Source organism: Temnothorax americanus, unplaced genomic scaffold, assembly GCF_048541705.1.
Source record: "Temnothorax americanus isolate GAGA-0224 unplaced genomic scaffold, ASM4854170v1 Scaffold4, whole genome shotgun sequence".
Classification (NCBI taxonomy): Eukaryota; Metazoa; Arthropoda; class Insecta; order Hymenoptera; family Formicidae; genus Temnothorax; species Temnothorax americanus.
Window position 1 is genome coordinate 2,239,569 of NW_027509547.1, and position 288,358 is coordinate 2,527,926.

At 45.5% G+C, this 288,358-nt stretch overlaps 2 protein-coding genes and 1 long non-coding RNA gene across 13 annotated transcripts; 1 reads left to right on the forward strand and 2 right to left on the reverse strand.

Annotated features, from left to right (window-relative positions):
- Positions 1-4,931: 4,931 nt before the first annotated feature.
- LOC143902358 (uncharacterized) lies at positions 4,932-73,945 on the reverse strand. 6 transcript variants are annotated; one of them, XM_077415178.1, is made up of 12 exons: positions 73,010-73,945; positions 53,114-53,239; positions 52,730-52,959; positions 48,277-48,392; positions 34,186-34,983; positions 33,595-33,885; positions 32,757-33,080; positions 31,880-32,481; positions 31,121-31,600; positions 12,402-12,593; positions 9,005-9,182; positions 4,933-5,337 (listed from the first exon to the last, which is right to left on the reverse strand). In XM_077415178.1, the coding sequence occupies exons 5-12, from the start codon at positions 34,957-34,959 to the stop codon at positions 5,119-5,121; spliced, it is 3,060 nt and encodes a 1,019-aa protein (XP_077271304.1). In that variant the 5' UTR covers positions 34,960-34,983; positions 48,277-48,392; positions 52,730-52,959; positions 53,114-53,239; positions 73,010-73,945; the 3' UTR covers positions 4,933-5,118. The 6 variants fall into 6 exon arrangements, with proteins under 6 accessions (XP_077271307.1, XP_077271309.1, XP_077271308.1 ...); XM_077415179.1 differs by lacking the exon at positions 73,010-73,945 and adding an exon at positions 56,384-56,718; XM_077415181.1 differs by lacking the exon at positions 48,277-48,392 and having other exon boundaries at positions 4,932-5,337.
- Positions 48,971-197,962, forward strand: Tio (zinc finger domain-containing protein tiptop). Of its 6 annotated transcripts, XM_077415174.1 has the most exons (5): positions 48,972-49,285; positions 49,805-50,492; positions 148,064-148,195; positions 189,103-189,346; positions 191,468-197,962. In XM_077415174.1, exons 3-5 carry the CDS (start codon positions 148,129-148,131, stop codon positions 195,159-195,161), a joined length of 4,005 nt encoding a protein of 1,334 aa, XP_077271300.1. In that variant the 5' UTR covers positions 48,972-49,285; positions 49,805-50,492; positions 148,064-148,128; the 3' UTR covers positions 195,162-197,962. The 6 variants fall into 6 exon arrangements, with proteins under 6 accessions (XP_077271302.1, XP_077271300.1, XP_077271298.1 ...); XM_077415175.1 differs by lacking the exons at positions 48,972-49,285; positions 49,805-50,492 and adding an exon at positions 74,846-74,953; XM_077415173.1 differs by lacking the exons at positions 48,972-49,285; positions 49,805-50,492 and adding an exon at positions 114,052-114,842.
- Positions 197,963-225,305: 27,343 nt separating this feature from the next.
- LOC143902563 (uncharacterized) lies at positions 225,306-260,310 on the reverse strand. Its single transcript, XR_013258406.1, has 5 exons — positions 259,944-260,310; positions 230,607-230,695; positions 227,713-228,194; positions 225,663-226,461; positions 225,306-225,589 (listed from the first exon to the last, which is right to left on the reverse strand). It is a non-coding gene; the product is annotated as an uncharacterized LOC143902563 (long non-coding RNA).
- Between the last annotated feature and the right edge of the window lie 28,048 nt (positions 260,311-288,358).

Here is a 288,358-nt window from a genome sequence, read left to right on the forward strand (position 1 = left end):
AGGAAACCGTGAGTATGTGAGCGCGGGAGAGAAAGAGAGAGAGAGAAAGGAAGGGAGAGGGGAAAAGGGAGAGACGGGTCGAGCGAGCGTAGGGTAGCAATTGATGGGACAGGGTGGCGCGTTTGTTGAGCTAATTACTGTAAGGCGAGGCGCTTACTCGCGCCGCTACATACAAACGGCATTAAAGGTGGTGGTCATCAATCCTCGGTAGGGCCCCTTCGCCCGCCCTGGCGAGTCGGTCTCTCTCCGTCCTTCCCTTCTTGTCGCTCTGATCTGCGGAGAACCTCTCTCCTTGCGTCCCTCTCGCGTCCTCTTGAGCCGCCGACATTAAGGATGCGGCCGAATCATCGCGAGTCTCGATGTGATCCAATCGCTAACGCTGGCAAATGACCACTTCGACCCATAACTGCCGGATTATTAAAATGGTATATAGCACCGTGCCCCAATTTTTGTGGATATTATACGACCGTAGAGATAAGCGCAATGCTCAAGGAACGCTTCATTCAACGACGCGCCGTCCATCCTACCTGAATCCGATCGGCATCGAAAAAGAATCTTTTTATAATTTATTTGGCCGCGCGCGATAAGAACGATACCGACAGTAATCATTACGTTTGCGCGGATCTGAATATCTCGCGTCATTTGATTCGATAAATGACTTTCGCAGGGCGTGCATAGCGTGCGTTTAATTAACCGGATTCTACGATGCCTGGTGTAATTCCTTCTGAGGGGAGTAGGCATCGATATTTTTGACGCCGCGGTAATTAATATCGTCGCTTAATTGTATAAGCCGCAATAGGGAAGGATGCGCATTTATTTTACATTTGTTTAATGTCAAGATGGATTATTATTGGCGTTACAACCCGATGTGTACGTATAGCTGTACAGGATACAAATGACGCAATATTAATTGGCCGAGATCCGCATTGGTCGAGTCTGTCGATTTCTATCCAGCTACATGCGCTAGATTGAACAAATTAATATCCCTCCGTCTCTAATTAACCGGTTTTCCTCCTTCAGTCTAAGTTCGAAGTCGCATTTGATTATCGCCTTATATCAAAGTGTCCTAAAGTAAACGTTCAGATGTAAACAAATTAAAAATGTAACGTACATATGTTGCACGTCGTTGGGAAAAATCAATAACAGAATCATTGCACAATTATGATTCGTCTACCTTCCTAAACCCAAAATGCAAAGATTATGTGTTCGATTGTTCTCTACGAACTTATCGAATTTCATGGAGACTGAGGGGAGACAATTCGGAAGCGCTCCTTGCGTGTCCCGCGTTTCGGACCAGCGTATCATCAGCGGCGATTCATTGCGTGTCCGCCCCCCGATCTCCAAACGTCGGACGATAATTTCCGAAGTCCGTCTCGGGAGGACTTCATTAATCGCCGCGGAACGTCGGCGCTCCGGGGAGAACTCGAAAACTGGTGGCGTACATCATCAGCGGCCAGATACCTGGTGTGGGTGAGCCTGGTCCTGCACCGCGGGCGAGTGCACTCGTGAGGGTGTCGCGCGTGTACCAGGTACCAGATGCCCCCGGGACCGGCGCGTCATCGGCCGCCGAGCGTCACAATATAAATAACAGCCCGGCTGATAATTAAGACGGCGCGGCGTTTCGGCGCGAGCCGACACCCGCTGTCTCCGACGCGACATCGGACTCGCGCGCGTGTAGACACGCGAGGTCGCGGGAGCGCAAGATATATCGCCCTGGACCCGCGACCACGACGGAATTCCAGCGGAATTCCCGCGAGAGAGAGGGGGCGAGGGGGTCAACGAGTATCGGTAAGAGTCTTTCGCTTTGTGTCTGCCTTCCCGCGTCTCGCACGGAAACGAAGCGACCCGGAGGTGGGAGGATCGAAGAAAATAAGAAAGACGCGCGGAAGAATCGCGCCATGTGCGAGAGGGTCTCCGCCGCGGTGGAAGGTATTGCGTGGATTCATCTGGATAAAACCGCGGCGCGATCAATCACTCAGTGATTAACTGCGCTACCTACGGAATCGAACTCGCCCGTAAATTATGGCGGTTTTTCTAGATAAGATATAAGGAACGTGTCGAGGTGCGTGACACAGGTGTTCATGTAGGAAGCGAGCTCGTTATTGAAATAACGCGCTCGTTGTACCCGTCGTGATATAAGCGACTTCCACGTGCGTATATATCTCAAACGCTTGACGAGATCGTAATGGAAGCGAGTCATTTAATTTGTTCGTGCAGATATAAACATCACATCGAATCCGTCATCGAACAAGTCTTTCCCAAGTAAAAGAAATATTTATTACTATCCTTTGACTCGTGAATATTAATGTTGATATAATTTTCAAATTAAAATCTCATCTTCGAGCTCATCTTGCATAATAATTACGCATAACACTGCTTTATTTTTAATTCCACGGCATAAAATCTTCGATTCCTTAATCGCACCTTACTGCTTGAACTCTGTGTTATTTAGTTCCTCTTTTTAGTTTTTAAGCCAAATATATTGTCAACATTAATGATCATGTTTCGAAGAAAATGTAATATCTTTTGACTTCATATGTCCTCCCGAAAAATTCAACGACGAAGGAGAAAACAGAATTAATTTTTACGATCAGCTGGGACAAGGACGGAGTTAACTATCGCGCGCGCGAGTGCTCGAATGCTATTGTGAATGCGCCGGCTCCTATGCCATCGATATAACTTTCCAAGTGTAATTGAGGGAATAAAGTCCGCGAAATTTCGCGAGCCACGACGCTGGCGTGGATCGTAAAGAAGATGAGCATGTCCCGGCGTAACCTGAGGCTGCGAAGGGGCTGCAGTAACGCGACGAGGACACGTCGGGAAATGAAAACGAGGGGCGTCCCGGTGCCGGCGACGTTCTACCAACCCCACGGGGAGCCGGCACGTTATATCTTCATTAAGCAGTATACCTAACCGTCCTGTCGCGCGACTTCTTAGCACTTCGCAGCCCGCGCTAATTTCACGTTAACTTCTTCTTTCTACATATCGGTTTCTCCGCTCCCCGTGACGTCGCGTAAAGACATTGGAAGGACGAGCACAGGGCGCGAATTGTCCTCTTTCTTCACGTTAACCACGATAACACGATATCTTTGTAACATTTTTTTTTATTATGTAATTTTGTATTTGATTTTGCCTTTTTCGATTATTATTACTTCTAAACAAGACAGTTTTTATTGAGATGTGTTTTTACTTTTCGAAAAAATCTAGAACAGATTTAAGGGATTTTATATTAATGATTATTTAGTAATTTACTAAAAATATTTTTTTTCAATCTTAAGATATAATTGTTACGTGTCTAACACAGTCTTTTTTTTTTTACAAAAATGTGCAATTTAATCGATAACTTGTGTTTATTAAGCGCGTACCTGTTAAAACTATTTTTCTCGATTTTCGCACTGACAGAAAATATTTATCAAAAAATGTCCTGTAAAAAAGGGCTAGATTCTTGTGTCCCTTCCATTTATAGACTTAAATCTTTTCAGAGATAGGACCTCCTATGCAATCGAATGAAGTGTCACTCACTTCTGGCTTTCATTAAACCGGACAGCCTTAACAACCTCGATCCTTTCGGCAGTGGAGGAACCGGCAGCGCGAGAGCAGTCTCCTTAGAATTTAATCGCGACCCTTTGTCCGCCGAGTAACGCCCGCAAGTCTCAGGATCGTGTCGATATACCATTGGGTCCTCTCCGACGGGTGTTGCGGAGGAAATTCCAAGTCCCCGAATCGCCGTAAAATCGGGACGCATCGTTATGGGTCCGCGCGCTCCTGCGTGCCTCTCTCTCTCGTTCGCTCGCGGGCGGTATCAGGCCAGTCCAGAAGGAGGACGCGATCGTAAATATTCGGGCGCCAAATAATGCCGGTTCCGAGAGAGAGCAAGCGACCACGACTGCCGCTCGACCCGTAATGAAGGACATCCTCGTTAATTAGTCAATAAATTATCCTTCGCGCTCACGACGCCCGTGGTCGGTCCTCTCGCTCGTTCGCCGCCGCGCCACCCGTCTCCTCTCGTCTCGTCTCCGGAATTGCTCGAGAAGGTCGCATACTTTACGACACCTATCTCGCGCGACAGCGCGATGCATTTCTCACAATCAGCGGCACCCGAAAGACGGAAAATGCACATCTCGTAGGACGATCTACGAGGTGGTCCATCGCGTTGCTCGGATCGAAAGGCTTGCCGTCGTTTCTCAAGAGACTTGTCGATGTTCTCGCGGGAATGCATCCTCTCTGATAGCGAGATGATGGTCGATCACGACGAAAATAAATCCTCGGAACGACCTCGCGCGAACCTGTTTCGACAAAAGTGTCGAGATAGTCAGTTTGATGTTATAAAAAACACCTGATGTGGCAAGAATTAAATACGGAATGCAAGAACTGACATATTTACGCTTATATTGTTAAAAGCTCCGCGCGAAAGCCGACAATCGAGCTGACCATGTCGCTTCTTTAGAATCACACGCAACTTAGATCGTGCAATTATTTTCGAATTCTTGTGCTGACCGCTGTAAATACACGTTCGCACCCTGGTAGAAGCACGTGCGTGCTGCGCCACGCAGGTGAACGACAGCGGGATCCTCCCGTAGTGTCTCGCACGGTATAATGTCGTGCACCTAGCATAAAGATCCGATCCTATACGTGTTCGAGTTACATACCGTGCCACGTGACCGTACATCACTTTAACTTCCTGGCACGGGTACGATTCTGCCGGCTCACGCGGCCGCGAAGAACGGTGCTCATCTTTTCCGAGAAATCCCGGCGTGAAGAACCGAGCTGCAGGATGTGTCGATGAGAAGGTTCAGAAAAAAAACTATTAACGTATCTCGAGTTACAATATCATCAATGTTGAAATCACAGATTATTATTTGTGTGGTATGACGCGAGGGAATAAAGGAATTTTTACGTGAGTATCGCGATTACGGAGTATCGCTATCTTTTTCTTTTATTATGAACAATAAAAAAATGGAATTTTTTTTTAAATAAGGAATGTATATGCAATAAAATCGTTTAGATATATACGATTAATATACTTCATCGATCCAGTACATATGGTTATATATATAAATCACTAATTTAATAAAATGATAAAAATTAAGTGAACATTTAGTTCTCTCACTTTTTTGACTAATTTGGTCTGAAAATGTTATTCGTATAATTGTTCGCATCATTTGGCGTGGGGAAGTCTTCAGCGTGAGCTTCCAGCAGGTGAGCACGAAGTTCCTTGGCAAAATTCGTGCAGAACGGATCCGTTTCTTTTCCTTTCTTCTTCTTGCAAAAGTCACACTCGTAGATCGTCTTACCCGGATGCAGATTCGTCGATAGTATGTGCTTCCGGAGATTTTCCTGCGAACACAAGAAATTATCCTAACTTAAACAAAACGATTAATTAGACTAGTATTTCGTAACGGAGGCTGCTGACAATCGGTAAAAGTCCGGATGTTTTAACGGCAATGTAATCAATAGTCAATCAATAATCAATATCCCAGTATTCTAACAGCTTTTATTAAACTAATCGAGCACGTTTTACGAGCAAGTTGCTCAATCGTTTTACGCAACTCTTTGATTTTTATCGAATGAGTCTACCTGCCTTTCGGGCGTCGATATTAAAATTTCATTCGAGCTCGAAAATGACCTACGCGCGCGCACACACAAAGGAATCTTTTACCGCGATCGAGCGGCGATTGATCAGGTCTCACGTCGAGTCGAGTCTCGAATCGAGTACGCATTTTTGTGATACGTCTGGATACATCGTGAATATACTTCTCCGGTGGTGTGCAACCGGAGAAATCGGTCCGCCGCAAAACCGGACGCACACTATCATCGGTTACGCCGTTGGCGCGTTTAAAGACGCTTTACCCTCTTCGGGCTAAGTAGCCGGCCGTAATCGTAAACATCTTCCTACCAGGCGTTTATACGAGCCGCTGATGGCAATTCGCGGCAACATCAAATTTAATTTCCCATAAGTAAATCTTTTCGCGGGCACCGCTCCGTGACGGGTGCGCAGATTAAGTCTCGTTCACAACGTGGTGGGCGGTCGCGCGGATCGGAGAAGCGGACGTGCGCTGTCACGCAAATTCGGCGTGGAACCGATTTCGTTAGGCCGATCGATTCCGATTGTCCGGAATTTAATTTTGTCGTAGGTATCGAGGAACCGCGCGCTACCGTAGGCCGCCCGAGACGGAAGGACGTACGGTGCGCGCATTTACGACCGTCGGGAGAGTGGATGGTGACTTTACGAGCCTAATAATTTTCGGGTATACTCGCAGAAGCAGTAAGAAGATGTTAGAAGCAAGAGGTTATTAGAAGAAATGTATTCTGTTCTTTAATACATTACCTGGCAGAAAGCCCAATAGTTAAATATCTGACGTTCTAACATTTCTACACTACCATTAAAGCTAGAATTTATCGAGTGACAAACAATAAATAATTCTCTATTTTTATTCAGAAATAAATATTACGTAACACACACACACACACACACACACACACACACACAAGAGGTAATTCTATATTTCTCTGAAACTTTTTGCAGTGTCTGATAACATCTGCACCTGCAAGCTATATTTCGCGGATATTTCAACCTTTTCGCATCATTTAAGTTGTCCGGATATTATAGTTCTTTTTTGCAAAAGAAACGCGGCCAATTATGATGTAAATAATATAATTATTCGATTGATATGCAAAAATCGCCGAGAACAGTGAAAACCGACTTCACTCTTGGCTACGCGAATAGAATCGTAAAATTATAGAGAAAGAGAAAGAAATAAGGGGAGGAGACCTTAACCAAATCAACGCTTCATTGAAGGCTCATTCGATTCGTTCATCTTTTTCTTACCTCTCTCGGTATTTTATGAATAAATAAAATGTAACTACGTATAGTATTACGTTAATAATAAAACGATAATATCTTATTAACTATTAATCCGAGTCGCAAGATTGCGGAGTGTTACATGGGCACAAAAATATATGTTTTAAAAAGGCAAAAAGAAAATGCGTGAGTGACGCAAAAATAATAAAAACTCTAATCATTATCATCATACTCATATGTGGCAAATTGTAATTAAAAGCCGGTTCAAAGAAATTAAATTAATTAAACTGGAAAAAAACAGAAATAATGAGTACGGCCCAAAAGATTAAAACAGAAATAATGAGCTAATTAACGAAACAAAAATTAATATAAATGTATCATGAATAAATGCAAATCATTCTTATCGCTTGGTCGAAACAAATTTCTTTACAAATCTTCACCATCAACTCTCACGAATAATAAAATTATTTTTTAATTTTTATCATCAGATGCGACGCGTTACTTCATTTCAATATTCACGTACCGCGGCTCGAAGTCTATCGTGATAAAGTAGGAAGCGACTTTTCGACAACTCTCGGCGACCGATGTGGGAAACAGGACGCAAGTTCCGGATTCGGTGTTAACCGGTGTCGGCTTGAGGAGAGTTACCACCCTCGACAAAAGTTTTCCAAGTACCGGCGGTAGCGAGCCGATGGCTGGGAGGGGGTAGGGGACAGGGGGATGGTTTCGAGGCGAGGGCGGAAACGTCGGTCGGCAAAAAGAGGCATCTAACCGTCTGAGGTAAATCATAGCGCGGAGGGAAGCGAGAAGGAAGAGAAAGGAAAGCGGCGCGCGCGTAATCTCATCGACGCAGGGTGAGCCTTGCGCTCCTCTACGTGGAAGAGTTTCCTCGTTAAATCGTCCCGCACGCTTCTCGCACGTTCCTTCCTTATTAAAGTGCCGTGCAAACAGCTATCGCTCGGATACTACTTGCAGTCAGGATTTCCCGATTATCCCTTTCGACGGATTATTTTTTTCCGTCGTTGGTCGCGCGAATTATCGCTGCTTTGAAGTGGGTAGTCGGACGATGTCTATATATATGTACCATTATATTATATAATGATACTTTTGAAATGATATTATAATTATATTCTATTCTCAATGAATCGAGGACAGAATAAATCTTAAACATTTTGCGCCCATTATACTTTGGGTTATATTTAAAACAATAATTGGTTTTCTTATAGACCAAATCAATATCTACATCTTTTTCTTTATATGTAAGAAAATTAAATTTAATAATTAAAACTATAGAATATAATATTGCACGTGCTAGTAAAAGATACAATTAGCACAACAGAAAAAAAGCAACAATTGATGAATTGACTTAATAACTTTTTCATAAAAGGACTATTGTTTAACACTCAAGCGTGAGTTATTTTTTATTCTTCAGTTTCTACTTCAAGGTACATCGTGTCCTTCGTCATTTTAGATTAAGGATGAAGAACAGCCGATCGACGCGTTGCGCGAATGCGAATGAGAATCACTGAAATGAGTTTATGTCGCTATATCAAAGAGACACGGAGACCTCGTATGCGAGTCGCATCCCGACTCAAGCATCAAAGGGCATTAGCATACCGGCCGCGCGGTATGACTGGGCCGTGCGTGCGTGTGGGCATCCAGTGGGCACAATTAACTCGTTATCTTATCGCGCCTCGGCGGCGGCAGAGACGGCGGCGCGGTCCAAACGTTAAGGTTGTACTCTGCTTAATTTACGCCACGGAGTCCGGCACCGCCGGGATAAAAATTGGATCCCGCGTCGGGATTGCGGGGTGCGAGTCAACCGCTGCGCCGAGAGAGCCGCCACCGCCCGACGTGAAGGCGAGCCTGAAGACTTTGAACCCCGATGTGACGACCGTGTCGCGAGAACGCGTGTGCGTGTGCGTGTGCGTGCGGTAGGTCTCACGAATACAAACGCGCGCGCACGTAACGTACGATCAAACGCACGGCGCTACTGGTTTTAGCCAGTACAGAGTATCGCGAATGTTTTGTGACCTTCATCTCTAGATCTTTAGCTCTGCTAAAAGATCCGATCTCGAATTTAGGGTACAGAATCTAAGATAAAGCTCGCACCTCTCTGTTTGCGCAACGATTTAAAATTGTCTAAACTTGACTTACGTCAATAATATGAAAAAGTAATTATAAAAATAGTTAACAACTTACCAGAGTGTTACTGGCATAGGGACAATGTCGACACTTGTACGGTTTGGCGCCTGTATGCAGTCTCACGTGTCTCCGCAAATTCGAGCCGAGTTTCGTTTTAAAATTGCAGCCCTTGTAAGTGCACGAATAGATCTGAACCTTCTCAGTGTTCGCGGAATCCTCGTGCCGTATCCTATGCCTATGGAGAATTAATACAATCGTTTTAAAACGGGAGCAATGTCAGCGGTAATCGGCGATCGTAAAGTCCGCTAGTGAACATCGAGCGATTTTCATGGAAGCGATCGTTGCGCATTCTTTCCCGTTAATTAGATCCTCTCGATGTTGAACCACTGACGCACGCAATTAAAGCATAATGATACTGATTTACGTATCCGATATGCACGATTATTGCCATTTAAATGAAAATTCTTATTGGAATCGGACGGACGCGAAATTTATTGGGGCCAATCGAAGCGTTTTATGAAAGTCCGGATTAACGCCCGATTGCTAATACCGGCCAACGCGGCTATTAACGCCAGATAAACTTTCTACGCCGAGGTGAGGTCGATACCGAGTATTTAATCTCGGAAATATATCTGCCGGGGCATCATACCGGTGTCGCGCATAAAGTAGCCGTTACCGCGATAGCCGCGGAGAGGAGTAGGTATACGAGTTTGTCATCGAGAGGAAAGCCAGCCGAGCAACAAGGAGGCAGAAGCGATACCTTCTGGAATGTCTTCGGTTAGTAGAAATATTATCAACGTCACACACGGTCAGCCGATTTATAACAGCAAATCTGCCAGCCATACCTTAAAATCAACGATTGTAACTAACGACTAATTGAACTCATAACAGTGACAAATGGTCTATACGTATATCCTGTAGACCGCGACATCGATTCCTTCAAGCATGTAGCGGATCTTTTTTTCGCGGTACGATAAAAGAAAGTAACGGAATGCTAGAAATGAAATTTGTGCATAAATACATTCGGGTTCGATTCTAGCACAGAGGGTCACAAAAAACGGAGGTGAAATTATTTATTTAAACGTATTGAAGATAACACACAGAATCGTCGTTAAATTTATTTATTAAGACTGACAACGCTTCGCAAATCTCGTGCGTCCTATTATCTGAGCCGAAAATATCTTTATATAACCGGGGCACGACAACGTGCCGAAGCGTATATTTTTTTCATTGTGAAAGAGGGGCACGAGATCATATCAAAAGTGAATCCTCGACACCGTTGCCTCTCCTTCTCCTCCTCCGTGCAAAGTTCATCGTCGTAGTCGCGGCCCGGTGATTATGAACGATGCGATATGCGTGCGCGATATTACGAGGGAGCCGTTGGCCGCGGGTACGTGTATATCAGGTTCGAGATGCGTGACACGTTTAATTAAAATCCCGCGTGATTTACTCCGCCGAGCTCACGCGGCAGGGAGGAACGGGGCGGGAAAGGGAGAAAAGAGAAACAGAGAGAGAGAGAGAGAGAGAGAGAGAGAGAGAGAGAGAGAGAGAGGAGAATGAGAACGAAGGTGGCGCAGGAGGAAGGAGGGGGCGATGCGAGTAAACGTACGTGGAAGAGGAGCGTGTCAGTGGAGGTGAGTCCGCGCGACACACTCTGCGGCTGCGTTGAGTTCGACTCACGTAGTAAGTACTCAATTCGCGATGAAATATCGCGGCGACCATCGGCCATGCGCGGACGATCATAACGGGTTGCCCGCACTTAACCGGCTGCCGCACGCAACTTCCGCTTTCGCGGTGCCTCCACCTCGATCTTTCTCTCGCCGCCGCGCCATTCCTCCTTTTCGTTCGTCCTCTCGACCTCCTCTCTCTCCCCCTACCCGCGACATTCGTATTTCTTCGAGAGCCGTCTAGTGGAGCGGGGAAAAAAGCGCGGTGTCAAATGAGGAGAAATTTATTAGGGGCGCTTCTCGCGCCACAATAGCCTTAATAAGGCTTAATTTAAATACGATCTCTTTCCCCCCCCCCTCTCTCTCTCTCTCTCTCTCTCTCTCTCGATTTCACGCGAATTCATTATCAGGGAGGCACGATTGGTTTTACATGAACATTGTATGATCGAATATCGATGGAGAGAAAAGATTCCCGATTGATTAGAGGAGAACTTCTTCATTCTGAAAGCGATAAGTATATTATGCTATTTTCAATTTTCAATTGGCAGATCGATTTATAAGACTCTCTTTTTGTTGGATGAATCGATAGTCACAATATTAATATTTTTTATTTTCAATAAAAGGACAATTAACGCAATAATAAAAGAATAGATCCACGCATATTTGTACCTATACTAACGATCGATTTGCTGTCTTCTGCATCGGTTTTATTTAATGAGATTAAAGCGACGAAGAATACATTTAAAAAAAACCTATTATTATAAAACATTCATATCCACACATTCCAGTTTTATTCTGCATTTTACTTTTTTAAAAATATCTCCCCGTGTACGCGGCACGTATGACATAGTAAAACTGAGTAGGATGATGGAAATACTTGGTGGCTGAATGAATCATTGAGCCGCGAATTAATTCAGATATAGATCCCGTCGTCCCGGGCCTTAAAATAACCGGCGATTAAATAGGAGGTAGAGGTAAAAGGCGGTACGAAAATTGCCGGCCGTATCGAGGCCATGCGCCGCGCGCGCATGGAGATGTAATCGGATTTTCGATAAATTACTCTTCAAATTATATCCTCCCCATTGTCTCTATCAATAATCCGCGAAGATTGATTCTTTCCACTATCCGCGTCCTCGCAATTACGTATGCGAGGCGGCGCGCGCGACGCGAGGTACTTGCGTCCTCGCAATTAATTCTCCGCTTCCTCGAAGGCATCGATCATACGTACGCGAGCTGTGAGCCGCGCGATTAATGGCGCAAGGAATGCGTCGTTCTCGGCGGGGACCTCGATTAAAATTAATGTCAATAATATCGGCAGTCCGAGAAGTCGTGCCGTCAGCCCCCCGCGAGAGGCGGGGGGCCGGCGTGGATCGCACGCGAGCTGAATTGTTAAAAAGAACCCTCCCGCACATCCCGATGCCTCGCTTCACCTTCACTCCGTTTCAGTTGAGATCGCTAACGAGTTCAAGTATATATCGAGCGCCCGTAACATTTGGACGTAATAGTTGCACTGCTGACGTTGCGTTCGACACGTGGCGATGAGAATCCTACACGCGCGCGCATTCGACATTTCTGCCACGAAGTTAATAGCTCATGACTTATCCAGAACATCGTAATTTCCTCATACTTGGCATTAATTTATACGAGATGCATTTTCCGGTTTTTTACACTATCGAAACCTGTACCTTTCTGCGCGCATTTGAAATTTTTAATAACACGGTATAATCTGTCTGATACAATTTATTAAACTGCAGCGGATGCAATAAATTGTAACCCGTCTCGCTTACCTGCGCAACTGCGTCTTCGTTTTAGCAGCGTAGGAGCAATCAGGACAGGAATACTGTTTCTCAATGTTGTCATGGACCAACCTTCGGTGCGTCTTCAGCTCGGTTGCGGTGCGAAGAATCGTTGGACAACCCGGAAGGCCGCATTTGTACTGCTTACCGGCGTGTCGCAGCATGTGTTGTCGAAGGGCATGCCTACAATAACGCAACATGTATTAAGTACTGCAGAAGATATTGTCACATTTTCCAAATGTATTTAATTTTTCCACTACAGCTTCAAGTCGCACTCAGAACGTATTCCTCGAATACAGTTCTCACTGTTTACTAAGAATTCCTATGTCGTACACCGCAAATAAAAAAACGTAAACACACAGCGACCGAAATGTGGTCACCACGACGATAGTTAAGGAATCTTGTGGGTATTTAAAAAAATCCTGAGAAACACGATTGGGGTACACTGTTAAATATTAAAGAATAAAATTTAATCCAATATCTTGAGTTAAATAACATTTTATTTCTAACCAACTACCATGGGTGTCAAAATTAATTATTTTAACGCAAAACAGTATTATAACTGCATTTATTTAGTTAAATTAACGACATATTAAGTTTTTAGCAGATGGCGACCTATATAAATGGTTAAAAATGACTCAAATTGAGTATAATTTGACATTGCGAATTTAACAGTGTATTTTATCTCAGTCAACACATATATTTATACCCCTTACTATGCTTTAACGATAATTTTGCTAATGCGGGTCCACCAAGTGCGCACGACGCATCCTGAAAACATGTCGCCGGAGATCCGCACGATTTTTTGAATACCTATATAAATACGAGCTAGTGCGGCGTGTCGCGAATAATGATTTTGCGGTGTGGCGAGAGAGAACGCCCATTCTCGTGCTTTCGTTAGATCCACCCCGTTAATAAGACAGCACAATGGTCGCGCGTGTGTGCTCGGTACGGCGACCATCGGTCGGTTCGCACGCCGTACGATCCGATCGCAGCTGTTGCATCTTATATCAGCCCGTTGCCGCCGCCGGCGGAGCGGAGAGGAGCGGAGAGGAGCAAAGCTGAGCGGAGCGCGCACCGCGGCATCGCACTTTAAATAGTTCCTGCCGAGAGGTGACGATCTATACGGTTAGTGAACTTGCCGCGCTGCGCTAAGTGAGTCAACAAGACGTATTGAGGCCGGATCTCTAGGTTCTGGTACACGTTTGCCGCGTGCCTCGTCCGCTGCGCGCGCGGAATTCCCCATCCTTTAACCGCAAGTGAGATACGAGTGCAATACGGCTACTTTATAATTAGATAGAAACGAACATTCCGCTCTCCGCGTCGGTCGTTCGAGGGCAACTTGAATTAGCGGAAGCCGAGCCGGGCGCGCTCGTAAATGCGATAAACACGTGGCGGTATACTTTTAATTAACGGCCGACTGGCCGATCGCGACGATACATGTGCGTCAATCTGCTCGACCGCTCGACACACTTTAACTCTAACGCGTGTTATTAATGCAAATTATCGCCGTGTACCATTTCGTGCAAATAAACTCAGAGAAAATTAACTTGTCGTTTTTTGCAGAAAAAGATCTCATGTATACATTCCGACAAGGGGCCAGCAGCAGAATGATTTTCTTATTTCAATATATGGAAGTATTTAGAATTTGCTATTAATATAGCGTGATTTATAGTGATTTAGAAAATATCTTGAGGGAACTGCACCGTGACGTTACGTGCATTCCGCGAAGGGTCGAGTAAGAGAAAACACCAGGCGAGGACCGACATCGTGTCCTGTTGTGGAAACCTAATCCGTTCGTTATCGAAATCGGCAGCAAGTTTCCGAACGTAGAATACATAGCGATCCTTCCGTACGTAACCGATCTCCGGTAACCCTTCGTCGTACAGTACACCTGTTGGCGGATCTGAGAGCTGGACGCGACCAGAAGGTTCTCGCGGTAGCAAAACGGAGGACATGAATATTTTCGGGATGGCAGCTCGACGATATCGAAGAAAGCCCGAAGCTGCTCGAAGACCGAGAAATGAGAAGGGCTGAGAGAAAGAGAAGAAGAGCGACAGAGATAGAGAAGAAGGTAAGATGACCAAGGCGACCGGGGAGGAGAGAGGAAGACGAAATCGTCGAAGGATCTGGGCCGTCCTAGGGGGAGCCGGCCTATCCAATCGGCTACGCAAGTGTAACGCCGAGCTTCACAATGTCAGGGATATACACGCCCTCGCACGAGCCCGCGGACGCGTCCGCAGGCCCGCACCTGCGAGCCAGGTAGTCGCGCGAGCCGCGCCTGTCCTGGATTCGGGGTTGCCCGTATGGTGACCCTGCGCGGGAAATGGGTTACCCGCCACCGCGTTCTCGCGTGTACTTATGCGTTTCACTTGCGTGCGGGCCGGAGGCAACGGGGTAAAGATAAGGATCACGGAGGTGCGTGATCTTACTTTGTCATATCGGATTTCGGGTTTCTTCGGAAGATATCGCGCGCACGATCCAAGAATGCGCCTTGCACAGCTTCCGTTCGCCGTGAATGACGTATCGCTGCGTTTCTCCGACGGTTTCTCCTCGTCGCGTTGAGTAATGGCCGAATCGAGCCGGATGTTTGATCGCGTCGTGCGTCGTTATAGCGGGATTTTGACACGAAAATGGCGAGGACGCGGAACACATGGTCATAATGTACGAGCAAGGAGATTTACAATTTGTTTCTTTCGTTTTGTCGAATCCATTTCGCAGCGGAGAGATAAACCAAGCCGCAGACGTAAGGACGGGAATTGTTTATGGAGTCACCGGTGACTCCAATGGTATTCAGCAGCGCGATAAAAATCAAGTAATAGAAGGATTAACGATTGACCGTGTATATATAATGTATAGATACAGGTAAACACGGCAAAGATGGGTGGATAAAATCTCACGTTGCCCGTGTGAAGATTCCTTAAAATATACTCTGCGGAAATATTAAATCCTTTCCAACGCTAAGCTGTTTGGCACCATAATGTTTGGGAGTTTATGTTCGATGGATTAAGCGTTTTCGGCTTCTTTGACTATAAGAATATATTTTGATTCTCCATTGCATCTCTTATCACGTACGATCCCAGTCTCTCTTTTATTCTTCGCGTTTTATCCGGTGACTGTATTTATTATTACGATATTTCAATTGGCGGTATAAATAAAATGTAAAAAAATCGAAATCTCCAGCGTTAACAATTTATTAAGCGCATAAGATATACCAAACGTAAGATATTGCACAAAGATAATTTCTGAGTAAAAGTTCGGATTAAAAACCGTAAGGCAATGTAAAGTAGCGGATGGGAAATCAACGATTTCTCTTATACATATCAGATACATGTCTAATTAAATGCAAGTTTAAAATTGAATTTAATTGCGAATTCAAAAACCGCCAATTAGTATTTGTAGCACCCGGACTATCAAGCGAGAATATGTTGATGTACGGCGCTCGTTTCGTACGGTTTCATTTCGTGCGGCGCTCGTAAGGAAGATACATAATTTAGTTAGCCATGGAAGCGGTCGCTCCTTGTTCACAGCGCATCATGTGCACCACGGAAATAATAAAATCCTCGTTACAATAAAATCAAAGAGATTACTCGGTACTCGCGGGCTGTTTCCTTGATAGAAATTAATGACAGGCGTGACTGCATCGGAGTTACCTACGCGGTGAATCGGTTCAAGGCCCGCTTCATGAACGTCGTAATTGCGGTGAATTATGACAGCCGTGCATATCCGAAGACAAGACTTTTCCGCCGGATTAAAGTCGGCGATAAAAGTGACAGCGACGCGTAAAGTCGTATTTTCTCACGTCGCGCCGTGGCGCCTTGAGAATTATTCTTCTCGCAGTAACGTAAAAAAAAAAAACGCGGAATTCTACTTGGTATATGAACGAAGTACGAGAAATTCATTTCTTGCTTAATCGATACCTTGTAGCCCCGTAAGAAAGATGCTTTATTCTCGGTACTTAATGTTAGATATAGGTATCCTTTTTAACAAAAAAACGTACTTGGGATTTACTATCATTTGCATTCTTAATACAAGACGCAGCGTTAAAAATTTATGCAGCGATGAAATTGTTCAGTGATATTAACGTTTATGCAAAAGCTTCGCAAGCGCGATAATTTACCTTCATCGGCTGCGGTCAGTCCTACGCGAAAATCCAGATCTATCAAAAAACCCACGACCGCCATTCGTAAAGGACCGATCTCGCTCGGTACCATCCAGCCTGTGAATTATGAGAAATCGTTGAGAAATCCTATGCGCGCGGAGCCTGGCGGGAGTGCGACTCCGCTGGAATTCTGATAGAACAATATTAATATCGGCGTCGGACGAGAAAGTGACGAAGAGGAAAGGTAAGAGAAGTGAGAGGAGAAAGAGGAGATGGATGCCAGGTCTAACTCCGCGTTTCTCAGCCGGGAATGTCGCAGGCGTGACAAGAGGTCGTTAAGGGGATCTTCTCAGTCGCTCGATTGGGCAAGCGGATGCGGTCACCGGGCGGATGATTTAGCGCGACGTCCGCCGTCATCTCGTGAAATACGTACCGAACCGTCGCCGTCGCCGGCGGCGGTCTAGGGCCGACCGCCATCTGAAAGTCTAATTCGTGTCGCCGTGTGATCGCCGAGTTATATCCACGTCGGCATAAACGGCCGCGCGCCGATGACGAGCGGGATCCCCGCTCGGGGAACCCGGGAGAAACTCGTCTTGCGGGAGGCGGCCGCGATTTCCGGACGGCCTCGCGAATCGCCCGCCTCCTCCTTCAAGGTCACGCGATCCCTTCGGAGGATCGAGCGTTGCGGCCGTTAACGGCCTGACGACTTTATAGCGCTCCGCGCGAGTTTTTAACGCTTTTTATTCCGCCCAGGTCCCGCGGCGGTAAAAGTGGCGACGGGCGAAGCTAAGGTTTCACTTTACCTCGCGCGCCTGTTGATCGGCATTTGTAGCGAGCCAACACAACGTGTACAAGATCGTCCTCGTTGTCGTTCCCTGAAGTACGGGCTAATAGCTTTGATTGATTTATGGGGTAGGTATAGACGTCGAACAGCCGGATAAACAATACCTTGTGGGGCGGCTTAATTTCCTTGTCAAATAAAAATATTACTTTCATCGCAATATACCTTCAGTATCGAATAAAGCTTAGATTTTCATACACAAGCAGAACGTTAAAATTACACAGTTGCCGACTGACTTCATTCAAATTCCATCGTTCATTAAATGTATTGCGTTACGGAATTAGTATTAGTTAGGCTAACGTTAATTAACAATATACCTATACTTAAATTCCTCGATCAGGTCGGTATATTCATCTTATTTGTCAAAATCCGATTTTTCGCAACATCGAAACATCGCGCGTCATTCGCGAGGAATCCAACGAGCCGACGAGCTTCCTTTCCTAATTACACGAGTCGTGTAACCGGTTTATCATCTCATATCAGAAATTAGCTCGAGCAAATCTAATATATATACGTTCGTTGCAACCACTCGCCGAGGGCACGTAAGTAACTATGATGCCCAGTGCAAAAAACCGAGTAACATTTACGGTTTCGAATAAACGGCAATAATTTTACAATCTTCGTTCCGTCTACGTCGGTAATTCAGCTTTATGATCGCGGAACCTCATAAGGCGATTAAGATCTTCGCTCGACGGCATCCGCACGGTACCCTACACAAGGTCTACGCAGGGACGAACGATAACTTTTCAGAGCCTAAAGACAACTATTTTTTTTGAGAATATTATTTTATGTTACTGCTAAGAAGTAAACGCTCTTGGAAATTTTTGATAAGATTGTTAATAAGGAGAAGGATAAGATTATTATCTTTTATTCTACGCAACGTATTAAATTAAAAAATCGCAAGTACTTTAACATCTTCATTGAGGAAAAATCAATTTCAAACAGACATAATTGACAGAATAAAGAATATTTGGGATATTGTATGGTTTATAATATTTTACGCTTTAATTTTATAATAACGTATATTTTGAAGCGTCTAATAAACAAATCCTTCTTTCTCCCAATAGCATCACGTTTTTTTTTGTTAAGTTTTGAAAGTTTTCAGCTTAATACTCCAGTTTAATACAGATCCGCTCCCGTCTACGCGGCCCGCCACAGCGATTTCCTCTCTAATTTCCAAAGCTAGACGTGACCGCGTTGTGAAACTAAACTTCAACTTCTTGCTTCAAAGTACACGATATTGGCATCATTGGATTCCTTCGGAAAATTATGAGCAACACATAAAATCGCGCCGCACCGGTCGACGAGTCGCCGATCTAAAAATGTGTAATTAAAAACGTTGATCACCGTGCGAGAGCATTTAACGGTCCCATCAGGTTGAGTCAGCGGGTCGGAGAGCATAAAAATCGCGACGTTCCTTTATCCAGCATGACGGCGGAGCTGCATGTTGTTGCTTCCGTCTTTAGCACATGGTCAATAAATATAAATCTCATCGATAGTGGGTCTGATCGGTGCGGGACGAAAAGAAGTACGAAAATTGAGGCAAAAGAGAGAAAAAGAGAGAGATAAAAGTGCAGAGCATAACCAGAGGGGAAAGAAACGCCGCGCGGCTCGTAATGCCGAAGCGAAAATTCGTGTAATTAAAATCAAGTAGCTAAGTATAGCAGAGGAGAGAGAGAGCCTTGCTAGATTGGCTCGCCTTCGGTCGGGACTGCCTCGACCGGGGCTGTATAGTAAACGCGGGCATATACTGCGCGAGGAAAGATACAGTCAGGCGGGATATAGTGACGTATAAGTTAATATAGCTCTCCCCGATCGCTCTGGGATGGGAATGGCAGAGAGCCGCGGCTCCGAAGCGATCGTGTACTACGCGCGCGGAGGAGGGAAGCGGATGGGAGCGAGCGAGCACGGGCATTAATTAAAAAGGTTGCGCATTAAAATGATTTGTTTTAATTGGCTGAACGCGCTGAGGTATTTATGGCCTCGCGGCCCTTCGCTCGGTCTGTCGGTCTGCGGCCTCTACACAACGACCGAGTCGACTTCTTCTTCTTCTCCTCTTCCTCCCTCAGTCCCCCCTTTTTCCTCGCCCGTACCCTGGCGGCCCTTCCCCCCTCTCCGCCAGCCCGTCCTTCTTTCCTTTCTGCCTCTCTTCTGCGTCTTCCCGGCCGCTAAGTCCGCGCCCTAGTCCCCTCCGCCCCTGACCTCTTCGATTATCTCGAAATCGGACGATCGTTCATCCGCGCGGACCGACGCGAGAGCTAAAAAGTGATTCTCTTCTTGGCGCGCGGAGAACCGAGGGCGATTCATAAATATCCGGCCACGACAAGTGGATCTTTATTACCGCGAATGATTTATGCATGACTTCGCCGTATTGTTCGACTTCGATTCGTGTGTCACTGACGTATCTTCGCGCTTAGACCGGGCCCCGCGCGCCGTCGCGCGTTTTTTTTCCCCCCATGCTTCGCCTTCGGCCTCGGCCTCGTCCGTAATTCCGCCGGGTCGAGGATTGCCCGACGAAACTCGACTGACGAGGTATAAATCGAGAATCTTGCGAACGGACGAGGCTGATTAGTGTCCTCGAGAGGACACTTTTTTGTGATATATGTATGTCTCGGGCATTTATATTTTTGATCCCTCGACTTTCCATGAATGTCGGCTGATCGTAGTTCAGAGGGTAGATGACGTAATTGCAAGTCAGCTCTATCATCGTTGTGTTTTATCTTCATTTTTAGAATTTTAACTTTTATAGCGAATCTTATTTAATCAAATTCCATTGCTCTTCCGGTGACAAGATTAAATCGTTAAAAAACAAAATAAAAAGCTTATTTACTCGTTACTGTAAGCAAAAGAACAAAAATTATATGATTGATTCTCGCGCGCGCGTATGTAGGTATATATTCTATAAATAAGATGAATCAAAATATTCTGAAATATTATTTAGGTTCTGGAATAAGTGTAAAAATATGGGTAAATAAAATAGTAAAATAGTATGCATAAATGTGGGTTATCAAAAGTTATCACCAAGAATTTAAAAAATATGATAATAAAAATTACAGAAAGTAATATAAAAAAAAATAAAGAGAGAAAGAGAGAAAGAGAGAAAGAAAGAGTCACGTGTTACGCTCGCGGTCGTAATTCGCGCGCAACGTATTATAATCCCCCTCCGTGCACCCTCCGTAACGAGAAAGCCGAGAAAAAAAAAAGGAACATCGATGGAATCTAATGAGCAAGGAGGCAGGATCCCGATGGCTCCACGTCGAGCTCGTACTTCGCCATGATCAAGATCAGCCCTCGACGAGAAGGGAGATACGTGAGATACGACAGAAGGGAACGCGGAGACGGCGAGGGGAAGAGGGGAAGAGAGAGGGGAGGGGAAAGATGACGGCGGAGGAGAGAGACAAATGCAGGTGCAACCTGTACCGGTGCAGGACGGACGTATGGACGTACGAGCGGACGAAGGTGGGATTGAGTTATGACAGCGTTTGCTCCAGGGGGCCGGCTCTGGACCCGGCGAAGCGGATATTCTTCTTATTCTTTATTTCTTCGTCTGCGCGGCCCCGCCGTAGGAACCGTCGGCCATGCATCACCTTCGGTTCACTCCGGTCCGGCCTCCTCTTCGGCATCGTTGCACGACCACACCGCCATCACGGCCCATCACGATCCCACCTCAGCCATCGTCCTGGCTGGAATCGTCGATTCCACCCACCTTAGCAGGTCGAGAGTGCTTGGCCAGCTCCAAGTATTTACGTTTCGTGCATCGTCCGTCTCGCCTTCTCTTCCTCCTCCTTCTCCCGGCCACCGCCTCCTCTCTCGTATCTTTTTCTTCTTCTTCTTCTTGTTCCTCTTCTTCTCTTCGCCGTTGTCGTCCTTTATAGTCGAATCAAACGACCTGGACGACTCTCTTCGTTAATTGCATCTCAAGTGACGCTCCGAGAGGCCCTGAACTTTCGGCATCTCTTTCTTTCGAGACTCGGCGACAGCGCCGCGACAATGTTTCTTTCTGATGTCTCAAGACTTGAGAGATAAGGAAAAACTCTAAGTGTCAAATATAAAATTTCAAGAAAAGATTTCTTTCCTTCATAATATAAGCTTATTCGAACAAAGTGTAGAATATATATGCTATACGTTTCTTTTGTAGATCATAAATGTCAGCTATCGTATATATTACACGCAATAAATGATTTCAAAATATGGCACTCACAGCCTGTCTTTTATATGTTGACTCTTTATTTACTTTTATTTATCTTTAATTATCTTTATTTCTTCTTTGCTTCAAGCTCTTTAAACTTGACCGTGAAATTTGAGATATTTTTATAGTTACATTGCCACGAGCTGGTTTGGCTTTTTAAAAAATCGCTTGTATCGAAATCTTGACTTCAACTTATTTTCTACCGAGAGTTTATTCAGCGTGCTGATTTCGTCATCATCGCTGCCATCGCAAAACCGGTTTAATCAATGATTCACGAGTGTTACTGAAATTGTATTTATATATATGTTCGTTTCACACAGTAAAATAAAACTGGAAGTGGTTCAGTCCGCTGTATGGATCACGCGATCAATTATCGGCCTCTGGAATTTATATAAACAGACAGATAAAAATCAAAGATTACATCGTTAACCTGTCTTAAGAACCGATCCAAATTTATTATCACATTCGATACCTAACAAAATATTTTTAGAATCAACGGGCACAATTGGATTTAACTAGATCTTTGTCATCTCGCAAGAATACGCTAGCCGTGATCGCAACTATCTGTAAAAATGTCTCAGGGAACTACCCACGTCGCAGAGAATTACGATAACGATCCTCTAATCGGGCGCAATCACAAATCACAATAAACTCGTGTCGTCCGTACCGCGCATGCTATTTCCCACGTGAAAGTAGGTTTCATTAGCGCACACGTGACCGCGCGTCGGAATAACTCGGAATTAACGCGGGTCTCCCAATCAAAGACGGCACCGGCCGGAAACAAACAAAACGGAACTTCGTTTCCCGGCGATACCCCGGGGGAGCGGTTGGTTAGCTGCCCAGGCATTGGCGCGCTGATGCTGAAAGTCGAGGCGAGAGAGTATCTTTCTCCCTTCCGCTCTTCCTTTCCCTCACCATCTCTCCTTCTCTCTCCTCGGCCTCGCCGCGTCAGAAAGATTAGGGGGTTGCGCGGGTGGCCTAGCCAGTGTAGAAACGTAGGCGGGACGCGAGGGGGCGAAACGTAGGGGTGTTTAACGCTTCGCAGTCGGGGCTCAGAATAAACAACAATATTATAACGCGAGCTTAATTGCGCCAGAGGGCTCGGTAACGGGCGCATAAATCGGAGCAGCAAGCGCGCGCTCGCGCGCGCAACCACCCTCCGAACTACCCTTATCCCCCCCCCTCTCTCTCTCTCTCTCTCTCTCTCTCTCTCTCTCTCTCTCTCTCTCTCTCTCTCTTTCTCGTTGTCCGTTGACGACTCTCTCTTTCTCTCTCTATTCCTCCCCCTCTCTCTTTCCCTCCTTGTCCGCTGCCGTGTTCCTGGGACACGTAGCAGTCCTCCACAAACCGCCTCAGCGAAGTAGAGGACTCATTTACAATAAACATGTCCCCCGCTAATTTCGTCGGCGGAAAAGGAGGAATCTCCGGAACAGAGGAGCACCTTAAGTACGATATACGTTGACGTTTCCCGCCGCCCCGCACCGAAAGGAGGATCGCCTTCGTGAAAGCTGAATCCCGATCCAGCCCCCGCGATTCTCGTACTCGAGACTATCGATGACAGTTACCGATTAAATATATCTTGGCGGTTAATCCTTGTCCATATTTTTTGTTTTTAGTACTTTCAAGGTTCAAGTTGTATTTTTCTTAATTTTTTCATTGTGTCACTTTGATAGAGTTTCATTTCTTTAAAATTCTCGTGACAAAATAAGAATGAAAAACATTTGTGGCAGAAATTTTAATAATTCTTCCGATAATCACACGAAGTATTGTAAGAAAAAAGTAAACATGATTATTTCTCAGCATAATTGTTCTTATAAATTCTTAATGTATTGCATAAAGATACTTCTTTTATTGTTTACTCTTCAGCCTCTTCCTTTTGTAAAAAAAAAAATTATATTAATAACGAAAATCTTACTACAAATACTTTCATAAAATTATCGAGTAAATAAAACATCAAAGTGTTTTATTTTACACCTTTATACGTATATCCCTTGCATTTTATATATTTATATTACAATTTATTGTGCATTAGCCCTTACAGCGTATTCTTATAAAGGAGTTTTCAACGGTAAACCGCGTTTCCCTACCATCCTCGTACACTATCCGCAAGTGCGGATTCCGCGACGAAATGTCGCAGCGCTGGCCGAAAAATTTGGACGCGCGAGGAAAGCCGGCGTTACGACGCTTGTGGCTTGGCGGCGTTTCAGCCGACCGTGGATAAATGTACGAACACGTACGAGAAGAGGAGGCTGAAAAGGAAAGGATAAAAAAAAACGAGAAGAGCAGGAAACCTAGGGGAAAGCTGAAATGATACGAAGTGCACGCAAGCATTGCAGGCTCGCATTACTGTTTTCGGGAATCTCGATTATGCGCATAATTGTACCTCAACATTTATCACTCCAATTTAATCATGTCTGTAAAATGTAATCTAATAATGGCATATATGGAAGATATAATTTAAATAAAAGTCTACAAGCAGACAGTTTTTCACAAACATATTTCTGAAAAATATTTTGTGATATAGGCAAAAATTCTCGAAGACAAAAACAATGTCAAATTCAGAATAAAATCGAATGACTGGTAAATCAGTCTCATGATGATAAGTGTGACGATAAATGTGATGATAATAATAATGTAAAATAATCGTACAGAAGAGATTTCAGCATTAATACCGGCATTATACGACAATGCCACTAATTATTTTCTATATTACACGAACACGCTCCTCAATTAACGTCGCTAGAACGTCGACCGGTAGAGAACGGCGTTCTGAATTTATGTGCCGCCGCTATTTTATCCCACCATCCCGAAATATTTTCGATTGCGCGCTCTTTTTACGATTCCCCAGGAGCCTCCGTACCCATTGTGCCCAATGGATAATCCAGCGACGGAAAGAAAGATAAAGAGCTGGGTACAGCGATGCAGTTGGAGGATCGGGGAAGAAGGGAGGCGAACGAAGAGAGACGAAGAGAAAAAGAGATAAAGAAGAAGGGAGAGAAGGAGAAAGAGCAAAAGGGTGATGGGAGGGAGTGTCGCACCAGTCGAGCAGAGAGAAGGGCCACGCTAGAAGGAAGAGAACGCGACGGAGAAAGGGTAGAGAGGGCGAAAAGAGAACAGGAGGCAGCGGAAGAGGCGCGGGAGAGGTGGGGGGGAGAGAGAGGGATAGAGGGTGAGGGCTAGGACGGTTAGCGGCCGGCGCGGCTATATGTACGCGTCCTCGACCGCAGGCCTGTTTTATTTTATGAATCGCAATATTTCACGCGACAACTGGACTCGCGGGGCGCGGCCACCACTAAACTGTCTGCATACGGCCGTGTGCTTACCGCGTGTGCCACACACCGTATATACCCGGTATACGACGCACGCACCACCACCATCGGCCACCACCACCACCGCGTAGCATCGCGTCATGTCGCGTCGCGTCGCATCGCGACCGTCGCCGCCGCGTCGCCACCACATCGACTGCTCGACCAATGTAAAAGTCTGAAAGACATTCGAAGAATCGGGATGTCACTTTAGATCCAAACCTAATTCCATATAAAATTCTCCTAAGAACGTAAGTAATAGTTGGATGATTGGCGCGCGACAAGTTTGTCATAAAGATATACAACAAATGTTATTTAAATTTTTTTTCGAGTATTTTTAACTTGATGTGAGAAAATCGGGGTAGAATTTGGAATATGTCCAAGGTCGGTTATTGGAGGATACATGCGCAAGTACACGTCGCGACGTACAGTGCATGCGGGTGCGTGAGCGAGAGACAGTCTGGTCGATGCATCTGAATGCGACGAATGCGGCGCAACAGCGTCTCATTGTTTCGGCGCGGGAAGAGAGAGGCGCACGAAGATCTCTTCCCGCCTTTCTCTCCCTTTCCGCGCGAATTCTCGAGTAAGCCTCCCTTTTGCCGGAACGGTCGCGCACGAGCGGTCCTGTGGGATGCGTCGAGGTGTCTACGGGGTGATCCGTAAAGACGACACCGCGCTTCGTTAACGGTGCTCGACGAGTAACGCGGAAGCTAACGCAGTTGAGGCTGCAGTTTTAGATAACTGACATAAAGTTCTGTTTGTCGAATTGTAAAAAAATCTAAGTTAAATGATTATTAATATAATGCTTAGATTGTTGGTTAATTAAAAACCAATAGAATGTAACTGATCGTTGTAAATTATTAAATGTAGTAAATAAGCCGGTTATAAAGTACAGAAATAAGTAATATATGTTATAATCACAACGATATCATAAAGATTAAAATTGAATCCTAATTATGAAAAATTAGTCATTTATACAAAAGACATTTTTTCTTGATTAAGAAATAATTGTTTTCTATTTGAAAGAAATCCGCGTAACATAAAAGGAAGTGCAACCTGTTATACGCATAGATTCGCGTCCATAACGAATTTGCTACTTCGTCGAAGGGAAATATCGTACCCCGCCATCGTATTTTTTCGCGGGGGACGGTATCGGGGACCGTCGTCCAGCCAGAACGTCAACGAACGGCGGAGGTAACGCCAATCTCACCTAGTATGCCTATCTACGCCGATGTTTACTTGACCAGGTACGAAGAAGGTGGACGCGCCATTACTGCTACGGGAGATAAAAGATACGCGCGCACCACGCCGCGGTCCATATATGTAAATACCTCTGGGGATCTCGCGTACACGTCGTGAGGCCGTGAGTTGGGGAAGAGAGGGTTGCCGGAGGTTGGACGGAGTCGAGAGGAGACCGGAGGAGGGACAGGGAAAGATCCTGCGGGCCCTGTTGGACCGAGGGACGAGAAACGAGCGGGGGAGGGAGGGGCAAGGGTGGCGGGACACGGGGGTGGACGAAGGAGCGAAACGTACGGTCAGTAGCTCGCGTATGTAACATACTATCTTGAATATGCGCATACATCGCGAGCCGGCCGCGTATTCCGAGAATCGGTTAGGCGATCGGTTAGGCTGCGCGGGAGCTGCCTGTCTCTCCGCGCGTAATTACCTTCTTTCTTTCTTTCTTTCTGGATTCTCTCCCCCACGATTCGCCACCCGTAGCGCGACCATGGTACTCCTTTTCTGCCACCACTCCCCCTTTCCTCCTTCGTCCCGCGGGTATCGCGCGGACTCCGCCATCGTCACGTTTGCCCTGGCTCCTTTTATACCCCCCTCCCTCCCCACGGCTCTCCCTCTCGCGCTGCGTCGTCCTCGCATGCAGCAGTTACGCGAGCACGCGTCTTGTTCTACAGGTAACGAACCTGGTCCCCCCCGACAAGGAAGGGAATATCGCGTTATGGTCGAACCAGAAACGCCAAACGATCGATCGCGAGGCACCGGACGTTCCATCGCGAGTTAATTAGATTATTCGGGACAGTTGCGTCCGCGCAAATCAGCACAAAGATACGAATGAATAACAATTAAGTCGTTCGTGTTGAGATCGTTGAGCGTTAAAATGGAAACTTATTGTTACATCGAGAAAAAAGGTTTTAACTCGCAGAAAGCTCAGGGGAAAGTTCAGAATTGGACCTAACAATAAGACAATCGAAGATGCGATCGTAAATTACTGCAAAATACATGCATGAGAAAATTTTGTACAACTTCATTATTTTGTATTTCCAAACTGATGCGGCATCATTAATTTTCCCTGCTAGGCAACTTGTCTGACAAGTTGCCGATCCAAACACTTTATTGATAACTCTGGCGCGTATTCCCGCTCAGTAGGATTGCCATTTTGTCTGTTTCTACCGCGAGATGGGATAAGTTTGATCGGCAGTGCATTAATAACTGTAGGCGAGAGAAGTGTGAAATGGCGGACTTTGTCTTTCAATTCCAAAATCGAATAAATCCTGTCTTTAAGTGCGATCGGTTTTTGACAACTTTTGTATCTTAATCAATTTCTTTTAATTAAATTTCCTTTTTTTCATTGCTGTTCATTAGTAGATATTAGTTCTATTCTTTTTCTAGTCAGAATACTTGTCAATTACATTCAGCGTGTTTCTTTGTTACAGTTTCGTTTATTAATTTAATAAAAACTCAAGCGGTATATATGAAACTGTCTCTCGGAAGTATATTCCCTTCGAATCTTCTTGTTGCTCCTTTCCCACTTCTTGCTCCGAGAGGAAATAAATCGTGCAGTTAGTAGCTCGCACGTATGACATACTATCTTGAATATGCGCATACATCGTAAGATGCATGCGTATTCTAGGAATCGCTTAATGCGCGATTCGTCGCTGTGCAAGCTCGTCTTCTTATAATTGGTTTCTTCTTTTATTTTCTTCCCTCTCTAAACCTCCACTCGATTCATTACAATTCTTTTTTTCGTCCGCCGCATACCGCAGCGCTGACCTGACCGATATGGCTCGCGTGCTTTCAACCTTATACGCGTAAATTTTTGCGCATTACGAAAAACCTTGTCTGCACGCGATAACATCGCGCTACGGAGCTTCAAATCGAAACACGCTTACAGAAAGCGCATCTCACAAAGTGTCTCACAAAGATATCGTAACTTTTTTATCCGATCGCGAAGTGAATCTAATGTTGCGACGTATTTCGAAGTATTAATTAAGATATATAAAAAATATATTTGTGAGAAATTTGTTTTACGAAAAATACTCTTCCATATTTTTGTTAATAACGTGATATAAAATACATTACTATAGAACGAAGCACACTTCTGGTAGATCACAAGTCTTCTACTTTCTACCAGCTGTAGAAGAATTAAAATGAAAATGCGAAAGAGATGTTACTGAAGTTTCTGATGAAATTCCCGCGTAGACGAGAATTAAGGTACATCTTAACGGTAAAGGTCAAGCCGCGAGACTTCCTAGTTATCGCCTGTGCAAGGTTTTTCCCTCGCGCTATCACACCGCGTTCCTCGTGGTCTCCCTTCACTACTACGGCGCGGTTATTCTTCCATGAACACACCTCATCTTGGAGCTAACGAACGAGCTTGCCAACTGGCCCTCGCAGGAGATGACGCATATACTTCTTCCTGGTCGGCCCTTTTCTATTACAAGATGAAGTAAAAGCGACAAAAAGAGGTGGAGAGGGTTCTAATCAAGGTGGCTTGCTGGAACTTCTAACTCCTTTTCGCTCGGAACGAGATGTCGAGTTCCAGGTATGTCGATCCCGCGTACCACGCTGCAGTAAGCTAAGCCCTGAGGAAGATTATAGGGTGTCTGCATGGAGATGGTCCGAGTTTGCCGCGGTAGTGATACCGAGAGCCTCTCGGTGGAGAGCGTGGAGAGTGATTTTCGGGAGAGATAAACCCGAGCAAGATCGTAAAATTTGTCGATTAAATAATTTGAAGACTCGTCGGAACTTTACAAAACTAGTTTCAACTTTCTTAAGGCGCGCCACGTAATCGTGGTCTCCGCGGTGAGACACTCAAACACGAATGTAAATCGCCCAGATTATACACGAAAATTATGTCCTCCATGCATAAAATTATTTACATGGCGTTTTAATAGTAGTACACAAGTATCTTTATTATACATTAGTAGTTAGAATAATTGATCTAGTTTATAGTACGTTATTCGAAGGGATTTTTAAGTATCGCGATTCAATAATCCAGAAGTTGCCAATTTTCTTAAGTGCGACAAACGCGGGATGATGCGGGAATCAGCGTCAATGAAGGGAGGAAGGAAGGAGAAGAGGAAAGGAAAAAGGGTACCAGCACGAACGATGGAGCGTGTCCCTGCTAAAGGGTGTCCCGAACGACGATGGTCAAACGTAATCCCTCGGAATGGTCGGAATCGCGGCATTAAGCGAAACCCTCGTGGTTCGTGGCCGCATGTCGAGACTTCTGGCCGGTCGTTCGGCTTCGGGGACGCCGGGTGTGAGAATAGGACGGTGGCTGGATGTTGAATAGGCGCCGTTACAGAAGGTAATGCGTGTACGGCGGAGGACCTCGAGGAGGCGGCGGAGGCGGAGGAAAGACACGGAGAGGAGAGAACCGAGACGGCGGAGCCAAGGTGTTAACATTTGCTTTATAGCGGCCGCTCTACAGCCGGGCGATGGTTTAATACTTGTGTGTCGTACGAGTGGCACACAAACACCACCATGAAGCGACCGCGGTGGCGCTCACTTGGCGCGCGTATTAAAGGGACACGGAGTATATACCCGCCGTAACGCGAGCCCGTTAAATACCGAAATGATCCGCGCTCTCCAACAGTTGCGCATGTGCATTATTCGTCGACTATTGGCAGCAAGTCTGTGCGCGCCGTTGAAAAAAAATTATTATTTTTATATAATATATCGTTGACTTACACAAGAATAGATCTACATTCAGACAGGCTCTTAGTATTCATTAAAAATAACAAGCCATTAAGAATTTATTAATTTACTCTGAAAGAGAATTAGTTTTTTGTAATAAAGTTTTCTCATACAAAGCTATATTCCACGTATACACATGCAATGGAAGAAAAGTGTATATTTCTATGTACCACATGTTTCTCAATATGTTGTCAGAAACGACGTAATAAAATATTAAAGCTTATCGACCCGCTGATATCTGTGTATTTTAATTTTATGATTCTCGTGTTAACGCGCGTATAGACACCGCGCTCCCATATGTCGGCATTGCAGAAATATACGATGTGTACCACCGCTATATAATGGAGATCCGTTAAATAGCGAAATGACCGGCGGGTTCATATACATTGCTATGAGATGTTAATACGACACCCGTTGTCGGGCCAACGAGCGCCCGTCTCTTCCTTTTCTAACCCGTTTGTTTTTTTTCTTTTCCGCTCGCAACGCCTCACAGCCTAGTCTCGCTTCTTTTCTCTCGCGTTTTCGATCCGCTCTGCCTGGCCTCCTCCGCGCGTTGGGCCACGCTCCTTCGTTTTATAGTTATGCAGCGTGGACACTTTTACTATGACCGCGCGAACATTTCGCGGTTCCGGCTCGCGGCGAGGGCTTTTATTGTCGGAGAGCGTTTTTACTCCCGCGCGCGCGCGCGCGCGCGCGAATACGCTATCCTTTATTTATTACGAAACGGTCACGCTGCGAGAAAAATAGCATATGACGCGTCGAGAATGGAGAGCAAGTCGAAAAGTTGAGGCTAGCAATATTTTAGAGAGTAAATTTATTTCGGTCGTCAATTCAGATCGATCTAAATCTAAACGATCTCGCTACGAAAAGATCGTTATTTTGCGTAAGATATATTTACTCGAATGTAAATTATTTTCCAGTTGCAAACATTTGAGATCAAAACGCGATTATAAATGCGAATGTAAATGAGCTCCTTTCCCTTTGCGAACGGTACGTGCTATTTATTACAACAGAATCATTATTATCGCAGTCCAATATGCGTAATACCCCATAGCAGATAGCATAAACAATTTCTCACACGGGACACGTGTCCAACTTATAATTTCTGTGCAGTGTTTGTTCCGCAATTATTACGAAATTTTTAAATATTATTTCAATATTTCTAAACACACACACACACACACACACACACACACCACACACGATATTTCTCTAATATCATTATTTTAACACGATTTGATATTAGCAATAATGAATTTCAAGAAAACTAATAAATTAAAAACTTTCGTTTCATCGAAAGTTTTGGAACGGAAGTTTTGGCACAAGTATGTCACTTACTTTGTGTAGAAGCCTTCTTTACAGTGCGAACAGACGAAGCTCCGCCGACGACCAGTCTTGTCCAGAGATTTCGACGAAGTGTTGCATATCCTCTGGTGAATGATGAGATGCGATCTCCTGGAGAACGAGATCGAACACTTCACGCAGGGGAACGGCTTCTCTCCGGTATGCTGCCTGATGTGATTCCGTAGCGATGTTTTCGGAAAAGCTTTCGCGCAAGTCGGGCACTTATATTTCGGCAACAACTTGCTCGAACTGGACGCTCCTTTGTCCGTTTCTTGAACAGCACCGGCGTGCAGGGCCTCGTGAAAAATAAATTCGGCTTTGGAATCCGTCGAGAAGATGCAATCCTTGCATTTCCATTCTTTCACGCTTTCTGCCTCAGCCGCGTTCGATTTATCGTTCTTGAGACAATTACCCTCTCGCGTGTGCCTAGTGACGTCTTGTGACAGGGCGAAAAGCAGGCCGCATCGAGGACATCTGGTAAAAAAAATTACGAAAAGTGCCATTAAAACTATATGCGAGATACCTAATATTATTATAAATTATAGAAAAGAATTATAAAATACTTTAGATTTGTTAAAATACGTTAGATTGTTAAAGGAAAAATTAACGAACGCTTTAAAAATATCGTATAATTAGAGAAACGATAGTTCTTGCTCTATTCTGCAAATAAAAGAATTACGAAGGCAACGTGTAACATTGCGCAACTGTTAAAACAATGTTAAAAATTTGCCGCCGCAGAAAATAATAAATTACCTGTGGCAAATTTCCGGATGGCAAAGAAGGAGATGATTCTTGTGCGCTGCGAGATTCGGCTGCTTCCGGTCGCAGTGAGGGCACTCCCGCACTGTCTCCAACAGACCTTCCTCACTCTTGCGTGCTTTTACAGCTTCCTTGTGACTAGAAGTTCGTCGGTGCAGAACCGCTTCTTGGGCGGTGGGGAAGTTCAACGAGCAGAAGGAGCAGAAGTACGGCGCCGGTTGTGCGTCCGCCACGACCTCGCCCTTTGCTTTGTCTTTGGCGACATGACTGGTCAGCTGGTGACGTTGAAGCGCGACTAGGGACCGGACGACTTGGGGGCATAGATCGCATTTGATACGCTGCTGATACACGTCCGACGCAGTGTAACTCGCGGTGTGACCGGTCTCTTTGGCGTGCAACCGCAACTGGAAGTTGTATCGGAATTGCCGATCGCAACTACTGCAGGCTAACGTACGCTGACGACTAATTACCACCGGCACGGAGCCCTTCATCATCGATACTACGTCACGATGACTCGTACTCAGGAGGTGAGACTCCATTGTCGCATTGTCTTCGCACCAGAAGTTGCACGGAGTGCATCGGCAACTACCGCCGATCTGAGAGGGAAGAGAAAGAAAAAGAAAAAATGACGTGGAGTCTCTTTGCGCGTGCAACCGAACGTCCGGGTGCACGAGTTAATTAAGCCCGCTTTATTCGTTTCTCATCTATTTAATGTTCGTTGGGTAATGACTCGTCGACAGGTGCAAGAATCGCACGCGTGATTGTGCATAATACGTGCATCGATGCGGACGAAAACGCGGATACGCCGATTCGAATCTTGACCCAAAAAATTCTTAGCGTCTGGCTTCTCGATGGACGAGCGGCCACTCACCTGTTCGACGGTCTTGGAGTGAAGATCAGAACGCCAATGAAGCAAGAACGTTTCCTCGGTGTTGCAGTAAAAACGACAAGAAGCGCATTGGAAGGGGCTCTGTCGTACCACGTTCGCTATGTGCTCCAGAAGGAAACGGCGTACACTCGGATTGCGAGGATTCACAAGGACACCTGACACACGGCAATGGTAATGGGAGAGCAAATGTTTACCCATTTGAGGCCTCCTCACGCGCGTGCGGCACATCTCGCAGAGAAGAATCTCCTTCTCTCTTCGACGCAGACCTTTCTTAACTTTCTTTTGCTCGGGCTCTTCTTTCGTCCTCTGATAACACAGCGTGACTTAACCGGACAGTTTGCATTAGAGATTGAAAAAATTTTCGTCCGCGCCGTTAAGAGAACTGCTATTGTTGTTTACATTTGAAATATGTTTCTGCTTTTATATGTAATTCCTAGAGAGTTAACGTCGCGCGATATTTTTGAAACACGGTATATATTATCTTATAAATAATCGGATGGAATTTAAATCTTTACGAGTTATAAATATATAAAGAGGCGCACAGCTTTAACTGATCTTTCTCTTCTAAGCGCAATTTTATCTGATATTTTTCCATTAATTTTAGAAATTCTTTTTAAAAAAAAGTGTTAGTGAAATAAAGATACCTATAATTGTAACTGTCGACTAGTTAATGCATAAGAATTATTTTTACCTGACAAGATAAAATTCATGTTATTTTCTATCTAATAGAGAAGAAGCAGTATATCTCTTAAATAAGCTAACAGAAAGTAAAAATATTGGGTTTGATGATGCGTTAACAGGTTATTGAAGAGACCATTACCGTTGTAAGCGAAGTCTGCCTACGAGTGGACACTCTTCTGGATACTCTCGCGTGCGAATTTATTCCGCGTCGTAGATGGAGACCGCCGTCGAGCTCCTTAATGCTTCTCCTGGCGTGCAAATCAGAGAGCAGATGCCTGTTGTAGACCAATCGTGAGGCGAGCTTCCTGCCGCAAGGATTGCACCAATATCCCGACTCGATATCCGTTCGTGCACCCGGTACCCATTTCCCTCGCGTGTGTCCTGGCGGCGGCTGTCCGGATGTGTTCTTGCTTTCGTATTCCTCGACCTTCTGTAATGGTCAATGTCTCTTTGTCCAACAAATCGTCATCGCTCGCGCGAGGTCGCGTACGCTCGTAGAATCACATTGCATATCAAATTCATGATACACAGGATGATTCTCAAGACAAATCAAATTTACGTTAAAAATTCGCGCATTAACTTGATTTCATTCGCGTTATTTTTCCATTGTTGTATTTATAATATTCTCCTGAGAAAACTCTTTCGTGCGCTACCTCTCGAAGCGAAAACGCTCATTTTACAATTTAATACGTAATTTCTCATGCTCCTGAAATAAATCTTTTTTTCTTACTTGCAATGTCTCCGTGGGTCGCCATTTGCCGCCGGTATATGTCGGTGGGGGATGTTCCTGATGATCGTCGTCCTCCTCATGCATATGCGGCATGTCCTGTGGCAAATCGTCAAGTCCGGGCTTCCACTTTCCACCGGTGTGATCTCGCGGTGGACGCTCCCGATTTTCGCCGTCATCCGAGTCTGAATAGGAATCCTCCTCCAATTCCTCCTCCAGTACGTCGTCCTCGGAGTCATCGTACTCCTCGAAGTCGACTCCATATCTCGCCAGCTCCTTGTTCGCGCTATTCCCCAAAGCAAGGTCGGCGAGAATACTATCGTCCAACCAACTCTGCTGATTCTCGTGCCTCTTTCGTTCGAGTGTGGTCTGCTTTAGAGACTGGATGCACAGATCCGGCGGTTCGTCCAGATCGCTGACGGCGGGTAACATGCTGTGAAGCTTATCCTTCGAGCCGGGCTCGTCACCATCCACCTGACCTTTCTGGTCCTTCTTTCTCTTGTCATCTTTCTTGAGATTTCGACTGTTATCCAGTAAAGTCGGCGCTCGCCGAGTGTTGCTCTGTAATTCCAGCGAACTGAAGAAAGCGTCCGCGTTCAGAATCTCGGGATAGGACACGGTCGTCGGCGTCGACGGTGGATCGTGAACAATCTCGATTTTAACGTTGGGCGATCGGCAGCCCGATCGACGATGCCGCACATAATTGTCGAGCCCGTGGATTGTCAAGTTACACTTGATGCAGAAATGGGTGTCATCGTCTTCTTCATAGCCCTCCATCGGTCGAGCTCAGATGAAACTGCGCTGAAATAACAGAAGTATTGCTTATTTTAATTTGTTTTTTTTCCTTAAATATTATTATTGCAATCGACCTTGTGACGTGGCAGCACGGATTGGGCTTTGAAATATTGTTATGGCTGTGAATACGTTTATTATACAATTATCATATTAATTAAGTATTTTTATAACATATTTTTTTCTAAATAGTAACAATTAAGAACAAAAAATGCCAAGTTTAAAGAAAGACATACCTAAAATTTAACTCTAGCTTGCCACACTCCGATCCAGTAGACCGCTTTTTGGTTTTCTAGTTTTCACATAACATTATAATTTTAGAGTTTCCTTATAAGTTCAATTCAAATTCAAATCGTTTTCATGACCAGATATTCTCATAAACATCTTATTTAGAGTTTGTATTATCAAATTCTATAGTACAAGCTTAAAAATATTAATTAGAATAAAAATGACAATGTGACAAAGTCGAGCGGTCTCACGGATCGGAGTGTAGCGAATTAAGGACTCATAAATAAGTGTGGCTTAGCTAGGGTTAATAAAAAGTTATATATTTTAAATAATTGTTTCACTTTGTAATGTTTCATACGTTTTACTTTTTAATTTTTGGAGAAATGCAATATATTATAAGTATTTTATAAGTATATTACATGAATTATTTGAATTAGTTTCGGTTAAATTGTAAATCTTTATTTTATATGGAACCGAATAATACAGAAAGAAAAAAAAATCTGTAAAAAAGGTGCTTTTCAGGTGTTATTTCATCTCGTTTCCTAATTTGACAGTAGGAATTCATTTGCTCGCGGTTTCGAGCGCGTGCACCTCCGCGAAGTAAATTCGAGAACCGTTTAGCCGTCATACCCTGATCACGCGTCACGCAACAACCGCGTCATGGACAGCTCGCTGAAGACAATCGCGTTAGCGAACCGCAGTGGGCAAATTGAAGGTCCGATATTCGCGCAGCAGAAGGGAAACAAGTTGACGCTTCGTGCAGGCCGGGGGCAGGAAGATCGGTCGATGCCGCTTGGCCGTTATTCGGACGACGACACTTCGCCTCCCAGTCCTGGCCGCCCCTCTGCATCCCCCGCCCGTTCTCCCTTTTCGCCGCGTCCCCCCTATTCCACCGTGCAGCCCGTGCGCGTCCTCCGCATCACCCCCGCCCTTGTTGCGCCCTTTCTGTTTCCCCTTTCCGAAGTCTGCAAACCGGCAGCGACCTCGTGGCTCCGTCTCTCGTCTTATTAAGCGGAGAAAACTAGCGAATGAAATTTCCATCCGGCTCCGAAACACGCTCGTCGGTGTCGTCTCGTTTCCTCCTCTCTCTCTCTCTCTCTCTCCTCCTCTCTTCCCTTTCGCGCTCTCCCTTCCCCCTTCTTTCTTTCTGTCGATCGACTAATATCCCGCATCCCGGTTTCGTCGTCGTTCGTAGTTTACCTTTGACGTGACCGAAATTCGATTTGCATATTGTCGAGAAGTTGCAAAAATGTTTCCGTTACGACGTAACCAACTTAGCGCCCGGGTTAACCGCCCTCGATCGGATGTTGAATATCACGCGTGGCCGCATAACAGAAGGGATCCGAACGAGCGGCCTTCGTGGATTATTCCCCTGTTGCCGATATACCTTTAAAGAGTAAACTTCGGATCAAATTCCACGGAGAATTTTTTGCAATTCGTTTTCCCAATATCAGACTCTGTAACGGAAACTGTTGAAGCAAGACAATGTATTGTAATCTTATTATTTGCAGCAGCCATAATATTCGATAATTTTCCCGCAAATATTCCAAGATCCTCTCTCTCTCTCTCTCTCTCTCTCTCTCTCTCTCTCTCTCTCTCTCTCTCTCTCTCTCTCTCTCTCTCTCTCTCTCTCTCTCTCTTGACACTCTACATAAATTTAATACACCGTACATGACAAAACGTATATATACATTCTGAAACGTTCTACATTTGAAAGAATGCACTTGCGAATTTATGTATGACGTTTTTTCACCAATAACAGTTTATCAATATCAAGAAACATTTCTTATGTAATTTGCTAATAAAACTCTTTCAAAATTTAAATTAATTTCTCAGAAAATTAGTTTTTTGAGCAATTAATTTAGAATATTCTTCCGGTGACAAAAATCAAACCTAATTTATCAAAGATAGCCTTAAGAATAACGGCAAATATGTTGTATATTTGCAGTAATCACGGAATTAATGGATCGAGCTATTCTGATGTCAACTATAAGCAAAACTAACTTGATAAATCAACAGTAAACAGGCCTTAATAAGAGACGGATTAGATATCCCTCGAAACTCGACCGATTCCGCGCAAATCCGTCGCGTCACGTATATGTAACACGTGTACGACATTAATAAGAAGGACGATTGTCCACGAGTATCGCGGATAAACCGGACGGTCAGATGCGCGCCGAGATTTACGAGTATTTGCCGAAAAAACAACGACCGTTAATTGGATGATGTCTGCGTGAAAGTGGCTGAAGCACCGATACGTCAATGTAATATCCATGATCGAAGCACTTCCAGTGCTGCTCGTTGTCGCCGTTGATCGAGGATCGTCGACGACTAATCCCTAATTACCGATCGCGGTGCGGAAAAAGGATGCGCACCTGCTGCCAACGATGTAACGTGTAAACGCGAGATTGCCCCTCGAAACGATCTGCTCGTGAAAGGAAAAAGACAAGGAAACGCAAGAAATAAATAATACTTGATAAAATTTAATTTGCCGCCGCGCATAATTCTAAATTTTACTGTGCCAGATTAATATGTTATATACACAAGTTTTTTCGCAGCTGCATTATTTTAATATTTATAATTGGCATCTCCTAAAACTTATATTTCTATACACAGATGGATATACGAAGGAATAAAAGTATAAAATAATTTTGTGTTAGGTATATGAATATCTTAGACAGAGAGATATACAACCTAGAATTTTAATAATATACTATAAAATTAAGTGTCTTGTGCTGTAAAAAAACTAATTATTTTATAGAATAACATCTCTCTCTCATATATTTTAGCTGCAACTAACAATAATTCGCTGAAGTAAAATGGCCAACGTGATCATGAGAAACGGTATCTGTGTCCTGCGCTTTTGATCATCATCACTAATCTGACCAGAATGATCGAGGGTCCCGCACCCTCTCTCGCTCTTAATGTCTGCTATAATTAACAATAATCAGATCCCTTGGACACGAATGCGTCGGTTTCGTACAACCCCGTCACCGAAATCGAAGTCCGAATAGAGCGAGCGGAAGACGACGACGAAGACGACGGAGAGAAGGATCCTTGCGGGACTCGTCGAACGAAATTAGACGATCCCGATCTGAAGCCGTAAGCGACCACGGGCTCCATTCCCGTGGACTCTCTTAACCTCCTTTTCATCGCTCTCCTCCTCATCCCGGTTCGAGAACGATGAGATCCACCGAGTGATCGTATATGAAATCGACTGAATCTCCCTAACGTAATTCTGCTAGACTTGTTTGTATTTGCAAGAGAAACGGCGAACGTTCGGTTCTCTTTGTCTCCAATTACAATTTCGGCGAGCCATTTATTGTCCCGTTTCGATCTTTCGCCGTTAGGACTGGAGTTTGATCGGAATAATACGCCGAGGATCGATCCTTTTCAATTTCTAACTTCGTCGCATAACGCTCCTCCTTCAATTTACATTCAATCATTGCACATACTCTGTCCAAAGAAATTTAATTCCAGGTTTTTTTACGTAATAACAAATAATAAACTATTATTGCACTTTATATTCGTACATGAATTTATTGTGTCGAATATTCGATATAATTTTATATAAAGTGACGACTCAATTATACATGTATAAAAAAATCTGTCTTTATTAATAATTTCTATAAGACTTGAGCATCCCACGTAAACGAAAGATGTATCGCAAAATCTTTGAGTTTGTTTATAGCCGATGCTGGAAAAGAAGCGGTCTCGGACAAAGGCCCGCGTTATCGGACGGACGGGTAGTGTCCGCGAAAGCTGGTTACGCCGCAAGTACCATTCAATGTTTCGTACACTCGCTAAGAAGTGGCGAGTACACCCTTTCGACTTCGGTCGTCCGAGGCATACCAACTAGGTACTAGGTGACCCTCCGTAGGGTCAACCGAGGACCCGGAAACTGTAGCAAGGTGAGCTCGCCGCATGCGAGCGTCCGACTAGCGGGGGGAGGAAGGGAAGGGTCCTGCTTGCCTGAGAAGGGACATGGACCGGAGGTAGACGCAGGGAGATGCAAGGTCCGGGGAATATTGAGCCGCTCCGTTAATGTTTATAACGACGTTAGACGTTGGTGTCCCCGACGCGCGTGTATAGGTGCCACGGGATAGGTAGAGAGGTGGCTTCGGCCACCCTTCGCCGTAGCCACTGTCTCTTTTTCTCCCCAGGCCCACTGCTCTCGCTCTCCGGTACCGAGTATCTCTTTCTCTCCCTTTCTCTCTCTCTCTCTCTCTCTCTCTCTCTCTCTCTCTCTCTCTCTCTGTCTTTCTCTTTCTCCTCCTCGCAACGGTGGCGGCGGCAGTGGCAGCGCCGGCAGCAGGACAGGAACTGACATAAGCGCGCGAGTGTGTATGTAGAGCACGTACTCGGGGGCTCTCCAGTTCGACGGAGTAGGTGGAGGGTGGGTGGTCGTGAGGACCCCTGCGTCGGGGGCGGCGGGGGGAGGGGGCCGGGATGGCGGGTGAGTGGGTGGTTGAAGGTGGCGGAGGAGGAAGAAGAGAGGGTGGGCTGCATTCTAGCAATGGGATGAGGGAGCCTCTGTCTAATCGATGCCGCGGCGGTGCGCGCTCGCCCCGCTGGCTATTACGCACCTTAATGTCCTTTTCCCTCGACCCCCTGCCCCCTTCTCTTCTGCCGCCCACCGGTTCCTCCTCTCCCCCCCGTCCGGCCAGCCACCCACTCGACGGCCCTCGCGTCGTCCTCCTCCACCTTCGACGCCGCGCCACCCGCCGCTATGCCGCCGTTGCCGTCGTCGGCGCTCCTTCTCGCTCCTTCACCCTTATTCCGCAGCTTCTCACGGCAGCCACCGTCCTTCTCCCGCCCGCCGCTTTCCTTTCGTTCTCTCCGGCACCGAGAGAGAGGCGGCCATGACACGTGTCAATCTACCGCAGACGCCCGATCGATACCGACGGACCTCGGCTTCTCTTTCACTCTGTCTTTCTCTCTCTCTCTTTCTCGGCGCTCCTCCGCCTCTTCCTTCGCCGTACTGCCGACAACTGCCACCCCCCCGTCACCTTCCTCAACCAACTCCCCCTCCCCCTTTATCACCTCCCGGTAGCCGCCGCGCACCCTGCAACGAAGCTTCTATACGAATGCTGGCGCTGTATGCTAGGCTAGCACTCAACGTCTGACCTGCTGTCTCCACATCGGGATCCTCTCTATCCGTACATCCAAGGAGCTTCGAATTCAGTCCAAATGTTTTCGAGTTTGACCAATCGGGACGAGATATCTCGGTCGTCGAGATCTACGTCGCTCGGGATCTAATTGGGACGATGTGTTTTGTAGGTAGAGGGTATAAAAAGAGATCTTCTCTTACGCGGAAGCATTTGCCCCTTTAAGGATATCCATTTAAAGACGTTCGATTCGAGGGACGTTCGGCAGCGGCAAGGAATGCGGCTTCCGTTGACAGATTTAATGTGGTTACCCGAAGAACACCAGATTCTAAGTTAAAAGGATGTTAGGCGGTCAGTAACTTCGCGGAACAAACTTCTTGCGTGGCCAGAACTTTCTCGTAAAGTGCACGATTATTCATAACGGCTGAAAGAAAAGAGCCGCACAAAATAAGTATTCTGAAATGCGTGCGTTTCCATTGAGAAAAAGATCATTTCCATAGTAAGTTGTCTATTTTATTTCGTAGACATGATTAAACGACACAAAATCAAAAATGTCAAAATAAGAACATTAACATTTTATATAATACATTATAAATCCGGCAGAGATAAACTTGTTATACAGAACGTTTCGATAAGCAGTAATAGGAATTTTTTTGCGCACCGTAAAAGAAGTAAAATTTCATGCGTACAATTTATTTTTTTCTTTACTTATTTACTTGTAAAACAAAACTACATCTTTAGCACGTTATTGCACACAAACACACTATATATTCTGAATATTATTTTGCTATATATACAAAAAATAAGACGTATTTACGAAAAAGTATATTAATTTCGATAGTTATTTAAGTAAAAAAACCTTTCCCAGTTGTATTGCTTCAAAGCAACAACACTACGTCAAGTTTCATAGATGCGTGAGTTAAAAATAGCTACAGCTGTAATGGACAATCTAGTGACTGCAATCAATGTCACAAAGTAATAGTGACTAGATTCTCTGTCCGCAACCTCCGTGAAAAAAATAGAACGCGCGATCTAGACCACCCTCGCAATTTAGAAACGACCTCTCGATCGAGTCGTAAAACTTTTTATTTCTGCCTAACAACCGCGTATCGCTTATTTATAATAGTACAGACAGAAAAAGTCTATCAACTATTTCAACTATTTGAGATAGAAAGAGAAAGAAAGAGAAAAAAAATCGGTGTGTATAATTTTTTAAAATATTGGTGTTTACGCATGCATACAATAAATACAATATCGTTATTATAAGATATACAATTATAAATTTAAGAAAATTATTTTAAAAAACAGAAAAAAGTGAGGGATTTATTTAAATCCCAAGCATTAAATAGATAAGATTAAGCTTTATACGTGAAGCATATTGTAAGAAGTTGTTAAAACCAGAAAAAAAAGAAAAATGAATAAAGCAATAATAAAATGTATTTAATGTTACTTTTACTACGTAAATTAATTCTTATATCTCATTTAAATTGCCACTTTAGTATCATAATTAAGCAGTGTGAAATTAATTTTTCTTTGATATCGAAGTGTTCCTTGCGCAAGTAGAAGGATTAATTGCGTTAAGAGAATGTCGACGTGCATGAACGAATTACAGTGCGATAACGTTCCTTACAAAAGTGGGGATATAAATTAACGTCTTCCATCCACACCAACAGTCCGCTTGCGTTTCTGGTACTTTACACTCGCCAAGTTCACAATATTATCGCTCGTACCACTATGAAAAATTGTACCACGTCGCGTGTACGAGCCCGGATAGAGTCCGCGTTGCAACCGTAACTTTTTAACGCGGACAAAAATATGCCGGTGCTCAGACCAAAACGTAATGAAACATAAGAATAAAATATGCAAAATGATAAGTAATTACAAAAATCCAATTTCCACAATTGACGTTCTTGACGCTTTTTGCATTCTATTCCCGATCATAGATTGTAGATAAATATTACTAAAAAATGGTTTATCATCTTGAAAAACTTAGCAAAACTACTATTGATCGAAAAGGATAAAAAATATTAGAAAAATTCTTGTTATATTTTTTAAAGATAATACTTATCTATTCTTAGAAATAAAGATAAAGCATAATATCTTTGATTAAACAGTAATTAATTTTGGTTCCCACAAAATTGGAATAATACGTTAAGCAATAGTAATGCACAATCGTACCATTAATTGTTTCTTTTAAGAGTTATGTCATTTTCTGATACTTTAATCATACACACTCTTCTCCGCGTGTAGTTATTTTGTAACAATTTCACTATATTCAATATTCAATATTGAATAAATATCATGGAAACCAGTAATTTGAAATATTTATCTCAATTTTCCATAAGTCGAGACAGTGTAAGTGTCTCGTATTAAACTTTGTATAGTTCACCATTCTTCTGAGTTTGATATCAGCACTTCAGCACCCATCAGAATATACAATATGAACTTCTAATTGCATTTCTAACGCACATGACCGGATGTAATTCATAGATTCTCGGATGCTTCGTAGTTATCATCAAAATCACGTGATAGACGAGTTCCATCAGCGATCTAAAAAAAAAAAAATGCGCAACGAACGGACCGTGGGGGGTTCATCTGCAACTTCTCCATGTCGAAACATCGCGGCAATTATTTTCAAACAGGCCGCCTCCGGTCGGTCAATCTTCTCACCGGTACCCGAAGGTATTCTAATCGCCGACTCGATCGCTCGCTCCGGCTATTTTTGAGACTATACGCGAAGGTTACTTTGTTGGAAATGCGACCTTCCCATCTCGCTCTTGCCCCCCTTTCGTTCGAGCCCGACGAGAACCTTTCTATTCTACCTCGCCCTTCTCGCTTACCGACTTTCCTTTCGACGCTCGAGAAACGAGTGCGGGATAATTCATGGAGGTCTCGGGGAAAAGGAGGAATTCGGTGGAATAGAGAAGAAGATGGAGAGAAAGAAAAAAAGAGAGATGACGCTTTCTTCGCACGGTGCATCACATAGAAAAATAAGTCGTCCTCTCGTCCTTATTTACTCCCGTTGCCCAATTTGCGCTAGTCTGAAAATTGCTCTTCGGTAAGTGACACGATTCTAACGAATTTCCCCTGTCATCTCTCGTCATTAACTCAATTGAGTTTGCGAAATAAATGGTACAAAATATGCGCATCTTTTTCTAGCAGGATGGAAAAAATAGAAGAGTGTAAAAAAAAGTGAGAGGAGAGGAGGAAAGTGATAAAAAAAAATAAATGTAAACGCCTGTAACTCTCACACAGATGCAATTCGATTCGGCAACAAACGCGGGGTATTTAGCTGGCGGCAACCGACGTCTGTAAACTATTTCGTATACGCGATTTTTTCAGCCGAATTTATGGTCGCGAGAAGCGAAATGTCGATAGTAGATCTATTTTCAAGCGTGCCGTGTGCGTACGTCCGTCGTATGGTGTTATCCGCGATCCGCGCATAGACACAATCGCACACGCATACGCATACAAACACGACCGCCCACGCAAAACGTCAGTTCTGCTATTCGATTCTTATTGCGCCGCTGTGTTTTAGAATTTTTCAAACAAATCAGAGGGATTTGTCGGACGTGCCAAATGTAAAAATTCCGTAGCGCTCGTATAAATATCGCAATAAGCGATGCAGACTCTGTTTGCGTATGGGCAATCTTATTCCCCGACTTTATTCCACATTCCTATATTGCTGCTATAAAATTTCTTATTCTTTATATATTAAATTAAATAAAAATTGTTTCACAATTATTGCGTCTATGTCTCGCTTTTCTATTGCATTTATGTCTCTGAAAACGTTTCTGGTGTAGGGTGGACCATCGAAGAAAACAGTGTCCGACAATCCACACAAGTCTCAAGCGAAGGTTTACAAAAGCGCAAGATTAAATGATTGACAGAATAAATCTCGTCAATACATTGTAAAACCGAATGCTACTCCGTTTAGATATCGCACCAGCGTTACATCGGGATTATCGATATCCCCTATCGTTATCTGACAGATTGACGGCTCGGGCTGACAGCAAACACACGCTCGCACGCCCACGCGGATTTCGACGCGGGGATCAAGATCTAGGAGGATGATTGTCGCGATACTATAAGATCGGCGCTGCCGCCGCAGATACAGCTAGGGGACTTTATTTTACGAGGTGCACTTATTTCGGCCCCGCAGGGGGCTGGTGGCTGTAGACACACCGGCAAGTAGACACACGTACACAAGCGAGTGCACACATGAATCTACGCGCGACAGACTTGTACGCTGACCTACATTGTCATTGCATAACGGGCCGTCTTTCAAAATATTCGCAAGTTTTAGTGCCTCCGGGTGCGTCTACCGACATCGGCGACGATCGTAAAAGGGACCCCCGCAGTCAACGGCGTAGGAGACGCAGACGCGTCTATTGCGTTGCACATACACGAGATCGTTTTTCAGCCACTCGCAACGGCGCGGGCGTTGTATAAGCATGAAAAAAAGTTTATTGTCTCATCAACTGTTAGACAAAGATATCGTGTGTATGTATATATATATATATATATATGTTGGAAACTTATATGTATATCTGTAAGAAAAGTATATTCCTTACAATTAGTCGTGAAAATTAGACTTTAAAAAATTTCATTTTATTTATGTTTCTCAAAAATTATGCTTGTTTGTTTGTAGAGATTCCATACGAGCTGAGTCTTTGACATTAATGATTATGTTTTTAACGAAACGGCGGCAATATTTTTAAGAGAAATAAAACGCATAATCGCGACATTAGCTGTTTTCCTCGAGGAACGCGGCCATATCGTTTTCCGACCCATACTGACCGTGTACAATGCTCTGAGTTGCACTGGTTGAATAAAGTTTACCGTTGGTAAGACGTCGGAAGAAATATTAGCCTGGACGGAACCTTTCGTATGGAGGAAAGTTATCGCGAAGTTATGAGAGCCGTCAAACATACAAGTTAATGATTTATTGAGGAATTTATTTCATGAATCTAAGGTGACTGCGAGATACGTACTTTCTTCGGCAAGCGGACGTTGTTGTCGGCATACCCGGCTAGCCTTTCACCTCTTTGAGCCAAATATCGCGAATGCGGTATCGCGAATGAATCTTACATCGCAACGCTCACACAAGAACAGGAATTCACGTTTGCTCGCGTATATTTTTACGGGGTCTTATAAGCTGGGCGCTGCTGTCGTCCATATTAAAAATCAAACTGAGAAGAATCGTGCTTGTTTCAGATTTGTTAATAGTGTGACAAAATTAGCAATATTAAAAATTAAAGATATTTGGTGAATTATAAGTTAGAAGATATACATATTACTAACATGACCCAAAAATCGCAAGATAGGTTTTTCTAAAAGATTTTGTTTTGCAATAAATTTAATTTGGATTTTAAATATTAAAATATTTAAAAATATGCCGAACAATATTGATTTTATGTAATTGTCATTTAGCTTATTTATTAGTTGACACATTGGTCGCGTTGAGCTGCCGTTAAAAAATCCTCGTAAATAAACAAGCAAAAGTTTATTTTTACATTGATCCAATATATCTTGTATATTTATTATCTCTGACCAGTGCGCTTCGTTTATTTCATAAATTTTTGCAAATATTCGATCAAATTCAACATAAATGTATATAATAGTATAGGAAAGAATCAACAAATTCAGGTTGTAACCAAATTATCCGACAACACGTCATCTAAATAAATTTGAAATAAAGAAAAAGAACATTATAAAATTATTAACTATAATAATATGAGTACGCAAATAATCTGTACGTTAATTTCATCATAAAATATACTTCTCTTTTTCATTTATTCATATATTTCATTTATTATATAAATATAATTATATAGTTCTCTCTCTCTCTCTCTCTCTCTCTCTCTCTCTCTCTCTCTCTCAATAAGAAACACGTGTTAATTATAAATTTTCATGTACGTATAATTAGTTATCTTTAATTCAGGGGTAATTTAAATCATATAATAATATGATATAGTTCATATAACGCATAAATCCTAATAATTATAATTGTTAGGATTATATGAAGATTATAAATGTTTAAAAATTATCCATGTTATGTACATTTTCATTGCAAACAAAATATCTGTATTATACCTGTCCTCCCCGTCGACATATCCATCGACATATATGCTCCGAAAAAAAAAAACTATCATAGTATTACGGAAAAAATTGTTGCCTCCCTTTGGAACGCTTCTGTCTCCGTGGAAATGAGAGCCAGGCGCCATAATCATAAACCAAGGTACATCTGCATGCGCGCTAACGAAAAGCCCATAAGTACGGCTATACCCTCGCGAATCCAGCAGGAAGTGCGCCAGAAAACAAATAGGAGAGAAAAACAAGAACAAAGAGGAAAAAAAGAAAGAAAAACCTAGCGTCGTTAATATCCGATCCGCGGGCGAGCTCGCCGAAACGACAGACGACCGCCGGTAAATTGGGCGTTGGTGCACTTTTAATTGACAGGAATGTTTAGCGGTAATGAACGCGTGCCGGATGGAAGGAGCGAAGGATAAGCCGGGGAGCGTATGCCGACGGTAGCAGTAGTGTCGTCAACGACGACGACGACGACGACGACGACGACGACGACGACGACGACAAGAAAGAAACAGCCCAGCGCCAGGACCACGACTAGATAGAGACACGGAGGCAGAAGCATAAACATCCTCTGGCCCTCGGTGGCGGCGGTGGCGGCGGCAGGGGTGCAGCGCGCACGTTCCGCACTGTGGGCGTCACCGTTCGGTTCCTACCACGACGGTAAGGGTGTTCTATGACGCTATAGATCATGCGGGCTCCGCCTGGTGGGCGGAGACTGCCCGCCAGTTGGTACGGTTCACCCCGCAACACTGCCAATGTTGCCAGCGCCTCCACCGGTGCCCGCCAAAACGAGCTCAAATCGAGATAGTACGGATCACCGGATTCTTTGAAAATAATATTTTCGAGGGATTTTTTCGGAGCTGAAGGGGATTCAGGAAAGCGGAACAACGAATCACTGATTGAAGGAAGCGATGAGAGAAAAGAAAGTAATTCAGAAATGAAGAATTATTATCTTTCGTATAATAAGATGTTGAGAATGACTGCATCTCATTATTTCTTCGCATAGTTTTTATACTGATGGATTTTTTAATAATTTATTGATGTGATATAACATTTACTATGTGTTATATTTAAATTATTTATTGAATGATAGTCATGAATTAATTTGTTAACACATTGTAATATGAAACTTTTGTAAATTATCTACACAATAACTAAAAATATTAGCATAAATCGCAGAAACTTAATAGCGACTCCAAGGAAAATCGTGAAAGTCGAAAGCTACTGTACCATATCAGATTTTTATTATATTTGAAGAAACAAAGAAAAGCAATAATTTTTGTAAATATTAAAAAATCTTTTAACAACGTTGCACGTTCGTTAATTATCTGCTAACTTTCGACATTGGCTAAGCAACCCTGATTTCGCCTAGCATTAAAAAAATTAATAAATGCAGCACGTTGCAGAGTACAAGCACAGATATATCCTCTTCTTTTTAATAAAAAAAGACGTTTACAGCAAAACTTTAAAACTGTTGATAATGCAACATTAAGCTTTAACTTATCACTATTTTCCAATGCTTTGCATTTAGTAAAAAAAGTAGTTTTTTAATTAATATCTAATTTTCTACTAAACACCTTCTAGCAATCTCCTAACTTCCAGCAATATTCAATTAAATTCATATCATATTTTTCTACACATAAATGTATCTAAATATTGTGAAACATACATAAACATTGCTACTAATCAAGAAAGAAGCATTCGGCACGCCGAGAATCTCTAACGTAACAAACTTTGTATCTTTATACAGCTACTGTGCGTTTTGAGGTTAGATCTCGGAATATTCAGTAATACGGTCGATAGCGTTATCTCTCGATCTATCCACGAATTGCCCTTCTAATTCGCTAACCAACAATGGTGATCGAGTACTCACCTCGACCAGCAGGAGTCTGCTACACGGTTTTCCTCGTGAAAATCTCGAGAAACTCCTAGGTGTGGCTCCGCGTCGCCGTAGTACCGTAGTTCGTTGAGCAACAGCGCCCCGCGCGGCTGCAATCAGAACCATCACGGCTACAGCGACGTCCTCCCCCCCCCCTTCCCTCGTGCACCTCCCTCGTGGAGCGACATAGTCGGGGACCCCGCCTCCTTTTCTGACCTCCCCCGTGCGCGCGAGCGTACTTGTAATCCTATAGATCTGTCGACAGGCCTTCCCGATCCGGTTGGTTCCTTTTTTCATTCAGTACCTCGCACAGTCTCTGTCCGAAAATCCCGTGGCCCGGATGATAGCTCGCGAAAAAGCGGGGAACGCGATAAAAATTCGCGGCATTCCGCGACGGGGGACGCGTGGGTGCCACGTCGCGGCCACGTTGCAGCGGGCAGCGCATCCGCCAGCGTCTGGTGCATTCGCAGACGAGAGTGGCTGGCTCTTGCGCCGTCGCTGGCGCGGCGCGGGGGCCCCTCGCGTCGCGTCGCGCCACGTCGCGTCGGCTCGCGTTGCGTCGCGACGCGCGTATATGGTTAAGGCCGAGAAGAACGACGGAGGACAAGACGCACGGCCCCTCCTCCCCCACGGGTTTCGCTCATTCTCTCTGGTACACTTCGCCCGGCGGCGGTCCCTCCGCCACGATCCCCTCCTTGCCCCTTCGCGGCTTCGTCGGCCGCCTCGTTCGCGGGCCGCGGACGCGATCGCGGCCGCCGCGGCGGAGAGAAAGAATGAGGGCGACGGAAGGCGGGAAAGGAGAGGTCGAGCGGGCGCGCGAGTGTGAGGCCAGGCAAGAAAGAGCGGGTGAGCGAGGAAACGAGAACGGGCGTTGGAGGAGGGAAAGAGGACTGCTACTACTCCTGGGGTTCCCCCCCACCACACGGCCTGCCGCCGCGACGCCAGTCCGTAGTCAGTCAGCGCTGGACCGCCGCCCGCTCGATTTCGCGATCCACGAACGACGGTAGCCACCACCTCCACCTCCTCCCCGCTTCTTTTCCGTCTACCGCGCTCCGGATCTTTCGCTCTTTCTCTCTCTCTCCCTCTCTCTTTTTCTCTTTCTTTATCTCTCTCTCCCGCGCGTATCTTTCTTCTCTTTTCGTCCGACCGCTCTTTGCTGCCGCGTTTATATCCTCTTTATCTATTTACACGTGTTCTCTCTCGCTTGTTTCGTAGTTAATGTAGTTATCTGTCCGATTATCTCTTTCTTTCTACCTTTCTCTATTTCTGTCTTTCATTGTTTCGATACATACGCGGAGCATCGTGCGCGCGTCGCGAGTGGATGCGAGCGCGTCGTCGTGGAAAGATTATCGCATGATTATCGAGATTCCTCCTCTCCCCCTCTTCCCTTCTTCGATCTATACGTGAGACATCTTTTGGCGCGATCCCGATAGCGGTCGTTGGCAACGAGCATCGCGTGAACCGGTGTGAAACGCGGCGACCGATCGGGAAAGTGACGAGTGAGACTGATGATTGCTTGCAGAGAAAAGTGGTGAACCAGAGGGTTGGTGCACGAGCATGGAGTAAATCGACCCAGAATCGCGAGATCGAAAATTGCCCGCGAATATCAGTGCGATAACACCGGCGGAGAATGCAGTGACGATAGTCCAATAGCAATCAATTTTCAACCGCCGATACGTCGACGCGAGTCATCAACGCGAGTACAGATGATTTCGCAGAGGTGAAAGAGAAAGAGAGAAGAAAACATCCTAGGAACTTCGCGGTTTCCGGTCGCGCTCCGAAATCCGACGAGTGTATTGTCGCTTTGCCTCGCGATCGGTTACGTGTGAACATACCTTACGTAAGGTACACAGGTGCCGCGAGCCTCCTCCTCATAGAATGACAGCGATCGCGAGGATCGCGTCACTGACGACGAGCGGGTCGTCGGCGATCACGATGAGGTAGTGGTCGTCGGGACACGTGCCGGTTGGGTGACCGCAAGTGTATTGAACGGAGGAGGAAGAGGAGGCAAGACTTATCCCAACGGGTTATCTCGGGGGAAGATACTCGAAGGATATTTTCTCTTGGTGCTCCCGACCTCGCTTCGACTTCTTGGGGACCAACCGTCGCAGTCGCAGGCGACGAGAACCTGGAGGCCGCACGGATAATCGAGCACTCCCGAAGGACGCAGATGCCCCGAAGGAAACAGCACGCACCGCAACGCATGAAATGTGAGTCAAGACAGAGCCAAGACTCGAGCCAAGATTTAACCGGCGATGGTGGAAACGAGGTTCGCCGATCGATCCCGATCGGGAAGCGATGAGACAAGGTGCACAGTTTTTGAATTTTCCAAATCGAGCGAGAAACAATAAATTTCGGCGTTAATCGTCGTTGATTTTTACAAATTGAAATACTCGCCAATCACCCTCTCGTCTAAATTCGATTTTCGCCAAGTTTTCCTCGCGCGAGAAAGATAACGCGGAGCAATTCACGTGTGACAAAGTTCGATCGAAAAGCCGGCGTTCCCACCGTCGCTGATTCGTCGAGCGAACTCGCGGAGCCACGTGGAATACCACGTGGAATGCGGCGTGATTTCGGAAGTAATCGCGGGGAATTCCACGCGCGGGATTGTCCGCGTTTATTATCTCCCGACGTGATTAATTATTTTCTCCGTGCCGCGCTGACGAGAACGTTTGACGCGTACGAAAATTCAAGCGAAGTGTGCGAGACAGCGGGGGGCACGATTGAATTGTTATCCGATGATCGTCATCGTACACCGAGCGCCGTCACGTCACGGGATAAAATTCTCGACGCGTTATAGCCAGCGATTTACTGCAATTCTGTGTTTATGGATTAATTAAAAACGAAGAAAACGTCTAGGCGATCGTAAGGGAACTTCCACATAAAGTCGTAGAATGTCTTTTACTACCAGTTTAGCGTTCTCGCTGGCGGAGTTCCTAAGTTACGCCGCTGTCGTGTGCACAGTGAATATTATCGTACGGGGAACACTTTTAACGTGAGAATTAAAGAAATAGAAAATGTCTGTTTTTCGTTGAACCGAAGCAATTTCACGTTCTGTTATTGCGCATTCAACGCGGTAACCTTCAGGCATCTCGACATAGTTTACTGAAGCACAGTTTACTTCTGACAATGAAATATTTTTTTCCGTTAAAATTTCCTTGAATTTTACCGAAATATATCGATCGTTTCCAGCGATAAGTTAACAATCGAATGGCGCACTATTTTGTTGTAAACAGACGTCGCCCGTGTAGCGTCGATTGCTTGAGTAATTTTAGTATATATAGGAGGCGAAACGTGACGCATAAAATACGTAAGTTAGCGAGGTCAGGTTTTTTAGGATACTTTAAAAAAATTGAGTTTATCGACGATTCAAAGATTATTTGGGAAACTCTTTCATATCACGGATGTTATGTACGACAATAAAATGTACAATTTCAGGAAAATAAATATTCTATGTATATACTACGCGTCGATCAATATATATCTCATATCATTCTGATATTAAATATTTAAATTTTTCACAGAGAGAGAGATAGATGAACAGAGAGAGAAAGTGTGTGTGTGTGTGTGTGTGTGTGTGTGTGTGTGTGTGTGTGTGTTGTATTTTGAGGAAATGCATTTTAAAATTATATTCTGTCTTATTAACTTTTAATAGGACTTATAAGTGATAAATATAAGACTTATAAGTGAGTATTCTATTAAAAAATTACTAGCCAAACATGCTTTTATCTCTGTTATATTTATTATATTTTAACTATATTTCTTGAATTTTGCATATCGCTTACACAACTATAATTTTTAATATTACTCTTTACCAAAATAATTAAATATATTGAATTTTCTGTGTGCATTTTTGATCGATTATGCAATCACGTCTGTTAAAAGGTTGAAAAAGTTGCGAAACACATATTAAAAGAAAAATAAAAGTTACATAAGAAGTTTTATACGAGTGTAATTTCTCTTGAAAGATAATTTAGTATCATTAATATGTAGGGGACATAAGATATAAAATATACATTTTGCACAGCATGGTGTACCAAATAATTTATAATACTATATGTATTCTTTACCTTTGTCCCTATAAAAGTATTTAAAAAATACTTCTCTTAATAAAATTATAGAACATCGGAGCATGTTAGTAGTTCTAATATCGTTTCATGTTGACATCGTATATATATCTTTTGAAAAAAATATCACGTGTGAGATGTTTGCGGTAATTCGAATTACATCTCGAATTACATATATCAGAACATCTGATTAATCTTTTCTTTTTAAATCTTACTATATCTTACAGTTAATATATGCATGTGTATAAATTGCACTTTAATGTTCCTTTTAAAAGTTAAAGTGAATGAAAGATCACGCGTAAAAGTTGAGAAAGTTTCGGTGTATTAGGGCGCTTAGCAAATTTCTATTGCCGGAGAAGTTGAAATTTATCTATCCTCACCTCGGTTGAGTAAGGTCGAAGACGGGCCGAAGGCGCGCAGCACGCCATTTCGTTGAATCTCCCGACAGATGGGCAGAGCGGCGGCGAAGCCCGGCGCGGCGCGGTTCAGGCCGAGGCGATTTGTGCGTTTGAGGCCGTGACGCGCGCCATGCTGCCTTTCCCACGTGGGGAGTCATGAGGCGTAAACAAACTCGCCCCCGGTGGCGGAGGAACGCCATCTTGGTGAAGTTCTGTCCGGAAACATTTACAATTCACTCAACTTACCTAACCGAAACTCGGCCAAGCGCCGATAAATCTCGTGCGCGGGCGCGAAGCGGCGCGGCGCGGCGCGGCGCGCATATCCCGCGACGCGACGCGACGCGACGCGACGCCGGGGCTGCGTACCATAAATTCGCGGCAGTCCGCGGAGTTTCACTGACGTGTATGTTACGGGTTTTTTGCCAGCTCCGACACACCTTCGACAGCTCCACCGCGAACCAAGGCGATTCCCAATCCCGACGACTTTCTTCCCTATAACATATATAAACGTTTCGATTAGTTACCGGAAATTGCTTTCAGCGAAGATCTATCATTCACTTAATTATACAGAAAATTTAGCGTGCGACTCAAATAGAAAGAATAATTTATTCCAATTTTTATTATATTTATAATTTTCCTGTAATCAGAGAATTTTTCTAGTAATTGCTTTTTAGTGCATCATATTGACAACGCGATTCTAATGTTAAGTTATAAACGAAAAATAGAATTATTTATATCATTCCAATGTATTAATAAATCAGATTTTTGTGTTGATATGAAAAGTTATGCGTTAATGGGACTTAGAATATTTATGAAGAAAAAAAGAGAGTATACGCAAAAAATAAATATTTAAATTCCATATCTGTTTTATATATATATATATATATATATATATATATATATATAGATACAACTCCTAATTCCTGTATCTCTTTTCTGTTAATTATTACAACAAAACGCGATATATTTTTTTCAAAACTGGACAAACTTTCCCGGTTATTTAATACTTACTTTCCTACTAATTTACGCAATTGCAACAAAGATGCACTTCTACGAGCCAATGTATTTTTTAAATTCTGATAAGTGCCAATCAATTTATCTAAGCCGGAAACAAATGTGAAAATGTGTAACCATGCGAAACGATAAAGCCGTCAGCGAAAGTAGATGCGTACAGGTTAAAAAAATAACAAAATATAGCCCGGCGAGCTATGAAGCGGCTAATTTCTCCATTTAATTTATGATGTTCCGGTGAAAGGATCTGTAAAATACGCTGATTCCTACGAATCGATCTGCCGGGTATCGATCGCGCGATCACGCTGTGCTCTCGATAGGCCCAGGAATCTAATTAGCAGTATATTATGGAGAAACGATCATCCACCATCACCCAGTCGTATTCTTGTCATTGGATTTATTTTATTTTGTGCCAAGCATTCTCAGTATATCAAGAGCTATGCAAAATAAAAGTTTCTAACCGTAGTTAGAGATAAAGATGAAAATAAATGTATTATTTATCTGGCTGTTATTGTATATATCAGTGCTCTGTGATGTCGAAACTATTTATTACTTATTTACAAATATTTCTTGATTAATAACATTTCAATAAATAATGGCTGCTTAATTAAGCGATTGTGGAAAGAAATGTGTTCTGCGCTTCTTAAACAAAATTTGATCCGTAGAAAGATACTCTGTCACTTGTTATATTACTATATATTTGTGTGTATATGGTAATATTAGTTTTAGCACACATGTAAGCTATTATTAGTCTATTATTGGACTATTATAGTCTGTTTATCGAACTTATATTTATATTTGTAATCACTACAACTTCCTCGTGGTGCTCCTGAAAATTAAACGATTCGGTGTACTGTATTATTAACAATTAAATTAATTTTTAAACGCAATTTTCTAAACCGCTTGCTGGATCCTTGCGAAGAAGGCCAGGTTATATATATACACACAACGTTTACTAACATTCGCATTCGATGCAACAGGTGCAGCTTCGATGCATCCTTCGGGCCTCCATGCCCGAAATTTGCATTACCAGTATTTCGTCGTGTCTTCACATCGGCTTGTTGCGTGAAAAAAATCGGCGCCCCGCAAAAAGTAATGCAACGGAAAGACAAGAAAATATTTAACAGATTTTATTTTCTCCAAAGATCTTATTCTATCTGTCGAGCGCGACGTTGACTTTCTCGATTTCGGCGTTTTCTAAACGTTTGCTGGGATCATAATCCCGCGAATTCTTCAACTTCACTGATAAAAAAAAAAAAGATGCATACTCGCGCTCCTCTTGGATATTTTCTTAGAATGCAATTCCTTATGGAATAATTGCATAGTTGAAGGCAGCGGTTACATGGCACAATGTTCTCGCCACAACGATGCTTATCACGAATAGCGAAATCGGGATAAATGGAAATGATTGATTTGCCGACAGACGCGTCTTATTCAATTAGAGTGTCTCGTTGTCGCTCTCATTTCTCTCCTCTTTTTCTTTCTCTGTTGCTCGCGCAGGAGAAAAATCGATTTTTGACCGTTCCTGAAAAAGCAACGCTATTGTATTAGAATTAAAAGACCTACGAGACATATCGATCCGCGCGAAGCGAACCAATCTCTGAAATCTTGTCGGTGGTCTAGACTCAAAGTTCACGTCTCTTCCTTTGCAATTTTAATGAGACGCATTCCTATCCCTGACTCACACCACGTGAATAAAATAGGCATTTCCGAATTAATACTTCACCCATTATGTCCTTGATTGGACACTGCTGACGACTTTTCATCATCAGTCTCTGAAATCTGGAAATTCAAAATCCGCAACGAAAGCTATCGACACATTTTAAATTATAATTATATATGGCTGTATAATGTATTTTAAAATTTATTCAACTTTGTTGCAATTTTATTTAATTTAAAAATCAAAATATAGTCATAATTTTCTGATTTGAAAGGTAATAAATATAACTTCGTATTCAAACATCCACTAAAGCGTTTATTTCTTATACTTGTATGTTTTATGACCTAGTCACGCTGTAAGCTCTGTGCATTATATAATTCTATGTGATTTCGCTATCTGTATAACTTAGATAAAAATTTTAATAGAAAAATAATGACAATTTTATATATGTGTGGTACAATGCTACACTGGCTTATATGGCTATATTTTAAACAAATGTTACTAAGATTAATTCCGCTAAGACCTATAAATTCATACGAACACAAATCATTTAATACTTCAACGATCTGCAATAATGTATCGTAATAGATGTAGGTACCGCAAAAACCAATAAGTTGAAAATATCTTTAAATAATCACTCTCATAGAATTTTTATCAAATTATGATCTTGTGAAATTCTATATTAATCTTTGTTGTATTAATATTATGAAATGTTTCTAAAAGAATATTTTATGATACAAAACAAATAATGAGTAACAAACAAATGTCTGGGAAAATATCAAGAGAACAAAAACTATGGCATGATATTTTCAATCTAGTCAAATGATCTGCATATGTTAACTAAATGATTACGCCTGCACAAGGGACGATAAAAATAAACGTCTGCGTCGCCGAAAACGTTTTCGGCAAAAAGTTTTCCCGAGTTGATTCGCGGAAAACGCATCGGTTTTTCACATTGCATTTACCTGAAGCGAGACCTGTGTCGTTAAAGTTTCATTGCAAGGCCCGGTTGTGGAAACGCTTGGAATCGCGCGTCCTCGTCCCGAGAAGAAATTCCAGGATCCAGACCAGCGATCCTAAAAATCGACGACCCATGGCGAACGCCTATTGCGCCAAACTTTCACCTCAAACAATGTCGGCGCATTTTTTAGATCCTATATGGACCACCCTTATACTGCTGCTATAAATCCTTCAATCCGATGAAAAAGCAACACATCGCTCAGTCACACAAGTTTCTTTGCATGACCCAGAAAGAAACGATAATTCACACAGGCCAAAACGAAAAACCTTTTTCTTCAGAAGGTATTTTGACTGGAATGTCTGACTAGTCTGCACACATTAAACACACATTGAGATACAGAAATTACTGTTATTAATATTTTAATAAATTCGAATAACGCAATCGATATATTATTGAAGAAAATAAAGTGCAATTTTGTGTATCAATTCCATCGTTTTTTTGTCTGAGTTATATTTACAAATCATATAACAGTAATAAATAGAGAGAACGGCTTGTTTTTTCCAGTAATATTTATATAATTCTGATACCTAATTTTTTCATTATTTCTAATTTAAATGGAGATATAAAGAATGATATGGTTGCACGGACAAATATTATTTTTAGAATAATGTCGTCTAAAAGTTATTGAAAGTTAACAAATCTACAATAATCAATGTGCGTTCCAAATTTGTTCACATAATTTCTGTTCACACTGCACATTTGATTCGAGCGTTGCGATGCTGTATATGGATATCTAAAAAAATGTTTTATACGTGAAAGCAGTCTATGACTGAAATAAAGTTAGTATGTTTCAGCAAGGGAGTTAAGTATAATTAAGGTTAACGTGTATTTATCCACTTTGTAGCGGATGAAAGCTAAACAGGCCCCTATATGTTCAAGATATGATCAATTTTATAGTACTTTCTGTGTAATTCAACGTTGGCATTAATTGTGTATGAAAGTCGATGGACACGTCCAACATGATCTTCATAAAATAATCTCGCGCGATTTAATTATAGCTGTAGCATATTTTATATACTTGAATTTTTTTTTAAATTGGAATTTCGTGACCAAGCAGATACGATTAGATAAGAACAGCATGCGAGATATCTTATTAAATTTTATTAGGACATTCAAGCGCTAATGTTTTGAATTCCTCTATAAGAGGTATAAGTTAAGATTACTGTGAAATAGAGGTACATAAATTTAATGATCGAGCTTAATATTACACCGTGATAGGTACATAAAATATCCTTGTATAAAATAATTTTATGTTGTACAATAAAGTAAATGAATAATCTCAATGCGATAATGAGTTGATACGTAATAACTCTAGATAAAACTGGACGTAGTAATGGACCGAGGAACGAAATAATCTTTTTTTTTTTTTGCGAGAGACGAATGTGCCGTTATAGATGCGCTTCGGTTACCGTTGCAATCATACACTTTTGTAAGCGCTGGCAGAAGCTGGTTCTCGGGATTTTTGCGGAAAAGAAACGACGACGAATGGAAGAGCTATCTCGTTCGGCAGAAATATTAAAGACGTATCCGCGTGTGAAACGGTTCGACGCTTAGATTTCCGCGTTATTCCCATAGATCAAGCGCGGAGTCAGCTTTCTAATCGGCTCCCATTATTTCCGGTGATCATGATTTACACGCAATGCCGCATCGACGGGCGAGTACACCGAATGCAGTGTATCTCGAGATAAATGAGACTTCGCTCAAGAAGCCCCGTGTGTTTTTCACTTTGCAATCTTCGACCGGCGACGATATCTCGCGACTAACATTTGAGTTCGCTCGCGTATGCAAATCGTAAGTATGATCGATGGTGGCCACTAAAGGATTCATGCGCGGCAGAAACAGATACTTTACAATTTTCATTGCGCCGTCATACAGACTCGGGTCATCTGGTACACGTGTACTCTCTCTTAAACCGCGCGTCGGTTATCACGAATCTACGACGAGCAATTGACAAACTGATGTGTCTCAAATCGCATTTGTACGTTATGCAAATTTCGCCGGACCAATTATCCTCAGGAATGGGGGAAGGTATTCTTAGTTTAGAGAAGGGCTATTATCACACGTTCGTGTATTTGAAGTACGGCAATATTTTTTTATACCGACAAGGACTAAGCCGCGTAAAAAATTATTCGATAATATATCAAAAGTACATTTTTCATGAGAAAAAATTACAAATTTGCACGATAAAAAGTTTTCTGAATTGTACGATTCTCTCCGATTGAAAGGCGTCCGACTGTAAAGACGCTATTTCGAGCAATGTCCGCGCGAGGAGAGAATTTCCGATCCCGAGGGCACCGAGGTTCGTTTCGCGCTCTTTTGCAAGGATGACGCGACGTTGTAATCGGTGATGTGAGGCCGGCTGTCGCGGATGTTCGTCGTCGATATCTCCGTTTGAGACGAGTCATTTAACGGCGCGACGCTTCTCGACGCTTCTCGCAACGTGCGAAGGGACACGGGCGCTTTCTCGCACCCTATTTTCGAAACTCGTAAAACTCCGCCGTTTTCGTATCCGACCGATCCGTCTCCCGATTTACACTCTCTGCCGCGTCGCCCGTCACCGCACCACCGTTGACGACGCGCGGACGCTGATGTCGCGCCGCGTCACGCGCCTTCTCCGCTGTATCTCTCTCTTTCTCTCTCCGTTCTCCTTTCCCTCTCTTTCTTTCGTTTTAAGCGGCTCTAATAAATTAGCCGTAGAAAAAGACGGCCCCGTGACAGATGCTCGATGGCTGCCATAAAGGAGCTGCTGGCGACGCTCGCGGGTGGTGGCGAGCGCACATCAAAGCGCATCCGCGCGGCCTCATACCGATCTGTACCGGCATATCCCATAGTTTTATGTTTACCGAGTGATTTGTTGCCCTTCGCCATTCGACTGACGAGTGCGTCGCGAGAAGCGCGCTCACATCGTCGAGGGAGAACACGCCGAAATAAATGCGCCGTTCTTATAATAGAGAAAGGCGAAACAGCTTCGAATTTTCTTCAAAAAACACGATAAATCAGGCTAAATAATATCCGCAGCTTTAAAGTTACGTTCGACCCGTTGGGAATATTCAAGTCAAAGCCTGGCCAATCCCGACGTACGATACGCTCCATCATTGTACCGGATTTCACTATATTTCAGTCAAATCAATGCAATGATGAGAAATTATGACTTTTCTGCGTACCAGTTTAGTGGTAATTTATTGGTGTCATTAAATTCACGGTAATTAATTGTTAACTCTCCAGTAAGCGTATAAAAATTTAAAAAATCGCGTGGGGTGTAAATTACACCCCACATTATTTATGCTATAAATATAAAAACCAATTATAACTTTTTATTTTCTGTTTAATACTATTTATTGTTGCACATATCTATTAACAGATTGAAACTTTAATTTTAATGTTCTAATAATCGGTTTTGTATTGAAACAAGTTCAGAACACTTATTTTTTACGAGCTGTTGTGAGATGTAAAATACATCCCACGCACCTACTGGAAAGTTAAAATATTTATTCGCAATGCTTAATTTCTTGCACTTCAGGAAACAGAATTTCACGTTAATACCGACCGACTGGAATACGACGCGATTTAACTAAGGGGCAGATCGCGCGAGCGGACTCTCCGACTTAAATGTAACGCGCGCCTTCTCCGTGATTTTAATTGGCTGTAAATAAGGAACCGAATTGCACCGCGGCGTGATCACGAGTATACGGGAGAGATCGGAATTCGTGTCGTGCCCGCGCTCGACGCCGAAGTGGCGGTGACGGTCGTGGGTACCGAGTACCGACGCTGAAACGTCGGTCTGTTATTATCGCGCATAATGCATTGTTAGAACGCATTAATAATGTATCAGAATCGCCAGTGGTGCTACGTTGTCGCAGCAAATGTATTTTCCAACACACGCGAGTGTTTCAATGCGATTGATGTGGCGCGAATTGTTTCGTATTAAATATATTAAAATTATAATATCCAAGAAAATGAAGATACGCTCTTATCGTGCAACTCATATAATATAACGTACTATTTACCGTCGATTTTATAATTAGGTTAATTTGTGTAAAAACTGTTTTCGTCGATTTCCTTCAATCGGGCAATCTCATTTATTTTTAATAAAGTAAAGCTTTAGCGTCCTTTATTAAAAAGTCCTTCGATGTCCATCGATTTGAAAGATTCGCGCGACCCATGGCGCGCGATACACGTTGAAAGCAAACGTTATCCACTCCTTCGAGCTGCGAACGACTGCGTTGATCACCGGACGAGAATGGTTCTCTCGCGTAAGAGTTGACAAGCCGCGCCACACTCGAAAACGAACCACCGTTCGAGGCACGCCGGCAGAGGCACGCTTAAGTGACTTTCGGTGTTTGGCCTTTGCACGCGGCGAGAGCCTTTTGCCTTCGCGACAAGTCCCGCGGCGCAGCCGGCTGCGGAAGAAGTAGATGGAAGGTGATGGTGCCGGTGGTGCGTTGCTTCTCTCTCTCTCTCTCTCTCTCTCTCTCTCTCTCTCTCTCTCTCTCTCTCTCTCTCTCTCTCTCTCTCTCTCTCTCTCTCTCTCTCTCTCTCTCTCTCTCCTCCTTTTTCTCTTTGCTCGAGCGATCCCACCCTCTCTCCTTCCCTCCCACCTTCGCGGCCCGCGTGCCACCCTCCGTGCGCCGCGTACCACGTATAATTCAACGCTACCAGCAGATAGCTAAATCACAACGACAAACCGGCGGTAAATGCGCGAAACGAAGCTCGCCGTCCGCAAGATACGCTACAAACTAGAAAGCGACTCTGGCCCGCGTTTCGTGTTTATTATTCTCCCGGAGTTTGGATAGAATTTAAAGAGCTGGATTTAAAACCTTAAAAAAAATTTAAGATCTAAAAATAGCGCAACAGAGACACATGCACAGGAAACACTGCGTGAAATGTAGTGCCATCTATAATGGCTCTTTCAACGAGCGAGCGAAGACTCAGTCAACAGTCAAAGTCGTGTAGAGTGTCCAAACAGAGGTTGCGGCGTATTCTCTAACAAAGTCTTTTTGCCAAACTAGACAGTTCGTCACTCTTGTCAGCCTCTCGTGATAAAAATGATACAACAAAAAATTAAAACTTCAAATTTTTTTAACAGAAAGTAATGTAATTTGCTTAAGTATTTAAAGATGCATCATATACTTAAGTATTATAAAAGCGTCGAAAAGTTCATATGAAAGGTGCCAAGTTTGCATGATTAAAATACCCGGACACGCCGCGCTATAGTAATGCGCGAGACAAGGCTCGTTCAGGTGAGGTTCAGGGGGGTGACAAAAAAGAGAGCGCGACCAAGAGCGTAGTGGTGGGGAAGAAGGAAGGCGGAGGGACCGGCCAGTCGCGGGGGCGACGGAGATGGAGGGAGGAGGCGGCGAGCCGCCGCACATCGGTGGCTTCCGCGAGATGAACTTCACAGACGGGTAGACGCACGGTCAGCATGCACGCACACCGCCACTAACAATAAGTCGCCGTATCCGACAAAGCGGATCCCGGGCATTCTCCTTCCCCCCGGGTGAACACCTTCTCGGGGTGATCGCGTCTGACATTCGCCCCGAAACCTCGCGCGAGTCCTCCAAGGATGCACGCAACGTCGACTGGACGAAACTCGGAATTTCTCTCGTCGATCTATTTTAAAGAAAGGTATTTTACGAAGGAACCATTGGAGCGTTTTTGTGATATCACTGTATGGGAGATGAATCAGGAGAATTTGCGAGACGTATAATCGTTCTTATTTATATAACACAACATAATGTTTATATAACACAACGTAATGTTTATAAATAAGGATGATTTTTATACACATAAACTTTCTCTCTCCAAACAGAGAGAATTAAGTTTCAATCGATAAAATTTTTATTATATCTTTTCGTGAAACTACACGTGGATGATGAGAGTATTTCACAAAGATTCCATATGAATATATAAAAACTGTATTTTAATGAGCTTTAAAGCGCATTAAGCAAGAGGGTAAATCCGCGCAAATGTGAACATGACATGTATAATAGGCTTTAGCAGGAAACAACATATAGGAGGCTTGAGACTGAAGAGCTTACTTCCAAAACGTTTTAAATCCACTTTAAAAAAAAAAGAAAAAACGGAGACGTTACACGTTACAAAGTTTTCTACAGCTTACTTTTTAACCATTTCAAACACAAAACAGCTCTGTTTGATCTTTATTCCTCAAAAACCTAAAACAATGATATGCATGTTTTTTGAGCTCGTCCAGTATTTTTCGCTCAAAAAAAAATTCATGCAAAACTGTTAAGTAATTAAAGGTTGATAAGCGATATCGGAAATCCTCGTCAAAAACCCTTATCGATGTCTTCTTACTAAAGAAAGATCCACCTATCCCTGCTCTGGCAGAGAAGCATTTTCATCGAGAAAGAGAATGAGAGTGAGAGAGAGGTAGAGAGAAAGAGAGAGAAGACGAAGGAACGCGCAGCCAAAACCCGTAAACGTGAACCTTTACGGAGAGTCCGAGGGGTGAAATGCCTCGCGCGTAAAATACTCCCCGCACTCACGCACGCACACAGTAGACGCGCTGTCACGTACAAGGTGTGCTTGAGAATTTTTAGAACGGATTAAAAGAAACAATGGTTTGAGTTTAATCTTTTTTTTTCTAATTTTATTTATATTATAATAAAATATATTTAGGATATTGGTGCACTTGTTAAAAGCGTATGATTTTAATTGATAACAAAAGCAGATAATTACACGAGATATAAATCAAAAGACAATTAACAAATCGTTATCAAATGATATGTGGAATTTTGGGAAATGGAAAACGCGACAGAAAAGTCCTGATATCTTGAAAACTCTCATCCCTCGATTTGATGGAGAAATTTTAGATATATAAACTTTTTCAAAAATTAAAAGAATTTCCGTCGACTTCCTCATTTGATTATTTGCTTAATTGATTCTTGACCGTACAGCAAGAGAAATATCGCGAAGCAAATCGAAAGGTTGAACACATTTTTTATTAATATGCAGCGAGAGATAAGTAAAATTCTACAAGGGTTGAGCTGAATAAACAAGCGGAACGATCGGCAGACCATGTCCATCCGTATTGTATCTCGTCCAAGCGAACTCGGCGCAACTTTTCTGACACCTTGTACACGCGCGCGTGCACGACACACGACACGCGTGTTGCAGCAACATCGACGGCACGGCCGCGGCGACGGCCGAGCTGTTCGGCCGCGTATACGTACAATCTAGATACTGTTTCGCGGCGAGGAGGCCCCGAAGGGGAAGTAAGCAGTATCTCTCGCGCGCCCCTCCGTCTCTCCGCCACCCTCCTACGGGGGGCGACCCACCACCCCACTGGCTCGCTTCTCCAGAAGCCGTTAGGCGAAAGAGGGGCGACGCGCGAGAGTGCGGGAAGACGAGAGAGGGGGCCTTCTCCGTCCGTCCGTCTCGTCTCGACTCGTCTCGCGTGACGGCCTCGTCAGCCGTCAGCCAAGCTCCGTCCGGATCGATACGCCTGCCACCCTTACGACCCCAACTTCCTCCACCTTCTACTGCGAAAAGCAATGCACCTACCGCCCCCCCGCTCCCGCTTCCGCCATCTCCAACCCCGTCCTCCTCCTTCTCCCCCGCACCGATGCTCTCACCTCCTCCGCGCGAGAGCTTTCTCTCCCTCGCCGCTCTTCCTCCTCTCGCTCTGGCTGCTGCCTCCTGCCAGCGCGCGCTGAGTCTAGTTGAGTCGAGTTGAGCCACCGGCCGGGTCAGAAGACGTCTGCTGCCCGGGCGAGCGACAGCTACCCCCCGTTCCCCCCCGGGAACCGACCCCTCCTCGCCGTCCCGAACCCCTCGGGTTCGGCCACCCAAACACCCCCATTTTACCACCCTCTCCTCCTCGTCCACCTTCGACCAACCGAGTACCCACCGCCTTTACCCCGTAACCCCCCGCGGCCGTCCTCCACGACTCCATTCTACCGCGACGTGCCGCGAGATGGACAGCCTCGCCTCCACGTCGAATCCGCACTACACACATACACATACACATACACGTACACATATACACGGTATGGAGGCATACTCGCGTATATACACGCACACATCCGCGCGTGTATCGCGGAGACTCCGTCTCGTATTCCGTTTTGGTGTTGGTGAACCGCTACCGACGTTTTCTACGACCACCTTCCTCCCTCTCTCCTCCCCCCCCGTTCACCCCTCATCGTTTCCCTTCCTACGAACGCGCGTATCTCGAGTCCGCACTTTTCGCGAGTACTCCCTCGGTATCGAGCGGACTCTTTTTCTTTCTCTCTCTCTTTCTCTGTCTCTGTCTCTCTCTCTGTCTCTCTCTCCCTCTCTCTCTCTCTCTCTCTCTCTCTCTCTTTCTCTCTCCCCCCCTCCCTCTCTCTTTCTCTCTCTCTCTTTCTCTCTTCGGCGCAACGCTGCCGGAAACCATCGCCGCGCGTCATCGGTGCTGCGGCCCGGATGGACAATGGGTTCAATGGACTATTACGGTCGTCTACTTTTCGTGAACCGAGACGTCGTTGACGCACCATGTTTCTTCGCGTTGCCTTTTTTAGAACTCGCGTAAATGCGCGGCTCACGAATTGCCGTCTTTTCGCAAGCACAGAGGCGAATGATCAAGAATATCCGGTTAATTTTTTTCTCACGTCACCTTCTATTACTTTTGCACCTACTGGGTTGCTAGCAGAAATTGGACACGATCGCACATCGCGAAAAGCTGCACGTACATGCACATAACACATATATAATATTTGCTCGATATCTAAATTTCGCTAATTTTTATAAACTACCCTGTTTTAATTTATATACAAAAGTTTGGAATAATATATTCTATATAAAATTTTATTTTCTGTAAAGAAATGTTTCTCAGAAACATTTCTAAAGAAGTTAATTTATGTTTTTTGATTAAAAGTTAAATATGATACGTGTATTTGTCGAACGTGATAGAGAAATAAGAAGCGCCCAGTGTATAATTAGCGTGAACGCAACACGGAATCCTATACCTCAGGATGGGATTCTATTTAAGAGTAAAGTTTAAATTATACAATATTATATTTTAACCACACATGTAAATTATGCTACGCTCTGCTCGCGTGTATTAAATCCATATCTCAATTAAAGTCTTTGCTTTCGATCAGTACCTAATAGGGTAACATTTAACGATTATGATACCTCCTACGTTTCTTTTCCTTCCCTTTAATATCACCCCAAGCATATGTGAAGATTTCATAAAGTGCGGCTGGTAATGAAAGTATTAAATTCACATTTGCAACCGAGTCTACTTTTGATGTGCCAGAATATTATAATTCTTCATTAAACGTGCACTTCCGCGTTTTTATTATCGCGATATCATTTATGCTCAGCGAACCACTATTATTTCCAGATACGATCTATTTTCCATACCTCTACTTGCGCTAATGTTTAAGTAATGCTCGAGGCGCAATGCACGGCGAATATAACTCGACAATGGAGGAGAGGAGGGGGGAGGTGGGATAAGTTAAAAGTAGGAAACGGCGGAAGGTAAATTCTTTCTTTTATCGCCAACGTACGATCGTTGAGGAAAATGTGAAAAAGCATATGGGTCAAAGGAATAGGTAACGACTGAAAGAAGAGATGAGAGTTGATTGGGGAGCGCTCTAATATTCATATAGAAAACGCGCGCCGGCGATAATTGTTATTCTGCTCTGTAAGTAATAACCGAAGCAACATTGCCTTCATCTACGTAAGCAATCGGTTTCGTTAAATAAAATCGTAAACATGTCGAATGTATGAAACGTGAACGCACATCGTGCACAACATTGTTATATTTTGATATATCTATAAGCCTTTACCTTCGTTAAATAAAATTATAAACACACGACGTGTATCGCTCGTATCGCGAAATGGTGTTTTATATTCAGTTTATGTACCATAAACAGCACGATTGATTGTCCGATATGTCGGACGGGGAATAAGAAATAAAACGTTGGCAAAGTTCATTTCAATGCCTCGTGATTTCAAAGCGGTGAAATTGCAGTTGGAAAATATTTGCGAAAATGTGAAGGTGAATAGACTTTTCGCGATCCGTGCATTAAGCAAATGCGATTATTACCGCGGGCTCATAATCGCGCTGGCGTTTCTCGAGACAATGTATGCGACGATGCCGGCTCTTCGCTAGAAGTAATTAAAATTATTCCAACTTTTTCTACCCTTTTTTTTCTTCTTTTGCTCTTGTAATATTGAAACCGCATCGTTAGGAGGCACGATTTCCTACCTTCGATTTCTTTCCTGTCGAGCACCTCTTCTGTGCAAAGACAAAGATCCCCGATAATAAATCATTAGTAGTCGAGAGTCAATCGAAGATTAATTAATCGTTCGGATTCGAGAGCCAATTAAAGTTTCCTCGACAACAAACCCAGCCGGTCGCAGCTACTGGACGGTATAATGCGTCCCCCGTATAGATTCTCGCTTGTGTTTCTCACTTCATTCCTTCGTTTCCGGTTCGCGTTCGCGCGAATTCATAATGACGCCGAGCTTAATACCGGCAATTAAGATCCTTCGATCTCCAACTCCCAATATCTTCGGCGAAGATTTGCGTTTATCATCTACGCGTCAATGCAAAATGCTTTTTATTTTGTTGACTTCCTGTTGGATTATCGGGCTCCGACTTATTAAATACATCATCACAGATAAACTAATCTATAATAATTTTATAACATACGATGTATGCTTGCCCAACTGCCTATCTCATTAATTATTCAATATTGATTATCACGGAGTACGATCGAGCTGGCTGAAAGATAACACGCATTCTCTGCCAAACTTGCCAAACTTGTGCTTCGTTTCTCACGCAAGAACCGAACGGCCGATTCGCCTTGCGGCTGCTTTTCCAGGCGTGCGAAACATAGGCAGTGATAAAAAAAAAGAAAGAAAATATTGCACGACGAATTCAGCCGACAATGAGATTTGGCCGCGAGCTTCGGAGAGAGAGGACGCGATGCGACGAAGCGAGACGGCGGGGGAGAGAGAGAGAGAGAGAGAAAGACGGTCGCGGACAGACGATTCACACGCGGCGTGAAAAGAGAGGTGGCGCGAAGAATGGAGAACATATTTGGCACGCTGACAGTTCGGCGCACTTGTCGCTCTTTCTGCCAGAGAGGCAAGGTGGCGGCGTCGGTGGCGGCGGCGGCGAAGAGGAGGAGGTTGATCGCGAACGGGATATACGCGGAATAGGGGGTGACGAGGACACGGCCAGCGATTGACAGTGACGCGGGGCGACGTTGCGCGCTTAGCCAGCGCACATGTAAGCGTGTCCGAGGCGTGTAACGATGACGGTCGCGCAGACACCGCCAATCAATCAGCTCATTACACCAATTCAATCGACGTCGTCGTCGACCCTGACGTCGCCGGCCGACCGCTCGATAATCGTCGCGTCGCGCTTGCCTCTTCTCGTACAGCGATTCCCCTCGTTGCTTTTCGGCTTGAATTTATCGCTAATCGTCGTGCTGCGCTTAAATAAGGATTGCGCAATCGACAATAACCAGCTTACATGAACGCAGTTTTCGGTATTAATATGCTTATATGACCATACAAATAATGTATACTCATTCCAGATTTTTTAGAATTTGTTGTTCATCTCAGAGTTTATTATGAATGAAAATCAATCGATCGTTGGCTATTTACATTTAACATCGATTGCCGCTTTTGTATATTAGTAGAAATATTCTTATTTTAGTCTCGCTATAAACGCATTCGCCAGTCGCTCATATGATAGCGTATTTTGATGCAGGAAAGAGAGAGAAAGTAACGTGCGATTTTTTGCCGGTAATCGGCGATATCTCGTTCACCATGCAGCGGTATTCCAAAAGTTGAGCAACCAAGTCCCGAGATTAATAACGCTCCCAGTCTTGAGATATAACCGATCGATCTGCGTTCCACGCCGACGCGCACGTCTAAATCTAATATTGTTTAAAAGTACCGCCAGCGCGGCGCAGCAATAAATACCTATCACCCGCGTTCGGTAATTAATAACCGTACCGTCCGCATTCAAAAGCCACCGAGTGCCGTACAGGTTCGAAACACGGTCGAAACCGGGGAGAGGTCAGCCGGAACGCCCGTGTGATCCTCCGTAGCTGGGTATCCACTTCTTCTCTCTCTCTCTCTCTCTCTTCTTTTTTTTCCTTTCCCCGCCATGACATACGCTGAAAATTATTGCCGTCGTCCGCGCTGTCCCGTCGCCCTCCTACCCCTGCCCCGCGAACCCTCCCTCCCTCCTGCATGCCTCTTTCCCCTGTTCCCCACCGATCTTCTTGCGCCCCGTGGACGAGTCGGAGGCGATCCCGGCCTCCCGCGATACGGCACTGACGCCATCGTAGAGATGGGTGCCAGAGCTATCTAAGGGGTGATTTCTAATTTATGAGACTGGGGCGATGTGATGAACAGACGTCATAAAGCATGTCGCGCCCCGCGTCTGCAGCCTGCCATACGCCCTCTCTCTCCCTCTCTCCCGCCCCCCCTTTTCACCCCCCCCTCGGGCCGCCCTCTGGCCACCCTGTCTCCTGACGCCAACGGTGCTCCTCGCCCTCGACCATCCCTGTTATCGCTGCGCCTCCGAGCTCGCCCCTCGGTCCCCCTCGTAGCCATCTCTTCTACCTTCCAGCGAAACCTTCCTTCCAACGACCGACACCCCCGTCCCGTGATTTGTGGCCTCTCGAATTCTCCTCGCGAGCTCTTCTCCTTCGCGAAACTTGAATTCCCTGCTTCTCGCCTCTTCCACCGTCCACCTCTCTTCGTCAACGTTTACGATCGGACGTCCATCCGGGGGGACTCGACCGAATCCTTTCCATCGAATGAATCCTTTTTTTTTCCTCGGACGGACAATGCCGTAGATTCTCTTCCGGCGATGGCAGTCCGATGTGGTGATAATAAGCGGTGAGATTCCAAAGAATATCTCCCTGATTTTTGTACGCGATTGATCAAGTTACGAATATGTACGATTAATGTTATACAAATAATATTGCAATATTTAACACATCAGCTTAATACAAAACCTTATACCAAAGAGATACAATATTTTTCGAGCGTATTGTAATTTACAGATACCGTATTGTAAAAAAATTATCTTTGTTAATATTATTATTCGTAATTTCTCATTATTATAAAATAATATTTAGCTGAAAACAGTTAAGTATTTGCGGCCATAAGTCATTTGCATTCCTCTTTAGAAAATACGCAATTGTACGATTCTATAATAAATCGATTAATACTTAATTGTTCGTTAAACTTAATTAAATTTCCTTTAAAAATAAAACTCGTTAGAACGATCGCATTTGATTCGAATCGTCGGCGATGAGAGCCAAAAAAAGTATTCCGTGCTACACAGATATTTTTTTATGTCTCGTTGCTGAAGCTCCTATTTTTCAAGAATAGTATACCTTTTCGGTAAGCGTCAGACGTCGCGCATATTTTCACCTTAATTTCCCGCTGGTACGCGAAACGGGATATATTTTTGCAGGATGACCTTAATATCCGCGTCTGGATATACCGGTGTATCATTGCGCCTGTCCGTCACAATAATTAACCTGTGATCGAATGCTACTCTCTCAATCTTGTATATCAATGATCAGTAAGAGATCTCACAGACACATCTCTCTCCATATCTTTCGCGATGTAACTATTTTCTCTCGCGTTCGAAAGAGATTTGAACCAGATACGAGTATATCAAATCATCCGCACGTGATATTATTATTCAGAAGAACGCGACGGCGCGAACTTTTATAAAAATATCAATCCCACACGCTTGATAGAAGATATTTATAACAATTCCATAACAACGCAACAAACGCGACTATTAAAAACGTCACGTACACGTAGGTCTATATTATAATATATTGTGATATAAGATTTTAATAAGCAATATATATATAATCAAGTTTAAATATTAAAATTAACGTAAAGTTTAATTTTTAAATTAACGTAGAGCGTAAAACTAACATATAACATCATATGTATGCAATTTATCAAGTTATCATGCGTTAAACACATTTCATAAATATTACTCGTACATACTATTACTTTTCTTTATTGATTTCATCCGGTGTTCTCTTAGTACTTTTTAAAATTATCTGTGAATATATATATTTATAGTATAGAGCTAAATCCATCGCAGAAAAGACCGTACAGCGGTCCTATCATTCTGAAAGGTTACATGCATTATTTCGCGAACGATGATCGCTGACTGCCATCTAGACGGACCGCCAATAATACTCGGTCTCGATTAACTACTAACGCGGAGCCAATTTGAGAAAAATCGAAGCCAGACGTAGCAACAAGATATAAGTAGTAAATTGTCATAGTTTTAGATCGGACTAGTCTAAAACTAGAAGTCTAAAGTCTTATACATAATATACATATGCTGCTTGTTAATATCGAAAAAGAATAGTATATTCTCGACGAGGATTTATTTACTACCTTCAACAATTTATTTACAATCTATTTACCATTCTTTGGAATACCTTAAATCAACCAGTATCAATGTATTTTCAGCCCCTTTCTTCTGTGTTTCCGAAGAAAATATATTATGAATAGATATTAAAATTTTCACACTTGAAGTTCTTGTATTGTTCAAGTTATGTATTTTAAAAAACGTGCCGTCTGCATTCATCGATCTATCGGCGAAAATAGAGATGCACACCAACAAAATTGTGCATGTAATAGCATAATGCAGTCTAAGGCACACACGCAAACATGTACGAGCTATTTTTTTTTTTTTTTTTTTTTTATAAAAAACACTAAAAGTGCAGTCTCGAAAAATGTACTGTTTTTGACGTTTTTGCGTGATCATCTTTTTTCTTCATGACATATGTGCATGTTACATCGCTCGCACATGTATAAGAAATTTGTTGTAATTTCCAACGGATAAATATTGAGTCGTACATGGCAGTCACATACATACACGCAATAAATCATACATAACCGGCGAAGTAATTTTTTTGTGTGAGAAGACAAATAAATATAAAATACATTCTTTTCATGGTTCAGTTCTCGAGAAGAATAATTTCGAGCGGAAGCTGTTTATCGTTAAGTCAGATCTATAGGCAGTGATTTAACGTCGAATATTCTTGTTCGCGTTTGATTGACGCCTACGTATCGCGTACGCGTTCACGAGACCTACTTCAATCCGTACGAGGACGCGAATCGATGGGACGGATGCGCGGCGCCGACAAGTCGAAGAAGAAACGGAAACACGACGTAAGGAGCAGCGCGCAGCGGCGCGGCGCGCGCCGGCTTCGTTCAAGTCACGGCGCCGCACCTGGCGCGACTTTATGCTCGCGAAAATCTGCCGAGTAATCGGCTCTAACATGGCCGTAACATCGTGCAAATTGTCGTGCTATATAAGTACCGCGCGCCGGTGCCGGCCACTCGAGACGCGATGAAACGATCACGATCAGATCGAGCAGGCGGGTAGGCAGGCGGGCAGGTAGGTATCCATCGAGGCAGGTAGTCGTCGGCACGACGCGACGTTGGGGTAAGAGGAGCCGCGGGCGGGAAGACGTTCCCCCGGGGGAGGGGGGGGGGTGAGGAAACGGTTTGAAACGTGCGGCGCGGCCCACGGAACCTTTGTGAAAAATCGTGTTATAACCCTAATTTAATTTTATGGCCGGCATTACGGCGGATTGTGTTGTATATCGGGGCCCGGGCATAATGGCCGTATATGACCGCGTATAATAATGGTGAAAGAGCGAGCGAGAAAGCAGAACGAGGGGAGCGTGCAAACGGACGGATAGAGAGAGAGAGAGAGAGAGAGAGAGAGAGAGAGAGAGAGAGAGAGAGAGAGAGAGAAAGGGGAGAGAAAGAGAGCGAGAATTGGCGACGAGAAAGGGGGTAGGAAAGGGGGGTAATAATCAGTTGTAACGCGAACCGTCGTAAACCGCAAAACAACGAGAATCGAAAGAGGGTGTAGAAGAGAAAGAAAAAGGAAACGCGCAACCCGAACGGCGGCGACGGCGGCGGTTGCCGCTGTAGCGGGGGATAAGAGGGGCGATTGTATGTTTTATATTTAAGGGGTTGGTGGCGGAGAGAGTATCATTATCTCGAAAATAGACGGAGGACGGTGGGGGACTTTTTCGTCCATCCCGCTCCCCCCACGAGGACACGGATCTTCGGCAACGTGACTGCCGAAAATCGGTGTTCTCAATATGCTCGACGCGAACTGACCGGCCGATATAATGCCGATGTGACATCACGACAGTGCGCCTAATTTCACGCTGCGAAGAATGTACCGCCGCGGGTAATTTACTCACGTCCTGCAAAATCGAAATTTTCGAAATCCGCCATGTTACATAGCGTCGCTTCTTCTCGACGGGCAAAAAGACGCGAGAAACGCGGTGCAGGCGCGACACGATCTCGCGCTAACGTAACGCGACTACGACTTGTATACACGACAAAAATTTGCGCGGAAAAGGCGCGGGGAGCGGGGGGGCGGGAACGTCCCTTCCAAAAAAGCCGGGCGAATTAATCGAGAATCATATAGCCGACCGCGTCTACCAAAGAGAACAGCGCTCCGAAGCGTTCACTTATACTCCTCAAGTTTATTTTCGACAAACAAAGAGAAACGATTGCGACTCACTTTGCGTATCGTCCTGCCAGTCCAGCCAGAATGCCCCGAGTCCCGCAAGTCCGCCATTTGCAATGACCGAATAGGTAGACCGCGTTGCCTCGTCTCCTCCGATCGTCGCAAGACGCATTAATCGCGATCGCCCGGACCGTCGGTGCACTCGAGACGATCGCCCGTCGCTCGATTCGACACTCCCGACACTCGTTCGCACGCGAAATTCACATCCGGCGGATAAAACGACGCGAGAAACACGGAGCGGTCGCGATCCGCCGTCTCCCCGACCCGCGCGATCGGACTGAATACAGCCGTTAAGAATCAAAGTAAGGGGGGAGGGGGGAGGGAAGATGCGTTCGTCAAGCGTTCACGCCGCGAGCGGCGCTTCGCGGGCCTATCAGCGATCGCGCGCGACTCCCGAATTCACTTGCGGGTGAAACGGAAATTTTCAAAAATTCACTGTACGCAACGACGACAGATACGTTACTCCGACGCGAAATTCACTCTCGGCGAACGAGGAGACGCGGATCGCTTGCGAATAGCCGCAAGAATATACCTACTGTAAAACGTAAGCAGTAAGCTATACTGACCAACCACGGTCGATTGTTCACGAATTGTGAAAACCTTATTGGTCAATAGCTTACCGTTTATACGTTTTACAGCATACTCTTGCGGCTATTGTAGACGAGCCATTAAATCCGTTGTGTCTATGCGATAAGTCAATTAAAACGTTCACGTCGCTCGATTCCGACACTTCCGGCTTCTTCGTCTTCTTCTTCCTATATACATATAATAGCACTCGTTTTCAAGACAAAGACGATACGGCCAGGACACTTTTGGCAGTCATTCGCGATCAAGCACAAGATTCACGATCGAGGGTGACGAACGAGGGTTTAGAGAACGCGAAAAACGCGGAGCGGACTGAATACACCGACACAGCCCCGAATTCGCACTAATACTGACCGCGCCTATATGACAATGGGAAAAATTCGGCGAGTGGGGGAATAGTGGAGTGGGGAGAGTATACGCCGCGTCGAGCGTCGCGCGAGGCGAGGCTCTTCCAAGAAATGCCAAAAAAAATGTAAACAACCTCGGGCGACATTACGCAGCCAATAAACGGTGGCAGAGCGACGGTGGTTCGCGAGCGTAGCGCGAGGCTCGAGGCTCTTCCAAGAAAAGCCTGAAAAAACGTAAACAACCTCGCCAACCTCGGGCGACATTACGCAGCCAAAAACGGTAAATAAACGGTAGCGGAGCGACGTTTCGCGCGAGCGACGCTTTCTCTCCGAAATAATAGGTAAACGGAGTAAACGGACAGTGTTTCTCGGCGCGGCGACGAGTGCGATGAGCTGAGCAGGAACACGAATCGTGTGATTCGTGACTAATGTCAAGCGAGTCGATATGCCGCTCTCGCGTGAGTAACGCGAAATTCATACGCGCGGTGTTTTAAATATTATGCGAAAATGTGAGTTAATCCGTAAGACAGAATTAAAGCGTTATTTCGACCCAGCTGCATACATACGTAACTCATCTTTCGAGAAATTTTGCGAGTGGTCTACTCCGTTTTCGCGTAATATCGCTCGTATTTATGAAACCGGCGTCGGTCGCGGCGCGAACGCTTGACGAACGCATCTTCCCTCCCCCCCCTCTCACTTTGATTTTTAACGGCTGTATTCAGTCCGATCGCGCGGGTCGGGGAGACGGCGGCTCGCGACCGCTCCGTGTTTCTCGCGTCTTTTTACCCGCCGAATGCGAATCTCGCGAGTGAACGAGTGTCGGGAGTGTCGAATCGAGCGACGCGGCGATCGTCTCGAGTGCACCGATGGTCCGGGCGATCGCGATTAATGGGTCTTGCGACATTCGGAGCCGGCGGCAACGCGGTCTACCTGTTCGGGTCATTGCATATGGCGGACTTGCGGGACTTGAGGCATTCTTGGCTGGACTGGCAGGACGATGCGCAAAGTGAGTCGCAATCGTTTCTCTTTGTTTGTCGAAAATACACTTGAGGAGTATATAAGTGAACGCTTCGGAGCGCTGTTCTCTACGCGTAGACGCGGTCGGTTATGATTCTCGATTAATTCGCCCGGCTTTTCTGGAAGGGACGTTCTCGCCCCCCCCTCCCTCACTCCCCGCGCTCTTTCCGCGCAAACTTTTGTCGTGTATACCGTAGTCGCTTTACGTTAGCGCGAGATCGTGTCGCGCCTGCTCCGCGTTTCTCGTGTCTCTTTGTCTGTCGAGAAGAAGCGACGCTATGTGACAGCGAATTTGGAAAGCTTCAATTTCGCGAGATGCGAGTGAATTACGCGCGCGCGCGCGCGGGCGGGCGGGCGGGCGGGGAGGCATCCTTCGCCGCGTCGTCGCAGCGTGAAATTAGGCGCACTGACGTGACGTCACACGGCACTGTAACGGCCGGTCAATTTGCGTGGAGCACGGTGATATTCGGAATGGAGTCGTGGCTTCTCGACAACACGAAGGGGTATATAGCCGCTGACTTAGGTACGGCGTGTTTGGTGTGCCGAGAAGAAGCCGGCTCCATTCTCGCGTCACTGCCCCCGAGTCCGCGTTTCGACTCGCGTCATGGTCCCCCTCGATAGCCGTCAAACGTGACTTTACGTGACCAGTGACCACTTGGCGCCACCAATCGTAAAGCTCTCTCTCTCGCCAATCAAGCCGCAAACTCGACCTGTTCGGCGGTACACTAACTTCCGTCTCTTTTTCTCGCCAGCTACATATAAATTATAATTATACACTCGGAACTCGGAACACGAGACTCGAACGAGTAGACCACGTTTTTCTACCTATCTTTTTTGTTATCTCGGCGTACGCCTTCCTTCTTCTCGCTGTCTCTCTAGCTCGATCTTATCTCTATCTCGATTCGTGTAAACGGGTCTCTTTGCAAATGCTTTTATCATTCTGCTTGTCAAATAACTATCGATGATATAATTGTTAAATTATTATTTATATCATTATTACACATTATCATTTATTCAACGTAACTGGCATCGATTCTTTTCGATTTTTAACGACAATAGACAATTATTATTTTTTAACGAAGAGGTAAAAATTTAATTGAAGGAGACATTTTTTAATTTTATACGAATAATTAAATAAATAAAATTTATATAATATTACGAATGTAAGAAAAGTGAAGAGATGCCGCTTATTAATGTATTTATCATTTATGTCGTGCAATCTTTTTCAATCTACGTTTTTCTATATCTATTCATTAGCGTATATCGTCACGTCTTCCTACTTTTATTTCCGTCATTATTTTTACATTTTATAGTCAACCGTTGTAGCGCGAAACGTTAATTCGTATTTTTCCAATTTAGATTGTTCATATCCAAAGAGACGCTGAGAGCATTTAAGATTTGGAATATATGTGATAAATTTTACGCTTTATACTCTCTACTTCCTCGGTCGCGACGCGAGGAGGTGACCAGCACGTTCTTGCAAACTCTCGATTTCCAACGCATCGATCGCGGCGACCGTGAAAACGGCCGATAAACTCGCCGCGTCGCGATTTCGGATTTTAATGTATACAGAGTGTGAAATTATGAATATAAAAGATTAGAATAGAATCGGCGTTTTTTATACGGATAAGAATAATTAATAATCGTTGTGTTTCTTGTTGGATAAATTAAGTAAAATATGCTATATGCTATGCTAAATATGCTAACAGAACTAAATACGCTATTTCTTCCTGAAACTGAAATTCTTTCATTTGTGCTTGCGCGTGTAATACGTGTTAAAAGAATATTCACCAATTTGTATAATGGAAGGATTTTGGAATTATGCCAGCAGGCAGAATTATTATGCTATTAAATTTGATGTACATCTACATGTATTCCACATACATATATGTATATCTAATACAATTTTCACAGATCCATCGCCCCAAATTAAAATAGAAGATAATTTGTCACTCGCCGCGTTGATAATACATTGATCTCTAAAATGCAGATATATTCAATTACAGCGGCGCTCAAAATAATTAACATTTTGAAAGTAATTATTACGCGGATATAATAACTATAAGTGGTCAGTTTCAGAGAACAAATAAATTTATCCCGTGATTGCCTCGCCGATGCCCGATGTCTCTCACAGGTTTCCCCCTCTTCCCCTCTTCTCTCGTTTCTTCGTTGCTTCTTCTTTGCGGCATTTAACGCTCACTCGTGAAAACATGGTTAATTACGATCACGCGCATACTAATTACATCAGAATACGATCGCGCGGCGCTTTTCATGGCGCTCCCCAACGTTAATCGTGCATGACATGCGTTCAGCATACTGCAACAAAATAATAACGCCAAAAATGTATTGTCGCAGGAAGGTACGATCCACTTGATACCCGCGACGCAAATTAACGCGGGCGTAGGCAATTTTTTAACACTAATATATAAACGCCAAATTTATATTGCACGGTTATATATATATATATATATATATATATATATATATATATATATACCTATTATCAAATCTAATATTTATCTCTCTCTCTCTCTCTCTATATATATATATATATATATATATATATATATATATAAATATTAGGATATATTTACTGACTGAATGCCAAGGCGACTTTATCGTTTTAATTTCTATTTCAAATGAATAAATTGTGCAAAATATCTAATTCCATAAAGCCATTAGCGTGAGTTACGTAACGACCGTGATTAGTAACTCATATGAGTTATGCAACTGCTAATTCTAATAATCTAATAATTTAATAATCAAATCATTTCAATAATTTTTAAAACTAATGGGAAGGATGAGAATGTTCGACATATCGCAGTATTGTGTGCCGGTGAAGACCAGCACCGCACATGCACCTGCCAATTCGTTGCCGACAAAATATTTAAGGGTGAATCCAAGCTAGCAAAGACGATCGATTTCTTCTTCTTTAAAATTCCTTGGCACCAGACCGCCAAGTTGCGAGTCTATTTGGCATATGATAAATGACTGCGAACATTCACGGATGGACATGGATAAATATAGTGACCGCTTTTTCTTTGATGTTCCGAGAAAAGATGGAGCCTATTCGTCGATGTAAAAAATTTAGGCTCGTTCGTATACTCGCGGCGCTATTCGCACTCATTAAAATAAGTTTCTTCATTCGTGTTCGTTCACGCTCTTTACTTACTTACAATTAGTCTACAGCTTTATAAAATAAATTTACGTTGAACGTTTTTTTCTCGGTGTTTCACATTAATTTCCATGAATGAACTATTATATTAAATTTAACGCACATTTATTTAAAAAATATTATTTGAGTTTATATATATCTATCGAAAAAATATTGTACAAATTAATTCATTATCATTACTTTCCTATAATTTTTGACAGCCTAAAAGAAATAAAACACGATTTTCATTCATCAAGAAATGTGATTTTAATAAATTAAGAAAATAAGATGAAATGTGACGATATATTTTCTTTATTTATTAAAATTTCTCGATTTTATTTCTTTCGGGAAAAAATAAAAATTGCCGTTTTTTGATCATACAAAACGAAGATCAATTTTATTCTTCAAAAGTGCGGATTCAACATTAAATTTAACTCTTTTAAAACGGAGTAATTAATTTTCTCAATTTTAAGTGGACTTAAATCGATAATTTAAATCTCTATTTGGAAAAGTATTACATAATGTTATGTAATATACTGGACTGGAATTTAATAGTGAAACAGTTAAGAGAAAGTTGGTCCATATTGGTTGCCAACATCTTCGGAAAGTCTCCATCGATGACCTTCCAGCAGCGGTCCAAGAGCATCTTCTCGTCGGGAGAAGGAAACCGTATTGCCGCGAAATTACTATAATACGTCGCTGTGGTATCGGCGTCGGGACGAGAGAGCCGCGTATATTTCGTTATTATTATTGATCGGCTCGAAACGATATTAAAGTGGCTAGGGAGACCACTCTCTATGTTTACGCCGGTTCGCCCGAAAAACCATGAAATTACTGATAATCGGCGTAAGCGGCCGCCATGCGGCAACGACGCGCCTTCAACAATAACCCCTAGCGCTATAATCACCCCTCTCCCCCTCCTCCCTATAATTCTATGTAGTATATACGCGCAAATGTTTACTTCCTGCCTTTCTCTGGCCTTTTAATTCTGATCTGATACAGTCGAATTCCTCATTGTTTATTTTTACATTTTGAAACTTGTTTTTAAAATTTTATGTTTTTAATTTTTTCGGAGTACTGAGACTTGAACATTGACTATAATTCCTATAATTCCCTCGCATTATTGGTTTTGCATTTGCGAAAAAGCTTTGATTTTCGAAACTTGATTATACCAATGTGTCGAAGCATATATATCATGACGGAATATGTCACGTCACTTATGTCTCTTCGATCAAGGAAAAATAACGTTATCGCGCATAATCCCAATATATTGAGCTTTGCTCATTGATAATATTAGTTGTATTAATGTAATTTTCGTTTTTATGATATCATCGCGATGCTTTTTACTTCTTTTATCGATTTCAATATCGTGTGACTGCATACGTGAAGAGGATCACCAGTCTCGATATATCAATATAAATGAAGAAAATGAATCAGCACACTTTGAACTATCTCCTTGACTTATCAAAATCACGTAATTATTTAATCACAGATTAAGACCGTGATTACGGTAAATCCAGATTTTATTATTGCAGAAAGCAATCTTTTTATGGAAATCGAAATGCAAACATTAGAACGTTTTCCTCCATATTTACGTAGCGCCGTATTTCGAAAATCGTTAAAAAATTAAAGAATTTTTTTATTCCGCAGTCAACGCAGATCATGATATCATACGATCAGAATTTTCAAGTTTTAACTGAGAAAGAAAGATTTTGTTACTTCGTAATGTTCGCTCGAGTCGTACAAAAGCAGCGTCGTATCACGCGTCGGGTCCTTACGAGCGGTCCCTTTTTCCTCGATCACGAGGGAGCGACTCGGGGAAAATAAAGTGAGGGAGAAAAAAGTAGCGCGGACGGCGAGAGAGGAGAGCAAGGATACGTCGTCGTGCGTGTACACGCGTATTCCCGCGAGCGAACAAGGCGGCATGGTCAGGCCGGGTGTAGGCAGGAGTTCGACTTCGGCTGCCGACCGCCGTAAAAACGTCAATTAAAGTGTTTTATTTGATCCTTCGTTAGAACGTTGAAATGGAATTTTGATTTATGGCTGCACCACTCTGTCCCTCTCTTTCTGTCTATCTCTCTCTCTCTCTCTCTCTCTCTCTCTCTCTCTCTCTCTGCTCCGGGTCTGCGTATATATGAGAGCGGAGAGTGCGTCCGCGCGCATACGCGTAAATAAAATAAATAGGAGGCTATAATTAGTCGGCGGGTACCGGCCGGCCACTCCGCCGCGATCGGTATACACGACCGGTTTTGTGGGCTCGGTTAAGTTCGACAAACAAATTCCACGACTCGTTTTACGCCGATCCTCAGAAAATTCGGACCGGCGAGCGAGAAACCCCGACACTCGACCCGCGAAGGTATCGAACCGAATCTCGGACCTATATCCTCCTGATTTTTTCGAGTCGCTATTTCTCTTGAGCAAAGACTACAAATGTAACAGAAATTTTGTAACAGATTTCTCTCGTTCGAAAACGTTATACAAATGAGATATGTATGATATTGAGATGATATTGAGAATATGTATATTAATTACAAACCACATTAATCATAAGTTTTGTATTTTACGCGATAACAGTACGAAAGTGACCTGAATTGTAAAATCTTTTAACTGCAACTTTAATTAATATTTATGCATATTTCAATTATTCCAGACGTAATAAATGTTTGAATAAAGATCTGTTTACGATTACAGATTTTAAATTTTCTAATAAACATCACATAGCACGCACACACATTAATCGGAGAATAAGCTTTTATTGTTTCTTTAAATTCTCTTTAAATGCTCTATTTCAACATTTAATTCTATTAATTTAATTTAACCAAAATTTAATTTAATGCTCTTTGACTTTTAATATAAAACAGATGATTTTGTAATTATGATATCAGCCCAAAGTTTGACTAGCACATAATTTTAAAAAAATTAATAAATTTAAAACAATTTTTAAAAATTTATACAGAATTCGTTTAAATTTAAATCTTTAAGATAAATTAGGAAATGCATAAAAATATCTATTAATTTTACATCGTACGGTCAACACTTATATTGCATTATATAAATTTTCCAATAGCTGTTGTAGAGAAGTTCTCAACAATGAAGGCGAGAAAGAGAAATTTGCGAATATCGATCATCCCAAAGGAATCTCCCCGCGCGCGCGGGATATCGATCGTCCTGCGTAAATGTCGCATCATCATCCCGTCCGCTCGTGAAATTCTTACGCGCGTACGTCGCGCATCGATCGTTTTATTATCACGCGAAACGGCGCGCATTCAGAAGGGCCGAGGCCGGCGAAAACGCGCGGCGCGAGCGAATGATCGACTTAAGTGAAGAAGAGTCGCACCAGCCGTCCCGCCAGCCGGCCGTCCGAATGTTATTGTTTATTGTGGCCGAACGACAGCTTGATTTATCATGCGAGCCGGTCACATCCATGTGTGAAATAGTGGCATAATCCCGTTGATTTGTGGCGACCATTGTTCGCATCGGCACTCCGCTAAAGGTATTTTTTTCTCCGTTTTTTTTTGCTGTTGTCCTTTTTGCTTTATTTCGGATTATTGTCTCTTTCGCGTCGTTCCGATGATTTCCGTTTTTTCGCTCGTCGCTTCGCGAGACGCGTTTAAAGATCGCATTAAATTGAATAATGCGGCCGAAAGTTCGATCCCGCCAGACGAGATCTCTCTGCCAAATGGAGAGATCGGTGCATATGTTCGCGGAAAATATTGCTGGAATAAAAAAATATTAATGAGTCTCTTGTTAAATCGCATATTAGGCATTTTATTACGTTCGTTAAATGCAAAGTGTGCGATGACGAATGTCTCTTTCTTTTTCTCTGCCTTTCTTTCTCATAAGACATTTAATATAAATTATCCAGAATCATCATTTTGTGCATTGATAATCACAGTATTATGTCGAATCACCGTTAAATATCATCTTGATCTCAGACCTTTAAAACTTAAAATGTCAGCCTGTAAATAATGTTCTTGTCGATTTTCTTAAATTTATATATATTTAATCAACCGCTTTTTCTATAGAAATTGAGAGAAGCGGCCCAGATAAAGGAATTATTAATTTTCTAAATTATTTTTGTAAATAAAATTTTTATAAACTAAATTTTTCTTGTTATTTTTAATGGTTTTATTATTTTCTTGGGTGAATAAGAAAAATTTTTTGAATTTTTTTCTCTTCTTTTCCCACTTGTTCTCTCTTTTTGAGCTATAAATACTTATATTTACGATATATCTTAAATTTAATCGAAAATAAAAACCTTATAGATATGTTAATTAATGATGTTTCCTTCAATGGTCACGTTTGTTTCAAATAACTTTCTATCTAAAACTATGTGATTTACTTCACTCATTATCTCACTCTATTCATGTGCGAAAGAGAAAGATCTGATCGATTTAGACATGGTAGATTGACGGCGCTGGAAATTTCAGAGACGCGAGCTGCGAAATAAGTGGATCGTGCGGGGAACGGGCCTGATTCCGTCATTTTACGAGGTGCTAAACGTGAGAGCGTTTCTCCGCCGACAGACACTTCCCAATTTTTACCATCGGAGATTTTCCTTCGGTTTTTCTTTTTCACCAGGCATCGCATCGGCATTCTCGGGCGTCGTGACCGCTGTGGCGCTATACTTAATTTCCCAATTAGCATTCGGCACGCACTGATAAATTGTCGGGATAGCGTGATAATGATAGAGCGACGTCGAATAAAAGGAAGTACGCCGTTACTTCTCGATGATAGATGTCGGACATTATCGTCGCTGAGATCTCGGCCGAGAATTTTCCCCTGATAACGTGAAACGCGTGTGTCGCGCATTCAAGTGCGTTTTCAAGACATTTATGACGCGTGTCAAAATTGATTCAACAATTATGGAAGTCTCCCGCCAGCCGCCGCGCGCTTTCAGTTATTTTTACTAGTGCTGGATTTCTCCGTAATTCCTTTTTTTTTTTTACTTTTTTTGCGTGCGGGAATGCGACTGGCACGCGGAAAATAATATGCGAGAAAGATCGTTCGCGATTAACGCTTTCACGGCCGAGGAAGTCCGGGGAGTTTTATAAAGATAACGTGTCCGGTTTCACGATGACGTGAGGGGGAGTCAATAAACGTGGCGAATGTAGGCGTAGCATCAAACAAATTTATTGCGCGAAAGATATATAATCATCGCGTATTTATCACTGTGTGTTTGAACGCTCTCGGTTCTCTTTACGATGCCGAAAATGTTGAAACTCGCGCGTCGGGAAAAAAGATTCGCTACGAAATAATATTTCTCGGCTTCGCGCGTCCAAGGTGTCGATGATTATTTGTGGAAAAATTTGTGTAGGAAGCTAAAAAAGAAATCCAGCATCTTTTTCCTCGTAACTCTGAGTTACGTGTGTATAATTGAATTCTCTTCGGATACCGGTGAGATTCGAGAGCGAGGTAATTGTAAATAACAATCGATATCCTTCGGAATACGCTCGCTAATAAAATAGTACACGGGCGGTGGGGCCGAAAAAGCCCGGGTGGCAAGCAACTCCGCGGGTCTCCCGAGCCTCTCGGTAAATATCTTGTTCTCTCGTAGGTAAGTAGCCGCGTGGTCATCAATAAGCCGACCTACTATGCCTCTTACGCGGACGAGTATTATGGCGCGAAACGGCGGGCGGTCCCTTCCGTTTGACGAGAGCCATTCATCCTCATCCACCTACGACGATACCCACACATCCGGGCGGCGGTAACACGCACGCGCGCACGCGTGTTCTTCCATTGTGCATCCATCTATCACATGTCAGAAGTAACGCGGCTTAGGTGGGTCGATCGGGGCCGAAGGTAGAAGCCCCTGTATATGTATATCCTCGAAGAGCGAAGTCGCACTGGCAAACTCGTCGATCAGACCTGTCGCTAAATGCGCGGGGAAACACTCGCGGGTAAGCAAATGCGAGTAAACAACGGAAGATTTATGACAGCTGCCGAAGCACGATCTCGCGATTAGATTGGCCCTTTGACATCTTTTATCGGATTGAAGATATTATTTTTATTTAAAACAAAAACACGATTTATATATAAATTGAATCTGTGCGAGATGATTAAGACATTCAATATTAAATTTTTTAAACAAATAACCGTATAATGTCGATTGAATAATTAATTTTCACATATTCAGATGTCAGTGTTATTAAAATTATGATTATTTAATTTTAGTTGCTAATATAAATTGTCAAAGAAAAAAACGTGCGAAAAGTATCTTTTTCTAAAGTTTTCAAAGGTGTTATGTATATAGATAATTAAAGAGACACGATTTTTGTGTGTAATTTATAAAAACATGTAAGATATTAACTACAAGAGATATCAATTTTAATGAAGTTCTATACCATGCGATTTCAATTACAATTTTCATTCGGTATTCATATTTGATTCGTGTGTCTGCGAACAGTGCGAACATTGCGAACGTAGGGAAACGCGTAACATCGCGCTACGTTAACGGGATATTCGACCTTAGCTCCCGGCGTTGTCCCTGACGCGGAAGGGCCTCTAGTGGCAGGAAACTCAGGGCCCTTTGGCGATGACCTGCCAACGGCTCGCGCATTAGCTCGACAGATAGCGGTGCCTAATCGGGCCTCATAAATTACCAAATTAATATCCCGCGTTGCCGACGCCAGGCTATCCGTCAGGTGTCAGCCACGGTGCAGATAGCAGCCGCCTCCACCTACCTACCGCTCTCCGTCTCCCTGTACCATCCTCTAACGTCATCTTCCGCGCTTGTTACTGACGGACGGACATTCTCTTAACGAACGCCCGCGTGGAGAACGACGTCACGACCGATGCCGCGAGAAGTGTGAAAATATTCTTGACCGGAGCTAATCGTTGATCGCAATTACACATATAGAGAGAATTATATATTCATCTGAGATGTTTAAATATTTAGCTTTAACATACAAAATAAAAAAAAACATCGGAATAACTTTGGGAATCGTTAATGAAAATTAACGTTGGGAAAAATGTAAATCTAAATTGATTTTAACTTCTTTAACAGGTTTAATAAGCGAAAGCGATTACAATCTGTAATTAAAGTTTTTTGCTAAAACAATAGTATATCTGTATATGATTAGTTTTTCCTTTTCATAGCAATTCTTATTATTTCACTTTTCTCAATTTCCTCGAAAATTAATGTTTATAATATTAAAACATTTGGAATGAGCGGATTATTACTCGATGAAAATGGCTCATCGGTGAACAGCGAGCGTCACATTGGCTCGAAATTAACGGCGGGAGTAGCTCTATGCCGGACCGTGAAGGCTTAAAGGTTTCTATCAATCTTAAGTTGCCGACGACAGGCCATCCGTCCAAAGCCAGCAACACACTGAAGTAGCCATCTCTCCATCTCCCGCTTTCTATACCACGCTCCAACGTCATCTTCCGCCTCTGCCGGTGACGTTCGAAGTTCCCCGAGCGAGCGTTTTCCGCTACACGCATATTACGGCACCGCGATGCATGAAAGCTCCGCCGAAGTTGTGCGCGGTGAAAAAAAAAACGAAAAGGAAAGAGAATTGCCGAGCTCTCACCGTTTCCGATGCATCGCGCGCACCGACACGCGAAAGATGACGGACAAATTACTCTTTCATTAATGACTCGACCTAATACTCGAATACGAGGGCAAGTAGCATTAACAAAAGGTGCTTAAAGGCGCCCGTCAATCTCGAGTCGCGAACACACATCCGAACATCCATCAGCTTTCAGGCACACGCTGCGGTTTCTATACGTATCAGAGCTGCTGCCTCCCTATACGAGCGCGCGCTCTCACATTTTCTACGGCCAGATCAATATCCACGGTGCAACAATATACTCAATCATATCTTTTCTCATACATTCTCGTATCGGTGATTTAGTTTCGGATATCAGTCTCAAGAAAAACTTGATCGATTATAAATTAATCCATCAGAGCGGTATCTCTTCACATATTGCTTCTGTCATTGATATCGAACAGTATTTCTCTCTCGCGTCCTCAATTAGCACCGCTGAACGATTTCAATCTTATTTATTCTTATCACATCTGCGACACGATAATGTCGCATATGCGATAAGAATGATATTTTCATTCCGAAGTACGCGAGTCTGACTCTATCGATTATATTTCTTTTTTTAAAAGCCGTGGCATCCTTCTCGATTCTTCGACGATATTTAAGCTACGTATCTGTCCTGTTCGCGGCGAACGAAAGGTGCTTAAAGCACCATGCGTCAACCTTGAGTTACGATTGATAGAAAAAGCATTGCCGGCGACCAGGAAAGACACTCGCTCATATAATGTGAACCGACGCGAGGGGACCACCCAGGGTGTCCCGGTGTCCTACACAAACTAACGGCGCTCGGAGGTATGCGAGCGGGAATACGTTGTCTCGTCAGCTCGCGTCCATTCCCTCTTCTTCCGCCTCCTCCGTCGTTATCCGTTCCGTTCAAGTCGCCCACGCATCACGTATAAACGCATAGAGGAGAAGCGCGATAGAAAGGTACCTGCGTATCCACAGGTCATTATGTCGCTATTCCACGACGTTTATGATATTAGCTATAGCTGCGGGTAAATCTCGCAACAGCTTAGAGCAATTGTAACGTATCTAACTTGTTGCGACGCACCACACCCGATTGATCTTCCATAGTTAGGTTTCGAACAGGTTACGGATTACTTTCTTATTGAGCATACAATTTCAAAGACGTGAATAGCAGAGAGGCTTATTGTTTTAAGTTCTCTATTAAAATAGAATTTGAAACACATGAATATATATTTTGAACATTGTCTCAATTATGTGCAATTTTTTTATGTCGCGACGTTTACATCATTTATCATTGAAGATTTATATTACGATAATGACAACATAAATTGACGATAATTAATTTTGTTTATACCAGATAATCAGAAGATGCGGGCCATCATAATATTGAATTACAGCTGTCGTTGCCGCAAGTGACATTTTTTAAATTATTCAAAGTCCTATATACGTCACTCTAGATTGTTGACTGTAAGCTAATTTAATGATGTGATTATCATCTAACTCCGGTCCATGTTTCTAATGACGATTATACTAAATCTTGCAATTGATCGATATTTCCATATCAACGAATTTTAAAGCTAACAAAGTTAATTTTTTGTTCGAATTATTTATGGATCTATATTCTCACGAGTCAACGTTTTGAAGTAGCATTGATGTTGGATATTATGATTTCTACTTCGCAAATCTGATTTACACAGCTTTTATCCTTAATTAATTTTAATATACAACTTCGCGACATACTATTTAACTGCTTAGCATAGATGTTCGTCAATGATATTTGCTATTCACATCGATACCTAAATAAAAAAAAAAAAATGCATCGACAGCTATATATTACTCTGTTTTCAAAATACCCACGCTTTAACTTCTCGCGCGAGATGCAATCGTATACGGATGGAGGTGGCCGTGACGGAGTGACGGCACGGCGAGGAGGTAGCCAAAGAAGGTGGGAGGCCAAGTTGGCGGAGAACCGACGAGGATCGAGAAGATCGAGCGGGAGAGAAGGAGACGCGCCGCGAAAGTAGGGGCAAGAACCGCTTACGAATTACGCGACGGGCAGTCAGCTACACAAACCGGCTCCGGGCTACCTCTATGCGACACGGCTGCCAATTAGCGGACCGACATCGACCTGACTGACCACCGTGCACTGCCGACCAGTCGTTTTCTTTGGCTCCTTCTTCGAGGTTTCGCGTTCTACCCACCACCATATCGTCATCATCGCCATCTTTTCCTTCTTTTTCTCTCTCTCCTCCTTCTCCTTCTGTCATTAGCGCACTTTTTTTTTCGTTGCCGCGTTTTCGCTTTCAATTTTTCTATCTCTACGCCCTCGTCACCGCGCTGACGGGTGGGTGATCGCCGAGGTGTCGCGGCGCCTGTCGGACCGAGGCTTTTTACGTGCGTGCCATCGGACGTGCGCGGCCTCGAAATGCGGGGCCCGATTCGGGCCCGGACTTTCCACCGCCGGTTCGGCAACCGACGTGACCGGACAATGGACGCGCGTGCACTCTGAATAAATTTCTAAACGGCCTCGGCTATTTAGAACGATGCGTATAGCCCATAGCGAGCATATATAGGGACCGCTCTATTTTTCACCTCTGATGCATTCAGACAGCAGTTTAGTTGTAACATGGTAGACGGTGATAATCCGACTTGAGCTTCTGTTGCGGAGCAACAGAATATACAGAATCTCTGGCTTCTTCCGTTTTTAATTCGCCGGCACATATTTTCGATGCAACAGACATGTACTGCTATAACGTTGCAGAATTTGTGACATTCTAGCCAACTTACATGCCTTGGGCGCTCATTACAACCTTTAAAAAAAAAAATATATATATATATATATATATATATATATATATATATATATATATTCCTTTTTTAAATTCGCCAATTAATGCGACCTAAGTTGTACTTGCATCGAAAGTTACAAAGTAAACATTTTAGAACTTTAGCCGAAGTTGTTCCTTTAAATATCTTCTTTTAAATGTGCGCACAAAATGCAAATCTCGGGTTGCTCGTTTGAATAAATTACAATGCGCGTCTCCAAAGTTGCGATGCTTATACGGGAAGAATTCAATTAAAAGTCACCCTTCAGTCCACTCCCGAATCAATAAGAGGTCTGATTGGCCTGGTTGAATAATCAGCCCCGCGCGTAATTATCGGCCGTGCACGGCGCGCTCTGCGTTGCACGAAAATGCAATTAAAAAAGGAAAAAAAAGATCGCGCATCTAATAAATTGTTTCCGGCACGCAGAACGCTCGCTCGGATAAAATCCACGATATCGCGGTAAACGACGATCGGGGCCCGAATCGACGAGTTTCTCGGCGAAAGCGCGACACCTCGCGCCGATAAAAATGATAATGAAGAAGATACAATCGACGAGCGCCGATTGTGCGTTTTCGTTCAATCGACTCGGTCCACCTCCGAAGCAGAAGTCACTTTATGAATATTAACGACCACCGGTTTTGCGAGGGCTCGCGCCCGCGATAATTGTTTTCCCCGCTCATTACGTCGCGCGTGAGGTATTTACGCGATTCGATCGTGCCTATACGCGCGCCATATAAAAGGGGGAAGAGAGGCGCGCACAATGGGCATAAATAAGCTTAATTCGCACGAGGGTCGCATTCGCGCCTTCGGCGCCGCGCCGCGCACCTTCCGGGAACGGCCGTCGAGAGATGCGGTTAAGTAATTGACCGTTACATATGTAATTTACAATGCGCGTACCGTCGGATACACATGACTTCGGCGCTCCGTGGAGCCCCGGGTTCGCGCAGCGGCACGTTTAAACCGTCGGATCGATGCCGCTTTCGACGACAGGAGTATGAGGGGCTCCGATCGTGTATCGATACGCGCGGCACACATCGCGACAATAATTATTACGTACGTCAGCCAGAATTATTCGCGGCTTTCTAAAAGGCCAATGAAAATTTTCGTGCGCAGTCATTTCTTTCCTTTCATCTCTATCTCATTCCTCCTCTTTTTCTCCGCTAACGTCGATTTTTTCTTCTCCGTTTTTTTCAATGGCGATGCAGCTGCACGCTTTTCAGTGGTGGGCCCGCGTCACGTCGCATTACGGAATGATATTTGCTAATTGAGCACGAAGATAAAACGACAACAGCGGCCGGCTAATAACCGTCCCCGCCGTCCCGACTCTCCATCCCCTACGTTTCTCCGTTCTTTTCTCTCCTTTCTCCCTCTCTCTCTCTCTCTCTCTCTCTCTCTCTCTCTCTCCCTCGCGCGCGCCGACTCCCACGGGAACGGATAATCATACCGTTCAACCATATCGCACCTAGCTGCGACACTTCGGGATACTATGAGGCTCGCAGTCCCCGACTATCTCCGCGTTTTATCGGTTCGTTTTCTCGTGGTACACTCGCCCTCTAACTAGCTTCGTGCATGAAAAGCGCGCGGTCCAGGCTCGGTTGGCAATGTGAGCGCGCATCTCGACAGCAGACGCGCAGAAACGCGAAAATTTCACACGCTAAAAGTTGCACGCAGGGAAGTCGGGTCTCTACCGCGCGATAAACTTTTTTTTTTCAACACATTGATCTCTTACTGTAAATAATGACGTCTATGTAAAAAGATACGTTTTACGACGTCTAATAGCTATAGCGCTTGAATCTTCGTCTCGAAGGCAATTTTATTTCTGCGGATGATTAGTTCGCAGACCGCACGTGCAAAGGCACTGCGACGAGGCACGCGATGGATATCGCGATCGTATGAATCTATAAATTATTGACTTAAATGGGTCACGGATCGAACAAGACACCGAGTGTCTGCGTTAGAAACGAGTAAGCTCGTATAAAGTGAATGAAGCGGAAGTCAGTGCGCGCGCATCGTTATCGGCACGTCGTTTTAGCCCAGCGAGCTCATCTACGCGCCGATTAATTATATATAATTGCTTCTTTCAGATATACGCGAAACCATGAGCGTCGTTCGCGACTATTCCGCGCGCTCGAGAAATATCATCGTCATGTTTCACCTATTTAAGTAAGGAATATTAAATGTTTCAGACAGACGAAAGTTCAAAATATAAACGAAAGTAGAACAAAAAAATATTTATATAGGTAGATGCTAGATGCGAAGAGCTTATTTATGAAGATCGATTACCAAAGCAAAACAACGTTTCACTAGCAGACTGTTAAAAATATACATCTGAATTCGATGTTACTTTTTTCCGAAATAACGTATGTATACATGTCTTCGTATGAATTTCACAATGAGATCGTTGTTCCCAAAAATATTTTACAATAATATTTAGAACATTCGGGTCGCCACGTTTAAGCTTGAGAAATGTCATGCAGACGACGTTTAACTCAGAAAACGTGTCGCGAGTTACAATGCAAAATGCACCGTTTTAACCGGTTAAACTTTCAGGATGCATTACGAATACGTCAATCGCGCGACGGTGAATTAATACCGTTTTACTTAACTATGCCGTCCATATTCAAACCGACAGGCGTCGAGAGTCGGTACGGTCCTGGGGCGGTAATAAAAATGAGAAAAGCGAGAAGCGTGTTGCTCGATCTGACGGCTGATGGAGACGTCTTCGTTCCAGACAGACGCCTCGGACGTTCGCGACGTTTGATCGACAGTTTCTTTCCTCCTTTCGCATGCGTCGCGCCCGATCAAGTTCTCTGCTTCCACCTCTCTCCTTTCCTCTCCCTTCCCTGCTCCCCTCCTCTTTCTCTCTCTCTTTCTCTCTTTCTTTCTCTCCTCCGTTCCACTTTCGTCCTCCTTGTCCTTCTTCCTCTCTTCCAGCCACCTTCTCGTCTCCTTTTCGCACAATCTCCAGCCTCTTCCGAAGTCCGAAGGAGGCACTTCGCGCCCCGCCGTCGTCATTCGTGTTTTTGTCGGGGCGCCTATAAATAGGTTTACCGCGCAGCGCGCAGCGCCTTTGGACCAGCCGGGGACCAGCTTCCTCGCGTCACACGGTCGTCATAAGATCCAAGGTCGCGTCACCGACGACGGACCCGAGATCGCCCTTTGTCTCGAGTCGAGCACAGACCGCTCGAGGAGTTTGGATGACCGCGTGACGTTAATGCAATCGTTGGGTCTGATTTGCGAACCCTCCGCGCGCGCGCGCGCGAGCATAATCTCAATTTTCCGCTCTGTAGAACTTTAATTCTCTATCCTGTAGAGTCACGTAGGCTTCGCGGATTTACATATACGTATTATGTTTAATTGACTTTTCGTTTATTTTGTACCTACTTTAATTCGGCATTTCACGATGGGAGTGCATTACAGTATATGGTGTAGTTTGATCACTTGGCAATTCAAACTTAGATTTTCTTGCCGAACACCAGTTTAGATATTTTTGATCTTAGCTACGTGTATATGTATAGCTTTCGAATGAAGTTTGTAAAGTTTCTATCGATTGGTATATTTGGAAACTGGGAAAAAGAGTATACTTGACTTTTACTGGGATTGGACAATAGTGAGAGAGTATATATCTCTCGCGACAACTATATTGAATTCATAAGAAGAAATATACATATAATTCTATATGAAGATTTTTTCTATTTATAAAATAGAACGATGCATGCATTTATATCTCTGGTATTTTCCTGAAATACCTGCAAATTGATTCTGCCGTTGGCAATTAACTATACGCGTTATAATTTGCTGTCATAATCTGCTTATTAAGTCTTATTACAATAATTATTATAATTTATGGCGCTTTACTGCACCATTTGATCCGTAAATTTTACTAACTAAATCCTGCTAACTAGCGTATTAAAATATTATTAAGAATAATCGTTTTCTCGCCGCTTTTTTATTCGTTCTGTTTAATTGCTTATCACTGTATATTAATACTCATGAGTATTCGGTACAAATCTTGCATAACGACAGATTGCAAAAGAGCTCAACGCATTCCACTTAAGAAAGAAGTCTAACGCTGCTGTCATGTGATCAACTTTCTACTTTATTATCATGTCGAAATACGTATGCGTATGCGATTTATTAGTATTTTAATAAATGCCTAAGAGCAATATAGCTTCTTATCAAACGTAACATAATTATGTCGTTAAACCTGGCGAAACACGTTTGAAGATTCAAAAGTGGGACAGAATTATACGAGCGATTCACTCTCGAGCGATGGTAATACATTTCTCTCGGCATCATCGCGAACGGCGAAAAATATGCCCGACCGAGAACAGCAGTTTGCGGGGCGGGTCTTAAACGCGTCGGTTATTAAGAATTCACTTCCCTAAACTTCCGACGAAACGACGCGCTTCTATCCTGCGGTGCTATCTGCCTCAATGCCATGCCGTCGTCTTTCAACCTGTCGTGAAACGGGAACGTTGATGCTGCCTCCTGTTTCATTCAAAATCCTTCCACGGGCGAGATAGAAGAGCCCCCTCCTCCCGCACTGTCTTACCCCGCTGTCTCAGAAAGTCCGGAATGCCCGATAATCATCGGTAAATCATTCGAATCTTGCGTATATATGCGTGCGTCCGTCAGAACGCATACACGCGCGTTCTTACCTGTCCGCAACGTGGGTCAATCTTTATGGCGGATATAACTCGCCTGATTTCACTGAAGATTATCTCGTTATTTATTGGAAAGGTGGACACGATGTCCGCGGCTGCCCGAAAAATCTCCTCATCGTTCTCTTCTTTCACCTCCTCTTCATCGTTCGCTTATTTGTTCTCAAATGCGTACGCTCAGCGACAGGTAGAAGCCGATCACGGATGATTCACGATGATGCGGGGCTGTAAATAAAGGCCACCGGCGGCTTTCACACTCGGCCAGCGGGGAAACTCGCGCTCGCTCCAGTTTGCTGTAATTATTTTCAACCGCGCGTAAATTTCGGCGGAGTGAAATTTATCGCGCCTAAGACACGGAACGTTATGCGAGTCTGTTCAGATCTCCGAGAAATTAGATTCGATTCTTGCAGAAATAACATCGTTCACGAAGTTACGAAGAAGTATCAATCATATACAAATCAAAGTATATATATAGAAATGTGTAATTTAATATTTTTATAATTTTCCAAACACTTGTATAATGAACATTGAGTTTAGACAACGTTATTGATATTTATCTTCTTGTTTAAATTATTTTTAAAAGCGATTTGTTCACACACACAGACAAGTTGAGTCCTGACACGTGAACTATAATCATTGTGAGACAATTATTTTGCGAAATTATTGCGGCCGATCGATATTCATTGTCTTCGGAACATCTAAAAAAAACGATCGCGTAGATACGCCTCGCAGACGACAGCCTCCCGTTCGTACTTAGGTAAACACCAGGCGTTAATTCTCATAACGGAAACTTCCTAAACGCGAAGTTACGCATGCAGTTCTACGAGCCGCGCAGGAACCGTATAGGGGGATGAACGAGGAGAAGCGCGAGGGGAACGACGGGGGTGGCTTTCGCGTGTTATACGCGCCTAAGGCGCCGTTGGTAGCCTGGGGGATGCGGGGGGATGCGGAGGGATGGACGAGAGCGGAGAATGCAGGCTGCACAACTTGATAATAATAAACTGAAAAAGGAGCAAAGGGCGTTATTTTAAAAGGGAAATGCAGCGCCGCATTTTTATGTCTTCGCCAGAACTTTTCATCTCCCGTGCCTGCGCTAAAAGGTATCGCGCGCGCGCGGGGGCAGCGGAGCGACCTCTGCGAGGGTGGGAGGCGAGGGGAGCGACGCGGCAACGGCCAGCCGGCTCGTGGAAGACAAGATGAAGAGAAGGATGTAGGAGAGACAAGGCGGAGAGACGAGGGGGAGGAGCGGGGGCTGTCAGGGGAGGCTAAAACGCGGAATGAAACGGCAGACTGCCGCTGATGAAATTCATAATTTAGATCCAATGCGCTCTCTGTACCTCGTTTAGAATACACTGCTATTTATAGTCGAAATTTTCCTTCGGCGCGATCCCACCCCACTCGCCTATCCCCGCGAAAGAACGCGAAGCCATCCCTCGCCTACCCTTCCTCCAGCATTTCCTGTAGATTCCCTCAGACGGAGGACTACTCACGCCACGTGGGTCCGAAATCGTGCTGTGACGAAGATAGATGTTCGTAACTGATATATATGACCGCGAATTATCACGATGTGTAAATAAAAGATGTATTCGGGAAAAGCACGTTCTTTTCTCTCCAAGAAATCCGGGAGATGGTAAGCGGTAAACAAATCACGAGACTAATTATTTAAATTGGAATTTATTGCAAGATTAAGCAATCATAAACTTTCGTGGTGCCGACTGTGCTCGCGCGTAGACTAATTTACAAGATCAAATATGTAGATGCATCCGCTTAAACATGGCGCAACGCTTTCGCTCTCGTTGCGGAACGCGGTCACCCCCCGCACAGGAACGAGGGCAGCGGGATGAAAATGGATGCGACCAGTGAGCGTCAGTTCGCTGCAAATTCAAAGGGGAAGATAAAGATCGCACAATCCCGTAGCTTAATTTACTTCTACAATATTCTTGGAAAAATGTGTGTATTCTAAAAATACCTGAAAAATTCTCATATCTTTTAAGAAATCATTTAATTCGTAATTAATTCTTATTAAGCCAAATTCAAACAATTCATAGACAAGACAAAGATAAGAAATTTATAATCACGTTAAAGCTTCCAAACAAACTTTATCGATCTCTCCAAAGAGATTCATGCAGATTTATATGTCTGCTAACAGAAAATCACGCATCAAGGGCTCATATTCTTCAAAGGGCCGATAGCGGAGGAACCGGGCGGCCTAATCGACGCGATCGACACGATATGGCAGTAGGGACGTGAGAGAGAGATAGAGAGCAAAAGTAATTGGACACATTGGCGGGCGCGAGTGCTCGAGTACTCGGCGAACGCATGACGCGCCAGGTATACCCGGACCGTAATGCACGCTAAATAGGTGGATAGCGGAGCCATATGTTAACTGCGAAACGTCATATTACTCCGACGTGTGACGGCTGGGTGGCACGCATCTTGAGGCACTGCCCCTTCCGTTTATCCGCTGTCGCGTTTCGCCCGGCAGTTACTCCGGCTCCTAATAGGATGTAATATTATACGGAGAGTCACGTCCACTCGAATCCGCGGGCTTTAACGGTGACTGGGCACGAAACGGCCTATACGTCCGACGCCGACCGGCTATCCGACTATACGTGGCCCCCATGCCATGCCGGGCACAAATGTGTGGGTGCTGTCTGTGTGTGTGTGTGTGTTTGAGGGAAAGAGGGAGGGAGAGAGCCTCGCATTCTCCTCGAGTTCGCGTCGATACCGTGACTGAGAGGAGTCAAGATGAAAATTACGAATCGCCGTCTCGACGCGGCCGATTAGATTCTTGGGGCCGGTTTGATAGCTGGGGGGTGCGTGGATGATTGCGGAGTCGCGTCGAAGATGAGATGACAGGTGTCGCGTCGATGGCTATCTCTCCGTTGCGTTTGTTCGGCGATTCGAACTTAAAAAAATTAATTTTATGCGATATTTCATTCCAAAGTCACGCTAGATCAGAATTCTCTATAGCTGTTATAATTGTGCAGTATTTAATAAATTGAGACATCGTATATACCTCACACATCAGGATATCTCAAAGATTTGTTATGCAGTTATGCGGCAAAAAATATCGTTTTTTTTTTACTTAAAACCATTTTGATTGCCTAATAACAATAAGTTAGTAAAAAAAAAATCGATATATTATTATTCGAAACAATTCGATGTATTCTACAAGAGAAAAAGTTTTATTAATCAAGTGACCTTTTGAGGAAACAGAATAAAAAAATAAAAAAAATATGTGGCTATAAAACGTATACGTGCGCCATCGTATTTGCACGAACTGGCGCGTTTTTTTCCCCCAGCTGTATTTTCTCGCCGGAACATTTAGTTACAATTGCCGGAGTTTAGTTACAATCGGTTAAAACGTTGATTCATGTTAGACGACCGATGCGAGTGCTGCGAAAGCGCCGCTTAACGGGCCGCCGCTACACATGAAAAATCATAACGGCCCGCGGTCGCGTTCGCGGACGCCCACGCCGCACTCGCGTGCCGGCGCATTAATTGGTTGCGTTCTCGCAGTATCGGACGGAATCCCGAAAGCAATCGATACGCGGCCCTATCCACCTACGGGCGATTACCGGGCCGGCTGGTTGGCGGACGGCGTGGCCCTCGGAGCAGGGGGGGAGGCAGAGGCGAGGAGAGACAGAGGCATTGTAAATTGACCGTAATTGCGTTCAATGTTACGCGCGTACACGGACGGATCAAAGTCAATTGCTCGAAGTGACGCTCAATGCGCCCCAAGAAACGCAGCCAATTGGCTTTGCGCACTCGTGCGAACGTCGCGAAAGATCCGCGGTCGGGAAATTACAGCGGGAAAAGGGCACCTCGCACAACGATAAGAAGACAAAAATAGAGCGACAACATTCAGTTGATTTGATCTTTTTTCCATATTCGGTATATGTTTGTAAGATATTTATGACGCGCGCGGCATTTTGCCTTTCAAATTTTTGCGGGCAAGAAAAGGGATACGTTTTGTTATTTTGGTAATTTCAATCATTTTCATGTATATAATACTATTGACTTTGAGATTTAGAGCGATATATAACATAACAAAAGAATATAGCATGTATTTTTTTAAATCAACTTGTCGGTTTAGTTATTATTGAAGTTACGTTAAGAATGCAAGCTCTATGGAAAAATCAATATTCTTACGTAATTAACACGTTTAGTATATCGGAAAAAAGAGACTCGAAACCTTCGCTAGTCTAAAAAGGCATGACAGCTCAATTGATTGATCATCGGTGCATGGAATATACCGACCGATTGTAACTCCGAACGCTGATTAGGCAACTCGTTCCATGCATCGGATCATATTAAATCGCAATTGGTCGCACGAATATTACTTGTCAATCGATAAATTGTCAGCGAAAGTAGAATGTCATTTCCTATTACGGCATTAATTTCCGGTTGTTTCGAGGACTTGAAAAAAAGACGTTATTTATAATAAAATCTTTCCGAGACTCAACTCGATGATAATCCCGCGGTTATCGATAATGATCGCTCGTCACGGAAGTGATAGGACACTTCTTAACACGAGTGTCGGTCCTGTGAATGCCGTGCCGGGAGATAATCCGTGAAACAAGTCGAGTCGGCGAGTATAACCGCGATGAATACGTACAATAAGCGTCGAATGCCGGATGGGCTGACGTTTCAAGCCTGGCTAATAGAGAGAATCCCAGATCGCGTTTGAATCTCGAGAGAGGCGAGACGAAGCGTCGATCAAACGCAGCCCGTCGTATCGGTCGCATTGAAAACCGCCTTTTTCCGCGGTAGGCAGCTTACCGATCATTAAGAAGCCCGAGTGTCGAGGTGTCCGGCTTGTCATGGCTTGCCTGTTCATACACAACCGATATCGTCGCGTTTTACACTGCCCGTAAAAGTGAACATGAGATTCCGCAGCGCGCCACCGGAAGATAGAACTCGGCTCGATGATAGCACGTTGTTGCAGCGCAAGGACTCGAGAACTGGTTTTCGTTTGAGCGAGGATACTCGACTGCGAAAGCTAGCGGATCGGCTAATTACCGGCGATATTACAGAGGCGGTATATTTTCGCGTTGACGCGGCTGCGGGCTGAAATTTAACCCTTCCTAAACGATATCCCGGTCATATTGTGACAAGTATTAAACTCGATTGTTAATCGATTGTTGTGCCAACCGTATCATATTTTGGAAGCGTGGGGGGGGGGACGTGGAGTCTTTTGACAGTTTAAAATTGGTATATCTATCTGCGCGTGAAGCCTATTGGCTGTTTACTGACGACGAAACGCAACACGCGCCACGAATATCCGCAGAAATTAAAAACTGACGTAAACAGTAGAAGGCGATTTTAATTGTCATCAGCAGCACGCAAAGTATTTCAATATCCAAAGCTTAAAAGTGATCCCATTTTTCCGCGAACAGAGTGATTATTTGGAAAATGCAAAAAAAGGTTTCGGTGAAGTGGTGTCACTGTTTAATGTGTAAATCGTATTGTGTCTGACATGAATAAAAAACACTTCGACAAAAAGAGATTTAGAAAATTTTGTTTTTATTAAATAATCCGAAATATATCTAGAATTCTATATATGTAGATAGAGAATTATTGTATATATATTACTTTAGAAGTAGATTACTTCGGAATATCTTAGTTTATGAGAGTTATAAGTTACGTCGGTGCGACTGTAAAGTGCCTCAGTACATTGCACTTCTAGGAACGCGCCACCCACGTGTCCGTTAAACCGTTTCCGGATAACGAGGCCGCAATCGACGCTTCCGCCGGTTTCCGCTCTCGCGCGAAAGCTGCGCCGCGTCTAACGGCGCGGTCAAATTCTCAGGAGGGGAACAAGTGACAGAAAGCGAGACGGAGGGAAAGAGAGAGAAAATTACGGGAACGCGAAAGAAACGTGAGCCTGAGCACAGGCGAGCGCACATGTACACGCGGCGCGGACCGCGCGGAATAAATTAACATGCAAATTTTACACTCAACACGCCTACCGTGAACGCGTTCGCATATAAGTGTGCGGTTAGGCGCGATTGACCTTCCTCGTGCCGATGTGTGCGCGTACCGAGAATTACCCTTTCGTCAGACGAGCTATCAATCTTGCGGCGAGACACCGATAGGTCGCCATTACGATTAAAACCGTTTGCCTCGCCGCGCCGCGCCGCGCCTCGCCTCGCCTCGGCGATCCCGACGATTGACATGAAAAAAATCGCTTGGCACCTTGTTCGAGTCGTGCTCGCGCGATCTGCGAGCCGCGATCGCGCGGCGAGAGTGCCGAGGCATTACCAACGAACCGGTAACCGGCGATCAAGCAGCGCGCGGGGCAGCGCGTAAGAGATCGGTATAATCTGGGACGGGCATATTATAACTCAATTATTCATTCGACGATAATGAACCGCTGACAGTGGTGCAGTCACGCGCCGCTCGATCTGTTAATCCGCGAGAGGCGGTTTTTATCTCGCGGCTGTTTTCGTCGGGGATGATTAAAGTGTGATCGTAGCGCGCGCTTGCGCGAACAATGCGCAGCCGGAAATATTTTCGTATACGTGCTGTGGAACGGGGATATCGAATGTGATGTATGAGCCAGTCCGTTGTAACGTACAACCAACGGCATGCAATTCGATAATATCAATTTTTTTTTCGCTGTATCCGGTGTGTGAAAAATTTATACGACGTAAATATTGAAATGTGGGATATTTGATGAAACGCTTCCCGAAAGCGATCGGGAAGATGAAGACTTTGAACTGGCGTGACTCGCGATTTCGCGCGAGTTAAGTTATCCTCGCGCCGCACATCAAATCGCATAACTATCGTGCGAGATCTCTATTGCACTTTCGCGATTAGGTAACGCGAGGTTTTCTGGACGATTTCTGGAGTATAGGAGGATCGCGGCGCGAAGTGTTGAGGTATAAGATGCCCGATAGGACGTTTCCCACAAGCGCCGAGAAGATAAAGACTTCAAACGGCATTGTGATCGCACCGGAGGATAATTGCAATCGCATGACTTCTATATAAATCTACTTCCACATCGAATCGCGCAACATGCATGCACGTGTTAACACGCATCGCTGCGATTCCAATCTTTCTCCTCGATCGAATAGACTTGATCGGCCAATCGATGCTCGAAGTTAGAATCGCGTTGCTCGGCTCCGCGCTTTATTCTGAAACCATTGCTACGTCGTGCGATTCCAGATTGAATTGTGTCGATTTTCTAATTGAGTTTAAGCCTGCCGGGCCGTTCGAAACTCGCACGCTTTCGTATGCTCATCGCTTATATTTCTACTTCCTGCAACGTTCTGTTCTGTAATATTTTCCTAATAAGCTGTTTAACTTATCAATTAAGAAACTTCTTATAAACGTGTGTAAGACATTCTCCATAATCCTATGCGGCATAACGTGTGCGAATTATTATGTTATATGTATACGCAGCCACCTCTAAATCTCGTGCGATACCGTCGTTTAGACAGGATTGCATAGTCTTTCCATTCTCGCGCATTTCACGACGGTTAATCATCGCAGCAGAGTACCTTTTTTTCCCGATGCAACCTGCTAATTGCTATTTTTCTCAGCTTCGTCGGGCCGTAGCGGGACGCTTACGAATGGCAGAAAAAACCCAGAGTAGGTTTTACCCACGATAAATCTCGCGATCAGGTATAAGAGACGTATCCTGGTAGGTTGAACGATAATATCCGTCGCGTCCCTTCCGCTGCTTTCTTTTTTACCCTCTCTCACTCGCGTCGCCCTTCTCTCCCTTCATTCGTTCGATTATACACGCGCTCGATTCTTCGTGCCTATCGCGGGAGGAGTGGGTCCTCGAACGAAAATGAGGAGGTACGGCCGCGAAGAAGAAGCCTACGGAGAAACGGAGAAAAGAGAGCAGCTCGAAAGAGGCAGAAAGGGTTGTGGAGATTGGGCAGGCGATAACGCTCATAATGAAAGGCATTCATTCCACCGCGAGCCCGACGGTGAGCTTGAGTGACGTGGTTGCAGACAGCTGCCTAAACCTGATCGGTCCGTACGTACGTCCATCCGTCCATCCGTCCATCCGTCCGCTGCTCCGTCCGCTGCTCTCTTTCTCTCTTTCTCTCTTCCTCTCTCACACGTGATTTCTTTTATGATATCGTATAACCGGCCGGACCGGCGGTGCGGGCGCTCCCTCTCGCGTTCCAATCGGGTCCGGAGACAATCTTCGAGGTGCACGCACCTTGCTACGTGCAGTTGGCTGGCCCACGGAGAATGTTTACCGCGTCGAACGGCCGCGTGAACAGAATTAGCCCCGTATAATTCGACACGACGGGGCCAATTCTGCCAAATAAGCGTCGCGTCAGAATAGATCGCCGGATTTCTGTTTGTTTTCGCGCGAGAGAGCAAAAATCGGCGTCGCCACACTACACACGATAATTTTTCGCGGCGCGTTGGCGCACGCCTGACAGTCCCCGTTCAAAACAGTACACAGTGGCTCGAAATTAATTAATGGTCCGAATTCTTGCAGCGATATACACACGGGAAATATTAAAAATAATATTTCACCGGGAGGAACGGGAGAGCGGGCTGATACACGATATTTTTGGCTGGCAATGACATGTATATAGGATGTATCTGGGAGAAAGAGAAAGAGAGGGAGAAAGAGAGAGAGATAGACCGTCAACGTGTAATGTCCATTAATGTCTTTTGAAATCGATAATGCAATTTTGCCGCACTGGTTTACCGCACTCTCTCTATCTGTCACGTCCGCGACAATTATATAGTACTTTCATCGATGACACCGAACTCATCGATGAACCACGAAGAAGCGCTTGATATTTTATCAGGGCAAAAATATTTTCAAATGTAATCGGTGTATCTTTCAATGGAGTCATGATTATCATCATTAATATTAAAAATTTAATTTTTGTTAGTTTTTGAGAAGCTTAGAATTTTTTCTAAGGGAAGAAACATATTTTTTATTTTATTTGTTAGCCAAAGAAATAAGAGGAAGAGTGTTAGATGCCAAAACTTTCTATTATCACAGTTTTTTCGTGAATTGCGAGGCGATAAAAAACCGAAGTTTCGAATTTGACACGTCATTTGTTGTAAAATTTAACTCGTCGACTCGTCGAAAGACGAGTTTGGGATACTTGCTGAATTATTAATAAGATGTGAGATCTCGTATACGGGAGATGACAGTACAGCCGTCACTCGATACGTACCTGCTTCCAGTTCCTAGGTGCATCTATGTGTTCCTGTGAGTGGCACCAACACACAAGCTACCCGGGTCGCTCTCACTCTCGTTCGCTGTTTATGTCGGTTATAAAACGTTTTACGATATTTTCATCGGGATATCCTTTTCCTCTCTCGGATACTTTCTCCGGCGTAAACGTGGCGGCCTTCTCACGCAATCGACTTAATAATTGAACCGGACCTCGAAAAACGTGGATTAGCATACATCATCGTTTGGTGATACCCGCTGCCCCATAAGTGGATACGCGATTACCGCGGTATTTTTCTAAAAAAAAAAAAAAATTTTATGGATGACGAGATAATACGACGAGGAACGAGTCGCGAGTGAGTCTTCTTTTCCATTAAATTAATTTCGCCTGTATTAATTCACGTATTAAATTAATTCCGCAAATATCAGAAATATAATATTGTGCCATTTCGACATTTCGGAGGATTTTGATTAAAAATAAGTATATAACGAGTGAAATAATGAGAAACATCACTTTTGGCTGACATAATACCGATAACGCGATTCGTGAAATATAAATGCAAGCGTCTTTTAACGCTAATTCAATGGTAATGGCGCGATACGCTTTGTACAACTATCTGCGACAAGACAAATGTCTCGCTCGCAGCGCGACTATGATTTAACAGCGCTGCATTATTCCGCACAAGCGGCGGGTTTTTGAGAGGTGAGTTTCTCCCGCGCGATGAGATGCCACGATGACGATTCCGTCATCGCGACATTTAGTTAACCCACCCACGATGTGCAACTCGTTTCTCATACCTATAATAAGCGGCGGGCGATAAATCTCTCGGCTCCTTGGACCTCCTCGAAGTGCGCGCGCTTCGAAGCCACCGTGCAAGATTCCCGTAAGAGACGTAGCAGCGAGAGCCTCAAACAGGGCTCGTCTCGGAAAAGAGTCTCCTTCGTGTCTTCTCGCGGTGAACGTCGACGCGAGATCTAAACCGGATGATCGGAACGTAACGTGACTGTCGCACGGAGCAGGAAGCCGCACGACTTCGGTGTTTCGAAGGCCAATGAGCTTGGAATAATGCGTAACGTGCCTTCGCGCGCGTCCTCGTTCCACCTGTCCGACAGGCTTTTCCAGCCCCGTAAGTTAAAAGGGTTGCGTGAACCCGGTCGAGTTGCAATGGGTAATCTTATATATCTATCTTGCCCGCGGGAATACTTGTTTTATTCGCGCGTTGATATCGAGCTAGCGGTAAGACAGACGCAAGGAGAAACCTGGTGTTGTAATAAATCGCTATATAGCGATCTCGACTTGTGGAGCGAAAACAATAAGAAGACTCTGCGTTAATGAAAGAAAAATACGATTTATGGCATTCAATTAAAATAGTTACGTGTCTACTTGCGTCGGGACTGACGGAACGTTAATCTAATTAGTCGCGAGATACGTGCTAGAGAGCGTTTAAGTAGTTTCTGTATCGATATAACAAGTAACGTATATATATAAGTAATTTTCTCTGAGACCGCTTATTCGAGTATCGCGCGTAATTATCCCCAAATTCCAAGTCCGACGGGTTTTCGCAGCGCACGATATGTTCCATGCACGTTTCGCAGTTCGCAGTCGCCAGGTGTATCAACAATGCCGTCCGTTGACATTGAGCTCCATTCACGTGTTAACTAACGCAAGCTCGCGTGCCACGTAATCCCGGCTGGCTATAAAGAAGATACTAAAGGTCCGCTGGACCGGAGAGAGTGCCGTGTAAATTTGCGAGGTTAACACTACCGTGTTACCTCAATGGACAATAACCTTGACTGGTGATATCAGAGGTCGCCGTTACAACGTCTTACGACGAGGTTTGCCTCTCGTTCGCTAACAACCAGGCACTGCTGGAAATGTTTCAGTTACTTTTTTCCCCTCTCTCTTTCGCCGTCTTCTTTCCCTACGTTCTTCTTCGCTGTGTCTCACTTTCCTTCGGGCATCTTACCTCCATTGCGGGTTCCTTCCTTCCTCGGCATCTTCCTCACTGACTTCTTCGAGCCTGAGCGCGATGCTGACAGAATTACGCTCGAGCCCTGCTTCTGCTCTTCGCCGTATAACGAAGAGCCGAACCCCTCAGTCCTCTATGGCTCGCCATAAATATCGACGGTGACGTTTGGGGAGAAAAAAGAAACTGGCGGCTGGGAACTGTGGATGACCTCCGTCTATGAAACGGCAGTCAGCCATGCCGGTCTAACTATACCGTTCGTTCTTCCTGAAGTCGAAGTGGGTCTCGTCCATTACACGCGTCAGAGGATCGTGGTCACCAGATGAATTTATTTATCCGCAACGATATTGCTACCGAAACGATCGTCTTGTACTTTATATACCCTTCCATGTTTTGGACGCTCACTGCGGTATACCGAAACTCTTACGCGTTCTTTTAGGGTAATAAAATATATCCCAATATTTTTTTGTTTCGAAGATGTATTTCTGTACCGAAATTTGAACACCATCTTCCAAATCGCGTATTCTGGTTAAATCAAGATTTTATAAAAATAAAATTCGACACACATAAATACACACAATTAAACGAAAATTAATACTTGTTTAACTGTTTGTATAATTGAAGATTATATACGGTGGCCATTTTATTCTCAAAAGATAGCTCATTTCTCATACGTATCGCTCGAAGAAGCAAACTGTCATCGTGACGTTCCAGTATTAGCGCAAGAAGTATTCAGCCCGGGCTTATTTCGGTTCGATTGAAGTGTAGCTTTGACATGGCGCCAGAAGAACTCTGTCGCGCTCGTGACACTTTCGGCGAGAAGCATTGAGGCGCTTGAAAGGTTAAGCGTCGGCCAAGCCCGACGTTCCTTGCATTTGTCTGATGCATCCACGGTGACGAGATAAACGATAAGCAGCGCCATTGCGAACTTCGAGCGACGATGCTGTGATCGATAGCAGAAAGAGTTATACGTGACGACGATGACGACGACGAGGGTTACACGACCGAGGTCGCGTCTTAATGATTCGAAGAATCAGCATGACGAGGCTGTGTTCTCCGTCATGCACATCGGTTCGGTGCATTATGCACGTGCCCCGATGAACGATGCCGATTTAGGGTGGGTTCCGAGATGTGCTGACAGTACTGAAATACGTTACATGAATTATAGATTTTTAGTATTGTCATAGTATGTTTCGACACGCATCATTAGGCTATCTGAAAACCAGAGCAAACCCCCTTTGCGCGAACTGGTTCAATATTAGTTCGACTATTTTCTAAACCCGTAAGCAAAATTTATAAAAATTTCGAAATTTATACATTGATAATTTTGAGGAACATTTTGTAAAAAGGCAAGAAGAAGGATAAATTATATTTGCATATACAATTAGAAAATATGTCATTATTTAATTTTAATGTGTTGCTTAGAAAATATATCGCGTATGAAACAAAAGCAAGACTAGCTAAAAACTTTATTATATGTATGTTACACTTTTTCTACATTTTTATTAAAATGTTAAATATTGCGAGAACATTTCGCGTACCTACCGCAATTGACGTGTTATTGATTCAACCTTGATACTTTGAGTGTGCGAACGATTATTAATACGAAGTTTTTATATCGTTAGACCCGGGGGGTAACGAATTCTCCATATGAGGTAGAATGAATAAAATCGTCCTTGGATCGCTTTCAATGCGACATAAATTTCTATGCCGCATAAATCCTGGTAAACGCGTCGCCTGTTTTTATCATCGCGTTTAAGATCATAACTCATACTGTCCTAATTAGACTTTTCCTCCGTCCGTCCAAAGAGACAGATTCCCGCGGCGGCGTGACTTCGCGATAAGGTCGCGTTGTAAATTACAACGTTCCGATTATCGAGTGACGCACGTATTGACACTTTAACTTTCTTGATGATCGAGCAAAACAAATCTTGCGGAGATAGAGATATGATTTTTCAGCTAATCCGGACGTTAGCGCTAAATTACTTGAATAATTAATAGTGTTAAGTCAGTTCGGTTAACATGTAAGTATATTGCATATAGATATAATGAATAACTATTAACGAAGAAAATTATTAAAGTAAGGTATAATTATCCAAACGATTACTTAAATAAATGACATTAAATTATCTACGTAACATTCAGTTGCGCTTCTTTTCTCTTCGCTTTCGTGTCTTCGATAATCTTACCCGTAGGAGAATGCCGCTCGATGATCGTGGTCTTCCGCACGGTGACTACAGGTCGGTAGGCCTGCACGCGGATACATTGTCGCTTCAGTATCGTCGCTGAATAAGCGACAATTTGTATGACAATTCCTCGATGGTCTGGTGCATTGTGCCGGCATGTGAAAGTATGGACGTAGGCATGCTGTATCCCACTGCGGCAGTTCCTACTCTCCTCCGGCTCTTTCTCTCTTCGTCATCGGAGACCACGAGTGGGTGAGGAGAGCCATTGGACGAGGCATCTAAGTGAGACGGAGAAAGAGAGCGAGATAGAGAGGAAGAGAGCGATTGGGAGCGGAGGGGAGGGAGACGGAGACAGAGAGAGATCTCCGAGTTCTCCGAGAGATCACGATCCGTGGAGCAACGGACGGCAAAGGTCGATCCGTGCTGCACGGTGCGGCACGACGTCGCGCCACGACGACGACGACGACGACGGTAGGACGAACGTTTATTAGAAACGGAGGAAGCGTTTCTGTGACAAATGGCGTGGTTTCATTGTTGCGCGCCGGGACCCCCGGGCCTGCACGACAACCAGGGGCCCCTCGCGCGACGTCGTAAATCTGACCGCCGCTGACGGACAGAAATCAGAACGGACGGCCGCGCGCGGGTTTCACGGTTGGAGCGCGGGCGAAAGGAGCAGCCGTCGCGGCGAGGAGGAGCGGGCCGGCGCGCGGTGGCTGGAGTTACGCCGACACCGGCCAAATATTTACGAGCTAGGTGCAATTGGGAGAGAATCCGCGCGCCCGGCATCTGGGATCCGATGCCGACGCGCTAGCTGTTGTAAAATTTTGACGGATCTCTCGTCGGCGTGACCTGCTGGGTGAAATATGTTTACCGAGTATCTCCTCACTATTTTTTCAATCATGTGCGGAACGTTTGTAAACGAATTATGCTGTCGGTGTAACCCGGACTATACAATTGCTCGAAGGACGTCGTAAAGATCTTTAAAAGGTTCATCGTAAAGAACTTTTTAGATGGACGGTAGACACTTCGCGGACTTGGTGTTGTCCGAAAGGAATTATATCCTAAAGCAGGTATCGATACAATGAAATTTCGGTGAACTCGGAGTTTGACGTTGCAAACACAAGAAGATGATCTTCGCTTGAAAACAAATCGCAACAGTTCTTATGTGTGTAGCGTCGAAAATTGAACTGCTTTTCATTAAGATATTACACCGTCGGTTTCGCAAATAACTAATAAGCGAGTTCCGCGACTACAACGCGTTCGGTTCAATACCTGTTTTTAAATCCAGAGTATGATCTAGAAAGTAAAGAAGCGTAAAAGTATACAGCGCGGTACTAACAACCGAGGGGAATTAACTTCTACAAATCATTCCCGATCCGCGCTTTCAAGTCGAAAGGTTAACATCAATTGCCGGCGGCTTCGGTGAAAAAGTCGAATATCAATTTCCTCCTGCTGCGAGAGGAGGACGATGACTAACAGAAACCCAGGAGTAATCGAAGAGATAGAGTAGGGATGATAGAAGCAGAAGACGAAGAGAATGAAAGGTGTCTTATTGTTGGGAGTAAAGAGCGGGGCAGAAGGATGGAGAGAAAGAAGGAGGAGGAGAAGGAGGAGGAGGAGGAAAGGAGGAAAGGACACCGGTAGTGGCGAGTAGGAAAGCGTCAGAAGCGTGGCGGAAGAAAGGGGGAGTTCGTTAAGCGGCGATCGACCGCGGGTCTGTCAATCGGTTCGAGGGCCCGGAGAAACGAGGGGAGCCCAAGATGGCCGACCGGCAGCGTGTACACGGGGCCCCTGCTTCGCCAGCATCAGCGACTTAGCATAAATCACTCCCGCTCCGCTCCGCTCTCCCGCTTGCTCGCGCGAGCTTGCCCGCTCGTTCTCTCGGCTAACAGCCTATACAGAAATGCGACCGCGCCGCAAATGCGGGTCTGTCTTTGCATCTACGTTGGCTCGTTCCGCGGCTATGATCGCATTTTGCGGCTCGTTGCGGTCGCGGGGGGCACGCGATGCCGCATATGCGCCTGACCCTTCCGCTTCTTGCGCCGATGCGGCGCAACCGACTCGGACATTAATTAAATTTCGTTATTAATTAAATTAAGTAAATGCTTTTGTAGGATGAATTGAACGGTGGGACACTCTGACAGTCCAGACAGTCAGCTTTACTAATATAAGAAAATTATAGTATAAGTTATTATCTCTTTGTTTTTTTACATCATGATCGATTATTTGACCAACATTGCCCTTGTCGAGAAATTAATGCAATACGTTTTGAAATGAATCAACTTGAAATAATAATTAAGATATGTTGTATATAAAAAGTCGACATATTCCGCTTTTGCGAAATTAATTATTTTATTTTTTGCGATCGAATCTGCATGCACGTCACTCGCTGCAATACTTTTGCAAAAAGTTGAAAGCAGCGGAGCGTATTTTATTGCGGTTTTTAGTGTCGACTTCTTAGAACCTGCATGAGCGATGTACGTACCAATAATGCGACGCTATCCGCAAGTGATAGCAATATGCGCATATTATTCGCGCAATAGCCGACGATCATGATTACACAAGTATCGACGCTAAACTAAAAAGATAGAGAAGGGATAAACGTGCCAAGAAAGAGAGAGAGAAAGAGAGACCAAGAGTGAAAAAGTGAGCGAACCAGTCGGTCAATCAATCACGGGAATTGATCTCGGTGGCAAGTGCAGTCACGATCAGCCAACCTGAAATATGTCGGACTTAAGAATTGATTTTGTAGAACGTGCACAGTCCGTCGTGGTTCTCTCTCTCTCTCTCTCTCTCTCTCTCTCTCTCTCTCTCTCTGTTCCTCTTCTCTTCCCTTCTCGACGGTCCGTCCCCTTCCCCTCTCTCTCTTGGATTCTGCAATGCCGTTGACACGCACGATCACTCGAAGGAGTTGGACGACGACGAGATGTGGAAGCGAAGAAGGAGAAGGGTGATCGCGATTTTTCCTTCTTCCGCGCTGGTGAAATACTTCCTCCGGCGACTGGCTCGCTTCGCATGGCTCCGATATTACGACTGCAGGAAATTCAGGGGCGAGCGGAGGGGAGAAGATGACGAAAGAGGAAGAGAGAAAGAGAGACAGTCCGCGTGGAAAGAAGAAGGGACGAAGAAGAAAGAGCGAGCGAGATTCGCGTGGAGGGTTGGGCGAACAGAGCAAACGGACAGGTCGCTTATTTATGGCGACCATACTTCAGATATATGAACTGGTTCCCGTCGAAAGTTCGGGACGCCGCGTCTTTCCAGTTCAAAATGTATAGAGAGGTGTCCCGCCGTTCGCCTTCAAACGGGAAGATTTGCGAGGGGTCACCCTCCTCGCGCGCTATCATACGAGCTTAATTCCATCTTTCTACTGTCGTGCGAGGCGAACGCCGGCACTCGACGCCACTACCGGTTTTATAGCGGAACGATGGGCCGGCCGAACGCCGTGAATATTTGATTACCGTAACCCCGCACCTCTCGTCAGTCCACGTACCGCGGTGACTTGAGCATTACTTGAAGCTTTATTGTTGTGCTATACTATTTCTTATTGCCACGTGAGAGCAGCATGACTTTGAATGGCTCTTTGAATGTGATATATGTAGTATGTTGTTATGTTTTTTTTTTCAAGGAAAGAAAGAAATTGGGGAGGGAGAAAGAGATGTATCTTGGCAAATTTGGAGCCGGTTCTTTAACGAAGACTTGACAAAAGGTCTCGTTGTGTGAAAGTAACTGTCATCGGATGTTAAAAGGTTCTGCTAAATAGAATTTTGACAGTAAAAATAAATGTAACAATGTTTTTGTTTCTCAATGAATCAAGCGAAGATAATTATGTTACGCGCCAATTTAATTAACACCGTAACAGTTTTCGTAATTCTACAATAGCGCTCGAAATATATAGAAAATGTATTGTGTGTGCACGTGATCCAAACTAATTCGAACACGATGCAGTTTAACAACCATCACTCTTACGTGTCAGCGATCACGCAAATCCGCGCGTACGACAAATCGTGCGCCGATTCCAATCACCCTCCCCACTTTCGTTTAGAGTCAGCGAATCTCCGCGGGATCAGGGCGGCCAGGAATCGACTCCTTTGTCCTGAGTATGTCCCTCGTGTGCACCACGACGTCGGTTAATTTATATTTATCCTCTTCTACGGTATATATAGTACGCAGACCGTTTCCGATATTCGAGCGGCGTTTGGAAGAGAAGCGTTTACGCGCCGAGGGAGAAGGAGTAGAAAGAGGGGCGGCCGCGAAAAGGGGCGAAACGACGATGCGGGGCGAGGATACAAGGACATAGAGAGAGAGAGAGAGGCGATGGAGTAGATAAATAGATGGATGGGCAATATTATAACTCACCGGGCTGTCATCCTGTACGGCCGAGTCAGGCTGCTAATCAGACCCCGGCGCGCACTCGCCCCTCGACCGACCCTTCACGAAAAATGGATTTATTGCCGTACGCCTCGACTTCGGCACGCTATCGAGCTCTCTGATCCATAGAATGTAACCATCGTCGTACTATTCGCGTCGGATCCTCCCTCCGGGCCGAGTCTCTTTCTCGGGCCCTCCTACCCTCCCGACCTCGGCCTGTCGGAAACCGAAAACCGCCTCCCGAAGTTCTTTCGACTTTAATGTGGCGGAAAACATTGAAATGTCGATGCTAAATTTTTTTTGCACAATTTTTAAGAGTAAATTGGATGAACGTGATGAAATTATTAAAGTTGCGTGAAGATCTAAAAGCAAGTGCCTTTGAAAGTTAGGTCACACATGTGGAAGAAATCTGATATCACAAGACCCTTATACCTACACTAGATTATCTTTTTAATATGATACATTGATAAAAATATTATATATACACTATAAAAGAGCTATGTGATATTCATATGAACACATATATATCAATTTAATGAATTAATAACGTAACGAATATATTTTTATTAGACTTGTTAGACTTCATTCATACCTTTATTTCTACTTTCCAGGACGTTTGATTACATATTCAAAAACTACAACTCTTTATCATGCTGTTATATTCGAAGATACTTTGTGTTTTTACGACATAAGCTTTGATCAAATGCCCAGTCGTATCGTTTTAAATCAATCGTTCCCTGAATCAATTTTTTTTGTAAACAAGAAACAGCTATTATCTCTGCTCGCGTATATCGCATCGCGCCCGCGGATGCACTGTTACGCGGCGCGTAACGCACCATTCTCTTCTTTCCGTCATCCTTCAACAGGCCTCTCATCTCGTCGTGCCTGACTTATGTGCACGTGGGTGTACTCGGTTTCCACGAGAACGCGCCGCTTTCACCGTGGTCGTTGACGATGAGAGGGTTGGATCGCGGGTAGAAGGAAGGCGAGGTAAGGTGCGGGAGGGGGCTGCCGCGGAACGACAGGAGGAAGAATAGTGCGGAGGGGGGGGTGACGGGGCGGAAGGAGGAGTAAGGGGTCAAGTGAGGACCAATGCATCAAGCAAACCGTGACACTCGCCTCCACATGGCGTGCATAGATCATGCCGACCTCGTCGGTGCGCGACAGAGATGGCGCGGGGCGGGTAGGCGATTTAAGCCGTATACCGCGTAGAAAGAGAGAGAGAGAGGGGAGGAAAGATAGAAGGAGAAGCCTTGTCCCTCGCCTCTCTTGTCCCTTCTCGGTCCTTCGATCACTCTTCCGTCTTTCTCTTTCCCGTCGCAACTACGGCGGGAGAGCACAGATGTACGAGCTGAACGAGATAGACGCGAAGAAGAGAGCAGACGTGCCTGCGAGACCTCCGGTAACGCGAGCGTGCGCACGTAGTATATACGCGTGTGTGAGTGCGCGCGAGCGTTTTTTCAACGAGATTTATTACCGAACTCCTAATGCTCCGGGACAAGGGAAAGGGGCCGACGTCCCTCTTCTCCGCCCCCACCTATGCCGTCGCCGTCGCCGTCGACGACGTCGTCGTCGCCGTGTCGACAGTACTTCGTACCTTCTCGCCGTGCCTCCGCTCGTCTCCGCGGGTCGCTTAATCCCCCAGCTGCCACGCTATTACGAGTTGATTTACATTCTCGCACTAACAAGGGTTGAGATAGGGGCCGGAGGATGGATTTGGTGGCCCTCTCGATAGGTCGTCGATACCGGCGGACCGGACGGTCCCGGATGACGACCTATTCGGCGCGTCGAACCACAGTGAACCGCTGAACCAATCTTCATAATTGGCGAACAATCGAGTCGACAGCTTTTACGGAAATTCCGATGGCCCCGTGATCGCTCTCGGCTGTTGTCGGTTAACCGCTGTCGCGTCAACGAAAAAGTGGATCACGCGAAACGATTCGAGCCGGCGGCGAGTCCCCGATTGTCTAATTCGTCATGTAAAAATACAGTAACGTAACTGGATACCGCTAGATCTCGGAAGCGACGAGGAGAGCGTATATAGGCTCGAGTTACGCCGGAGCAATAAATGTCTACGCTAGGAAATTTACGGCTACAAACGGCGTCATAAGCGCGAAATAAATCATTATTAAGTAAATCGTATTACTGTTTGTAAATTCTACTCTTAACCAGCCTAACTTTAATGAGATCATTATAAAGGGATTACATAATCGCGAGACGCGGCGAGCGTTTTACGCGTCGCGACGTAACCGCGCCGATCGCGCGAGGAGCCGGTCTTTCTGGTGGGGAGGGGGAGGGAGATCGAAATATTAGATCAACGCTCGATCGAACAGATAAAAATCCGAGCGGAGAAACACGAGGCTGCACTTTGTGCGGCTAAATGTTATGGGAAGCGGGAAGTCGGTTAAGTAGAAGCCGCTGCATCACTGTCAGGCAGGGGAACGTTATTCCTACTGAATCATTTTACATGTGGGGTATCAAAGAGCACCGTGAAACGAACGCGAAATATATTTGTTTCGTAAATGATATAGCGTATTCGTTTGTATGCTTAACGGTTCGGAATAGTTTTGGAAGAATCGAAAAAAAAAAAAGAATAACAAAACTTCTACGAAAGTTTATGAAAGAGGAGTGTTTTAATATACTATTCTTTAGTATATTTTTAGATACTATTCTTTAGTTTATTTTTAGATTAGTCACATTGAGCGACTAATCCAACGAGTGAAATCGAAGTACTTAAAAACCGAAATTAAAGTTTGCAAAAATGGGAATAAATTTTGTATTAAATTCACAAAAATGTAATAATAATATTAAGATCATTATTTCCAAAATTATTTATTACAAAAGTCAGATACGCAAAATTTCCTTCAAGTTACCACAATGTTTATCTCACCTCATAATTGTTCCGCGTAGTTGGCCCAAGTTACCCAAACTTTTTTCAAACGAATTATTACATCACTTTTTCTCACACAGTTTTTCTCACTTGCATTACCTGCGTTACACTTCGCGATCGCGATGTGGCGTTTGCACCGAGATACTGAATATCTTCCGAATAATCGTCGGACGCGTGTCGTTCCGAAGAAATCGCGAACGGGGTGAGACGGATCGGGGCAGAAAGATTCGGGGGGGGGGGTTGGAGAAGAGAAAAAGATAAAGAGAGAAAGAGAAAGAAAAAAAAGGACGAAGAAGCCTCGAGACACATCGTCACGGAAGACGAGAAGGGCGACTCGCGAGGAAGAAAGACTCTCGGGAACTCCGAAGAGTGGGATGGGGGCGTGGGTGGAATGGGCGATGGTGGGGACGGGAGAGAAACACGGCGCCCCGCTAGGAAACTCCGCTCGGTGGTGGGGACGCAGTTCAGGGCCGCGGGGAGGGAAATGACGGCACAACGAGTAGGGGCAGACAACGCTACGATGGAGGGGGCAGAGGTGGGGAAGATGACCGCGGAGCCGTCAGTGCGCCACGTGCTGCCGTCGCGGGTGGGTCTTTGCTTTCGCTCCGTTCCGTCGGCGGGCCATGCACGCTGTCGCGTTATCGTGATATTTTCCTCCCTCTCTCACCGTGGTGAACCGAATCGAAAAGGACGGGTGCGCGTCACAGTTGACAATTGGGGGTGCGTGGGAAGAGTTGCGACGAAATGCACGTCTCCGCGCGATGACGGATAACGGTGCGAGCGAGGGTGCGGAGCGTTCCGAGCGGAGGAAGCAGAGTGACCGTTGAGGACCACGCGCGAGAGAAGAAGTTTTAGTGAATGGTGAGAGTCGTTGTTCCTCGCCCCTTCCCCGGCTCGTTCCTCGCTCACCCCCTTCGTTAAAAGTCGTGTTTACGTCGCGCGGAGCTCGTCGTGGCGATGACGTGGTGATATGGTGCCGAGAGTTTCGCATCCGAGGCGCATCCCGATGCTCGCCGTTCCAACGCCGCGTTGCTCCTGTCGTGACTCCTGGACGAGGACCGGCGTTGCGTCTGAGGTGTCGGCGGCAACGACACGCCGGGACCGACGTATCCTGCCCGGTGGAACCACTACTTCGTGGTGAGTGTGCCGTGTGATTCGCGCCGTTTCCGGTGATCGTCGCGGGCAACGTGTCATTGATGATTATATTATCGATTACTCCCGTCCGAGGAGCTTCTAATCTCGCTCAAAGTCTTGTGCGAATATACGCACATCGGAATGTGCTGACCCGTCCGAGTGCCGTCACATGCTGTTTTGTTTATTCGCTCGCTGGGAAGTAAACAGTGAAAAAAGACGATACGTCGAGGACTAATGTCTGCTCCGAAACGTAAAAGCTAGAGTGTGAGTTGTGTCTGAAAGGCCTTAAAGATATTACTTCATTCCAGAGCGTGTCGTTTTTTACATAGTGTTTACGTGAATAATTCCACGTCTCACGACGTCACACGCAAATAGAGAGAAAAAAAATTTATCTTCTCAGTTATTCGTGCAGAGAGTGAACAGTTTACTCCGAAACGCGTGACTTAAGCTTCAGTTTGCGTTGAGCCTCGGTGAGGATTATCAAAGTGTCATGCACGAAAGTTTTAATTTGGGAAATTCAGTTTCGTTAAAGTCCCTTTTTCGTCACTGTTATATAACCACGACGGTCGTGCAGACTGTGTAGAGTACCGCAAACAAATTTTACCTTACCGTTTTATCTCGCAAATTTTCGCGCGTAAATAGTTTTCGGGGAGGGATCATACGAGTCTCCGCGTGTCGGAGATAAATATCCGCGAGAAGTGCAACGCGGTGGACTGTCCGCGCAGTGTTTAAAAAGAACGGAATAAAAAAGAAAAAGACGCGAAGGGAAGAAAAGAAAGATTACCGCGGCGTGGGTTCGCGCGAGCGCGATAGCTTGCATAAACAAAAGTGCAGGGTGCGCAGCAGGTGGCGGGGAATCGCGTGTAATCCTCGTGCCACGTCCGGATCGTCCGCGGAGAGCCGCGGTCGCTTCTACCCCTTTGGAAAATTAACGTCGCGCCGCATTAACCTCGATCAAGCGTGCGCCGCATCAAAGCGTAGTCGTGGATTAAATCACGCCGCGCGATTCTATTTTCGCCGTGTCCTCGCGGCGCGATTCGGATTTTCTCTGTCACGCGTCTCCTGTCCTTCCACGTCTTCGTCCGTCCCACACGTACACTTACGTACGAACGCACGCTCTCTTTCTGCCTCAGTGTGTGTCTCTCTCTCTTTCTCTCTCTCTCTGTCTCTCTCTCTCTCTCTCTCTCTCTCTCTCTCTCTCTCTCTCTCTCTCTCTCTCTCTCTCTCTCTCTCTTTCTCTCTCTCTCTGTCTCTCGTTATCTTCGATTCCGAAATATCTTACGAGCTGTCAAGATAAAAACGCCGTGATTTCCTATAGCGCGAGTGACACATATTAAAGCGTTCAGACCTTGTAAAATATGATATTATATCGATGTGATGTGATGTGATGTGCAATATGTGAGATTATCGACACGTATTCGACGGGCTAATTTCGATTTGGGTCGAATTTTGATTGGTAAAATGTCAGTATGTGACTAGATGTCACGTGTATCATAATGTATGCGACAATTAGAATGAGGATAGCGAATGCTATTTTTGCGGTCAAGCTTATTTTAATTGTATTAAGATTAATATGACAAGATTAAAAGGACTTTTACCATTTAAAATAAAATTATTTATAATAATTGTATTGATCTTTTTTTTTTATTAAAAAAGAGTACTATTTCGCTTAAAATATTATATTTTTTGTGTCGAGAAGCCTTTTAAAAATATTATTTTATTTCGGAGCATGTCGTTTTTTTATATATATAGTATTCACGTGAATATAATTTCATGTTTTTACGACATTACACTTTTATATTATAGACGTAATGTGAATAAAATAGAAATTTGCTGCTTAATTTGTTGCTGCATATATATACAAAATGGCAAATAACGTTTATATTTGCTAAAATGTTTCTTTTATGTGAAAAATGACAATAATAACGTCATTAATTCGCGAAGTTTATTTGCTAAAAGTTTTATATCTTTAAGACACGTAATTACGTGTCAATTTTGCCAACAAAATTTAACTCTAATCTCTTAACTTTATTATACAATTTTCGATCTTTTTCGTAAGTATTGTCTATAATGAAGACAGAAGTCGTATAGGAATAATGTAATAATGAAACTATATAATTAACTATAATTACTGATCAATATTTCTTGATGATCAGAATTTAAGTACCTTCAAGTTGATCCTCAAATCTTTCCGTCTTTAATTGTCCTAACTGCATTTTATTTCTTACTTGCGTCATCCGTAATGAGAAGCGCGATAGAAAAAGAGATAGAGAGTGTGTGAGAGCACGTCTATGCGTCATGCTGCGTGTGGTTTACCTCATATCCGCGCTAATTGTCAGTTCATCAATATCGTGCCTGAAAAATGCATTTTTGAGCGAGCGCCCTACGGGGGAAGCATAGAGCGTCGAGTGGACGCCTCCACCCTTTTGCCACCCGCCAGGCCGGAGGGTTGAGGGTGGGTTCGCGGGGCCGCTTCTTGACACGCTTTCCATCTTCGGTCTGATGGATGCGGTAAACGCTGGCGTTGACAGTGCGTTTTAATTGCGAGGTCCGCGTTACTGAAGCCATCCGAAGTGGGTCTCGGCTGACGGGATTGAAAGCGCGCGTCATCGCGACGAGAGATTTTTTTCTGCCGTGCGCGCGGTGCGATACCGGTGTGACCGGTGTGCAGCGATGGATCACTTCGATCACGATCCACCGCGACGTCAGGCCCCCGCGGACTTCGATTCCGGGCCGACTGACGCGCGACGACCCGACCCGATTTTTTTGTTTCCTTTTTTTCTCTCCGTTTTTTTCTTTAACGGGAGTATTTACTTTGCGCGCCTCCCCGCGCGCAAACGAACGCGGAGCGAATCGCGCGCGGAAGTTCGAGCGGCGAAATAAACACGACGAGACGTTGCGTCTTTATCGTTAACCTTATTTCGGGTCGAGAGAGTCCGCGACGCAATTAACGGGATGCAACGAGTCGAATAAGGCGCGGGCAACGCGATCGGAGAGAGCCGGCCTGTCAATCTTCTTGCTCCATCCTTGGAGAAGTGGTGCGTGCATTAACGCGCCGAGTCGTTCGTGTGCGCGCACTGCCTGCCACACGATGATTCGCAATTATACGCGTCGTCAACGTTATGCCTTTTCGTCCTGTCGATGGTAATCCCGAAGTCGTTTCGGACTGGACAACTGAACATTTTGTTTTTATTATTGCACTGTCCGACGATCAATATAAGGAGACACGTTTCGGAGCAATTACTGCAGTTACGTAACTTTGCAAAGATTTAATTACGGTTTTGTTTTACGCTGCATTGTTGCTTTCCTCGCGTAATTGTGGAGCACTTTGTACATTAAGAGATGCATTATGAATTCGAGAAAACGTAAAGGGCAGAGACGAATAGGAGACAACTTCCGTTTGCGTAAAATAACATGTACATGTTATTTTAAACTACTGCGTGCTTACACTTGCGCTTGACGAATGTAAACGTGAACGCGAATTAGTTTATTATTTTAGTCCCGGACACCTGAGGAGAGAGAGAGAGAGAGAGAGGGAGAGAGGAGAGAGAGAGAGAGAGAGAGAGAGAGAGAGAGGGGAGAAAGAGAGAGAGAGAGAGAGAGAGAGAGAGAGAGAGAGAGAGAGAGAGAGAGAGAGAGAGGGAGAGAGAGAAAACTCTTCGGGGTAGCGTGAACCGAGCGAAGTGTGTTCGCATATTGCGTTCACGTATCAATATAGAGATGTTTATTGCATGCACGATGCGCGCGTCTACATGAAATGAGACAGGCTGTGTTGTGCTTAGACACAGATCACATTTAGCAATTCATAGAAATTGTCTCGAGAGCCTGTCTAGATAAGACTCGTTGACGGATGTTTAACATACATCGTATTTTTTATTCGTTTTTTTATTTGTTGCCTCGAATAAAGTTACAATAGCATGATAAATTGCTTAATGTCGACTATCCTTACGTGACGGCTCTTGCATGTAGCGTTACAAATCAAATTAAGATTTTACAATAATAAATCGCACTGAGACTAACGTAAGATGTGGAAAGCAGCAATGATTCTCCTACAACTTTATCTTTTACTCCGTGGAAACTGCGAAAAAGTTATAGGAATACCTGACGCACATACGTCTTATGAATGTAACATATTTTTCACGGTCTTTCATTATTTTCACACTAACTCGCTATATAACAATATACGCTTTTTTGCGTCACACGCACGTGGTGGCAGTCGCCGGATATTTACGAGACAATCCGACGTGACAAATATCATATGGGAAATAAATTCCATCACGTATCTTTCGTCATTAATTAAATAACAACTTTTTAATAGGCACACGCTTAAACGATTAACAAGCTTTTTATCGGAATATCGAGTATCAACTCGGCGATTAGAACTAGCACTGCGCGAATCTATATAAACACATGCTCGTAAATCCACTCTTCATCGGTCATACGACTTAAAATTCGTTGACTTGCAATGAAGCGGACATGATGTCACCGGACAGCGATTAAATCCGCCGTGTCATCGTGAGACGCTCCCGACATACGTATATGTAATGACGAGTCATTACGGATTCATGGGAATCAAAGCAACCTCGCCGTAAATATTGTTTGTTGCATCTCGCTGGTCGTCGAATTAATTCGACGTGAAATCATTAACAATGTTAGCCAGACGTTTTCGTGACTTTGTCGACCGGTCTGTCCGAGACGCTATAAACGCCTACACTTGAATCTAGCATATAGGTAGAAACTATTGCAACAGGATTAACAAGGCAAAATTGATCGATTGTTCTTTCCAACGCGTAACCAAACCCTTTTTCACGTATTGTTTTTCGCCTAGCTTACGTCGTGTCGGTCGTGCCGCCTTGGCCCGTACGTGGATTTCGACAAATCGCTGTCTAATCGCGGCACGGCGATCGACTCGCGCGCGGAATGCGCAATGAAAATTTGTCGTTGCCGTCGTAAATCCACGTCCGCGCGCGTAGTCGTTCCTCCGCGGAGAGTCGCGTTGCATCACGTTCCGCGTCCGCGATAGGGAGTGCTACGACTCCGTTGATTTATGAGTCAGTTTCGTAAGAGCGTAATGACGAGGAGGATTGAGATTCCACTTTTACGTGTCGGCGGATAACGACGGTATCGAAGATAATTATCGCGCGCGTTTTTTTTCCTCTCGCAGTGGGACAGACTCTTTCGAGATGCCTTCATCGTTATAATTTAACGCACGAGGCGCCGATAATAATACCGCGGCTAGAGAAATATCTATCTCTGTCATCGCTCCCCTGTATTTTGTTACCCACTTGAATCGCGATCCGATGATTGAGATGTTCTATTGCGGGTAAATGAATGTTTTTTTTCATGCTCGCGTTATACGCATTCGCAGTCTTATCGATCTGCAATTACTACGAATTTTATCTAAATATTTATCCACTTTTAGACACTTTTTTTAGGCATTACGTGAGATTTTTTTTAAATAACTCTCTAAACTACGCTGTTGTGAACAGTGATATGTAAATATGTGATATAATAATTAAGTGATAATTGTTAATTTATCTAAGCTCCTTATTGGATTTAACTTTTAAGATAAGTAGGTAGTGAAATCCGATCCAACAGATCTCTCTCGACGTGTATAAATCGGCAGATAAGTGTAGTATACCTGATTCGATCAATCTGGATTGACAGATCTATTCTAGCATGCCTGACGTAACGGATCTGATCTGTCCTAAATCTAAAAAGGGATACCCTCTGATTTTTAAGGACACGACTCGCGTCAGAGGAGTGTAGAAAGGATGAAGAACACACATATAGGAGGATCAGAGCGCGCACCTTCCTGATGTCCCCTTCTCTTGTAGCTATTTGCTTGTCAACTCGTCTATCCATCCACGAAGACCCGTCAGGATACTCGAGCTGCACCGAGCTTGCTCCCCTTATTCCTCGTGAACGGATTAATAATAGAATCGTTGTAAGCTCACCTGCCAATGTCGCCGGGTTAAAAGGTCCCTTTGATGTTCGCCCGCAGGATTTCGCGACGCAAATGAAGGATGCTCCCCCGCGCGGCGTCACGAAACGCTATAACGCTAATGAGACACGCATACGAACGCGCGTACCAAGCAATTAATAGAATATCATTAGAACCGTTCGTTGCAGAAATGTGAAAAAATGTATATACATCACGTTTAAATTGCAGGTCGATTATCGGCTTTGCCTCACTTGTAGTCATTAAAGTCGCGTTAACATCGTGTACATTCATGAATATTTTATGTGTAAACGGACGCCTGTCCCAAAATTTTACACGATGAGATAGTCGCTTCGTTAATACGAGGTTCTGAAAGTTTGCAAGATTTTCAATGTTACGTTTAATGCTCTTATTTATTTAACAAATATAATTTATACGTATAAAAATGCAAATATGTATACATATTTGTATATATATTATAATATACATATGATATATAATTGCATTGTGTGTAGCCTTGTGTAATTATTTTTTATATACATACAGTATTTTATATTATATATCATAAAAATATTGTATTAGATCTTTGCCCAGATCTTTGATGAAGACCTTAATTTGAATATGTTAATTCACATATACAGTCGTATCCGTGATTTCTCTCGCGTACACACTTTCTAGATATGTGCTTGCCATTTAATTTCTGCGAGTTCTCATAGTGCATCATTAGCTCGGAACAGTTTCCAATCGCTTCTTTTTTTCCGTTCCTCCTTACCGTTTTCCGTTCCTGTATCGATGAGCTCTCCGGCGGTATTCGTTAGTACGGGCGTACAGCTCCTAGATAGCTAATGCGAAATGCAAAAGGGAGTAGTTTCGCCGTGTGTACGTATATGTGAGTGTGCGCTGACACGTGTAGACACGCGCCTAACGAGGACGCGAAAGCGCGCAAACAGGCTTCGCTCGCGTCTATACATGTGTATGTGTGTACGTGCACGAAACACAGGCTGTTGTATACACACGCTCGAGAAAAACACGCACACATTTGCGCTCGTGCGCGCGCGCGCGCGCGCACACACACACACACACACACACACACACACGTTCGCACATACATGTCAATAGCACACCCCCGCGATCCAGTACCGCCTATTGAAGTCCGCGATGACGGGGCCCGTCTGTCAGCAGATCAAAGCTGAAGTAAGCTCTCTTTGTGATGCTTTGCCGGGTTGGTATTTAATTATGTATGAGATCGATATTCGGGTCTTCGGGGCTCGTTGTCCCCCTCTTTCGCTCAGCTCTCTCTCTCTCTCTCTCTCTCTCTCTCTCTCTCTCTCTCTCTCTCTCTCTCTTCTTCTGTCTCTCTCGATCTTTCCTTTCCGCTTTTCGCTTCCCGTCCGCTTTCCTCATCTTCCCTTCTCAGCTCGTTTTGGTCGCGACCAAACTCGAAGCTCAGCCAAGCAAATCTATATCCTTAATACGTCTTTATTATGCCATGAAGGTATGGAGAGGAGAAGGCATTCACTCTTTACAGGGAGGTGTAGAATTCAAATCAGTAAGACTGTCGATAGTTTTGACCGTATTGGTAAACCTGTACTTCGGATAGCGGTATTATCATTTGATGTATTTTAAATTCTACTTTTCATGTATACCTACATATAGAATCTCGTCTGCTTTTATATCGATAAAGGAAGGTTTGTTATTATATTTAAGCAAGCTTTACGAAGTTTATCGTGGATTGTGATTTTCTGAAATATGATAACAATGACAGGCTTGTTTTACTCGGCGTCGCATTCGCTGTCTGCTGTTTCTTTCGGCAAAATGCTGATTCGGGTACAGTATAAATAAACAACTTTTTTAAGCAGTCGCTCATCAATTATTACTTCTATTTCGTAGGAAACTCGCAGTGATAGATACGAACAGACATGAAGGAAAAATAAAAAAGTGAGAGAAGAGAGAAAGATCGAGTTTCTCGATAAAGTTAATTAGTATTCGCATTCGTCCAGTTTTCGCGTGCAGTTTAAAGCGCCGACCTCGCGCGGGCATACTTTACACGTACATTCGTGTTCAATAGTAAAGATCTCCGAAAGCATCGGACGAATATCTGTCGAAAGGAAAGCAGGAGTCGCGGGAAAGAAGATGAGATTGTTGCCAAAGTAAACGAACGAGACTGCTAGCGGTATAAATCGACGAGAAACCGCGCCGCGTTTCGACGAACGCACGTTTCGCCCGTGTGCACGCGTGTACGTATCTTCGATGTATATCTCCTTTCAATGTTTGCTAATAAGCATAATGAAAGGTCAGGTCTTGATGATGGTACGAGTTTTCTTTGATAGTCCCGTGCTTGCCAACATCCGCTGCATTTAATTAAAGAAGCGCACGCTCGACTGTCGCATCTCTAAAATTGTCGGAGGAAGCTGGACATGATATGCTCCAGACGCAGCATCTCAGATCAATTTTCTTTTCTGATTTGATTTTTCAAAATAGTGTATTTGTTATTATGTTTTTATCGCGCGTAATTAAACTTCCGTTGACAAACGATCTTTTTCATCGTGATGTCAGTGTTACGTGTGTGAGGAAACGAATTCGAGTCGCGAGTCGTTCTTCGCGAAGGAAACAAGGAGAGAAAAATATTAACTAACCGCGATGACGCTAATTTGGCGTGACCGGCCGGTGCTTCAATAACTCGTGTATCTCTGTCGCGCCACGTTCATCCCCCGTCGTCCCTTCCACCCTCCCTCCTACCGCGCGCTTTTTCTGAACGAACGAATCCATTTCGCTCGATTTCCATTTTCACGCACCGATTGCACGTGCAATCGCGGCCCGCGCGACGAATGGCCGCGAAAGGTTATCGCTGCACTTCGAATTACGATCAATGTGTACCTTTCGATCTGACGACTCTGTTTTCGCTACCGTGTCCCAACGCCGGATGACAAGCGCAGTCGGTTCACGAGTCTCACCGTCGATAATCTGCGCAAAATGGTAGGGGGGTGGTGACGGAGGATGGGAACTAATAAAACGCTCTTGATTTACACGCGGTTCTCGTCGCGCGATCCGATTTTTCGCAATGTTACCTCATACTCTGCAAACTCCATGGATCTTCCATCCACTCGAGATAATCGAACCTCATATGTATTAATTCCGCTTTAGTTTTTAACCTCTGCATTAATCTTTTATCCGCATGTTAGTGGAAAAAATTAATTTAAATTCTACCTGTTGTTTGATACTTAATTTTTGTTCGATTTAATCTTTTTTTTTTGCTTCTTTTTCATGACAAAACTAACCGCTTCGGATGCTTTTTGTACGCCTGTAATTTTTCAGCATGGAACGTATGATCGTAATCATTTGTAAATATTTGTATTTACGTGTGTTTTATTTCGCTTCTATCCCGGAAATTAATAATTTTCGTTATATTGCTTCTCTTTCTCTCTTACGATCGCGATAAATAACATCGCGACGTTTCATTGCAAATCTCGTTGTTTTCCGCGCGCAGTGTTTTGCCTTTTCCCACTGTCGTCGGGGGGCACCGAAGGGGCTTGTTGTTTTCCATTTCATACGGCCCGTTCGTTAGATTACACCCTCGGTCGGCGGGTTCAGAGAGATCGTGAACGCGAGCCCGATCTAAACGGAAAAGCAAACGCTAGAGGCGTGCTGATGATGTAGACACACGCGGCGAACGAGGCATAACGCGGTCAGGACGGGGTCGGAGTAGCATGCGCGGCGAGCGCGGCGTTTTGATCATTCGCACAGAAAATTGTATTTTCGAAATCAATTAATATCCGTGCGAGTAATAATACACTGGCTAATGATTGCACAACCGTACACACCAGAGACCCGAGAGCCGGCCTCGCCATCTCCCTTCCCTCCCCTCCTCGCCCTTGCCGCCGCCCCCGCCCCTCTTCTCCCTTCGCCCTCCGGTGGAGAGTACCCCGCGGTGACCCCCGGGCTACTTTCAACTGAATTCCGCGCGCCGGCTGTGTGATGCGCCCGCACTGGCCAAAGTGCATTTGACAATTTTTAATTATCGATAACGAGCCCGACCGCACGACGCGACGGTACGTTCGGGCTGAAAAACAATGCGTCGACGGCTAACTGAAAAGCCGCCTCCCGCCTCTTTCCTCTATCTCTCTCTCTCTTTCTCTTTGCCGCGTCCATCTCCCTGTCCCCTCTCGCGTTTGCTTCTCCTCAACTCCCGCCACCGATAATTCAATATTAATTCTATTACTTGCCGATGAACGCGCGAATTTCCCGTGTAACTTAACGGTGTTTAATTTTTATCCGTCCCCGGTGATTCGCCGTTTAGCCCGGGATGGATGCGTGATGCGTCACCGTGCGCCTGTACATACAGCAATGAGTGGGGGGGGGGGGGGGTCGGTGCGACGCACCGGTATTTTTGCGGCGAATAACGAACAGGGTGTGCGGATGATTGTATTTCCCGCACTTATGTATATTTTAATGCATTTTTGATAACAATGCGCCGTGTAAGCGAACAAAAAGTAAAGTTTTTTTGTCGGCAATTGGCAATCAGCAAACTTTAGAAAGTGTCTGTGCTACGACGCGCTGTGCGCGCGCAAATGAATTGGGGCACATTTACAACAGGCGCACGTCGCGAAAGAAAAAAAAACACGTCTCTTTGATAGATTAATTAATAAATAATCATCTCGCGGTAATTGTGCGACATCGGTAATGTGCAGCAGCGACGTATATTCTTATTTTGCGTTTTTGATTAACGTAAAATAAAGCGTCCGCTTTAATTATTTCTCTCATTGCGCGCGGTAACGCGGTCGTGTAAACAAATGAAACGGCTGAAGAAGGTGTACGCGGTGACACGATCCAGCGTGCATGTAATATCAGAATTATATGGTCCACATGTTTACGCACGTAGGAGCCACTTTATTTTATTTGAGCTCCTCTTTGAATAAGCTATCGTGTCCGTCAAACGCACTAAAAAGCATATCGTATTTTTGTACTTGATAAGCTCCAGGCGTGATTCTATCTAATTGTAAGAGTGAGACAAACGTTTATCATTGAATCGCGATAATAGTTGATAAATAATTTTTCAATAAGTTGGTTTTCCAAGTTTCTATCTGATACCATCTAACCGCGTGTTTCAATGACAGTTCATAATTACGAAGAAGATATATATATAAATATCTTCTGTCTGGAGCAAAGATCTCTCTTAGCTGAAATTATATTAGCAAAAATGCTGCTTTTAGTCTGCAGACGTAAACAGAAATATTGATCCTCGATATTACATTTTTCTCTTTGGACATATGCTTCGCAGTAGTCGTCCACGATGTAGTTTTGAACTTTAGATGACAGAGTTAAGATTAAACGTACAACGATATGTTTCTTCTATCGGTTCTTTAATTTTCTCGCAAAGTTGTAATTTCTTTATTGTTTTCGATTATATTATCGAATCTACGTGATCTTCGATTTTTATCACCAAAGTTTAGCAGCATAACGTCCAATTAATAAACGGCGAGCTACGAAGCGACAGTTCGTGTTTGCATTCGCTTTTTACTCGCGGGTCCGGAAGCTACGCGAATTCCGGGGAAATCGGCGCGCCTTACGAACACTTGATACAGGGTACTAGCTGCAGCGTACCGGGCGCCACATTGATCAAAGGAGCCGCCAAGTTGACGGGCTCTCGTCGTAACTTACGCGCTACACTGGATATCTGCATAAAACTGGCGCCTACCATTGTCGGGTTTTCGCCGGTTTCCCCGCTTCTCTCGTCTTGTCTTCGTCATGTTTTTTGGTAACTAAAAAAATTGCGGTTTCCCTCTCTCGACGAGCTTCCAGGGCTCGGGTGTATATTTGCCTCTCGTATGTCATGCTCTCACAACCGCCGTCGTCATAGCTCGTTCGTCCTTTACGTAACGCCATTTGACGCAGGTCTTTTTCGTTATTTCGACGCGTCGCTTTTTGACGTCCTGCCGATTCGTTGAAGTCGTTGCCAGTCGTTCTGACTGGCTTTGAGACGCTCAGGATTTGAAAGTAAATACGAAATATTTGACGCGCTAAAGCGTCGTGTATCACGCCGCTCGACGGAGAAACTGCCGATTTCTCGTGTCCGCATAACTGCGAGCGTTACAAGTTACAACCTTACTTCGATTAATTCGCGGATATATAGGGACCGATGGTCATTACAACGATTTGTCATAGCTCTTTTTCATTCACGTGGGCTCAATGCGCTGACGCTGACGTAAGTGTGCGCGCGCGGTCGAACGACTTTACAGCTTTCTCAACCGTCCATGAGCGAAAAGTTGCGCAAATGAACCGAATGTTCGAAAAACGAGATTCGCGATGTCCTATTCTTATTACGAACGCGCGTGAGTACATTGATATTGTCGCATCAGCGGGCCGGACACATTGATTAATTACTGGCGGAGTTATGCAATAAGTACAGCTTAGTGGTCATTCGATCATTTTCTACTCCTTCCTCGAGTCATGTCGCGGCACCGCTCGAAATTTTAACGGCTAGTGAATGCTTGCGGAAGGAGATTACGTTCGCCGTAATAATTCCGCGGATCATAAAACCACTGCTTGACACACTTCCGCTCGTGCCCTCGCAATGGGCGATACAATTCACGATTCGCCTCCGCGCGCGCGCGGTCATAGAAAAAATTCCTCCGTGAATCACTCACTGGATTACTCACATCACTGCCTTCTAGATTTCGCATGACAGAAGTGTTTCGCTATGCTCTGCCAACGCAACGCTGCCCGCGTCTCTACGGTGACTCCGTCATAAATCATTCCCCGCGCGTTGATCCACGCTTACGTGAATACCTTCCGCTCGTTACTTTCGTTAATTTCGTTGAACTTCCCCGCACGCCGGAAGCGATAGGTGACGTTTTAAAAACTCGCACGTCTTAAAATCGCGACCAATTGATTTTTCCAATAGTCGATCGGCGACACGCGGTCGCTTTCGCTGAACGGCATTGTCCGCGCGCATCAGCAAACATAATATCCGATGAGTCATGCGCGTAGAATCCGGTCCAATTCCGCGTGTTATGCGTATATGTACGTGTTGCATCTTCTAGGTAACGTAACCGACTAAGCGTGCTTGGATTCTGTAATTGGTGTAAGAACAGAATTGCCGAGTAATGTTTGCAACTGACTGTAATGTGCTCGCAACAATTATAATGTATCGACTCATGCGTGATGAAAGAAATACATACGTACATATACAAATATAAATATGATACATAAATATAACACACACACACACACACACACACACACACACACACACACACACACACACACACACACACACACACACACACACACACACACACACACACACACACACACATACATATTTATTTCTTTATTTATATTTATATACTTATATAAACAATACAACACACACACACACAAAGAGAATATTGAAATTTTTTCCGTCGACATAGATGTGAAATGGTGAATGCATTTCGCAAAATTTATATTTGATACCTCGATACTACAGCCATAACTACTTTACATCTCAGAGTGTCTATACGCTGATGACTCAATCTTCAACCATAGATTGTATCCACCTGTTCCTTATACGGAATGGATAGGTATGACACGGTCTATGCGCTCGTTGCGCATTGAGTGCGATAAATGGTTCTATACTATTGATGGAATGTTGCGCGACGATGAATTATAACGTCGGCGCAAAATCACGAACGTTTATCTCTTACATTGTTACCTAGTGTTATGACGAAATCCTTCATGTGAGCGTTTGCGTAGCACTCTTGGAAACGTGAATACTGGCTGAAGAGATATCGAGTCAAGAGATTGCGATAGTCCCGGGAATACAATTAATACGTATATCCGTAAGTTCACGTATTTAATTCAATGATAATTCAATTTGTCTCAGTGGCGTGAAACGCTCCGGATCATCGCGAAGGAACGGTCGATACGCCGCCGGTCTCACCGTCGATTTATCGGTCGGTTATTAACGGCAGCGTTAACGATCGCTGAAAGATCAACCGGCTCACGGTGCATCGCTTCGCGCGCGCGATTATCCCGTTCAACGCCGATATGATAATTCCGCCCATAAAACGTCGCCGAGACGCTGCGGCGTGTTCATTCACGTGCGCTTTTCCCCGCGGTGATCGTACGCGACAGCGTGGCCACGCACCTCGCACGCGTTGCGAGCGAGCTAGGAAGCCACGCTGATAACACCAGATAATAATTGCGCGCATTATGTCAACGCGATGCCGGTAGTGCAACCCATGACACATAGATCTCTCTCTCTCTCTCTATCTCTTTCTTTCTCTCTCTCCACGTGATGGACGGAGAATCTAGGCTCTCACAACGACGTGGCGAAATGTCTCGAGCCAGTTGTACAGTATCAGCCAAAATTAGAAACCACTTACGAGAAATGTGGAATGTTTCGAGAAAACATAATGCATATTAAATTACATATATTTGCAGAAATAAATAATTTCGAATTCAATTATCTCTCTTTAAATTTCTTAGAACTTGAAAACTGCTCAGAACAATGTGTTTTATATTACTATGGTTTGTACAAAAGAGATTACTCGAAATATGTAGAAAATGCATCATGCGTATAAACGAAAGAACACGTATTAATATCGCAAAGATTCGAATTGTAGAGAATTTTTTCTACATTATTTCTGTTTACATTGCAATCCTTGATTTTCGGCTGACACTGTAGACGAGCGTTGCAGCAGCTACCGCCTCGACGGGATCATACCGGCGCGCTTCCATCCGCGCGGGACGCACACGTGTAGCCTGGTGCGTGCCCACACACGTGTAACGGTACCGGAGTCGCGTGTAAGCTGGTGAATCACTACACAGCGATGCGACGCGACGCGACGCGATATACGACGTGCACATATGTGGGAGGCGGGAGGCGGCGGAGGCGCGTAGTGGAGCCAGTTGCCTTCCGAGGACGTGAATCTCGCCTGAATGCGGCGCCGATGACGATGACGGCGACAACGACGACGTTGTCTGGGTGGAGCTGACGACGCCACGAGGCGGTTGCCCTTTACGATTACAAGACAGGTTGTAATGGGACGGGATGGGAGGGAGGAGGACCCGTGGGTTTAGGGAGAAACGCGCGAAGCGTGTGTGAACGTGGGTGCGTGCCGCCTCTCTGTACGCGACATTGAGTTATGTCTCTCTCCGCGCTCGTCGAGTCCAATCGATCGCGCGTGTTTCACGATCGAATAGGATGTACGCTATTTGTATTGTAATTAAACTGAGCCCGATGATGTAACTTCCGTTCCGGCACGGAATACTTGCTCGTTTCCTTGGATTCTTCGAGTGAGTTGCTGACACATTTTAGGCGTAAAAAAAGTATCGATCTTTAAGTACTCGGCTTGCATTTTTTTTATAACGTTTTTTTACAAGTTCTTTTTATGGCTATTTTTTTCTGGTGAATCAAATGTTTTAAAAAATGTATGAAAGATAGGAAATTTGTTATGCAGGCTTTCTTATAGAATATTGTAGGAAAGAATGCTAAAAAAATTATTTATATTTGAAAATTACTGAAAAATAATTTTTAGTATTTAATGGATATAATTAATATTTCGTTATGTGATATAAATTCTATTAAGATATAAAATGTCAAGTTTCTTAAGTTTATCAAATTATTTCATTTGTTACATTTATGTGTATACAGCTAAACTTATATAATCAAATATCCGCAACTAACTTTTCGCGACCTTGCAACATTCAAAATTACAAGACTAGTACAATAAGCATACATTCGAAAACTTATATATAATACAAGTCTAAAGAGCGTAATACCGAGCACTATTATTTTCATTTAGCGCTGACAAAAATAATATTTCCCTCTCGTTTCTAAAATGGAACAGATTATCGCGGCCGGCGCAGTGCATTAAATACGAAAATGTCACCCTGTATATTTCTCACTCGTTCTATTACGCAGTCGAACGAAAACGCGTGACCGGTCTGGCTTGATTGATTGGTTACTTTGGTGTTTGCTCTGGTTCGCCGGCACCAGGCGAGTCAGCTTCGAATTGTCACGTCGATCGATTATTTTTGACAAGGTTGATTGATAGGCGGGCAGGATCGATCGATTGACGAACATTGTACAACGCGCGGACCTCGCCCCCGTTACTGCGTCGCCGATAATAATTCCAGGTGATATTATTGTCACCTTCAGTTCGCCTTTCCCACATAAAACGGCAACTGATGGCAGGCCGCGCGGGACAATGAAATCGTATGCAATAAAATTACGATGTCCGATCATTATCAAAGTGCTTCGGATAATCGGTCATGTTTTAATTAAACGGGTTTCCTGCCCTTTTCTTCGTGCGATTTCGACATCTGGCATATTTTTATATATACTTTCCTAAAAACGCTCTTAGAAATTATTTTCGCACTTATTGCAACCGCTACAGCAACTATTATACATGTGACTGAAATTAAATTTAAGTATAAGAATATGATATCTTTAAAATTTATTACATATACAATGTACATACAATTTGAAACGAAGACAATTGAATATTTTTCTTTTATCGAGAAAGGTATAATAAACATGAAGTAATTAAGCGCAATAAAATGGAACTAAAATTTAATATGACATAACAACTATTGTATTTGATATTGTATATTTGAACGCAAAATGAAGATGTGCCAATCGTCCGCAATTGGATTTTTATTCAGCGTTAAGCAAGCGCGATCCAAGTAGCGTATTTCATCACGCACTAAGCGGCCCGTATAAATTAATCACCTACAATTAAGATGATCGCCGCATTCTGCTGAAGTATTAAAAGAACTGACACGCGCAGCGCCTATAAATCTTCATCGCGTTGCGGCACAACGACGCTTTTGTCTCGAATTTTTTTCCAAACGACGAGTTCTTGGGAAGAGAACGATCGCTCGAGTTTACGGCGCGGCACGACGGTCGATCGCTTCGCAGCGCTCCGGCGATCGACTCATCGACCGTGTAACCCAATTCCTCCAACGACGAGAGAAAGAGAGAGAGAGAGAGAGCGAGAAAGACCCCGCCGACGTCTTGAGGCCTCGTCACGAGGTGCCATTCGTCATAATTTTATCGATTACCCCGTCGGATAGCCGGCGACCGACCGGTCTATGCATCAGACCGGTATGATCGATTCCGCGTCGACTTCGCGAGTACGATTCCAATTAACCCGCTTCCACGCATCGCCGATCAGATACGATCCGTGGATTTCATAATTTCGAGTGTAACCGACGTGCGCAACTATCAATAATTGTAATCGATCTCGCGGCTATTTTGACGTATTCCCGAGAGGCGGCTGTAAATTTCCACGCGATTTTTCTAGGATAATGGCGTAGGAGGAAATGCCTGGACGAGGCCGTATCTGTGCGATGCGATGCGGTGCGATGCGGTTACAATGACAACGAGTCTGAGAAACTGCATAGTTATTACTTTCCAGTGGGCCTTATTTTCTATGCAGATTTGCGGTTGTCATCGGGCGCGAATGATTTATCATTTCATTGTGCATTCCCACCAGTGTAAATTACTTGCATAATGCTATTTATCACGCGATAAACCGTCATCGATGACGGTTTTTACATGGCACATCCGCAGAGGAATCTTTTCCTTTCTCGGCATTACTCGGGCGGTCGTATCTGTTAAACAATCGAGCTGCCAAGTAAGTGGCAAAAATTATTCCCATTTTCTCGTAATTTAGATCGTCGCCGGGGGCAATCGGGGCGCCTAAATCATTCCTGTGCTCGCCGACCCCGGCGGCAAGACCGTTAACTACCGCGGCCGCTTCTAACGATCGACGATTGCTCGACATTGATATAACGGGTCGCGAACGGAAAAACCGTCCACGACGACGCATTGATAATAACAACAATAAAAGCAGTCGTCGATTGGCGGCTTCGTAGGGATGGAGAAGGAGGGGGGCGGGAGGGCGACGTGTCTCCTCCCGGAGGCACATTTCTCATTAATATAAACGTCGTCGTATATTACATGCCACCTATTCTTCCATCCTGTTCGAAACTCGTTCGGCGTAACCGATTGCATCGAGACGATCGGCTCGCTCGCGTCTCTTTCGCTTCGAGGGAGAGAGGAAGGGAGAGACAGAGTGAGAGAGGAGGGGGGAAGGAGAGACAGAGATATAGAGACCCGCGCGGGCCCGGCTCTCGTTCGCTCTCGTTGGGCTCTCGCTGCCGGCCGGGCAGTCAATCCGAACCACAGAATTCATTAATATCGCGATCACCGGACCGGCCGTATATCGCGCCGGTCGGGGGAACATGTATTGCGTCGCTGCGCCGATGGCAGCTGATGGAGTGTGGCCGCTCGGTAACCGATGCATCTGCATGTAAGAGCCGGATTGATGCGGCTGCGCGCCGCACCGTCATCGAAAGACGACAGTTCGACGCGATCGTCGCCGCCCGAGGAGACACCCGTTCGCCGATCTCGTGCTAATTATTTCTGATTTAACGCTACAAGCGTGCGGTAGGAGCAGGTGCCCGTGTAACTCGATAAATGTCCCGCTTCTCTTTGCACGATAATTTTTCAGCTTCCGAGAGAGAGAGAAAGGAAACATTGGGCACCGCGTACGGTCGATTCCGATAATTCTTGGTGTCGTTGGATACGCACGAGTCAGCGATTATTACGCTTAGTATACTAGATCATTACGACTGACGCGCGGTTGGTGAAAAGTTTCCTTAGAATAACATTTTTTTTAAATTACCTGAGGATCTTCTACTATTTATTTGAGTAATAAATTAGTTGTATCTTTTTAAAAATGGTGCAGATTTTAGTCTAAAATTATTGTGCTGATACTGATGTATCATATTAATATATCTCCTCGTCTCATTAGAATTCACGCAACGTTTAAATGCCGTATCCGTGCCGCTTCCGAAATACGCGTTAGGTGCATGTTTTGAAACGGGACAAATCGCGGGACTACGCGCGCGCAAGAGAAAAAGAGAAAAAGAGAGAGAGAAAAATGACGTAAGGCGCGAATCCGAGTTTTACGCGTGCAGATCCGCGAAGGAGGGAAGAAGGAGCGATCTCGCGCCATCGAGTACCTGTCGATACGCATTATGAAAGTTTCAAGAGCTAAGAGAGCGCGGCTCTTTCGCGTTTAGCTACGCGCGGCGGATATAAAAAGACCTCTTTGCCGACGATGCATTACATAATGCGCGCGCCCGTTCATAACCGTCGCCGCTTAAGTATGAATGGAGGAGAAGCCTATGCCCGCTCGCGCCCACTTCCCATATATATCGGTCGTACGCTGGCGTAGCCGAGCGCCGATCTTGACCTGCCTCAAATCATGTAAATCCTAATCCGCCCGTAACGCATGACACGCGCGCGTATTACGCATACGCTCGTCCGCTTGGGCGCGTGCACGCGCGCGCACGCGCGGGGCGTATTTTCAATAATTAAAATATTAATGAGTAACACCGACACACACCTGCCGCGCCAGTTAATTATTGATAGCCGATCCGCGTATTACTTCGCGTTAACAATTAACGATGTACAACCGGGAAAACAATTTATTTGCGCGCGGACCTCAAAAATTCATCCGGCGCCAATAATCCCGCGTCCGTGATCGAGCGCCGCGCAAGCTCGATTTTTGTCTGAATTCAGGTCTGAATTTATTATCGCGCGTACTTACGCTGCATAAATGTTATATCGTGTCCGGCGCATTATTTATGCCGTTATTTTAAGTTCGATAACTTGAACAGAGCGACAAATATGTTTCGAAATATTTTAAATGGGTTTGATATATTATTTACATAATAATCAGGTTAGAATTTTACGGTTGTTTATTTTTTTTACGAATAATACGTTATATACGTATGAAAGATTAATATATGTAATGTATAAATATGTATAAAAAAAAGATCTTCTTTTACTATATTAAAAATATTAAATTTATGATTAAATAACATATAAAATTTAGGAAGCTGGACTTTACACGGACTTAATTATTCGGTTACGATCAAAATTGTAACATAAAATTCTGTAACAATGCACCCTTTGTTTCTTTTTTTTAACAAAGGTGAGTGACCTGTTTAGCTCGCGAAAAAAAATGTCTAAGAGGCTCAGGTGCAAGTATTCTACGGCGCGGCGTCCGGCTTGAGAGATCGAGTTGCCTGATGTCTTCTCAAATACCTAGGGAAACTTAAAACGGCTAAGACGTCGAGTTTTGTGTGCCCCGATGTTGCAGCCTTTCTCATGTACACTTTGTGTTTCCCCTTCATTTGCAAATTTTAAAAGAGACCCTTTAAACGTAACGACGTCAAGATCTCATTCCCAACTATGATCGATGATCTTTTCTTATTTTTATATAGTCGCGAACACAGTTCGATATACTGCTGAAAATTTTTATACATAAAAGTTCTTCTTATATTCCTTTCTTCTTACATTCCTTTTAAAGTGGACAAGGATGAAGGAATGTTATTAGGTAATTAGCGTCTAATGAATTTTACGCTTATAAGCAAGCAATTTCACTGACGATTGACGCATGTTATTACTGTTTTATTCTCGCACCGCGGGAGGATTCTCGAAAGCGACTCACCGAAGAAGCGGAATCGAAGATACGATCGATCTCTCGCTACGTAGATGAATCACTAGAGTGTGACTTTGCAACAAGATGACGAGAGACCTCATCTGTGGAAGGTCATGAGCAATTTAGACTTTTCTTTTTTTGCGCTAATTTAGCTTCTTGATGTTAAATCTACAGTACCGTATCGCAATGAAAATAAATATGAAGCTTTTGAAATATATAATTTCATATTTTTATTCAATGATAATTTCGATATTTATAAAAATTATAAAAAATATTAAAGTCAGTATATATTAAAGAACTTCCGGAGTAAAACTAACAACAAAAATTAAAATTTTTTATCGATATATACATATGAATTTTTTATACGCATATTCTTGTTTTCTATTATGCAGGAAAAATTTATTCATGAAATAAAATTTGTGCCAAATCAGGATTAATATGATGACTAAGAAATGTTCTCGATATCAAGAAATCATGATTGTAACTTCTTGACTTTGATCTTCTCATCGATGAAACGCGATAGCGATATTGAAATAAATTGAGGAAACGAGTTTGACGCAGATACGCGACCGCGCTATCTATGTGTTATCGTAACACATGATTCACACGCGGATTTTTTAGAAAAAAATGTTACTTCCGCTATATATAAACCTGCCTGTCCCGTAATAAGTTCTGTTTCGACGAGCGATTTCTTCATAAGTCGGAGTAATCTTCGGATTAGTATACACGCGCGCGTGTTTAATAGCGACTGACTGGCGTGTATGAGCCGCGGCAGCCTTTTGCCGTTAATGCCTAACAGAATTCATTACTCGTTAAACATGCGGCGCATCGCGAATTACTGTCGCGCCGTCGGCGTCGGTCTAAGGACGCCGCTTCTCTTTTTTTCCTCTTCCTCTCTTTCGCCGGCGAAACGCTGGAAACGCCGACGCGAAATTGCGATAGATATTATACTCGACCTCGTCGAGATACCTTGGCGTTCGGAACCGAACAACAGTCAATGGCCTATCGACGGAAGCTGTCGAGCGAGCGGCTGCCCAAGTGTCGAAACGTAAAATGTCGCCTGAAAAAAATCCCTGAAGGCCTTTCGAACTGCCCACTCGTAAGAGAATCCGCTATTATAGCTGAATAGACGGTTGCACAAACTACGCGTGCAAGGCGGACAGCTGTAAATGCGATTTAACGGTAAAACGAGCGTTCCACGAATGCACTTGCGCATAATTATGAGTACGTGCTTCTCACCTTTACCGTGTACCACATTTTATTCAGTGATATAATAATGCGAACGCCTAATATGAGCGTTCAACACACGTTGATGTGCAGACAAGAAAATCTAGATATCGTACTTTGCGGCAATTAATGTCAGTAATTGTTTTAATATATTCTGGCGCAAAAAGATTCACTTAGTTATATATATAACTAAAAACTGATTATTCTGAGAAATTGATACTCGAGATTTTGTGAGCAGAATCTTGTGTTTCAATTATGTTTTATTTTAAATCTATTTTATTCTCTTATTTTGACTTAACTTTTATTTATACTTCAGTGATTTATTATTTTAATATTTACATTACTTAGCTCAATGTGTGTAAATTATTACAAGGGAGAGGGAGGGGCACTTGCAAATTACAAATCGCGATCTTTCATGTAGATAAATGACGATCTGCTCCCTCAAAGAAGATCGTCATCGCGACGTAAGCTCGTTGTCTTTGACGAAGTAAAAGTTCCTTGATTTATGAACGTGATTTCCATCCGAAGAGAGTCTCGCCCTGACGGCTCAGTGACCAGCCAAGGTCTTGACGTCCCCGCGGTTCTACAGGATTGACAGCTGCAGAGAGTCATCTTCTACGTCGTCATCGTCATCGTGGATACGACGATGATTGGCCGAACGTGCATTTGTTCCGTGACGCAGCAGGGGCGATCGCAAGGTTCGCGCAGTCATACGGATGCCTGTTTGCGTGGCTGTATTTGTGAAGAGCCGATAGGGGCGGCACTATGAATCCAACCATCGTCTCCCTTTGTCATATCTGACTCGGAAAACGAAGACCTATAAATAACCTTTTCTCAAAGTTTTGCCGAAAAATCAAGGATTTATTCGACTCCGGGTTCTCGATTTATTTTTTCTCGCAGAAAGAAAATCAGCTTTTGAGAAATGTGAAAGTATTAGGGAAAGTTACAGGATGGATGTTGCATAATGTCTGTATAATTTCTACGTGTTTTTTGTAAGAGTCCTTGGTGCCAAAAAAATGCAATTATCTTTTTCGATTTTATCGTGTTAAACGTAGTCAGGCGTTATTCGGTTTATGAACATTCGCGTATATATCGCGAATCTCGAAAATTTACTTTTCCGGAATCGTTCTGTCGCAACGAATAACTCGTGACAAATCTCCCCGACATCGTCTGATCGTCTCAGGAAATGAAGTTTGCGCATAGCGACGCGTGTGTGTACCTTATACCTGAAACGTTGCTTCGTCACTGGCCTTTAGACCCGCCGATGCGCGAGAGGGAAAGAAAGAGAGCGCTCGAGGAGGAGTATCCGCAACGGCAGGAATAATAAATAATAAAGGTATAGGTACGGGAGATTGATGGCTGCACCATGACTGACGTTCCATCCATCACCTCTTCGCTCTCCTCACGAAGGATTGACCGGGCACCTCCGCTCTGCTGCTCGTCCCCCTCGTCTCCTTACTTCTTTCTTCCTCCGGTCTCCTCTTCGACTCGTCGCCGTGCCGCTCTGCCTCGCTATTATCGCGCTCGTTCTTATTACCCAGGCTACCCCTGCCCAGGTCGTCTAAAGAAGGACTACCTACCGCGATTTCAACTTTCCTCCAGTTCGAGCTACGATGACTACGCCATTTCCGAATCCTCTTATTTGGCGTCCACCCATTAAGGGCCCTCTGGGAGCGCCCGACATTATGATTCCTAATTCCCAGGCATTTCAAGAGGATCCGTTTTTATTATCCACCGTTCTTGTGTGATCTTACCTGCCAATATCTACCTGACGCCAACGCGGGAATCAGACTGCCGCGATATATCGAGCGACGTTAAATGAATTTCTTCTTAAAAGAAATTGATCTAATCGCGCGCGATTATATCGCTCTTTGCATTATCTGGCATTGCGGCGTTTTATTTCGAGAAAAAGGACGCGCCTCATCTATGTCAACTTCTAATAGTTAAGAGAACCTTGACATTTTCGATTCCCGATATTTCGCGCCGCTCATCTCCGCGTGACCCTTCATTAAGCTTCTATCTGTCCACTTTAAAGCACCCCGGACGTCACCGGCACTCATTCCAGGAGGCTTGCGCAAGGTATTCGGGGAAGATTCCGACGGGGTGGATCGGCCACTGGTCGACTAATCCATCCCCTTCGGCGTATGGTGAGTGGCCTGGACGGATCAATCGGAAGGCCGGTATAAGTTTCCGCCGTTGTGGTTCGGTGGTACCGAGGTTAGCTGTCGCGGTCAGTTTCGAATTGCGGCGATGTCAGTGACAGCTGTGCTTGAGGGCCACGTATTGAACTCACGTCCAGTTACGCTCCTTTATACCTACTTACCTTGCTCTCCTCTCTGTCCTTCTCTTCTCTCCTTTTCTCTCCCTCTTTTCCTCTCCCTCTCCCTCTCTCTCTCTTTCTCTCTTCCTTTTCCTCTTTCTCTCTCGGCCTCTTGCTCTCCGTTTTCTCATCCCAATTGCCCCTTCTCGCGAGCTACCCGTCTCTTTCTTCCTCCTTCCGTCGTTTCTTCCCTTTCTCTCACTCGATTCCTTCCATCTCGATTTCTTCGCCTCGTCCGATCTCGTCGGGAGGCTCCGCCGTGGCCACAACCGACCAGTCAAATAATCGTCCACGTAATGGGACACGCGCACAGAATCGAGCCAACCGGTAATAATAAGGTCGAAGGCGGCCTATCCAAGCCCATCTACGGCGATTAGGACGTACCACGAGACTCTGCAATCACCAGGACGCGCCAGGCATCTCATCCCCCCTCCTCCTCATTCTCCTCCTCCGCCTCGTCTGGCTCTACGCGCGACGATTAGGTATCGTTCTGATCAGTGACCACAAGGAGGGACCTACTCGCACGTGTTATTAGCAGCACTTTCGGCCGATTCTACTCCGGAGTAATGATCGTGGGATCATAGATTATACTCGATCCAGCATACGTGATTTTGAGGCTAATTATTACGGAGGACCTGCTGCTGAAATTTTACGCGCTCTACCACTTTGTCTGAGAACTGGGATTCTTCTAATTTAGAAATGAAAAAATACGCAAAATCGCGTTGTATATAAATAATATCATGAATTATAGGTATTTACCGAATAGTAGGTGACTTGTCGAATTTGATATTATTGAATTTTGTATCTATTTCCAAAATTAAAAAAAAAAAAAAAAATTATTTGACATTTTCAATAGTGTGTATCGATATTTATGACGCTGAAAGGCTCGAGAGGATTTTAAGCTCATTTATATGCTCTTTACGATTAAAAATGATGCGGAAGAAATAAGAATCGTATACACTGTATAGTTTTTTTAATTTCCTTTTGGTTCGTGGTAAATAGAAATTTCGGTTTGACTTCTACCGCGCGATAGACGAAAATGACTACTCGTTACTCGCGACCCTCGTCGCTCGAGAAGCGCTTGACTTTTGAGAGGAGAAGAAGGACGATAATGGTCTTAACCCTCGGTGCTCTTACCCCGTAGAAGCTCCTTGACCCAAGAAGATACGTACTTTACTTTCGAAATCGTGAAAGGATCTTTCAGGCATTCGATCCGCGCCACGGCGGGATCCTCGAAAAGGTGGGTTCGACTTCTTTAATTAGCGCTCTCGCCCTCTCACGGGATGATATCGAGACTCTCTCTCTCCTGAGGGGGCATCTTAGAGTCGAGGAAACCCGGAAAGTAGAAGACCTCTCTCTCCCAGCTGGCACGTTCATGGTCGCCATCGTGAGGAATACGAAGAAAAGGATGGCCGCCGCCGGGAGTAGGGAATACGATGAGGTATCCCGGTGCATGTCGGAGGGCTGTTTTACTTCCCAATTACTCGAAACACTCGGCTATCGGTGCTAGTATTAAAGGGGCTTTCTTCTCCCGCGTCTTTCTTTATCTTCCTCGTGTACACACACGTTACCGCTTCTTACTTGTCTCTATCTTTCTACCTTTTTCTTCCTGCACAGACCCTCAGCAGTACCTCGAAGATTCCCGCTCGTCTGACGTGAACCTTTCACGCGAGCGTGTGCGTGTGCGTGCGCGCACTCGTCGTCGACTTAGTTTCGACCATAGACACCGAGAAGTCGGGATAACGACGACGGGAGGCGCGAGCGCGATATTACACGGGGGTCGACGATGCTCTAGGATTGGTACCGTCGACGGTCGTTACGCGGGACAGCGGGATGGGGAGGTAGAGACGCTTCGGTCGAGACGCTTCGCGACGGCTACCTAGGGACGCTTCAGCGCAACGAGCGCCTTATCTTCGCTACACCTTCGCCAGGGAAACACCGGATCTATCTGGCCCGGTTACTACTTCGTCCCCCCTCCCCCACCTCCGCCTCCTGTTTCGTTCTACACAGCGGCTCAGAATATCCGCCAACCAAATAAACTACTCGCGCGAATATAATTATCAGCTGGCGGATACACCCTCGTCTTTTCTTCGAATGATTAATTCGGTTTTTTTTTTACGTCTTCTCTTCCGTAATAGAAGGAAGGTTGCAGTCAAGTGACTAGGGTATTATAATTCATGAGATGTGCGAATAATCGGGCGAAACAATACTATAAAGGTTTCTCCTTATTTCAGAAAAAGTTTACAAGTTTGTTATATCATCTTTTTTCCTGTTTCTTATTTCTAATATAATACCTTTCTTATCGACTACGATTTCCTTCCATACTCGACGATTAATATAGAGATGGTTAAACGCCGTAGACTTACGTATGCGTGTTTCACCTGCTGACCGTATGGCTTCCTCGTTTTGATACCTGAACTTTTTCTGGTTGTGTACTTGGATTAGCATACGCGATCACAGACCTCTTCTTTCGATTATCTTGCTTGAAATATTTCCAGGCGGAAATCTAGAAGGAGATATATAATGATGAAATTTAGAAAACATCTGTATGCGTACGTTAAACTACATCTAATAATATGCGAAAGTGTTTATCATTAATGTCAAATTAAACACACACACATACCTCAATTAAGATCTATAAATTAGATATTGCAATAATCATATATCGCGGCTCGATATACGTTAAGAAAGTCGCTCGATGGCAGATACGTATATTATTAACTCAAGTCACATTTATCAGGAGACATGTGGTCAATCATCAATTCTACTTTGGTCATTCTATCAATGTTTTATATAGCTGCTTTCCTTATTCTCTCTGTTGTAACGCGAGCTAGCATAAATTTCAACGTTTCTGTGTCTCTGTACCTGACTTGCAACTCGATTCACTACGAAACCTTTGTAAATCGTGCTAAACCTCCGCGCCGCGAGAAGGTATGTCCACATATCACTTACTATATTACCCGAAAAGCTAAGTAACGCTTGAAATCCGATCCGCTAGGAATCCGTGGGCCAAGTCTATGGCTCGCGTCCGTTGTATCAAGCCAATTCATCGCGATACAATCGTCTTGTCTTCGCCAATCAAAGCTTGTCTGATCCATAATGGAAGCTACGTTTACCGGAGTGTCGCGCAGTTAATTTATCTTGGCGGTGTTGTTGCACGAGATATCAATAATTCGTTCCTTCGTTGATTCCGCCCGAGGCTGTTTCTCCTCATGTACTAAGCGTCAACTCTAGTCAGCCTAAAACACGAGCTGAGATGGCAGCTGATACTTCGTTTTACACATCCGAGCGCGGCGTCGTCGCTCGTCGTCGCGATGAGCGACGACGACGATGGGTACGTCGTTCTTTGCGATGAAGCGAAGGAGGACAGTCGCAACGACGTCCGACAGGCTGAGAAAGGAAAAGAGAAAAAGAACGAGAGAGAACTTGACGATTTATAATCGGTGACGAATGGGCGCGATCGCGGAGAGTCCTCGTCTCTCACCCGACGTTTTATAAATGTCGCGCAGCAATAAAGACGCTGGATGGATTAGCCGCGGGTCTGGCGTGCCGAGGGAGCGGTTTCTATTCTGGTGGATTGAAACCAGACACGCGCGTCCAATGAATCAATCGGATGCCATCCGCCGCGCGCCAAGTCCCCTCACCCTCTGCCCTGCATCTCGCGTCTTTGATCTGCCGGACGCCCTTAACGCGACGATGACGATGCCGCGGAGTTCGCGAAACTGTTCCGAATCTACGAACCTCTCTCCTTTTTCATTATTTTCGAGATCGCTTGACGCCCGATAGCTTCGAGGACGTCGCGGACGTTCCGCTATTTCGAGCCCATACTCCACCCTCCTGCTTTCATTTTCGATCTTTATTGGAGATGGCTCTCACTTCGCGATGCGTATTTTGCATTTCTTTCGTTCTTGCGCACAAACATTTAAAGTTCAAAGTTTCGGTAAAAATAACGAAGATGCACTTTAACGCGACTCAACGGGAATTAATGGCGCTTAACCATTAGCACTTGTCACGAACTCTGTTGTAAATATGCTTGAATTCTTAAAAATTATACATCATAAAGTAAGCATGATTATTTGTATTTTTAACATATCTTTGTTCGCGAATATTTTTGTAGTTCCCAGAAATCGTTACCAGACTTCGAGAAGTCATTCTCTATCGTGCTTCGTGCTCGCGAGTAAACGCGAGCAATCAAATTTTACGACCCGGAAGACTGTCGAAGATTTCGAAGAGAGATTTCGATTAGCGGCGACTGATTATCACCTTCCATTAAGGCACGCTCTCACTTTATTATCGTCGTTAGCTGCGAAACTTGGAATCGCACACGGGCGCTCATGCTCGCCGGATCCCGGCGCCTCGCGCAAGTCTTACGTAGAACCTCGGACCAGTTGTTCACGTCCCTTTTAGAGCGTTCGTTGTTCTTTTTCTGCGGTGATGGTGTGACGCGAACACGGCGTATCCCCAATGTTCTCAGAATTCACGTACGCGTCATAAATAGTGCTCTGCTCGTACTCCACCGTCTTCCGGTCTTTCTCTCCTTCGGCTTCTCGCGCGGACCAACGTTTTCCAATATTCCGAACTGCACTGATTCCATCTGGGGTCCCTCCGAATCGCCTCCGACGTCGCTGTTTTCCCTCCCCTTCCCCTACGCCGCTTCGTCGAGTCTCATGTATCGATCGTCGCGTGTGTGTATGAGTTCTTTTTACGCTTTCAGGCTGCCTTACGCTGCCGCGGGTCGCGAATATTACGCAGATGTGACGATAATAAGTAACGCGAACGGTATTCCCGGATATGCCGCGAGACGCGATGCTGATATTCATGATAAATTTCGATCTTTTATTAAACTATTCACAAGTCAACCTTAAATTTATCCTCGACAGGTCTGTAATAAAATACACTTCGTCGCATTGATAGTTGTAGATTATTCTCTGCGTCTTCGCCAATTTCTGCGTTTGCCAATTTCCGATATACTTTCAAGTAGCCCCCAACTTTTCGCCATCATACGCCGCGCGATTTATCTGGCTTGCAATAATGTCTACTTAGAATAAACTATGCCGGTTTGCAGCTGCTTCGAACAGAGAGATCTAATTTCCGCGTCGACCTGCATATTCGTCCGCAGTGAAATTATTCTTCCATGTTAAACGCGACAGCGGAGTCGGCGCTTTCAAGAAGAACCACTCGAGAGATATCCCTCCGTCATACGAATCCATGCCGTTGAATGGAATTGGCGCCAAGCATTTTACGAGCGTGCGCGCGCAAGTCGGCATGGGACTGTTGTGCGTCGACCTTTACCTAACAACCCTCCCGCATCGTAGCCACCTCGCTTCCTCCTTGCTGCAACCACCGCGGCAGCCGCCCCCGTCGCCAACCCTGACCTGATTTATGAGATTCTGGAAGCGTCTACTCCACCGACGCGCGTATTCAGTCCCTCTCTCTTTCTCTCTCGTTCTGTTTCTCTTTCTCTCGCCTCTCTCTCTCTCTCGATCCTTCTTCCCTTCTGTCCCCCTCGTAACATAGACAGCTGGCTAGTGTTTCCACGAGCGCACGTACACCGAGACGCTCTCTCGCACGTGAAGCGGAGCAAGTGGAATCCTCGCTGCTGCGTTTCGTTCATTTCCGTCCCTTTGTCCGCGCGTTCGCAAAAAGTGAAGACTTATTTCGCACTCGTGTCTCGCGATATGTATCGAGGGCGGCGTCCTAATTAGTCGAGTGACAGGCTTTCGATTGCGCGCATCAGATACGGTTGTCCCGGCGTCTTATCAAGTCGCGTTAGTTAAAACGTGCCTGGCGCACGCGGTTGTCTCTCATTGTCAGCCGGAAACTGTGGCGTCATCCTCTTCGCTCTCACCTGTTTACAAAGCGTCGTTATTATTCTCTTGTCTGTTTCGGCAGTTTGAAAAATTCGTTGTATTGATAAACGAAATCACGGAACGTTTTTAGAAGGCTGCTACAGTATTAACGTAATGCATTTTGCGAAGTTTGGAGAACGCGCTGCTGCGCGGCGACGCTCATTGTTCGACGTTTGACGAGACGGCGCACATAATCTACTTCACATTCGTAAAAACATTCGCGTCTTCGCAGCGAGCGCAAACTTCGATCCGACGTTAGTTTTTGACGCAATTAAAGCGACGTCAGGGTCCGAATGGACTTTTCACTCGCGAAAGATTAAACTTGCTCTTTCGCCTTCGATGGACGTCATTCATCGAGCAAGGCGAAATTCCACGGCGACGAAAAATCCAATTTTTAGAACAATCCCCCTCGCGCACAGGCACACTGACGTTTAGCAGGAATCTCTTCGTCAACAAGTAAATTTTCTTTACCCCGGGAAAGAAAAAAAATTCGAGCGAGGGTTGGATGTCACACAAAAGCCGAGTGATTTGTGACGTTCGCCATTCTTTTGACCGTGCGGCAAGGTTCGCCCTCTCTACATTCCCCCCTTCCCCGCCTCGCTCCCTTCCCTTCTTCGCCGTCTTGCTCGTAGATATGGCCGAGTAATATACGAGCCCTGCATCTGTTCCCCGAGTGACGCAACGTCCCGCCATAGATCACACCCAGGCTTTTAGAGAGTGAAGGCTGTTAAGGAGAGCGCGCGCGCGAGAGAGAGAGAGAGAGAGAGAGAGAGCGAGAACGGCCGGGAAAAGGAGATACAACGAGACGCTACGAGGAGAGAAGAAAGAGAGGGCGAGAGTGAGATTGAGGGTGGAAGAGGGAGGGAAAGAGTGACAGGGTGACGTACTGTTACTGTTAAACTCGCCTGCACGTAAAGAAGAGCATGAGCAGGAGTGCGGCTGCCTCTCCAGCGTGTCGTGGCGCGAAGGGGCTGAGGGGGAGTGTGAGGCAGAAGTGGTTGCTGGTGGAAGACCGTGGAAGGTGGACGGAGACGTCGGTGTTGTTGTAAAGGGACGTAGCAGGCTAGGATCGTGGATCAGGGAGACGAATGTAGTGTGTTCCTAAAAACGTGCACTTAGTTGGGAGTCATTAATGCGATCGTACTGGCGATTGTATTTTGAATTGATCGCCCTGGTGCGATGGAGAAAAATGTTAAAACGCTCCACCGATCCAAGCTATCCTATTTCAAGATATATAACACAGTCAGCGGAACGTTTAATTTAATGTTCAAGTCGTTTCTACTTTTTTGCTAAGCATTTCCAAAATTTAATATGAGAGATATATTATTATGGAATAGGAAGTAGGGAGGAATTATAAATGACGTCTTGCATTTTTAATATTAACAGATCACCTATAATTGATATAATTATAAAATTATATATTATTCTCACGTCTAATTTTATGTTTGCTCCATATTTATTTTCAAGATACTCTTTGTACATTTTCGAAGATTTATGCACTCACCTGCTCTTAATTTACAAGTTTTAATCACAGTTGTGACAGCTGTTTTGTGATATCCATTAATATTTATAAATGGATATCACATTTAAGATATATCTACAGAAAATAATTGTAGTCAACGCAGGACTATTTTTGTATGTCAGAAAGGTCGTTAAGACAATCACGCGAAGAAGATATCATCCAATAATTCTTTCAAATGTCAGATCGGAGGGTCGTTAACGTAACATCGTCGAAAGCGAAGCGGGGAAACTTACTTATTCGGGTTATGTAACATGTAACGAGCAATAATCCGGAGAAGGCAAGTAGCTCGATTCGCATCTCACTGGTCAAAGAATGTTACGGTAAATTGGTATATGCCGGTTGAGCGATATATTGCCCGAATATGGGTTAAGAAATTTCCTTGGCGTGAAAAGGGTCGAGAATGGGCGTAGAGGGTGGCAAGGGTTTTTAAACGAAAGAGACGAGCGGGGGCGGGGGGGGGAGAGGACAGAAAAGTGAAGCAGGGCGACGGCGACGGTGGCACGATACAGTACGCCCCTGGCGCACCGACGTAGAAACCATTGAGGCGAGATATACGAGCGAGAGTTTGTTTGCGCTTATGGCCTACGTCTGGAAAAGGGAAGGTAGGCAGGGGGAGACGGGGAGACGGGGAGTTGGCGTTTTATCGGGGCACCCTTATGCCTATTATGCCTTCGCGCCCCGCTCCGTCACGCCGTGCAGAAACCCCGCGCTCACCTCCCTCTCCTGCTTCCCCGCACCTCCCTCTTTCTCCGGTCCCCGTTTGGCAACCCCCCCCCCCAGTCGGTTGGGTGACGCGGCGTGCGAATTAAAACGCCTCATAAATATCTGAAACAAAGGCGGCCGCTTTCGAGGGCGTACGCCGGAAAGATATACGGCTGGTTACGATGGTCGGTACTGGGTGGTTAAGGGACGGGGGGGGCGGAGGAGGGGTGAGGGGGTGAGCTGAGGGACGCGATCCTAGGTTTGGCACCCTTCGTAAAAACCCGTCGAGCAGGGTGGCTCACCACCTCCCGGAGAATCACGAGAGCATCGCGTCGATTGGGAAATTCACCGTGAAAAAGCGTGGACTTTCTTAGGAGCTATCAACGTTTGCCGGGCGATATATCACTCATTCAATATCAGCTGTCTTAAAAGTGGCATATACTAGAAGTTAAACTAAGAAGAATGGTGGTTATAATATTAAAGTGTCAATAGTTTCTTAATAATGATCGTTGAAAAAATTGAAAGTTTCAGAAAAGTAGTTTTGGTTTGGAGTTTGTGATTTAAATTTTTTAAAATGTATTAATATATATGTTAATATATGTACAATGTTAATATACGACACAATTAAGGAAATATAAGATAAATTACGACGACATGCGGTAAATTTATCGATGGGATTTCGGACTGACATTAGCTGACAAGAAACAGTTTTTTACGACAGCCTGAGACCAGGTAGACAACAGTATTGAAATACATAAGATTTATCGTGTTTGTGATTTTGTGTATTGTTTTGAGCTGTGTAAATTCCATTTTAACTGCGCAACATTTTTGCGCGTCACAAGATATCTCGGGTAACAGGACACTGCAGAGATGATTGACTTATAGCCGGCCCACCTAAGTTTTTTTATTGTTTTCATTTCCTTGCTCGTTTATGGCTCCTGTTTCTTCTCTTTTTCTAGTTTTACATTGTGTCCCCACAAAAGAACGGCCGGGAACGTTCCAAAATCTTAGGCGACACTTTATGTTAATGTCCAGTCATAAATCGATGCCTAGTTGTCAGAATCTGATTATTCGATCACCGAGACGTTGCGTGATCTTTACCAAGAAGCATAACTTAAAGATGCGAGATTTTGACTGTTCTATCTTGTTTCTCTTTCAGGTAAGTAGTGGTCTCCGAACGTTTGAAAAGCGAGCGGCTCGGAGCCGCCGCACCGGACGGGAGATATGCGCAGCAAGCAGCAGCCCAGGCCTTCTTTCCGATGGCCGCAGCAGCGCGGTGATAACCTTACCGGTAAATATCCATATGTAACATCTCACGCACGCACGCACGCACGCGCACGCACGTATTTTATTCTTTATTTTGCATCCTGCACTTCTCACGTCCCGACGAGATACCGCTTCTCCTCGCGTGCCGCGTAGCGGTATACCGCTCACCCGGGAAAGAAGCGAGATCGGTCGGCGATTAACCGATGCCGCACTCGTAGCCACTTCGAAATATTAGTTTAGACGATTCGATGCTTGTTTTTGCAAGACACACGGTTTCACAATTGTAGAATTTTTTAAAAATTAACTGGAATCTTTTTTCCTCTGCCATTTTTTTTCGTGCACTGTAGTATTAGGTGTCCAAGTGAGACGTACTTGAATATCTTCTGAACCATGTTTGAATTATATTTTATTTCGAAAGTGTCAAGTTGATTGGGTATTCACTTTTTTACTTATAAGATAAAAAATAATAACATAATGGGGGGTGGGATCCAAATATTCAATAATTTCGAAGATCGTGGATGATTTCGTGTAATGCTACAAATACCGGGAAATATGTACATGTTGCGTCTCATTAACCGATTATCGTCGACCGGTCTGGCCTAGCCATAAATTGGATATTTACGACGGTTATAAGCGAATAACAGAGCAAAAGCGATCGGCAACGTGCGGTGGGGATCGATAAGCGCGTCCAAGTGTTATAAATGACATTCCGGACGAACAGATATCGACTGAGGTTTGCTCATTCATATGTCCTTCGATCGGACTATACTTCACGATTGTGATGTTCTTAAGTAACGTTCGATCTATTACCTTGAAAGAACTCGGTAAATCATGATTTCTGTCTCTCATTTTCTTCTCGATTTATGTCTCCACATCAGAACGCGGTATCGTTTCTTGGAAACGCGTAACGTTTATTCCCGCGTTCCTGACCAACAGGTAATATGATTAATTAATGTCGATTAAGTTGAAAAAGATGTAAAAATTATAATACATGTATTGGAGGTATACAGTGCGTCACTCTCAAATTGTTAACACGACTTTCAACTCGGATTCGCATTGGATGAAACGACATCTCATCGTACGACGGCCATTATATTCCGTTACGTATGCTATCAAAAGTGAACTTCACTGTACAATTCACAAATTTACATTTGCGATTTATTCTTCGATGCTGTTAAGAGACAACGATATGCACCTTTCTGTCGATTCTACTGAATGACATAGACACGACGTAAGTTTACCATCGCGATCTCCTCTTTTGTCATCTTACACCATCTTGGCATACAGGTCTACGTTATATGATTATTAAAGCGTTAATATTATAGTGTTTAAAAAAAATACCGGTGCGCAGCTGCTACACCCGATCGTATGATAGATATCTGCTAACATATCCTGCCGCTCTTCTTTTTGTATCAGTCTTGTGAGCCTATAACGGAAGATATTCTATTTCGCTCTTTCCTGCACGTCACAATATAGAAGTAATTAAGGAGATAAGAAATCCTGATATATGACATGCAATGAGCGGGTTTTATCATAAACGAATATATAAAAAGTAGAAATAAATAATGAATATATATTATTAAATATATCATAATAATCTGACTTAGAAATAAAACAGAATTTTCCTGCAAGAGCAGAATATAATAAATCAGTTAATCTTAATAAATTTACGAAGAAAACGGTAATGCACACATACATACACTTCAATCGTTTCCATTGATTCGTATTGATGATTTCGTATCAATAATGAATATTAATAATATAATTTCTCTTGTCTCTTCACACATATTTGCATAGTTTTTGTAATTTTTGTAAATATATGTTTGTACGTATACGATTTTATTGACAATTGTGTAGTATGATGAGTATTATATAAACAATCAAATGAAAGAGTATAGCAAATCGAACAACGAGCTCAAATTCGACAGGAACAGTTGCGCGAGTTGAAGAACAGGGCAAACGGAGCAACTGGTTGAGCTCTTTTCACTTGCAGATTCGATGTAACTTGTACCGTGCATACGCGCGAAAGTCATTCGCTTTACAGTGCCAGAATTCCTGCGATGGGAAAGTAATTAACGAGACAGGAGAAACTAATAAATCGAACGATAAATCGAAAGCGGCATTGTGTAACCGGCCGCCCAAAGGTAAAGACAATTCAAACTGAGCAACTGGTTGACTCGTCTCACTTGCAAATCCAACGTGACGCCGTAACTCATTACGTCGCCTGAACGTCGTCTCGAAATGGAGCCGCAAAGCGATAACCGGACAACTTTTCTCGACCTATCTGAAACGCGTAATCAGCTCCGATTTCTCGGATCGTAGACCTTGCCGGAAATCCGTGTGTTATTGCGAGCTGGTTCGCAGCGAACTGCACATTCGTATGTGTTAAGAACTTCACGAGTCTATGTCCAATTAAATTCCTAATAAGAAGAACGTTGAAATATTTATATCAAATATTTAAAAAACTGCGATCAAAAATATTAATGAAAGATATAAGTATATCTGTGATATGTTTTTTATAAAAATATTTGATTATATTTATTTCTTATGCTTAACGTACTTTTGCGATAATATCTCTAATGCTGATGGCAATAATATTGTTTCGAGCATATCACGTTTCTGGGGATTGTTAATATTTTCAGGTAACTATTGTTACTCGTGAAACATTCATATATCTGTACCTACAGTGTATAATAGCAAGGACGCCTGTTTGTTCTAAATCCATTACTGGGACGCTCTCGTATCATTCTTCTACGTCGTCCAGTTAATTACTTATAATATGATATTACGTCTTAAATAAATCTCGCGTTTAATAAATTTATGTTGAAAGCTCGCGTGATATAATACGCCACGGATTGTCCACGTGGAGACTTCTTATATTTTTTACGAAGAATTTTGGCGCCAGCTGAAGAGATAAAACTCGGTTGTTTTTATTCTTATACATATTTATACGGGATACATATCTATAAGACATATCTTATTCGGCGGTGCATACTGTTCGCTTTACGATCACTGTCGCATTTTGGTGTATTTGTTGCTGACTCCGCAGAAGTTCGACGTCTTTGGACGTCGCCAGATTCGAAGAGATTTAGTTGCAACAGTGTCTTCGAAAGTTGGTCGACTTCCTTTGCTGGATATAATCTCGACTAATGTACCTCGTAGTTAGACTCTTTGTAAATGCAGCTCACGAAGAAATTCTCCGCGGACGAACTTCGTAAAGGGATTCTCTCCGCAGTCGCTTTTGAAAAGGATGTTCATCGTAGATTTTCGCTTAATGAAAATATCGTTGTCGTTGGTACGCGATGGCAATCGGTCGGCGGAGATATAACTGCAGAAGAAATATTTACGTGTCGTCGAAAGTTCGCTGGCAATTAAGGATAAATCATAGCCCTACCGTATTAATTGAAATTCACAAATTCGAGAAACGATAATAATCGCACGGAGCTTCGTAGTACTTGTGTTATTGCGTAATACATTTGCGCGGCATACTTAATTCTTGATATGAAGTTCTTTATCCCTTTACCGAGCAAAACAACATCTGCGCGAAATTATTTTTGTAAGAATATATATGTTTTCAAGAGTAACAGCTTTTAACTTTCTCCGATCAAATTTGCGACTCGTAATATTATTCTCGCCGCAATGTGTTCTTCTCGTTGTCTTTTTATTTTCGTTCTCGGCTCGACTTGATATTATAATTATTTCGCGTCCGTTCGGAGTAACGCTTTTAAGGAACGCGTCGAACGCGACGTATTTAGAATAATAATAAATATCGTGAAATAAGTATTAAAATGAAACGGGCACCGAGAGGAATTTACGAGGCTCCCTTTGGATCCCACGGCATCCCGATGCGTGCGCATTTAATGGTTAGTAATTTCGCGGAGGGCCGCCGTCGTAAAAATGCGTCTCACAGCAGAAAATTAACGTGTTTTAATCAGCGAAATACATCAGGAGGTACTTGAAAAGGCCACTCGTGCCCGGCCGTGCGTCTCGTAGTCGAGATACAACCGTCGTGTCGACAACGGCAATAAATTTCGCGCGAAACGTGTCATCGTAGTCGCTCCGATAAAAATTACAAGGACACGATTGGTCGGTTCGGTAACAGCGCCGATCTCGTTCCAAGTATACCACGACCCCGTCGCGCGCATATCCTTGTCCGGGTCCGCGTTCTCGCGGTAACGATGCAGATGCACCTGCCTGGCATCGTGTGGGCACGCTTTGCGTAGGTACGATGCATGCAACGGCGCTCCGTGAAAATTAGCGGCGCAGGCCGGGATTTATTGCCGCGTGTGTGCTCTCGTCCGGCTCTCATCGCCTGTAAAAAAAATATACGGCAGCCGTGTTCATCGCTCGATTATGGTACATTTACCGAGCGCGGAAATTCCTCTTTGATATCGCACTGCGACCGATTGGGGTTATCAGTCATCAGCTTGGTACCGGAATACGAGCCTTTTTCCTGTAGCTTTTGGCAGAAAAAAAATGCGCTAGCCTCTGCAATACTTGGGGAAAATAGTTTTACTTGTCATTTAATGTTTCTCAGAGTTCGTACTTTAAATTAAATTTTGTATACAATGTGATAGTAATTATTTTACATAACTCATGTAAGCGTAATTATAATATCCTTTTTCCAATTTTCTGAAACAAAACATCTTGGAATTTTATAAGAATTCTCACCATGTTAATTGTAGTAAATTGAGATGTTTAATAATGCGTTTTATGACAAAGTTATGTACATACATCATTTAATCATTTTATTTGACAATTTGGAAAATACAATTTCATTTTTTTTCTTATGTCACATTGAAGTAAAGATAAATTAATATGAAACCGCAGCTAAGGTTTTCTCGGGAAATCGCTGTCAATCCGGCACGATAATTTATATTTCCGTTGATGTAAATCTTTCTACTTGACAGCTGCGGGCCCAAGTAAGCATATCCAAGTGGTGCAGCCGCGCTTTCACTTTACAGAAAAGGCCCATTAATTCTAATTTTGCGTCATTGCTGGTGATTTTATACTTCTCGCCGTTTCATATTTTTCACAAATGCCAGTTCCAACCAGCCTACATTTTACTTGATTTTACCACCAGCTTATCATCAGCGTATTAAAGTTTTATCTCGATCAATGAATTCGCTGAACACACATACGATTTTTTCGATGAAACTATATAATTCCCGTCTGCTACGAGTCATAATGTTTGATTCTGCATAATTCAGAGAATACTCTAGATAGATCTTTCATGGCCATATATATTTCTCACGAACCACTCTAATCAAACCATTTGACAATGATCATTAATTGCAATGTAGAAATAATTTATTATACCTTTTTTATCTTACCTATCTATAAAGGCGTTTCATTAGAAAGGAATAAGAAAAATCAGATTAATAATTTGAAGATGGGAAATATCGTACGACAAGTTCGTAATAAGGTCGCAAGCGGGGAAAAGTACGAGAGCGCGTGCGTGCGACAAACGAAAGACAACCTTTCCGTGTCACCCTCGGCCGACGATCGTCTCGCTGGGCGATAACCCGCGGACGACGTGACAAGTGAAATTCTGTATCCACCGAGAGAGGCGGGCGGGGGATATCGGCGCATGTCTAAATGAACCGTTGTGCCTTCTGCTTTGATTTCAAAGAGAGACCCCTAACAGCCGAGGAATATTCATTTAAATATCTGTCAATACTCCGGGAGCGCCCGACGCGGCCCGCCGCCCACCCTGGGGATGGACTTATGTGCCCCGGCGCGCGCGCGGCTCCCCGTGTTTTCCGTGCGCGCGTGTTCTTCCTTTGTGCACGTGCACAAGCGCGCACACGCGACGCCGACGTCTGATCTCTCGTCGCAGGTATTCTCTCGATCCACTTTTATACAAACTGACTGTCCTGGCACCCCTCGATTCAGCGTCTACGTCATTCGACTTTTCCGTCAAGTTTTTATACGTGTACAGCCGGGGCAGGCTTTCAATTGCATCCGCAAAGTACACGTTATTGACCGCGTAATAATACCTCGTAGGAAAGTAAAATGTGGTAATTTGATGCAGAAGGCCTACACGAAACAGATTTACAGATTACACGAACGTTTAAGTACATGATGTTATCGATTCATCTTATATCTCTCGGTCGCATTTTCGATATAATAAAGGTTGCAAATCTTTAAATGCGGTAAATTATGAACAAAAAATGAAGCGAAAAAGTAAAACAGCAAAAATAATATATTTTTAAATTTATTATAAATAGAATAGATATATGAGATTGAGTTGTCGTGTAATCGTAATAATTATTGTTTCGCTTTACTAGCTGTCAAACTGTAATTTATTATCGTGGTTTAATATAGACACTGCCGTCTTCTTATCCGGCTGTTTTTATTTTTAGCGACATATGATCGTGGTCATTATTCGACAGGTATAAATACAAATAGACATCATTTTGTACGTGAACTATTATTATCTTATAGTAGGGAGATATTCAAGTAAGTATGTCATGTACATAGATCATGTTGCGTGCTTGAGTTTCATGTTTTGCTCCGTATTTTACAATTCAAACTATGATTGTTGATACGTCATGGTAAAAGATCGAATCTCAATTCGGGGAGATAACATTAATCGTCATTTTATAAAAACCGTCGATTTATTTTGCTCGAGAAGAATTTTCAAGTGCGTGTCAACTATACCAACACGAAACATTATATTTCCCGTTGATTAACACGTAACAATTTTTCGGCTGTAAAGAACACCGTTTCGCCGTCAATGGCATTCCGAGGCAGGAAGAAATTGTCGGTTTAAATCTGTACGCGTGAACAGATAGATACTAAAACCGGGAGGAGGAGAAGGCGGGAAAGGGAAGAGGCGGCGAGGATGGGTGCGAAGTGACTGGGTGAGAAGGTGATTTCGCACGACAGGAAGCAGCTTCTTGGCGGGTAGGTGGGTGGACCAGGATGGTTAGCGTCCTGGCTCAGAGGTAGATGTGAGAGAGGGAGGGGAGGGAAGGGAGGCGGCCAGGAGCACTTTGCGTGCGTCATTTAAGAGAAGCTTAATGCCGCCGTAAAACGCGCTAACGGCCGACTCGTCGCTCCGGCGTCTTCCACCAGGGGCGGCCGTCGTTCTTCCGCTTCTGAACCCCGAAGCGACGCGCTCGCGATCACTTCTTCATCGCACTTTCGAACTGGTCGTCCTTACTCGACCAAATGGCGGAGGAGGGGGGGGAGTGTCTTTGCGACGATATTCATCGAGGTGACGTTGCTTCATCATTACTCTCGCCCGCGCAGGGTTTCACCGAGATTCGCAAACGACATCCGTATAAAAAAAAGACGTGTAATTTTGCATGTTGCGCAACACGCGAATGAAAGTATAAGTAGAAAGATATTTATACAATGCGTACCGAGCCGAAGTCCGCCGTCTATAATTGAATAACAGCAAGTCAGTGTTATTTTCTATATACGGCTCCTCGTACGATCATCGATCTATTATTAGACGCGTCTGCAATCGATCGAGAACTTGTTCAATCACCGCGTAATAATATATATTTAACTGTTTGTAATATGTCTTTTGAGGCACGAAACAAGCTTATAAAGTGGTTCGTATGTCGTGCATTTCGTATTCTTATCCCGTGTATACAAACTAGATTTTTACTGAAACATCCACATATGTATCGAGATTTTTATTGCAATACTTAAAGTGCTGTTTTACATAATCATTATATATATAATACGATTAACGATGATTGGTCGGCTGTCTCTCGTCGTAATTTGTGTGTACCCGTTTTCTTTCTCTATACAACTGCATTTCTCATTGGCTTTCTGTGTTTTATGGTGGCCATAAAGTGTCGCATGAATTTTTATTATTATTACCGACCAAGAAAACGACCCTCTTTTCGCGCGGCAACATTCGTCGTTCGCCGCGTGACATCTTCGATTATAACATAGAAAGTCGAATCTTGTTAGCTGTCGTTGATGATATAGCATGACTATATGTCAGCATGGACGCACGCAAAAAAGATGCAATCCGCCGTGTAGATTATTATTCCCAAGTCGCATATGCAGTTTTATTGCAATCCTTTTCTCATTGCTCAATCTTTTCAACTTCAATTGACCCGATTTCATTGACGCCATACGACGCGTACCATTCGATCGCGTTATAATTGCATCTTTTATATTATTGATGTTACGTACTTTTTTAACTCTGTGATCTGCGCACAGTTCCTTCGTTTTCTGTCGTCCTAGGAATATCCTATTAGCCTCTTATGTGTGAAGCTACGTGTATCAATTTTTTTAAACTGGAGAGTACGCTTTAGATTAGGGGCGTTCAGGTTCAGGTTTAGATTATACTAGGTGTAGAAATAACATTTCTACGAAACGCTAACGTTAAAGGTGAAAAATGTACATCTCCTGCGGTGGAGATGGAAAGTCTAATGACGCACCGAGGCAACGTCAGCCGAGAGATGAAGCGGCACGCAGCGATACGGCACGATTTCGGAAGGAAACCAGCAAGGATGAAGGGGCGGGGGCTTTTCCCCGAGGGTGACATCCGCTACGTTGCGGTCCTCGTTACAGCTCCTAGCTCCGGTAGCCAGCGAGCATTTTAATCCGGCCGACCGACATCATTCCACCGCCTCGAATAATCAGCCCGAAATTCGTCGCAAGCGCGGGCAGACGCGGATTGCCGCGAAGCGCAACAAAAGAACGAGATATTAGTCGTCCGCGGCAGCGGCTGCGGCTGCCGACCGACAAGAAGCGGTTTGCGGCGGTTCGTTCAGGGAGTTGATTCGACCCCCGTCGACGACGTTGCGGGGCGGGTTAACGGGGTGGTCTCGCATCCACACTCGACTCTCTTCCCTCTCGCTCAGCTTGAACGCGTAATTAGGCCGCGGAGTCCAAGGAACTGGCTGTCCTCGTGTCTTAATGCCGCGGCGATCGCTTAGATCGGATCGCGATCTCCCTCGCGCCGGCTGATTGATTAACGTCATCTCACGGCGAGTGCGCCCCGACGCATGGCTCGGCGCGACAGTGATATATCGTTCATTTATTCGAACATAATGATCTTGTGTTTAATGCGAAATCACACAATGTCCGTGAGCGACACGCTCCTATTGCTTAATATGCGCATCGGGAATTAGTCTTCGGCGGAAATTAATGTGCGAACGATTTGTACAGTTAACCCCCGGCGCGCCTGCAGTTCATTGCCGAGTGTACGCTCTCGCGTGCACTTATTTATGCAAGACGCAAGTTTGCGCGAATTGAAACCCCGAGCGTGTCATCGCGATCACGCACGCATTCTTGTCGATCTTAATTAATGGAGGCTGGCAACCTGAGAGAAGCCCACCATCGTAGAATTACGTAATGCCGGGGGAGGAGGGGAGGAATCGCTCGGTTAATAACGCGAGAAAAACTAAATATCGAAACGATTAACCACAGGTGAGGCGGGACGAGGCAAGGTGCTGGTTCCCCGCCACGCTCGAGCGAGCGTGCAACGCGCGATGGGAAAATCGCGATTTATGCCGGCGAGCGCAAAAATCCGGCCGAACGTGCGCGACTTTTCGCGCACGATTGATTCTCTCATCCCGCGAGTACGATAAAACGTGATAACACGCCGGTCATACGTCGTGCGTCGGAAAGTACCCGTCGAAAGTTCAGGATAATTATCGTGATGGCTTTACGACCGGGCACGTCATTACCGGGAAACGTTTAGTTTTCGCGGGAAAATTCGCACGGTGACCTAGTCCGAACTGTCTAACGAGTTACTGTGTTTTTCTCTTCCAATAATTACGATAAACGTGGATAATTAAAAGATTTTTCCTCGCGTTATTACAAAACGAGGATCTTTGCGCGATTGAAAGCGTAAGAGCGCAAAAATTGATGAGAAAGAGAACCTGATGTGCAATGCGATGACGGGCGCAATATCGAGCGAAATATCCCAATGATTTCACGGGGCACTCGATAATACCCCGAACACTTTTTACTCCTCGCCGAGTAAGTATGTACGATTGTAAGTGCCGACAACTCATGTGCATACGCATCGACAGAACATTCACTTATCATCGCTTCATCTGACACGATGCAAGCGCTCGAGCGAGCAGCATAGTCGGGCAGAATCGGTTGCTGCCACTCGAAAAGCCAATGCTGTACTCTGACGGACTGGCAAGGCCACATTCGTACGTCGCGTTGCAAGATTGGGAAATTTATCGAGGACACTTTCATCATCGTCGTTTTCTTCGGCGATGCAGGAGAAAGCAAGATCCTCGCCGAGGCAACTTATGCAGAAGAAACGTCGGACCGTATACATTCCTATACAAGGTGAACCGTTGATAAAGAACGATCTTAAGAGCAGACGGCGTGGTCCATCGTGGATTATTGGTAATTTCGCATTTGCGTCGTATCTCGATTACACTTTTTGATCTCGCTCGCAAGCAACTCGAGCGGAGATTTTATGTAACGTCGGATGCAATTACTCGGCCTCCGCGGCGGGGATGACTATCGCGCTGTTGGCTTTGAGAAAGAAGGACTTCCAGCGAAACTCGCGAGTTTTAATTTTGACGTTTCCACGGGAAACCGACTGCTTATTTTAATCGTTTTCTTAGACGCAGGTTCCTGAAAACGTTTTTAATATGCCGCGCGAGGAACCTGTAATATCTCTCGCTGTGCGTGCGTCGTGCCGGGGCCAGGAAGTGTGTGCACACGTCTGCGTTCTATATAGATAAAAAACGAAGAAGAGCGAGGAGAGGGTTTCCTCGCGGTGGACTCGGTGGAGAACGGCGGGATGCTTGTCGAGCGCGGCTGGTTGCGCGCATCACGGTAGTGGACGCGTATATCAGCATCGCGTCTTCAACGTCACGACGTTCCAACTCGGCCTTGTCAGTCCATCCGCCGCATCCGACGGCTGCTCCTTGAGTGGCAGCGATTCATTCCGCTCTCTTATACCGCTCGCTCCGCTCTTCGCGCGGCGTGACAGGCGATGTAAACGCGCCGGCAGAGGAGGATGCACGTGCAATATGTGTGTGACTAGTTATATCTCTCGCGTGCGTCACACGTGAGACACGGCACGGCCGGTCGAGACGTCGTCGATGAATTTTCGGGGTGGGTGACAGTACGCAACTTCGCGCATTCCTCGACTCTAAATTAGCGCGCGATGGCGGATACGTCCCATCAATTTACATTCCTCGGCCCACGTCCAGGTCGCGGCGTCTTCGCCGCTGCACCGCGGCGTTGAAACAATGCCTTCTTGAGTGGTGTTGATGCATTCCGCCCCCCGTGGCAGACTAAACAAATCAACCTGTGTATCTTTCACTATCTTCCTATATCTTTCCTCGTTCAGCTAGATACGACTAGGCATTGTTAAATCGTTTGTCGCTGAAATAGTATGCCTGAATAAATGTTTAAAATGATTCATATTCATGGCTGAGATACTCAATGAAATTGTATCTTTTTACCTCGTCGTTTTATATTGTTAACTGTTATTGTATGATTGCAATAGTTTAAACAAATTGAGGTATAAGCAGACTTCTTTTAACATTTCTAACTAATTTTCTTAGATCTTGTTGAAGATATATAAATGCAACTTTTCTTATCTACATGTAAACAGTTAAATTTTTTTATCACCGGATGTATTAACTGTAAAGAAATAGACAAGTAACATTTATTACTGCACTCCAGAAAGAGATGGTTTCCACAAATAAACTCTCTTTGTTTCTGCTAAAGAGATAAACGATAGATCTTCGAAGTTATCAATATATACAAGCAGATATTTTCTATATTTCGCGTTTTAGTGGCTCCGGATCAGAGATCATCCAAATGAAAGATCTATCTATTTGCTTCTCGGCTCGCTCTGTCTCGCGTGTCCCGCACACATTGCCCGTGCACCATACCCTTTTGCCGCTAGCTTAATTATAATACCGTGATATTTATTGCCAGACGTATCGTTTATTTCTGTCGACGGTCGTAGGAGGACCGGGTGAACATGGTGATCGCGTGAAAGCGACGGCACGAGCTTCGTAGATCGGCCAACGAGTCTCGTATCCTTGCGTTCGCAATCGCGCGTGCGCGCGCGCGCGCGTATCTATTTCCAAAAGGTCGTCATTTTGTATCGATGCACTCGCGGGGATTTGATCAGTTTTTGAAATTCTATAAAATTCCCTGTTCTTTTAGCACTGATTCCAGCGCAAGATATGTGAACTGATTATAGATATGCGATTTATGACTACGTCAGTGATAATAATACAAACCTTATAAAAAAGACGATAAAAGCATTATAATTTTTTGAAAATCTCAGAATTTCCTTATTCCAGAATTTTTGCACTTAGGCTCGATAAAATCAATTCATCTATGACTTGTTCTACAAAAAAGAGTTTTTTTTTGCAACGTTTACTTTATAACTTTTTGAATGGATAGCACGCGTATCCGTGTATAACCGTATTTCCATTTACATTTGCATTATCAACAAGTTGAATTCACGCTCGCGCAATCGTCATCGTGACGCATAATCAATTCTATAAAACTGTCGTGCTTCAAGAGAAACAGCCGCAAAATAAATAGTGCCGATGAATGATCTCTTCGAAGGAGCTGAAACGAGATTCTCTTTTTGAGATCGTGGCAGGTAGTTAAGCGCGACGTTAATTAGGATAAAAACAGAATTATGTTCTTCGATGATGGGTTTATACGATGTACACATGGTAATGCTTTAGACCGGGGATCTTAAATTGTATATGGTTGGCTCATTACATTAGCAATGTGATTTCCGTGTGTACCTATGCGTTTATTATATACGCTTTATTGCGCGTATCTACGTGTTTATTATATGCTGTATATCGTTCTGTGATGCGTTCTGTGGAACACATCTTCCTAAAGTTTAAAAAATTTTTTCGCTTATTTCATCGCATTCTATTGGAACTTCTTATACCTCGATACATGAGATACGTCTTTACCTCTCTATAAGCTGTACATTTACTTATCTTCATTCTAATTTACACTTGTAACATATAGTTCGTATTTTCTTTCGTTCGACGAATTCGATAATCCTATATCACGCGAAAAACGCAGAATTAATTAACTCCTCAAAACTCGTATAAGAGTAATCTTTAGTCCAAACAGGATGAATCAAAGATAGTCTAATGAGCATTTCTATCCGCATCTATAATTGACATCTTGTCAATTTTTGTTTAGCGAACGCAATTATCAATAATGACTAATGACGCTTGTTCTAAAAAAAAAACCAACGATCGCTCTTATAAACTCATTACCGAGGATCGCTATATCGTCTTGAAGGAGAGGATATTTAGAGAGGGCGATCGACGACGAGTCGTCGAGAAAGGCGCGGAGACGACTCGAGCGGTTGAGCGATGCCGGGTCGTTCCGGCGGGCGCCCGGGTTAATAACGGACTACAGTCTTCTCTGAACGGAGGAGAAAAATTCATCGGTGTTTCTCTCTCAAGATCGTTCATGAGGGTTCTTCGAGAAGGTGCGGAAAGCCAAGAGAGTGCCGGATAGCTTTGGTGTTTTATGCTTTAGAACTTGGCGTTAAAGGGAATTCGCGGTCTTTTTATTGAGCGGTATTGAAAAACGGGCGAGAATTTTTTAAAATAAAATTATTCAACGGTGGTTCTCGCGCGGCGCATACTTCGCTACCTCTCACACGAATCCATTCGAAGCGAGCGAAATTAAGGAAGACGCGCGATCACAATCCTCGGCATGCAGCCACGACACTCGCGTGTCCCGGCTGGGATTTATGCGAGGCCGCATGATAAGGACGACTCGGATAATACGGTCCTCTTGCCAGCGGGCGTTCCACCCTCATTTTTAATTCCCTACGGGACAGCCGATTTCGTTAGATTTTATCGCCGCTGGTGATTCCAGGTGAGCCCACTGAAAAGAAGGCACAATGGGATCCCCCGCACTTGCCGCCGAAAGTGCGCAGGTGGTACCCTTTGCGCCGGAGGACTCACGGCATTTGTCCTTGTAAGGCGGCCGGGAGTTATCGAATCCACGCTAATGTCGGGAGGTGACGCGAGAGTCACTACTTTCTTCCTCTTCTTTTTTCAAGTCATAAACCACCGCTTTCAAAACCCCGACGTGGATACAACGTGCAACGGCGGGGGTCATCGTACTCGACCCTGATTCTATAAATAATAAGCTTATCAAGCTGCAGAGCTTCACGTTAATATTACAAATGAGAGACTTGCGTCGTACACGTCAGACTAACATCATGTCCGCGTGAAGATAGAAAGGAGATCCTCAACGTCGATCATTATTATAGAGTTAAGCTCATAATGGTTTACGGTATTTTACATTGATACGCGTGTGCGAAAGGATCGAATATTGTATGTGGGGATGCCGAACTGTTACTCGCGCTGTTACTCGCCGCTATATACAATCCCTAAAGAATTACTATCCGGCTCGTGTCAGCCATGAATCATCTCGCGTACGTAACGCGAATTAATTGCACTTGTCACGCGCGATGCGTCAGTGTAGTTCTTTCATTCGCTGTAATTAGGAAAATTGCGACAGTATCGCTCTGACCTATTCGTCGCGATGCGCGATTTCCTCAGCCACTACGAGACACAGACGAAGCGTTATATGCGCCCGGCCAATCGCGCTCGGTGTGAATTATTTCGATTATATGCAATCTGACTACGTCGAGATCAATCGACGATTCGAGTGAGAAAGAAGCAGGGAATCGAAGAGGAGACGTTCTCGCGCTTTTGCTTCTGCCGTACGTGTCGCGTCGCGTCGCAATTAACATCCTCGTCGCGACGACCTCGATCCGTCCCGATGCACCTGGCTTTCGTCTCGCACCGAAGCAGCAAACGATGACTCGAACGTGACGAGACTAGAATTAATATATTCGAAAATGGATCACTTGCCGGGATCGCGCTTAGCTCTCGTTACCGCCTCGCGTATAATTTTCAACGAGTTATCTTATTTCCTTCTGCCGCGACTTTCCTCCTTCTCCTCTCGTATATAGCTTACACGTGGCTCGCTGCGGAAAACGGTGAATCGAATCAAATGCGCTAACGCGCAAAATCGTCTCGCAAGATCGAATTCACATTTCGGCGAGATCGCCAAATCACTGACAACGTCCGCTATTTTATTCGATGAAACGTGCCGGTCGAATTACTCGCTGTACTAACCATTATTGCAAAACACGGGATCTCTATTGAGTTTTCCACTATCCGCTTCACATTCACGTCTTCCTCTCATAGGTCACTCTCGTTCGCGTTATCCGTCACGACGGCGCACGCAAGCGGAGCGCTTCTCTTTGCGGATAAATCCTGATCTCGTTCGTCGCGACAGCCGCGTCAGGCGTACGAGACAGGCGACGTCGAAACGAAAGGTTTCTCCCAGGATTGCGATGGTCTCCGATTTCGTTCCCTCCCCTCTCCTCCTCTCCCCACCGCCCGCCAACGTCCGCTCCCCGCGGCCGCGTATTCTTTTTCAATTTCTGAAAAGGAGGGAAAAAAGGCGATACGTACGTACGCTCCGGGGAAGAACAATAAATGTTACGGGTCGTGCGTTGCGAAACCAGCGCCGGCGATAAATCACGTTAGCCGCGTGCTTAAATCAACGTCTAAATTCTCTTTTAAGTCACACGCTGTACGTTTTATAAAAGAGCATTATTGATCGCCCCTTCTTTGTAACTCATGTACACGTCGCACTGAGATACGCGCGTACGTACTTTCTCCGTTTCTTATCTCCTCTTTATCAGCGCATCTGCCTCTCATTACTATTCCACGAACATTCATTATTATCCCGTCGCTCCTATTTACATTTCGTGTATACGCACTCTATCTCGCTTCCGCGGATAGCGCCGTAAAGTCAGTACTTAATCCGCGTTTAATCTTAGAGCGGCGCGGCACAAAGAGCTTTAAAATTGGCGCCGTCTCGCAAAAGCGCGATATTATTCTTATAAAATTTCTATTTCTTATTCGGCACGAGGATTATAATGCTGATTCTTGAAGATTATGACGATGTTACGATGTCAGCAGGTATGAGGTAGCAGCAAGTATAATGACGTAAGATCTAGATTTTAATCTTATTTCAGGCTCAGTGTCTACTTGCGTCAAAATTGTTAATGGATAGCACTGTAAATATTGAAATGCTTAAACTAAGATGCATAATATTTATATATATTTTTATATAAATTATTTATATAGTATCGCATATCTCGAGATTGAAATCGTCTTGAAATTTTTGCGACGCGCCAAAATTTGCGTGTTTTATTCGCCGGGCGAAAGAGACGGACAGATATTTCGTCCGTGAAAACGGGCGGTATTTAATACCAGCCCGGTGTGTCTTGCATTAGCGGAGGTGCGGAGACGGGCGGAGACGAAGAAGGAAAAGGAACGGCGGGAAGACGTGAGAGTCGAGGGCGAAGTGGACCGTTCGTCCTGTCCATCACGTTGCCAGCGTCAGATTATCGTTCTGACACTTTCCGAGTTACTCCGGCCACGCCGTCGCGTCCGTCTCCCGACTATTCCCTGGTAGACGGGATCGCTGCCGCTTCTTCTACCTCGTCATCTTCTCTCTGTCCACCGCGAGAGACGGACTTCCAACCGATGTCCGACCACTTGAACAAAACTCGGAAGCGGGGAAGAGGGATAGAGGAAAGGGTGGTGGCGGAGGAAGAGGGAAGGAGGAGGGGGAGGAGAGCGGCAGGGGCACGTTTGAAGTCCGGTCTACCCGTTTGACCGGTGTCGATCAAATTTCCGAGGGCGAGATCATTCAAGGCCGCCGTCGACGAGATCGAGACAAAGCCCCCCTTCGTGGCTCACCATCTCTGAACCCGTGGCCCTTTTTTTTACTCCTTTTCCCTCTTGTCTCGTCCTCTCGTCTCGCGCATCTTGTCTCGCCTCATCCGTCTCAGGAGCGCCCGCGCTAATTCCGAAGTCGATCCGAAAGAGAATCTGCTCGACGGTGCGACGCGAACCGGGAGCTCGCGGATTAGGTATGGCGAGTTTCGCGTTGACGGACGAACGAACGCACCGTCGCATCGGGGGGACGCAGGAGGAGGTACCTTGCTCGGCTTGTCCGATACGCGATATCCGATCCGTCCGACATGAACGCGCATTGTCATAATTACATGTATAACGAAAGAATTATCGGATATACATTCATCGGGCGTGCTGATAAATTTTTAATTGAAAATCGTACGCACGGCCAGGAATTTAAAACGAAATCCTATTTTCGCGTACGCGCTCGCGCGCCTGCCTTTTGGCGTACTGCCTCTCGCTGCCGCTGCAGTAAAAGCACGGGAAAGAGGAGAAATTTAATTCTGTCGGTTTATCGGTTGTCGATACATTTTTCGAGACGCATTAAAAGGCACTAGCTGCACAAGCCCGACGAATTATTCGCGATGAGCAACCGTCTCATCGTTGCGAGAGAGAGGTCGGATACGCGGCAGCACGCGTGTGACCCCAGCCACGCGCGTCATTCAATTAATAATTCAATCATCGTTCTCGATTGGATTACCTTTTGGGCGGAAAAAATAAAAAAACCAGAGAGGAGGGGGGGGAAGGGGTGTGACGCCGGCGGAGTGTGACGCCCGGAGCGAAACGCAGCGAGAGGCTGTCATTACGCGCAATGGCCCATGCATTTATCAAATTATTTTGGTTTTGTATCGACCTATCGATCGGAAAGGAAAAAAAAATTTATTGACGATGAAATTCCGGATTTGCACGACGCATCGGAAGTGCGTAGTACGGAGTCTGTCGTCCATCAAAGCCTTTGAATCATTCAACAGAAAGATTGTGTATAGTACTGTTGAATGAGAATGATCCCGTTCAACCGAGGGATAAGGGCGAAAAATTTTGCACAATTAATATAAAGTAATTAAGAAACGTTTGCCAGCGAATTTCTATATCATTGAGATATATCACTGGTTCCTATTCTTTTCATGTATTTGTGAAAAGCATAGAACTGGTCCTCTCCTCAGAAAGGAGAAGTAAGTTTTCGAAACATAACCATGGTTCATTCGCGAAATGATTCGCGTCTAACCAGTTTTCTTTTTTTTTCTTTGTTTCAGGTAAGAAAACTTTTTGAGACACGCTATACGATAGTCCGTTGTAAGATGCAGTACTCATGAGTAGTACGCTGAAAGAACGCGACGACGCAGATACAATCCGTGGCTGCTAATTATTGGCCGCTAACCGATGCAGGGACGCGCCCGTTACGCGCCTATTATTATTATAGGTAACGCGAAAGTGTTACGCGAACATCCGTCCCGCGTATTAAAATGCAAACACTACGTTCGGTATGGACGGTTTAATGCCCCGTTCGGTTTGAGCGCGTTGGCCAGGTAATTAAATTGAATGAAATTACGAACGATTAATGGCCCGGGAGCCACGCTCCCGTGACTCATGCGCGAAATCACGAAGTCCCTGGCAAAAAGTGTTTCGTGATGCGATGTCGTTTGATTGTCCAACGACCGCACAATCACTCATAATAAAATGGAAAATCCCGTTGTATCCGTTCATCGTCTTATACATGCTTACGAGATTTTTCATATAGATTATATTGCGTAATGCGCGCATCTTACCTGAAACAAAGAAAAAAAAAGAAAACTGGTTTGAAATTATTTCTAATTCTGTTCTTTTATTCTATTTCTTCGTACGTCTATTAATATTTTTATTATTAAAATTCGAGAATTCTAAGTATTGTGTTTTTTGAAATAAAAACTAACAACTCGGAGAATAATGTGCTTATTCTTTTTGTTTTACTTTTCTAATCCATGATATTGACAAATATTAATATGAATATGTATAACGATATATACGATATTAATTAATACCGCATTATGTACATATGTGATAAGATGTAATCTGTGCACAGCGAAAGTTTCCCGATTTGTGTGATGCGCAAGTATCCAGTATGTGGCTGAAAAACACGCGAGGTTGCATTATATTTTTATAATATATATATATATTGCAAAATTATAATTACATTGCGCAAGGTACGAGGCGTTTTGCCCCTACCCGAGGTGCACCATTATCGCGAAATACTGCAGACGCATCTACATACACGGTTGCATTCCTGGACATTAGCATTGCCACGTAGCGTGCATGTACACGTGACGTAGCCCCTGTGTGTAGGTTAATGCTGGTACTCGTGAGAGTGGTGCGACATCCCCCTGATGAAGTTGAGCCGCGACGTGTAATAAGGGTCGCGAAAGGCGAGGTGGGGGGAGACGAGCCGACGGACGGACGGACGCTGGTAAAAGGTGGGGCTGGATGAAGTCAGGGACGGATCGGTCTTCGCGACCGCTTCCGGAAAAATGTGCGCGTCCGACATATGTGCCCGATGTTTATCTTCTATCTGTATTTCAAATCCATTTGCCAGATGATAAATATCTTTGATACACATCGTTACTTCTGATACACATATAGAAAGTCCAGGATTGCCCTATATAAATGAACAACGTATATTAAATATAATAAAAGAAAATTAATCTTCCCACCCCCTGTTCAGCGATAGTTGAGGAATATATATCGGATCTTCGAATTCACGAACGTGCGAGATGCACCTGAGTCTGAGAAAGACCGTACGTCCCTGGATAAGGTTGACACGCGGGGTGGACCTGTCGAGGAGGAGGGTTGAGGCTGGAAGCGGACGTGACACGGCCGTCTTGTGACCCATACCCTACCACCGACACCACTCCTTCCCCGTCTCCTCCTGACCCCTTCTCGCTGACGTCCACCCCCGGTCCACATGCCACGACGGCGACCGACCGCCGCTAGAGTCCAGCTCTATTGTTGTTATTATTAAAGGGGGTCGCCGGGGCGGGGGGGGGGTGGCTGCCGGTTGGATGAGAGGGACGATGACGGAAAGGAAGGCGGCGTCTGCAGGTGACAGATGAAACAGCCGACCTCTCGCTCGCTCCCGTTTCAGATCTCGGTCGTTCTCTCTTCACCTCCGTCGAATATACTCGCACGCGCGCGCGCGCATACACACACACATACACCCGCGTGCACGCAACCGAGGCGGCCGGGGCTTTCTCTCTTTCGTTACTGCAAACTCACGTTCACCCTTCACGTACCACACCCCTTGCCATGTCAGACCTTGGAATCGTCATCGTCCAGCTTCCTTCAAACTGTCGGACTGAAGCGTTTCGACACTGTCTTCGACGGATGCTTTAATCGATCCTTTAAGCAATCACTTTGAACTCGCCCCCCTCTTTCTCTCTTTCTCTTTCTCTCTTTCTGTCTTTTCTGTTTTTTGCTTTTTCCTCTTCTCTCTTCATTCGTTCTTGTTCTTTTCTCCTCGCTGGGACAATGCGCCACTTTTGTTGTGCCTTTAGACTGACTTCGGAAAATTCTTTCTTTGTTTTTGCAGCGAACTATCAACACTTATCCGGACCGTGCTTTTAATAAGAATGATTGAAATGTAACACGCGCAATGTTTTTTATTAATTTAGTGTAAATTTGTTTTCTTATATAGAATAGTATTAAAAAATATATACCGATCGAAATATGTAAGTACGATATTTGTAATAAATAATCACGTTATCTCGATTAGATCTTACGAGTTAGAGCGTGTTAATATTATAGAATCTCATTATCAATCCGCCGGCGAAGGCAATTCGATAGCACGTCTTATGTACAACAAGCCTTTCATCGATAAGCATGATCTTAGGATAAACCGTGCCGAGCTCGCTTTCAAAGCCCCGGCCCCGTTCATCCATTTGAGGTTTACGTCTATATATTACGTACCTCGATTGTGCGTTACGGAGATTAGCGCGAACTCTGCCGCGTTACATGTAGGATATTCAGTATCTGCTCCCGTCTGCGAATGTACGTCCTTCGTTACGGATGACTGGCAGAGAAGTGATTCTGACATCCATTGAGACGCCAGTCGGGAATCACGTGCGCGTATTGGCTCGACGTCCCCGCAACCGCAGAGAGCTGAAGTTAGTTCGCGTTTTGTCCGTATTTATGTGATCGAGGCAGTCAGTCGCGCGTCAATTTGCCGCCACCGAGTTCTCCGCGCTTTCCTCTTCCGCACTTCTTCCCTCCTCTCTCCTCCCTTCCTCCCTCTCTCTCTCTCTCTCTCACACTCTTTCTCTCTGTCTCTCTTTTTGGATCCCATTGGCATTTGCCCGTTCACGCAGTTGTCGTCGTCGGTGTCCGTTGTTCGGTCGAATCCGGAGAAACACGAAGAACCGGAGAGAAGATAGGACAAGATAGGGAGGAGACTTCGCACTCCGCCGAGATTAGTTTTATCGCGACTCGCGCGCTCTTCCCCTCTTTTCCGGGCGATCCGCTGAAGTGGACACTCCGGAAAACGCGAGGAATGCATGTCTCCCGTCCACCCGGTGAAGGAGGGACAGCGTAGTTACATACGTCCTCCAGGCCGAATTCTCCTTCTCTGGCTTTTCCCCGCTTTACTCTCGAATAACTCGGCGTCACCACCGGCATCGCCACCCTCGTAATCACACCGGCCGCGCTTCAACGTCTCTCGCCTTTTCCTTCTCCTTCCCCTGCCCCAACATCGTACGAGTCAGGCCCCCGGGGGATCCACTGGAAACAAAACCAATAAACCGCCGCAGAACGATATTCTGAAGTCCCGTGGAAGGACTGACTCCTTTCCGAAGTCCAATGGCTCGTGTCATGGTTCCCTCTCGCCGCGTTGACACCTCGCCGTCCCTCCCGCTCCGGGATCTCTCCGCGCGGAGTTCAAGACAAAATCCTCCCGCCCGGGTGGTTCCACTTGCTGAATATGCAATGAAGCTTACGGGTGCGGTTTCATTCGTCCGTCTGTCCGTCACCTTGCATGCGCGACGCACCTACGCTCTTTCGAGAAGCGCTTTCAGGAAGCAACAGATACTGTCGCTCATCGATCCCTTCGGAAAACATTTCTTCTGAAGCCTGCGTTAGACTCTGGTATGAATTTTATCGCGGTTTTTACACTTGCCTTTACACACTTTTACATACTTTTACATGTGTCATTTATTTTACAATGTTTTACTTACAATATCATCTCGCCCTTGCTCCTTTGTACCACGATAAAAAAATTTTTAACTAGACATTTAACAAGAGAGAAAAAATTTTTTTTTTTTAATCTTGACATTACAATACTCACACAAATTGTCCACTTGTTACTTAACTTTTTAGAGATTATAAAAATTTTGATTCTAAAAAATAATTTGTATCGCCAGATAGCGATATCTGGCTATAAACAAAATAATGCCATGTTAATGTTACGTAATATCATTACGATTATCAATTGTCAATTGCGTTGACATAAATAGTGATGTTCTTCATACATTTCGTTTTAACGACTTCATTTCGGCGAACTAGCTTCGGCCGTTAATCAGTCTCTACAATGCGGCTTGATGCGGCGGTTCCCGAGCGACCGAGTGCGCACAATGGTTCTTTAGAAGCAATCTAGGTTGGGTCTTGCAAAGCCATCAGCCGATTTTCGAGGGTCCGTCCATGTCCACCCGTCCGTCCGAGGAGACGTCGGTGGACGCCTAGGCGTCGTCGCCGCTCACGGCATTGATCTGTCGGACGGCAGTCTTGATATCGACGGTGGGGAGGGTCCGGAAAGGCGGCTAGGAGGGTGCCTACTCCTACAGACCGTCACCTCCTCCTTCCCGCACCCCTTCGAACGACGCAAGTGTATAGGTGTATTGGACGTACTGTGACCCTCACTTCCATACCCATCAAGCTCGATCGGCGAGAGGGAGGGGGGCAGGACGTCTGGAGTTGTTGAAGTGGGGGTGGGTGGCGAAGGTGAGCATTGAAAAGAACGGGTCGGGGAGAGAGGAGAGAGGGTGGAGGACGTTCGTGTCCAGTCGTCATGCCGAGAGACAGCTCGTCACCCCGCGTCCGAGAGACTGATTACATCTCCTCCCGCTCTCGTCCCTCTCTTCTTCTTCTTCTCTATCCGTCTCTTCTCCGTCGGGACACTCGTCTTTCCCCGTCGCCGTCTCCGTTCTGTGCCGATGCTCCCACAGCGCGAGAGAAGAGACGTTAATCGAAGCAAATTGAACACACCGCGGTTTTGAACGCTCAATTAAGTTCCCCCTTGACGTTTCCACCCTTTTGCGAGGTGAACTACACGCGCACCCTGCATTTCAATGTAGTTCATTGTAGTGTGCATCGACACGTAAACGTTTCGTGTAAAATTTTGAAATTTTGCGAGCGTCCGAAATAAACGAATTTATGTAATGCGCTGTTCTAATTTTTCTCGACGGATAGTTTTTTTCAAGGCTTGTGAAATCAAGACACATCCTGCCCGGAAGAAAAAGCAACAGCCGATAAACCGGCTGTTAATGACAGCCCTGGCTTTATGGTTTCAGACGAAATTCGACGAACCCGACGAGAGAGATCGTCATTATCCAACGAATTGTAAATGAGACCCCTTGTTTTTGCAAAAACCTGCGTACGCAACCACCGGGGTCGAATCAAGCTCCGAATTTTGCTTTATTATCCATAATTATGAATAACCGTAATTTAGAACGTTGTCAGAACGAGCGAAGGAGTTTATTACGCGAGTCCCGTGAAGGCCAACAAACGAAATCTTCGAACGCATCGATTACCCACTACGAGAAAAGTACCGACATTGTATCAGTTATCCGTGCTTCTTCGCCATTATTCGTCATTCTTCAAAGTAGTTATCTACGTCAAAGAGATTTCCGATAATAAAAACAAAAGGAATAAAGAGGGAAGGAACAAGCAGAAAGCAACTCGTTGCGTATACACGAAAACGAAGGGGCCGCTCGAAGAAGAGGGGTTCTAAAGTTCGGGTTAGGTTGGTCGGCTGACCCGGTTGACAATCGATTGACGGCTGTCGCCAAGACCCTTGCCTCTTTCTGTTTCGACGACCTCTTCCGACCGTGTTGAACCCATCACCCTTCTTCGCACAGAACCTGTCTGCCGCGACAGGTCGAATAAGTTCCACTAATTATCCTCTTCCATAGGAACAGGAAATCGAGCCGTCCGACAATTAGCCACGTTCCATATTTCATGGCGCTAATTTCTAATTCATTATCATTTTTACCCGTCCCACCCTATTGACTCAATGCCACGTGGGCTGGAGAGCGCGTACTGACGTGACATATGGTAAGCAGATGATGTCCAACTGATGTTGACGATTATTAGTATGTCCATCACTTAAACGTTCGGACAGTAACGGCGTTACGAGAGCACATTTCTCGTGAAATAATATGCATCCGGTTGTCACAACGGACGCGTCTTCGCATCGCGATAAGATGAAATCGTGAAGATCTAAAAATCGTGAATTGTAGTTCGGTTAATATTAAGGAAAAAAAGATTCTTTTTCTCTCTGTGTCGCGGCGAATACCAGTACAATCCATTTCCCTTGTTCTATCTGCGATTCTGAATTTAATTAAGGAGTTGCCAATGGCCGCCGATAAATTGTAGCTCCACTCACACCCCCGACGCAGCCGTCGAAGTGCGAGAGGCTCGATGACGAGGGTGGCGAAGATGGGAAGACAGTCGCGAAGTAGCGCCGCGAGGTGTAAAGCAAGACCGCGGCGCGGGGTTGAGTGCGTTGAACGAGAAAATGTACAACGAACGACCGTTCCCTCGTAGTAGTGGTATTGCAGTAGGGTGGGTATATGTAGGTATCTACACCGATGCATAATACGAAAAGCCGGCACGAACACCAAGTTCATCGGCGCATGCACTCGCGGATACACACGCGCGACTTCTATTGCGGGCCTCTCGTCCTGAGGAAGGTTTGCGGAGGCAGCGGGGTGAGTGTGTAGTCGGGCTGCGCTGGATATTATTTGCCGAGGACAGTGACAAACGCCCGTCAACGTCACTTCCACTCGCACCCTCAGCTTTCCACCACCACCACCGCCCGCCGTTGCCGCCGCTGCCGCTCCGTCGCCCGCGTGTCCTCCTTCGCCGCCGCTGCCTACCTCCTCCTCCTCCTCCTCCTTCACTCCCACCGTCGTTCCTCTCAGGAGCCAGAAACGTGACGAGCATATCTAGCTCTGGACCAACTCGTCATCTCTGCCAGCCATCAGAAGGCGCCTCTGGTGACTGCGATGGCACCACTACTACGGTAGCAACGACACTACTCACACTTCAACCGACGTTGACTCTCGCGCTCGCGCTACATGTACGTGAAATCGAAGAAGGTGAGAGGCGATGTGGAGAGGCGCGGGTGGAAGGTCGGTGTGGTAGGAAGAAGAGGAAGAGGAGGAGGAGGAGGAGCAGGCTTGACGTATCGCGGCCTCACGTCATCCCGTCTTACTCGACGCTGTCCGTCAGAACTTCTGCTGCACGGAGAATATACGAGCGCTTCTCCGCGATTTTGCCCCGGTGAAAAATCGTTATTACCCGAGTCCTCCGAGATGACGACCCTCCCGAAGCAGTTTCTTCGCTCGAATTTTCGGACAATCTTTTTCTACTTATCGCTTTATCAAATGATCTGTGCCGACCTGTTATACTCGATCGTCTGATTGTTCACTCGTTCTTTTTCGTTGCGACAACATACGAATAGCTTAGTTTAAGAACAGCTCTTGAAAATAAATTTTATTTTTTATTTTCTGTTTTTATTAACTATATGAAAGCTAATGTCGTGTATCGTCTGTGTATTTATGTAAGATTACTTACAAAATTATTTTAATTACATAATTTTTCTTTATTTTTTTACAATATATTTTTCTGTATTACATTCCTTAAATATAAATTCAAATCATCTTTATGAAATTAGTATTTCATTTTTTGAATATTAATATAGTTGATAAAACTGACTTTTTTCTAAAAAAAAGTTTTAAACTTTGATATACTACAATAAGAGTTTTGATGATTAAGTATAGTGGCTGGTATAGGTAAAGATAAAAGTCAGTATTTATTACACTTTTTTTGAATTTTTTTCATACGAGTTCCTCACGGGCGAGAAATATATCAGCAAACGTTATAATCGCGTAGTAAAAGTCGCAGGTGTTCGTGTACGCCTTTAACCACGTTAGACCCGCATCGCTCATTATCTTACCTTCGACACAGGCAAGTAATATCGTATTCCAGCAAACCAGAAGTATAATATAACTAGACGAATGCTCTAGTTGATATCGCGCGAGGAGAGTGGGGGGGGTTGGTTACGCAGAAGGGTGCACGCTTCAACACCGAGACATACAGGCCAAAACGGGGGAGGGGTGGACGGGGGGTCGAGGGGGAATACGAAGGGGGAGGATGAGGAGGCAGGATCGTGCGGAGGGGGAAGGAGTCAGGGGCGTAGGTAGTCATTATGTGGAGGGAGGTGACGTCACTGACGGTGACGGATGGCTACACGTCAGGCAAGTATAAACCCCATGGTACCCAATAAATTATTGCAACTATAAATTACTTCTGTGCTCACGATATAATGCTACGGCTACTGTGGCGGACGTTGTGTGCGTAGGACGTCGTACACGCGAGCGTGTGTGCGCGCGTGCGTGTGTGCGTGCGTTATGTGGATTTGCGTGCCCGGTCCTCTGTGTACGTACGGTCGTGACGATACCCGGCCGGCGGGGCGAGCAAACAAAGGTGGTACGATGCCAGACTAACTAGGCTCGGTATGGGCATAGGTAACCCCATATACACAGGACTTTCTTTCTTTCCCCCCTTGATACTCTCTTTCGTTGTCTCTCTCGCTCGCCATCTCCCCCTCCCTCTGCTTCCCTTCGGTCCCTTTCGCGTGGTACGCGCGCAAACGGGCTCCTCGATTTACGAACGTTTCTGACCACCATTCCTGCTGCACCGACGTTTTTATTCGCGTTATGGGAATATACGCTAAGCCGACGAAAGCGAGAAGTCCGCGAGATTTACGGGAGTGTTCGCGCGCAAAAAGCTTTTTCCGCGATATCGATGATTCTGGACGAAACGTTTCGTTGCCAAGGAAACAGGCGAAAATAGCGGCGTGATTATTTAAAGATATAACGATATTCCGAATCACGGCGCGAAATGTGGTCCACAATGTGGTTCAGTAATAGCTCTTTGATTAAACCGATTGACCTGCTTACCGTCTAATTAACGTTTATTTCCAATGAAACGATCGATTTCTTTGCTCGAGATTAAATCGTCGCATTAATGTTTCAGTATCGGTTCCTTACTATTATATTATATTTAGGTGACCGAATTAAGGCTTTTGATGTCAACAATTCAAAATGTATTCAAGATGATAAACTCGGATTTTGCGGTATATACAGCGAAACACTTTTGGAGTTTCGAATGCATTCCCAGATCTTCCTGGACGGAATTGTTTTTCGCGCGTTTCCAGAACGCTCGGGGGCCCCGTCGCGATGGAAACCACCGGGGTAACATAATCCCGATACGTAATAAATATCGCCACGTCGGTCTCGTTCGACAGTATTGGTGCGTCTGTCTCTCATCTGGATGCCTTTGGGGGCCAGGAAAAGGGGCAGAGCGGGATTCGGCGGGGCCCGGGGGGTGGATATTATGGGCGAGCGAGTGAGTTATACGCCTTGCCGCATGTGTGTCGCATAAATCTGTTCCAACCTCGGTCCCGGCCCCCTTACGACTACGCTGGAACTGCTCTGGCTTCGAGCGACGGAGAACTGAGTGACTGACTGACTGCCACCTCCTCTCCACCTCCTGGCCATCACCTCCTTTCGCTCTGCCGTGTATTTCCCTCAGCGAACTCTACTCCTCTAACTTTCCCCGACATTTCCAACTGCACATACTACTGCCGAATGCCTGGCGCACTGAGGGCAGGGGGTGCACGCGCAGTTCGTTTAAAATACGTGTTACACGGTGCGCCGGCAGTTTTTGGGTAACAAGAAAAACGTGATGCTGATATGTATTCTCTGTATTTTTCACATTAAGTTACGGTATACTTCGGCAAAAAAATTTTTAGATAATTATTGCGCAAAAATGTACTATTAATAACGAAGAGACGAAGGGCTTAAGATTTGTTATATGTTGTATATATTATACATATCATCTTACCTTCTATAAATCTCGCTATGATGTAATTAATATTGTAAATTAGGTCCATAATACTGAGACATTATTTCTATTTGCTAAGAAATATAAATCTGTTAAGAACAATTAAATTTTGTGGACTGTGATAAAAATATATAATACCAACGAGCTGTTGACAAGTTTTATAACAATACCGACCACCGCGGCAAATTTTAAGACGCTTCACTGTTTGAACTGTGATTCATTGCACGGGCCATCGAGATGATAGTTGGTAGCGCTTCGTAAATCGCAGTCCGCGGCATATTAGTAGGACTATATTTAGGCGGCTGTCCACCGATAAAGTGGCACTACCCTAAGTCTTCCGCCGACAAGATGGTGACTTATAAACTCTGAGAGACACGGTGTACGGTGTAAATAACTCGCCATACGGTTGCAGAAAGCAGACCGAGCGGAAAAATGGAATGGTATACACGGCAATGCCAAAAGTTAAACGGGCGTCGTAACTTTAAAGTATCCAGTTTACGTACAAGTGACATCCGCGCGCTCTTCGGCCGCGCGAAGACGTCGGGTGCTCGACGTTCTCAAGAGGATGACAAAGGTACAATGCGCTCCCTGTGCAACGATGATATTCCATTCGAACGAGAGCCGTTTGCGCGCCCAAGAAGACTAAAAATAATCGCTGTCGCTATTAGAAACGCGCGTACAAAATGTCGCTTGGGTTACGAGATACTAAGTGCGAGTTAAGGCGCGAGTTATTTGCGTTGGGGAATCGAAGCTTGTCGTTGGACGTGAATTAACTGAGGTCGGCCGCGCGAGAGAGAAGAAGATTGAGAGATGCACCTGCCGTTCGCATCACCCATCCGTTACTCGAACGACAAGAACGCGTCTCTAATTTCCATTCACACTAATCCGTAACGGAGCTGTACACGAGGAATCTTGGGAATTGATGTGCATAAATTATATAAAGAGAATGCGCACGTTAATTAACAATCCGCTTCGGTTAACGGCTGATTACTGGAGACGATAAGAGACGATAACCAGATAGCTCGGACGGCGATTCTAAAATCCCAATCACGCTGGCAGCGAACGCAAGGACTCTCTCTCCCTCCCTCCCCCCTCTCCCAATTTGATGCGGTCGTGAGAAAATGCTCAAATAACATCTGCCTTCGCGCGTTTAGCGTGCAATGTCGTACGAAATCACTCGCCGCGCTTCCCAAGCGAGCCGTCAAGGCGAAACGAACGCGAGAGTGGCGTTCGGGGCGCAAGAACGATTCCGGCCGCGGCGCGGCGGGAAGACGAAGTTAAGGAGAATGAGAGACGAGAAAACGAACGGCGGGCAGACTTACGGTAGAGGGGAGGAGAGAAGATCGAGAGGCGCACCTGTCCCTCTGTACATCAGCCGTCCGTCATCCGGGCGACAGATCGACTCTGTCGGTGCGCCGCCGCGCCGTTCTCCACCTTCTCCGGACGCTCGCCCGAGCACTCGCGGCGGAGTACCACGTGGCATCGCACTTATTTACGTTGACACAATATTTATTAGGACGGATCGGTGAGTCGGCCGTTCGCTCATTCGCGCGGCTCGCCAGCCTATTTCGGAACCGTCTTCCCTCTTTCTCGCCCGCTCTCTTCGACGACGACGAAGACGACGACGGAGTAGCCGGTCGTTTCACGGGAGACACATCCACTCTTCTTTAGGATTAAGACGCGAACTGGTCACGCGCCTTATTTTCTTCCTGCCCGTCAAGATGCGCCGGATGCGCCGCCGCTCACTTCGCCAATTGCATCTCACGTTGAACGTTCGTCACGGAAGTTTTTATTTCGGTCCGTGACGGCGATCGGACAGGCACATCGTTGATCTACATGCGTCTTATGTTACACTTTCCAACTGCGTGATAGTCGCATTTCAATGTCTTCGCGAAAATAAAGCGATACTCTCCGTACGAATTTTTTTTGTTTATTTTACTACGGAGATTAGCGTGAAGGAGATTAGCGTTTATCTGGGTAAAGATTTTATATCATCTACGATATTTTAATGCAAGTGCGTATGCAAAGTAAACGTCTTTACAATCTTGCCTAAATTATAAATTGTAACGATCAATGCATCTAATAGATTAAAGATAAATATTTTTTTTATTGCCCCAAAAATTATTTATAATTTTATTAGATTATTATCAAGAAAGGCTAAATATTATTTAAGCGTTTTGCAGCGACATATGTCTTCCATATGTGTACTCGCTTACTGATTCCACGCGGCGTTAATTGACTTCAATAGTCGGCGGGAATTAAATTCGTACGATTCAAGCGTCGATATTTTTTTTTTTTAATCCAAATCGAAAAACCGCACAATTTGCCTACACAGTTCGCTCTTTGTACTTCCGTGGTACCCGGAAAGAAGTGGATATTCGTGGTTCGCGCGGTCGCAACGCCACTTCGCGAGAGGATATGACAGGGGCTGTGTAAACGCGGCGATAACCGGACGGATCGACACCAGCTGCTCTATGTTTGTTGCCGGTTCTATAAATAGGCCAGTCGACCCTTTCTCCTTCTCGCGCTCGCGCTCCGTGCCCACCGCCCCGCCACCACCTTGATGCTCTTTCTCTTCCTCGCGATGCTTGAGAGATGTTACTTCGCTGACAATTATTGTTGTCACGGCCTCCACTCCGGCAGTCGGTAACAGGACTGACACTTCGAAAGGCAGCGTGACGGAAAGCGGGAGAAAGAGCGGCGGAGGGCGAGAAAGCGATGCGACAGGGAGACAGAGAGAAAGAGAGAGAGAGAAAGAGAAGGAAAGAGGCAGCAGGGTGACGAACGAGGGGGGAGGAGAAGAGTGACGGATATCGTGATGAAGGCGTCCTCCTGTCACCTTTCTCCCGCCCCCGTTCTTCGCGGCGCCCTCGCATTCTTGCACGGCTTCTCTCTTCGGGCCACGTCCGGTTTAAGACGCCACCAGAATTGCGCGCAAAGGGCCAGCGGCCTAAAGAAAGAATCGAATCCATATATGAGATCCCATCTCTCGTAACATATCGTTTTTCGACAGATCTTATTCGCGACTGCTGCGAGAATGGTTTAATCAAATTATCAATCGATCGAGGTCTGAAAGTGATCGGAAAGATTAACATTATATAAAAAATGTCAAATTTAGCCATTTTTATCACACATCAGTTTACTCTTCTTTGCGATTTAGTATTTTTAAGGATTTTAAAAAATTCTAGAAACACAAGTCTTTCAGCATGATACAATTGCTTATCCCTTTAATTTCCGTGTTTTAAGATTATCGTGATTACAGCACGCAATAATCTAACCCTAACTTTTTATATACTCTTATGTATGACATATATAAGATAATAAAAATTAATCCTCCGAATCTTCTCATCCGTGCCCGAAACCGGCGATATTTCGAGCTTGGAAAAATCCGTTAATTTCCGTTCTCGGTGGTAATACGTCACGATAAGCCGCGCGATGTTGGGCCGACGTTGCGCACCGCGCCGTTAAGGGTTAAAGAGAGAAATAAACGCGTCGCGATCCTCGAGTTCGGGATATTAATCGCGCTCCTCACCGATCCCGACTTTCGTCTAATGCAAAACGCCGTGGGGACGGATGCTACTAACGAAGAGCGAAACGAGTTCGCGGATTTCGCCTTCCTGAGCAGCGGGAGCAGCGACGCATCGATCATCACTGTCGCCTGTTGCGCGATTGGACGAACGGACGAACGGACGGACGAACGGACGGTCGGACGGTCTTACAGGACGTGCACAGTGTCCATCCATCATTCAGTCGTCGTATCTGCATCAACGGACGCATCTTCGGCGCCTCCGTGTGCGCGCGAGCATTAATACCATTCCACGAAGAACGCGCGAGACGATTAGCCCGATCGGTCTGCTATATTTCGGGCCGCGTCGTAAATTATTTCGCGCGGTCGCATTAAATTTATCGCGGCGATGCTCAAGACCAGTTTCGAGACGAACGCCTGCCACTTAACCGGCGACTTTTATTTGCGATCGAGACGCGATTGACGTGGGACCGGGATTTTTCGTCCCTTTCAATCAGGCAGCTGCGGACAATGCGTTCAGAAATTTCGAGAATTGATTTTACGCATCGACTTCATTATAAATATATTTTTCACGAGAGCGAAGGATTATTCATCACATTTGATACATTGGATCGAACAGCGATATATGTCAGGCGTAAAAATAAGAGATCATAAAACGTTTAACTACACGCGTCCGCTTTTATCCGTCTATATTTGAGTGTGACAAAATTTTGGAAACTCGAAGAATATACTTGGCTGATTTTCACGTTAAGTGTTTTCATTAATCATCTTGTTTTGCAAATGTAACAGGATAATTTGCATCGCTTCATCTAATAGCAGATCAACAGATGTGTCTTCGAGTATTTTGAGAGATTGACAATGCATGTGATAGCGCATTTTTCATATTAGTTATTTTTGCATATTATGTCACAATTCTAAGAATAGTTAGCGTGAGTTTGCATTTGCGGATGTATAATTTGTGGATACTTTCGATCGTTACATTTGAGAGCAAGAAGAGAGAGAGGGAGAGAAAGAGATGCCACGAAGATTAACGTCTCCGAAGTGACTAGGAGAAGGAAACGTAGACTGACAACGTCGAAAAATATCTTTTACCAGCAGGTTATTCGCCGTGTGTCAGGGGGGGGGGGCGGGTCTCCCTCTCGCGCATATGATACACACTACGCAAGGACTGTCACTAAAATATGAACGTTAATAACTCGTACACGCGTTCGAGCAGCGAGCGGCGTGCCTTGCCAAAACGCCAACCTTTTTTTCGCGAGACACAGCTCGTGCGTCGCCGGACCCCCCTGTCCATCACTCACCGTCAAGCCCAAATGTCTTTGCTCGGTTATACCCCGCCGCCGGTTGGTGTCCCTACCCTTCGCCGGGTCACTCATCATCCCGGATCTCTACGGACGTACTTACGTTTCTAACGCGTTACTGCGACGTTGGCGCGACATCTAATCGCGCGCGGACAATCCGCGTCCACGCCAGAACGAATTAATACACGAATCGAGCCGCACACCCTTGTCGTATGCACGCGCAAATTGGATTAGCATGCCGAGAGAACAAATGTGTTGAGAAAATGGGTTCTATTCCGTGGAATTTCGCTGAATTGCGTGAAACGATGAAACAGCTTCATTTGTAATTTATATTAATTTTTCTGTGACGTCAGGAGGCAAAATCAATTCTGAGCAGAATTAAAACTATTTATGGAAAACGGATCTATTTATGTATGCAATATCTTGTCGATACAATTCCTAACATCAAATTTCCGTTTACTTGTCTATTAAAGTAAACTAATTAGCATTGAATATATTCACTATCTTCGTCGTTAAGAATTATAGAGCATCATGATAGTAGAAGAATTACAGCCGTTAGTTATCTTAATGAAACTTTAGATAATGATAATTTTATTTTTTTTTGGAAATACTGTGAAATTTTTTTGTACATATATAGTTTACGCGCAAATGTTTATCATCAAAGCGAGATGTCACTGATAAAATTATATGTCAAAGTGTTAATCTCGCAAATGTTAATTAGCCATTACGCCATGATCGTCAATAGTAAATTACGAGCTATTAATGGGGCGCCTATCGACGATGTGGATCAACGAAAGGATTGACTTTAATTTAACAGTTTATGTGCGCGATACACATGCGGCGGCGTAACCTGCTATCATCCGATGAAAACGCCCGCGATGGGAATGATCGCCAACAGGGTGATAAAGTCCTCACGATCGGCCTCTACGATAAATAATCACTCGATTGCGCGATGTTTTCACCCCCCCCCTCCTCGCGGTAATTTATCGGCACGCGCGTACGCGTAGTTAGCCGGGCTGTATCGCCGCGGCAGATACTTTTTCAGCACTGCTCCTTATTCACCGTATGGATAATATTATTACGTGAGATTGATAAGTACGTTCCTCGGGATCAGGTGTGTCAAACAATAATACGGCTCTATACGTTAGCTGAATCTTTCTTGTCAAAGTACCGAAAAATATTGTGTCGCATAAAGGCGAGGGGATACCAACGTGTATCTTAATAAATTACAGTATACGTCCGCTGAATGATTACTAACCATCGGAAAACGACAATGGAAGCTACCGAGATTTTCGTCTAGAGACTATTGTCTGAGACTAGCTTTGGCTTCGTGACGAGCACCAGTCGTATCAACGGATACCAGTCGAAGTCGCGCATAGGCAGGCGTCCTATAGACGTCACATTTCGTAGCGCTCGGTCGAACGAAATGAAAAGCGCGAACGAAGCTCCGTGGATTGCGGCGCGTAATATTCGCGGCAGTTCGCGCGATTTTGTTACGAGGCGGCACGACAATTTCGCAGCAGAAACACCGGCCCCGGAAATCCAAGATCTCCGAGCTCGGTATTTCAAGGCGAGGGCAACTTGAAAGGGTAGCTGGAAGGCGGACGCGCGAAAGAGAGAGAGAGAGAGAGAGAGAGAGAGAGAGAGAGAGAGAGAAGAACGGAGAAAGATTTCGAGTACACGTAGAGAAGGCGACGGCAGCAGGGAAAAGCAATCGGGCGACGCGGATTCGGGGTTTTCACAGCCCTTGTCGATCGCGCGAGATTGAACGAGGCGTGTCCAAGTGCCGCGACTTCGGAATATCCGTGGAAAATTGAAGGAGAGCACGCTCTATGTGGATTCCGCTTCCAACGGACCCCGCAGCATGGCATGCTTCCGTCGATCGCTTTTTAAACGGTTAACCGATGGCCCCTATACGCAAGCATTCCTATACATGTTTAATGCATATGAGACGGATTGAATTAAAGTTTCATTTGATTAAGAAATGTTCACACATTTTTGGATGAGTAGCCTTAACTGAAAAATTTGTATGTATCTGCATAAAATAAATTTCACAGTCAGGAAAATTAACGTCTTTCAAAATTATACTCATTCCAAAACGGATGATCGCGCTACGAACTGCTTTTCAAAATAACTTTTGCAATTTCAAGAGTACCAGTATCCCATACATTTTATCCTAATCTTAATCGTGCTTTTCTACTTGCATTTCTAATGGACGCGGGCCATCAATGTCGACAGCAATTTTTTTCGATGGGCCACCTCAGGAATTATACATATAGATATAGGATCTGATCAGGGAACATCATTTACGATGACGCGAGTAGCAGCGGAGCAGGAACGCAGCAATGGGCTCGTAGGGGAAGGGGAAATTCGACAGACTGATGGAGTGAGTGTTGACTTAGGATAACAGTCGCCTCATCAGTCAATCAGTCAGGTAGACAACGGTAGGAAGGTACTCCGTCTTCGGTTGGAGCCTGTCGTCTTGTTCTGTTCACGTCGTCCTAAAGAACACCTAAGTGAGTCACGATTCTGACCACCTGACATTCAAGGGACTTAAGATCGAGGACCAAAATGAAGAAAAAAAAAGAAAGATAGTAGGACAAGTCTGAAGGGATCGAATGCTAAAGAAGTCTGTTTGTGGTTCCCGATACCAAGTGCATTGATCTAATTCCTCGGATGTTTCTCGATGCATTTTCTTGAAGCGATATTGAGAACAGTTGGTAGTTTAATTTTCATTAAGAATGTAAATTTTTTTTTTTAAATTAAAATCTTAACCTTTGTCATTCAACTCAATTTACATCGAACACGTATTTTTAATTTTACCTCATTTTTTTGCGATGTATTCAGGTATGAAATGTTGGTTTAAAAAATTACAACTCAAATAGCAACATTTTTTTCTTACTTAATGCATATAGGTATTAGACTAGGTAAAATTATACTAATCGGCTATATTGCTCTATTTCTATCACAATAATTGTTATTCAATTTATTTACAACGGCATTTTAAATATATGTTATTCTAAGAATATCTTATAATCGTGTCTTCTCCCTCCAAACTCTCGAAACAAGAGTGATATTCTTCTGAGCTTGAAACGCGACCCTCCCGATCGATCTGAAAAATCTGGATCATCACTTGAGGAAGTCGTAAATCAACGTCTTGTATCTCTCGAATACGGATTGAGTATGAGGCTTTCAAAGCCGGTTGCTCCGAGAGAAGGAGGAATCGCGCGGGGTGCGCGCGAGGGGGAGAGGGGGAGGAGTGGGGGGGGGAAGAGGGAAGCGAAAGAGACACGGAAAGAAGGACAGAAGGCACGCGCGAGGGAGAGAGGAAGAGCAGGCGCGGAGGAAGGAGAAAACGGATTCACCCGTCAGTCACTCTCTGGCAGACCGCGAGAGAATCACAATGCGAGGCCTCCCTCTTCTCGCCGTCCCTCTTCGTCCTTCTGTCCGCCCGTCCGTTCGTCCGTCTGTCTGCCTGTCCATCCGTTCGTCTCTTCGTCTGCCTCCTGTCACTCTCCCCGCCAGCCTTCCGACGGTTCTCGCATCAGAAATTCATCTCCTCTCCTGTCCTCCTCCGGGTTCTCCTTTTGTTCCTTCCCTGCCGCAGCAGCCGCCGGCTTGTTATTATGTACTGTTTTATTGCCAGGACGTTGCTAAAGTTCGACCCGGTTACTTGCCCCGGCGTGGCGTCATTGCTGCCGAGAGAAAGAGAGAAAGAGAGAGGCAGAAAAGATCCGCGCCTCCCCGGGATATTCGCCGAGATAACCGTGCGCGAGTAGTACTACTTATCAAAGATCCGTCTCGGAAGGCGTCCCGGCAACTTTGCTCCGCCGTCCCGACGTGGAAGAGACGAGAAATTAACTTCGTGCACCGTGAAGCTGATGCAGCTCTCGCGAAGATCTTTTCTGATGTACGCAGCTCTACATTTTAACACGGTGGTTATGTAATTACCGGTATCCACCGACGGCCTGTCTGACAATGAGAAACAGAGTAAAGGCCGGCGGATGTTCGTGCACGTAGTAGCTCCCACACAGTTTGATTGCGAATGTCTAGTACATACATTGAGTCGATAGATATAAAGTAATTTCTGAAGGGAGAATTTTTTTATGCGTGATACATCACACTTTGTCCAGATTCCAGAGGGATTGATATAGTTTGATATTCTACTGAAATAATGTGTTAGATTATCCTCAATACTTGAGCTTTTAATGGCTTTTTAAAATATGATATATTGTGCAACGTTTAAATTTTATTATTTATAGTTTTTAATATTGCTTCTTTTCTAATTGTGACTTTAATCGCGCCGAGTTGTGTCGTTACATCATATTTACAGAAAGAATTCGGTATCTTATGCTTAAAAGCTGCCGCTCTGCATATCAGATTTCCTACAAACAATTAAACAGACACCTCGCGTTATAAATTTTCTTACCGGATGAACGTTCGGCGTAGATGCTAATTACAAGCAAACCTAACTGATTTAGCGCGTTGATTGCGCGTAAATCACTAGAGTACACAAGCTGACACTAGTGTGGATGCCTATGAACGCTAAAATTTACGCTTTACTCACGGCCGCAATTTATGAACATGCACTAAAGGATCCTTGTCTTAACACCTTATTTTTCGTTCTGCCATTTGTAAGGCTTACCGCGTTTCATCTCGACGACTCGTTCCGCCTTTGTACGTCTAACAATAAGAGTGACAAATCGTTTTCCGGAAGAACGGCTTCAAAAGAATACATTCAAAAATTGACGGAAAATAATCAGTTCTATTCTCAATTTTTAAAGATGTATCATATTACATCACACGTTACGAAAGATTATGTAAGAAATAAATATCAAAGATTTAATTTAATCTGTGATAAGTTAAGGAAATTCTCTATTTGCTAAACTTTCTGTATATTTGATACTAATTGCTAAATAAATTAAATTAAGGTTTTTTTAAATAAAATATAAGGAAATATGAATAACTGCAAGCATTATTTTAAATCTCGCCGTCCTTGAAATTCTTTATATATTGTAATTTTTTTTATAAATTACGATAATGGAATTTATTTGTATGCATTCAAAAGTGACTAATATTCCTATTAACCCGCGACGTTAACGCAATTATCTAAGGCCGAGTTTTATACTACGTAGTTTTTTTTTTTCACAATATATATACGCTCTCAAAGCTTCGCATACAGAAGTTCGGAATTTATCAGCAATTAGCAACTGCCGATCGTCCTCGCGAATAGCGAGCGTGACTAGTTCAGTTGTTCGACTTACGACTAGCTTACAGGATAGCTAATACCGTTGTGGTACCAATACCAGTTAGCCCTTGGTACATCACCAACATGTGTACGCCAATATATGCAGGTGTCTGCTATCTATATCCGTAACTCGTGCGCAGGTTCGTCGTGGAAGGCAGGCGAGGAGAGGCACGACAAAAGGGCGAAAGGGGGAAACAGGGAATGCGCAGAGATACACATTTATAAAGAAAGAAAAGAAGAAAGAGAGAGAGAGAGAGAGAGAGAGAGAGGGAATGCACAGAAAAATCAAGTAGAGATCGTAACGGGCTTGAAAGCGGATGCTTCGCCGATAAGACTAATTATTGTTCTGGACCAAGAGTCGTAGGCGGGCTATTGGCGCAGAACCATCGCCATCGTAGATAGCGCGACCTGCTCTCCGCATAGCACAGGCCCGCTAATACGCTGCGCTTCTTTTCTAACGTGCAGCGGGTTCGGGTGAGCCAAGGACAGGAGGAGCCGGATATCGGCCAGTAGCATCTCGCCGAGTGTCAAGACTCGGCCGCTTTTAAGCTCGGTACGCCACGCTCCTCGTTCCCGAGGCGTATCTTACCGGCGGACTACGTCCGGGATGTGCAACCCGGTGCGGTCCTTGTTAGTGGTCTGCCAATAGCCCCGCACGAACTCCGCTCGTGCGAGCATTTGCATCCTACTGAGCCCGACGTCGACATCCGATCGATCCTGATCGCCGGTGAAATACTTTCGAGTCGCGGAACTCTCGGTGACCCTTGTCATTACGATTGGGTCGGTGCTCTAATAAATTAAAGTCTCCGTGGCTTCAGAATATAATACAATAAACAAGTCATCGGAATATACTTTATTTCTTTCAAAAAATAATTAAATATGGCTCGTCACTATGGATCGATTGTACAATAAGTAGAGGATCTTGCCTTTCTGATGAACGCTTATATAAACAATTATTTTTTTCATGTAATATTCGCACACGTGTACGTATAAAAACCGTATCAAGATGCTAGTTGCTGCTTCCAGAAATGGAGTAACGGAGTAACGCTCGTTGAAGTCTCTGGCTGGAGACGAAGGTGGCGCAGTGCTAACGGTTACGTTATTGAAATTTCAAAACAGTATCACTTCGAATTCAGCTATCACGGGCAAGAGACAAGCTGGTGGTTAGGGAGGGATAGAAATGAGCGGCAGGCAAATACTAGATTCCACGGATTCGCGATCAAGCGCCCGTAGGGGACTCCGAAAGGGTAGAAGACGGACCGCGCTCTCGTAGCGGGCGGGGCTGCCCGCCGGTGGTCCGCCCGCTCGGTTCCTCGACTTCTTGCATTCCCCTCTTCGATACGCGTCTGGATCCAAGCGATCCTCCGAGAGGTCCTCCTTTTATCTCCTCTCGTCGTCGCCCCGTCGTTCTCTCCGTTAGTCGTGCACCTTCTCGCCGCCCTATGACTGGTTCCAACCGGATCGGCGCGGCCAGTCGCTTCCATCGAATGGTCCGCGCCGGGGCACCGGGAGAATCGCTCCCGGTAGAGAGACAATGGACAATGGGGACATAAATCTGCGTAATTAGTTGCTGATGCACCCGCGGATCAATGTGCGATCTCCTTTCTCTCCCTCTTCCGTGGCCTGTCCGCGGACAAACGATCGTTTGGTTGGTCACTCGGCAAAGTAGGACGGTGCTCCTGGTTGTCCCCACCCTCTACGAAGGGAGGTGTGTTGACCACCTTCCGCTCTCGCCCTGCTCTCGCGGCTTGGCTTGGCGATTGCTCGCGACCGAGGACACGGCACTCCCTTCTTCAGAAAGGATGTGCCGGGAGCAAGATGGCGACTAGAAGTTGGACCCACGTTAGACCCGAGTATTCACGTCCGGGTCTGTCAAGTATAGCTTACTTTCGTTGGTTATCAGATGACTGTACGATAATAATTTAATGAAACGTTCTAGTGAATGCGTAGTCAATATTTAAATCGTGGTGTAACACGCCGTTTATTAGATACGATATGATGTAGAATTTCCGAGCAAAATTTACGCAACGTATTTCCCCCGCAAATATTTGTTGATCTTAGATTAGGTCATGTTCTCTCCGCACAGTCGCAAAGCGACAGTTCTGCCGTTCATTACCAAGGGTTCAAATGGAAACGATTTGATTAAAACTCATAATGCAGATGATGGAACTCCTTGTCCCGTTACACAATACCTCGTCGTCGTCGACGTCGACGTATCCGACATAGCTCGCATTTTCTCTTTCTTCCTCTCCCTCTTGGGCGTCGTATTCGTCGTCGTCGCCGTCGTCGCCATCGTCGTCGTCGCCATCGTCGTCGCTGTCGTCGCGAAAGGCTGATAAATGAACCGATAGTGCCATTGTGTTACTCGCCATCTAAACCTTTATATCACTCCTAGGTACTTAGCTTCGTCATTTCTCAGTATCTCCACTCCTAGGTCGTACGTTCTTCTCCTCTCTTCTATCAAGATACGGCGGGTGACAGGAGGATTTGATTCGCGTCCTACATCAACGATCTCCGCGCAGAATACACGATATCGTCAACCGATTCGCGCTCGATTTTTTTTATTTCTAAATTACTTGGTAGTACATATAAGTATATCCTGCAATACAAGTTTGCTCGCTTGTCACGCAAGATTATCTTACTGACAGGGAACATTTTCCTCTCCGTAACGATACACTCATATATCGTATTTTTCACGTCCAACGTCTTATCTGCAAGTGTAATGGAAAATTCGCCGATGGGTCAATGAGATATCTAGATTGCCAATGCGACTTAACTACTTCTGTTCCGTTATAGAAGTGGCACCGATAAACTATTCGTTGTACAAGCATTTAATATAAATGTAGCAACACGCTGTTATTTCATGAAATGTGGCATGTTAATGGAGTAGTTATTTTTATTTTTTTTTTTTTCAATTACGATTGATCTAATTATCTAATTCGCTGCTTCGTTGATTTGTTTCAGGGGAGGACGGCGTCGAAGGCTCTGCGCCCGGTACGGACCTCCAAGGCGAGGAGGGCGATTGCGTCGACGAGGATGGTCCCATTAGCCCCAGCGAAAGGGGCTGCGCGCCCGCTGCGAAGGAGGACGAGGATGCCGAGGGAACGGACGAAGAGGACGATGAGGAGGCATCGCCACCTACGCCCCCGCCTTCCGCCACCTCGAGGTTAAACCCGACTATCCTGCGAGACACGGGACCTCCGGATAGGTAAATCTTGCATTTGTATAATTTTCTATCCGTGTACAATTGATGTTCTGTGCATATAACTGCTCTGTCTTGATGATTGCTGAGAAACACGATCACAAAAAAGTGCGTATCAGAAAAGAAATATGTGCTCATTTAGTTTTAGACTAAGTATTCGGTAAATATTGACAGAGATATAATTATTGAAACTTGAAAGATTTGATTTTGCCAAGAAGCTAAAACATATTCTATCGATATACAGTAATGACCAGAAACATTACTCGTGCAATCACTGCAATCTCAAACGTGTTGTCAAACGAGTAGTGACAACTTTTATTATTCGCACTGTCTCAGTAGCATTTATACTCGTATCAACTTTCTTTGGTCTTCCTTATTACATTTGTCAGTCGAATGTGTCTCTGCATATATATGCGTGCTATACTCGATGCCTATATATACATGTTTCTGTCCGCGTGCCCGACACGTGGGTGTTACGTCCGCGAAGATAGGGACACTCGACGTTACCCGTGCGAGGTAGCGGCCCGTGCAAGCCAGCCGCGGATAACCACGCGCGAGCGATGCCTCCGCGCAAATCACTTACGGCGGTCGTAGAAGCGACGCGTAATGTCGGGCATAAAGTCGGAGGCTCGTACCTAAATTTCGCTCGACGTTGTCTGCCGGCGACTCATTAGTCGGTGCTTTATCCGGACGCGGAGACTTCTTATAATAAAGCATCTAAATCATCGCGAGCCGCGCCGACGCGACACCGCGAGCTTTTTGATGTTCGCCGTCGTCGGGCGCCCCTCGCGTATGTACACGCGGCGTCTTTGTTTAAGAGCAACAAATCGTCACGAGGCCTCACTCGTAAATATGTGTATGCGCGAGGTAAGCGTCGGGCGGCGAGGGTTAAGTGGTAACGGAACGAGCGGCCGGGCGGACGGACGGGCGAGGCTCCGGGATAGGGATAAATAAGCCGGTGTTGGAGTTGATATCGGTGTCTGCCGCGCGCGACGTCACACGGCTAATAGAGATAGGCACGTGTTACACATCGTCCCACACCAACGATGCCCCACTAGCAGGCGCGCTGCCTCCTAACCGGGGGCGGCGGTAGCGGTGGCGCCCCCGCCCCCCCGCGTACACCCGCGCCGTCCCGCCAGCCCCCAAAAACTTCCCCTGCATGCGTGGCAGCGGTCCCCTTTCATCTCGCGGCACGCATTCGGCATTCAGTCAGGGATAGTCAGTTACGAGCGAGCCGTCGACAGGCCTGGAACTTCGCCGCGCCGCATCGCGTCCCGAGGCCTCGTACAATCCATTACGACGACCGCGCTGAGCTCTAATCGTTCCGGCCACGTGCTCCCTTCCGATAGTCGATCCTCGCGTGCGTTGATGACGTTGCGACAGGTATCGATCGCTTCCGCACACTCGGCGACTCCGACCAATCCGCGCGGTTTTTGTCGCGAGCTGGATGACTAATTTGTCCACGGACGAGGCTCCGTTACCTCGCGAGCGTTAACGTCGTACTCGCGGCCGCGGTGAACACACGTATTCTAAGATCGACGAATAATTCATCGCGTAACGTAGTGTGTTTTCGTTTTTGATGTCGATAATAATCTGTCATATCCTGTTGTAATGTCCGTCGCGGTATACTTACAAGGTACGTTTATGTGTTATGCGCATTTCGCGTGTACTACGCGCCAGCAACGACAGACGTTTTCATGCGTGAATTATCCATCGCTGTTACCATCGTTGCAACACGCTAACGTCTCTAGGCTCTATTTATCACGCGAGCCTTTTTTCCGTTTACCTCCACCGATGATTCCGGGTATCCGTCGTCCCCATCACACAGTACGGCGAAAGCTGTTTGCGTAGTAATTCCTACGGCGGACGCTTATGAAATATTAACGTCACGGCGTCACCTGCGTTATGCAGCGGCGCTCGCGGATCGGTTACAAGAAAATTATCGCGCGATTATCATGATTAATGACCGCCGCTCGACTGTGAACGTTTCGCATTTTTACGCCAAGCTCCGATAAGATTCGTTTCCATCCATCATAGCCACTTCGAATCCTAAAGAGATCTCGAAGGAGGGATACGCGCTCCCGTATACTCGAAAATTATAGCGCTCGGTATCGTTTGCAATTTCAGGGAGCCAATGAGTCCGCGCTGTCCCTCGAGAGATTCTCGGGAATCATCCGGTCCGGCGACCGGAAGTCCCCCGCCACCCGCTACCAGGAGCAGCGCGAGCCCGGTCAGTCCAAGTAGTATCGTGCCTCTACCCCTTGGAACTCACTCCCTGCTACCACCCCACTCTGCAGCGGTCATGGCGGCGTATCTGCAACAAACTCATCAGCGCCTCCTCCTCGGCCACTCGCCCTTATCGCGTGGCTCGGTATCGCCGCTGGTATCCTCCTCGTGTTCACCACCAGCCGCCACCCCCGGCCTCCTGGTGTCGCCTACCAGCGTCGGGGAGATCTCACCGTCGGCGACACCCCTGCCGGCTGTGCTGGACTTTAGCACGAGGAAAACGTCCTCGACCGAGGAGGACGAGGAAGAGCAAATATTAAATCTCAGCAAACCACCTACGCCGTCTTCCTCGACGGAGACGAACAATGGTCCGTTGGATCTTTCGGTACCCAGCAGGAAACGACCCGGCCCGGAAGACTCGCCGCCACCGCCACCGCGCAAGTCATCGAGACTGGCCTCCACGACAAGTTCCTCGAGCCATCAGGAAACAGCACCGGGAGTCACGCCATCCGGTTTTGGTAGACCGCCCGTCGTGTCTCCCTGGACGTCTCCGGTGGTGGCCTCGCACTTTCCGTACTTCGCCGCAGCGGTAGCGGCAGCAGCTACTAGTCAGCAGCAGCTTTCGCCGAAAAGCACCAGCGGGGTGGTGGATCATCATCAGCTCTGGAACGGGAAGATGAAGCCGCCAGCCGCGTTAGAAAAGCCCTATCAACCCAGCGAAGCTACAAAGGCGCTCGAGAAAATGAGCGAGCTGAGTAAGCTGGGCGGCGAGGATCTTTTCAGGTCGTCTTCCGGAAGCGGTGCCGCGACGGGTACCAACGCGCCGGCGACGACGTCCAGCAGTCGTCATAGCGCTTGGCAGTCCCACTGGTTGAATAAAGGTGCCGATCAAGCGAAGGATGTTCTGAAATGCGTGTGGTGCAAACAGAGCTTCCCGACTTTGGCCGCAATGACGACGCACATGAAGGAGGCGAAGCACTGTGGCGTGAACATGCCGGTCCCACCACCAGCGCCAGGAATGCACTCACAACAGACGACGATGCCGACCATACCACCGCCTCAACAGCCGCATCAACCACAGACATCCACCGGTAATACGGGCAGTAACAATTCGACCACACCTAGCAACAAACAAAGTCCATCCGATTTAAATTTACTGATCAAAGAAACGATGCCGCTGCCGCGAAAGCTCGTGCGAGGTCAGGACGTCTGGTTGGGCAAGGGTGCCGAACAAACGCGGCAGATTCTGAAGTGCATGTGGTGCGGACAGAGCTTCCGCTCGCTAGCCGAGATGACTTCGCATATGCAGCAAACGCAACATTACACAAACATCATCTCTCAAGAACAGATAATATCCTGGAAATCATCGGACGAAAGCAAGGGCGGTAGTGCTACCGGTGCTGCCGGAGGTGGCGGAAGTGTCGCCGGGGGAGGAGGCGGCGCAGGAGGACCGCCGGGAGGAGGGACCGGACCACACAGCGGAAACAACGGTGGTCCCGGGCCCGGCGCCACGAGCAGTCACGTTAGCGCCGTGCTGACCTGCAAGGTTTGCGATCAAGCGTTTAGCTCCCTGAAGGAGTTGAGCAATCACATGGTAAAAAATTCGCATTACAAGGAACATATAATGCGCTCGATCACTGAAAGCGGCGGACGTCGACGGCAGACGCGCGAAAAGCGGAAAAAGTCACTGCCCGTGAGGAAATTGCTGGAGCTGGAACGCGCGCAGAACGAATTCAAGAACGGTGACGCTGCCGTCGGTCTAACGCACAGCCTCGGCAAACACGCCGGTAGAATCACGTGCGAGAAGTGCGGCGACAAGATCGAGACTCCGCTTTTTGTGGAGCACATACGTCAATGTATCGGCGCAGGCACGGTCGGAGCCAATCAGCGAAACTTCCTGAAGAACGCGCTCATGTCCAATCATTTGCCCGCGACGTTACCGCCGGCCGAAAGCGGACGTAAGAGCGTCAACGAGGAAACGTCTTCGATATCGTCGAGACACCACCGATCTCCATCTTCGGCCAGCGACGCGACGACACCGGGAAAAAATACTCCTACACCGACCGCTAACGAGACTACCGCTCCGATGGGTACCTCGCCGTCAGTTTTGAACGCAATAGAGAAGCTCATCGAGAAGAGTTTCGATTCTCGCGTGAGGCACGGCACGCCCGGCTTGCATCACACTCAGCCCGGCGCGCCGATAGGTACGAGCATCCTCAAGCGTTTGGGCATCGACGAGAGCGTGGATTACACGAAACCTCTGGTGGATCCACAAACGATGAATTTACTTCGATCTTATCAACAGCAGCATCAGCAGCAACATTATAACGCCAACACCGCGGCGAGAAGGGAACGAAGCGGCAGCGAGTCCAGTTCGATATCAGAGCGAGGAAGCGGCAGGACGGATACCATGACACCGGAGAGACGCATGGACCTGTCTAACGCGAGTCACGAAAGACACTCGAGTTCCCTGTCTCATCATCATCGCGTCACTCCCGAGAAGCAGGCCACCCCGTTACCTAGTCGCCATCGTCAAACCACGGAGGAGTCCGGGGACGAGGAGTCGTCTACCGTGGTGGTGAAGAAAGAACCGAGGGACGAGGAGACAGAGGAGCGAGGCGCGACCGAGGAAGAGCAACAGCAGTCGCAGTCGACGAGGGAGGTGTTCGTGAAGAAGGAAATAGTAGACGACTGTAGAGACGAGGAGGATCAGAGTTCCTACAATCACCGACGAAACAGCATCCATGAGACGCCGGAGGACGGTCGAGAAGTTCTGTCGCCTCGCATGAATCCACCTACGCCCCGGCCGACCAGCCAGGTGGAACAGGTCGCGCGTAGTCCTTGTAGGAACAGCACGAGCAGTCCTACCAGCAGCGACCGATCGGTCACACCGCGGGGTACGCCTGACACTAAGGCATCTAGCAGTCTCGGAGCGCTCTCCTCCATGTTCGACAGCTTGTCCGGCGGTGGCGGTGGTGGCGGCGGTAACAACATCGACTCGCAAGGACGTAAAACAAGTAGCCATCCTCTCGCGGCCTTGCAGAAATTATGCGATAAGACGGAGACGCGAGGTCCCGGCGCTAGCGGAGCCTCGAGATCCGGGGGTGGTTCCGGAGCCAGCACCATCGGTTCGGGCAGCGGTAGCACAGTAGGGGTGACCGGTCCGGGTCCCGGGCCGACGCCAGGTGCTATCTTGGCTTTCAGCTGGGCCTGTAATGATGCCGTGGTCACCGCGGATTCAATAATGAAGTGTGCATTCTGCGATACACCCTTCATTTCGAAAGGTGCATACAGGCACCACCTGTCCAAGATGCACTTTGTCAAGGACGGCGTCATCCCCGATCCATTGACCATCGGTAGGTCGGCGGCAGCAGCCGCGGCCGCAGCCGCCGCGGCGGTTTCCCAGGGCACTTCCGGCGGGCCGAGTCGCAACTCCTCGTCGCCGCCGACGTCGCAGCGCAACAAGTCGCCGCCGCTTCCGCAGGCGAACGGCAGCCCGTCGCAGTCAGCGGCCTCACCCCTCGAGGAGAGCCCGCACTCCAAATTTCTCAAGTATACGGAGCTGGCAAAGCAATTGTCCAGCAAATACGTATAGTCCGAGCCCCGTAAGTAGCGGTGCCATTTGTACATAAGTGTATCTATACTGTAACGACTGTAAAACTAGCGATGTGAAAATTTTCATCCCCTTCCCCGCGAACACCGCCGCGCCGAACGACGTCGTCGCGCATCCGACGTCTTCGGGTTTATGCTTAAAGAGGCTGTGTCGTGGCTATATCGATAATGGGAAGCTTTTATAATTGAAAAATTATTTCACATTGTCATCTATGCATTTGGGACAAATGTCCCGTTGCGTGTAAGACGAGATTAATCAAATTGTAATATTCGTAGTTTCTTATCATTAATTTTCTTCTGATAATACGATATATATTTACGGATCAAAGATTCGTATGAAATAAATATAAATTTGAGTTTAAATTTCGGTGCCATAAGAACGAAAGATGATTTTTATGTTTAAAAGAATAGAGAGAAAATCTTTTTTCGCACGTTTATAGCACTGAAAATTGAACTGATCAATTTTACCTTTTAATCATTACAGATTTTTGTATGAACCCCTTTTGTATTTTTTATTTGCTCAAGAAAAAATACAAAATATAGATAATATTATACGTTGACAATTATAATTTATTGCTAGAGAGGGCTACCAGAATTAACTAGTGATATAAAAAAAAAACCAATTGGTGATTAGAGTCATGTCATATATATTACCGTTGGCAATGAAGTATCTTTTATATTTTGTATAAAATTATATATTATATAAAATATGATATGATTCATTATAGATGTAATTATTTTATTAAAAATATAAATTTTTATTTATGCGAACGTACACACCATTTGAATAAAATTTATAATTCAAACACAAAATTTCTTACATTTACAATGTTAGTAAATAAAGTTGATTAAATTTTCTTTTTGCAACAGAATCCTTTCTTCAATTTGACTTTTTGACACAATCTTGGCATTCTTTTAATTAATTTTCATATAGATTCTTTTCCAGTGTTATATCCCTCCCCCTTCTCTCAGGCCTCTTGTACAATTTTCCAAAGATCTTTTAAAAATCAAATATTTCTTACGTATAGCTCTATCCATAAGAGCTCGATTAGATTTAAATATGACGACTGAGATGACCTATTTATATTTTGCAAAATTCCTTCGCATTCTTTTTATTTCAAGTACATCTTGCAAAGCTTGGAAGTTTTAGATTATTATCCATCTGTATTATGAATTCCTTACTAATTAATTCCTGCTGAATGAATGGTATAATTTTCGAGAACTTCTTTGTACTGCATTTTCTTGAAAATATCAGTTATTTTATATGTACCGTATAATCTCTCTCTCTTCATAGAAAAACACGGAGGAATCTATAGCCGAGGTTAAATTGTCAAACTTAAGCTTGCTTGTCATTCTGCAAAAAATCAATTTAATAAACTTTATTTCTTAACATATTAAACATATAATATAATTTTATTTTTGTTTTAATTTTAAAGCCTCGCCACTGCACTCTTTCAGCCTAAATGTGGATATCTCCGTCGGAAAGACTTCGCCGTTGCGATGATATTATTATAGTAAAAGATTTCGTTCACTCGCGCAGAATAAATGCAGACGCAACACGATTTCTTTTCCGTTTTTTTTTGCGATCGTTTTAGTCTATCATCGAGGATGCATCTTATCATTCCTGGGTTGGTGGCACGATTAGCGTGCATCAGACCCTTCAAAAATTCTACATTGAAGAGGGGCCTCAAATTCCGTCTTTATATACACCTCTCTCATTATTTCTTTTATACCGATCCCTCTCTTCTTTTCCCATTTACTGTATTTTTAGTCGTTACGAGAAGATTATGCTCTAGAGTAGACCTGCGCGCGTAATCGTTCGGAATGTTTCCTTCTCGTTATGGAATCACGTGCAACATGGGAAACGTCGCGAGAGAATTCGTTTTTTTTTTTTGCTTTTCACAGAATTTTTCCTCGATCGCAATCGCTATAGAAATATGAGTCCAAAGTAGGACGCGCATAACTTTGTACAATCGACATTTCCGTGTTGTTTAAGACTTTCTCGCAGCACGTTTCGCCTTCCGTTTTTTCGTATCACTTTTCTTCCATCGGTATGAGAATTAAGGAATTGTATACCAGCTACTCTTACTTTCTTTCGTGCCCAAGGAACGCGAGAGGGTGTAACGAAGATGTGGGTGTTGAACGAGCGTTAATTAAATTGTGATGCCACCATATCTCGCGGCACTGCTGAGTCACGGGGCTCGGCACGCGGCCAAGTTTGTGATTTTATAAATACTTAAGGACGTTTACGACGTGAGATGAGCAAGATCGCGACGAGACAAAGAAAACGGCAAAAATTGATTAGAGCAAAAGAGAAATGGCTAGAGAAAGAGATAGAGAAAGAGAAAGAAAAAAAGAGAGCGAGAAAAAGAGAAAGCTTACCTATCATCTGTCGTAAGATCGTCAGCATGTATACCTCTAGATCGTAAGGCCGTAGTTTATTAGCGCATAGGATAGGCTAGGGTTCGACCCTGTATAGGAATCTCTTTGTTGATACTTATTACTACGAAAAAAAACCGGTGAGTTTGCTCGCGGGGACGGACGAGAGCCGCCTCGGAGAGCGTTACGACTGCTACGAATCGAAGGTGTGGAGACACACGAGCGAGTGTAGAAGTGACAAGAGCCGAGAGGTGCGGAGACGCGGTGCAATAGCGAGGCTCGCGATTAATTGAATAAGTACACGCGAGTCGAATGTGTATGCATGAAACAGTGAAGAGCGAGAGAGAGAGCGAGTGTGAGAGAGAAAAAGTGAGCGAATAAGAGAGAGAGAGAGAGAGAGAGAGAGAGAGAGAGAGAGAAAGAAAAAATGTGTGAGAGAAAGAATGGTTGTCGAAGAACGCATATTTTCTCGACGTAAATGCGTACGTGTAGATCATTGTAAATTTTCTTTGTTCAAATAATATTTATTGCGCCGTGAGCGAGCCAACGCGTCATTCTACGTGTAAAATATTGTCATTATTATCACTCGAATTATCGCGACTACTGTGTATATTGATTATATAATTACGATTATTATATTACGATGATGCGTGGCGTGGTGAGTGTAGTGATAATAGCAGAGCATAGGGCGCGAGTGGATCAGACGGGAATACGAATGTTGTGTGATGATGAGAGTAAGAGAGAACGAGAAAATGCGCGTGTGTGAGTGTGTCTGTGTGTGTGTTTGTATGTGTTTGCGAGAAGGGTGAAGGATAGAAAGATAGAGTGACAGTCTGAGTATGAGAAAGAATGCTTCCGAGAGATTGAGAGACTAGAAGCAGACCGGAAAAGATGGAGCAGCTGCGTGCGGCCCTCAACAACGAAGGCCGGAAAAGAACGGAACATAAACTTGTATACGTATTTCTTGTAAACTCTAATTCTTCCATCGCGGACTTTAAAAGTATTTATCGACATAATAATAATATTAATATTATTATATTGTAATTATATACGACTGCTGAGAGTGTGATGAACGTAATGCGAGACGATTACGTGGCTGCGACCAACACACGACATAATACATGTACCCCTATATACACACACATGTACACGACACGCGCGCACGCAATACGTACACGCGTGAAAAACACGCGTAACACTGTCGCAGTAACACTCGAGGAAAGGGACAGCCAGCCGTGCGAATGATACGCTCGAAACGTACCTACCTACTTACAAACACGCAACCACAAAGATATGCATCATGTATACGCGACTCTTGAAACCATTTTACCAGATTTGTCATTATTTAATTATTTCGGTTGTATTTTAAAATGCAATTAAAGCTCAAATAAATATATATGTTATAAACTAAGAATGCGTGCTTGTGTTTCGTGTATTTATTTCCCACCTATCGTCCAAACAAAAATCGATAATCTTTTAAGAACTCTCGACGACAAGTATTTACCACGAACGATATCTTTTCGGAACTGTTTTATGGAGATGAGGCATTATTAATTTTCCTATAAAAACACTACGAATCTAAATTTTTATTTTATTTATATATGGTCATTAATTTTTAAATCCATGCAACGCTTTCTCATGGAAATCAAGTCATAGGTAGTAGGCTCTCCGGTTGAGAAATCGAGGAAACAACTATCGAGAGGCGTCCCGAGCGACTTGCAACCAACCGTCCGACGACTGAAGGTTTTACATATTTCAAGAAACTGGCTCCGTCGCGAGTCTCGATTAATTCTTATTAATCTGAGCGACGACGTACGGAGTATGTACACCAGGTAAGTATTGGTTCGAAATAATTTGTCACTATGGCGTGTCGTTAAGTAAACGGCTGACGGTTTAGTCGTTAAATATCTAACTAATAATGCGGATTCGCGCTATCGACGCGCGATCATTAAGCGTAAAACTACTCTTCGCTTTCTTTCGATAGATGCATTAATTAGAAATACCGGTATCTGTCTGCGTTCACTCCGTGGCTTATCTCCTCGCCTTCTCGACGAGATGGCACTCAAATTTACGTCTGTGAACGTCAGAGAGTGAGAGAATGAAAAAGAGAGAAGGAGAAAGAGGGAAGAGACGGAGTCCTTAATATAGCGAGCTAGTCCGAAGTCCGCGTGCATGCTCGCTAATTCGGTGCCATACAATACCGCATCGAATGTATCCGCATCAGTATCAAACTCACCCCCGCGTATGTTAGCCGCAAAGAATAGACATGGTCGGCGGATAAACTAGATAAACCGGTGACTCTGTATACCATATTACGAGCGCACGATTTCGCTTATCAGCCGGGAGACGTTCCGCGAGATATCATCTCCCTCAAGGCCGCCGCTCGCCTTCGGACCCTACGTTGAATCCAACGAATTCGCCGATCATCCCACTCGCCCGCTCCTCGGTTCCCCCCGCCACGACTTCCTCCTCCTCCTCCTCCTCACCCACACTGACTGGATTCGCGCGTCGTCTTTACCTCTTCCTCTTTTTTTTCACCATTTGCGGTGCATAATGATGACTTCGAGTCGCCGGATGGTGGTCGCCCAGCCAGCAAATCACGGTGAAGGTCGGTCCGCTGAAGGAGCCGAAGGGAGAACGGCGACAGAGGGGGACACATCGCGAGAGAGACAGGGGCAAGGAAGTGGGAGGGAAGGAGTGGGTAGAGGAGCTGCAGAAACCGGTCGGCCACTACTCCGTCCTCTTCATAAGAGATACGCCGCATGCCGCAGATACGCGGATACTTTTATTTTAACCGTAATGCGCTAATGAATTGATACAACGCCGAGCGCGGCTGCCTCTCGTCCCCCCGCGCGCTACCGCGTTCTTTACCTTACTCCGCTCGCTTATTCCGCAAGGGAGGATCGGCGGCTGTGATGCCGTCGCGGGAACGATCTCTCTCTCTCTCTCTCTCTCTCTCTCTCTCTCTCTCTCTCTCTCTCTCTCTCTCTCTCTCTCTCTCTCTCTCTCTCTCTCTCTCTCTCTTTCTCTCTCTCCGAGCTACTCTTGATTCGACTAACGAACGATTAATATTGGAATGAAGCGATTCTCTAAGTGTGTAGGGCACATTCTCTGAACGTTTACTGAATACGCTGAATGCAAATGCCAGCTTGATGTAATTTTTCTGGTAGATCTTGTGAGATAAATTTTAATTTTAATTATCTAATTTAATGTAGCAAAATATATACGTGATGTATGGTAGAGAAGTAGAGAAGGTAGAGCAACATAAGACAAGAAAAATAAAAATTTGAAATATTAAAATAAAGTTCTGATTTTTTTCCCAGAAAAATATAAAATATCGGAATGTGTGCTGATAGTTTTATAATTTACGTTGGACGAACTGAAACACATAATTGGACGTTTAATTTTTTACGAGAAACGCTTTATTTTCTTATTTAACATACAAAACGTAATATTATATTTTGCAAATTACCGTGAGTCCATCAATATTCGTAAAATCAGGTAAGAGGTTCGCGATTAAGGGTCGACTACGAAATACGTCCGTTCGAATTCGAAGGTATAAGCCCTATCGCGAGCTCAATAGCAAAGGAACCGTAAAGGAGGATTTGTGAAGGGCGAAAAAGGGAGCCGATGAGGTCAGTGAAATCCGAGAGGAGGGGCGGGCGCAAGACGGATGGGTAACGGTAACGATAAAGAATTTAAATCTTGCTCTATCTTAGCGAGCGCCCAATAAATCCTCGATAAGACTTGATTCCACGAGTCGGGCTATTAAAGCCGCCGCCGCGCCGCGCCGCGCAAACGTTCGATCTCCGGAAGTCGCCCGTTACGCATGGTCAACGGCGCGTAATTACTCAAGCATAATGATCACGAATTCGTCGATCTGAAAGAAGGGAACCGAATGATCTCGCGCGCGCGAGCGCTAAAACGTTTACGTTCGATAATGCGCTCCCAGTGGAAAGAACGACGGTTATCGTCGCGCGCGCAATTGCGCGCGAAGATAGCCACGATATACACTGTAACAAAAACCGTCGATCGAGCGTACATGCTCTTGGTAATCGCCAGTGCATTCAATTCGAATCGGTGCATCGCCTCTGATTTCCCTATCTAAATCGCCGGGTGCATCAGCCGGCGCATCAATTGGGCGACGTTATCGTAAACATAGAACGTACATATACGCCCGGATCGGCGCTCGGTTTCGATCGACCATTCGAATAATAATTACGAAGTAACCGACCTTTTCGGTTTCCGAAGCGGGCAAAGCAAGAGAAGGGGAGGGGGGGGATAAGTCGACGATTCAGGACGAGAACGATCAAGTTCCGCGCGCGCATAAGGCGAAAGAAAAGGGTGAAAAGAGACGGGAGAAACGGAGTGAAAGAGTGTAAGGCAGAAAGACAGGAAGAAGAGAAGATCAGGCAGAAAAGAGGGATGGGAGGGAGGGTGGGAGGATAACTGATGAAGAGAGAGAAAAGGGGAGAGGGAAGGAGAAAAGAGAGCTTACGGACCTCACCTACCTATTGCCCGGGGCTGGTAATGAATTCGTCTAATGGGTCGTAAAGAATGCGATCTTATGGAGCGGAGAGGATAAAATAAAACATCGCCGGAGAGGCTACCGATTCTCGAACGGCCCTTAAACTAACCCTCGTCTTAAAGAAACGAGCCCCCATTCCTTCCAACGGTATTTAAACGCTACCGTCTCGATACACACATATCTCCGCGTCGATGAGGACCGCTGTAATGGAACTCTCGTAGCTGACGAGCGAAATCTCAGAATGAAGCGGATGAATACGTAGAAAATGGCAATCTTGCAGCGTGGATTAACAACATGATTTCGTTTTCGTAATAGATTTTTCAGCACAAATAACCGCAATAAACGGGCACATATAGATACGAGAATGATCTCCCTTCGTGAAGATTAAAAACTTGCTATATATGAAATTATCCCGCATGAGAATCGCCGTCGGATATCAAAAAACCGTTGACGATATCGAAATCGGTAATTCTTCGGCGATTGGCTCGCCGATGAACTCACGTCGGTCGTAAGTCCCCTTCCTTCCTTCTCTCATCGGGGTCTGGATTCGTTCTTCTTCCTTTTACCGATATCCTCGACCGTCCTCCGCCCCGCGATCTCCCTCCCCGCTCGCCGTCTCATCCTCGTATAGCGCAATCCGCGTCCGCGTAAGCGCAGTTCGTCTTGAACACGTCCCGACGTTTCTGTTCTTTATGTGCACCACGCCAAGAGCTATGGGGATCCCTAGTTACTATCTATACCTTCGGTGTGACTTCTCTTTCTCCCGATCTTCCTCTCTCCCCTGTTCACAAGTACCACCGCCGTTGCCGATTCCCGTGTCCCTTTCCGCCACCGATGGGTATATATGGGTACCGGATATCCATCGAAGTCCACGAGACCTCTCCTCGATCCCCTACCCGTTCTCTGCCCCGCACACACACATACACGCGCGCGCACATGTACAAACATACGCATACTCTCTTTCTCTCTCTCCCTCTCTCTCTCTCTACCGTAGTCAACGTAGTCCCTTCCTGGGCATTCGCGATGTTCGAAAGCGAGAGCAGAGGCATTAGAGAGCCACCAAAAACCAGGAGAGATTCGACGATAGCCCAAGATTTGTAGCGGTCGCGGCCGGCCGATAACCAGCGCGCTGGTTGTCCGTGTGCGAAGGACTGTTCGTTCCATACCCACTTCATGCCCGGCCACATCGATGACATCGAGGCTTAATCCTCGCCTAGTGGTCATCCTATAATACGTAGTTATGTCGCAGGGGAATCGACGATTATCTGCAGCCGCTTGTGCCCCCAGCTCGGATCTCCTGGCCCTTGCGTTTTGTGCAAGGGCTATATTCTAGAAATAGAAAAAATTAGGAGGCACAGAAAAGATTGCGGAAACCAATTTTTTGCGTATATTTCATTTTATTTTTCCGTTCATTGTATATTTAACTGAATCTGTTTATTTTTGTCCTGGTTTCGAATAGCAATTTTTTAGAATTACTATTTAATATCCAAAGTGGATTCTAATTCTCTGATATTTAAGAAAATTAAAAATTAATATATAGATTAGAAGAAGCTGTAAGGGTCACACGTCGTTAAGGGGAGAACTTTTTATTATTTTTGTTAACATTATACCACTGAAGATGGCTCGGACAGGAGCCGAAACGTTTGGAATTTGGATTTTGAGAAATAAATCATTACAATATTTAAACGCATTTGGATCCGCGTGTGACCCTTACAGCCTCTTCCAATTTATATTTGAATTTCGAGGGTCTTTATATTATTACACTTTATTAAAAATTAATATTGTGTTACATGCAACGAAAATTTATAAGGGCATCGCAGAAATCGCCCGTCTATATATCGGACAGGATGTCGAAGTTAGCCACAAAATTCACGGAAGGCACTGTCCGCCGATCCGATTTCAAGGATGGCGGAGGAAAGAAGACCCAGGTGTTTTTTCGACGGATACGTCCTTCGAGGTGGCTACGCGCAAGGATTTTAATCCTGTTACTACGTGACTCCGGCGGCGGATGATGAAGATGTCAGTTGGCCGAGAACGCGTGGGAGAGCCAGCTGGATATGCCGCGCCTGGCCGGTGGGTGTTCGCACTCTCGTCGTGCGTTCTGTGCACCAAGTTTCTACTCGTCTTCTCATTCTTTCTTCTTCCCTGTCCTCTTCCTCCCCCTCCTCTTCTCTCTCTCTCTCTTTCCTTCTCTCTCTCTCTCTCTTCCATCCCCTCGTTTCTATCTCTCGGTCCTCTGGCTTTTTTTGTTTCTTCGTTCCCCCCTCGTCTCGTTCCAATTTAGTTTCGTAAGATACGCGCGATCTGTACATCTACTTTACGACGGTCGCACGTGCATACTAAGAGGGCCCCCGCAAAAAGAAGTTGCGCTTAAGGGTAAGGCGCGCCTGATCAGGTAAGCTACTATCTGAGTAAGACGCGACTGCCTCGTTACATTTGTTCTTCACTTTACACAGGCCCCGTGTACCGTGAACAACAGGCTTAAGTTCACGTCGCAATAATAAAAATTCCGCAACGACGCACACGCCGCGAAATCGTGCGTGGCATTTGCATTTCAGATTAGCGAATTTTATGTCCCGGCTGCTGCGGCTGCCCCTTCGTCATACGTGGAATACGAGTCGCGATCGATCGGCCGATTTGGCCCAAAATTTCGTCAGGGCAAGGTTCCCTGCTCTCGCGAGAATTAAAATCGCGACGCTCAGCACGCCGTCCACCAGCACCAATCCCCGATTTGTCCGAGTTGACGGGAACACAAATTAAATATGAAGAAAATTTACGATTACACAAAATAATAAATATAATACATCATTTTCTGAGAGTGAAAAGAAAGTACGGGGAACGAAGGAAATTGTTTGAGGCAAATGATAAAAACGTGTTTCGGATGATCGCGTCGGTCAACGAAAGAAGAAAAAAATACGAAGATTTCGTGGGCAGTGATTTACGCTTTACGCCTGTCGGTGCGTCGCTTCGTCAGATATTCGGGTTAGCATAACATCGTAAAATACCTCGGCGTAAGCACAGCAACACCGCACGACGAGCACTTTGCGCGATATCCGCGTAGGCTACGCGCTCTCTACATCAACCGTGAGATCGAAAATCGCGGCGGGATCACTGTAAATAAATAGCTGGCTGACGACCTCACAACTCCTCTTCGTTAAACATTTGCGTTGGCACCGGCGCAGAATTCATCGCGAATGCCTCGTCGAACTTATAAGAAACATGATAAAATAAACGGCGCATGTAACAAGGGAGCAACGCCGCGATGGCCAATCGCCATGTATGAAATTTTATGGCACAATCATTAAAAAGTACTCTATTGTATTAATTTCCTTGCCGTGTTTTTTAATTATTAAAAATTTTACTACACAATGGCGAATTGGAACCTATATATATATATGTTGCGGATAATAAAAAGATACGAAATTATACGTTGATCAGCTGCTGAAAATATTTTCATGTTAACAGTACTTTTAAATAGTTACGTATTCATGAACGTTGCTAACATGGTAACAGAATATTACAATATGTGCAAAAATCAACGTGCAGCACTGAATATATAATAACCGCGAGAAACGAATGTGCGCGCGCACATGCTGTATCGCATAAGATTATTACTGTACGCAGCTGAAACTTGCGATCCTGTCGAAAGGATGTAGACTTTACCTTTCGCGGCATTCGTAAGAAAGTTCCACGATAAAATTCGCCAAGTGTATTAATTGCACCGAGATATAATCTACGCTCGCGCGCGAAGTCCCTTAAACCTGATCTGAAATTATTAAAGTAGTACATTAAATCTTATCCTAAGAAAGCACACAGAACTGGATCTAGATGTTTTGCGGCGTGTGCGCGCGGATGTGGGGCAATAAATAACATCTCGGGGTTCTTTTCCGCGGCCCTTACCTAACTGCATACAAGCGCGCATAAAGTAGAGAGCTCGCGCAATCGATGGCTCGTGCTAACGATCTCCTTCTGGGGAAAAGGGGAAAACGGATCGTGGTCAAGATCCAACAGCGTCACGCACGCGGAGGAAGAGATCCAAATGGAAGCGGAACGGATTAAACAAAGACGTCATTGCCGTCAAACGGATGAAGCGAGATGCAAATCCGCCATTCGTTTTCGACGATCTGGGTTCGTCCTGGCAAGCGTATATCATCTGACTCATCTCGCTCCTTCTCATTTTCTCTTTTTCCCTCTCCCCCTCTCTCTCTCTCTCTCTCTCTCTCTCTTTCTCTTTCCCGTCCGATTTCATAACACATTTGATCCGAAAAGTACGCGAGGAGAGAGCTGCGTCTCTTTCGGCACGGCTCCTGCGCGGCGTTGCGAGAGTCCGCGGTACATCGAAACTGGTGCAGTCTTACCACGAAGGTCGTCACGTTCGCGACGACCTCATTATAAGAGACTGTTCGTCGGCGGGGTCTGATGGTGGGGCAGCGGGGGTCGCGTGCAGGCGAGGGGTTTAGAAGGGGGCGGAAGGGGGCGAGAATCTGTCAGGGCTGCCGCGCACTCGGGCACAGATTTACAAGGCTGACGCTGTTTTACGACCCCACAAAGTGCCGCTCGCTCGGTGCTGAGCACCCGCGCATTACACAGACGCACACGTACGTACATTTTGCCCGTATGTAGTACACGCATATGCACGCGCGCCCGCCCGCGCTCGCTCGCGCGAGTACACGAGGAGCGACCGCGTTATTCGTACGAGTGCAGGCTTATAAACACGTCATTCTATTGCCTCGCCCTCGCCAACTCCATTATTCAGAACTTTACAATGCCGACGCCACTTCGCGTCTAATAAGGTTCGGCCGCGAATTATAGATTTTGTCGGGTGATTTGCGTCGATTTTCCTCTTCTTCTGGCGCTAGCACGTCAGACAAAAATGCACGGACGCGCCTCGAACGCGTTCCTACGACTGAATTATAATCTAATATCTTCTTCCTGGTTTATAGTGTCATGCAGACCGTGAAACGAGGAATCTGAGGAACTCACCGTACTCCGGCCTGCTGCTGCAATTGAAATTATAGATAGGCCGTGTCACATACTCGAGCGCGCGTACGAATTATTCACGAGACAGAATTACGCGGGTTTGTTGTAAACAGTAATTTATATTTTGCGAAAATAGATTTCGCGATGCTGTTTGTGAAATGCAAGTTGCGATCCGGCGTAATAAATCGCGGGCGTTTAAACGCGACATATTTTGCGATTATTCGCAAATTCGTACGTCCATTGCGAATTGCGTATTGGCAAATTTATTTTATTATATGGACGCAGCTAAATGATAAGCCGAACATCCATTATAATGAGCTCGTTACCGGGCTCGCCTTTGACGTCAAATTTTTCACGAATTATCTTCCACCGTAGTCATCGTGACAAATAACACGGTTGATCGCGAAAAGCCGCATGATTTACGGCCTGGGAGCACAGCGGCAATCTTTGTAGTCAACTGAAATAACATCTCGAAAGCAGCTTCTGATTACCGAGCGTGTTTTATCGAGCTCCCTGCTTACGAACTTAGGCGATAAGCTAATGTCGAGTCTAACGACCACTTACGCATATCAAATAATTCTCTTTTACGAATCAAATACGCTCGTTTCCCGTGCAAACCCGGAGATCAATGTCCACTTCGCGGCCCGATCTTGTTTTTCCCTTTACACGTAGAGTTCATATAAAATTAATCTCCACGATATATTATAAGTATGCTACATACTTACGTAATAAATAACATTCCTTTATTTATGGGGTGCGCATCTCTCCGGGGACCTCCGCTCGCGCTTAAGCCGAACGAACGAAATTGAGGCTCGTTTAGATGTACATCTCGACGCACTTAATTCACGGATTTGCTCACCGCACGTATCCAGTTTTCGCGAGTGTTTAATGCTTAACGAACGTATCCGATGACAAGTGGAAGTTGAGATAGCGCAGGAAAGCGCCGCAAATTGTAAATGTAAATTACTTCCGGCAAGCGTCTATATACCTCCGTTTTTTTCTTACCGCGAGTTATATCCCCGTAGAGCAGTGTTCACACGGTCAGAAGTTATCAATCCTCTAGAGGCGCGCTGCGATTTTTGCACGCACGGCCCTCGAAGGAATATAGAGCTGGCTTTGTGGATTCGTTATCAAGAGAAGGAGACAGAGGTCCCTGTCGAGCCCGCAGGTGTCAGGACGGTGTTTTATTGCGGTGTAATCGAGCCGACAGAGAGACGCCGGAAACGGTCGCAGATAGTCGACGGCACAGGAAGCAGTTATGGGACCTCACACGACGCGACTGTCGAATGTCCGACATGGTTTTCTATCAAGTTGACAACGCTGCGCCATAAAATCTCAGATGTCGTTTCGCGATACCTAATGTGTTTTTTTTTTTATCAGCTTTAACGACAAACGGCTGCAATCGTGTCGCTTGGCTAGGTGAAGGAAAGCATAACGCGATGTATGAACAAAGAAATGCCGAAACGCGTTAATAATTTACGGGAGATATATTTTTATGTAAAGGAGATGATTGAAGAGATAATTTTGAGTTCGGTGTTTGAGAGGATACGACCGAGACGCGCTCGTTCCGAGAATAAACGCAAAATAACGCTTGATACTTATGACCATATGTTATATCGTTATAAAATCTATGAAGACAGTGCTTACACGATTTACCTTACGCGGCCAATAACGATCCTCGGAGGCAAGAAAATCAAGTCTATGAGAAACGGACACATCCATCCGACGTGATCAAGTTATTACTCGATAACTTGTTTATATTTGCGTACTGATGCGGGGCGTGGGATGCGCGTGCAGATACCGCACTTTACTTTAATCGATACACGTGCACACGCTCGATATTAATTCGATCGATTAAATCAATTACGGGAAACGCTACTGGATTTAGTAGTGCTAGACCGAACGCCCGACGGGACAAGTTGCTCGAATAAATTAACTGGATATAATCGTCGGACCGTTAGCCGTAGGCATATAAATAATATCGACAATATTCCCTCTTCTATACGAACGCGCCATATGATAAAAAGCGCGTCTTCCATGGCATTAAGACTTTATGCATCACGTGTATATAACTTCGAATAAACATCGGTACAAACTAACAAACGTCTGATGTTGATGTTTTTACATCTAGCACTCAACGGTAAATAAAGATAAATATCTCGGAAAATAATCGAATATCTAAGATCTTCGTATACTTAAAATTTTAAATTTTTCTCGAAATTTTTTACATATCTAACTCATACATTTTATCCTTATTCAACTCCTTCAAGTATAAGCTATGAAATCCATATTCGTAGAAAAGAAAATCTACGTTTATGTTTTAAATTTACTACACAATATATCTAAAGAATTTAAATGTTATAATATTCTATCGTTCAATGCACAAATGCCCAAAGTTAGAGTTTAGCGACAATAGAAAAATAAAAGTGCCGATAATATTTACATAGCTCGGTATCTTAGGGATAAATCTAACAATCGTATCCACGTGCGCGTGCTTCGCACCCATAGCGAATAGTTACATAATTTCGTAATGCATGGAAAAAATAATCTTACTTCATCAAGGAAAGTGAGAAGCAAAAGAAACAGAGAAGCGGACATCCTGGCGAGTCAGCAACGGCTGACTGGAGAGGCATGATAGTACAACGGGAGCGGTTATACACGCGTAAGAGAGAAAGAGAAAAAGAACGAGGGAGGCTACTATTTCGCAGTTTCTTATAAATATTCATTCCCCCTTGCCGATGAATCAGGGGGTCCGGCCTCGCACTCTAGGCGGTAAGTCGCGTTAAGAGCGCTAACGAGCGATCCCTTCAACCGAGCGGGAGAAAGAGAAAGAGAGAAAGAGAGGGAAGGAGGGAAGGAAGAAGAGAGAGGGAGTGTGTGTGTGTGTGTGTGTGTGTGTGTGTGTGTGTGTGTGTGTGTGTGTGTGAGAGAGAGAGAAAGGGAAAGAATTTCGCTTTTCTTGCTCTCCTCAGTCCTCGTCGCCGCGAAGGGAGGAAGTGGCAATAAGAGCGCGAGGGGAAGAGGAAGAGAAACGCCAGAGGGAGGAGTAAGATGGTCCACCCGCGCCTCTCCCTCGAGCAATTCCGCGCGGCGCGCTGAGTTGTGCGAATTTGTTTAATTAGAAGTTAGGCCGGCGATACATTAGCAATGTAAATACCCCCTTGGCCTTCTTCCCTCCCTCTTCCACCGCCACCACCGCCTTCCTCATCTTGCCCTCAACTCGTCCGCCGATCTCCTTCTTTGTCGACTGCGGGACCGACAATCTCACTCACCCCCGGCGAAGGCGAGTCGGCGTTTCGTCTGCTGCCGCGGACACACCATGATTTAATGTTTCTGTTTTGACTCCGCTCTACGTTGATTCCGCGTACGTTAGAGTGTGTACGTGTATACGTGTCGAAAGCAACGGGCGCAGTCGCAAACGGTGTAGCTACGTACAGAACCGTTATTATAATAATGATTTATGACGTTTATATCGTCTTAGTGATATAAATTCAAAGTTTGTTGCGACCGACGGCTCTCCGACACTGGCACCGGTATACGTGTACGTGTGTGTATATAGGTGCACGTCCGGCTCTACGTTTTACGGCTACACATGTGCATGTATACGTTAGCGTCGGTCTCTCGTATGTAACGCCGTACGTGCCGAAGCGCGGCCGGCAATCGAAGGCTCTGGAGGATCCAAGCTCGAATGTGTTAGAAACTTGGATGCCGAGCGTACGATAGCCCGTACAACTAACCGTAGTTGGCACGATATATTGCGAAGGCGAACAATGGACAAGAATGTTCGTTTAATTTCATGGAACCGTCGAAACTTCGGGGAAACAAATTTTTACCAAATATAACTTTAAAAAATCATATATAATTCTTTTCATTGTCTTTGTGCTTCCTTTCTTTACCCGCCTAAAATTTCACTGTCTGCAACTCGAATATCATTCGTTTCTTTTTACCGCAAATGATGCGCGCGAAATATCGTTAGTTCGTGCAGTTTTTAGGTTCAGCTGTAAAAAAAATAAATAATTCATTAATTAGCTGGGTAATTGAGGCTATTACTTAGGGCTAGATTAATTTAAACTCCTGTTAAGTTGGGAGCCGCGGGGTCATGCATGTACGGAAGGAACAGTGGCATCACTCCGGCCGAGCGTCATCTAATTATGTTTTACGCAGGACAGTGTAATAACTTCCAAGGCTGCCTCCGCTTTGCGTTTCTTACCGGTCAGCACAGCGGGCTCATGCACGCGATGAGATTTTCCTCGGCAATTCGAAGGCGAAGCAAAGTGCCTCGTGCAGGCATAGTCCTCGAAGGCGAGCCACTTTTTGCAAAAACGTCTATCCGCAAAGAACAACGGTAACGTTCACGGCGACCAATTTCCTTTTTCCGATGTCTCATTCGGAAGAAAATATCCCGCGGCATAACTAAGACCGGCGCGCGTAGCGTGAAAGCTCCCCATTAAATCTAATCGTCGTTTTTGCAATTGTGCGGTAAAACTCAATCGACTGTCTCACGGACAAATTTCGCCCCGCCTTTTTGCAACTGTCATGAGGGATGCGTGTTTGTTACAGTATCTAGATAGACATGTCTACTAAAAAAGTGACGAGACAAGAGTCTTTGCACGCATAAACTTACTTAAGATTAACCGTACGTCATAGTCGCGGAGGGGCAAGTTTGTACTTGGGTAAACGAGCGCGATTAAGCATGCGCGAGCATAATTTGGAAAAAAGCTAGGAGCACGAAGCGTGAACATGTTAGCTGTTGTGACGGGACACGTCGCGTTGCAGCAACCACCAATTATGCTAAACCTTCCTATCCTAGAGCAGGAATATCCTTATGTCGAAAGTGGTTTCCTGTGTCCGGGAACTGGTTCTCGGAGTTACAACTCGACATTCGAGCTCTTTCAAATATATGCCTCGATATCTTTCTTATCCTCATAAAATCAGGATATGTAATTGCGATTTAGATGCTGTACTACTGCACACTACTGAGTCCATCATCAGAATAGTAAAGAATATCAGATATGATTATACGAAATATGGATTTGTCCATTTGTTTATTTAAAATATATTTTCATGTTACAATAACAACGTCAAAGTCGTGAAAATATCGTATTCATGTATATAATAATCAATTTGGTAATTGCTACGGGCAAAGTATACCTTAAAAATCATTAAAAGCTCTACAAAGAAAGAGAAAAGGGAGTCACGTTATAATAATCGATTACAATTATAATAACGAATTGTTTCAATGTATCGCGTGTGCGCGCACGAACTCGATATGTCGACATGTGTGATCGATCAATCTTCCGCGCGTCCGACTCATCGATTCAGACACGTTCTACGATGAACAAGACCCGTCGTAAAATAACGACTACGTCGAAATATTGCAGACTCGTTACGGAGGCTGCACTGTCGCTGGGGTTGGGATGTCTGTACGCGCGTCGTCGCGCGAGACAGAACATTAAGAAACATTAATATTTTGGCTGGTGGAGCACATTGGCGACTGCCCAAATGTCCTGACGGCGCCTCGGCCGATCAGGTGCCGGCAGATTACGGAGGGCGACGCAATCATCCGTGCGTCGACTGTCGATGTTGCGTCTATTATGCCGGAGGAAGGATGTGCGACGCGAAAGACAACTAATCGCGGCGCAGGAAAGAGTCGAAAAAGGACGAGGAGATCGGCGGCGACGGCGACGGCGACGGCGTCGACGGCGAAACGCGTCGAGTCTCCCCCTCATTGGTTCGCCCGAGATTAACACTCGTAACTCATTCGGGACACGAAGTCGTGCGTCACTCCTAGCTATGCTATAATTGCCGACATAAATCAATCGCCCGATGAGATCATAAACCCGGGGCGATACAGTGCGCCAACAGATCCATATAACGCCAAGTGCAGGGCTGCATGTTAAATGTCAATTGATGTCGGCCTGACGTATCGGATTATACTGCAAATGCCGCTGCGAGATGACGCGATGAACAGAACGCGAATTTCGGCGCCGACGTGTTTCTAAAACCGCGCCTAGCTCCGTTCGGCGCCCTTAATTTTTAAATGCCCGCCGCTTCGAAACGCTCTTGAAATAAATGTCGGCCTGGACTCGCTTTTATATACATATACACGGTGACCCGCGTTACCACGGATACAAAGCGCGATATAAACGCATTCGGTATACCGTGTCGAAATTTAAATTTTATTCGTTTAACAACGTTTTACTCGTTTTCGGTCGTCGCTTCATCCGCGCGCGAGCGCGGAGCGGTGAAATAACAACTTCGCGTGTCGTTTGGCGGAGTATCTTAACGCCGACGCTAACCGCTCATCACGCGTCCTCATATTTCACCTAATGCACCGTCATCTTCCATTCGCCGGGCTTGCACCTCGCCATCAACAAACTCGGTCGGCCGTTATTATCGTAAAAAGCCAATACGCACCTACGCTACATACACAACGACGCGCGCGAGGTGAGAGAGATCTTACTCGACGCGATTCAGCGAAGCGATGCAGGTAAATAACTCCTGTACATTACGCCGCTCGCTCAATGGGAGATGATTGGCCCAATTACAGGCAGCGTAGCAGAAAATGAGGGCTTCTCTACGTGGTTCCCCACACACACCCGAGGATACTACCAGCTATATCAACCGCCATTGGCGGAGGTGGCTCTCGCCGGTCTCCTCGACTGCGAGTCCCTCGCGATCGAGTCCTGATGGGGTCGTCCGGGTTCGCCTTCGATGACCAAGCGATGATTGCTCACGTCACTTCCCCGTTTACCGATAAGATCGCACCTTATAGCTCAAACCCACCCACTGATCTTCGCACTCTCTCCCTCCCTATCTCTCTCTCTCTCTCTCTCTCTCTCTCTCTCTCTCTCTCTCTCTCTCTCTCTCTCTCTCTCTCTCTCTCTCTCTCTCTCTCTTTCTTTCTTTCTGCTTTTTCTTCTTTCTCTTCTCCTCCATTCGCCTCTTTCCCTCCTCCTCGTCATCTTTCTCCAGGTTCGAGACTTGTATTCGCGCGGGAACATGTGGCGATCGCGCAGCCTCCAGGGAATTCAATAACTGTAGATCATCTCGATCACGAGTTAACGCCATGCCGCGCGCGCACAGTCGTTTTATGAGCGCCTCGATATCTCTCGTATATGTATATATACACGGGCACAAGGGCTCCTCCATCTCCTCCGAGTGAAACGAACGATCGCTCATTCCCCGCTGATTGGGATTCCGAAAATTACGATGCCGTGCCGCGATCATCTCAGCAAGATCTCCTCGCGGAATCTCATCGTAAAGGTCGGAGAAAAGTGCCGAGATTAAGCGTGACAAATGTACACGGCGGACGATTACGTTGTTTAACGAAGTCCCGGCGTGGTGGAGGCGCCTCGTTGAGGAAAAGATTCGCCGATGTATCAATAAAGTTGTACATTAGATCACACGGATACACAGATATTTAATAATACCGACTCGATACAATGTTGCCTTCGAGAGAGGCTCTACGCCTACTTGCCGTAATTAATTAGTTTCTCGCTAATTCGCCTCCGCGCTCGGTTCGAATACTGAGTTGCAGTACATATAGCGATAATACTGTACGAAATAAACTTTCAATTAATAAGCAAAAGGAAGAGTCTCTAGACACGACATTCTAACATTCCAACATTCAACAATAGCTTTTTGTTTGCCGCATAAATAAATTTCAGAATCTAACATAGCTAAATCTTTTGTTATTGAATATTTTAATTATTTCGAGGAAGCACATATTTATCAAGGAGTCAAGTAAAAACAGTCTGGCTGATCAATTATATTACTGATATATTCATCAATAAAGTACATTATATTTATGCAATAATTGAGATCATTAATATTATATCGGTATGTGATCACGTGAATTGAACATTACGCAATATGACGATTCGATCGGAAAAGTCTAGCTGAAAATTGAGTTAACCTTTCGTTATTCTTTTCCTCAGTACCTCGCCTCGCTCGCACTATAAACCTTCGACCCTGGAATCTCGGTGGATGCGGTGCAGCTATACGCGCGCGGGACGGTTGCGTGGCCCGTTCGCGAGGTCTAAATATTGAGACGGTGTTTATTTAACGGGGAGATATATGATATGACGCGGACAATATAATGCATTGTATTCAAATACGGGAGCTCGCGAGTCGTGACCGGGAGCAACCGCGGCAAGGAGCAGCCTCTCCACCATTGCCATCACCTGCGGCACCACCATTGCACCATTACCATCGCCATCGCCGGCGTCGTCGCCGTCAAGTCGTCCCGACCTCTCCGCGCGCGCTACTCCACCCGTATAAATAATATCCCGCGGTCGAATTCTTTTCGGGATTAGACTCGCGGCCCGCACGTTACCTATACGAACAAACGCGACCAGTAGTCCCGTCATCGTCGTCGCCGCGTCGTCGTCGTCGTTGTCCTCCTCCTCTCTTCCTCATCGAATCGCAAGGGCGAGTACTTACATGCGCGCGTATGTACAGCTCTGCGCTTGCGGACCGATCGAGCGTGCCGGAGCCGTATACACGGTGGATAATGGCGGGCAAGAGAGCGAGGGGACGTATACCTGCGACTACGTACCTGCGTGACAGAGAGTCCGCGCGTACGTTACTGGTTATCTGCGGTCCATATCAAATGCGACCGAGGTCCTTCCACTGCGCTCTCCACGTAGCGCACAGTACGCTCCTTCGGTGTTCCCCGCGACCCCCTCGCCGCCGGTATCTCGCCGTCCCGCGACAGGGCTGAGAAATCCTTTTCGTTCGAGTCTCCTATACTACGACGTTCTCGCATAATGTATCCACAAGCGGATCCTTTTTCAATCGGCGGTCTAACCCAACCGCGTGAAGGAAAATCCTCGTGCGAGCGCGTTGCGAACGTCTCGATCTTGGGAAATGGCATGAACAGAGAGATCGAAATATCGATTTTCCGTTGAGAAGACTAATAATTTAAAATCGACGGAACAGAAGCGTGCAAGTTTTTTTTTTAATATAAATTTATCTCGCAAATTATGTGAAGATAACAGAGTTAATCTTTATTCCACTTTTGTACGTATAATATTTTGTATTCATTAAATTACGATTTAGTAATCATTTAGTCATCGGTGGCAAGTCAATATCATTGCTATTGACGATTTGCTAAAGAAGTAAGATTAAAAATTTTGAATGCATCCTTTCCTTTTATCGCCGTACGCACAAAGGAAAATGCTTAGGAACATCGCAATCGAAATGCCGCTATCTACGATTCAAAGATGACAGGGACGAATGTGTCGGTGGTCTTTCTGAGCGGTTGGGTGGGCTTACGAGTCGCATGCATGCACGCGTACATTACGATCAGTATGCGCGGGCAGACGGCAACGAGGATGACGAGGTCTTCCGCGACGACGACGTGCGTCGCGTGGCCCGCCCTGCCTCCTCTCATTTTCGAGTTCCCGACGGATAAATATGTAATGTCCGTTTCCTGATTTCCATCGGCGTGCGTGTCGTTACCGGAGGTCGGCGTGACAAACAGTTTTGCCGGATGTCATAAACTCGGATGGTTATTAATGCCACCTTGCATCAGCCACGTTTTGTGATCCACGTTTTTACGTGTGATGACGGTGAAAGGTGTGCCGGCTGGATTCACCGTATGATGCACTATTCCACTTGCTTTTCTAATCGCGAAATAACGAAATGCCATTTTCTGCTTAATTTCAGTAGACATACGTATATCGAACTGCGAACGGGAGGCCAGAGATTTTATTTTAATTATCACATTTGCAGGGTCATAAATAAACGCTGATCGAACAGCGAGAGTTCTGACGGCCTGAATGTTATTCCCGCAATATTGTTGATAACAATACCGTAACAATCGTTTGCCCCGACCTGATGGAATACCGCATTCATTAAACCCAGATGCGTATAGCTTGGTGGATAAGACCAATCGATTGGCGGCATTTCGTCCATATGCTTCGCGTCATCTCGAAAAATTCTGAAATCTACCAAGTGCTCAGTCGTAGCGCCAACTTCTCGGCCACTCATCCTCGTAAGTTTCTGGAGGTGACGGGTGGTCGTAAGAGGAAGATGGCGTCCGACAAGACGTAATATCGTTCCCATCGTCGACTCACTCAGCGTCGTCCATCCCGCGTCGTTCTCCGCCACTGGCTCTCCCCGGTCCACCCGCCTTCCGCGCCACCTCATATATCTTTTGTTTCTCGATACTTTCGTCGAGCAGTTTGTTATTGCCCGATGTAGACTAGGTATGTATGTACGTGCGCGAAGCAGAACGGGGTGGGCCGGGGGGGGGGGGCAAGTGAGCAGCGAGAGAAGCGGGAGAGGATGAACGAGGAAAGCGGAAGATTAGGCGGCGGAAAAGAGGAGAAACAGCGAGAAAGCGGGAACACGGAAAGAACGGCGAGTGTACTGACACAAACCGGCAGCTACCGAGCTGCTCAAACTAACAAACTCGAGCTATATACGCTATACCTCGAACTCGAGGAAGCGAGCGCGGAGGCTGATGAGGCAAGGGGGGCGAATCGGCGTGGCAACGCGCGCGCGCGCGCGCGGGGGGTTGGACTCGTAGAACGAGAGAAACGGAGAATTCAGGACAAAGTTTCGTCATTGCGAAATGACACGAGTGGTCTTTATAGCGGCAACGCCGGCTGAGAGAGACGTCATATCGCCCTGTCGGCGTCCTCCTCTTTCTTTCCCGGTGTATTGACAAAAGTGTCGGTCGGCCTCTCCGCCTCTCGTAGTTTCGTCGCGCCATTCCCCGATATTACCGCCCCGTCGTCGTGGCCCGCACGACGCGGGGGTAGGACGAGGGTGATTGCGACGAAATCATTGCGAGGAATAGAAGAGGTGCCGCAGTTGGGAACTCATAAGACGTAAAACCGCCTTACCGACGTAGAAAGGCGACAACGGCGGCGGCTGCGAAGAAGAACGTCAGCAGCTCTTCTAATCGAGGAGGGTGGAAAAAAGAGGGAGGAAGAACGCGAAGCGTCGTCGTCGTCGTCGTCGCCCCCGCGACGACCGAGGCGACGACTGCCGCGTCGAAGAAATTCTTGGCGAGTCGCAGGAATTATCACCTTGTCGTCGCAAGGATCTACGTCGATCGACATCTCTTTATTTCCTACGCGATTCGAACCAACGAGACAAACAAGTTTTTGCTTCACGATTAATTTATCGATATTCTATATTTTTTGGATAGATATGGACGGAATTAATTGCTACGTTCAAAATGAGATACAAAATTAATTCTTCAATTTGTACATAAATATACATATATCGAACTATGCGTGTAGATATACGCGTGTCACTTCTTCCCGATAAATCTGATTGTATAATTTGCACCTGTGCGTACGCAAATCGGTAACGTTTATTGGAATCTCCACCTGAATTCTTCGGTCTGCGCTTGCATGGCACATTGAACGTTAAATGCGGCCATTTAGCTTTCCACGTACGATAACGTCGAATGTAATCTTCGTATTAGGAAAATAAAATTCGGGATCAAACGGCCGCGTTAAGGGTTGCGACCGGTAAATATAGGGACGCGGCTATACGTATAGCTTTATCTCCGCAATTTTGCACTTAGTAAAACAAATTGCGCGCTAATGTCCGCGAGCACTCAGCGGCGAAATTGGATCAATTAATATCGTTAATTCGTAACGCACTTTGGCGGCTTCATCTCACGATGATAATGATAAGTAAGGAATGAAACGCGAAAGGGACAGCGGCGCAACGACGGCGGCGACGACGGCGGTAGCCGCTTCGCCAAAAAGAGCACGAGCGTCCAATCGCAATCTATCAGAAGAAGCTAGTGACACTTTCGATCGGGTGTCAGCCAACTTCTCTCCCATCACTTTGACGCTCATCTGCTCGCCCTCACCCCGTCTCGTCTCACCACGGACCGCCTCGTCCCTCGGGTCCGTGGAGTCTGCGCTAGTCAACTCTACGATGATAAAGCAAATAGATAATGTCCGAACTTTAATTAAAACCGGACGGCTGAGTGACATATTTGATTACCCGAGAATTTAATTAATCGCCTCGCAGACCTACTCCGACGCGACAGGGACGCGCACCGAGAGCGGGGGGGGGAGACAAGTTATCCGATAAGTCGCGGATTTGTATTGCAAAATTATCATCTCGTTGTTCTTCTTTTTCCCCCTTTCTTCCGTTCCCGCGCATCCGTCCACGCTCTTGGAACGGGCCGGCACGGCTAACGAGAGGCTAATTAGTCGTGTGAAATTACTCGCATTCACGGCCGCGATAAGCACCAACACTCGCGCGAACGTACGGCTGGCCGTGCGGGTCCACTGAAAATGGCATATCGTTTCCTTTACGCTCATCCCGTTTTCCCATCCTCTCGATCGGGCACGAGAAAGCTACTTCAGGTACGATTATCATTTTTATTGTTATTCCCCGCTGTCGGCGCGGAAGAGCCGAGCTGCCGAGCACGTTGTTGACAACGCAGTTACTTTATATTTAATTAATGGCAGATGCTCCGACTGGTACCAAGGCTGAACCTTCATCCGAGAAGCGAACTCGGCACATAAAACGATAAGGTACGGGAAAGAAGTAAAAATGAAACAAAGAAGTGACTATGATAATTACTGTCTCGTACGATTCGATGATACGTACGTGATAAAGCGAATTTTTAATAGCGCTATCAACCGTATCCGTTTATGCCCCAGCTAGTGGTAATTAAAAACGCATAACGCGAGGTAAAAGTCGCCCCGCCGCGCCTTTTCCATTTTCGACCGTTCCCTGCACACGCCAATTTTTGCATCGCGGAACAGCAGAATAATGTGTCCCTACGACACTTAATGAAACCAATGAAAATATTCCTCGTCCAAACGTTCGCGACGTAACTATAATAATTGAAATTTCGCTTGAAATAGACGTTATTCGCGTATCCGGAAGATTAATAATGTCTAGATTAATATCATTTCTGCTTTTGCCGACGCAAATCGGAGGGGGGAAAGGCTGGCTGCGTGCGCGACGGCGATCATGAATTTTATGGCTCACTGTCGATTTCGCGCGAGGAAATCTCAAGGTTACAAGGGGATCGTTCGCCGTGGTAAGGTCACGCGTGCTGTATGCCGCCGTGGCTCCGAACGACCATTGCCGCGCGCGCACGCGTGAGTGACTCACGGGCGTGCACGGAGTCGCTATAAAACCTCCCGGGTACCGCGGGACCCTCCGGCGGTCGTTAAAGGAGAAAGAAGCCACGCTCACGTGTCTAATAGATTTCGCGGCGTTATTATTTCATTGCGCATGCAGCACGCGAGCTGGCCAATAATGTCTAGCCTTTAGCTCCGTTGGATCGACCGGGCGAATGGTCGTCAAACGAATTGGATTGCGCAGATTCCGGCAACTCGTTTTCTACATTCTGCTTGTGCGAAACCTGCCTGTCTCGAGAGCTTCCTCCTCCCCCATGCGGATAACCCGATTAGACGATTACTCGGCCCATGCATCTACAGTATCCATGCATTAATTGCGAAATATTGTCATTGGTACTTAATTGATGGCATCTTTTAAATGAGAATTTTGCATTTACATGTTTCGACATTACATAAATGAAGAATTAGACAATGAATTTAGAGACGAATTGTATTGAGATTGTTATGTTTAAAGCATAATTGTGATTGGTCACGTTTCTTCTTGAACGAACATTACTTTCAAATTCTTATCAAATCCTTAATCTCTCCATGTGTAATTAATCTCCTTAGTAATTTCTATAAAGAAGCGAGAATATACTTTAACACAATCGAATAAGAAACAAGCCGTTTTCGGTCTAAGCTTAGATCTTAGGCAGCAATATACTTTAACACATCTTTTTCCTTCACATCTTTTTCCTTCCTTAGTTCGACGTAGACAAATTGACGCATTACTCGCATCGGGCTCTCGAGCCTCGCGGCGAAGAGATCAGCCGGATCCCTAAATTAGCGCGGATCCGCGTATCCATCGGGCGCCGTCAAAGCGAATCGCGGCGTTGCGCGTTGGATCGTTAGCCGCGGCACGACACGCCGGTGATTTACATTAATGATTCGCCGGACAGGTAGGAAGAAAGCGAAAGGGTTACGAGGCGTCGTTTCACGTGGCGCATTACGCACTCCGAAAAAGAAGGATGCCGCGCGAGCGCTCCTGCGAGAACGCCGCGCCGGCCAAGTCGGTCGGTCGGTCGGTCAGCTAATCACGTGAAATAATTACGTTTTGTTTTGGCTGCTGCAGCGGCGGTTGTGCGATGGTGGCCGCGGTGGCTGATGGACATCGGCCCGTCACGCGAGGGATGTCTGCGCTCACGCGCGCGTTAAGACGCACGTCGAGAGAAGTCGGAAGAAAAGGGCGAATAAGCGACCGAGCTGGAGGAAAAGGGTGCGCAAAAAAAGGCAGAGAGACCAGGGGAGAGAGAGAGAGAGAGAGAGAACAACCGAGGTATCGTGCGCCTCGGTGAAGGGACGGCGGAGGAAGTTGAAAAAGGCGAACTCTCTTTGGCCGTGGAGTTCTTGCGGCGAGCCACACAAGGAGAGGCCGAGGTAAATCCCCATCAACGCTCGTCACGCCGGCTCAAAATACCGGCGCTCGCAATATTCATGACCGTATCGTCCACGAGCGAGACGAGCACGGCCGCACAGAGAATCGCCGCGCGTTCCGACTGTGAAGATTCGCTCGTTCCCGTGACACGCGCGACGAAGAGATACATATGTTATGATGTGTTTCGATCTTTTTTATGCAACACGATGTGCCACTGCGAACAAACTTGCGTAATTGCCACCTTGATCGATGTTGACAAAACTAATTGGAAACTTGAACGTCATGGATTAATCGAAGATAGTCGATCTCCATAGATTTAGTTTAAAGTCGTATTGATCATCAAGTCCATAATCTTGGGCAACAATCGCGGCGATCTCCCGCGCGTTTTGTGACCTCGTTTACAGCCCCGAGTTCGCGCCGATCGGTCGAAGGAAGGAAAGAGGGCGGGAAAGAAGAAGGTGATAGACGCACGAGCAAGAATCAGACATGGGACGGAAGAAGACGAAGAAGGAGAAGGATCGCCGTCAGGCTTTCAGCGCCGGGCTTCGCCAGGGCGTGCTGATCGTAAATATCGCGTGGCGCATCAGATATTTCGGAGGGAGCGACCGAGAGTTATGGCGGCCAGTCGGCCAGACGAAGCGCACAGAGTCATAGGTAGGGGGAAGGAGAAAGATACGGTGGGAATGAGCAAGGGGGGGAGGGGAGAGAAGCGAGAAAGAGAGAGAGAGAGAAAGAGCGAGATCTACTCTATCGTAGTACGGCGGCAAGAGCGATGGCAGGAAGGAGAGAAAGAGACACGCGGGACGAAGAAGGACGATGGCAGCTTCGGTATAGCATAACTTCAGGTATATCCAGTGCCAGTAAATTATACGCAAAGTGTACGCGGGGGCCCTCTCCACCCCGCCCCGGAGCGGCATCGACCCCCCCTCCCCCGTCCCAGTCTCCATCCTTTTCGTCCTTCTCCACCTTCTCCTCGCCGCTTCCCACCCTCGACACCCCAGAGGCCGCGCCTGCCTCACGTACATCATTATGATTGATCGCTTCACCTTACTTTGTAATTAAAACTAGTTGCCATTGTGCCCAGCTCCGTGTGCTCGTTCGCCCGCTTCGTCTCTCTCCTGCCCTCTCTCTCTCTCTCTCTCTCTCTCTCTCTCTCTCTATCCTGCTCTCGTCCACATTTACATACACAGCGGCGAACTGGGAGCAACGGTGGCAGTGTGCGCCCACCACCAGCTATCGTGCAACCAGCCAGCCAGCCAGCCAGCCAGCCAGCCAGCCAGAGCAGCGACAGCAGCGAACCAGCAACGACGTCGGTCCTTCGTCGTCATGAGGAACAGAAGCGAGAACGGGGAACGTCGCATCGCTTGCTGCCACGACGGCACCGCGAAACTAACAGTTATCGTGGAGCGGACCCCCACCGACGAGAGATCCTCGACGATCCTGTCGCACCCCCTTTTTCCTCCTGCCACTGCACCACCGGAGCGTGATAGCTCTCCGTTCCTGAGTCCTCTCCGCTTACCCCCGTCATCTACCCTACTCACTTCTTCCCTCCCTCCCCCCAGCCCGGACCAAGTCACCACTGCCACAATCCGGTGAGCGCACCCCTGTCTCTTCCCGGGAGCCATGCGTCATAGTTATCTATGCTTTTTGTAACGGAGACTGATTTAGAGCCGTCTAAGGACCCCGGGCCCTACGAAAATTAAATAATTGCTAATTTATGGCGTGGATCGAGCCGCTCGCACCCCGAGACACCAACACCGGCTCGTCCCGCGCGTCACGATTCCTTGTGCAACGGTTTTCGGTTTCTAGAAAACAAACGCGGAAGGGTCGCGCTCGGCAAACAAGAGGGGAGAGGGGAGTAAGACGCAAGAAGAGCGAATTCGATTCTCGGGTTTAATTGTTTCGAGCAATTAGTCGAGAGGCTGCGAGAGAGGCACGCGACTCTTTTCCGCAATTAAACTCGAAAATATTGGAAAAAGTTCTGTCTCCCGATGTTTGACATTGAGAGACACGAATAAGACGCTTCTGTGAATCTTCAAGAACCGCAAGACCTCGAAAACGCAAGAACGGTTTCTCTTTCTGTTCCTCAAAATTAGTAAGAACAATAATATTCTGTACCATACAAAATTTCTAGTGGCTTTTTAAAATCTCCCGAATTCAGTTCGTCTATGAAGAAACTAAGCGCTTAAATTCACGCGTAACGTGTGACGATGATGGGAAGGATGAACGTTTATCGTTACCTCGATACGAGTTCCGTGTGTGTCTTGTCTCGGGATATAAAATTAGATTCAGAACCGTTTAATAAAAGATGACTGGAAGAGACCAGGAGCAACAAAACGTTCGCTTTCGTGCTAGCGTGCAGCGAGGCGACGGCGACGGAGCCACGACGAATTAACGGGCGCGTAATTATGAAGCGCGACGCCGAGATCGCGAGATTCGTCAAACGACGTGGAATGCCAGACGCATGTTGACGCTCCTCCGCGCTCGCGCACACGGTATGCAAATTAATGGTGACGCGCTTTAATTCGGCAATAAATAGGGGGTCACCCTTGCAGCGGCCATCAGACCATCGCTTACCCTGCTCCTTTTTGTCTTGCAACATGGGAAAGCTTCAGATTTATTTGACGCGTTTCGACAATATTTATAGGTCCGGTTCGCTCTGGCCGTGCACATGCGACGTCGGCGCGACTTAACGAAACCTCTCTTTTCTGTTCCGTCCCTCTCTCTTTCTCAATTTCTCCTCGCTTTCCTCTTTCGTCCTTTCCGTTGTACTCCATCATAGTCTTTCCGCCTCTCACTCCCTTTCCTTCTCTCTCTCTCTCTCTCTCTCTCTCTCTCTCTCTCTCTCTCTCTCTCTCTCTCTCTCTCTCTCTCTCTCTCTCTCTCTCTCTCTCTCATCTGCCACGGAATCTGCCACAAGAACACGGTTTAAGTGTCTCCTGCGGTAACCCAGTTATGTTTCTGCATCGAGTCTTGTTTCACTAGAACGCGCCATAATCCCTTTTTAATTTTTCGCAACTACCAGAGTATTATAACTACGAAACATACGCAAAGATCAAGCATTCTATTTTATCTAAATTTACAAAGAGATGAATATTTTAGGTGCAAAAACTTAACAATGCGTGTTTATTGCACGCGATTTATAACATTTAATTAACATCGATTATAAGTAATGTAATTTTATACTGTTGAAGATAATGCAACGATATCTCCAGTTCGCAATGCCTTCATTAGACGAACTGATCATACCCGAGTAGTCGGCTAATCCGCAGAAAAAGAAAGATTAAAAAAAAGAAGCTATGAAATTTATCGCTCAAAAGAAAAGGGGGCCATGGATATAAATCTCAGGTATTATAATGGGATCTGTCTATTATTAAAGAATGAGTGATTTAAGGGAGGGGTGGAGCTCTCGACTAAGCTGCACTGTCGAAGTGGGTGGGTAGAGAAAGGATCGTGAATTTGATCGGCAATTCAAGCATCTATCCTTCTCCTCCTCTTCGATACTTCGTTACCAACATGTTTCAACTCTGTTCCTACCTGATTGCCATATACATTCTGCATATGTTGCCATTTATAAATACTGCAAGGTATTCATCGCTACTTCTCTGTCACAGTTATCTTAATCAAGTTTATATAATTTATTTACATTTATTTATTATTTATGTAAGTGATTATATTGTTAGTAGTTTAGTAGTTTACAGACATTTATTTTTTTTTTACTTTATTTATTAGTTTTCAATTTTTTCGGAATTAAAAGAAAGTTTACTGTGTAACCCAGCTATACAATTTTATCTATATTATTTTCATACTAATTCTGTAAACAACGTTACATAAATATTCTATTACTGGTATATATACATTAAATTATACGTCCTTTCCGCGGACACTTGATGGCGCTGTTAATAGGGATTAATTATTTTGTATTTATCGCTATCCAATTATTCTTCGTTAAGTACCACTCAGGTTCCCTTCCTTCGAGCAGCTTTGCGGAAGTTGGATCGTGCCTGCTGGAACGACGACCGTTCGAAACCGCCCTAACGTATAATTCCCAGTTACCAGGGAAGTATCTTATCTGTCTTCGGTAAGATAGTACCGGAAACTACGTACCCTCGCCCGACAGTAATTCCAGAACGTCGTAGGCACGTAGAACAGCGAGCTGCAAGAGTCCTATCGATCTTAATATCGATCCTCAGACATTTCTTACGATGGCGCATTACTGTTAGGTGCTCCTGCAACTCGTTGATCATTGTAAAACAATAAAATATATTAGTGTGTGCAAAGAAATCAACGATCTTAAACTCTTTTCTTACAAAAATAGAATTTTTGAAATTTTTATATGAATTGTGAATCTCACGTTTCCTTACAAAAAAATACATGACTATTTTTATCACGATATAAAGCGTTGTTTGATTATCGTATATTTTGAATCTAATCCGTATTTCCTTCAAATGTTACAATTGTCAAGCTGTAGTTTTGTCTCGCTACAAAGTTAAATTTGAATTGCAGTTTCATAATGTGTGTTATGGATAACAAATATTAAAAATTTCACCAGCTTTTCCGGTATATTTTCATTAATCAATAGCGATTATTCTATTTTCAACGAACTATACTATCCATGCGTATTTAGTGGGCTCGTGAGTTTTGCAGATATCTTTAACGAGAATAAGAGGAAAGATATAAAAGACTCGCCTTCGAGCGAATTTCAACGTATCGCGATATCGGAACGATCGTACGAAAGGCAGCACCTTCTTGGTCCTGTCGGTGCGTCCATCCATCGGTCCGTGGGTCCCGCCAGGATATTTACGACTGACCGACTCATTGGCGCTGCGAGTTGAGCGAACGGTCGCCACAAATCACGCGAGAAAGCCGGCCTTTCTCTGCTCTGGGAAACGCCTGGCATTTTTCTCTGCCGGGGATAACTTTGACTTATTGGTGACAACGGGGAAAAGAGACGGAACGAGAAAGTTAGGGCGCGAGCGGAGAAGTGAAAGGAGACGGGAGACGTAGTGTACCATCAGCTCAATGGAAAAAAGACGTGTGCGAGAGTGAAGAGTGAGATGAGAGAAAGATAGACAACGGGTGGGGAGAAAGAGAGAGGGAAAGGGAGAGCAACGGTGTGGAGAAGCGTCGGGAGAAACGATCCCTTGGGGGTGGAAGCCGAGCGAGAGAGGTGCAGAAAGAGAAAGGGAGAGAACATCATGGAGGGTAGCGTGCGTCTGAATGTCAGCTGCTGCCAATAAATAATGTCGTACATTGACGTACGGCCGGCAACTAATCATCCATCGTGTGGCCAAATCAGCTGGTGATTTTTCACGCGTCACGGCGCGCCGCGCGTGTGAATCGTGCCACGGGATTACGCGCCGCGTGCAATCGCCTTCCTTCGAGACCGGTGGAGGCTGTAGCGCTTTTGAAAAAAAAAAAAAAAAGAACAATGCCGGCTTCCGTTTGACACGCGTGTAGAATATTACTTCTACATTCGAGTTTTTGATCTACACAATTAATTTCTATTCTACTTTCTTACAAAATCTGTCACCGTGGTATCTCAATACCCAAGTAAAATGTTATTTGTGAGACTACATTACTTACAAAAAAAGGTTACATGTGCATTTAAGAGAAGAGTAGAATCTCTAAAATTAAAGTAGAATAAGATCGTCAAGGTAGTTTTTAAACATACGGTCCAATTTGCCCAAATAAACCACCAAGACCAGTTTCCGCGTTCGTTCCTTCCGCGCAGAGAAAAGTTTCGACGTTGGGAACGTAAATTTCCCCCGATTTCAACGCCGCAATGATGTTTAGAGATCGGCCTCGCGATATCGGCCGGCGGGCGACTGGTCACGAGACGATACGCGGAGAATCGTTTCTGGGGTTCGGCGATGTGCTCGCTGGTTGGATGTCGCTGTCGCATAAATCACGGGCGGTATCTTCTGGCGCGGCGGTTCGCTCATCACGCCGAAGTTCTTGTCGCGCCTTAATAACGCTCGGGCGTCTCACCCGCGCCTCCGCTCTCTCTCTCTCTCTCTCTCTCTCTCTCTCTCTCTCTCTCTCTCTCTCTCTCTCTCTCTCTCTCTCTCTCACGCCGATTCTCCACCACCCCTGGCCTTTCCCACCCGTCCCCCCGCACTCCCCCTCGACACCCCTCATCGTCGTCGGAACGTACCTTTCGTCCTTCTCTCGAAACCGACCGCCTCTTCTCCCGCCTGCGAGACGGTACCGACCGCGCGGCACGACTCCACGCTTCGCTACAAATCCTGATTATATTCTGCAAGTGACGTTATACCGTAAGGGTGCGATGGCGTGTTGAAGTCTGGTTTTTGTTTCCCTCCGTGTCGTTCCCTACCACCCGCGCCTTACCCCACCAGCCCGATCTCCTCTTCGCCCTTCCACGTCAACCGCAACCGACCTCCTCCTAAGTCCCTCCGCGACGGTAGTAGTGTTGCTCTTCCAGCGGCAGCGGCGGCGGCGGCGTCTTTTCACTGCCTCCTGCTGCCTCCCCCTCTTTCTCCCCGGTTTTACCTTCCAGCTTCGACATCCTCATCCTCGTTCCTCTCTGCCTCCCTTCTCTTTACGCCGCGGCGGCAACAACTACCCTCACGAAACCGGATGGAGGCTCCTCTCATCTTTACCCGGGCGACTGACAGCCTGGACCGCGTAAATCAATTTTCAATTACGGCTCTGGGATACGTATAGGAGGCAGGCGGGCAGGCAAGCAAGGCAAGGCAGGTTGGTGGTCGGTTGGGTAGGTGCTCGTGCAGTCGACCGAGGAAGAGGAAAGTCGACGGACGAAGAGGTCTGCCGCCTCTCTGTATAAAGCACGTAGCACGGGGGAAAGAGGTAGACAATACGAAGAAGCAGGGAGTTAGAGAGGGAAGGACGAGGTTGGTCGAGGCGGTGGAAAGAAGAGGGCGAGAGAAAACGAGATAAAGAGAACGGATGAGAGAGCGAGAGGAACAAGATGAGAGAATAAGGGAAAGGGAAAGAGAGAGAGAGAAAGAGAGAAAGAGGAAGAAAGGGAGAGAGAAAACCGACGCGGCTCGGTGGGTACGTACGTATTATTATACTTCGCTACAGTCATATTTATAAATCAGCGATATAGCACGACGAGCGGAGACGTGGAGGGATGGAATTTATAGCTTCGTTCTCTTTCCTCCACTGCCAGTTTCTGCCCCTCTTGACTGGCGACCCACCCCCCTTCGCCTCCTTCAACCTCCGCTCATTCTACGAGCTACCCCTTCCGATACCCCCCTCCCCCTCTGTACGTTACTCTCGTCTCCCGTTGTCCTTCTTTCTCTCGCATTCCCTCTTAACCCTTCTTATTCCGCGACTCCCTCGCTCCCGGTAGCCTCTCTCGGCGGAGAGTGCGCGGGCATACAAACTGCCAAGCCGGTACGTATGAGCTTAGGTCGACATTTTCCCTCCTCTCTTTGGCAATAAATCTGCGAGTCTTTTGAGCCGACGGCACGGTCCGGAGAGAGAGAAAGAGACGGGAGGGGGTGAAGAACGGGGAGGATTTCCAGAGCGCGCTCGCCGCTGTTGGGGTGCCAGAGGTCGCCCTCTTGTTCTCTCCCTTTCTCCATCTCTCTCTCTCTCTCTCTCTCTCTCTCTCTCTCGTTTGCTCTTTCGACCCTCACGGACGGGCGCTCTCCCTCTCTCGCGTCACGGGAATGTATATAATTAGCAGCATTGTACTTCCTCGGACAGATTTACGGGTCGTATCGCTACCGCGGCTGCATGCATAAGCGCGTTAAATAAGTATTTATCCGCCCCGTGGGGTACGGCGATGCCCGAGGTATCCGCCTGATGGATTTGCCGCTCGAACGCCCGAAACTGCATTAAACGCGTCCCTACGAACCGCGAGCCGCCCCCTCCCCCTCCGCTTCCCGCCCGCGCGCACCCCTTTCTCAGCCGGGGTGAAAGAGGAGATACAAAAGTCGAGACACAAGTTTACGTTAATGTCTACCGACCGTGTGGAACGGGATCACGGTCGTATATATCGTCGCGGAAATTCGATTTTAAAAACTCAGTTACTCTCGATGTGGATTGCCAAGGACCATTCGTTGCGCTTCTCGGTTAGTCGCCCGCGGAGGGAATACGCCGTCTGCGTATCGAGACAAATACTACGTTACCGTGGGCGAACGACGAATCGCGAAGTGCAGCGGAACATTCCGCGTTACGACGGGAACGTTTACATATTTATAACGCCGAACCGAGTGGCGTTCCGCAACATGCATAAATTATGCAAATGCACCAAATGAACATCCGCGAATAAAGCGCGGCCGAGCAAAATAGGAAAAAAAGAAAAGAAAACCCGTATCGACCGTCGTAAGGCGATGAAAGCCGAACGAAGGGGGTGAAGAAAGAAGAAAGTGGCGCAGCGCGGAGGAAAAAAAGGCAGTATTTATAGTAAATAAAAAAAAGGAGGAAAAGAGAAAAAGGAAAGATTAGTATTTCGTTAGCGCAATAACGTACGAAGGGCACAGCCAACGTGTCAGAGGAGCGTAAAATAATTATATAACGCCGAAAAAAAAAGCGCGGGACAAAGATGGACATCCGCCTCTCGGAAGCCGGCCACGTCATCGCTGTCCGGTGACGGTTCGCAGTTTGCAGCATCGGGTATGGCAGCAGCAGCAACAGCAGCCCCGGCTGCGCTTCCATCGATGCCCGATCGAATCATTTATCACCCATGAGAGCGAGAACGCGCCGTTGTCGCGCGCGCGTGCAGTCAGCGCGTATATAACGCGGTCGGGGCCAGAACGGGCGAATGAGCGGGGAGCGCGAGAGCGCACTTCCAACCACTCGGCCAACTCGGGTCAGCCGTGGATATGATGCACACACGCGTGTGTGCACGTCCCCGCGACGCGTACACATGTACACGGGCATGTATGCCGCCGCCCCACACGGTCGGGACTTCCGTCAAGTTTCAAAGGGTTGACGGATGATCGCCACGGGACGGAAAGACGACGAGTCCGGATCCATCATATTTTCTACGTCCCACCACGTTGGTCTACCCTTCTCTGTCCACTGGTGTGATCAAGCGCGAACTCAGCTACTCACTGTTGCTAGAGAACCTGCGCCGCGCCGGATCCAGGCTTTTCCAGGAATTACCTTTAAGCGCGTAGGGATGAACTGCGGTGCTCTTTTCTCTGCAAGTGAATTAAATAGTAAAATTAATTCGGAGAATCATGTTTATAATATATATTCTATAATTAATAATTAAAGGGTCGAATCTGACTACTTGATAATAAAAAAATATGCGTTTTATCTTTAGTCATTCATTATAGAACTTCACAAATACATATCGGAGACACACACAGATAGATTTAATGAAACAGGAAATAAATTTAAGTAATTATTTAAAAAGTTATGCCATGTGTGATATTTACGTTATTTCTAATGCAGTTAAAATCAATGCAATAAATATTGATACAATTTGAGCATTTATTTTATCAATAATAGTATCTCTGAAACAGTTTACTTTTATACGATAAGATTTTACGTTAAACAATTTTATTCGGAAGTTTAAAATGTTTTTGTAAATTAGAGAACGGTACACAGATCGAATGCACCTATATAGGCAAAATGTTAAATTTACTAATTAATCTAATTAATTAGGAGGAACGATTGTTCATAGTTATTTAATTAACTAATCAATTCCAGTAGTGCTCTGACTGAGTCGGGAAACCATAATGATGCTATAACCAAACTCGCCAAAGGTACAATTATTATGTGTTCAATAATAATAGTTACTGTATTATTTTGGAACCTATAATCGATTGGCAAAGAGAGAACAGCGGTTACCTGCGAGCAAAACGTCTTTAAAATAACAAAATAGTCATCCATTAGTAATCCCAATTTATACGTACGTAACAACACCTGTTACGTCCACGCGTGCTTGCCTTTTTCGAAGAAACCCGCAAGATAACCGTCTCTTACTATACTTTCGAATTACATGCATGCTAGTAGTTTTGGCCGCAAAGTCGGACTCTTGTTAAGACATAAATGCTCTTTCCTGGCCGGCGCACGATGTCCTGGAAATTATTTTCCGAATTGGCAACGTTCCAGAATTGGTAAGCCGGCAATAGGCATCCTCTCAGGATCTACTAGTAAATTCGCAGCTCCGCGCCGGCAATATATTATACCTTTATCGGCGTAAATTGCAATGATCGATTCTATTTTCAGAGCTCGGGAACTATTAAAGCGATCCTCGGTGACGACCGGCCGATATATTAACTCGTCAGAAACGGTGGGTGGGAGTAAATTAAAGAAAAAGCGATGTCGCGTACACCCTCAGGAAATGTACCGCGATGAAAATGCATCGCGCGTTCGCAGCAGATCGGGCTTCATGCCATAGTTTAGTGGCTACCGGAAATGGAACAGTCGATCGCGGCCCCCGTTCGCAACATTCCGCCCGGACAGCGCGTCGACTCCGGATCAATCTCATAATTTTGGCGACAAAGTCGTCCGGGAACGCGAAAGAGAGATACAAGGAAGCGCGCGCGACGGCGACGGCGGTGGAACGAGAGAAAGAGCTGATAGGGTAGATACATCGCGGGATAACGGCGACTATCGAGGAGAGCGTAGCGTATTTCCACCGTCCCTCCCCCTCATACCCTCGTCCGGCGGCTTCGGCGCGCGGCGAGGAGAGAGGGTTCGGGGGTTCCATCGGTTTGTCTCATTTCCGGGATCCAATCTCTCGGCTCGGTGCCGGGCCAACCTGCAGCAGTCTCGCCATCCACGAACCGCTCGCTCGTACAATTCTATCCCCCCCGTCGCCACTGCCACCGCCGACCCCGATCCCTTTTCCCTCCGATAGCGAACGGGGGCTGCCGGCACGCCGCCACCCAACGGCACTTTAGAACTGCTCCCTAACCCTCTCTCTTTCCCCGTGTGTATAGGTATTCTCTCTGCTCGAGATACATTCTATCCTTTACCCTAAGCCTAATGTGCGCGCTGGAATCGGGCTGGAAGGGAAAAGGAGAAACGCCGGCGAGAGACGGTGAATGAGGGAGCGCGGGAGAGGGAGAGAGAGGTGACTTTATCTCGTGGCGCCCAACAAGGCGACTCTCGCGTTTCAGGACGAGCGCCAAGTGTATCGCCGCAAGTTTATGCGAGTCGAACTACAACGGGTCGAGCTGGATCTGCGCGAAGGACGGAGGACGCGTCGGGGAGAAGGAGAAGTGGGAAAGGAAGAATGAGTGTGCGAGAGCGGGTGAGACTGTGTAAGAGAGAGAGAAAGGGGGAGTGAGTCGAGTCGATCCAAGTCGACTAGACCAGAGTCGAGTCGAGTCGGGTCGAGTCAGGCTCCATCCCAGTTGTCGTGCGAGGGAAACTTTGTCCATTTTCATCCCGTGGGGATCCGTCCACCGGCGCTATCTCCGCCGGCGCTGGAGAATTTTGCGCGCGATCGTGACGAAGACAACGACGTCGAAGGATAACTCCGCGTCGTAAAGAACCGCGGCACCGACGACGCCCGGCGCCGTCGTCGCCAGAAAGCCTTCGAAATAATGAACGCGCCGGCCAAATAGACGAAATGGTCGAGAAAAATCCCGAGAGAGAAAGTATCAAGATATAATAGATTCTTCGAGACCCCAGGACCAAGAGATTATAAAGAGAGATAGTTGCGCTGAAAGATGAAGATTGGCTGACGATTACTCGCCAGCGGCTAACGCTAACGTTCGTAGATTCTTGATGCGCGTTCACGATTTTAAAGTCGTAAACGAGACTCCAATTTAAAATGTTTACGACAGCCAAACAACCGTATAACTGTCCTAAGATCGTGTAAATTAATGAAAGAAGTCTAAATGAATGGTGAATCACACCAGGATACAATATCTGTTTATAGTGTCAATGATAATTATGATAACGATGACCGTATGCAATTTAACATAAAAAGCCCCATTCACAGCCATTATTTCAATGTTTCTTTTAAATTCGCTGACGGTGATATGACATAATAATAATTTACAACAATAAGTCTACAATAATATCCGTGCTCGAGCCGAGCATTCGGGTTTTTTTTTGCACAAGTTTTTGTGAGCTCGTCACGATACGCAAATGTCAGCAGGCAAGTAGCGGATTCAATGGACCGGCAGCTCCGTTAAAATCGATGAATTACGAGACAACGCATTAGTGCAATCCGCACGATACTAATCAGCGAAATTTCCGTGCGATAAATAAACGAATGAAAACGCGTAACCAGATACGCGCGCGGTAATGTCGATGCGATGGAAACGCCGGCCCTCATAAATCGACAGATTTTTCAGTAAAAAGGGAAAAACAAATAAATGAACAAAGAACGAAAATCAAAACCTGGGACACACCGGTAACGATTGCGCCGGGGATATGTATATGAGGCCGGCGGCTGATTGGTGGTTTGGAGGTGAATTCGCTCGTAATATGTATGTGTAATATTGATTCGACATAGACGCATAAAGATAGACTAAAGTGGATTTGAGCATGGAACCGTAATTTCTGCAAATATTATGTTTGCATATACGGCGTTGCCCGCACGGGTCCGGCAAAAATCATTTTTTAATCTGCATCGAAATTTCATAATAATTTTACGTACGCGTGTCCGATAACTTTTCACGTTGCTCATTGAGCGTTTTGTCATCCTATCGGACGAAGAGACTACAGATAAGATAGATGTTTCCCATTTTTCTATTTCAATTGCATGCGTCACGCACTATTAAACATATGAAAAGAATAGATAAAATAAAACGTTCAGGATTAAGGATTAAAAATAATTAAAGATAAATTTGATAATTATATATATATATATATATATATATATATATATATATATATATAAAGAATTGTTATAATGATCGTAATGTAGTTTCGAAACTCCTTTCTTAAAAGATGTAACTTATAATTGATGACTAGGAAAGGTGCTGACATGCAACGAGGACGCAATCGCGACATCAACATCCTGGGCGACCAAAGAGACAAAGATTTATCGCCAGAAATGAGAAGAAGGGATAAGATCCAGCGTAAATGAAGAGTCGCAAGGCATCACTTTGAGACCCCTCCGCGCGTTGTTATTTCTGAAATATCAACCGCGGCTGATAGCCAGGGTAGGATCCGAGTAATGAAGACGCAAATGCGATCACGGTGGGAGATTTTCGAGGGCCGAAGAGACAAGGGAGGTCGCGGACTGGCGGAGCCGGAGAAGGACAGGCGAAAGGATCGAGTGACGAAGAACAGGAGGGATACGCGAGCAAGGAGGTCGTCACACAGCTGGCACGCCGAATGTAATGTAACGAGGCGCTGCCCTTATCTCTTTGCTATTATCTCCGCTCGTTTTCATATCGCTCTGGCTATGGCCGGCGTGGCGCGGCGTCTCCCGCGGCCTGGGAGCCTAAGAGATACATACAAAAGTATTATGTAGGCACTTACGGTATCGCACGGCGGGACGGGTGCACAACAATACAAGTTGGAATACGTCCCGTCATCCTACGGCGACGGTGCGAGAACCGCTCGTGCGTGACCACGAGCACTGGGTTCTCCAATGGGATCGAGTCGCACGACTGTCCGTCTCTCCTCTGTCTCTCTTCCGTGTCTCCCGTGTGTTTCGTGACTTCGCCCTGACGCGACCGGGGAGAGCCCAGGCTCGGATCTCGGCACGGATATATGACGAATGCGAAAAGAACTTATTGTCCCGTCGACCGTTTAGCCCCGACGTTGTCCGTCGCGCGGGCCACGCGAGCACGTCAGGGAAGATGCACGTCGCTTCCGGGAGCGACACGAACCCACCGCGACATGCCGTGGCAGGTCTTCCGCGACTCGCGGTACCTTTTACATGATGGGCATACGCGAATAGTTTGCAATAGGGGATTCCAAGTATTTGTTGCGGTTAAACCTAATCGATTGGAGAAAACGCGAGGAAGAAATAATGATTTCGCCGAACCAATTACGGTTCCACTCTGTAAGCTCTATTACGTGTTTATTAACTCGATCTAACTATACACTCCTCTTGTAAGCTGTCTGTCTGAATCTTAGTGCAATCGTACAGAAATTTTATTATATATATGCCCGTTAATAAACTTTGGCATAGTGCTCCGTGCAGATCAATGTCAATTTTATTCAATTATAATATTTTTAACATATACGAATAATTTCCACATTTGCAAATATATTTCTGTAGCTATAAGTGGAATGGGGGACACTATTGAAAATATTTATGAAAGCGAAACCGAAAGATAATTGCTATTCGTATTATTATAAAGAGTAATATTCATATTATTATTATTCATTAAATCATTATTGTTCAGCTAACATTACACGCATATACAAGTGGCAAACAAAATAATCATATTTGTGTAAACAGAGATAACGTCTTAACGATTAATCGTTCAAACAAAGTTATTTCGGGTATTATTGACCATTGAACCTCCGGCCATCGTTTGTGAGGAAAGAACCTATTTGCCATTCCTGCAACGTTATTGCCGTTGAATGACGGGTTACCTATGGTCCTTCGATTGTTCTTCGAAATGAAACGTATTGATTACCCGTCCTCAATGAGCAGCGGACTTTCCTATCAGCCGACGCATCTGCCTCACTTGGTTCCTTTCTTCGTTCGATGACGACGATGACTCGTCATCTTTTGACAGAAAAAAAAGTAGGGAGGAGAGGGATAGGGGAGAATGATATCCTCGTCTCGAATGGCCCCGTTCGCCCTTGATGTCGCCGCGATGAACGAAACGATCGACGGGGAATAATCATGCACCGATGATCTTGAATGCCTCCGATGACAATGAGGCGTCGACCCGACTCGATCACAACTCGTTTATGTCCGCATTATCGATTTCAGAAAGGTCGACAAAAGATTCTTAATTATGATACCGTAGATACGCGTCATAAACATCACGCACTATCATTGCTTCACCATCTACTCGCAGTAATTGCGAGAATGGACGAGTTATGGAAAATAATGCGAGGTATTTTGAGTCAGAATCCCGTCTCTCCCATTTTTGTATCGAGCTTTAGTGCCATGCTATAATTAATAAATAGCTATACACTGCGACATATACGAATTAAAATTATTTCTTTAAATAAGATTTCTCTTTATATTAAAATCGAATTAAGAAAGACAACAGGGACATAAATAGTTAAGTTATGCACAAAATCGACGATTAATATAAAATTGTAGGAAGAATTTATAGTTGCGAGTGTGTCGAATCAGAATCTTTATACGGACGAACAAGCGGACAAACGAAAAAGAGTTAATTCGTCAGCCGCTTCGTATTTTAACGGAATGCGGCAACCGGATCGAATAGACGAATCGCGGGGCTATTAGAGCGTCTGCCGTGAGGACGGGCTGAGGGATTGCTTCGACAGAGCGATTACAGTGGTCGACGTGTTCGAATGGAAAAAAAGATGGAGAAAGAAAGAAAAAAAATCAGCGATACCAAACAACGGGTCGAGTCTACGTAGAGAGAGGCTGCCGGTGGGGTCGCGTTTTTCCGGGGTGAACTAATAGACTCCCGCCCGCTCGCTGAACTCCGCGTGCACCCTCTCTCACCCACTCTTCCTCTCTTCTCCCTCTCTCTTTCTCTCTTTCCTTCTCGCTTTTCCTGCCTCCCTTGCTCTCACGCTCTCAAATAAAAGTTTGCCGTGACCCACCACCACGACACCTGTTGAACCGTTGGCCAGAGCTGGTTTTCCGGCCAAAAAAATCGGCAATTAGCGTATGAAGCCTGTCCATCAAGGCCGGCTGAAAAAGAGTTACGACGACAAAGGGAGAAAGAGGGAAAGAAACGGCAAGCGCGAGAGCGAGAGAAAGGAAGGAGCGTCGAAAGGACGAAGCGCGAGACTGAAAGCCGTTCATCGAGATCCGATCGCTCGTTCATGTTGACGTGTGTCTCATAAGTCAAAAAAAATATCCGACGGCGAGGTATACCGTACGTATAAATTTGTTCCGCGTGATATTTACGTGCTATCCGTTTATGCGTGAATGAAGAATGATATTACGAGCTTGATAATTCATCGCAACCGACTGTAATCCTTATATGATACGCCACTCGGCGAAATATCTTGACGTCACAAGGACACGTAAAAACGGGATAAAAAGCCAACAATAACCGAAAATATGTAAATAAAATGTAAAACCAGCCGAAGATAAATCGCTAGAAAAGGAAACACCGATCGTGCGAAATATTGAAAGTAATACAAGTACGATGAACGTCACAAAAAGGATTATCGCGCGAGCTGTAGGCAAAATAAAAGTACCTTCGGCTTGTAAGAGTCTATAAATCGTGGTTAAACAGGAAGCGCGCGTTCGGGAGAGATAACAGCCGGCAGTTTGTGAAACTGCAACGACGCGGTATATTCGACGAGCAGTAAATTCGCGAGCGTCCGCAATTTGGTGCAATCTATAGACACCGCTATCTGCATAAGGGACACTGCACTTCACTGCAGTCTGATTATGCATTCGGCTGGCGCGTAAGAGCGAGTGGAAGGGAAGAGACGACGGTGATTGACGGTTGACAGGATTGACTGACGGGCAGACGCGACCCAAAGGGTTGACGAATGGCTCTCGGTGGTCAAGCGAGCTTTCTAGCCGCAACTCGGTCCAGCGGTCCGCAGGAAATGCATCACGATCCGCGTCAGGTGCACGTCGATCTCCCATTGTACACAACGGCCGTGTCGTTATCTGTTTATCGCAAGTGTCCACGCTGGATCACGCAATTCCCAACCATTTCGCGTTTACCCGCAACGCGCAGATACAGAAGCGCGAGCGCGATACTTGTTCCGTGTTTATTTTACTGACCGATTGCGTGGTAACCAAAACAACGGCGTATAGAGCACAATAAAACGATCTATCGAACGAGTTGATCGCCTACCGTGAAAAAATGTTTGGAAAATATACGTTATGCGCGTGCAGTGTTTGTAGAAGTTTTTATTTAATATCGATAAGGATCTTTTGACTTCTTGAATAAAAACAATAGGATATGTTTAATTCGCAAGCTAACTATTCAAAGTAATATCGTAGAATTTTAGACGCAGAATTAAAAACGTTTGGAAAACATGGCTTCCGGTTATTAGCTGAGAAAATGAAAAATGAGATAAAATGATAACATCAAGATAATATTCTTCAAATTTTTTCGATGGCATTATATGCCATGGCAGCAGTTTTTCTATATAACAATACTTTCTGTAACAAATCTTATACTTCGCGAGTGATACTTGAGACGATTATACGTGCCGGAATTACAAGTAGTATCGATCTTTCGGTCGAATGGTCTTCGACGTACGAATATCTATTCGTCGAGCAACGAGAGAGAACCAATCGTCGTACATTCGCAGCCTCGACGGCGATTCGCCAAGAACGGAGGTCGAAATGGAAATTTACGAGGCAGATTCCAGGATAAATGCTGCAGCGTACCGAACAGCTTTTAGGGCAATGGGTCGTGCGTTCTTTCGGAGTGGGAAATCGGTCGTGCCCGCATTTTACGATTAACGTAGTGTTCTTTCGACTCCTTCGATGCGTTCCTTACGCGGACTCTATAGTAGCCAGACTGCTACTACATATCGCGGAAAATAAGTACATGCATACTTATGTGCCCTTCGCTTTTCCACTGCCGCAATTTCAGGACACCGCGCGTCGCCGCGCAAAGGTCAGACCGTCGTGCGTGATCGATGGAACGAACCGTTTAGCAGAATGCCATATTATTTCGTCACGTCGGAGAACAGAAGCTTCCGTATTTCATTCCCCCGATCGCGTCGTAACTTTGCTTGTTTTCCAGTTAAACCATCGACACCGTTACGTATAGTAATGCTCGATCTAAATCAGTGACCGAAATGCGGGACCATGTGCCATATTTAATACATTGCGCGAGAAAATATATGCGGCAAATATTCCATTAGACAAATTTCATATTTTGATAAAAATCTTTACATTATGAAATCAATATTCGCGATTATATTAAATGTGGTGTTATTATAATTTACATTCTTAGTATTTCACATTTTTTGCTCGATATATTTATATTCAAGATATATTACATCGTAATGTAAGTTTTTAGTATAACAGTTAGTTAAAAAATTAAAATCACAAACAACAGTTATAAGTAAATAAAATATTATATATATATTTTAGATTTTATATCGCATTTTATAAAGTTCTAAAAATGTTAAATTAATAAAAAGTGTCTTTGCAAAAGATACTTGAACATAATTTTTTCGAAATATTACTTTTAGTACTCGCTGGCATGTGATTCGCGTTTTTGAATCATTATCGTGCGGCCTCTCACGCATTTTAAGCCTTTTCGAAGAGTCGTAAGACGCCTCGCGAAGGCTCGTCCTAAGAAACGGCGCGTTCACGTCCCGCGTACGTGTTTACCCGTGCGTGTGCACAACGAGCGACAGCAAAGGATCCATCCACCCCTTCCGCGACCCTTCCGTATTTCCCAACTACCCCCAGGACCTGCGGCGCGCCGGAAGGTGAGGGGCGCGGCGGGGGCGTACGGGGCGGTATGTTTATTGCTCGAAGCTATCTCTTCTGGCGAGGGTGGCTGCCGCGTCACACGGGGTCATTTTCATAATTCGGCCGTTCGTATTCTCCGCGGCCGCGCGGCCCGAATCGAACAACAGCGCGCGGCGGAGGCCGCGAGAACGCTTCTCGTTCTCGAAGTTTCTGTCTCTCTCTCTCTTTCCCTTGCTGCTTCTCTCTCGTTCTCTCTCATCGCCAGTCTTCCTCTTATCCTTCTTCTACAATCACCTCCTTACCCTTCGCCTCCACCTTTTCAGACCTTCGTTTCTCTCTCTCTCTCTTTCTCTGGTTGACTGCCTATCCTCTTCCCCCGCATCTCCCTTCAGCACCCACGAGCCTCCCTGTCGTTATCTAGTGCCGTCTTGATGCAACACCTTTCTTCTTCTTCTTCTTCTTAGCTCTTTGTCCTTTTTCCCGCGCGTTTCCACCGCCTGCTCTGCACTTCTATCTTCTGCTTGAATTCTTTCCCTCTCTCGTATCACTGCAATTGTCCTCGGTCTCCTTGCGTAGCAGCTATAACACCGCGTCTCGGTATATGACCTCGTATTGATGCGACACCTTTCTTCCATGCCGCCGTCCTTTCCTCTTTCTAAACTCGCGAACCATCACGCTTCTCCCCCATCTTCTCCTCTCCTTTTTCCAACCTGTTCGTACTTTGACGTTGCGGTCGCAAGTTTGGCCTCGCGATATACAATCGGGTTTGCGGACATCTCTCTTTTCCCTTCCGGTTCGTTTGCGCGACCGGAGAGGCAAAGCAACGAAGTGGGAGAGATGAGGACCGGCTCTCAGCATGGCGTCAGTGTCCCCGTTGATCTATTGCTACCTGTATATTGGATCGATGCGGACCAATCAACCGCTACCAGTCGACCATGTCGTTCCCGATGACCGGAAGAAGAAACGCCTCTTCAGTTCCTCGAGCACGGGAGTTTTGTCTTCGAACCCTCCGTATATTTGACGCTTTCGGACGCGACTTGTTCCACGTTTTACGACTGAAGTTGGGTGATTTACGGTACCGTCGTCTATATTTCGATCTGACTCTTTTTCCTTATTTCATCGATACGGGAGACGACAGGAAAGGATTAAAGCGCGGCATGCAATAAGTTCGAAGTTTCGAGGACGTATACGTTAGAAATATCTACCGTACTTAGGAAGTTTCTTTGTTTTCGTCGGCGGAAAACCTGTTTGGAATTCGATACAGCAGCCGAATACTTTATGTCTTTCGAGCGATGCCTTTAACCCGCGTTGTATCACGTCATGAATTTCCTCTCGTGAAAGGACTTCATAAAATTCTGAGAAATTCGTTTAACCGGCTGTTTGTTACCTTGTCGAGCAATCGGAATTTATAATTCTATTATGAAAGATATCATCGATATAAAAGAATATTCTTGAAATATCAAACGATCCTTTGATTTTCATTATTCCAATAAAGCGAATTCAGATATACGTATATTTTTAGGCTCTGCTTGTTTTCAGTGTCTTAATCTCATCGTACGGGATCCGCTAGATAATTCGGGATTACGGTGCATTTCAATGAAGATAATAACATAAGTAATGGAGATTGTTTCAAAACTAATTGAGATATGCACTTTGGTACGTTGCCGCAATCAAAGTCCTTGTAGCACTTTGGGATCGAGAGCGAGAAATACGATCTTTACCTAAACGACTACCAGTCGGCTCTTATTTCCGCATGCGAGCAATGGTGCGACGTAATTAATGCAATAAATAAGATTTTCTTTTTTAGCATGCGTCCAATAGCAGAGATATAATATGTATTTTAATACGTCGCAATCGATAATATTGTGAACGGTCTAAGTGAGCAGCCCGCGTAAAAAGGGTGGCGCGTGGTCGGCATCGCTTATCGCCAAGTCGATAAACAATCCTGTCGCGGTAATCCCGAGCTTTTTTCTCACCGCCGGGGGGGGGGGGATCTGCAACGCCTATGAGTCATACGCGTGGCAAGATTATCCGTTCGCGCCCTCTCTATATGACGTACCGACGGTGCTAACGTACTTAGCAGGTGCGACATGAGATACGACGTTGTCGTAAGTAACGACTGGGCTCGCGCTGAGGAGAAGTTAACGGTCGCGCGAGTCGGACCGGCCGGCCTTCGTTGACGATCTCTTTGAAGACGCGAGCTTGCCAGGCATCGTCGCTCCTGCAGAGAGCAAATCTCACGCGGTGGTACTCTGACAAGAAAATGCAAATCAATTTGTTATATGCGTCGAAGCGTTCCGTAAATTATATGTATAATGCAATTGCATCGTAGTCCATTCCCTGGTCCGTTAATTTTCTCGTATATCGCATTTAAGATATATTTGCGCACACGCACTTTAATCTATAATAACTCAGTGCTATAATGGATCAAGTTAAAAATTAAAGAACTTTATGAAGAGATTGTCAAATCGAATTTCAAGCCAACAGAAAATCGACTCTTTTAACTCGACTTTTGTCCATTTATTTCAGAGAGACACCCTGTATTCTCTGCGGCGGTCGCTAATGTGTATTAGGAACGACATTCGATACAAATGACGCAGATGTCCAAAGTTACAAGAGTTCGCGACTTAAAAGAGAAGGAGAAAGAGAAAGAAAGGAGGATAGAGGTAGGATGAGAAAAGCGCGAAAGACCCTAGCGCTATATTAACCCTAATGGCTCGCGTGGATATAAAGCACATCCCACGCATATACTAACTCGTTATTATTGCCGCATAAATAACGCGATAATCCTGCCGTGGCGATGGAAGTACGAGGGTTCGGCTGAAGCTGCCACGGAAGCTGCCTTCGTAGCAACCCCCTGTCAGCAAACCAGCCAGTAGAAACGAAGGATTCTGCAGAATGATACTCGACTCTCTCTCTCTCTCTCTCTCTCTCTCTCGCGCGCGCGCTCGAAAAGGCTGACTAGCTTAACGAACTTCAGTATTACGCGCTATGATCTTCACCTGTATACCGACGCGCGTATATGCGAGCTGTATGCATTAAACGCACTTTCAAAACGATTCTCTTCTGCAGAGATGAAGTGCTGCAACAATCGCCATATTATCCTCTTTGTTGATAGTATAGCCTTGACGAACTTCTTAGCAAAAATTCATAATTTATATTTGTAATGTTATTTGTAATGTTAAATATTTCGTTTATTTTGTAAATTTAATATGTAAAAGTGTCTGTGTGTTAACATCTAAGACCTTCTTTCTTTCAAAGGAATAATGTACGTACGAGAGTAATCGATAATTGACGCAGGTTGTAACCGATAAAGCTGATATTATGAATGTGAGAAGTTAAAAGCATCCAGGATGCTTTCATCCGTTAGAATAATTACGGCGACAAAATTCGCGATTGCACATCGGGGGGAAAGTCGTACCGCGCTTTAAGCTTTCGCGGCGTTTTCTTGATATCGCTACAATAAAAGGCAAGTCGGACGTTGGGGCCAAGACAGCGAGCAAATGGGAAGAAAGCAGGTAAGAAGAAGGAAGGAAACGAGACGCAAAAGAGAGTGAGAGAGAGAGAGAGAGAGACTCTCGTCGAGGGATGCTGGAGGGTTTGTTGGAGGCTCTGCCTTAGCTGGCAGGGCGTGCGTCAATAAGCGTCCATCAGCCGTAATGGCAGTGAGCGCCACCTCGGATGCATTTAGATGGCTGTTTAGCCCCGGTTGTCTCGGTGTGGCCTGAAATCTCCTCCCCCGCAACCCCACGCCGCTGCCAGTCGAGAGTCTCGACTGTTGTACAGCCCCGTAAGATCCAACGCCGTCGCCACCACTCAGCCTCCATCTTTTGTAGCCGGAGCTACCGGGCGCACCCGAGTAATTAGACAGTCCGGTACCATTTCATCGGCCCTTTTAATTAATTTGTATAAATTCTCAAGAGACACTATTCCGCACCCTGGCCTTACCTGCGTCCGGTCCTTATAGCGAGAATCTCGTCTTTGACGCCGACCGATGAAGCGTTTTGCGATGAATTTGCAAAACCTATCAAATGAAGAAGAGACTGAGCAACTTTTTTCTTTGACAATTGTAATAAGAAGCAAATGATGGAGTTATTCAGATACGTGCTCTTTAATTCGAAATTAGTAAGAAATTTTATTCGTCAATAGGGATAATAAAGAAACTTTAACAATTCTAACACGTCTAATATAAACATGGTGGGATTTTAGTGTCATAAACCATTATGCTGGGAAAAAATGATTTATTACACGCGCTCTTATAATTCGGAATTTCAAGTATTTTTAACGTCAAAATTCATACAAGTTAAAGTTTATAGCACAGTTTATAGCGTCTGAATGTGTGTGCCATATTGCGCGCTTATTTGGCACTTCCCCGGCTTTTTTCGCTTCTATTTACAACCCGCGGTTTTATGCCGAACAGCCGAACAGCGATCATTCCATCCGCCTCCGTAATCTAGCATCGTTCCAAGTACGACAAATACGACAATCCACGCCTGCCTGCCACAGGGAACGAACTCAGCCCGCTATCTGATCCTTGTATATATACCAGCGTGTTTTGAATGGTTCTCTTTTTCGTTCATATGTCAACGTGCTGTATATCGTTGAACCCGATGGAACGTCGAGACCGCCGCAATCGTCTTCCCTGCCTACACTCGCAATCAGAATGGTCGTAAAGTAGATATCGCGAACCGCGCCGAAAAACCGTCCGAAAGCGAGAATTCGGCCCCGCCGCCCGCCCACCCCGGTGTATGCTTTTGCACACGCGGTATATGCAAAAAAGCCGGTCGAGAGAGGGGCTGCAGGATCGCCGCCGAGCTCGGGCTCGAGGATTAAGGACATTATTAACGGGCGTACCGTGGACCGACATACTTACGTCCGCTCGGAATGCCTCGCGATAAATACAAGCGGTGGCTGCCGGAGCGACGGGCGAGGGGTCGACGGAGCACGGGAAAGAAGGGGGTTGGCGTTTAAATAAAATCAGCATTTTATGTTACGAGGGCCGTTCTTCGATCGAGGCGGAGCACGCCCGCGTACACGCTACGCTAGCCGCAACAACCGGCCGTCCGTCTGTCCAGCCCGGACGATGCCGATGCGCTTAATGGTAATGATCCCTAGTCTGAACCTAATGGTATTTACATTTACTAGAAGTCAACGGCCGATTTGGAGAGTAGATGAAAACACAATTATAAATCACGTCCGGACAGAGAAGGCGCAGTCATGGATCGTGAGGAGGGAATGAGAACCGACGAGTGAGAGACGTCGTTGTTCTCGCTTTTTCTTTTATCTCCCTCGTCTCCGCTTCTCCTCCCGCTCCTCTCCCCCCCCCCCAGGCTCTGCCCCGATGAGGAGGAAGGAGGACGCACCGCGATAAGGGCCCGAGCTAATGAATGCTGACGCGTTGCACCGATCCCGCAGTCACCAAAAAGAAGTTTGCCGGCCCCACGGTGTTGCGGGCCCGCGTGTACCGCGCCGAGGTTCGGTCCGATGTAACTCGAAGTAAATGTGAGTCGTAATGTATGCCGTTGACGGGGCCGCCCTGTTGGACGGCCGCGCCGACACTAAACAATCTGATGGACCGCGATATTCTGCCACCGACGCGTCATCAGGACGAATCTACCGCGAGCCCGGCGAAAATTGTCCTCTTAGAAGACAGAGTTAATGTTCGTAGATTACCGCGCGGTTGAGATTTTTAGGCCTGTTGACCGGCTCGCGATTAAATAGGAACTTAACGAACGGTATAAACAAGTCCCCTGGTTTGACAGCCAGTTGAATAGACCGTTCAAGATAACGGCGAGAGGCGAGATAATGTCGGAGAAATCGAGAGCTTCTCCCAGAAGAAGAATTCAGAATTATCGCAAACGCTGTGGAACATTTATAAAGCGATCGTGGGAAAAGGCAAGGACGATCCTATCGAAGAAACACGGGACTTTTCTAGTTTCCTTCGCGCATCAGGCTTCGCCATCGGAAGGAGACGCGGTAAAATTTTCATCCTCCAACCTCGATATCGATACTTGAAACATACAGGCGTGTGTAGTCGACCACGCCATAGCTACGAAATATTAGACAAGAGGTCCGCGGCTTGGGAAGGTATCGGATGGGCAGTGCCCGAGCTGGATACAACAAAGTTGTGGCTGCAGCGATGATTTAGTCCCGGCCTTAATGGAGCTATAAATACTAGCTTTTCGATAGCGGAGGATGAGAATACCCGGGTCTCGTCCTGTACGATACTCGCCAGGACCGTAGGTCTGGATTTTGCGTCGCGGTTACTTCGCAGATTAGGAAGTAGCCCAACGACGACCTCGAAATTCGCGAGCGATTATCTATTTCGCGAGAGTACTTCGCATATACGTTGTATTCTCTCAGCCATTTATTATTTTGCGCATATAACCTGTGATCGATATACAAAAGTCGCCGATGTTACCCTCGCTTTTATGACAAGCTTCGTATGAGATCGCAGATTTTAATCCTTATAACACTTGCCTTAAGTCTATACAAGCAGTAATTAATAAACATAATATTCAATTAAAAACTTCAATTTCAAACTACTTCGTAATTGATTAAATTTGATTGTATTATTTAAAATGCAAAACAATTATAATTCTTGTAATTAACTTTGAAATAAAATTGATTTCACAGTATTAGGTATTGTAAGTTTGTGCAAAAGTAGATCACAGTCGTGATTCGATAGGACATTTTTTATCGTAAATGGCGTTCGCAACCATTTCAAAAGATCCTGCAAGCGAAGCTTGGCTGCCTCGTCAAGCGCAAACATTTTGCACTTATCTCAGCGGCCGTAAATATTGCTCATAGAATATTACGGGGCCATAGATCTCACCCTGTGTCATCCTCACCCTCACGCGGTGGCGGTATTCGAGCCTTTATCGAATAAACGACCTGCATAATCACCATCCCTTCTTTCTCGCAATCGCTCTTCTTCTCATCGATCTCCTTGTCGCGCTCTCCTCTTCATTTATTCGCAATATCGCGCGCCGCGCACGCAGACACCCGATAGAAATCCGAATATATTAATTTTCTATCATTACAAATCTAAAGTCTCGTAAAATTTTCGAGCTACATTTTATGCCTGCTAAATGTATTCCATTGTACGAGAAATATAAAAAGTATTTTTCTCACGGTTTTCGTCGTTAGACTAAAAAATTACAATTTTTGGCATCAGAGTTGCATACCTAATACAACTCTTAAGATTTCCATAATTATATAACAACATCACAACCGACTAACTTCCAACTTATCAAACGTCTAAAGTCTTTAGATAAAAGGTGAGCCTTGTGTAATCGAGAAAGAACAGAGGAAACAAGTGATAGAGGGTGGTGAGCATACACATACATACACAAAAATACACACACATACACATAAAGTAGCAATTAATGGAAAGATTAAAAAGTCAAGGAAGCCGAGTACCGGAGTCATCGAGTACACGACGCCCGGATAGTCGTATTCCCGCGCGTAGCGACGGTGTGCGTACGTATGTGTATATATGCGTGCGTCTCTACAGGAGAGTAAAGGCGAGGAAAGATGCTGTACGGTAATTAATGGCGCAGCGAGTTTGTCACAAATCACGTGGCTCGTCCTATAACTCACCGAGCTGACGTACATTTAAATAGAGCCCGATAGACCGAGACTGCCTTCGTGATACCGCGGAGTATGCGCCTATTCCTACATCAAAAACGACACGTTTGATGAACAGCGGGATTCGACCTTACATCAAGTTTATATAACCCTTGCGCAAGCCTTTTTGGCGCTATCGCAAGAAGAGAATAATCACGTTTTCTTGCCGTCTCGCAAACACGAAAATAGATTTTATCTTGTAAGCACTTTATTTTTCAAATTTGCAACTTCGTTATAATTATATTGTGAAATAAAACTCACACGTCATGTTTAAAAGAAAACTGAAGTTGATATAAAGATGTGCTTCTTGGAAAAAAGATCTTTCGTTGTTTTAATTTCCATACCTATGTCGGGATAAACTAATCTTGTCAAAAAGCATTGCGTCAAAAAGGCTTCGCGTTCTTTTACGTTTATCTGTTTTTAGTGCATTACCATGTAGAGCCGCATTGGGAATAAACGGTTTAATATACGGTAAAACGCAGAGTTCTCTGCCCAGAGACGGTTAACGACAAAATTCCTCATCGACAGTTCAGCAATTCCGAAGTCGGCGGTAAATAATCGCCGCCCATATGAGCGCGTAACATGCCGATATCCGCCTCGAGGCTCGTCTGTGAATTTATAATAATGGAAATTACACGGTCGAGTACTTTGCATAAATTTCTCGCAAGACTGCGGGGTTACTTTTGACAATGTAAGATATTGGCCGCGATAAGTACGACTTATCCGTGATTGCAGCGTACTGTGAAGCAGCGCGACATGAAACGTTCCTGATTACGAACTAAGGACCACCGAGACACTTCATATATTTTAGAGCCGCGGGTATGTTCGCGCGCTGTTTAGATACGGGGCTCGCCTATCGCGGCGCGAGAGATAAAAAAAGAACGTGTGCATTGATATTGAATATATATTTTGTGGGTTAGATACCACTACGATATTAGTGTTTATTGCTACCGGTATCCCCCGGAACCTGTTCAGCCCTTTTATCGCGCAGATTGTGAATTAACTATTCCCGAAGCAGAAAGGACGACGAGGATCCTGAGCGACGGCAATGCGTTTCGAAGCGATCGATTAAAACGATGTGTTTATGGCGAGAGAGATGTACGCATACCACGAGTAACGATGATTCCCGTGAAAATGGTGCTCGATATACGGTACTCGATAATCTCTTGGGAAAAAAATATTCAAAAGAGTATTATTTGTCATCTCAAACAATGACATAACACTAAATGTACGTGTGCAACTTCAAAGAGCTGCATTATTAGAGGAATTTAATTCATTCCATATAAATGAAACCTGGCGGTACGATCCGGTTTGAAGCGTATGACGAATTGAGTTACTGTACGAGAGAAAAAAAAGGAATGCAACGCAAACGCAAACGCAAACGGTAGGTATGACTCTCGCGACTGCTCTCAGCTACTTGTCACTTGTACCATTGTGGCCGGACTGCATAATACAGCCGTGCTATTGCGATAAATTGACTAGGCACGAAAGTGATTGTAATAGAACTTACAGGAAACAGCTGTTACAATGCACGTCGTTAGGTAGTACCGTCGCTTTACGATCGCTGCAAGTTAAGTAGTTTGTTATTCTTAGACTACAAGCCGGAGTAATAAACAACAGCGATAATTGTGATAAAATCTACTTTATCGCTCACATTAAAGGTACACGGTAATACCGCGATTACAACTTACACACACGTGGTTATCTTTGATCTGGGACTGAATCATTTGAGACAGCCGGGATGTGGACCTACGATGCAACGAGCTCGAGCGATAGGACGAATTTTCGAGTGACCGCCAATGACGTACACTTCAGATGCACTGATGTCGAACCGATTAAATTTCTTCGAGTCTAAATCTCGTCATGAAAAAAATTATCTTTACTCGTTCACTTTCCTTATCTGCAGCACGAGCTTTAAATTCTACGCCAAATATTATGCCAAACAAATTGTAAAGTTATTATATTAACATCATTTAATGCAGATAATTAATTGTGAATTCGAATTCAAATCATTTCAACGTAATCATCGTTGATGTCAATCCCTGCTGCGAGGAGCCCGTGATAAGCCAGAATTACTCCGTTTCCGTGGGTCTTCGTGCTCGTTGAGGCGCTCACGAGCACATATTTTCGGCGTCAGGCATGATAACCTCTATAGACAATAGAGGGATAAGTCTGGAGTGAAAGAGAAAGAGAGAGAGGGAGACGCTCCGTAGGCGGGCGAACGCCAGATAACGCGGTACCGCCCGACACACATCCATCTCGCGCGGTCTGTAATTATCTATGTCCAGGCGAAATAATATACGAGTGTGAAAGAGAGAGAGAGAGAGAGAGAGAGAGAGAGAGAGAGAGAGAGAGAGAGAGAGAGAGAGAGAGAGAGAGAGAGAGAGAGAGAGAGAGAGAGAGAGTGGGCACTCTATAACGTACGCGCGAGAATTGCGCCACAGCCACAAAGTCTTATATCTCAGATGGAGGCGCGACGAGGCGAAGGCGCTCATACTATGATCCTCCCTGCGCGGTGGAGAATCACATAAATCCAGAGGCGGTAGCCTTCCCCTAACTTCGATCTCTTCCTATTATCCCTACCGTGGAAACACTCCACTCTAACCATCGGCTCGCGATCTTCCTCTGACTTGAGAATATTTAGAATTCTGCCTCGGTTTCTTGGCAAATTTAGCGTACTCTTCGGAAAATTCTCTACATGATTAATTTAATTGGGCAAAAAAAATCAATTATTACATCTCTTTCAAATATGCAGGAGAATAATCAGGGTATTTAATGTCGATTCTAAATTATCATAAAAGTAGAATTAATATTCATTTCAATATCAATAAGATTTGACGTTTTGACTACAGAATGATGATCTTTTACAAGGACAAAGATATGCTTTGAAAAAATTACGACACGACCTGGAGAAGCTTATCGATTTTTCATGGTCGTCGTATTAATCAAATACACACAGTAAATATGTCAAAATTAATTGAAAAGAACAAATAAAAATTAACTTTAATGGTTCGGAGATATTCTGAGATTCTACCAAAAAAGAAATTAATCAGAAAGCTAAATTTAAACAGTATGCGTCATGGTAATGTACTCTCCGACGTCACAGCAATTTGCAACCATTCGATCACTCCAGTCATCTCGTCGAGGATACGTTCGTTGTATCACGGCGCGCAAAGCTGCGGTAATTCCAGCAATTACGGATTTTCCTGATTGTCATCGTTAATTTCCCAACGACAGAGAGTAACGCGTCGTTATCGTTTTTATCGGATACACGCGTGGCAAGCGCGAGGCCATTTCCAGGACTAACGGCGATGTCGCGGCGCCGCGGCGGTCCTTAAAAATCGCGGAGGATCCAGGGGATCCCGCATCCTCCCGGGGGGGCGGACGGGGTGGAAGGCGAGCACTCGGACGGCCTCGATCAACGATCAATCGTGAAACGGCCGCGATTATTTCACGTCAGTTTAATTAGCACGCGGCGCCGGTACGCCCGATAAAACTCAACGGAGAGAAGCAGCTAGGCGCACTTATCTCACGGGAATCTGATTTATGGCGAGTGACCATCGCGCACACGTGAACGCGCCGCGCGTAGTATACGCGCGTGCATCTACGTGAACGTGACAACGAAGCGAGTGTCGGCCTGGTCGTGCGTGCAGAGTGGGGGAGGGGGGGCCATCGCATTATAAGCAGTACACAAGCCGGAGAACGGGGTTCGGGGGGGGGGGGGAAGAACAGTCAAAGAATGAGGGGAGCGAGAAAGACAGTATTCCCGGTTGTGGGACACCATCGTCGATCGAAGGGTGCTGCCCAGTGCTGCCAGAGGAAGGAGGGGGGAAACAGGTCGCTGACCTGTCACCTCGTCCGCGTCACCTTTGCCATGCCGGGACTCATTCTCGAACGTATTCCGCGTTCGCTCGCGCTCAGCCGACCGGCCGACAAAGCGTCGCTACAGTTCGAACGTCATGAGTTCGCGGGTTGGATAATAAGAGGACGATCGACAAAGGAAGGCAAACACTCGCGGGCCTCGCGGCGATCGAGGCCATTCGTGAGCGAGCGCGCATTGACGGCGGGGTTCTCGTTGAAAGAATGATCACGGCGCGACGTCCGCGCGGATAAAGAGCCTTTCAGAAATAAGTAATCTTGATCGTCAGTCTATCATTTATCAATGCGACGTCTCGCGGCTGTACCGCAACAATGGCCGTAACTTGTCTCGCGATTACGTTTCTAAACTAAATTGTTATAGCGTCACGAGGCTCACAATAGTGTCTCGTTGTTACTGTTCGCAACAAACTTTCAACCGAGATGTACGCGTGAAATAATCTAAATGTTGATGTAAATAAAATAAATAAATCACAGCAAGATTTATATTAGCTCGAAAAACTATTCTATGAAATGTTACCCGAAAACACATATTTTGAACATTTTTTATTTGATATTTCCTATCATTCAATCCTAAAATAGCAGGATTAAAATTTTGGAATTAGAAAACATATAGCCATATAAGCTACGTTACGTTATTATTTTACTTTGATAATTGCCTGCTTATTATCACGTTACGCGGACCGAGCACGAATTTGCGGTCTTGAAACTCTTCACATCCTCGTTCTATCATCTTCCTGCTCACGCCATCTCTTAGGCCGCCTGTAAACTAAAAGGGATCCTTCGCGATACAAAGAGATGTGATATGAGGAGAGAAATATATTGTGCTCGCGATACGATTTCTTCGATCGATCGTCATTGAGATTCGAAGGACGCGCAGCTGTCACGTCGGCCGATAAAGCGCTCTCGGCACGATCATCAGGATGCAATAAACAAGAGTTGCGCATTATTACGCGAGGCCTGACCACTTCTCAAGACCCCGCGAGATGATTTATATCTCGCGTATGTTTCGTCGTTAACTGTCATATCTTGGGAAACTGGCCGGAAAGCCTCACGGCCGATCCCCCCGTCGCCGATAATAACGCGCGCGTGCAAGCGGCGGTATCTCGTTACAATGGCATTTGACGCGTGCAAACTGCGAGCGATAAAATTAGCATTAGACAAGGCGGCGTTGCTTAACAAATGATTAAATTTCCTTCTCCTACGTAATATCGCCTTCCCCTCCCCTCCACGGCTGCCGCCGTTCCTCCCCCATCGTCTATAAGCGCGTGTCGCTTCCCATTTCTAGATCGTGTTCGCCGGACCGTTGATACGACACAATCGAATCCGTTCCAATATTACGCGACAAACTGGTTCTCGCGACTGAGCCCGTGAGCCGACAAACTCTTACGATCCGCCGTTCGGTCGACGATTGTTTGTACTCGATTTTCTACGCTGTATAATATGGCCGCGGTCCGCCAGGGTCTCGACCCTATCCACTTACGCTCCCATTGTAATGCACAAATGCGCGGGTCGCGATCTCGGGGGCCCCCCCTCTTTCCACGCGCATACTGTCCCCCGCAGGTTCTTCGAAGGATTAGGGTCAGCGCGCGCGATCGCCCACTTGTTGCCCGTAATTTCTTTTTTCTTTTATATAGTCGCGACTAGGCCTGCTACTCACGCACGACTGACTTTGCGCCTTCTTACGATTTATCTTAATAATACATACATTTTTTTAAGTTTCGCATTTTTCTGACGTTACTACGCTTGCTAATCACGTCACAGCTGAACGGAAAATGTTTACAAGTTTAAAAACGTTTATAAATTTCAAATTATTTCGCTAAATCATTATTTTCCATCGTATAAGTTTAGTGCTTCACCGTTGAATTATTATACCTTTACATTTACTAAAGTACCCTGGTTTTATCCTTGTACTGTCTACTCTTTGTCCTTATTAAGTTTCTCCGTGGAATTTTACTTGTAAACAATTTAATTATATGTTATTACAGACTTAGCTGCCACTTCTTGTACGCGCGCTCCATCTAAAAATTTTCATTCATGTTTCACGGCGGAGCTTAGCTACACTCGCGAGGAATTTTTTCTGTTAGTCTAATGCAACGTCAGTCTGCCTGACGTAATAAAGTGATCTATCCACCTCGATCCCCCCAGGGGATGAAACGACCACCGTGGAAGAAGATCGAGGAAGATCGTGCCAGGCCATGTACCCGGGGTCTTTCGCTCGCTCTCTTCTTACGTCAGCCCCTCTTCCTCGCCCTCTCGCTCTCTCTCCCTTTCTTTCTCGCTGACTGAGACGTCAACCCCCACCCTTCGACCTCTCGGCACGTAACCTTCCTACCTACTGCATCTACCCACCTACCAAACTACCGATCCTCCAGAAAGAAGAGGGAAGGCAATTTGTTGGTCCGGACGATGCGTATCTTACGCAGCGCCTCCGTCTATGGTCTACGTAATGTGCTCTCATCTTTCATCCTCATATGCCTTTTCAGTCGAACAGCGAATGAAAATAATCGCGTGTCGCGGCGCGGCGGTCGACTTCTATCGCTGAAGGACCACGAGAGGCCTGCCTGCAGTTCTGAGGTACTTGAATCTCTCTTGTCATCTTACGGCGGGCGTCTTGATGTCTATCAGGACGCGAAAGAATAACGAAATTCGCATGTAAAATATTACTGCACTTTGACAAATTCAAGACCACTGGAAAATATGATTCAAGAGATCAATGTGTAAGTTTAAATAATACAGTAGCGAACACCTTTTACAAAGTTGCACTTGTAGATTAGATTAGTTTTTAACTCAATGCCTCAAGTGGAAAGAAAGTTATAAATATAGTCAAATAAATGGTGGAGATTATTAATTAACATAATATTGTGAAAAATATGGATATAAACACGACTTTTAATTACGTAGGAAATTCTTTGCACTAGATTAAAATATTCTTTTGCAAATAAAAGATTGAATAAAATAATTGGAAAAGAAAAAAATCTTTGATTGAAGATTGTATATAACGCTCCCATTGCACAAGAGAGAAAGAGAGAATCAACGAATCAAGATTGCAACGCAGTGTTGTTACCAATAGCAATGACTATGAAAGCGGAGGTTAAACGTAGCTATACGCGCCGTTCTCCACGGCGTGGCGTGTTAATCCTCGACTATCCGTCGTCACGACGGAACGGACACCCGGAGGGATCTCCTCGAGTGAGTTCTCCATTGAACGATCCCGGCGTGGCGTGGCGCGCAACGCGACGCGATGTCTCGAGGTTTCGCGCCGAGGGGCCTTGAATCCACCGGCAGTGATTTGCCAAAAAAGAAGAGGCCTTCTCGGCGCGCGAGAGAAGACCGAGGGAGGGAGGGGAGGAAAAAAGGGAAGAAAACGAGTAGGAAGAAAACGATGCTTGTCAAACGCGACCGCGGACACCGGTGCGCCGCGAATATAATAAAGATGGCGATATAGGAGTCATAATGTAGTGGTGTGCTTGCGATGCACCGGTGCATCGTCGCGCATTCCGACGCTCCCACAAGAGAGAGAGAGGAGAGGAGAGGAGAGGAGAGGAGAGGAGAGGAGAGGCGAGGATCGAGCGAGACAAGACGGGGAGCAGCGGGGCGGTGTCGGAGAAGGCAGCGTCGTTCTCGTCAGCCTCTCACTCACGCGCTCGGGCCCCGAGACAAGCCCTTACTAATGGAGGAAATAAATTTCGGATTAAATCGTAGCCCGGCTACTTTATAAGGCTGCTTGCTCTCGCCCGGATGGCGAGGTGAGGTGCATGTGTGACGCCATGGGCCCCTCCTGACATCCATGGACGGTCCACCATGTTCGTCGAACGGCCACCCCCTTTCCCCGCCTCCTCCTTTTCTCTCTCTCCCTCTATTTTCTTCCTTACTCTCCTTTTCACCCTGCCTCGCCACGTCTTGGCTATGGCTTCGTCCGCGTGTCTTTCTTTTCTCTCTTTCGTTTCTCTACTCTCGTCTTCTGATCCCCTGTCTGTTATACTGTCCCCTCCGCGCGCCGATGCGCACATAGACGAACGATCAACGTCCATGTGAAATGGAATACTCGCGTGTTGCTTCTGAACACGTGTACGTGCGCGATAATACGAAAGAGTGTGGCGGAAAAAGGAAGAAGTGGTAGAAGAAGAGGAGGTGAAGGAGGAGGAGGAGGAGGAGGAGGAGGAGGAGGAGGAGGAGGAGGAGATGCAGGACGAAAAGGGGGGTTCCGAAGAGGGAAAAGTTGTTAGTGGGGGAGGATGACGGGATGGGGAGGGGGAGGGGGCAGGAGGGACCACGCTGCGCTGTCCTCCATAAATCTATCAGCCGCGGTTGTATAAATACGACTCAATGAGGCGGCCGTGAATCACCCTGACGTGCTTCATAAGTCCCGGGAGTTTATTAAACCGGCGGGCATTTCTCATGTCGAGGGATAAGATCAATACGGCCGCGCGCGGCCACGGTTGCCCCTAACCTCCGCGGGGTCCCTCCCTCGTCCCTCAACGTCTTTTACCCTCCCCGGGCTTGTCCAGTCTCGCGGACCTAAATAATAAGGTAAATAATAGGAAATAATCGCCGGCCATCGCGTGAGCACGCCGCAGGACTCTGCCTCTCCGACGTGGTAACGCTCACTTTATTCCGAGACGCGGCCGTACTTGGGGGGCACGTTTCTCATAGCCAGAGGGGGGAAAACCGCTCCGCGCGCATTCCTCCGCATTACCGTGTCGCGATTACATTAAACTCGCAGTAACGCGCGCTGCCGCGCGATTGTTTCGAGAGCAACGTCGAGACGCGTTTACTCACCCGAGCTTTAAAGTCTCATTTTGAAGCTGGTGATCGAGGAATTCGGTCCTCGTGACAGCATATACGAGCGAACGGACGCCCAGAGCCGAGAGCGAGGACTCGTCGCGCAATTCCAAACGCATAAATCCCAATTGACGCGTGCCTCAGTAACGAGGATATAATATACGGGCGTTCTCCGAAAGACGTTCAGTCTTACTGGCGCGACGCAGAAGTTCGATCTTACAGCACTTACAACGTTTTTCGATAGTTTTTATGTTACAAGTTGTTATAAGAGTACGCGAAATCGCTTTGTTCAAAAACAATTTTTTTTTTTTAAGAAAACGATTTTATTCATCTTTAGTTTCGGTCCATATATTTTAATTTATCTGTACAGGACATTCGTCGTTTCTTTATTAAATTCTTCAAATGTGATATCCGAATGTGATTATGTCTCTTAAGAATGTAAAATTTCATTACACTGTATTCAGTGTACTCACGGTATGACTCTATTTTTGCGCGACTCGCGATGCACAGATATTTCTAATTGCTACGTAGCATTAGGTACCGAGATCGAACGGCTTAAGGCGGGTTGCGTAGAGAGAGACAAATGGCCGATGGAAGACTCAAGAAAACAAGAGGCGGCTATGTAGGTGATGGCGCCGCGCCGGTCGGAAACTATATTCCTTACCCGGAATTGAGGGTTTAATTCGAATCGCTGCACGGAATCGCGCCCTCCTTTCGATGGTAACGCGGTCTTTAATTAGAGACCGATAAATTCTGACTCGGTAACCTCCCCTTTCCTCGGGATGTCAGCCTCTTTCTCTCTCCTATTTCTTTCCGTGCTCCAAGACACAAGAGTGTCCAGTCGGTTGGCCGTGGACCACGAGTTGAGAAAGAGTGACGACGATTTTCACCTTCGTTCTTGCGATTTCCCGAGTCGTACCTTTTTCCCGATGATGCGGATGAAACGGTGAAACAAACGTGCTTTGCAGTCGCTTGCATGTTCGCATAATATAGACGCGTTCATTGTGGGCGTCGTGCTGCACGCTCGTATACAGTTGTTTCGGCGTCCGATTATCTACTCGGCAGCATCGGCAAAGTTGTGATTTAGTATTTTCCACGCCGTTAATTTATTGCCAAGCCTACCACGTTACGGTTAAACATAGTTCATTACCGCGAGCTGTAATTAAAGCATATAATAACGAGTCGTAACCCTCGAGGCCTCCGCTCTTGTAAATCTTGTGGCCGACAACCCCGCTCGCTCGCCAGCCCAGCCCTCACCTCGAGCACCCTACTTTGAGATCCGCGAAGAAGGTAGGAAGACGAAGTTGGTGAGCCAAAAAGAGAAAGAGAGAGAGAAAGAAGGGGGGAAGGAAAAAGAGGGAAACAGAGAAAGAGTGGAATCGCAAAAGAACTCGAGCAAAAAAGCGTGAAGGAGGAAGTTAGCAAGCTCGTTGAAAACGAGGAAATAAATTAATGAACTCCTAATCAAAATGGTCGTCCCATTTCCTTTGTCCTTTTACTTACATGTGACGTGTTGAAGTTTCTGAACATCGAATAATCGCGAGTGCTGCCTCGCGTTATTCATTTTAATGCCACTTTTAACGGTACATACAACGTAGTATTTTAACAAGAAGCAAATTAATTTCACACGAATTATGCAGGATTAAACAAAAGAAATACCAACACATAATTTATTAGTTCATATTTAAATTTTTAAACCTCATTATATAAGTCGCCTCGCGAAGGAAACAGTTTCACTCGTATTCTCATGGGAATCTGAGGTAATCGTAAAAATTTAATCTCTCGATATCTTTTAATTGGTCATCACAAAATTCTGACGTAAAAAGAATTTAATTCTGCCTCCTTTAATGACTAAGCGCTGCAACGCTCACGACCGATTCAACATTGATCTAGAGTGAAAAATGAGATTACCGTTTACACATAAACGGAGGGTGCGTAAACGCGCGGCCGTCCTGGATACGCATCCCGCAACACCATACACGGAGATGCATAAAATCGCTAGTTGGCGATTTACCTTCGTCCTCTGGGGCTTTAACGCGATTCGTGCTATCCATGGATGAACACGCTGCGACGTGTTGGCACGAAAGGCGGGGGATGTCTGGGATGGTGGCTGGGTTCGGAAGGAGGATGAGGAGTAGATGGAGGTTGAATGTTTCTTCTAGGAGCCCGCCGCGCGATTTATGGAGCGAAGTGACGGGAGGTGTTTATTGTGCAGCATCTGTTACGTTACTCTGGCTCTGCAGACCCTCCTCGCCCTACTCTCCCTCTTGCTGCCACTCTTTCTCGCTCTCCTACCCTTCCGCCGCCGGCTTTCTTTCTCTTTCCGCTGCTCGCTCGCTCATTCGTTCGTTCGTTCGTTCGTTCGTTCTCCAAGCTCTCGCAGGTTCACGCCAGCCCGCCGTCATACATACAACAGACGCCCTCGATTTATAGTTTTGAATTAGATGGAAGTAAAGGAAAGGTCGCTGGTTGCCGTTGCGTAAATTTCAACAACGCCGAGCTTTCGACCTTTCGTCTCTACTCCCCCGTCCCTCCCCTCTGATTCCCCCGCTCGCTCGCTCGCTCGCCTCTGGATTTCCGCACTTTCAATCCGCGCCGCCACGAATTCGCGCGACAATTGAAAAAGCTAATTGTCTTCGCTTAATTAAAATCCAGTCGTTATCTCGCGAATGCGTTTAATCATGCGTATCGCGCGCGCGCGCGGGTCCACCATGTTAAAATTTCGCTCGCGCCGCGCGCGGTTTTGCAGATGCAGCCTTGATAAAAACATAATTATGAAACGTAGGAAGGACACACGCGCGGCGTACCGCGGACCGTCTTCCGAGCGACAGCGACCGCACCGAGAAGTAGAGGCGTAAATCTGCTCGGAGTAGCGACGTAGGAAAACAAGTTGTCACCGCTGGCTTCCACCACCTTTATCTCGACAGAGTTTTTACAGTGGACACGCGAATGTGTCGCCGTATTGAGATTAGCGGTGACATCGCCGGGCGTGAAGACCTCTGATTTCTCAGCTTGGACTTTCGATACATCAAACTCGTCTTCTCGTACCGAACGAGCGACGCGTGAAGCTTCACATTGCTTGTTGTCTCCAATTCGCCAAATATTGAATCCGATAGCAAATTTATATTGAAGACAGTCACCAACATGAATTGATTGAAAATTAAAATTTAGGGCGTTTTTATTGCACATATGATCTAAGTCGTTTTTATTTAAAAAAAAAAAACATCAGGATAGCATATATATGTCATGATATTTTAAAAAATTAAAAATAATATTATATATATATTAAATTATTTTGAATTATTTTTTAATGTGAATTATTTTGAATATAACATATTTATAAATGTGCCATATTAAAAAATCGTTGACCAACAAAGAGAAAAAAAACCGAATGGAGATTTGTAAAAATATTATCACGCGGTAACCGTTTCAATGGCACGCGATATATATATATATATATATATATATATATATATATATATATATGCACCATTTGACACGAGTACTACATTGGTCCATTACAGTTTTATCATGTCGCTATACCATCCATTTACGTTAACACTTAGCGCTATAAAAATTAATAATATCAATGTTATATAGTCAATTGACTATTGAGCGCATTCGAGGGTTAATCGGTTAGAGGGTTATATCGCACCTACAATATAAATACATACGGCATACGGCTGATCCTCTATTTCGATCGGTGTTAATAGTCGCACGCTCGTATTGCACTAAAAAAATATTCGCTCGTCGACGTAGGTCCAGCTCGATCAAATGCTATAATTAACAATTATTCTATAATTCCAATAATTGGCCATCCGAGTATTCGAACGAGATCTTAATGCCGGCGAACCAGGGTGAACCACCTGGCAAAGACGCGCTCGCGTATCTCGCCGCTTGCGTCGCACTTTTGCGAAACGCTAATTGATCGTCAAGAGGCGAGAAAACATTCCAGGAAGACGCGACGCGGCCGGCGGTTCTAAACGCGCCGTCGAGCCGAGCCGAGCCGAGCCGAGCCGAGTCGAGCGCGAGACGAGCGTTTTCATCGGCCGTTCATTAACGTGAGAAAGGGTAATGCGGATTGACATCGGAGACGCATGCCGTTCGAGTTACGTGGACATCACGTTCTCGCGGTGCCATAAACGCATCGTCGGAACGTACTTAAGGCGCATCGCGGCACGGACGCGGCACCTCCTCGGCCGTCCGATGAATTTCAACGGGGATAATATCCTGTCATCGTATAACCAATCCCAGCATCCGCGAATATGAGTTCTCTGTTGCCGGTTTAATCGTGCGGCGCTCTGACGGATGTCCATAAACGCGAAGTTACGTCAATAATTTTCTTTTACGATGATGCAAATGGGACTGATATATTTGGGTATCGAAGAATTGCGCATTGAATTTATAGCTTCTGTACAAGGCTTGTCAGAGTAACAGAAAGATTAGACTGATTAGAAATGTTGCCTTTCAGAGTGATAATTATATCGACGAATAAGGATGCAATTTAATATCAAATAATAAAAAATTTAATAATAAATATTATATAACTAAATCTTCATTGTATGTATGTCACTTCTATTAGTTTTTTGTGGATATTTTCAAAATAATTCATTTATATATTTGACCTTATCTCAATTATTAAGTGTTATCCCGTCGAATTAATCGGCAGTCAAAGATCGCTCACAAATGCCGGGGTGGACGAGCGGATGCCTGGTGGCCGCCACGCCCGCGATAGCGTCCAAATACTCCGAATTGGCGGCCGACACTTCAGAATCGGAAGCAGCGAGATCGCTCGGTCGCCGAGTCCTCTTTGCCAGCCTCGCGGCGGCGTCAAGTGCAGTCGGCGGCATGACGTCAGCCGCGCGACAGTCAACAAAGACCGGCGCGAGAACGCCGAGAACTACCGTCGGGAGTAGAGGAGAAGGGGGGCATGGGGGAGAGGGCGATCTCGTCGAAGTCCGCAGTCCGCGTTCGTACGAGAGTTCGCGCGTGTACATACGCGAAGCGTTTGCGGCGTAGAACGGCGGCGAGGGGGTTGCGAGGAGCGCGCGCGAGAGAGAGAGAGTGACCCGGGAAGGGCGGCGAGGGGTCGACTTGCCAGGGAGAGACGTGTCACTCACTCACTCCGTGTCACTTACACAAACAGACGTACATCACGGGCAGGCAGGCAGCTAGCTACGTGTTCCCTTTTATGTTCCCACACGCGCGCTCGCATAAACCTGTCAGTCTCGTGTCACGTGCAGCGCAGTCATTCACTGTCGCCGGCAGCGCACCGGCACTCACGACCGTCCTGTTGCCGGCGGTTGAGAGCAAACCCCCCTTGTCCCCCCCCCCTTGCCCCTTACCCTGATAAATAAGAGTACGGTATAAGGAGCGTGTTCCTAGGAAATCCTGACGAAGAAGTTCGAACACAGCGGTCCGTCGTTCGAACACGACGACAATTACGCGAGCTGGGAAGTGAGATTTCGCATACAGGATTGCGCATTGCGATTTAGCAGGATGTTACTCGAATGCTTGACAGATACCTCTGGTACAAAGTACAAATTGCGTCTCATTGATTAACTAACTTCGATATCTCTGATAATTCTACTCTGATTACGTTGTTCTGTCGTATCAGCATGTAGTACAATTGAGTACTTATACAAGTGATACACGATGAATGATGATTTAATTCCATCCACGCGACGTGCTACATTACGCCAATGGCGAATTGAATGAAAGTGCACATTAGAATATTAGAAAGATATATAACTCGTATCTATACAGATTTAAAAGTTGAATATTGAAAGCCAAAAGACACGCAAGTTATCGCACTAAAAAGAAATAATCTTTATCTTAATCGATCGATTTCAGATTTTCTCCCGTTAGGCGAAACTAGTTCTAATATAATGTTTACGGTGAGTCGACTGCAGGCGGCAATAAATTCACATTGAATCCAGTTTAACTGGTTGACAGACGTACGTAATCGTATCGTTTAAATCTAGCTGTGTATTTATTAGCGATATTACAATTCTCCCATGGAAACATCGTATAGGGTCAGAATCGGTATCAGCATAATTTACTACATCTGCAAATGACGATTTAACATTTCCTTCAAATCAGCATAACGGGCAGCGATTATTTGCGAACGTTATTAACCGCACCCACGACAGATTGCACAATTTTGTTATACAGCCGATAATTTTATGAGCTTTGCCGCTTAGATAAACGAAGATAAAATTAGACGCAAAGTCCTTGCAGATCAATCTTGTCAATCAAGATTAAAAAATAAAGCGCATGGAAAGTTCGCGGAGAAGAAAATACTTAATGGACGGATCGCAAATGATGCGTAAAAAGCTGCGAGGCTGCGTTCTGAAGAATAGCGATGGAGCCATTGTGGAGCGGTGACGAAGGGGAGAGGAGGGCCCCGATAATTTCGCCACGTAAGTCAGATCGCGGATTATACGTATATCAAGCTCGTCCACGAGCGAACGGCGCGGAGCCCTCGAGGTTTTATGAGATATGAAAATGAGGACGGCCGTAATAAAAGTGATGTAGGAGGCTCCTCAGAGTCGTTCCTGAAGGCGCCACGAGTCACTCGTCAGGTTTATGCGGAGACGTCCATCATCCCCGTGACGTACTTCATTGCCTCCTGGGCAAACTCGGGCTCTCCGGCTCTACGTCCCGCCGCATCCCCCTTCTCCCTTCGCCTTCCGCGCACCCCCCTGCCCTTTCGCGAACGGTCTCGCACGATCTCGCCCGCTCGGATCTCCCCCGACTTTTCTCTTTTTGATAGATTCTAGTTCCGTTTTATACGAGCTCCCTCTCGCCTTCGTGACTTTTTTCCCTTTGCGAAATCTACGACCCCGCGCCAAAAGCACTCGCCGCAATGTTCGCGCGTTCGTAACATCTCCGCGTTGCGTCATCGCGAGCTGCGTCGCTACGGAATTATCTGGGAGATTTCTTCCGAGGTCACGCGAGTCTCGCATATTTCCTCGAGAGATAAACTTGTACTTGCGGAACAACGCGTTCCAATTTTTGATGCTCTCGAGAACATGTGATTCCGAGTCGATCTGAATTGCGTTCGATCAACGGAACGCGCCCGCCGAGTATGCGTAAACTCGAAACGAAAAAGTTAAAGAACGATATACCTAAGAGTTAAACGAACAACGTGAATATGTTTCCTGTCCGTTTTCAGAAGTCGCAGACTACGTAGGTCGTACTCGCGTCCTCGAGGCCTCCGTTACAACGTCCACCCTCGATGAAGCCCGGGGCCGAATCCCCAGTGATCTACGATTTTATTCGCCGATATACCATTCGGCCTTATCTTAAGGTGGAAGGCCTTTTTTATGCCAACGGTCCAGGCCACCTTGAACGACAGGATCGCGATGGTATATCCGCCGCGAGAGTCGACGATCGTAAATACACGTTATCGACGACGGGTTATGAACGTATCTTCGGCCGCGAAAAAAAGGGGGCCCCCGCGACATCAGCGGTTACGTACGATCGCGTCGTATCGATAAACCAAAGTGAAACGAGTCCGCGGCAACAAATTAACGGGCCGCCGCAATGTTGATTCGCGGTCCCCGAATGACTCATGGCTGACTATAATTACGCGGATACCTGGCGGCTCCGAGCGTATTAATCGTAAATTCGCGCGACTTACGAGCGCTTGACGGCGCGCGATCGGACCGTTTCTCTCTCTCTCTCTCCCGGGGCGTAGGTGGGAATGTATTTTTACGAGCTCCTCGCGGGCCTCGTCCGGAGAAATGTCGCCTCGAAACTAACCGAGGCGATTCGACGATCGTAATTCAGCATCGAACTGTGACATTTTGCAAATCTGCATCGATAGGCTGGCGGCTGTTTGTCGTGTCCGCGCGCTAAGTTACGACTTTATTCGACTGCGAACGGCGACGACGACTCGAGGAATCCGTATCCGCGCCGCCGCCGGAGTGAGGTCGTCGTACTTTATGGATCGCGCGTTCACGGATACCCGGGATCGACGCGACATCAGCCGCGATTTCGTCGACTGACGGCTATAATTCTGACTGATCTACGTTCTCGCCGCGCTACAACACGTATCAAGGACTTCGACGAGCGTTTCGTCTTTTCTTTCTTTTTTACGATCGCACGAGCGCCGATAATTTGAATACAGTATCGCGCCGAGAGATCAGTGGTGACGCGATCTCAAAGTCCGGCTAGCGCGAAATTAGCATTTACGATTCGCGAATAAATATCGGAGAGTGTTAAATGAATTGTCACAGCTTTCGGACGTCGATTGCCAGACGCGGTACTTAAAAATAGACGGAAGGAGAAAGCAGAAGTCGTCCGCGATCCGTATTTTATCTTGCTTGATTGAAAATTTGTCATAGTTGTTTAGTCAAATTTGCGAAGACGAATAAACTTTTATATTTCTCAGAAAAACATGGATCAAATTTTCGACAAGCATATTTGGCAATTTCGTTGATTAATTATAGTCGTTATAATAATTTATTTAACAAGCAGAAATAAGAAATAAACGAACAAGTCTTAAATAAAAAATTAGCTTATTAGTGGACGCATATACGTCACACGTTGCTATATCCGGTTACAAGCTTTATCTCTCCCTATTAATCGAATGTGCCGTTTCCGTAAACAACGGATTCGATTCTCGCGAAGGTAGAAATCGAATTTTTACATATCTCGTTGACGTTTCTTCCGTTCCTCGACACTGGCGCGGGACGACCCTTTGTTTTTCTCCGCGGCAACACGGAAAAGTGAAATATTCCCGTGTAAGACACGATCCTCGAACGTACGCGAACACGAGGGAGCGCGACGGCAAAGGAGAGTCTAACGTAGCGAGGGAGGGAGAGAGCGTGTCGGGGACAAACTCGGTTACGAAGAGGATTCTCGGCTGCGGGAAGGAGGCAGCAAGGAAACAGGAGGGAAGCCGGGGAAGAAACGTGGGCGCAGATAAATCGGTTTTGCCGCCGTGAGAGGCGGCTCGCGCGAACGTGTCTCCATTAAGGCAGGCAGAAACTCGCGTTGATCTCTCGACGAGAGCCCGTTCCCGCAGCCTTTCGTCCCGCGGTCCCGGTGTGAATGAGGCCTTATAAGCGAGGTAGGAAAGAGAGCAAAACTATTCGCAGAAGTGGACGCGCGAGGTGACCATTTGATAGACAGCCGAGGCACTGACCCGAGGAAGTTCTTGTTCCTCTCTCTCTCTCTCTCTTGCTCTCCGCCTTTTCACTCTCCGCATTCTACTCTTCTCTGTCCTTCTTTTTACGATTTCATTGCATAGCTATTCCGCTGAACGCGATTGCTTTAAAGCGTGCCGAGAGATATTTCAAATGGAAATTGTTTTAATGCCTAGCCACCCGACAAAGATCTCGGAATTTTGACCCTCTCGCCACATTAGTTCTGTTTCTACGTGTATTGCTTGCTATTTGTAATTTACATTATTTGGCGTGTTATTCTAATATCAAGATAAATTCTATTGTTAAAACAATACATTATCTGTGTGCTACAAATATGCATTTAGCTGTAATTTATTATAGGATGAAAATGATAATCATCATACAAAAATACCTTACTTATTTCAAAGTATCCCACTGTACTTTCTGCTGTAAGAATCAAATGTATATAAAAGTTTGTTTTCGAGAAACTCTGTTTTCGTCATTTTGCGATATATCACAAAGAATACGTTCCACAAATTTTCGAGTTCTTCAACGCGAGCCGGAAACTCATTTCCGGGTTTTCAGTCTGTTGCCTAGCTAGCGACTTATATAAAACAAATATCATGCGGTAGTAATTAGACGATACAGTCTTCGTCGCGCATTTATGAGAGAGACATCGCTATTATCAGATATCATCACGGAAAACGCATCGTGACACACTTAAGTGGACCCTGCATGCGTCTTCCGACACGGTGGCCCCGAAATCTCCTCTCGGAGACGTTCACCGACAGAAGAGGACACGAAGAGGGAGAAGAGGAACGTGGGTCGAGCGAAGAGAGACGGGTGCGCTATTTTTGCACGAGCGCTAAAAAGTCCCTTCTCAACCGTCCCCTCATCTCTCCCCTCTAGCCGTGTTGTCGCGCTACTTCTTTGCGAGGAGCGAAACCCGTTGCTCCTCGACAGGTGACAGCCCGAAATACGACAGTTCGATGTGGTCACTTGTCTCTCAGTCGTGTCGCGTCGTGAAATAAAACGTTCCTGCAGGAGCAGTGGTAGGGGGAGAATGAGAGAGGATGAGAAAGAGGCGAAGAGGGCTCGCAGTAGGATGCCACGGATGCTCTCGCATCGACTACCTTCCCGCGCTTCATCGTATCGGAGTCTGTTCCCGCCCGGTCCATCCCTCCTTGTTCGCCCAACGCATTCCCACACCGCCCTCCTCTTCTTTATCTCTCTTTACGGACTTATTCCGTCTTTCCCTCGCCGCGCCCGATATATTTACCGCCTCGTGTCGCCGAGTGGATCTTGTTTGTATCACACCGCTACTTCTCCGGGCCCGCTTGCCGTTCGCCCTCCAAAACTGTCTCGCCGCCCACGATTTATGTTTCCTCCGACCCAGCGGCGGATTGATCCCTTTTTGTTGTCGGATGTATACGTGTGCGGCGGCGCCTCCTTCGCTCTCCTATTCCCCCCAACCTCCCTATCCCCTTTCTGCTCCCCGCACGCTCACGCGCGAGCACAGATCTCCCGCACACGACTCTGACTATCCCCGCTCGTCACGCAGTCGACGGCTTCCTCGTCCCAGGGTCCCCTTGCTTCACCTTCTTCCGAGACTTCTTTTCAGCGGTTCTGTCACCCTCACTCCTCTCCCCCGCCCGTTCGCTCTTTTCTTCCTTTGACGGCGCTTTATAGACTCGTGACTTCCGTATCGCGTGCGAGAGATTTACGCGCGAGCGCTCCTGAACGGACGATTGAGCATCACGGCTTCTCGGTGTCCGGAAGCTTTTACATCGACGACCGTGACGGACAAATAATTTACAAGTCAATTTTTACACGTGGTACTCTTTTTTCGCTTTCTCGTAAAAGTAAGTGATTAGACTTTTGTGGCATATGTCCATCTCGCTTTTCAAGTATCGGAACTCCTTGTGAAGCAATATATTTGCAGAAAATTTCAGCAAGAATCTATAATATACGCACTTTCTATATTGGTCACTAAATACAATCATCGCTGACAATTTTATGTAGTGCCCGTCTTGACAAGAACCGAGAATTTTAATTACGCTCGTCGGTCTGCCGTCGCATTTTCGATTGCCGCGTTTTTCCAGCATCCGCGCAATTTTCACGGTCGCGTACCACGAGGGTGTACATGGGTCCGTGAACTTTTTTTTCCAGCTCGTGTCACACGAACGGAGACGAGTGCGCGAATCCGACAACGACAAAACCATCTTAAGGCCAGCGCGAGGCATTTCGCCGCATGAGAGAAACGGCGAGCGGAAGAGGAGTGAGGGTGAAAAGGAGACGGGAGACGCGAGAGGAGGGAGCGAGAGAGCGAGAGGCGCATTTGTAAATGCGGCACGTTCGGCTTTTAAACCTATCTGCATGACACGCAGGCAGGCCTGCACTTTCGAGTTACGATCTCGCGCACGGGATTTCGATAAATGCTAAACGCGAACACGTGAGCTTTCTCGTCGGGGGTACACTTTATTGCCCAGCGCCGAAGCGACCGAGGAGACTCCCCCTTGCAAACAACCACCGACACCGCAGCCCACCATCACCATCGTCGTTCGTTGCCCGCACACGCGCGAGATACATAAAATACATGCGTATGCGTTACCGGCAAACACACCCAGAGAGAGGTATACAGAAGAGACGCGAAGAGACGGGGCGATATGCTTCTCTCGCGCGTGCGAATGCGCAGAGGCAAAACGGGCCGAGGAATTTTTCAGGCTGACTGACGAGGCGAGATCCTCGTTACTCGAGTGCCATTGTAAGGTTCAGGGCATATACGTGCCCTTCCGCGAACCCACGTCCACCTCGACGCACGTGCAACGCGCCGCGCCTTGTCGGCTGCACCTGCACCTGCGCCCACGGACACGTACCCGCTTTGTTTTGATCTACGTCGACGAGCAACGAGCGGCGTTCCAGTATCCACGTCTATATTCATATTCGATCTTCCCGCTTCAAGGTGCTCGCCCGCGCCGCGCGTTTAATAAGACATCAAGAATAAATATATTCATGCGAACAAGTTTCTAAATTTGTTGATATTAACCGTTTAAGTTTTTTGCGCTCATTTTTTACGAAATCTTGAAGTATTTCTCACGTGAGAACAATATTACATCATCGTAACTTCGACATTTAAGTTTAGTCTTCGCAATACAACATTGATACTTCTTCATATACATAACGTGAACGAGTATTACTTGCATAATAGAAATTTCTTAACTATTTTCGACCATCGCGACATCATCAGATAAAAAACTAAGCGTAATAATAAATAATCCGTCTGGATGAAAGGTATACATTTTCGCGGCACGTTGTCATTCTAATTTCAGCATCGCGATAAATAAAGACTTCTCGATTACCACTCGTACCTCTGTCATCACGGATACGAGCGCTCTCGCGCGGCCATCTCCACTCGAGCTTCTGTCCCTTTGCCATACCTTGACAACGACAGAATTACTGTTGTGTAACGTCATAAACGTCGAGGGGTCTCGGAACAAGACGCGTTCGCGGGTATGCGAAAAAGACGAAGGGGACACGGACACGTGAGGAGGAGAAGGAGCGGGGAAATGCGGACCAAGTGACGATAACTGTCCGAGGCTGCATCTGCTCAGAAGTCATTTGCAAACATCGTGAACGACGTAAATCAATCGCGGGCGCAGTTGTCACGAGTTTTCGCGCGCCGCGGGCAGATTAATTCTCGCTTTGATACGCAACCGTTCCGAGAAAGATGAATACCGCCTCTCTCTGAAACGCTCTTGATTCCGTTCGCTTTTGACCGAACTGTTGTTCGTAAATTAATTCACAGTCTCCTGTCACGGAGATACAGTCTCCGATTGTGCGGTTATATTTTCTATCTGCCGTATGAGAGATAAATATACGAACAGTTATATACATTCATAAACAAATTTTGTATTGCGGTTATATAAGTTTATCAAGACGGATGGACTATACCTATCACATTTAACTAACATATTTTTTTTGAATTTTTGAAATAAAAAAATAGAAGACGATTTTATATCTGCTTTTACTATTAATCTATTATACTTTAAATAAAAGTCCATAAATTTCTTCGTAAAAGAAATATTTTCGTTTAAGTATTCGAGGCACGAACAGATACTTCAAGATAAAGATAGATTTTTTCGTTATAAAACGATATAGAATATTTTTCACCGCGCGAAATATTGCTAGCAACGTAATCGAGTATTCTGACAATGAGTTAGGCGGGCAACTTTGACGAGTCGATTTGACACGAGCCGAAGAGAGCAAATGAATCCGATCGGAAAACAATTCCCGAACAGGAGGGGCGGAGTTGCTGGAAACGTATCGGCGATGATCGAGATAAAGAGAAGACTTAATTTTCTTCAAGAGCATATCGATTCGGTCTATGTCGGGACCAATGACCTTGGATATCCACCCGGTACATATCCGCAGCCAGAGAAAGAGAGCTATTGTAAAGAGCTCTCGGAGCTTTATTATAGTACACGCCATTCCGTTTCGCGGGCATTCCGTCGCTGACGTGCACGACCCGATGGCGATCCAATTTATGATAATGAATCCCGGAATTTATGACCGTCTTATAATAGAGATATACGCGATGGTGCAAGATGGTGCCCGGTGTAAATTTAGAGTTTGCCTCCGCGTGCCTGCGGTCCATCCGTCCATCCGTGCGTCCATTAAGTCCGTTCCTTTCCTTCGATGGATGGGTGCAACGCCACGGCTGACGTCAGCGTGCATTCGCTCGACAAATTTGCGTCTCGCATTCCCGCCGTACAAGGTCGCCTTCGGGAAGCCGCGTCTATACGCCACGTAAGACGATAGCTCGTAAAAGCGTCTGATACGCGTGATATATTTTATCCCGAGAAATTATTATTAAACACCACATGTCGAGACGGAGATTCGCGTGGCGCGCTGCGCGAAAACTTTCGCGTGCGTTTCGAGGAGTGCGGCTCACGCGAGGCGACTGTCAATAAAAATACGATTTATTTCGCGCACGAATTAGCCATCCTTATTAACCTCCTTGCTCCGCGTTCTCGTATCCACGCTGGAAACGTCATTTGTCTGTTAATTTAACCCTGTAATTTGTGCCGTGATTTACGACACAGGCGATAATATCTTTAAGATGGGAGATTTTATTTAGATTAAGCGACGAGATGCGCGCGCGCGCGAAAACAATTGCACGTGGATCGCTTCAACGCGTCCAGGCATGGAAAGTGAAACTTGAACAAACTTCCTACACACTCTAGACGCGAGAGATGTACATGTGTAAATACTTGAGAATGACATTTAAGCGTTAACAAATGTAACACTTGTCTACATAAGTTATAATATAAATTATATATCAAATATCAATCATTTCCTTTGTTACATTTTTCTTAGTATTTAAGCCTTTCCTTCGTTCGAAAAACGGAGGTGCAAAAAGGAAAGCATTAATTCTGAACGACAGCACGTCTGGTTCGGTTGAAAAACTTTGCCAGCAGTACACGTTCAGGCGTTGCCCAGGTATTTCCTCTACGTGATCGACGCCGACGATGCCACCGCTATAAAAGACGACTATGCCGGCCGGCGTTCTCTTTCAGATCGTTCGCGCCGGGCCATCGATATTTAGAGGACGCTCCCGTAGCGGCCTCTTTATCCGATAGCAGTAAAATCGTATTCCAAACCGACCGTAAAGCTGGAGGACATCGTCGAGTTTGAGAATGCGGGGGGGGGGGGCGGTGAACGGACGGTACGTGGGAGAGTAGTAGACGGCGTACACTCGGTTTGCAAGACACGTCGCAGGGTTGACCCAACCCCTTCCTCACCCCCGTCGGTCAGCTCTCTCACTTTCTCTCTCTCTCTCTCTCTCTCTCTCTCTCTCTCTCTCTCTCTCTCTCTCTCTCGCTCGCTCGCTCTCTCTCTCGCTCGCTCTCGTCGTGTACGGTCTCTCTGTCTGGTCCTACTGTCTTTCTCTCTCCTTCTCACGCGCGCGCGATCTACCTTTCTCTTTCCTGTGCTCTCTTTCTCTCTCTCTCTCTCTCTCTCTCTTTCTCTCTCGTCCTCTCTGCAGCGACGACCCCTCAGGGCTGCCCGTTACTTTAGCATCAACAACAATCTCCACCGGCGAGCGCCGTTATTCCGTTAGTGTCTTAGTGGCAGCGGAACCGGCGGCACCAATACACCGGTAGACGGGGTTGTCAGTGGTGTGTGAGCGCGGAGTTCGAGTGGACTCTCTTCTCCTCCTCCTCCTCCTTCTTCGTCGTCCATCCCGTCGTTCCTCCGTCCCTCTTTTCCCGTGGGCGCTCGCTCGCTACTCGTCTTCCTCCTCTTTGTCGCTCACCCTGTCCTCACTCCCTTTCCCACCGACGACCGGCCTTTCTGTCTTGCTCGGCCACGGTCCACTCTCCAGCCAGTAATTAAACAGCCACGAGGCGGGCAAATTGAATCAGTCGAAGAGACAAGGGAGCGTCGACGCAGAGGTGACGGCCAACTAGCCGCAACTATGGTGTCTATAGTGAAGGGGCCATCGCGCGGCGTTCTCGCGTAGGTATAGGTGCGAGGCCGAAGCCGGACAAAATGCGGGGACGGGAGTGGAAGAGGGGAATAGCCTGGCTTACAGGAGCTAGGTGGACGGATACATCCTGGTCTGGAAGCCACCCACTCCACCGAGAGCCCGGGGAGAGTTCGGGCTATGGACCGCCGCCCATCGCATCGTCCTTCCACCGGCGTCGTTGCCTGACGATGTTGCATTACTCCCCGTCTTCCCTAAGTGCTAAGTTTACCCCAAGATTGCATAATGCCCGGCCTGCGTGTAGACGATCGTATTGGCGATAACTACGAACGAGAAGACGTTCGATTACGCGCGCGTGTGCGTAAAACGCGTCGGTTCCGTGGCGTGTTGTCGGCATAGCGGCTCGTTTGATAGGCTTGTGCGTCAAAATGATACGCTACAAAATGATGGATCGTTATTGATAACGGTCAGCTCCCTATGGGAGATAAGTTTCTTGCTCCGACGTGGAGAATGCGGAAGCGTATTTCGTGACCGGGGCGGCAAAACGGAGACGAAATTTAAGTTAAGAGCCATCTCGCAACTCCTCTCTTTTCCTCCAAAGAACGTAACACGATCACACGTGCGCGACGTAATTTTTGTAAAACTGCTCTTTTAATTAGATGTTTTTTTTTTACCGATAAACATTATTTAAATATAACTATTCGCGAATCAATATCGTATATCACTATTTAGAAAAAAAATGATGTCAATCCCAGACGTGGCATTTTATAAAGCGGTATTACATAACATTGAAAGAAGCTTAATCGGAGTTTTAAACGAAAGTTAAGTCATACTAAAGTTTTACTTCCGGAAAAATGGTGTGCGCGAGGAAGAATCTAAATACTGAGCGAGCTCCATAACCGCGGCGAGGCGCCATTCTCCAGGATTCATCGAAGGCACCCTTCGTTACGACCACGGCGGTATAATGAAAATATAACAGTTCCTATGCCGCGGAGTTCGTCTGGCAGCCTTCTGGCGCATCAACCTGACACATAAACTCTTATTATGCTATACGTTACCGGGCGGGGGCGCTAATGGAGCCACAAGTCAGCCGGGTATCGTGGCGAGCACCTTGCCGCTGCACCCGTCTACTTATTTTATATTTAAGCGCCGTAAAGAAGGAGCTACTTACCGGACGAAAGGGATATTTAATAATAAATTTTCGCGCGCCGACTCCGACCATCACGAGCGCCGGCGTCGAGCGTTTATCGGCGACGAGCGACGACCTTGATCCTAATTTTCCTCACGCTACTTCGCCGTTGCGTCCTGCGTAAACGGAGATAATCGGGGTGGTCGTATAACGCAACGCACGCGCGCGCGCGCACGCGGATAAAAGTCGCCTCGTCGCGCTCAACGCAATTCAAGTTTTTCCGAGGCAAGCGAGAGGTTGCGCGCGATGGCAGCAATAACGGTATAAAATATTTCAACGCTCGCGCGCGGCCACCCTATCCCTGGTAAATGAGCGTCGCACACATTCATGGCCCGGACCAAGTCCGTCGAGGGGAAAATTCGACGACACGACGAGTCTCGTCGTCGCTCGACAATCGGCGACCGTCGACCGTCGACCATCGACGATTTAATCGTCGACGAGTTCGCACGCGCGAGTAAACGCGCGCGCGCGCGGGCGCGTGAAATCGATAATCGCGAACGAAAACGTATCCATAAATTCCGCGACGCGGCCCGTGTACGGCTGTATGAAAATTACAAAGCTATTAATTATGACCGCGATAAATTAAGCAGCCGTGGGGCCATTATAGAGCGCGAGCCCCGGTGAATTGTTGGTAAACTTGGTCCAAGTACGCAACACGGGCGTTGGTAGTGCTCTCTCGGCCCAACGCGGCTCACCAGGCATATAATAATGGTTGGTTAGAATGCTAATATATGTCCGGACGGCGGTGGCACCGGGGGACCTTGCATCATCGGAGGACCCAACTGGGCACTCGCCCGCTCCTGGCCGGACACCGTATAATCTACACCCCGAGACGTTATTACTCCCCGAGACACTAAAACCACGTCGATGGAGCGGGGGTAACGCCACCACCGGCGAGAACCTTGCCCGCTGTCGAAGGGCCGAAGCTGTTGGCTCTTTCCGGGCCACCTTGGTACCGACCATCTTCGAGCCACTCTCGAAGTCCCGTGAGGCTAATTGCTGAGAACCCGAATCCGACTACCTCATAGATTCGCCCCCTTCCCTCCCCCCTCCCTCGCGCTCATCGAACGACCGGGCAAACTTGAGAGAAATTGCGCCGGCAAATTTATAGCAGATGTAATATAAGTAGAGGACGGTCGTACGAGCTTTTTCCCTGATTGTTGGCGCTCGATACCATAACCGATGATCAGCAAGTCGCATTTCAAAGGGCGGCCCTTAAATCTCGGTCCCTTAATCCGTGGATCCGTCGTGGATACGTGTTCCTGAGCTTGATCGCTCCGGGGTTCCGGGGTCGAAACTTACTTGGCCAGTAGTGGTGGCGGACACTGGACAGACATTTGGAACTGGCATGAGACTCGGCCGGTAGATATGGCGAGAGCGGAAGGTTGTAGAGGGCAGAGAGACGGGGAGGAATGACGGGTCTCGGGCAAGAAGGAGATTTCCTTGCTGTCCCGTCCACATGCTCGATTCAGTTCACCGTCGAGTGGCGAAGTAAGGAAGTGTAGGTTACGGTGGTGGTCGAGAGGGCCGACACAATGCCCACCCTGCCGGGGGCCACGTCAGCTCGAGAGCACTGACCAGGACCTGGCTTTGTACCCGAAGATGTTCTAAGAAGGACTCGCAAACCGTCATCTCGTCGAGCTTCTTCCTCGTGTACACGCCGCGCACGGTCTTCCTAATAACTGGCGCCTTTATCAACATTGTGGAAATTAATTAATCCGTAATATACACATATGTATATCAGAAATTACCACGAATAATTACAGCGCTAAATTTCTTTCGATTTTATTAATTGTAATGTGTTCGAAAATTGTTTTACGTCATCTCATCACCCGATCGCTGATTCTATTCTGCATTCTTGTTCTCTATGTTTGAGTGCGTGAAACGCCTATCGTTTAAAGCTGACTTCATGCTGTATTGGACGAGACGCTTACCCGAAATACATGTTGCGTGCAGGGGCGAGACGGTACCAGGCATACCGGCTTTACACGGGGGACGACAGGACGCATAATATAACGGACGTGCATAAATCCACGTGCCAGTCAACAATGTACATAAATACTAGCCCCTTGTAACGTGGTCTCTGCGGGTGGATAGCCGGAGCGGGCGGGGGAAGGGAGGAGAGGTTTGGTGCCAAGGGTGGTTGCCGGTTCGCCGGAGGGACGGTTTAGGGGAGAGTTGAGGTCGCGGCGGAGACTCGTGCAACAACTATGTGGTGTCGCAGTTCCTCACTCCGGGGGGACAGCCCAGTGGTTATGCTCGTCAGTGCGCGCGCGTTGCCGGGAGATGCCTCGAAGCGTTCGTTCCTCGGCCGGTCCGGGATGTATCGAATGAAATTTCGAGTAGGTCGATCGAGAGGCGACTCGTAATGTCGACTTCTCATGGGACGTATAAACTTCGATAATTCTCGGCGTGCTGTTATCCCGGACTCGTTGCAAAGTAATAACGACCAAGATTTCGCGGTACTTTCCAAAGAAGCAATAAGGGTAGGACCGTTTAAGTAACAGGGTAAGCAAGAGAGACGAAAGGAAGGGCGGGTAAGAAAAGCAGGGAGCAAAGAAGAAAAATAGAGAAACCGTAAGAGAGGGAAAAATTCCGAGGATCTTGTCGTACTCTCCGAAGGTGCGCGCTCGCGTTCGTAAATACATATATACGTTTCAATCTCCGGCGTAATCCTGGACGGGCGACGGTATTAGAAAAGTTTTTCCTGCTACTACATCACAACGCTTGCTTAGCCGGCTTACGCGTGCCCACTGTGTTCCGCTCCGTTCCTCCTCGCAGCCGCGTTGCTCGAAGTGAAACGAGGCGGACCACCGGTTCGCCGATCGCCGACGAAAAATCAGGAACTACGGGCGATGTCGATACGTAACTCCGGATTTTTCGTATACGGATGCTTCCGCGGTCGGACGACGCTATCTTCCTTCCTCCCCCCCCCCACCCAGAGGCCAGGAGGTAAAGGGCACTAGGGACCCGGGACACCAGTTTCGCAATCTTATCCGGCTAGTACTGTCCCGTTATCCTCCCCGTGTGTACACCAGCTAGAGCGGATACGGGGTGACCTACCCTTTCCATCTGCGTTCCCTTTGCTATCTCTCGCCGTCCTTCGTCAACTGCTTTCTCTCTCTCCTTTGCTCTCGCGTCAACTCTTTCCATGGGATTCGTCCCATCCGCGCTACTCGGGTGTGTCTCGCCGACTTCTCCTCGTGAACACCGTCCTCGTAAATACTTGAGCCGATACCCGAGGATATCGGCTAATATTCTAAGAGACGTCGTATCGTGGTCACCGCTCGCCCCTACCGCGAGGCTGGACCAACCCTCACCCCCACGTCTCGCCCCTCCATCCACGCCGGTCGGATCGACCGCCACCGCGCCGACGACTGTACAATATTTATATTATCCCAACAGGACACTCTCGGGTAACACGGACATGATTGCAATCCCGTTCATATATCTTCAGCTATACGGCCGCGCGCGACTCTACACCACGCTGGGGACATATCAAAACCGGCGGCCACCTTGCAACGGGAGCACGGACGACGCCATCATAATATTTTCAGATAAACCTACGATTCCGTCTCTTTCCTATCCTTCTCGTTTCGTTGCCGTCCACGGCCAGCTCCAATACGCCGCTATACGTTTCGCTCCTGGACGACGCGTAATGCCTTCCGAGCAAATTGATTGAGCACTGCTTGAAGCTTCTCCCCGGGAATTTCTTGTTCCGTCCTATATCGCGTTGCCTCCAATATAAACAGGAAGAAACGGCCGAGCAATATTTATACTTGATGTGATATTGCAAACGGAAGCAGAAGGTGTGCGAAAGAAACGTTGATATAAAAAGAAAACTTAACGCACTCTGTGTAATCAGTCTGCATATGTATAAATTTTCTTTAATAGCGACGTGGCATTAATTAATATTTCAACAGTATTCCTCAACAATTAAAATTCGAAACGGGAGATAAATCATCGAAGATCACAAATGAGAATTTTAATTATAAAGTACGAAATAAAGAAGCGAGAAAATAAAAGTAAATATTTATGATATTTATACCATACATTAAGAAAAACATTAAGGAAACTGTAAGAACGTCAAAGCTATAATCCAACGTGAATGCCTCAAAGATCGGTATCGATGAGAAAGCAGAGACTGGTTTTCAATTGATGGAAGGCCAAGTCGACAACGAAGAATACCTTCGCGTTAGCGAGATCGCCGGGAGAAAGGGGTGAGAGAACGGGCGGAGAAAAGGGGTGGTAAATGAGGCGGAGCCAATCGTTTCATTGCATCAATAGTCGTAGCGAAGTTATACCAACTTTCTTGATAAATCCCGCTTACTTTGCGCCATAACATAACTTTACAGAATCGGAACCACGGCCATGGAAGAATTGCGATTTGTAACTTTAGATGAGGTCCCCCGCCACCGACCGCCTTCCTTCCCGACCCCTCCTTCCTCCTCAACTGTATTACCCCGTTCCGCCGGAGTATCGGCGTGCTATCCTGGTACAGGAATTTTCCTACGCGAGTGTTCCTTCCGCCGGATTTCGACGGAAAGTCCCCCGGAATCTCTCTCGGTTACGATCGTCTTAACTCCTCGATCTCCTTTGCTGTCTAACAGGTTCATAGTCCGTGGACAAATGCGGAGAGAATATATATTCGGGGCAGGAGGGAGGAGGGAGAGAGGGAGGGAGAAGCGACATAAACTTCTGGAGTACGGGAGCGTGTCCTTCTGACGATTGTATAGATGATTTGCATACAATGCACCTTGAATCGATACTGAATTGTCCAGGTATTTCGCGGAGGACATGTTTAAGTTTGACTTGGAACATTAAATATTGAAATCCGCATTTCTCTCACGTGGATAAAGCGAATTATATAAAATTTTAATTCGCAACCGAGGCTATTTCGTAAAAATACTATGATAAATTCAACTTCGCGATCTCTTTGACTTTGATGAAAATCTACGTTTAGTGGCTTTTATAAATATAGACGTTCGTTGTGCGCTCTATTTATATCTATAATTTTATTCATATTTTAGAAGTGCATAAATTTGCTTTTAATGCAACGCGTGCGAGAGAACTGTATATAAGCCTCCACCTTCCAATTGCTCGATCTAAAAGGACGTCCATGTTCATAGGTCAGATAATGTTAAGTCAGATTAAAACCAATTCGGCAGAACGAGATGTCCTTTTGCTGACAGGCGTGCACTTGCTGGCCGGTGCGGACGGACCGGCGCGCGGCGCTGATCTTTCTGGAATTCCGTTTTACGGATTTCTGTTCCGTGACGTTCGCTACCGCGAAGAGGGCTTTCGGCAAATTGGCATTCTTCTTTCGACCGGGACGACGTTGGATGCGAGCGGGCGGGTTTGACGTTCGCCAGTTCCTTTGAGCGCGAGATCGGGGGTATCCGAGTGAAGTGATCTCCGGCTGCCACGGTCGGCTCTGCCCCGTCTGTCTCGCTTCTTCCCGCGCTCGCACCCTGTGCTCTTCTCCTCCTCTCTTTACCGCCTATCCCTCTCTCGTCTCGCTCAGGCTCGGGCTCTTCTAGCGGCGTTCACGGTGGCATTGTACGCGACTAATTAGTCGAAGCGCGAGATCGAGGAGTGAACGGCTTTAATTAACATTCCTGGCTCGCTCACCGCCGCCACCTTCTCGGAAGGGCAAATTGAAGGCTGTAAATGTCGGGAGAATCGCTCGAACCGAGGCGATGGCCCTCCGCACCCTACGCTTACCCCGAAATTAGACTTTCCGTCCCCGGATTTGAGCGCAGGCTCTAATTTTTCGTTTGATAGTTAAACCGGGAGCGAGAGTGAAAGGAAGATCTTTCTCGCAAAGCTGTCGAGATATCACATTGCTCTTAGACTCTTAGAACTGTTTCGAATAACCGCTCTTGTGTTATCATTTGACACCGTGTACTAAAGAGAATGACTTTATGTAGCTCAGAATAATTGTAATAAAATTGTTTTCATACACAAGCTCTCTCTTAATTCAACACTATAAATAATTTAATGAAAACCTTAATGCTGTAAAAATTTATTCGTCAATATATATAATCTTAATATTTTAATGAATATCTTGTTAATAAACATGATATTCATTGAAAAGTATTATTTTTCTTAATATAAAAACTCAATATAAAGATTTTAAAAATTTCATTAACTATTTATATAGGTGCATATCGTATCTCTCAGCGTTAATGGAAATAACGTAATTTTAGGATTAGATTGCAAGGTAAATGTCAGATGTGCGCTTAGATCATATTTAACGTCGGGGGGAGTTATGTTATCGAGGTGGATCGTGCACGTTGTGCAATTTCGATCATTAATCGCCGTCGATGGATCGCGTCGAATGCGGAAGGTTAATTTTCCGCGAATAATTGGGATCTGGTTGATCGATCTAACCCCCCTCCGGGAAGGTGGCGAAACGGCGTCTAAGTCATCCCATTCGTCTTCGGTAAGATACTCGGCAGAGGAGATCATCGATTCCGGTAGCGGGGCTAAGGAAAATTAAATGATGCAGACCCCCGTTGAAGGAGAGTTATTTGTCACGGTCGTTGAGGGTGTCCTCCCGCTTCCTTCTGCCAGTCAGAGGGTGGAGGTAGTTCTCGCTCTTACCTCCACCTTCGGCGCTTACTCGTCCCTTTTCCAACGTTGCTGAGAATCCCGCTGTTTAACCTAACCGAACCGCTATTTGTAACGAGTCTATTACATTGAATGCGAAACGAGAGCGCGAACTTCGACCGGAATTCGTCGCCGAGTTACCGAACAAGTCGGGGTGAGTCTTTTATTTGCCGTCTCTGCGCCTGTGTCGGGAAAGGACTTTGATATCGAATTAATCTCTCGCATCTCAATTCTATCGTGTATTTTAATAGCGTCATAACATTGATCGCTAACAAGTAAATGTCCAAGCTATATGTCATATTGAGATTATTTGAAACGATACTGTGCTAAGAAAAAAAAATACATGGAAATGCATTATTAATCTTTTATTGCTGCAACTACTTCTCACTCACGATGTGAATTAACGCGACGTAATTTCCAGATTTGGGGACCAGAAGTAAAATATAATTATTTGAGAGATTTTAAAGAATAATTCGCAAACACTCTTTATTCGATGTCCTTTCCAGTATTGAGCTATATTTTTATGAAAAGAGCGAATTTGTTTTTCACACTTTTTAATTAGACAATACGATTAATACTTTAGGATCAAAATTTATTTTGATGGATATTTATTTTGGGTTTTTTTTTTTTTAAATGGCCGACTCTTTGAGGGTTCCACGGTCAATGTTTCTCAAGTGCGACAATATGGTGATCGAGTACGATACACCAGTTGTGTCGGAAAATTTCGACAATAAAAATCCTGCGAAAACGAATGCGGAATCAAGCGCGGTTTTACGATAATGTCGATGTCGTGGGGTGACGATCGAGAGAGGGCTGTGGATGCGCAAAAGTGGAGCGCCCGACGTGGCAGCACACCGATAAACAACGGTGCATCGAGTGAGGATACCCCTACGCTCTCTCTCTCCTCTCCTGCCTGACCCCCTCCCCCTCCTATCTGACGCGAATATAAATTCACAACACTTGCAAATAACTGCCGTGCATTGCAGGATCGACGCGACGATCCCTCCGTGCAGGCGCTATCTTCTCCTCTTTCCGCTTTATGTTCGCATGGCCAGACATCGAGTGGTCTTTTATTGGCAGTGTGTTCAGTTTCAGATTAATGAATGTTAATATCATTACGATTTACTTGCAAATATTACACTTGTATTGTGTGACGTAATGTATTTAAATTATATGTCATAATTCTCTCTCTCTCTCTCTCTCTCTCTCTCTCTCTCTCTCTCTCGTAGGTTTATATTTCGACTATACTGATAAATTCGTAATTTCAACTTACACTCAATTTGAGTCACTTTTAATCATTTCTATAAGTCGCTACTGCTTCTAATGTGTCTTTAATTTAATTAAAACAACAATTTAACTAAACCAGGGGAATTAAAATAATACTGTTTTGTGTTAAAATAATAAATTTCGATACACATGACAGTTAAAAAAATAACAAAATATTATTTAACTCAAGGTATTGGTTTAAATTTTATTCTTTAATATTTAATGGTGTAATATGAGATTAATAGAATTGTATATAAATTTTCTGTGAAAAAGTCTTTAGTGATCTATTATAAAAAAGATTAGTGTTCTATATTAACTGTATATATATATAAAAACGAAAAGATACATTTTAAATATATTTATAGAAAAAGTTTGGTGTACGGAATAAATATAATAAACGGCTTAATATGAACACAATTGTACATAGTATAATAATTTTAATACATACTCAACTTAGCGCCATCAAAATGTACATCGATATTTGTTTTCTGTGCGACGCCAATGAATCTCACAAGTATCATCAAGCGCCGGAAGAATTATTAACCATGGGCCGCTCTTCATTCCGCGACGTTACGACATTAACAGTTTTCGTTCTCCGGCTTTCCACCCTCTCTTACACAACATCACGCTCCTCGCCTGGCATTCCACCCCTATATTTCCTTTCTCTTTCTCCGTAGGGGGCACACAGAGCGGTGAGTCGAAACCGGAGCGCGTGGGAAGGGACGGGGGTGGGTTTGCCCGTCCCGACCCCCGCGCGATAACTTTTTCCTTCTCCGCTTGTACCGTGCTCGAATTTATGCCGGACGGAGAATTAATGCGTGACAGATTTGTAGTTATTACGAGGAGGAGGCGGAGGCGGGATGGAAAGAGTAGGAAGACGAGTGGCCTGGCCTCACTCAGCCCGAGGGAACGAGCGGCGGCGAGCGAGACGGAGAAACAAGGAACCAAAGACGGAGAAGGACGACGATAAGGGATGGTAGCGCGAGGGAACGGCCGAGGGGTGGGAAGGGGTCGACGGGAGGAGATGCAGAGAGAGAGACGGATAAAGAGGGCGGCGGAGGCGCACGAAGGTTTCGCAGGGCATCGGAGGCATGGCCGGGCAAGGCAGTGAGGCATTCGGGCAACGATGGCGGCGGAAGTGAGCCCATTACTTATTATAACTGCCTGGCGAGCGAGCGAAGCGAGCGAGGAGCGCCCGTCAGGCATCCATCATCGCGACGAATGGCCTCGCTGCCAATAACATCCGCCGTCATCGCCAACTTTTCGCGGCCTTGCCTGCTGATGCTTGCCTCGCGCTGCCGCTGCTGCGCGCCGTTTACCACCCTCCCCCCCGGCCCAAACCCATCGCTTCTACCCTCTTCATGGTCGCTGCCGTCGCCTCCGCTACTTGTTTGTATTAATTTCCTCGCGGAAGTAACATTGAGAGGACTTGTGCCATCGGTGCGGAGTGAAAGTCGGAGAGCGATCTCCGTCTATTTCCGCGAGGTTTTCTTAATGGAAAAGCTGGTGTGATCGATGTTAATCACACGCGACGCGAATGCAATAACGCTTTATTCATCTATGATTTATTGACGATTGATTTAGAGAGCCTCTAATTCAACTTTTTTTTCTTACTTTCGCACTTTAATTAAAGAAGCTCACAGAAATTTATTTGTGAAGTTATGAATCACGAACTTCCGAAACCAGAAACACGTTGTGATAAGTTGTGAAGATAATTAAAATTCATTCTATTTTTATCATATATACGCGCACTTAAAATTTTATAATAAAACAATCAAAATAAATAATTTCTTAATTATTGAATAAAAATTACAATAAAATATCTCGACATTTGATATTTAATTAAATTAGAAATAAAAGAATTTAACGCGTAATAACTTTGTAAATCATTTTTCCTGGTCTTAATTGAAATAAATTAAGATATTTAATTTCATAGAAATAAATTCCATTTATACAAGTATAATTAATCTTTTTTATAAAAGAGAAAAAGTGAGGAAAAGAAAGAGAATGTCGATCATAACGTGTCTTTATCACCCAACTGCAAAACAGTTTCACGAAGAAATGGCGATGGCGAGACCCGAGCTATGCGATACGTACTGCAAACAATATGTTGGCTACGCTTCACCCCGAAAAAATAATTCAAAGGGCGATCACGATTAAGAGGATAAGGAGCGCTCGCAAGACGCGGCACGATCCTTGCCTCGTAATCGATGGTTTTAAACGAGCAATGGCGCTATCGCGCGACTCGTCTTTGATACGTGTAACGAGTACTGGCCTTCGGCGCTTCGCGAAGTAATGTAGGTATCGAGTGTTATGAGCGGAGGTATAAGTAACACGTAAAGTAATACCTTTATCCCGGGCACACGCGCGCGCGCACACACGCCTGTGTGCGCCATTGCGTACGTATGTATTATACGCCACGTAGTATAGGAAGTCGCTTTATGTCAGAGATCGATACTCATGAAATGTTTCGGCACGGTTAGGTGCTCCTTCTTGCCCTTCCTGCCCCCTGCCCCTTCGGCCGATCCTCCTTCCTCCTTTTCGCTTCACTGTCTCTATCTATTCATCTGCTTTCCCCTTTTCCTATCCTTTCGGTATCTTCAACGAGAGAGGGCCGTATCGCCGACGTATTTACGATCGTCGTAAGCCTCGATCGTAAGGTTCGCCGTGGATGTCGATATAGAGCCTCCTCTCTCTCTCTTTCTCTCTCTCTTTCTCTCTTCCCATCTCCTTTCTCCGTGCCCCTCCTCATTCTTTCTATCTATCCTATCGTGGTCGTTTCTGATCTTTGCTCGTATAGAGAGAATCCAAAGCCGCGTGATAATTCTCGGTTTTCAGATATTTGTCACGATTGTTTCTTTAACCGTACGATTATGTTTCTACCATACATTAAGCGTATAATTTCAACAGAAATTTATGTGCAATTCAGTAATTTGCACAAAAAGATAACATCATTAATTTTATATGGATATTACTCAGAAATCGTAACGATATTTATGGTTAATTGCGACGTGATCCATTTTCGTAATTTCTACAATACAAACATATTGTTCCAAAAGATGTTTTTATCATAACTGTGATGTTTCCAAGTTTTACAATTTTATTTGTTCCAAATATGTTAATGTAACTATAAATTTTATCTAATTCCGTTAAATAATATTCCACGCACAGTTCAACGTGATCTATTGCAGCATGTTTTAGAGGAACCGAAGGAACACGAATGATCCAGCAGCAACGCATATCCACCGCTGGTCAGTTAGGCTGGGCATATGGCAGGTCGTATCTATGTAGCCAGGCAGACAGCTGGAGTGACTCATGGCGGATTACAGTGATTGCTTGTTTATGGTCATTAACATCCTCGTGGTCCCATAACTACCCCGCATGGCGTCCCATCCCATCAGCAGGACACACCGTACGTGCTAGACTATATATGCTTACGTATATGTGTACGTCGGATGCAGCCTATACATCGGCACGTGCATATGTACGTTGGAGAGGAAGAGAGAGAGAGAGAGAGAGAGAGAGGGAGAGAGAGAGAGAGAGAGAGAGAGAGAGAAAAAACAAGGACGTAGATCGACGTCTGAAGTAATTTGAATAATAAAAATAAGCTCCTCTATATCCGTAGTCTACGCAGTAGCCTCTAGTCTAGAGGAATAATTATTATGTTTCAAAATTAGAAAAAAATTCTTTAAGCTGAATTTATGAATATTAACTGAATATTAAAAGAGAATCTTAGAACGTAACAACTTTATATGTGATTCCGCCGAACATATCTCATAAAACTGTCAAAAATATTATAAAAATTTCTAGACGACAGATCTTATAAATTTGACATTGGCGTGGATGAATTTCGCGACAACTCATCTCGGCACATAGATTGTGTTTATTGCGTGTGTGTTTTATAAAAAAACAAATGAATCGAGGAGAGATGATGTGGTCGTGAAGACAGTTACTGAAAACTGATATTTTGTCGGTGCGAATAAAGTAAATAGTTTTTACTGATCGGGCACTGATCCGTCCATGTCTTACAAAAAGTGACGGACGATTCGTTTCACGATGAAACAGAAAAAACGGCATTTTGACGCCTCGCGAGCGAGAGCAGGTTCCCGTGCGCTCCCGGCAATTCGCCGCGAGACATAGATCGCGCGAGCCGCATTCGGGGCAATTGCGATCGGCCGGCGAGTCGTGCGATTCCGCGCCGCGCGTGCGAGCGGGCGCGGGCGCGGGTGTTTAGCGCGGGCTGATTGATGGAAACGGGTCCTCCTAGAGCAACTGCTGCCCACCAACGGCAATTATACCCGCTACACGCACTGTATCGTCCCCGACACATAGATCGCCCATGCTCGTTCGGCTCGGCTCGGTGGCCAGCAACACTAATATGACCCTGGGACGCGTAACTCGCGCCACCCCGCAACACCGACATCGGCCATCGATACCGTCAACCGACGCCCGCCGCCGCCGCCGCCACCACTGCCGCCGCCACTACCCTGCCGCCACCCCTTGATTGCCTCATTGGATCGCATTATGTCGGCGCCATTATCATAATTCAGGGATTTTTCACGGACGTCCCGCAAAGCACAGGCTTTGGCTCAAAGCCCGATTGCCCGCAGAGAGACACGCATCGATCGATCGGACTCGGCGAGCCGATACCTATCTTTGAACTTTTGTACTGCCTCCTTAAGGCGATCTCATTACCTGATCTCATACAGAGAGGACTATAATTGATATAATTATATAGAGTAAAGGTATAATTAAGTATTTAGATAGAAATAAAGGCTAGAAGATTTTAAATACGAATATCTCTTGCTTTTCGTTCATCCGACGATATAAAAAAAGTATAACATCGTTATGATAAGCTTCGTAAATCAAGAATAAAATCTGATAAAAAAAGATATTCTCTTCGAGAATATCAGATAGGAGATGTCGGAGCAAAAACGCGGGAGCATATCGTAAAATGGGGGGGGGGCACTGCCGCGCGACGAATGAGGGCGCGTCTAATAAAACATAACTACCAAGGAGTCGCGGGCCCGTACGACGTTATGGATCGGGACGTCGACCTCGGTATTCCGCGACGTCAACCGTAGTTAGGTTTCACACAGACGGGCGTGAGCACACACGCACACGTACACGTGCAGACGCGAGGGGGTAACGCAGTATAATATGATAATAACGCCCACCACGCGGGTAGATAGGTATAATTGTCGAGCATAACTCAGGGCGGAGCGACCTGGACGTCGGTGATGTACGCCTTGGTAAAGCGGCTCCGGCGCACCGGACTCCCACGGGTTACGACGTGGCCCGGAGGGGAAATGGGGGTTGCTTGGCACGGGGGAGAGGGGGAGAGGTTGCAGCTTTCCTTAATTTATTGATATAATCAGCTCAGCTCTTTGTTAAACACGCATAATAAGGCTGCCAGGGGTGGCGTGAATAATCCGGCGACGCCCGATGAAAGTAATCTTAATTGGTCTATACGAACGCGCGCGTCACGCGGAGCTATGTCTAAGCTACGGGCGAGGATTCGCGGAGACAACGGGGCGACGGGGCTTTGCTTTTAACTTGAATTAAACACCACGCCAATTACGCTCGGTTTGCGCTAACGATACCCGGCGCCGCGCCGCGCCGCGTCGCGCCGTTTGCATCGGATATGGATTTGGAGTACGCGATTTTCCGCATCGCGAAGCCCGCCACTCGATTTCGTAATGCGAGCGGTAAACTTGCACTGCGAAGGCAGGAGGAGTGTTGTCGCTGGGACAATCTATTATCGCCATTGCGTTATTATGTATTCTGATGGGTGCGCTGACACGTAAAACATATTTTTAATATTTGAGATAAGAAATAGTTACCGTAAGATTATATCGCGTTAGCAACATGTGTTGTAAATAATGCCCACTACAAAGTTACTGCGATAAAAGAGTTTACATAATCGCGTTATCAATATACTTATAATATTAATTAATAATCATTAATTTTTTATTTGATGTTTGCGTTACCTATAGACGTATCTTTAAATCTGTCAAAACTATAAACTCTTAATTTACATCATAGAACATTGTGGATAACGTCACTGCGTTTATCATCGCGAAACAAAATTATTAGATAGTATCGTAAAGGCGATTTATGGCTTTTCAGGCAAGAGACCGAAACTCGCCGGATATTGCTCGGCGGTGGAGGACAAACGATGCGGGTATAACGACGCGACGGGCCAAAAACCGAAATAACAGACGGGCTTGTCGAAGTGCGAGGTGATGCGGAGCGTCGAAACATCAATCTCGCCAACTTTTTCGAGAACTCTGCCGTGCGATGATGCCCGGTGACAGGCCGCAGAGGTTTAGGAAACGATCGCGGACGGTGAATGCGGACGGACGGTCGGGATGCGACGCCGGTGGCACCGTCGAGGGTACACGTGGGACGAGGTGGAGGTAATCACTTGGTGATGTAGTTCTTGCGAAGAGCGGTGGAGAGGGCCGCGACGAGAGTGGGTAAACGGGCGGAAGGGCCGAGGGGTTGAAACGGTATACGGCCTGTGCATCGCGCGGTGCACACGACCACCGGTATACACAGTGCCGCACCGAGTGCGAGTATTAGAGCGATTGACTGCCGGACGTAACCCGTACGTGCCGGCCGGTAACACGTGTAACATACTGCCGCCATGTATCTCCCTCTACCGTTCACGTGTTTATGTGGAATCGGGGTCGGTCGCCATCGCGGCGCGTTCACACATCCGAAAGACGAGCCGCATTTTTGCCCTCCACAAATCGTCTCCGGGCCGCTATTGCAGCTAGGACGAAAGTGAAATTGCAGTACTTTCGTAGCTCGTTATCTCGTCAATATACATATATATAAAGACCATTTCGCCGCGAATGTTATCGAGGAATTTTATGAAACTGCAGATTGTTACAAAAATGATACCGATAATAATCTCCTTAGACCAACCGATGGCCATTAATACTTATGTTTTTAAATACTAAAATTATTAAAATATTTTGACTTCTGAATGGCGTTGTAATTTTATTCAAAATAATACTGCACATATTATATTCGTGTATTTTCTCGAAAACAACGATATAATGACGAGCACTAATAACGATCCGCCGTGACTCATCGATAAATTAAAGCTTAGATAATAAAGCGTCAGGCCATTAAAAAGTAACTACCCCGAAACATGGCGCACGCGGTCACATTTTTCGCAATGGAAATCGCTCGCAGACAGCCGAAGCGAGCGAAACAACGAAATCAACCCGCGCGACCTCCGCGAAATCGCGCGCGTTACGAAACAAAGCTCGCTCGATCATGAAATACTGCTCGTGCCCCGGCCGCGTCCGGAGCGCACGGTGGCGGAGGGAGGGAGGGCGGCAGAGGGAGACGGGGTAGTTTAACGTAGGTAGGTAGGTGGTTTATAGT

Excerpts from the sequence above, each read along its gene's own strand:
- Tio (XM_077415172.1), top strand. The coding sequence starts at position 74,836 with ATGGGTCTTGCGACATTCGGAGCCGGCGGCAACGCGGTCTACCTGTTC. Across the intron at positions 74,954-189,102 it reads CTGGCAGGACGATGCGCAAA|GGGAGGACGGCGTCGAAGGC; the intron begins GTGAGTCGCAAT and ends GATTTGTTTCAG. Across the intron at positions 189,347-191,467 it reads GACACGGGACCTCCGGATAG|GGAGCCAATGAGTCCGCGCT; the intron begins GTAAATCTTGCA and ends TTGCAATTTCAG.
- LOC143902358 (XM_077415183.1), bottom strand. The coding sequence starts at position 34,959 with ATGGAGGGCTATGAAGAAGACGATGACACCCATTTCTGCATCAAGTGT. Across the intron at positions 33,081-33,594 it reads GGCAGACTTCGCTTACAACG|AGGACGAAAGAAGAGCCCGA; the intron begins GTAATGGTCTCT and ends CTGTGTTATCAG. Across the intron at positions 32,482-32,756 it reads ACTCCAAGACCGTCGAACAG|ATCGGCGGTAGTTGCCGATG; the intron begins GTGAGTGGCCGC and ends CTTCCCTCTCAG.